The sequence below is a fragment of the Macaca nemestrina genome, chromosome 1, assembly GCF_043159975.1.
Source record: "Macaca nemestrina isolate mMacNem1 chromosome 1, mMacNem.hap1, whole genome shotgun sequence".
Classification (NCBI taxonomy): domain Eukaryota; kingdom Metazoa; phylum Chordata; class Mammalia; order Primates; family Cercopithecidae; genus Macaca; species Macaca nemestrina.
In genome coordinates, this window is record NC_092125.1 from 98,783,788 (window position 1) to 99,059,912 (window position 276,125).

General features: G+C 42.5%; 6 protein-coding genes, 2 long non-coding RNA genes and 1 pseudogene across 13 annotated transcripts; 3 read left to right on the forward strand and 6 right to left on the reverse strand.

Annotated features, from left to right (window-relative positions):
• The first annotated feature begins 13,158 nt into the window (after positions 1–13,158).
• LOC105498187 (CD244 molecule) lies at positions 13,159–46,702 on the forward strand. Of its 3 annotated transcripts, none has more exons than XM_011770106.2 (9): positions 13,159–13,417; positions 34,756–35,073; positions 35,171–35,446; positions 37,551–37,661; positions 38,083–38,150; positions 40,320–40,385; positions 42,797–42,862; positions 44,309–44,365; positions 45,453–46,702. In XM_011770106.2, the coding sequence occupies exons 1-9, from the start codon at positions 13,357–13,359 to the stop codon at positions 45,531–45,533; spliced, it is 1,104 nt and encodes a 367-aa protein (XP_011768408.2). In that variant the 5' UTR covers positions 13,159–13,356; the 3' UTR covers positions 45,534–46,702. The 3 variants fall into 3 exon arrangements, with proteins under 3 accessions (XP_011768408.2, XP_024653852.2, XP_070938604.1); XM_024798084.2 differs by lacking the exon at positions 13,159–13,417 and adding an exon at positions 14,839–15,183; XM_071082503.1 differs by lacking the exon at positions 13,159–13,417 and adding an exon at positions 15,883–16,151.
• A 300-nt stretch (positions 46,703–47,002) lies between these two features.
• On the reverse strand, positions 47,003–77,763 carry LOC105498281 (lymphocyte antigen 9). Its single transcript, XM_071068669.1, is given in 9 exon segments — positions 47,003–48,914; positions 52,428–52,499; positions 52,886–53,395; positions 56,721–57,058; positions 58,909–59,250; positions 59,758–60,033; positions 73,864–74,064; positions 74,067–74,192; positions 77,634–77,763. Coding segments are annotated over 9 exon segments (1,938 nt in total). The 5' UTR covers positions 77,638–77,763; the 3' UTR covers positions 47,003–48,845.
• Positions 77,764–112,070: 34,307 nt separating this feature from the next.
• Positions 112,071–127,870, reverse strand: LOC105498186 (SLAM family member 7). Of its 2 annotated transcripts, none has more exons than XM_011770101.2 (7): positions 127,769–127,870; positions 119,129–119,449; positions 117,551–117,823; positions 117,217–117,336; positions 116,175–116,278; positions 114,627–114,689; positions 112,071–113,777 (listed from the first exon to the last, which is right to left on the reverse strand). In XM_011770101.2, exons 1-7 carry the CDS (start codon positions 127,821–127,823, stop codon positions 113,706–113,708), a joined length of 1,008 nt encoding a protein of 335 aa, XP_011768403.2. In that variant the 5' UTR covers positions 127,824–127,870; the 3' UTR covers positions 112,071–113,705. The 2 variants fall into 2 exon arrangements, with proteins under 2 accessions (XP_011768403.2, XP_011768404.2); XM_011770102.3 differs by lacking the exon at positions 127,769–127,870 and adding an exon at positions 126,873–127,749.
• Positions 127,871–134,859: 6,989 nt separating this feature from the next.
• Positions 134,860–135,237, reverse strand: LOC105498185 (large ribosomal subunit protein eL36-like). The gene has a single exon (XM_071071119.1). The coding sequence runs from the start codon at positions 135,201–135,203 to the stop codon at positions 134,886–134,888; it is 318 nt and encodes a 105-aa protein (XP_070927220.1). The 5' UTR covers positions 135,204–135,237; the 3' UTR covers positions 134,860–134,885.
• Positions 135,238–148,791: 13,554 nt separating this feature from the next.
• On the forward strand, positions 148,792–164,655 carry LOC105498184 (CD48 molecule). Of its 2 annotated transcripts, none has more exons than XM_011770099.3 (4): positions 148,792–148,967; positions 158,264–158,566; positions 161,958–162,215; positions 164,268–164,655. In XM_011770099.3, exons 1-4 carry the CDS (start codon positions 148,886–148,888, stop codon positions 164,345–164,347), a joined length of 723 nt encoding a protein of 240 aa, XP_011768401.1. In that variant the 5' UTR covers positions 148,792–148,885; the 3' UTR covers positions 164,348–164,655. The 2 variants fall into 2 exon arrangements, with proteins under 2 accessions (XP_011768401.1, XP_011768402.1); XM_011770100.3 differs by having other exon boundaries at positions 148,813–149,008.
• Positions 164,656–167,189: 2,534 nt separating this feature from the next.
• On the reverse strand, positions 167,190–168,717 carry LOC139359507 (uncharacterized). Its single transcript, XR_011615565.1, has 2 exons — positions 168,624–168,717; positions 167,190–167,574 (listed from the first exon to the last, which is right to left on the reverse strand). It is a non-coding gene; the product is annotated as an uncharacterized lncRNA (long non-coding RNA).
• A 1,059-nt stretch (positions 168,718–169,776) lies between these two features.
• On the reverse strand, positions 169,777–174,426 carry LOC139359502 (protein SET-like; annotated as a pseudogene).
• A 7,253-nt stretch (positions 174,427–181,679) lies between these two features.
• LOC105498179 (uncharacterized) lies at positions 181,680–196,319 on the reverse strand. The gene is made up of 4 exons (XR_011615557.1): positions 196,229–196,319; positions 192,411–192,492; positions 191,562–191,651; positions 181,680–187,860 (listed from the first exon to the last, which is right to left on the reverse strand). It is a non-coding gene; the product is annotated as an uncharacterized lncRNA (long non-coding RNA).
• A 206-nt stretch (positions 196,320–196,525) lies between these two features.
• Positions 196,526–233,449, forward strand: LOC105498180 (signaling lymphocytic activation molecule family member 1). 2 transcript variants are annotated; one of them, XM_011770085.3, is made up of 7 exons: positions 196,526–196,698; positions 205,965–206,303; positions 208,231–208,515; positions 219,324–219,413; positions 223,972–224,045; positions 230,936–231,028; positions 232,752–233,449. In XM_011770085.3, the coding sequence occupies exons 1-7, from the start codon at positions 196,623–196,625 to the stop codon at positions 232,800–232,802; spliced, it is 1,008 nt and encodes a 335-aa protein (XP_011768387.1). In that variant the 5' UTR covers positions 196,526–196,622; the 3' UTR covers positions 232,803–233,449. The 2 variants fall into 2 exon arrangements, with proteins under 2 accessions (XP_011768387.1, XP_011768389.1); XM_011770087.3 differs by lacking the exon at positions 219,324–219,413 and having other exon boundaries at positions 232,752–232,839.
• The last annotated feature ends 42,676 nt before the right edge of the window (positions 233,450–276,125 follow it).

Below are 276,125 nucleotides of genomic sequence, written 5' to 3' on the forward strand. Positions count from 1 at the left end.
ACCTGGGTGACAGTGAGACTCCATCTCAAAAAAAAAAAAAAAAAAAAAAAAAATCTGGGAGGATTTTCTTTGTTGTTTAAACTAGGTCTATTTAGACCTGGGTTAGAAATTGTTAGTATTCTCTCTAGAGCCTTTTTTTCTTTAGTTCTTTCTACCTTTTTAATAACTCATTTTCTGTCATCTGTTCTTCCTGCCTTCTCTCTTACCTCTTTTCCCCATTCTCTATCCTGAAACACAGATATCTCCGTCCCTCTTCACTCTCAGATGCCCTTCGTCCAACTACAGGAGGCAAACCAGAGTATGTTTTTACCTCTGGTTGGAGTTCCCCTGTATGTGACTCACCTTTTGTGTGCCAGACACTGTTGGCTGGGAGGCACAGACCAGTGGTGGGAGAGAGAGGTGAACATTTTTTTCTCTTTGATATATTCCTTTATGAATTAATTCCAACAATATTCATTGAGTGTGTACTAGTTCCTGGGCTAAGTGCTGGGGATACGGTAATAGAGAATTGATAGAGAAGACAGATGAATCCAATTCTAAAGCTGCAGGTGGTGGAGCCCAGGAGCTCTTTAGGTGCAAGGTGATAAAAGTCTCCCATGAGAGCTTCCCGGGGAACTGTGGAAACACAGGAGAGCGATCCCCAATCCAGAAAGGAATGTTAGGGAGGACCTCTCAGAGAAGGTGGCTTTACCTTAATTCTCCCTGCCACCTTGGCGTGACCACAGAGATCTCTGAGCTGGGAAAGTTTTCACCTGTCATTGTTTTCACTGTGCCCCACATCCAGAGGGTGAAGTTGTTAAAGGTCTATGCTCTGGAAATAGATGGAATTAGTCCAAATCCTAGCTTTCTAAATGAATCTGACCCTTGAAAAATTTTTCGTGTAGCAGAGTTTCAGTTTCCTTATCTGTAAACTACAGATAAGAGTAGTAAAGTCCTCACATGTGGTTTTCATAAAAATTAGATGAAATAATTATGTACAGCCTTTAAAGGAGTGCCTGGCCTATAGTAATTGCTTGATATATATTAGTTATTGTTATTATTTTTTGAGTCAGAGTCTTGTTCTTTTGCCCAGGCTGGAGTGCAGTAGTGCGATCTCAGCTCACTGCAACCTCTGCCTCCCAGGTTCACGCGATCCTTGTGCCTCAGCCTTATGAATAGCTGGGATTACAGGCATATGCCACCATATCTGGCTCGTTTCTGTATTTTTAGTAGAGACTGGGTTTTGCCATGTTGGCCAGGCTGTTCTTGAACTCCTGGCCTCAGGTGATCCACCCACGTCGGCCTCCCAAAGTGGTGGGATTACAGGCGTGAACTACCATGCCCGGCCTATGAACAATTTTACACCAACAAATTATATAACCTGGATGAAATGGACAAATTCCTAGGAACATAAAACCTATCAAGACTAAATCATGAAGAAAGAGAAAATCTGAATAAACGTATACCTAGTAAGGTGATTGAATCAGTAATCAAAAATCTCTTGATAAAGAAAAGCTCTGGACCTGATGGTTCACTGGTGAATTCTATCAGTGAAGAAACATTTAAAGAAGAACTAACATCGATTCTTCTCAAACGTTTCCAAAAAACTGAGGAGAAGGCTAAACTCCCCAATTCTGTGAGTCCAGCTTTACCTTGATAACAGCCAGGTGAAGGCACTACAAGAAAAGAAAAATACAGATCAGTATCCATTGTGAACACTGATGCAAAAACCTTTGACAAAATACTAGCAAATCAAATTCAGCAACATATATATATGTGTGTGTGTGTATATATATGTATATGTACATACATATATATGTGTGTGTATACATATGTATATACACGAATGTATACACACACGTATATATACGTACATACGTATACATATATACATACACACATATGTATATATACATATATAAGAAAGTATATATAAAATAGATAAATATATATAGTGACATGTATATATCCATATATACATACATATATATGTATATATATACACATATCACTTTAAAAAAATTTTTTTAATAGAGACAGGGTTTCACCATGTTGGCCAGGCTGGTCTTGAACTCCTGACCTCAAGCAATCTGCCTACCTTGGCCTCCCAAAGTGGTGGGATTAAAGGCATGAGCCATCACGCTCTGCACCCTGTCACATATTAAAATGATTTTACAACATGACCAAGTGGGATTTATTTCTGAAAAGCAAGGATGTTTCAATAAATGAGACTTGATCAGCGTAACACATCACATTAACAGAATAAAGGAAAATAGCTGTACGATCATCTCAATGGATGCAGAAAAAGTATTTGACAAAACTCAGCACTCTTTCATGTAAAACACTCAACAAACTAGGAAGAGAAGAAAATAACCGCAATGCAATGAAATAAAAGACATATACAAAAAACCCACAGCAAACATCATACTTAATGGTGAAAGCTTTTCTTTTATGTCAGGAACAAGGCAAGAATACCCACTTTGGCTACTTCTATTCAACATAGTACTGGAAGTTCTAGCCAGAGGAATAAGTCAAGAAAAACAAATAAAAGGCATCTGAATTGAAAAGAATAAGTAAAATTATCTCTGTTAACGGATGACATGATTTTATATGTAAAAAAACCCTAAAGATTCCACAAAATATTGTTAGAACTAATAAATAAATTCACCAATGTAGCAAAATACAGAGTCTACAAACAAAATCATTTGCATTTCTATACAGCAACAATGAACAATATGAAAAGTAAAATTAATAATTCCAGTTACAATAGCGCCAAAAAGAATAACACACTAGGGAATTAACTTAGTCAAGGAGGTGAAAGACTCCTTGCAAAACATTTCTGAAAGACATTAAACAAGACTTAAATAAATGGAAAGACATCTCATGTTTATGGATTGAAAGACAATATTGTTAAGATGTCAATACCACCCAAAGTGATTTATAGATTCAATGCAATATCTATGAAAATCTCAATATTTATTTGCAGAAATAGAAAAACCCATCTTAAAATTCATATGGAATCTCAAGAGACTCCAAATAGCCAAAACCACCATGAAAAATAACTAAGCTTGAAGACTCACATATCCGGATTTCAAGACTTGCTACAAAGTTACAGTATTCAAAGTAGTGTGCTACTGGCATAATATCGGACATACAAACTAATACAATAGAATAGAGAGCCCAGAAAGAAACCCTAGCATATATGGCCAAATGATTTTTGACACGGTTGCCAAGACCATTCAATGGGGAAAGGGCAGTGTTTTCAAGAAATGATACTCAGAAGCCTGAATATCCACATGTAAAAAGAATAAAATTTGGGCTGACTGTGGTGGCTCATGCCCGTAATCCCAGCAGTTTGGGAGGCTGAGGTAGGTAGATTATGAGATCAGGAATTTGAGACCAGTCTGACCAACATGGTGAAACCCTGTCTCTACTAAAAATACAAAAATTAGCCGGGCGTGGTCCTGCATGCCTATAATCCCAGCTACTCGGGAGGCTGAGGCAGGAAAATCACCTGAACCCAGGAGGCAGAGCTTGCAATGACCTGAGATTGTGCCACTGTACTCTAGACTGGGCGACAGAGCGAGACTCTGTATAAAAAAAAAAAAAAAAGAAAATTAACTCCAAACAGACCCATGACTTAAATGTAAGACCTAAACTATGAAACTCTCAGATAAAAATAGGACAGAAGCATCACAGCATCGCATTTGGCAATAATTTCTCGACTATGACAACAAAGCATAGGCAGCAAAAGAAAAAAATTAACAAATTGTGCTTTATGAAAATTTAAAAATGTTGTGCACCTAAAGACACTATCAACAAAGCAAAAACCCACAGAATGAGAGAAAATACTTTCAAATCATGTATCTTATAAAGAATTAATATCCAGACTATGCAGAGAACTCCCAAAATTCAACAACAAAATACCAAACAACCCAATTCAAAAATGGTCAAAGGACTTAAATAGATCTTTCTCAAAACAAGATATACAAATGTCTAATATGCATATGAAAAAATGCTCAGCATCACTAATCATTAGAGAAATGCAAACCAAAATCCCAATGAGATACCACCTTAAACCCATTAGGATGGCTACTATAAACAAAACAAAACAGAAAATAATGTGTTAGTGAAGATGTGGAGAAATGGAAACTCTTACGCACTGACAGTGGGAATGTGTTTTAGTCTGTTCTCACATTGCTATAAAGAAATATTTAAAACCAGCAATTTATAAGGAAAAGAGGTTTAATTGGCTCAACGTTCCACAGGCTTTACAGGAAGCATAGCGGCTTCTGAGAGGCCTCAAAAAACTTACAATCATGGCGGAAGGCGAAGGAGCAGCAGGCACATCTTACATAGTGGGTGCAGGAGGAAGGGAAAGAGAGGGGGGAGGCACCACACATTTTTAAACAATCAGATCTTGTGAGAACTCTATCATGAGAGCAGCACCAAAGGGAGCAATTCATCCCCATGATCCAATCACCTCCCACCAGACCCCACATACAACATTGGGGATTACAAATGGACATGAGATTTGGGCAGGGACACAGATCCAAACCATATCAGAATGTAAAATGGTATAGCATCTGTGGAAGACAGTATTAGGTTCCTCAAAAGATTAAACATAGGCCGGGCACGGTGCTTCACGTCTATGATCCCAGCACTTTGGGAGGCTGAGGCGGGAGGATCACCTGAGGTTGGGAGTTTGAGACCAGCCTGACCAACATAGTGAAACGCTGTATCTACTAAAAATACAAAAATTAGCTGGGTGTGGTGGCGTATACCTGTAATCCCAGCTACTTGGGAGGCTGAGGCAGGAGAATCACTTGAATCCAGGAGGTGGGGGTTGCAGTGAGCTGAGATCATGCTATTGCACTCCAGCTTGGGGGACAGAGCGAGACTGTCTCAAAAAAAAAAAAAAAAAAGATTAAACATAGAATTACCATATGATTCAGCAAGTCCACTTCTGGGTGTATATCCAAAAGAATTGAAAGCAGGGTCTTGAAGAGATGTTTGTTCGTAGCAGCATTATTCACAATAACTAAAATGTGGAAGCAACCCAAGTGCCCACTGACAGATGAAGAAAAAATGTGGTACATATGTACATATATACACATATATATACAAATATATGTACACACACACATACACACACACACATATATATACACATAGACAGGGATATTATTCAACCTTAAAAAGGAATAAAATTCTGACCGAAGCTACAACATGGATGAATCTTGAGAGCATTATGCTAAGTGAAATAAGCCAGTCAGAAAAAGACAAATATTGTATGATTTCACTTTATGAGTACCTATAGTCAAATTTATATATAGAGAAAAATGGAATGATTGTTTTCTGGAGCTGTGGGGAAAGGGGTACGGGTCATGATTGTTTAATAGATACAGAGTTTCAGTTTTACAAGAGGAAGAGTTCTGCAGATGGATGATGGTGATGGTTGTACAAGAGTATGAATGCACTTAATATTTTCTCTTGACTGAGGTGGACGGAAAGATTTTTGTACCGTGCGTGTGTGTGTGTGTGTGTGTGTGTGTGTGTGTGTGTATGTGTATTTTCTTTTTTTGAGACAGAATCTCACTCTGTTGCCCAGGCTGGAATGCAGTGGCATGATCACAGCTCACTGAAGCATTGACTTCCCTGACTCAAGAGATCCTCCTACCTCAGCCTCCCAAAGAGCTGAGACCACAGGCATGCCACCATACCTGGCTAATTAATTGTTTTTTTTTTTTTTTGTAGAGTTGTGGTCTCACTACATTGCCTAGGCTTGTCTCGAACTCCTAGACTCAAGCAATCTGCCTGATTCAGCCTCCCAAAGTGCTGGGATTACATGGGTGAGCCTCCACACCCAGCCACGTGTATGTATTTGTGTGTGTCTTTATTGAAGATCATTTATCAATGAAAGCTTTCTTTACCATTTACCTGTTGAAGACACTGAATCAGTTAGTTCTTTCATTCCTGCTTGCAAAACAGACCATCTGATTTTCCTTTGGGCCTCTGTTTTATAATATATTACCAAAGGCAGCTGACACACAGTGTTACATTCTGTTTCCCTGATGTCTTCCCTTAGAGCTCAAGGGCACTAGGTATATAACACACTTCTTGAGTGACCACAGGCAATGCTCTTAACGTTTTCACTTCTTACATAACATGGAGTGCCATCTTTCCAACCTTCAATATTAATTTCTTCATCACCAGTAAGCCCATTACCAAGTCAATGCTGCGTGTTTTAGGTATTAACTGAAGCTGGAGAAAGGAGTATGTTGACTGGTGCCTTGCTTCTCCTAAAGGCTTCAGCCTGAAAGTGATACTTTCTGCTTACATTTCTTGGCCAGAGCAAGTCACATGGTCCTGTTTAACTTCAAAGAGAAGTGCAGCCTTCCATGTCCCCACCCTGCCCCAAAAGAGGAGAATTGTATCAGAGTGAACAACACTAATGGTTACCTGAAAGGTTTCATGATGAGGTGGTATTAGTGGTCTTTCTTTGTGGTTATAATAAGCAGCAGAGATGCATGGCAGCTAGGTCAGCTCTCTCTCTCTCTCTCCTTCTACCTCCTGTCCACCTCTCTCCCACCTTCCTTTCTTTCACAATGCAGTGGACACTTATCATGACACAACCCAACAACTAGAATGTTATTAATAATCTACACCTACCTCTGTGTTCCTCTATGTCACTCCATCCCTCCCTTCTTCCTTAGTTGTTGCCATTATCTCAATTTGTGGTTAAGGTCCTATTGCTTAAACTACTTTTTAACAATCATGCACATGCCTAAATAATATGTTGTTTAATTTTTGTTTTTAAACTATATAAAAATACTATTATATTGTATATTGTTTTCTGGTGCTTATTTTTTTCCTATGACTTTATGTAACTACTATTCTCCTATGCTGTGCCACGTTCATTTTCAATGCTATTGAGTTCACATTGTATGAATAGATCACATCTTGTTTTTCCACTCTCCCATTGTCATTTGTTTTGTTTCCAGTTTTTTTCCAATAAAAAACAGTGCTGCTATGCACATTATCATATGTGTCTCCAGGTATGTATGTGCTAAATTTTCTCTTATATGTAGGTATATAACTAGATGTCATATTGCTGGATCATTAGAGTTTATAAATATTTTACTTTACAAGATAACACCAATTTATTTCCACAAAATTTTACCAATTTACACTCCCATCAACTGTATATAATTGATCCAATTGATCCCTATGCCCTCAAATACTTGGTGTTACCAGACTTCTTTATTTTTGCCCATTAAATTCTTGAACTCAGCCTCCCAAAATGTTGAGATTACAGGTGTGAGTCACTGCACCTGGCCAGAGCAAACTTCTTAGCAGGAGAGGGTATGCCACAAAAACCCAGAGAACTTCACATGAAAATCATGTAGAGGCCGGGCGCGGTGGCTCAAGCCTGTAATCCTAGCACTTTGGGAGGCCGAGACAGGCGAGGTCAGGAGATCCAGACCATCCTGGCTAACACGGTGAAACCCTGTCTCTACTGAAAAAAAATACAAAAAACTAGCAGGGCGAGGTGGCGGGCGCCTGTAGTCCCAGCTACTCGGGAGGCTGAGGCAGGAGAATGGCGTAAACCGGCAGGCGGAGCTTGCAGTGAGCTGAGATCCGGCCACTGCACTCCAGCCCGGGCGACAGAGCGAGACTCCATCTCAAAAAAAAAAAAAAAAAATTCATGTAGGGAGGTCGGATAGGGCACGGATAGGGGAAGAAGAAGAGGAACTCTTAGAGACACAAGAAGTCAGTTTTAGGTTCTTCATCTTCTATAATCTCATATGTGAATGTGTGAGCCCATGCAACCTGTGTGGTAGATTCGATGACACATAGAATCAGGGAAACTGTCATCACTGATAAGGATTCTACATGAGGGATAAAGAGCAAGGTGAAATAGAATAAAACAGCAACATGATGTAGAATAAAATACTCCACAGTAAAGTTTTGTCATTTCAAAACAATTTCATGGTCAATTATGGATATTCAAATTATTAAAATAACAACTTGGTTGTAAGTTGTATTGGTCTGTTTTCACACTGCTGATAAAGACATACCAAAGACTGGGAAGACAAAGAAGTTTAATTGGACTTCCAGTTCCACATGGCTGGGGAGGCCTCAGAATCATGGTGGGATGTGAAAGGCACTTTTTACGTGGTGGCAGCAAGAGAAAATGAGAAAGAAGCAAAGCGGAAACCCTGATAAACCCATTAGATCTCGTGAGACTTATTCACTATCACGAGAATAGCACAGGAAAGACCCTCCCTTATGATTCAATTACTTCCCCCTGGGTCCCTCCCACAGCACGTGGGAATTCTGGGAGATACAATTCAAGTTGAGATTTTGGTGGAGACACAGCCAATCCATATCATGAGTTTATCTGATTACACTACTAAACTTTGATCACATTCATTTCTTTTTAGGTGTCAAAGTAGCACAAAAAAATTAAAAGAGAACATTGGTTTGCACAAATGACTTTATCATTATAACCCCAATTTTGATTATCTATATTTGTAATTCACAAACTAGATAAAATTCACAAACTAGATGGCAGGGCACTTAGAAGTCATTTTTTTTTTTTAATTGCAAAACACTTGATCTACTAATATGTCAAACATAAAAATCTCAGAATATAATTTCATACTAAATCAGATTCTGATTTATACAATGTAATAAAAGATAGAAATGTATAAGACAAATTTATATTTAGTTATCTTTAAATAGGAGACTATTCTATGGTGCATTTCCCTTGCAATTTAGGAAAACCTTTTCGTTCCTTTTTCGTGTAGAAACATTTTGTTTCAACACAGGGAAGTAGAGATTGATTCCATTTCCCCCACCACATTGCTAGTGTCAGAGAGAGCTAGCCTATGGTTCTCTGCATCGTCAGAGCTGTTTCTCACACTGAATCTGGGAATGACAAATTTCTTGTTATGTTGAAATTCTGAGAGGAGTTAAGACATGTATTGCACTCTTTAGCCCTTGCTCCGGGGGATGTGGGTTCTCTGGGTTATTTGATGTCCCATAAATTGTTTTGAGAGGCTCTGTCTTCCATCTGCTTTATGAGACTATTGCATCTCTTACCTTTAACCTGAACCTGAAAGTTATCACAACCAATAAATAAACAATAACTGGCTACTTCTGCTCCAACAAGTGAAAGCCCACAGAAGATAAATACACGTAGAAGGGAAAGTGATTTTCTAGCCCTTCTGAGAAGAAGAGACAGAAAAAGATAGGTTGTGCTTGTTAAAAGCATCATTATGGTTTAATCCAAATAGGAACACAGAGAATATTCAGATGGTTAGAAATAAAGGCAATGAGTTCTCATTTAGTGTCTGGTGTTACAGAAGTTATTTGCTGAATTCTTGCAAGATTGGTTAACTATACCTATCAGTTGGCCTCTTTGTGAACGGTTCATCTTTGACAACTTTAACAACCTCTTTCCAGTGGTGCAGTAAAGGATAAACCTTCTCCAAAGAGAGGCCCAACCTTTGCTCTTGGCTCCTGGGAGTAATCTCTAAGTTTTGAAATGTCCTGTTTGATAAGAGTATCTTCATTACTGGGGACCTTGTTAGCATTGTCAATGCTAATAATGTGATTTATGGTGGGAGCTTTGGCCACATAGCATCAATTCAATTTCTGGAGGGCCCAGAGACTATGGTCAGCCACATGGGTGGTCAGCCATGTCTACGTGACCAAACCCCAATAAAAATTCTGGACATCAAGACTTGGAAGAGCTTCCCTGCTTAACAATACTCTGTGCATATTGTTACACATAGTTTCTGGGAGAAGTAGGCCCTGTCTGCACAGCTCCACTGGGAGAGGAGACTGGAAGTGCTGTGACTGGTTCCTTTGTTTGGGACTCTCCTGGACCTTGCCTTAGGTACCTCTTCCCTTGGCTCATTTTCATCTGTATTTTTGGCTTTAATAAACTCTAATATTACAGAAGTTATTTGTTGAATTCTTACAAGATTGGTTGACTATACCTATAAGATCAGTTGGGTTCTTTGTGAAGGCTAGAATAAAACATGAGTAAAACAGCTTCCAGTGAGTTTTGTGAGTCATTCTAGTTAATTATCAAAACTGAAGGTGGTCTTGGGAACCTCAAACTTGCAATTTGTCTCAGAAATGCGTGGTCTTGGGGACCCATGAAATTTGTAATTGGCATCAGAAGTGGGATTTACTGGAATGACCTTGACTCACCGAAACTTGATGAAAGCATGGTTTGGGAAAAGGAAAGATGAAAGGGCAGGGGTTTATGAACCTTTGATGTCCGCTAACCTTTAAATGCACTGTCTGAGTCCTCTGTCCCAGACTTATAGAGACCGGGTGAATATGTATGGGAGATGTAGCTAAGGGAGTCTCTGGTTCATATTGATTTTGTAGGTCTTGGGTCCTCGTGCTAAAGGGGCTGAGTTGCACAGAAGTGTTCTCTGCACAAAAATTCGTCAAGGCAAGATACAAACTCCATGAAGGCAGGGTCTATGGTGACTTAGCTAACCAGTCTATCTCAGGGGAAATAGAAATGTTTTCCTTAGGGAATTCATTCATTCCTTCAGCACTTGACAATCTACTAATCAACTCTGAAGAACCAGGCACTGGGTGAGGCTTGGAAACACTAAGCTAAGGAGAGCATAGACTTTGTGTTGAAGAGCTCAGGGCTGGGGAGGTCAGTGTGTAGAACAAATAGCAGTTTTTTTTGTTGTTGTTGTTATTGTTGTTCGTTTGTTTGTTTGTTTTTGCTCTTGTTGCCCAAGCTGGAATGCAATGGCGTGAGTTCAGCTCACTGCAACCTCCTCCTCCTGGGTTCAAGTGATTCTCCTGCCTCAGCCTCCCATATAGCTGGGATTACAGGTGTGCACCACCACACCTGGCTCATTTTTTTGTATTTTTAATAGAAACGGGGTTTCATCATGTTAGTCAGGCTGGTCTCAAACTCCTAACCTCAGGTAGTCCACCCACCTTGGCCTCCCAAAGTGCTGGGATTACAGGCATGAGCCACTGCACCCAGCCTTTTTTTTTTTTTTTTTTTTTTTTTGAGACAGAGTCTTGCTCTGTCTCCCAGGCTGGAGTGCAGAGGCACGATCTCGGCTCACTGTAATCTCTGCCTCCGAGGTTCAAGGGATTCTCCTGCCTCAGCCTCCTGAGTAGCTGGGATTGCAGGCATGCACCACCACACCCAGCTAATTTTTGTATTTTTAGTAGAGATGAGGTTTCACCATGTTGGCCAGGCTGATATCAAACTCCTGACCTCAAGTGATCTGCCTGCCTTGGCCTCCCAAGGTGCTGGGATTACAGGCATGAGCCACTGCGATTAGCCTACAAATAGCAGACATTGTGTGATAGAGTTTGTCAGGGACTACAAGACAGACATACACTAAGTAGTACAGCTGCTCCGAGTTCAGTTTCCAGGGGATGATAGGTCATCCACATGCCTGGTGGGAAGGATGGAGCTGGTGTTGGGGTCAGGATTGGAGAGGCTGATTCCTAAGTCACATTCATTAGTGGGTTCCAACAGTTGGATCTTGTTTTCCACCTAGCATGTGAGGAAGTTTACCCTTCTTTGTTATATCGTGTCTTGTGAACCACTTCTCAAGGTTAAGGACATGGCCAGATCAACTCTGAGGAAATTCTCCAGGGTTGAGGGCTGCGACTTGGGAGGAGACAAAGGAGAGAAGAGATGACAACCACTAGACCAGCTGGAAAAAGCAATTCAGAGCTTAAAAAAATGAAAACAAAACCACAAAAGCCTCATCTATGTATAGTGTTTTTTTTTTGTATGCATATTCTCAAGTATCATTTTTAATTTGATTCTGAAAACCACCTTGTGAAGGCAGGGAGGATGTATTGATGACCCTACAGGCTCAGACAGCAACATGGCCAGAATCACCATAGGTTGTAAGTTGCTGAATGGGAGCTCAAAGTCCAAGTCTTTGACTCTAAATCCAGGGCTCTGTCCAGAGCACCACTGTTGCCTCTTTTGGCAGCTGAAGCTGTCAGTCTGCTGACCCCTGCCCAGTTCAGACAGGATGGCCGGAAATGGACCAAAGGATGGAAAAAGAGAAGAGTGGACTTGAAGGGAACCGAAAGCATTTATTAAGGGGAAAGCAGAAGGAAGTAAGAAAGAGGTGTTAACCCTGGGGCCTGACCTTGAAGCACAGTGTTCCAGGGGATGGGGGATGCCACTGTCCCCACCCCTCCATGGGGGCCTGAGCAGATCCAAAGCTGCCTGGCCTTCCTGGAGGGTGGCATCCAAGCATGCATGTGAAGGCAGCAAAAGTAGGCCCACGTCACTTCTGGGAGAAGGCAAAAGAGGGAAGAGAGGACTACTATGGAAAAGTAGAAAAAGAGGAAGGGAGGGAATCTAGACATACAGATTGGAAATGTGGAACAAAACACATTCTTTTTTTTTTTTTTTTTTTTTTTGAGACAAAGTCTCGCTCTGTCACCTAGGCTGGAGTGCAGTGGCGTGATCTCGGCTTACTGCAACCTCCACCTCCTGGGCTCAAGTGATTCTCCTGCCTCAGTCTCCCAGGTGACTGGAATTACAGGTGCATGCCACCCAGCCTGGCTAATTTCTTTATTTTTAGTAGAGACAGGGGTCCACCATGTTGGCCAGGCTAGTCTTGATCTCCTGACCTCAAGTGATCTGCCTGCCTCAGCCTCCCAAAGTGTTGGGATTACAGGCGTGAGCCACCGTGCCCCATGTGAAACAAATTCTTATGGAACAAATTTAATTTACATGTGCTTAAACTTTGGTGTCAACTTGCATGGGATCCCCAGGTTTGTTAGATTTTTCTAGTGCTTCCAGCCCTTAAGTCTCTTCCTATGTTCTCTCAGCTACTCCTCCTCTCCTTCAACACTGTTAGCCGCTGTATCCAGGGTCCTATTTCTCAGCCCACTCCTTCTCCAGCCCCTCTCCACTCCACCTCCACAAAGTCTGTTGGAAAGGAACAGCCAAGGATACTGGCTGTTTGGCCCCCATGTGGGTCTCTCCACATAGGATTCAGAGAATTGGAACATTTCTTGGGCTGAAGCAGAGAAAGGGATGCAGTTTTGAAACTGGCTTTGTGAGTCACTGTGAACTTCAAGCGCCCTCCCACTTGAGGTAAGCTTCACCAGCTTGGCTTGTGGGAACTGTCAGACCAGCTCCAGGCGCTGGGGCTTTCTCAGTGGTCTTGTCAGCTCACAACAGGTGTTAAGAGCCTCTAATTGAGGAAACTGTGGCTGGACAGGCTGCAAGGCAGTTCTGCTCCGCATCGTCCTCTTGCTGACTGGAGACTGCTGAGCCAGTGCGTGGCACAGCGTCTGGTGGGGGTGGAGGGGCTGGCTTGGCCCCTCTGTTCTGTGGAAATGTTGGAGCAAGTGGTCACCTTCACACTCCTCCTACTCCTCAAGGGGTATCAGGGCAAAGGTAAGGAGGTCCTACCTGGCGTGGGGCGGGGGACTCACATGATGGACTAGGAGCTGTGCCCCTCAGGGAGATCAGAGCCATATCTCCCTGATTGTGCCACATACACATTCATCTGGAACTTGACTCCGAGCAGCTCCTGACAGGTCTGACAGTCTAAATCAGACAGGACAGGCTGGCAGTGCACCGGGGGGTCTGTGAGAGGGGCATCTGGCTCTGCTGCCAGCAATCCAGGAAGTCTTGGGTGAGGAGATTCCTTCCCACTGGCTTCAATTTATCTTTCCATGTCGTGGAGAGAGAAGCCTCCTTCCAGCTGCCTGTAAAGATGAAGAAAATTGCATTCTCCAATTGTGGCATGAGAGAAGAGAAGCAGTCCCAAGGAAGTGGTTGGTTCTGGAGCTCAGAGACAGACGGATGGACCCCTGAGGCAGGAAAACTGAGCCCGAGGAGGGGAGGGCAAGGCCAGCAGCCAGGAAGAGCCTGGATGGCTTGGTTCTTCATCTCCCTGGCTTCTTCAGCCACCCAGATGCCACAGGAGCCTGGAAATTATTAGGGACATGTTGGGCTGGGGCAGAAGAAGGAGACAATATGAGGAAGCTCCACAGCAAACCTAAAGCTATCAGCTAGGCATGGAGCCATCTAACATTTACTCCCGGGGATCCCGGTTGAGGGCTGCTCCCCTCTTTCTCCAGTCCTGGGGTCCAGGATGCTCTGAAACCTGGATCCCACATATAATTTAATTTAATTAATTTATTTCATTCATTATTTTTATTTATTTATTTATTTTTTAAGACAGAGTTTCCTTCTGTCACCCAGGCTGGAGTGCAGTGGTGTGATCTCGGCTCACTGCAACCTCTGCGTCCTGGGTCCAAGCGATTCTCATGCCTCAGCCTCCCGAATAGCTGAAATTACAGACGCGTGCCACCACACTTGGCTAATTTTTGTATTTTTATTAGAGACCAGGTTTCACCTTGTTGGCCAGGCTGGTCTTGAACTTCTGACCTCAGGTGACCTGCCCACCTTGGTCTCACCCAACCAAAGTGCTGGGATTACAGGTGTGAACCACTGTGCCTCGCCAGGGTTCTGCATTTTAGATCAGTGACTCTGCAGGGGCTTCACAGGGGTGGAGAGCGTGGAGTTAGAGGAGGGTACACTCTGGGCACAAAGAGGGGAAACTGAGGCATAGTGTTGCGTGGGTTCAGGGCTGGGTAGAAGCCCCATATGCAATAAAGTCCCATGCCCAGGTACTCAATTCAGTTACTGAGTCCCTGAGCATTCTTGTGTCCTTCAGGAAGACACAGTCAAAGCTCAGGTGGACTCAACATTTGTAAGGATGCAGGCAGCCTAGGGCAGAGTATGATGAGGAACAGGGAGCAGGGAGGGAGGTGTGGAGCCTGTGGCTCTTGTGGGTGGGTTGGGAGGCCCAGTGACCCAGGATTCTGGTCAGGAGAGCTAGGCTGGAACCTGGTCTAAGGCGCCTTGAAAGCAGCTCAGACAGCTGAAGGAGGACTGATGGGATTGGTGCCTGGCTATGGGGATGAGAGTAACAGAGAAGCTGAGGTTATGACCCTGAGGTCATGAGCCTGTGTGACAGAGGGTGATGCTCCCTCCACTCCCATTCCCAGGGTTTCAGCGCCATAGCTGGGCTTGGCTATGCTGGCCCTTGCAGGGTGATGCTGGTGAGTGACTCGTTAGGCACAGGGAGGGATGGACTTGGGTCTTCCTGAGCTGCTTCCTTCTCCAACCTGGGTCTGTGGGGCTGGCCTGGCGTAAGTTGACTGAAGCTGCTCTGTTTATGTAATTTTTAAACTTTTTAGTTTGAAATAATTGTGAAGTTCCAGGGAAGTTGCAAGAATAGGTCAAAGGGTTCTTGAATTTCTTTCATCTAGATTCACCAGTTAATATTTTATCGTATTTACTTTATTTCTCTTTCTCTAGCTGTATGTATATGTGTGTATAAATGTATAATAATTTTTGCTGAACCACTTGAGAACAAGCTGTGACATTATGTCCCTTTACTCCTAAATATTTTAGCACTTATATCCTATGAACAAAGACATTCTCATGTTAGTACAGCACAATTATCAAATTTAGTAAATTTCACATTAATACCATCAAATATGCTGTCCATATTCACATATTACCAATTGTCCCAAGAATATGCTTTAGTTGTTTATTTTTGGCTGACCCAAGATGCAATCAAGATCATGTATTACATTCAGTTTTTATGTTTCTCATGTTCAGTTTATGACCATACTTTAGCCTTTCTTCATCGTTCATGATATTGCATTCTTGAAGAGGACAAGCCAGTTGTTTTGTGGAGGGTTCCTTAATCTGGGTTTGTCTGATGTTCCCTCATATGATTCAGGTTATCATATGCATTTTTATTTATTTTATATCATCATTATTATTATTTTTTAGAGATGAAGTCTCGCTCTGTTGCCCAGGCTGGAGTACAGTGGTCCTCGCCGTATGTATATGTGTGCATAAATGTATAATAATTTTTGCTGAACCACTGCAACCACTCGGCTCACTGCAACTTCTGCCTCCCCAGGTTCAAGTGATTCTCCTGCCTCAGCCTCCTGAGTAGCTGGGACTACAGGTCCATGCCACCATGCCTGGCTAATTTTTGTATTTTTAGTGGAGACAGTGTTTCACCATGTTGGCCAGGCTGGTCTTAAACTCCTGACCTCAAGTGATCTGTCTACCTCTGCCTCTCAAAGTGCTGGGATTCCAGGTGTGTGCCACTGTGTACAGCCTATTATTATTTTTTAAGAGAAGATCTTGTTCTGTCGCCCAGACTGGAATGCAGTGGCATGCTCATGGCTCACTGTAGCCTCAACCTCTCAGGCTCAAGCCATCCTCCCACCTCAGCCTCCCTAGTAGCTGGAACTACAGGTTTGAGCCACCATGCCTGGCTATTTTTTTTTTTTTTTTGTAGAGACAGGGTTTCCCCATGTTGCCCAGGGTGGTCTTGAACCTGATTCTCCCAGCCAACTGCTGCCTGCTGCCTCCTTGAGGCTGGAGCCAACCCCAACCAGTCAGACCAGGCAGGGTGCACACCCCTTCATGCTGCTCTGGCTGCTGATGTTCGGGAGGTCTGCCAGGTTAGCACACACTGAGGTTCCTACAGGGAATGGGGCGAGCTTACAAGTAAATGTCCATTCCTCAGAATGGACAACTGAAACCTGAATTTAGGGTCCAAAATGAACTTTAGGGCCCAGGCCTATTCTGCCCCTCTTTCAGACAGAGGGGCAGAATCATGGGGTATGTGTACGTAACTCTAGCAGATGCTGTCAAACTGTTTTCCAAAGTGGTTGGACGAAATAGTGCATGAGAGTTCCATGCTGCTTCAGGGCCACTGGCTTTTGGTTCTGAAGGTCTGCAGATGGAAAATGAAATTGCGGGAATGTGGAGCTTGGCAAAAGGCCAAAGGCAAGGGAATTACAGCTCTGTGATTTCTCTGGTATCCTGCGTGAAATTCTGACAATGGAGTCATTTTTAGGAGTTATGTGAGATGCATTGTTGAATTAATTAATTTAAATGAATTCATGAAGCCCTTGCTTGGGTTGTTCATTTTGCCGTTGTGATGTTTGAATTTCTTGTCTATTCTGGATATTAGTTGCCTGTAGGATTCATAGTTTGCAATTTTTTTTTTCTATTCTATAGGTTGCTTTTTCACTCTGTGGATTGTTTCCTTTACTGTACACGATTTTTTTTAGTTTGCTATAATACCATTTGATTATTTTGCTTTTGTTACCTGTGCTTTTGAGGTCTTATTCATATACTTTTTCCCCAGCCCTTATTATGGTCCAAGAACTATGCAAGGTTTTGTGGGGGAAACAAAGATGAAACAGATGTCTATTCTACCCTTAAGAATCTTTCAGACAGAGGAAAATAGGTATGTATAATTACAACTATAAGGGAAGATGGAAATGCTACATGTCATTAACAGGCAAGATACCTTTAGAATAAAAAAGGAGCTAAGAAGATGAAGATTCCTTCTAGGTAGGAACACTGGGGAACTGGCCTTGAAGAATAAATAAGAGTTTAGGAGGTAGGTACAAAGGAGGACAATTGAAGCAGAGGAAAGAGCTCAGAAAAGCCAGGGATGCATGGGGTTTGGATGGGAAACAGGAAAGGCAGATGCACTTGTTATCATGGAGAAAGAGTATGACATATGAGATGATTTGGTTAACTAATGCAGAGTGGGACTTGGGCTAGGTGAGTTTTGACAGAGGTAAGCAGGTTGTATTACCTGACGAGGGGAGTTAATATGGTCAGTATGAAGCTAAATAGAGAGGAAGAAAGAAATGGGATGTGGGCCCTGTAGGATACTTTATCTATCTTATGATTTTGCCCTGACTAAAGCTGGATTGCCCCAGTACTTTTGGAATCTCACTGGGCTCTATTTGCTCAGTCCCTAGCAGGTACATCTTTTGATGCCTTCACCCCAAGCTTGGTAGCACAAGCCCTAGCTGAGAAAGCCTTAACATCTATTTGTTGACTGGTGGAAGTTCTGCTTGCTCTGAGACCCTTCCGTGCTCCTTCTCCCAGGTGCTCAGGCCCCACACTTTCCTCCGACTGGCAAGTCAGGGTTGGAGGAAGCTGAGCTGACTCAGAGCTCTGCACATGGGCTCAGGGCTGAACGAGACTCACTGCTGCTGGATCAGATTGTCTCCTTCACCATCCTCCGTACTTCTGTCCTTGACCATCCTCTGTTCTTCCTGAGGCTGCAGTGGAGTTAACCATCTGCCCTCTACCCTCCCTTTCAGAGTTACTAGTTCACCTCATCCGTTCTTAACCACCGGAAAGAGGCCCCCAAAGCCGCCGAGCAGTAGCAACAGCAGTGGCAGGGGCCCGGGGCCTTCCTGGACTGTGACCTCTTTCCTCTAAACAATTTTCACTTGTAGCGTCCTCCTCTATGCCTCACTAAATGTGTGAGAACTTGTGTTGAAGTTATGTTTTCATACTAGCATTTCGTCTCCCCTGTCTGGTGTGTGTACACCCCTGGGACAGAAACTGAGGTCTTTTTGTATCAGTCACAATACCCTGGACATAATGACTTGTCTACTTGCCTTTTCACCGTATCTGCTCTGCACCCCTGCTCCGGCACCACCCCTTCCAGGCCGTCCATGGAAACTCATTCCAACCGTCTTCCTTCTTCCCACACTGGACTGTTGGGGGCTACAGGAGAAAATTCAGCAACAAAGAGCGGCTACAGATTCATAATCTCCAACCCCAGCTGGACTCTCAGTGTCCTGGGAATCCTCATTTCTGGCCCATAGCTTCTCCTGTTCCCCAAAAGGTGGGAGAATTCCACACCTTCGTCATCTCTTCAAGACCCTGTTCCACTATCCCAGCCTCCACAAACCAACAACCTCCTTCTTTAAGAAAACTGAAGCACAAGTTAGGGATTCTGCCAGCCTTGCCAGCAATTCTCCAGTGTCAATGTACTTCATCTACTCCTGTAAATGACCACATTTGCCTCTGCTGAGGGCAAGAGTGCTCTTGCCCTGTCCTTGAACATACTTTCCTATGTGCTCAGGGCACCAGAGCTTCTTTCAGAAGTCATCTGGGACCTGCTGTCCATGAAGACATCCTTGATCTTTCTTCAGCTGCTCCTTTTCTGCGGGCTTTCTACCTTTAGTATTTTCCTTCCAGTTAAAAAATCAAACCAACAAATCAAAACAACACCTGGTGTTCTCTCTAGCTCCTTTTTATCTGCAGACAAACCAGTCTTAAGTGTATAAACTAATATCATATTACATAAAAATAAAATATAATGGCATAATTTTTAAAAAAACCCCAAAGGCAGTGTAGCATGAGGACTGTAGATCACACACTTTGTTCTTTAAGTATTTAGAAGTCTATGGCTGGGAGTGGTGGCTCACGCCAGCACTTTGGGAGGCTGAGGAGGGTGGATTACTTGAGGTCAGGAGTTCAACACCAGCCTGGCCAATACAACAAAACCCTGTCTCTACTTAAAAAAAAAAAAAAAAAAAATTAGTTGGGGCTGGTGGCAGGTACCTGTAGTACCAGTTACTCATGAAGCTGAGACAGGAGGATCACTTGAACGAGGGAGGCAGAGGTTGCATTGAGCCGAGATTGCGCCACTGCACTCCAGTCTGGGTGACAGAGAGAGACTCCGTCTAAAAACAAACAAACAAACAAACAAACAAACAAACAAAAAAGAAGTCTAGGCAGTAACTTAACCATTTTCCTGTGTGATTCCTATTCAGTTTTATAATAGCAGAGCACAACCTTCTTCTACGTAGTACTCTACATTCTGATCTACTGGTGGATTATATGGGAGTTTACGTTATTATTCATTATACAGTACCTTTATATTTAAGTACCTTTTAATATTTGTGCTACCTCTCACAATTTTATAAAAGATACAAATAAAATAAAACCACCACAAAACACCTGAAAATTAAACTCATGTTCCATCACCTCACTCTCCAAACCTGCTCTGTCTTTACCAGACCCATAAGCCACACACGGCTTGTGTGTTCCCCTAAACATGCTACTGCTGTGTCCACAATAACCCCCTTCCCTGTTCCTTTCTGCATCCACCAGGCAGGCTTTGGCTTTTTCTTTCAATGGCAGCTCCCACCCACCTCCTCCGGGCAGCCACTCCTAATTCTGCCGGACAGCGGAAAACATGCTTTTCTTATGCTTGCCTTACATCCTGGGCACACATCCATAGCACATTCCATATTGCATTTCAGTTGGCTGTTTTAGGTCTATCTTTCTTTTTCATTGTTTTTTTTTTTTTTTTTTTTTCGAGACAGGGTCTTTCTCTGTCACCCAGGCTGGAGTGCAGTGGTGTAGTCATGGCTCACTGCAACCCCTGCCTCCCAGGCTTTTCTGATATTTAGCTAAGAGTTGGGTTTAGCTGAGATGAGTGAGGAAATCTACAAATTCACTTGCTATGGTAATGTTTCCACAATGGCAGGTCATACTTTGCTTTTATCAAAGTACATCTTAGTTTAATGGTCAGAACAGTGCAGTGAGAGGTAGTCATTACTCCTTTTCTGTTTTTTTTAATCGAGGTATAACTCACAGCTGTCTGCACAAAGTTTAAATCAACAAGTTCATGAACTTTTATATGCTTAAGTACATATTCACACTACCCACATCAAGATGTAACACATTTCTAGCACCCAGTTGTTCCTTTTTGCTCCTTCAAGTTGATAACCGCCCTCCCGCAAGGGTAACCACATTCTAACCTCCCTCACCATAGATTAGTTTTTCCTGATTTTAAACTTTACATCAATGAAATAATTCACTATGTACTCTTTGGAGTCTGGCTTCCTTAATACTCATCATTGTGGTGAGATCCATCCACATTATTGCCAGGAAAATAGCTTTTCTTTTTCATTGCTGTGTAATATTCCGTAAGACTATAACATGATTTATTTGCTCATCCAATTGTGATAGACATTTGGATTTTTTCTCATTTTGAATTATTTGACTGAAGCCATTATTAACACTCTTGTACATATTTTTAGTGGATATAAACATCAGATTTTCTTTTTTTTTGAGACAGAGTTTCACTCTTGTTGCCTAGGCTGGGGTTCTATGGTGTGATCTTGGCTCACTGCAACCTCTACCTCTCAGATTTAAGTGATTCTTTTGCCTCAGCCTCCCAAGTAGCTGGGATTACAGGTGTGCACTGCCACGCCCAGCTAATTTTTTTTTTTTTTTTGAGATGGGGTTTCACCATGTTGGCCAGGCTGGCCTCCAACTTCTGGCCTCAAGCGATCCACCCGCCTCGGCCTCTCAAAGTGCTGGGATTACAGGCTTGAGCTGCTTCGCCCAACCTTCAGACCTTTAAATGTTAGCTATTTTGGTGGGAATGCGTAATCTCATTGTTCTCTGATAACTAATGATGTTGGGCACCCTTTTGCATGCTTATTGGATATTGGATATTCTCTTTCGTAAAATGCCTGCCCAAGTCTGTTGCTTTTTTTGTGGTTATTGTCATCAGTGTATTATTGATTTGCAGTCTATTATTGATTATTGTCATCAGTCTATTATGGATGGAATTCTTTATATATTCTGGATATGAGCCCTTTTTCAGATCTATGTGTTGCAAACATTTTCTCCCAGTCTGTGGCTTGCTTTTTCACTCTCTCAATGTTGTCTTTCACCAAACAGAAGTTCTAAGTTTTAGTGAAGTCCAATTTATCAATATTCTTTCATGGTTAGTGTTTTTTTTTTTTTTTTTTTGTCCTGTTAAAGAAACATTTGTTGGCTGGCTGCAGTGGCTCATGCCTGTAATCTCAGCGCTTTGAGAGACCAAGGTGGGTGGATAACTTGAGCCCAGGAGTTCAAGACAAGCCTTGGCAACATGGTGAAACCCCATCTCTACCAAAAATGCAAAAATTAGCCAGTCTTGTAATCTGGTCTCAAAATAAACACAAAAATAGATTAAAATGTAAAAATAAAAAAGGAAACATTTGTCTATCTCATGATGTAGAAGATATTCTCTTGTGCTTTTTTCTAGAAGCTTTATAGGTTTAGCTTTCATATTTAAATTTATGATTTATTTAAAATTAATTTTTGTATATGATATGAGGGAGATATCAAGGTTTTTTTTTCTTATAGGTATCAATTGGACCCAGCACCATTTGTTGAAAACATCAAATATGTGTTGGTTTGTGTGATATTGTGAAATATATATTTGTTTTTCAACCTCCTTTCCTGACATACAACTCCTAAAACTTTTAGAAATTCCGAAGTGATGTGTTTTTGTAGGCTAATGAAGTGACTGATGGCTGGCAGCCTGTAGGTAGCTTCGGGATAGGGGCCGGTCACCAGAAAGACCAAGGCAGGTTTGGAATAGTGGACTCTGAGCCCATCCCCAACCTCTAGGAAAAAGAGAGGGACTGAAGGTTAAGCTGATCACTGATGGCCAGTGGTCAATCATTCCCACTTATTGAGGCCCCCATAAAAACCCAAAGAATGAGGTTCAGAGAGCTAAACATGTGGAGGTTCCTGGAGGGTGGCACACCCTGGGAGGGCACAGAAACTTTGTTTCCCTTCCCCTACACCATGCCCTATGCATCTCTTCGTATGTACCCTTTGTAATAATCCGGTAAATGTAAGTGTTTCCCTGAGTTCTGTGAGCCATCTAACAAATTAATTGAACCCAAGGAGGGAGTAACGGGAAACCCAATTTATAACCAGTTGGTCAGAAGCGCGGGTAAAACAATTCTGGAGCTTGCAATTGGCATCTGGTAGATATCTACAGGTAGATAGTGTCAGAATTGAACTGAGTTAGAGGACATCCAGTTGATGTCCACTGAAGAACTGATTGCTTGCTTGGTGCGTGGGAAAACTCCCCACACATTGGTCACTTCTGTGTTGATTGTTGTGGTGTGAAACCAGAGGAAAAACAGTTAGTGTCTTTTCCCACATACAGGGTCTATTTCTAGACTATTATATTCCATCAACTACTTTTCAATCCTTGCAATACTGAATGCTATCTTAATTTCTGAAGTTTTACGATACATGTTGATATTAGGTAATGAAAACCTAGCTTTGTTCTTCTTCAAGATTGCTTTGGCTATTCTATGTCTTTTACATTTTCACATAAGTTTTAGAATCAACTTGTTAATTTCTATAAAAATAATCTGCAATAATTTTTATTGGAATTCTATTGAATCTATACATTAATTTAGGAAGAATTGACATCTTAGCAATATTAAGTCTTACCATAAAACCATGCTATATTCTTCCGCTTATTTAGCTCTTCAATTTTTTCTCAGAAATCTTTTGTTGCAATAGGTGTATAGGTCTTAAATATTGCTTGTTGAAATTATTTCTATATATTTTAATTTTTTTGTGCTGCTGTAATTAGTATTGTTTTCAAAATTTCATTTTCTATCTGTTTGTACTAACATATAGAAATAAAAATGATTTTTCTATATTGACCTTATACCTAGCAATTTTGCCAAACTGACTTCTACACTCAAATAGATTTTCATATATTCCTCTGGGTTTCCTATATACACAGGTATATAGTTTGTGAATAATGACAGTTTCACATATTCATTTTTTTCTTTTTTTCTTTCTTTTTTTTTTTTTGAGACAGAGTTTTGCTCTTGTTGCCCAGGCTGGAGTGCAATGGTGCCATCTTGGCTCACTGCAACCTCTGCTTCCCAGATTCAAGCAATTCTCCTGCATCAGCCTCCTGAGTAGCTGGGATTTCAGGTGCCTGCCACCCACCCACCTAATTTTTGTGTTTTTAGTAGAGGCGGAGTTTCACTAAGTTGGCCAGACTGGTCTCGAACTCCTGACCTCAGGTGAGCCTCCCAAAGTGCTGGGATTACAGGCGTCAACCACTACACCCAGCCTCACATATACATTTCTAATTTTTATTCCCTTTGGCCATTTTCCTTGTTTTGTTGAACTAGCCATGACCTCCAGTACAATGTCGATTAAAAGAGGTAATTATGGAATCCTTTTTTTTGTTCCTGAGTTTGCAGGGACGTGGATGAAGCTGGAAACCATCATTCTCAGCAAACTAACACAGGAACAGAAAACCAAACACCACGTGTTCCCACTCAAAGTGGGAGTTGAACAATGAGAACACATAGGCACAGGGAGGGGAATATCACACACCAGGTCCTGTTAGTGGGTGAGGACCAAGGGGAGAGAGAGCATTAGGACAAATACCTAATGCACGTGGGGCTTAAAACCTAGATGACGGGTTGATAGGTGCAGCAAACCACCATGGCACCTGTATACCTATGTAACAAACCTGCACGTTTTGCACATGTATCCCAGAACTTAAGTAAAATAAAAAAAAAAAAGAGATGGGTACAAATGTGAATGTTTGTTGTTTTGAACAAACCTCTCCAACCACATTTTTCCTCTGCTCCCACATCAAAATAACAACAATCATCAACATAGAAGACTTCCGTGACCAAATGCAGGGAGGTGGATTTCTCCTCACAACAAACTGAATAATGGATTCTACAGTGGACACCAGCTGGGTGTTCTCCAATTCAGTTCACACACTAACTGGAGACAGTGTTGGACCACAGAGTTTGGGGGCTCAGTCCCCAACACCGCCCCTCCACCACACCAGTTGTAAGTCTAGGCCTCCAGAACTTCTGACCAACCAGCTTCCACTTGAGGTTCCCATAACCCACTCCTTTGGGTTCAATTAATTTGCTGGTGTGGCTCACATAAACCAGGGAAACATTTATGTTTGCTGATTTATTATAAGAGATATTACAAAGAATACAGATGAAGACATGACATAGGGCAAGGTATGGGGGAAGGGACATGGAGCTTCCATGCCTTCCCTGGGCACACCGCCTGCCAGGAATCTCCACGTGTTCAGCTATCTGGAGGCTCTCCAAGCCCAGTCCTCTTGGGTTTTTATGGAGACTTCATTTCATAGGCATGACTGACAACCTTGTAGAAATGTGACTGGACAAAAAGGGTATGATTTCATATTAATAGGCTGAGTGGAGAAACTCAGCAAGGCCTGTCTGTTCAGATTCTTCTTGGTCTCTCTGTGCAGCATTTCTTTCTCTAGAATCTGAGGCAGGAACTTCTCTGGAATGAGGGTCTTTTGATTCATATCAGATTAAAGTTGTCTACACTCAGCAATGGTGATCTTCTTGCTGGCCTTGCCATTCCTGGACCCAAAGGGCTCCATGGTGTCTACAATATTCATGCCCCCTTTCAATTTGCCAAATACCACACTCTTGCCATCCATCCATTCAGTCTCTGCAATGTAGATGAAAAACTGGGAACTCTTTGTGTTGGGTCCAGTATTTGTCATGTAGAAGATGCCAAGACCGGTATGCTTCAGGATGAAGTTCTCATCATCAAATTTCATCCCATAGATGAACTTGCCACCAGTGCCATTATGGTGTGTGATGTCAACATCCTGGCACATAAATTCTACAATAATCCTGTGAGAGCAGGAGCTCTTATAATCACATCATTTCTCTCCAGCGCTCAGAACACAAACATTTGCTGCTATCTTTGGAATTTTATCTGCAAACAGCTCCAAGGAGACACAGTCCAAGGGTTCATAGTCAACGGCTATATTAACGAACACGGTGGGGTTAACTATGGCTGATAGCAAGAGACTCTAGGTGGTGTTGGCACCTCCAAAGCACCAGATATATACATTTTAACACTTTTATTTAATGAACTTACTTTTGACTTTGCTAATTTTCTCTATTGTACATTTGCTTTTTATTTTATTGAGGTTAGCTCTTACCTTTATTTTCTCCTTTCTCCTTTCATTGGGTTATCATCATCATCATCATTATTTGGATTACTATTTCTTTTTCTTTTTGGTCTCTTGAGATTGAATCTTGCATTATTGACTTGCAAACATTCTTTTTTTTCTAACATACAAATTTAAAGCTATAAATTTCCCTCTAAACAGTGCTTTAGCTATATTGCACATTTGATACTCATTATCACTTAGCTCTAAATTTTTCTCCAAATTTCATTTCATTTATTCTTTGACTCATGGGTTTTTAGAAATATGTAGCTTATGTTTTAAACATTCAGAGATTTTCCACTTATTTTTGTTATTGATTTTTTATTTAATTCTACTCATAATTCATATGATTTCAATACTTTGAACTTTGTTGACACTTGTTTTAATGCATAGCACATGATAATACTTTGGTAACTTTGTTCTCATTGGTTTCAAAGAACATCTTTATTTCTTCCTTCATTTCGTTATGTACCCAGTAGTCATTCAGGAGCAGGTTGTTCAGTTTCCATGTAGTTGAGCAGTTTTGATTGAGTTTGAAAAAGAGGAAATCCTCCCTAAGTCATTTTATGAGGCCGACATCATCCTGATACCAAAGTCTGGCAGAAACACAAGAAAAAAAGAGAATTTTAGACCAATATCCCTGATGAACATCAATGCAAAAATCCTCAATAAAATACTGGCAAACCGAATCCAGCAGCACATCAAAAAGCTTATCCACCATGATCAAGTGGGCTTCATCCCTGGGATGCAAAGCTGGTTCAACATACGCAAATCAATAAGCATAATCCAGCATATAAACAGAACCAAAGACAAAAAACCACATGATTATCTCAACAGATGCAGAAAAGGCCTTTGACAAAATTCAACAGCCTTTCATGCTAAAAACTCTCAATAAATTTGGTATTGATGGAACGTATCTCAAAATAATAAGAGCTATTTATGTCAAACCCACAGGCAATATCATACTGAATGGGGCAAAAACTGGAAGCATTCCCTTTGAAAACTGGCACAAGACAGGGATGCACTCCTCTCATCACTCCTATTCAACATAGTGTTGGAAGTTCTGGCCAGGGCAATCAGGCAAGAGAAAGAAATAAAGGGTATTCAATTAGGAAGAGAGGAAGTCAAATTGTCCCTCTTTACAGATGACGTGATTGTATATTTAGAAAACCCCATCATCTCAGCCCCAAATCTCCTTAAGCTGATAAGCAACTTCAGCAAAGTCTCAGGATACAACATCAATCTGCAAAAATCACAAGCATTCCTATACACCAATAACAGACAAACAGAGAGCCAAATCATGAGTGAACTCCCATTCACAATTGCTTCAAAGAGAATAAAATAACTAGGAGTCCAACTTACAAGGGATGTGAAGGACCTCTTCAAGGAGAACTATAAGCCACTGCTCAATGAAATAAAAGAGGACACAAACAAATGGAAGAACATTCCATGCTCATGGATAGGAAGAATCAATATCGTGAAAATGGCCATACTGCCCAAGGTAATTTATAGATTCCATGCCATCCCCATCAAGCTACCAAAGACTTTCTTCACAGGATTGGAAAAAACTACTTTAAAGTTCATATGGAACCAAAAAAAAAAAGCCCACATTGCCAAGACAATCCTAAGTCAAAAGAACAAAGCTGGAGGCTCATGCTACCTGACTTCAAACTATACTACAAGGCTACAGTACTCAAAACAGCATGGTACTGGTACCAAAACAGAGATATAGAGCAATGGAACAGAACAGAGCCCTCAGAAATAATACCACACATCTACAACCATCTGATCTTTGAGAAACCTGACAAAAACAAGAAATAAGGAAAGGATTCCCTGTTTAATAAATGGTGCTGGGAAAACTGGCTAGCAATAAGTAGAAAGCTGAAACTGGATCCCTTCCTTACTCCTTATACAAAAATTAATTCAATGTGGATTAGAGACTTAAATTTTAGACCTAAAACCATAAAAACCCTAGAAGAAAGCCTAGGCAATACCATTCAGGACATAGGCACGGACAAGGACTTCATGTCTGAAACACCAAAAGCAATGACAACAAAAGCCAAAATTGACAAATGGGATCTAATTAAACTAAAGAGCTTCTGCACAGCAAAAGAAACTACCATCAGAGTGAACAGGCAACCTACAGAATGGGAGAAAACTTTTGCAATATACTCATCTGACAAAGGGCTAATTGCCAGAACCTACAAAGAACTCAAACAAATTTACAAGAGAAAAAATAATGCCATCAAAAAGTGGGCAAAGGATATGAACAGACACTTCTCAAAAGAAAACATTTATGCAGCCAACAGACACATAAAAAATGCTCATCATCACTGGTCATCAGAGAAATGCAAATCAAAACCACAATGAGATACCATCTCACACCAGTTAGAATGGCAATCATTAAAAAGTCAGGAAACAACAGGTGCAGGAGAGGATGTGGAGAAATAGGAACACTTTTACACTGTTGGTGGGACTGTAAACTAGCTCAACCACTGTGGAAAACAGTGTGGCGATTCCTCAAGGATCTAGAACTAGAAATACCATTTGACCCAGCCATCCCATTACTGGGTATATATCCAAAGGATTATAAATCATGCTGCTATAAAGACACATGCACATGTATGTTTATTGCCGCACTATTCACAATAGCAAAGACTTGGAATCAACCCAAAAGTCCATCAATGACAGACTAGATTTAGAAAATGTGGCACATATACACCATGGAATACTATGCAGTCATAAAAAAGGATGAGTTCATGTCCTTTGTAGGGACATGGATGATGCTGGAAACCATCATTCTCAACAAACTATTGCAAGAACAGAAAACCAAACATGGCATGTTCTCACTCATAGGTGGGAATTGAACAATGAGAACACTTGGACACAGGAAGGGGAACATCACACACCGGGGCCTGTTGTGGGGTGGGGGGAGTGGGGAGGGATAGCATTAGGAGATATACCTAATGTAAATGACGAGTTAATGGGTACAGCACACCAACATGGCACATGTATACATATGTAACAAACCTGCACGTTGTGCACATGTACCCTAGAACATAAAGTATAATAATAAAATAAAATAAAATTACAAAAATACTTTGGTAAATATTGCATGTGCACTTGAAAAGAATGTGTATTCTGCAATTGTTAGGATAATTGTTTTATATATAATTAATATATATTGGTTTAATGATCTTCAAATTCTTATAGCCTTATTTTTTTTTGTTTTCTTCTTATATCAGTTAGAGAGACAATGTAATAAAACTCTGCAACTATGATTGTGGATTTACGTCTCCTTTTAGTTCTTTCAAATATTATTTTATTTATTTTAAACTTGTTATATGCATGGAAACTGAAGATGATTGTTTACTCCTACTTAATTGGTCCTTTTCTAATGATGACATTTCCTTCTATTTCTGTATATTTTATATACATCTTATGTCTTTTTTATCCCTCATTTTCTCCATTACTGCCTTCTTTTGTATTTAATTGATATTTTGTGCTGCATCATTTTGATTCCCTTCTTATTTCTTTTTCTGTACATTTTGTTATTTTCTCAATGGTTACTACAGGTATTACAATGAATAGCTTCAACAATATCTTTTGAATTAATACCAATTTCTTATCAATAGTATAAAAAACTCCTATACAGCTCTATCTCCCAACTTTTATTGTCACAAATTACATCTATTTCTATTGCTCTTCACTTCTTGTGCCCGAGTTTCCATTTTCTTTATATGTAAAGAACATTCTTTGGTATTTCCTTTACTGCAAGCCTTTTTGTGACAAATTCTTTCAGTTTTTTATTTTTTCTAAAAATGTCTTTATTTCAGCTTCATTTAAAAAGATTATGATTTTTTTTTTTTTTTTTTTTTTTTTTTTTTGAGACGGAGTCTCGCTCTGTCGCCCGGGCTGGAGTGCAGTGGCCGGATCTCAGCTCACTACAAGCTCCGCCTCCCAGGTTTACGCCATTCTCCTGCCTCAGCCTCCCGAATAGCTGGGACTACAGGCGCCCGCCACCTCGCCCGGCTAGTTTTTTGTATTTTTTTTAGTAGAGACGGGGTTTCACCATGTTAGCCAGGATGGTCTCGATCTCCTGACCTCGTGATCCGCCCGCCTCGGCCTCCCAGAGTGCTGGGATTACAGGCTTGAGCCACCGCGCCCGGCCAAGATTATGATTTTTTGAGACAGAGTCTCACTCTTTTGCCCAGGCAGGAGGGGAGTGGCACAAGTCTTGGCCTTGACTTCCTGGGTTCAAGTGATTCTCATGCCTCAGCCTCCTGAGTACTTAGGATTACAGGCGCGTGCCACCACGCCCAGCTAATTTTTGCATTTTTAGTCAAGATGAGGTTTTGCCATGTTGGCCAGCCTGGTCTCGAACTCCTGACCTCAAGTGATTCACCTGCTTCAACCTCCCAAAGCGCTGGGATTACAGGCATGAGCCACTGTGTCTGCCTTCGTCTTTGAAGTACTTCTTCACCGGTATAAAATTCTAGATAGGCAGTTATTTTCTTTCAGCACTTTAAATATATCATTCCTTGGAAAACCAAACAACGTATGTTCTCACTGATATGTGGGAGTTAAGCTATGAGGATGCAAAGGCATAAGAATGATACAATGGACTTCGGTGACTTGGGGGGAAAAGTGGGAGGCGGTGAGGGATAAAAGGCTATAAGTAGAGTGCAGTGTATACTGCTCGGGTGATGGGTGCACCAAATCTCACAAATCACTACTAAAGAACTTTCTCTTGTAACCAGACACCACCTGTACCCCAATAACCTATGGAAAAATAAAAAAAAAGATACCATTCCATCATCTTCTGCTTTTTATTATTTTTGCTGAAATGTCAGCTAAGTTGTTTATTTTGTAAAGGGAATTTAGTTTTCCCCCACTCTGGCTATTTTACGATTTTTCTATTTATCTTTGGTTTCCATGTTTTTTTTTTTTTGATGTTTTGAGAAGTTGTCTTTTGTTCATTGGTTTGTTTTTTTTTTCTTCTTCTTTTTTTTTTGAGACAGAGTTTCACTCTTGTCGCCCAGGTTGGAGTGCAATGGCACGATCTCGGGTCACTGAAACCTCCACTCCTGGATTCAAGTGATTCTCCTGCCTCAGCCTCCCAAGTAGCTGGGATTACAGGCGTGCACCACCATGCCTGGCTAATTTTTGCATTTTTAGCAGAGATGGAGTTTTGTCATATTGGCCAGGCTGGTCTCAAATTCCTGACCTCAGGTGATCCATCTGCCTGGGCCTCCCAAAGTGCTGGGATTACAGGCGTGAGCCATCGCGCCCAGCTTGTTGGTTTGTTTTGATCTTGCTTGGGGTTTGTAACACGTTTTACAAGTCTATCTTGATGGCTTTTGTCAGTTTTGGGAAATTGTTATCTGTTATCTCTTTTGCTCAGTTCCTCTTTCCTCTCCCGTCTCCTTGCTTTCCAATTACACTTAGTTTAGGGGTCTTGTTTTTGCTATATCTCAAACATCTCTTACACTCCTTCTTGTGTATTTTTATCCTTTTGTTTTTCTTTACTTCACTCTGGATATTTTATAACAGTTTTCTAATTCTCTTTTCAATGGCATCTAAATGACTTTTTAAACCCTTCAATTGAGTTTGTTTTACAGTTATTTTACATTTTATTTCTGTAATTTTCATTTAATTCTTTAAAAATCCAATTTCAGGTAAGTATTGCTGCATAATGACCCACTCCAAAATCCAGTAGTTTGAAACAACTACCTATTTAGTTAGTGATTCTGCTAGTTGGCAATTTGGGCTGGGCTTAGCTAGGTGGTTCTTTTGGTTTCCTCTTGCAGCAGTCATGCATGTGTGGTCAGCTGCCAGACCACAGATGGCTGATTCATTTATTTATTTTTTATTGTTTTTTGAGATTAAGTCTTGCTCTGTCACGTTGACTAGAGTGCAGTGGCATGATATCTTGGCTCACTGAAACCTCCATCTCCCGGGTTCAAGAGGTTCTCGTGCCTCAGGCTTCCAAGTAGCTGGAGTTACAAGCGTGTGCCACCACGCCTGGCTAATTTTTGTATTGTTAGTAGAGACAAGGTTTTACCATGTTGGCCAGGGTGGTCTCAAACTCCCAACCTCGAGTGATCTGCCCTCCTTGGTCTCCCAAAGTGCTGGAATTATGGGCATGAGCCACCGCACCAGGCCAGGGGTGGCTGATTTAGAATGGCCTTAGCTGTATTGGTTTATCTCTGTATCATGTGATCTCTTATTCTCCAGCAGGCTATTTTAGGCTTGTTCACATGTCAGCCAGATGAGGTTCCAAGAGAACAAGTAGAAATGTGCAATGCCTTTTCAGATCTAGGCTTAGAACTGGCAGACATAATTTTTGCTGCGTTTCATCATGAAGACCAGCCCAGTTCCAAGAGACAGGGAAATGAACCCCATTTCTTGATGATGGAAGGAGTTGCAAAGTCACATTGCAAGGACATGGTTATTTTTGCATTCGATCATGCTAGTTCTCTGCTGAAATTCTTAAACTTATGTCTTATTTCCTTGAACATATTAGACATGATTACTTTAAAGTTTATGACTGACAACTCTATTATGTAGATGCCCTGTTGGTTGGTTTCTATTGTCTCTATTCTTGTTTTGGTTTTTGGACATGTTTCCTTTTCTTATACTTCATTTCATTTCGGATATTGTGCACGAAAAATTCTAGAAATAATTTAATGCTCTGGTTGATGTTATTTTCCTCTAGTCATAACTTATATTTGCTTCTAGTGGGCAGCTAGCTTAGGGCTACTAGAGATTCCAGATCATTAGTTCAATCCAGGGTTGTGATGATTCAAAACTGAGCTTCAGTTCCTGCGAGGGCTGTTCATTTCTCGTTCACTCTTACTCTTAGTGTATAGCCCTCTGTGGTACCAACCTCAACACCGATGGATTTTAGGTATACCCACTTTCTAACAGGAGGGGCCTGAACTCCATGTTCTCTTAGTTCCTTGAGTTTTATTGTGAGCTCTGCTCAGCTTCTCAGCCTTTTAGCTGCCATTTATGGAATCAGAAGATGCCTCCAGGGAACAACCGTCAGAAATGTTGGTCTCACCTCTCTGAGTTTCCTTCTTCCAGATCTTGGCCCCGTAATTTTTCACTGCTTTGTAAACTCTCTGATAACTTTAACAATGTGCTTTTACATGTTGTTCCTTTTTTTTCGAGTTATTTTTAGTGGGAGGATTTGTTAGCAAGTCTTAACCTGGATTTTCATTACATAATTAGAATTCCTCAGATGATTCTTTATATCAACCGTTAAGGAGATGCTGTAGAATGAAAGTGTTCCATTTCCAGATCACAAACTCTCTGGAGTCAGGAATCACGTCTTATACGTGAAGAGGCCCTGCCTCTTCAGGGGCTGGATTAGAGTGGGACTCAGTAAGGACTGAATGATTGATGAGGACAGTTTATGTCCTTCTTGTAAGTTTAGTAATGATTTTTTCCATTCACCTTTGTTCTCAGGGTCTTTGTGCAATATCTGGTAAGTTGACCTGTTCTCATAAATAGTGCTAGGACTGTGGGAGACAGAGACACAGAGATGCACAGCACAGTCTCTACTTTGGAGAAGCTTTTGGTTTGCTAATGGGCAGAGCCAGTACAAGTCATATAAATATAAATGGGAACCTATGTGTTTTAGTCTTAGGAACATCAAGATCAAAGAAACATATTTCATCAAACAAATAGTATTACAAGTCCTTTAATTATTTACTTAGTCTCTTGAGAAAATGCCAGGGAGAAGCTGTGGCTTGGAGAGAGTGCATTCATAATGCACTGGACATCTAAAAACCCCTCTCTCTCCATTGCTTACTTCTTAATAGCGTCCATTTTAACAGAGCCACTTGTAAAACTCTCTCCATCTCCTATTCTCTCCTCCAAACCCTCCCTGACCCACTCCAACTCACCCAGAGAGACTTTTTAATTTACTGTACCTACTGGGCCATGCCACATAGCTTCGTTGCTAAAACTGGCTGTAGAAACTTCCAGTTTTGTACACTGCCTGCACTGAATTGCTCCAGGTTGTCACACCCCCATATTCATTAGGTCTCATCTGGATTCATTGACAGGGAAGTGCTGGGATCTACCTGGGAAGTGTAGTTTTATTTTAAAAATTGTTTTCTAGGGAGAAATTTTTGTGGAGACTTTCTGATCACTGAAAAACTGGCAAACATCAATGAGTAATGACCAAAATCCAATGTGCCAAGTGCCACGAGAGAGGATTATGTATTCAGCTCTCTGAGAGGACTGTTGAGGGGTCATGAGTTCAGCTTGGAGGGTCATTCTTCCTGGGCCTGACCCTTCAGAATTTCTGACAGTCACTACTTTCCATTAGTAGTTGCCTCAGCACTGCTTGGAGGGAGTCACATTAGATGTGGTGTTTATAACATCATGGTTAAGAATTTATCCTCTGAAGTCAAACTGCTGTCTTTACAAAGAGTAAACAAATAAGCTGGGTGCAGTGGCATGCACCTGTAGTCCCAGCTACGAGGGAGGTTGAGGTGGGGGGATCACCTCAAGCCTAGGAGTTCAAGGCTGCAGTGGGCTGTGATTGTGCCACTGCACTTCAGCCTGGGTGACTGAGTGAGACCCTGTCTCTGACAAACAAAACAAAAGAAAACAAAAACAACACCAAACTGACTAGGTTTCAGGCTCATCATTCTCACTGTGTAACTTAAGCCAGTTACTTAAGCTCTTTCTAACTCAGTTTCCTCACCTATAAAATGGGGATAAGGGTCATTGTTAAGTTAAATAGTTAAAATGTATAAAACATTTGTACATTTTCACCATTTTATTCCTTTTAACTTAAACGGTTAAAATGTATAAAGTGCGAAACCTGCCTGTCACATAGTAAGTACTCAAGATTTTAGCTATTGGTCTATGGGATCCTTCAGACTAGGGACAAAGAGCTTGGGGACAAGGGGAGGCAGATGGGGGGATACACTTTAAGGTGCTCCTAGGCTCTGGGCTCCTCATACCCATCCCCAACCTATTGGCTTAAGGGAAATCACATCCAGCTGCCCACATTGCTCACTCTTCCCGCTACTTTCAGCTTGGGTTCTCTTTCTAGGATGCCAGGGATCAGCTGACCATGTGTTTAGCATCTTGGGAATGCCCCTTCAGTTACAACCAAACAGCATACAGACAAAGATTTACAATGTTCAGTGGAAGATGTGGCTGCCCTCACAAAATACATTTCGTCAGATATTGCAGTGGGAGAATGGCTCTTCGCCTTCCAATACCTTCAACAATAGATTCAGTTTTATAATCAAGAACTCGACTCTTCTCATCAAGGCAGCTCAGCAGCAGGACAGTGGCCTCTACTGCCTGGAGGTCACCAATACGATGGGACAAGTTCAGAGAGCCATGTTCCAGGTTTTTGTATTTGGTAAGTCTCCAGGACTGCTCATACTGCCCTCTCTGATTCCTGTAGGCCTCTAATTTCTGTATTTCCATGCCTTTCTGATCAGCATCTCTGCTTCCAGATAAAGTTGAGAAACCCCGCCTACAGGGGCAGGGCAAGATCCTGGACAGAGGGAGGTGCCAAGTGGCTCTGTCCTGCTTGGTCTCCAGGGATGATGATGTGACCTATGCTTGGTACAGAGGCAGCAAGCTGATCCAGACAGCAGGGAACCTCACCTACCTGGAGGAGGAGGTTGACATTAATGGCACGCACACATATACCTGCAACGTCAGCAATCCTGTTAGCTGGGAAAGCCACACCCTGAATCTCACTCAGGACTGTCAGAATGCCCATCACGGTAAGTGGAACACACTGGGCTATAACAAGGGCTGAAGGTTTGGACCCACAACCAGGCTCATGTGTAAGACAGACGTGGTATGAGATAAAATCCCTTGGCTTCCTCTCCCAGTGCCTTGTAGCCCTTCCCAGGGGAGTCCTGGCCTCCAAGCACATAGTTCCTGTAAAGCTATCCTACTCTGGAAAAAAAATTACCCCTGTTTCCTTCTGGGAGATGCAAGCTTTTCTTCTGCAGAGGGAGGGCACAGTTTTTTGGTGAGTGACAGTCCTGAAATGGCTCCTGAACATTATTTTCTTCCTGAGAGAGGCTGATGGAGAACTGTTCTCTCCTCTTGAGTGATAACTTTCTCCAGGCCACATAGTTCAAGAGGTAACTATACTGTGCAGCAGTAGCCTGGAGCGGGAGCATGAGAACGATCCCAGGGATACCTAGATGAGTTCTTGGGTTGTTGCTTACGCTCATCCTACGAGTTACCTGAGTTCACTTTCCACAACTTTTTATTATATAAACAGAGACTTCATATGCCAGCAGCATGGGCACTATAGAAAAAAAAATACAGTTCTCATTAATAAGGAACTTACAGCCAAGTAAGGGCAACTAAAATAAGTACTTTTGCACAAAAAATAAACAAGACTGAGGCAGGCTGGGAGCAGTGGCTCATGCCTGTAATCCCAGCACTTTGGGAGGCCGAGGAGGGTGGATCACAAGGTCAAGAGTTTGAGACCAGCCTGGCCAACATGGTGAAACCCTGTCTTTATTAAAACTACCAAAAATTAGCTGGGCATGTGGCTGGCACCTGTAATCCCAGCTACTCGGGAGGCTGAGGCAGCAGAATCCCTTGAACCCGGGAGGCGGAGGTTGCAGTGAGCCGAGATCGCGCCACTGAACTGGGACACCAGCTTCATCATTCAGAAGCTCTGTGATCTCTTAGAGGTCAGGTGTGGTGACTCACACCTGTAATCCTAGCACTTTGGGAGGCTGAGGCAGGTGGATCACTTGAGTCCAGGTGTTTGAGACCAGCCTGGACAACATGGTGTAATCCCATCCCTAATAAATAAATTAAAAAAAACAAAAAAAGCTCTGTGATCTCTGGCAGATTCATTAACCTCTCTGAGTCTCAATTTTTCCCCCCTTGGGTAAAATGGGGATGATAATAAGTACCTCGGAACCCTTAATTCCTTTCCCTTCCTCTCATTGGCTGGATTATGTATCAGGCTACATGTTTGACACAAATGTTTTAAGTAGAAGCTCAAATGAGGAAGAACCATGAAGGCAGGAATAGTGGAAAAGAGAGATGGAAAACTTGCCTGGACAATGAGTATTTTTTGAGTTAAAAACAAATGAATGGATAAATGTAACATTTGTTGTGCTAGATGCTTTACATGTCCCTCAGTATCCATGGGGAATTAGTTCCAGGACCCATGCCATAACCACAGATGCCAAAATCCACGAATATTTAAGTCCTTGGTATAAACAGGTGCAGTATTTGCATATAACCTATGCACATCCTTCTGTATACCTTACTTAAATAATCTCAGATTAATTATAATGTCTGATACAATGTAAGTGCTATTTAAATTGTTGTTATACTGTATTGTTTAGGGAATAATGACAAAGAAAGAAGTGTCTACATATTCAATATGGATGCAATTTTTTTCCTCTGAATATTCTGGATCCACAATTCATTAAATCTACAGTTGTGGAACTCAAAACTTTGGAGGGCCAACTGTATTAGATCATGTAATTAACCCCCATAGGTAGATAACGTTATCCCCTTTTACAGGTGAGAAAATCTGAGAGGCTCTGAGGTATCTTCCAAAAAGAAGATGACTTGAGAGGCCCAGAGAGGTTAAATAAATAGTGCAGAGCTCACAGAGTTAGAATTTGAGCCAGGCCTGTCTGATATTAATATCCATGCTCTTGGCATCACTCAGAGGAGGTTACCCAAATGAGCAAAGAGAAAACCTTGATGGTGAGTTCACAGAGTGTGATCAACCACACCACAGAAAAGAGTGGGTTTTGAGGCAGCCCCTGCAGTAGGCAGATGGGAAGGAAGAAGAGAGTGAGCTGGCAGCTCAGACCTCATGCCTTCTGTATTCCTCAGAATTCAGATTTTGGCCGTTTTTGGTGATCATCGTGATTCTAAGCACACTGTTCCTTGGCACCCTTGTCTGCTTCTGTGTGTGGAGGAGAAAGAGGAAGGGGAAGCAATCAGGTGAGTGGAAGGTCCTTGGGGTGATGCTTCTGCCTGAGGCCTCGGATCCTGTGACTTGGTCCTGCCTCCAGTGGGATGTGTCTGGGAGCACAGCATCTCCTTTTCCTCAGCGAGCTTTGGTATATGCATATGCGTGGTGGCAGGGGGCATGCAGGCCGCCAGGCTTTCTCTCCTCGTTCATGCTTTCTGATCCCCAATGTGCAGATTTCCCTGCAGACAGCTGGTTTGGGAGGAAGCATGAGAGGGGCAGTTTGGTTGCTGCCTCTGTGCTCTTTGGGGTTCCTGGGAAGAGCACTAACTTGCCTCCTTTCTAGAACCTTCTTTAAGGTTTGGCCATTTGGGGTGGAGGTGGGGCCTGTTAGAAGCAAAAGCCCTTCTGAAAGTTTCTGCAGTTCTGCTCTTTGTTTTCTTCCTCCCTCAGAGACCTGTCCCAAGGAATTTTTGACAATTTATGAAGAGGTCAAGGATCTGAAAACCAGGAGAAATAAAGTATGTTGTCCCAGAGGCTGGGGTCGCTCTCAATTGGCTTGGAAAATGCTCTTTCAATGATGGTTATACAGAGAAGAGGGACAAAAAGGACTGAACAACTGTCTTCTTGATGTGACCCTCAGCCCTTCCCCAACTATCTTTTCTCCACTTGCTTCCTAGTTCTGGCAATGGAGGAAAAGAGGAAACAAAAGGAGCAGAGAAGATGAAAGGGAGGCTGAAGGGGCTTCTTGGTGCAATATTGCACCTGCTGAGAAGGGATGGAGCACAACAGAAATCAATGGCAGAGGCAGAGTGCTGCTGTGGTATTTGTTGTCTGACCACAGATTCTTTTTCCCAATGAGTCAGGGCTTGCATTCATGAGTCCCTTAATGGTGACACAGGCTGGGAAGTGTGACCAGCCAAAGCATAACAGTTTTGTAGCTGGCTCAATGGGCTGCATTCACAGCCTTTTGGGAGAAGAGGCCTGAGTGTGGCTGAGGTATTAGAGTAACCAGCCTGGCACAAAGCCCACCAGCCTGAGTGGGTTCCTCCAGGAGCCTCTCGCCTGCTCTCTGTGGCAGGCAGTGGCCAACTCTGCCCGTCATCCAAGAATTAGAAGAGGAGGAAATTGCAGAGGGCCTGCAGATGCCCCTGCTGCTGTGTCCTGCTCAGGGCTAATGTGGTGACAGGCCCAGGGGAAAGCTCTAATGGGGCCTACCAAACTGCTGGCAGGAAGTTGGGGGGTGAAGTGGGGCGGAAATGTCTTCTTTCCACTGCCCCCTGGCGCTTGGCTGTGGAGACCCAGCACCACGTAGCAAGCACATGTGGTGGGGCTCTTCCGCGCTGGCCACATACGTGAGGCCCTGTGCAGCCTCGCAGAGCAGGCAAGCATCCTCTCCTGGGCCTGGTTTCAGTGGCAGTTAGGGCAGTTCCCCACGCCTGTTTTGTTTTGTTTTGGCCCCAGCGGTGGCTATGGGAATGTGAAAAATAAAGCAGTGGCTATTGGAATGTGAAAAATAAAAGGGAACTTTGTTTGTCTCACTGCTACCAGACTCTGGTGCAAATTCCTGAGAGCATGTGAATCTACCCACAGCCAATGATGCGCGGGTGCTGCTTGCTACAAATAATCTGTTTTTCCAAAAAGAAGATGACTTGAGTTTAGGAGACCACAGGGGGAGAAACAACTTAGTGCAAAGGAAACATCTTGGGGATTCAGTCCTATTAGCTTACTTCTGACTCAAGAGCTCCTCCCAGTCTGGCCTCAGCCCTCTCTGGCCTCTCCCTATTGTCTCAGGGTTCCAATTTGAAGGCCTAAATCTCAAGTTTCATGTGGTCTCACTTTGAGACCCAGCTCTAATCTTTCTAGAAACACTTCAGATGAGTCTGGACAGGAGAGAAAAGCAACAAACTCTTGCAGTATTTTAAAACACAAATGAAGTTACTGACATTGTCAGATGCCCATGACTCTCCAGCCTCTAAGGACAGCTGACAGTTCTCTGCTCCTCTTAGCTTCTTCTTGCTTCCAGGAATTTAGCTTGCACCTTGCCTAATGAAACCTGCTGGCCTCCACCGGCTCCTATCCAACTGGCAATATGCTTTCAGTGGCCAGCAGCATGAAATACCTCCACCACTGATTTCCTAAGGGGCAAGAACAAGAAAAGGGAAGCAGGAAGTGCTGCTCCCTGCTCCCTGCTCCCTGCTTTGGCCCTTGGGTTCAGGGCTGTACCCAGCACTGTAGCTGCCCAGGGGGGCTGGCTTGAGGTCACGGGCAAAGTGACACTGAAGATGATCTAGAGAGGGCTTACCTGTGTTTGGTCTTTGAAATGTTTAAACTTTCTGAATTCCAGTGCTCTGACATAAGGCTCAGATAACAGCCCTACTCAGAGCTTTTGCAAGGAAGAGTTTCTAAGTCAGTAAAGGAAAGAAAGTGACAGCATTCTCTTTGGGCAGGGTTGCTGGAATCCCTCACACCTGGGTGGTTCTTTGCTCCTGATACTAATGGCTTCACCGGAACTGCTCTTCTTTCTGTCTTTCCCCATCCTGGGAGGATCAATGACTCTCCTCAGTCCTGCCACCTCCCTCCCAGGCTCCTGAAAGCCCCTCTTCTTTGCCCTGTTTTCCCCTGCTCAGTCTAAATCTGGACTGACCTAGCTGTCTGCTCATGTTACCCCATCCCTATTTCTTGTGCAGGAGCAGGAGCAGGACCAGACTTTTCCTGGAGGGGGGAGCACCATCTACTCTATGATCCAGTCCCAGGTACCTCTCTAGTTTCTCTAGTCCATTCCATACCTATCTCTGGGGTTTCCTAGTGCCGCCCCCGAAACTCACACCCTTGAATGGCAGAATAAGACCTTAGTGCTCTTGGAATCCAGAAGATAGCTTGACTTCAGTTGCATTAACACATGATTTGAAAAGATCCATGTGATTGTGGAGCATCTTAACACAGCTGGGAAGCCTGATGTGGGCATTCCTTCTTCTTCCACGTCTGGCAGAAGGTCTGGCCCAGATAAAGTCTATAGGAGCAGAAACCTGGTTAGGGGACTCAACTTCTGCTTTCTTGCCCTGCTGCTGCCTCTAGCACTTGGGGCTCTTTGCACTTTTTATCCCTATTCCCTATTATATTCATTTTCAGGAAAGAATGAATCTGCATTGGTCTCTTTTATCTTATTATGACTTAGCAATAATGTCCATTTTCTTTTCTTTTAAAAAATTTTATTGTTTAGAAACAGGGTCTCTTTATTGATTTATTTTTTATTTTCATAGGTTTTTTGGGAACAGGTGGTATTTGGTTTCATGAGTAAGTTCTTTAGTGGTGATTTGTGAGATTTTTGGTACACCCATTATGAGACGGGATCTCATTCTGTCTACCAGGCTGAGTGCAGTGGTAGAATCATAGCTTACTGAAGAAGCCTTGAATTTCCAGCCTCAAGTGATCCTCCCACCTCAGCTTCCTCCTGGGTAGCTAGGACTACAGGTGTGCACCACTGCACCCGGCCATATTTGCTTACTAAGTCTCACATAACAGCCTCATGAAACTGGTTCTAATACTTTAGATGTGGTCTACATTCCATATCACAATGAGGAAACTGAGACTCAGGTCAACTGATAACTCAAGGCTACATAGCTAGGTAGTGGCAGAGCTGAGCCAAAGCGTTTTTGAGTCTCCATTGCACCTCCTCATACTCCACCTCTGATATTCTGGGATTAGAGAAATTCACTCATAAACTGGAGAAGTGTCCTTTAATATTGATGGCTAAAATAACATTGATAACCCAGGCTGGGACGTCTCTCCCAAGGGAAACACTGCCTCCTGGTGGCCAGTAATAAAATACTTTCTGATAAAAATGGCTTAAAAAAAAAATAGAAAAAAAAAAAAAAATTGAGACCTGAAACAGCACCATCTTCAGTTTGGTGGCTGAGTTGTGGGGCAAAGAAAATCTGATTATAAGAGTGCTTGATATCTGCCATTTCTCTAGTTTTAGCCACATGAACTCCAACAAGAGGAACTTGTATCAGTGCAAGAAAGGGCTCCTCTCAAACTATGGTGTTGGGTGAGAATGAGAATCCTCCTCTGGAGCATCTTAAAAGGAGGATGGTTACCTGAGTTAGAGGACACCTGATTCAGGTCTAGGCAAGGAAGGCAAGTTGCCAAAGGGAGGCATTGAGATGTTGAGGAAAGAGCCCTGGAGAGTCTTGGGTTTGGATTCTGCTTCTACTGTGTATGCACTGCCTGACTTGGGCTATTTATCCTTTTGGAGCCTCATTTGTGGCATGGGGCAAATTATGATCATTCCTATTTTATAGGAGTGTTAAAAGAGTTAGAGAGGCCGGGCGCGGTGGCTCAAGCCTGTAATCCCAGCACTTTGGGAGGCCGAGACGGGCGGATCACAAGGTCAGGAGATCGAGACCATCCTGGCTAACACAGTGAAACCCCGTCTCTACTAAAAAATACAAAAAAACTAGCCGGGCGAGCTGGCGGGCGCCTGTGGTCCCAGCTACTCGGGAGGCTGAGGCAGGAGAATGGCGTGAACCCGGGAGGCGGAGCTTGCAGTGAGCTGAGATCAGGCCACTGCACTCTAGCCTGGGCGACAGAGCGAGACTCCGTCTCAAAAAAAAAAAAAAAAAAAAAGAGTTAGAGAAGGGGCCGGGTGCGGTGGCTCATGCCTGTAATCCCAGCACTTTGGGAGGCTGAGGCAGGCAGACCACGAGGTCAGGAGTTTGAGACCAGCCTGACCAACATGGTGAAACCCTGTCTCTAAAAATACAAAAATTAGCTGGGCATGATGGCGAGCGCCTGTAATCCCAGCTACTCAGGAGGCTGAAGCAGGAGAATTGCTTGAACCCAGAAGGTAGAGGTTGCAGTGAGCCGAGATCGAGCCATTGCACTCCAGCCCAGGCAATAGAATGAAACTCTGTCTCAAAAACAAACAAACAAACAGAGGAGAATACACATTTAAAATAAATGCTCGACAAATAGTAGCTTTCATTAATGACAGAGCGAGACTAACACTCAGGTTGTCTGACCTCCTGGCTAGTCCAGGGCTCTTTGCACTAACACTTGAAGCTTCCATCTGGGCAGGGTTGAGGTGGAGGGATGGAAGAGATGACCTTTGTAGGGTTGTGCTGGATCTGTGCTTCTGAAATGATTTTATTTCTCTTCTCATTAGTCTTCCGCTCCTACGTCACAAGAACCTGCATATACATTATATTCATTAATTCAGCTTTCCAAGAAGGTGAGCTTCTTCCTGTGGTGATGGTGGGGTGTTGTTGATGCAGATGTGTATTTTGCATGTGTTTGCAGAGACAGTATGTGTGCACATCCTAGCAAGTTGTTCTTCATTGTGTGTATCTGAGTAGCTTCTGTTAAATGACTGTATTTAAATGTCAACGGGCCAGTGAGAAATGCCTTTCTGGTTCTGTCTGGAGAAAAATAACAGCTTCTAGACTAAGAGAACAGTAGATTAAATGAGTTTTTGGGAGTTTCTGTGGGAGGTAAAGGACAATCAGAGACAGAAAGGAGGTGCTTTGCACAGAGAGACTACGGGGTACTTAGGCCAGCTGAGGCTATGGTGAGAGATACTGGAGGGGTTTGCAAGGCAGGGCATATTGCCTGGAGCTGGAGGAGTAGACTGTATCTAGAGAGACACAATCTTGACCCTCAGGGACCAGAGAAAGGTCCTGACCAGTCAGTCACCTGCTGGTGGAGGCCTCCAGACTGAGGCAACCCATCGTCATCCACTGAAATCCTTCTCCAAGCTGAGCTCATAGCTCTCTTGTGTACTTGGAAACAGAGTTGGGTATCCTGGTACCCATGGTCATTATTTTTCTCTTGTGTAGAAGGGGATGGGAAGAGTGGTGTTCCCAAGGCTGGAGCCATAGTATGAAGCCAGAAAACCTTAACATGGTAGCATGGGAAGTTGGGAGTCCACATAACTGTGGAAGTCCATGCAAGTCAGGGACCACAGGTTTGAAGGGGTTTAGGACAGATTTTCAGACTTTTCATTCAACCTCCTTCCAATAAGCCATTCAACCTACTTGGATCCCATCATGAGAGAGATTTATTTTTAATTATATGCTACAATATAAGGCCTTATAGATGTTCATAGGCACCACGTTCACATGCTTTGGTATATGAAAACTCTATGTGCTACTGAATGTGCCTCTGAATTCTAGTGTCCTTGGGTTGGCAATTGCTTATATGCCTGAATTGTTTACATTAAGGGTGTATGTACACCATGTGTTGAAGAGTTATATGGTTTGGGGCAGTATTTGCATTAGGATTGCCTTGCGGATATGTGTGTGTGTGTATGTGTATGTGCTCTGGGAAAGTGTATGTGTGCGTGTGTGTGTGTGCGTGTGTGTGTGTATATACACACATACATATATACATACACACACATATATGTATGGGTTTTAGGTGTATGTGGGTATGGAACAGTAAATTCTGATTTTGGTTCAGAAATATCATATTATAGGCAAATACTGTATATATTGTGTCTTCCCTGGAGACCATAAACACCATTGTTTGCTCCTGGGGTGACAGATTCTATTCATTTTCCGGCTGAGAGTGCCTCAGAATTTTTCTGGGCCCTGAGTCTCTTTTGGGACCTCTCACATCACTTAGGAGTGGGAGAGCACTTATCTCGAAGTTAAGCATTCTTTACCTTCTGAATTTCTAGCCTGGATCCAGAAAGAGGAACCACAGCCCTTCCTTCAATAGCACTATCTATGAAGTGGTAAGATTCTGGAACTCCTCAATGGGTTTAGTGTCTGTGGCATAGCCCTGAAATCTAGCCATGAAAGGGTACACTTAGGAAAAGGTCATCCACATGGTCTCAGAGTTGTAGGGAATTTAGAGATCTTCTAATGCAAGCCTCTGTTTTAGAGATGAAGACACTGAAGGCCAAGGAGAGTGAGGGTCTAACCCAAGATCATGTTGCGTGTTTAGATATGATACTTATCGGGCAGCTTGGGTTCTACATTAGGGCTGTCCCCAAGCTAGTTCCCAGGCTGTGGGCCACAAACTGGACATCTCCCCTTTCCAAGAATGGTTGCGGGAGGGGTCAGAGAGGGAAGATAAAGCACTCTAAATGATTTTCTAAAATTAGCAAGTCTTTGGGAGCCATTGCAGGACATAGGTGATCTTAATTTTCTTCAGGAGTGGACACTATTCAAAGATGACCACTGAGCCTGGTGGCTGAATTCCCATCAGAGCATTTAGAGACTGGAAAGGAGGGACTCAACATTTCTTGGGAGTTTATTATGGATAAGGTAGCCTGCCAGTGTCTTCACATGAATTATTTTATTTAATCTTCACAGAATGCTACAAGATAGGTATAATTATACTTTCCATTTATACTCAGAGAAACTAAGGCATGGAGAGCATCCCTCATCCTCCCCCCCGACCCAGTAGCCTCACACTACACCTGAGCCTCCCCACCTGTGGTCCGATAAAGATGCTGCCATTGGTCACAAGGGAGGGGGTGGATGGCTGCCTGCCGGTATTCCTGGCACTTCAGCTATCACCCAACATTAAAGCCAACTGGACAACCTAGGATCATAGAGGGCACTGTGTAGACTCAGATAGCTTGTGAGGTCATGAAAAAGCATATATGGTTAAGAAAGCACTGGAATTGGAGCCAGAAGAACTAGATTCAAGTCCCTCCTGCACTTCGCCCTAGTCGTGGACCCTGAGTAATTTGTTTTACCACTCTGAGCTTCATTTTTAAAATCTGTAAAATGGGGATGGCAATTCATACCCCACAGGATTGTTATAAGGACCTCCCAGTGGAAGTGCCTGAAATTTCTCCTTTTCTTTTGCAGATTGAAAAGAGTCAACCTAAAGCCCAGAACCCTGCTCGACTGAGCCGCAAAGAGCTGAAGAACTTTGATGTTTATTCCTAGTTGCTGCAGCAATTCTCACCTTTCCTGCACATCAGCATCTGCTTTGGGAATTGGCACAGTGGATGATGGCACAGGAGTCTCATAGAACAGCTCCTAGTTTGGAGAGGATATGGAAATTTGTTCTTGTTTTATATTTTGTTTTGAAAATGATGTCTAACAGCCATGGTAAGAGCAAGGCTGTTAAATAATATCTTCCAGTTTACAAATCAGACATGAATGGGTGGAGGGGTTAGGTTGTTCACAAAAGGCCACTTTCCAAGTATTTGTAATCTAGGAAGTGTATGTAAGTGATGTTATCAGCATCGAGATTCTGTCCACCTGATTTTCAAGCTGTCCCTTGTCTCCTTTTCTCCTCAATCTGGGTTGACTGCATTTCTAGACTCTCCCTGAGCCTGGGCCTTCCAAAGCAAGAGGAAGGAACGATAATGGTGACTCAGGGGAAGAGGAAGCAGCCCTCCGCTGAGAGCCTGGACTGTCTGGCTGTGAGCTGCCTGGCAGGTTCTGCACCAGGAGCCAGGGCCTGGGCTTCTCAATTGCAGAGAAAAAACTTTCCCCCTACATCTCACACCTTTACCTCTGGCCAGTTGGCCACCAGGGGGAGTAAGCTGAAGGGAGAGTAGATGGTGCAAAGCAAGCCCATCTCTGAGTAGAAAAATCACCCGGGCACATGCCAACCTGATAACTGGGGGTTGAGACCAGCTTTGTCCACGGTATGATGTTTGATTTATGAAGACACATTGTTAGAAATCCATTTTGGCTTCTTCATAGAAGTGGCTTCCCAGAGGAAGAGGCCTCTCAGAAGCCATGTTCTATTTAAGTTCTGAGTCCTGATGAGTGCTCCCTAGGTGCACTGATGAGGGCTCAGGCAGCTGAGAGCTGAGCACGAGGCAGTTGGAATCTAGACACTATGCTGGGTTCCCTGAGTCGTCAGTCCAGACATTTCAACAAGGCTGTGGGGAGCAGGGCGGAGACTCTGGCTGGGCCCAGGAAAGGGACAAGGGTGAACTGGGAGAGGACTTACTCAGAGATCCCAACAGGTGATACTGCACAAAGCCTGGTTCTTCAATTGTCCTACCCTGTATCTAATACAGGAGTTTCATATAAAACTGTGATATCGTGCAGATGCAGTCTGAATTCCTTACCTGAATTAAATTTATGTATCCTCTCCATATCCTGCATTTTTATTCTCTATAGCAGCCAAAGGACACTTGTGGGCCGTCCATAAACATGTCTGTTTGAATACTGCTGTAGAGGGTCTGGCTTTCTGGTGAGCTGGCAGTGTCCTTCAGCCCTGTTTGCACTGGGACAGCACAGAACCAGGCACCAGGGGCTATTCCATCTTGTGAAGGAGAGCCAAGGCATGCACTTGCTCACACCCTGCAGGATCCCTCCCCGCTGAGACTGTGCTGCTGGCCATGCTGGCTTCCTCCTGGAGAGAAGTGTGAACAGATGACATCTTAAAGCAAGTGTGAAGCTTAAAAACCAGGGAAATATATTCAGAAGGAGTCTGGTACTGGGAGTTGAGTTGCAGAGTCAAGGAGTTCAGTGAGCAGAGGCAGCAGGAAATAACGGGGGTCAGAAACAGTCCAGATGAACACCAAGGACTCTGACCACTAACTGCTGCTGGCCTTTCACGTGTCCTGCATAGATCTTGAACCGGCCAGATTTATTTAAGGAGCAGAAGAGACCCTATGGGGTCAGGGCTTTTGAGGATGCAGTATTATGGAAAGAAAGATGTACAATATCACCATGTTATATGTCTGATTGTTGAGCTTCCCTGATAATGTCTCACAAAGATAATTATCCATGCAACAAGCCAGTCAATGAACAAGCAGTAATTAAGCTCCTGCTGTGTAGGAAGCACTGCTTGAACCCCTGGGAGTACCCACTGCAGGTAACAAAAGCCATACTGATTCCAGGCCCATGTGCAGGAGAGCATGACAGAGGCAGCACACAATTAAAGGACCTAGATGGGCTGCAAGGTGATGGTAATAGAAATGTACGCTAGAGTATCATGAATATAAGTCAAGCATAGTGCATCTTACAGGCAGAAGAGAGGGCTGTAGCCACAGTCTTGGGGAGAGATACTGTGGGCATTCTGTATCCAGACTGGACAATAAGGAGGGAAGTTCTTTTAGGTAAATATGGGAAGCTCATTTGAAACAGGCATTTTAAGCACCTTTACAAAATAGCAAAAGAGTAATACACACATACGGTTTAAAAAACTCCAGCAGTGCAAAAAATTGTGCAGTAAAAAATGTCTCTTTCCCAGCTTGAGATTCCCAGTTCCTTTCCAGAAGCAGCCACTAATGTTTTTTGTATTTCTTTCCAAAGCTTTTCTATGCCTATGTAAGCATGTAGACTTACATTTTTTTCTTTTCTTTCTTTCTTCTTTTTTTCTTGAGATAAAGTTTTGCTCTGTTGCAAAGGGTAGAATGCAGTGGCGCGAACTCTGCTCACTGCAACTTCCACCTCCCAGATTCGAGTGATTCTCCTGCCTCAGCCTCCCAAGTAGCTAGGATTACAGCCATCAGGCCAAGCTAGTTGTTTTTTGTATTTTTATTAGAGACGGGGTTTCACCATGTTGACCAGGCTGGTCTTGAACTCCTGACCTAGAGTGATCTGCCCACCTTGGCCTCCCAAAGTGCTGGGGTTACAGGCATGAGCCACCGCGCCTGACCAACGTACAGTTTTTTAAAAATCCAATTGGTAGCATACAATACACATGGTCCTGAACTTTGTTTTTTCCACTCCATAATGTATCTTAGAGCCCATTCCATATTAGCACCTATTAGTCCTTGCTTGCTTTCCAAGCGGCAGGGTTTGCCGTTGCATGGGTATATAATCATATATGTAACTGGATTCTCACCAAATGGACATCTAGGTTATTTCCTGCCTTTTATTTTAAATAACACTGCAGTGAGCATGATTTTATGTACATCTTGTGTCATGTGTGACAATTCTCTTGGGTTCATTTCAGCAGTGTTGAGAAGGTGGTGTAAAGGTCAGCTGGTCCAGGTCCCTCAGCAACATTTGACCAGTCGTGGTAGAATTTCGAGAAGGAAACGCTATGAGTGTGGGAGGTGACAAATGGGGCAAAGACATCTGAAGCCCATAGGCTCCAAGAAGGAGCCTGTGTCTGAACTATTAATGGGCTTGGGAGGCCTTGAGTGTGAGAAGGATGGGGAGGGGCCACATCCAGGCATCTCTGAGGCACTGAGGTGCTTCTGTCTGTGAGCCCCAGGCCCCATGAGGTCCAGCTGACTCTCCAACCCCACGGTCCCGGGAGACGGGCAGCAGCTGCTTTTCCTTTCAGGTGAAATTTTCATAGGTAGGACTTTCAGGAATCTCAAGATCATTCTGTTATGGTGGCGGCACGACCTGTGAGCCAAAAATCCACAAAGAATATGGTTAATAAAGCCCTGGAAGAGTGAGGCTGTTGAAAGAGGACGGCAAGGCCAGGCTATGACCGGTCCATCCTACAGAAGTAGAATCACATGTGCTGGCCCAGGCATGGCACAATTAACCAGCCTGATGCCAAGCATTTATGGAGGATCCTAATGGGAAAGGCTGTGGGCTGGACGCTCTGCAAGGCCAATGCAAGACAGTTTAGTGCAGCAAATCCAGGGGATAAAAAAATGACAGTGAAGGGCCTTGCCCTCAAGAAGGTACTGTCAAATGATTCCTATCTCTGCCCTAGCTGGAGAAACAAAATAAACATTTATGTGAAGATAATTTAGATGGCAGAGATTAAGTTCCAAAGTAATGGTCCAGACCATTAGTCCCCAAGTTATTCCAAGGGTTCTTAGACTCCCCTGTCTGAGAGTGTTCAGGGAAGGCTCTAAAGGGCAGATGAGCTCTGCACTGACCCAGAGGAGTGGGAGGCTGGGTACCAGCAACAGCTTGGGGATAGCATAAACCTTTGAGATGTTGTGCAGAGAGGTATATCAGAAATAAGAACTAAAGTAGGTTTGAGAATTTCCGGATCAAGTAGGCAGTAATGGCCTTCAGCGATCCAGAACCAGAATTCCTGGTCCTGACAATTCTGAAGACAAGGGACATATCTGTTAAGATTTTGGTTCAGGAAATGCACTGATTTCCACTTACACTGTAGGAGAGGTGGTTTTAGGGGTCTTAAGTCTCCACGGTAGTGTGGGTGCCTTACAGTACTGACCAGACATGTGGTGGTCATTCTGAAACTCAGAGCAGGGACTGACATTCATGACTTTAAGTTTGACCAATATTGACCAAAACACAAAGGGCCAGGCCGGAGTAGAAAGCAGCTCTGGGAATGCAGTGAACAGCACATATTTGGCCTCAGGTTCCAAGGCAAAGTCTCTAGCTGGCTAAGCATTAGACTACTGTCTAGAAGTCAGCATGAGATGGATGATGGTTGAATCAAACCACACATCCCAACGAGTGTTTACTGAGCAAATTCTATCCATCTTTTAAGGCCCAACCCAAATTCCTTTTTTAGGAAGTGTTTCCTCTTTACCACAGTGCAGTGATATCCCCCACCTTCAGTGTCTGAAAAACCCTTAGGAACTGAGCATACAATTTGTTAAGTAGTCAAGTAACCTTAACCCATTTATGCAGGAGGTTGCAATTTTTTGAATTTGTGTGTGAGTGAGAAATCAGACCTTGGCGATTATCTCGAGCAGTAGGATATAAATAACTCCTACATGCTTAGCGTTCCAATAATGGAACACTAGGCATAAATGCAACATATGTATGACCTGTGTGGCCACTTATATGCGGAGTTTTTTCAATAAACATTACACTGAGTGTGCCTGCCTCTCCTGTCTCCCCTTTTACCTCCTCTATCTCTTTTACCTCTACCACTCTTGAGAGAGCAAGACCAATCCTTCCTCTTCCTCCTCAGCCTACTCAATGTGAAGGGTGAGGATGAAGACCTTTACAATGATCCAAATTCCACTTAATGAATAGTAAATGTATTTTATCTTCCTTATAATTTTCTTAATAATTTCTTTTCTCTAGCTTACTTTATTGTAAGAATACAGTATATAATACACATGACATGCAAAATATGTGTTAATCGAATGTTTATGTTTTTGGTAAGGCTCTGGTCAACAGTAGCCTATTAGAAGTTAAGTTCTGGAGAGTCAAAGTTACATAATGATTTTTGATTGCATGGAGTGGGGTGGGGTTGGCACTCCTAAACCCCTGAATTGTTCAAGGGTCAGCTGCAGTCTTTTCTTTTCTTTTCTTTTTGAGATGGAGTTTCGCTCTTGTTGCCCAGGCTGGAGTGCAATGGTGCTATCTCGGCTCACTGCAACCTCCACCTCCTGAGTTCAAGCAATTCTCCTGCTTCAATCTCCTGAGTAGCTGGGATTACAGGTGCCCGCCACCACACTCAGATAATTTTTATATTTTTAGTAGAGATGGGATTTCACCATGTTGGCCAGGCTGGTCTTGAACTCCTGACCTCAGGTGATCCACCTGCCTCAGCCTCCCAAAGTGCTGGGATTACAGGCATGAGCCACCAGGCCTGGCCGAGAGTTTTTTAAAACATATTTTTTTGAATATGTTATAGGGAGGGAATTTGGGGGAGATTTGAAAGCAGAAGTATGAATAGACCGGATGTTTTCAGGAAAGTGAAAATGGAGTGGACAGTCAGATCAAGGTGAATTATTTAAGATTACTCAGGATTATCTTAAAACGCCTCATAGTCTTAATACTGGAACTTCCAACTACTGTCTTTGTGACCTTAGGCAAAATTAACTTCCTTGAATCTCAGCTTCTTCGGCTACAAAACGTGGATGACAACACTTTTCTAGAGATATTACAAAGATCAGAGAAGAATGTGTATCAATGTATTGTATCTGTAAAACTTCATATAAAAGCAAGTTAGTTATTATTATCATTATGATTATTTAATGATAAATTCTACCTGTAAGGGATTTTTTTTTTTTTTTTTTTTTGAGACATGGTCTCACTCTGTCACCCAGGCTGGAGTTCAGTAGCATGATCTTGGCTCACTGCAGCCTTGAACTCCCCGGCTTAAGCAATCCTCCCACCTCAGTGTCCTAAGTAGCCGGGACTACAGGTGTGTACCACCATGGGCCTGGGTAATCTTTTTTGCATTTTTTATAAAGACGGAGTTTCACCATGTTGCCCAGGCTGGGATTTGTGTTTTTTTTTTTTTTTGAGATGGAGTCTCGCTCTGTTGCCGAGGCTGGAGTGCAGTGGCGTGATCTTGGCTCACTGCAAGCTCTGCCTCCCGGGTTCACGCCATTCTCCTGCCTCAGCCTCTGAGTAGTTGGGACTACAGGGGCCCGCCCCCAAGCCTGGCTAATTTTTTTGTATTTTTAGTAGAGACGGAGTTTCACCATGTTAGCCAGGATGGTCTTGATCTCCTGACCTCGTGATCCACCCGCCTTGGCCTCCCAAAGTGCTGGGATTACAGGTGTGAGCCACCGCACCCAGCTGGGATTTTTTTAAACACTAGAATAAAACTAACGTACTGTAGGTAGTGGCATATTTTCCAAAAATTCTTGTTGTTAAATTGTGAGCTAATTTTCAATGATTTTGAGAAGCTGCCATTTAGGTAGATTAGGATTAGGGTTGGAGATAGAGTTAGAAAACTATAAAGACCCTACCTTGTTTGAGTTTATAAGCTGTCATTCAGGTCAGTGTTAAAAATAACCAACATAAGATATTATTAAATCAATTAGAAATGTTCAGCCTTTGGTCATACAGATATCAGGAATGTTTGTTTACACATTTCTGTTGACCATGGAATGTATCTGAGGGGTGCATAGTAGGTAGAATTTAAGATCCTTAGCCGTGGGAATCTAGGATTTTCAGTTCAAAGGGTCTAAGGAATAGTTCCTCACTCTGTGGGCCTTGGGATACAGAGAAAGTTGTTCTCACCGTCTGAGGTTTCTGTATGGAGCAGTAGATTGTGGCTGAGCTCTCTTCCATCTGAGAAACTGGGGTCTTTCCCTGTAACAGACCAACACCAGATGAGCCCTAGTGACCCCACATGAGAGCTTTTCAGTTTTACCCTCAACCCTTGAGGAGAGGGGATACCCCCCAGCTTCCCATCTCACACAGAGGGTGGGAGCTGCCTTAGTGCAGTGGGGACGGTGCCTCTGCTTCTCCAACACCTCCCTTTTTAGTGGCCTAAGAATGAGAGCTGAGGGAGAAGTCCCTCCTTCCACAGGATCCCAAGGTTGGGTAAACATGGACACAGCCATGAGTCCCTGCCCATGTGCCCCTAGTCCTGTTTCCAGGCCCCAGCCCCCAGTTTGGAGGAACTAGTCAACCAGGATCTCAGATGCTGCTAGATGTGGGAGGAGGAGGAAGGTGTATTGATCAGAAGGGCTCACCTGTAAATTGAAGAACACTTGTGCATACATGGTGTTCTTTCCAACCACAGACTCAACTTCTGTGACATATGGAGTGACGGGATCATAGTCTGCTTGGCCCTTAGGGGCTGGGTCATGTCCAGCACCCTCCTGAGTGACCTGGTCACACACCTCGTCTCTTCCATTGATGGGCTTGTGCACCTTGGGCCTGTCCGCATCCTCCTCAGTTGTGATGTTGCTGTCAGAGCTGCTGTCTGAGGCGGGCCTAGGCCGTTGCCTGGCAGGCCTGAGGGGAGTGTCCAGCTTCTCACACTTTTGAGAGAGCACAGAGTATAGCATGTGGCCAGCTGTGGGTTCTGGAACACCTTGTGCAGGGCTGATAAAAGTATGCCAACCCCACCTCTCTCTTGCTTTGCTGCAAGGCCCCAGCCTGCTCTGACGCTTGCATTGGATGAGGCCTAGAAAACTGAGGGAGATTGTTTTTTTCCTGTCTTCCCTCAGGGAGTCCATTCCACTCTCCCTTCCTCCATTCATTTATTCATTCATTTGATAAATATTAAATATGACATGTGATAGACTTTAGCAACTCTCTGGCCCTGTGGGATACACCATGCCAAGCATCATGACAGGTACTCTGGGGAAACACAAAGGTAAACTGGACCCGGTCCTGGAGGAGCACCCTGTCTAGCTGGGGAGTCGCGTGCATGTGTAAACCAGTAATGTAAGGCCAGCTTTGCCAAGTATTCCATGGAACATATGAGGAAAGTGCAGAGTTGAGAGGAGATGACTCTGGTTAGAGAAGCAGAGAGGAACTCATGAAGGTGGCAGAATTGAGGTGGGTCTTGAATAGGGATTCAATATTTCGATGAGTGGAAGGGTATTCTAGGTGGAGGAGGGAGCAGCATGATTAGAGGCAGGTGTAAAGCCTGGAGCAGTCTCCTTTTCCAAAAGGGTGATATTAAAAATACTTAACAATTGCAATGGTCAGGGCTTAGGCAATCAGCATGGGCACCTGTGAACACTGGCATGGTGGACACGCTGTGAGGGCTGGTGTGGCCCACTGGGTGGATATGCTGCGAATGCTGTCACGGCACACTGGGTGGATGTCAACCCTGCCTGTGGGGCACGTGAAGTAGCCCATTTTGATGTAGGAGTTAAGAAGAAATTACTTAGGCAGATAGTAAGGGTATGGGAGTCCTTGGTAAGGCTTTTCTTTCTATTGAAAAGCAGCCCCAAATCATTTTCCAACAAAGAGCAGCCTGCAAGCTGGGAGCTTGCATGGGTGAATGCCAGCAGGGACTAAGGACTAGACATTTTCAAAATGGTGGCTCCATCTTCCCTTCTCTGCCAGCCACTGGTATTGTAAGGAGCATATAAGATGCATATAAGATGGTGGCGATCAACTGGAAAATCTATTTGCATAAGAAGATTAGGGTGGGGGAAGCAGCCTTCCCCAGGCACTATGTAAACGTCATACCTTATCAAACCAATCTGTGAGCCCTACGTAAATCAGACGCCACCTCCTCAAACTGGACTATAGAACTCGGCACATTCAGCAGCCGGTCCCCACCCTGAGACCCCTTCCTCCATAGAGGAAGCTGTTTCTCTTTTTCTTCTCTTCTACTTATTAAACCTCCGCTCCTAAACTCCTCGTGTGTGTCTGTGTCCTAAACTTTCCTGGCAAGTGAGGACAAACCCTGCGTTTATATCTCAGACAACATAGCCCCTTCGATTTGACCTGATGCTCATATTTTTTAGTAAGTGCCTACTATGTGCGAGGCACTGTTCTAAATGCTTTTCATGAATAAGTTTATTTAGTCTGCATAAAACCCCATGAAGCATAAAGAATAACTATCCGTGTTTATTTTTTGTAGATGAGGAAACTCGAGCACATAAAGATTAAGTATTTGCCTGAGTAAGTGGTAGGGCCAGGATTTGAACACAAGTAATCTTGTCCCTGATGCTCTTAACCGCTGCTCAATCCTGCCCCCTCCCTGCTGACCCCTCTTTCTCTTTCGCTCAATACTGAGTGAAAATAGGTAGACACCTTCATTTTGGAAGGTAAGAAAACTGAGGCTAAGGGATTCATAAGGAGAAGAGCTAGGGTTTGAGCACAGGATTGTCCTACCTCAGAACCCATACACCTGACCACTTGGTTATATTGCCTTTTGAACAGACAAAGGCTATTAGGAGCTATTGAGGGTTTTAGAGAAGTCAGTTGAGCTTGGCAAAGTGATGAGAGGGAATAGTCTGTAAGGAAACTATTAGCATATTTTAGGAAAGAAGTAACAAGGAATGAGAATGACTGTTAATAAGTACTGGCAAAGTAAATTAGTTAAACAAATGTGTAGAATAGAATAAATGGGAGTCAGTTTTAATCTACAAATGTTAATATTGCTGGGATGTACTGGTAAGATCAAAAAGCAAGGTTTAGAAAAGTGTTATAGATTGCTCCCATGTGTGAAGTTAAAGGAACACCCTTCCCCACACAAATATGTATGAAACCTGCAAATGAATTAAAAGTTTCTGAAAGGATTCAGGTCTGTAGAAATCTCAGCAGTGGTTGTCTGTTGCGGGAGAGACTTAGAACCTGGAGATTGGAATTTGGAAAGAGAGCTACTTTTAACTGTATGCCATGTGAATATATGTCTTTTTTTTTTTTTTTTGAGACAAAGTTTCACTCTTTTTGCCCAGGTTGGAGTGCAATGGTTTTCAAGCAAGCATTATTCTAGGCAAGAGGTTATAGCAGTACCTGAGGCAGACAGTCCCTCGGTAGAGAGGTTTATGGCTTGCCCAGTGTCACAGAGTTTCAAGTGTCTGACCTGAGGTTCGAGTACAGATCCTACAGCGCCCTTAATCGCCACGTTACACTGCCCCTCTGTAAATGATATGAGGAGACTTCCAGATTCCTGTTAAGCTGGACTCTAGATCTGTCTGCCAGACACAATCTGACCCAACATTGTCAGATCCTGGGTAGACCGTACCTTTTTTCTACTTCCTTCTATGGAAGAGCAGAAGATACAGCTTAGGGTTCAAATCCAGTTTTTACGGTGTGACCTTGGGCAAGTCCCTTATCTTTTCTGAGCCTCAGTTTCTTTACCCGTATAATGGGGAAAAATGAGAGTATCTACTCTGTAGGATTGTTGCGAAGATTGTGCAAAAATGCATGAAGGCCTAGAATAGTGCTTGGCATTTAGTAAGGGCCACTGGGGCTCCTTTTCTAGCTCCCACTCACACAGCCTTTGTTCCTGGGTGGTCCACATCCCTTTCCACATCAGCTTCATATCAGATTTTCTCTACAAGCCTCTAACTCTGTGCTGTTCAATATGGTAGCCACGAGCTATGCATAAGCCCTTGAAACGTGGCTAGGATTACTGAGACACCAAACTGCTTCTTTTGTTTAGTTTTCGTTTTAATTTATAAATGGCTACTCAATTCCTTCTTGAAAAACTGATAAGTGTGCTTGGAATAACTTGGGTGCATACATCTATTTTTTCAACTGTAATTTTACAAAGTCTGAATATAGATTAAACACTTTCAGTGAAAATTTAGCATTGGAATAGAGATGTGCTGTAAGTGTAAAATACATGCTGGCTCTCAAAGACTTAGTACAAAATAAAATGTAGTGTCTAATGAGTTTTTTTTTTGTATTGAATACACATTGAAATCATGATATTTTGGATATATTCAGTTAAATGAAATATATTATTAAAATAACTTTATTTCTTCTTGCTTTTTCTAACATGGCTATTAGAACATTAAAATCACATGCTTGGCTCTCATATATCTGTGGAAGCATGCCACTCTAAAGAGCTCTCACCCACAGCCTCCCACTGCACTTCATAAAGAATCAGTCAGGATGCAAACTCTTGGATCTGAGGCCCCGAGGCCCCGTGGCCTGAGTAAATAGAGATGGAGAGAAACCTGAACAGATGTTCTCAGAAAGAAACTGGTGGGAACTGTTGCTGACAGGGTTGCTGGCTGTGCATGTGAGGTTGGGGTGATTTTTACCACTTCTCCATGAGACGTTGAGGTGTGATTCCCCTTGGGACACAACAGCTCCCTTCTGCAGCAGGGTCCATGTGCACATGACGGCATTTCCCCCATCCTTCACGGAGCAGGTGAGGCTGACCCTGCAGATGCCATCCTTGCTGTGCCGGAGGCGCCACGTGATTTTGGGCTTCACCAGCCTCCCTGTGAGGAGAGAGGCAGACTCCGTGTGGAATCAGGCCTGCCCCCTGGGCAGTCATCTGTCTTCATTCGTTAAAAATATATTCATGAAGCCAAGTGTTGATACTGCTGGCAGAGTGCCTCCAGGAGCCACAGGAATTTTGGAGTACACCTGGCATTTTCCTCCCTACTTGTGACATCTCAGACACACCTCTTTACCTCTTGATGCTCAGGTGAGAAAAAAGGGAAATGAGGAAAAGTGAAGAAAGAAAGATACAACCTCATTCTATACAGTTAGTTACAGCTGTGAAAGCAAGCAAACCAATCAACACGGATGAGCGCAACACTTCCATGTGCTGTAAAGACCCTTCAAGGCTTGCCTTTGAGGCTGATTTGCTTACTGATGTGAGACAAGGGATGCAGAGAGGCGAGCGCTGTACCTGACAGAGTAAACGCTCAATAAATGTTAGCAACTTTAAAAGAGACAATAAGATTGACTCTATTTGTTTCCTGTTTATTCTTATTTTTACTTAACCTTGTGGGTTTCTTTATATTTGAGGCACTGTGGGCAATAGGCATGGACTTGGCCGACTTGCTGCATATTTTAACAAAACCATGATGGTGACTCTTCACAGATACCTAGACACATGACAAACTCGGGCAGGGGGTAGGCTGACCATGTCTGAATGGCACAGGTGAAGGAACAGGTAAACATAAACCATGCAAATTGCCAAGCCAAGCTCCTGTGAGGCCCAAGGCTGAGGAGGTAGAATGCAAATTCTGTTCCACACGTCCAGGGGAGCTGAGTGGCCCACCTTCTTGGAGGCCACAGTGTCTTTGGACATCAAGGGCTTCTCCCCAGTCTTCTCTGATTTCACCCCAGCCAACTCTGGCCTTATTAAAAATGATAATAGTTTATACAAATGCAGGTTGGGGCCAGGTGCCATGACTCATGCCCGTAATCCCAGCACTTTGGGAGACTGAGGCAGGTGGATCACCTGAGGTCAGGAGTTCGAGAATTGCCTGGCCAACATGGCAAAAACCCATCTGTACTAAAAGTACAAAAAGTAGCTGGGTGTGGTGGTGTGTGCCTGTACTCCCAGCTACTCAGGAGGCTGAGGCAGGAGAATCCCTTGAACCTGGAAGTCAGAGGTTGGAGTGAGCTGAGATCGTGCCACTGTACTCCAGCCTGGGTGACTGACTATATTTTTGAGATGGAGCATGACTCCATCTCAAAAATAAAAAAATGCAGGTTGGTGAGTTCCCAGCGCCCCCCCCCCTTTTTTTTTCTTTTTAGACAGAGTCTCGATCTTTCTCCCAGGCTGGAGTGAAGTGGCATGATCTCAGCTCACTGCAACCTCCGCCCCTTGGGGTTCGAGCGATTTTCTTGCCTCAGCCTCCGGAGTAGCTGGGATTACAGGCGCCCACCACCGCACCCTGCTAATTTTTGTATTTTTAGTAGAGACGGGGTTTCACCATGTTGGCCAGGCTAATCTCAAATTCCTGACATCAGGTGATCCACTTGCTTCAGCCTCCCAAAGTACTGGGATTACAGGTGTGAGCTACCGCACCTGGCCTCCTAGTCCCTTCTGAGACTCAATGCAGAAGGACCAGGGCAAGCACCTAAAGTTGGGTGGTAGAGGCCTAACTGGCAGCCTAGAACCAGGGGCACTTTGGCAGGTAGACTTGTCCAGCAGCTAGTCATGAGTTTTCCTCCTGTGAATCAACTGGTGTGAACTGAACAGCTGTCCTAGTGGTCTGAGGCATTTCAGTCTGAGGGAAGACCCTTGGAGAAGGGGGAGGTGGAGAAGGCAGCAGAGGAGAAAGCTTTCAGAGAAGGAATCTAATGACGGGTGCCCTGCCCAGAGACTCACGGTAGATAAGCAGGGTGACATGTGTCATGCTGGTGACTCTGGAGGCCTCTGAGCACACGTAGGCACGGTAGGGGCCGGCGTCCTCTATCTTCAGCTGACTGATCTTCAGGGAGCAGTCCTGACTGGAGACCCACACCCTGTTCTTGTAAGGATCCCTGGATTTAATGAGTGGATCTGCCGTTGCTGCTTCATCCCTCTCTTTGCTGATGACGGATGTGTTAAACAACCAGACAACCTTCTCTGTGTGCCGGCAGGCTGGGAGTGCCAGTGGCAGGGTGACTGGCTCTCCCAGGACCCCTACCACAGTCTCCCCTGTTTTTCCTCCTCTGGAGGCTCCTGGATCTGGGGTCAGAGATGAGACATTGCAGCTTCAGTCACTGTCCCTACTCGCTTGGCCTCCAGGCATTCTAAAGGGGACTGAGGGGACTGAAGTCCCTCCTCCCCCTCCTCTTCCTCCTGGCCTCCTCCTCTGAGGGGCATGCCTGCTACTTCCCCATGACCACCTGTTCCACCGGGCTCTGCCCACTGAATACTTGGACTCTCATTCCCCTTCTCTGCCCTTCTGAGGGTACCCGGAAACACCTCCACCCAAGCAAAGACCCATCAGGACTCCTGTATCCATATTGTCTTCTCCTCCCTTGCTCTAACCTTAGAGTATCACGGTGTTCTGGGCTTTCCAAGTCCTGCCAGCCTCTCTCAGGCCCCTGAGAGTAGAGAGTAAGGGGTTTTGGGGCCTATCCTCTTGCTTCCCCACCCGCTGTGTGTCCGACCAGAACCCTAGGGTTTAGACTCCACAGTTGCTCACATTGTTTCTGGATTTCCCTCAAGGGCCAAATTGGAGCCAGGTACCTGTACAGAACTGCCCAACATGGACAGGGTGGGAGCTGGTCTGGCTGACGAGGTTCTGGGCTATGCAGGTGTATGGCAGGTCTGGCTCACAGGGCATTCGGGAGATGGTAAGAATGGAGCCTCCATTGGACTCAGAAGCATGGGGGTCCCTTGGGGTCCAGCTGTACGGAACACTTTTCTCTGCTCCCTTCACGGAGCACATTAGAGTGATGTTACAGGAGAAGTTCTCAGACGCCTTCACAGACTTCATGGTGACTTCGGGCTCCTGCAGCTGTTCTGCAGAGACAACAGCATGGGAAGATGCTCAGTTCCCTTTGCCAGCAGAAAAGCACTGAAAGAAGAAAGGAGTGATAATAGTGGAGTTGGGGGCAGCAGAGAGAGGCCAGCAATACCAGTCACAGGGACATCTTCTCTGCAGGCTGGGTTGACGGCCTCTCCTCTGTGCTCCCATAACATCCTCTACAGGTGTTATCACCATGACTCAGCATGACTAATAGTCTGATTACTTCTCTTTCTCCCAGACCAGTATAAGAACTCTTTGACGACAGGGCTGATTTCTGTGTCTGAACATCTAACACGCACCTGCCTTATGAAAAATACTCAGGAATGTTCGATGAATAAATAGGTGAACGGCCCAGCCCCAAACACTATGGAGTGGGGAACTGTGCCTCTAGAATTTGAGTTGCCCGTGTCTTTTGGTCTGAATTTAGAATTGTGCTTCTAGCTCTTCTTCCTTGTCTTCTCCTTTCCTTTTGCTCCATCTCCACTGTTCACCATGTATGTACACATGTGTGAATGTTTCATTAAGCTATATTTCTTTCTTTCTTTTTTCTTTTTTGAGACAGAGTCTCACTCTGTTACCCAGGCTGGAGTGCAGTGACGCGATCACTGCTCACTGCAACCTCTGCCTTCCGGGTTCAAGCAATTCTCCTGCCTCAACCTCCTGAGTAGCTGGGATTACAGGCACACACCACCACACCCGGCTAATTTTTGTATTTTTAGTAGAGACGGAGTTTCACCATGTTGGCCAGGCTAGTCTCAAAGTCCTGGCCTCAGGTGATCTGTCTGTCTTGGCCTCCCAAAGTGCTGGGATTACAGGCATAAGCCACTGCACCTGGCCCAATATTTCTTCTTCGAATAGGTAATACATATAAAAAAATTGAGAAAATACAAAAGGTACATAATGAAAAAGTAAGCTTTCTAGCCTCCAGCCATTTATTTACTCTCTCCAAGAATTACTATTCCTGGAGGCAATTACTGTTATGGGTTTCTTATTGATCTTTCCAGAGATATTCTAGATATAGACAGATATATGCATACTTTACACACTGTTTTGGACCTTAAAAATTAACAGTATAGGCCGGGTGCGGTGGCTCAAGCCTGTAATCCCAGCACTTTGGGAGGCCGAGGCGGGCGGATCACGAGGCCAGGAGATCGAGACCATCCTGGCTAACACGGTGAAACCCCGTCTCTACTAAAAAAAAAAAATACAAAAAAACTAGCCGGGCGAGGTGGCGGGCGCCTGTAGTCCCAGCTACTCGGGAGGCTGAAGCAGGAGAATGGCGTGAACCCGGGGGGTCGGAGCTTGCAGTGAGTGGAGATTGCGCCACTGCACTCCAGCCTGGGCGACAGAACAAGACTCCATCTCAAAAAAAAAAAAAAAAAAAAAAAAAAAAAAATTAACAGTATATCTTGGAAATTATTGTATGTCGTATGTCAACACATGTTGATTCATTCTAATTTTATTAACTGCATAGAATTCCATTTCCTTAACAGATACAGAATACCATACAAATCAATGAAAACGATCAAACTACCTGAGAGAAAGATGGTGTTATGAGCTAAACTGTGTCTCTGCAAAGTTTAGATATTAAAGTCTTAACCTCCAGCACCTCAGAATGTGACTGCATTTGAAGATGGAATTATATTTGGAGATAGAAGTAATTAAGTTAAAATGAGGCCGTTAGGGTGGGCCCTAGTTAGATATGAGTGGTATCCTTTTAAGAAGGGGAGATTACAGCGTAGACAATACAGACAGAGGGACACCCATGTGAGGACATAGAGAGAAGGTGGCCATCTAGGAGCCAAGGAGAGAGGCCTTAGAAGAAACCAAGCCTGCTGATACCTTCATTGGCCTCCAGAATTGTGTTCTGGGGAAATGTGGAACACATTTCTGTTGTTTAAGCTAGTCAGTCTGTGGTATTTTGTTATGGAAGCCCTAGCAAACTAATACAGATTTTGATACCAGAAGTGGGATGAAGCTCTAACAATATAAAAATGTGAAATGGCTTTGGAACGGGCTGATGGGTAGAGATTGGAAGAATTTTGAGGTATGTGCTAGAAAAATCCTAGATTATCTTCAAGAGACTCTGAGTAGACATATGAATGTTAACGAGAATTCGGGTGAGCACTCAGAAGGAAAATAGGAACACTGCAGGGAAAGCTGCTATTTCCTTAGAGATATACATATGTCATCATGAGCAGAATGTTGGTAAAAATATAAATATTAAACATATTGCTGGTGAGGTCTCAGACAGAAATTAGAAATATGTTACTGGAAACTGGAGGAAAGGGTATACTTGTTATAAAGTGGCAAAGAACTTGGCCACGTTGTATTCTAGTGTTTTGCAGAAAGCAGAATGTTTAAGTGATAAATTTGGGTACTTAGCTGTGGAGATTTCTAATCAAAGAGTTGAAGGCACTGCCTGGTTTCTCCTTGCTGCTTATATAAAATGTGAGAGGAGAGAGAGAGGTTAAATAAGGAATTGTCAAGCAAGATGGAGCCAGAATTTAAAGCTTTGAAAAAATTTCAGCCTATTCATATTGTGAAAAATGAGAAAGTGTGTCTGGAGAGAACACAAAGATTGTGGCTTGGCAATGTTTGCTAGAGAGGTTATGAGATTGGACCACCTCAGCAAAATTGCTGCAAGTGTGGACTGTAAAGGACAGAGACAGGACAAATGAAGGAGTGTGTCAGGCTTCTGGGCTTTTATGAAACAAGTCAATATAGCTCATACAGCTGCAAACATGTATTATCCTTCAAGAAAAGGGAACGGTGACCCCACAGGCAGTTCAGAAGTAGGCAGAGATGCCACTGCCACCATTGGCCTAGAGGGCATAAGCCTTGGGTAGGGTGAGGTGGTTTCCTCCTTGATTCCAGCGGGCAGAATTGCCACCCAGGGCCAAGGAGGTGGGGCTGCTATTCCAGTGGGCTCAGAGGATAGAGCATTGAGCCAAAGAGGATTATGCTTGAGCCTTAACATCTAATAGAATTTACCCTGTTAGGTTTTGGACTTGTTTGGGACCTGTGACTTTTTTCTTCTTCCCAATGTCTCTCTTTTGGAATGGCAATGTCTATTCCATGCCTGTTCTACCATTGAATTTTGGAGGCAGATAACTTGTCTGGTTTCGCAGGTTCACAACTGAAGAAGAATTTTGCCTCAGGATGAATCCTATCGCAAGTCTCACCCATACCCGGTTTAAATAATATTTGGATGGATTTTGGACTTAGAGTTGATGCTGGAATGGGTTAAAACTTCTGGTGTTGTTGGAATGGGGTGAATGTATTTTGTATGTGAGAAGGACATGAATTTTGAGAGGCCAGAGGGTAGAATGTTAGGGCTGAATTCTGTCCCCCCACAACATTCATATGTAGAAGTTCTAATCCCAAGTACCTCAGAATGTGACTGTATTTGGAGACAGGGTATCTAAAGAGGTAATTAAGTTAAAATGGAATTGTTAGGGTGAACCTTAACACAATATGACTGATGTGCTTATAAGAAGAGATTAGGACATGGACAACACAGACAAAGGAATGACTGGGGGCACAGTGAAAAGGTGGCCAACTACAAGCTGAAGAGAGAGGTTCTAGGAAAAACCAAACCTGCCAACACCTTGAACTTGGATTTCTAGTCTCCAGAATTGTGAGAAATAAATTTCTGTTGTTTAAGCCATCTATTCTGGGGTATTCTGTTATAGCATCCCTTTCACACTAATACAGATGAGTAAAGAATATTAATAGAAAGTTACAGAAAAGAGAATACAAATGGCTATTTAATACATGAAAAGATGGCCAGACACAGTGGCTCACGCCTATAATCCCAGCACTTTGGGAGGCTGAGGATAGTGAATTGCTTGAGGCCAGGAGTTCAAGACCAGCCTGGCCAACATGGCAAAACCCTGTCTTTACTAACAATACAAAAATTAGCCAGGCATGTGGTGCATGCCTGTAATCCCAGCTTCCTGGGGGGCTGAGACATGTGAATTGCTTGGACTCAGAAAGTGGAGGTTGCAGTGAACTGAGATTGCACCACTGCACTCCAGCCTGGGCAACAGAGCAAGACTGTCTCGAAACAAACATAAAACATAAAACATGAAGAAATGCTCAGTTTAAAACATGAAGAGATGCTTCAATTTAAAATATAAATTTAAACTATGAAATACTATTTTAACTACTCAATTTATCAATAAAGAAATGTTTGACAATACATTGTTATTGAGAATATAAGGAATTCTCTCAAACATTGCTAGTGGGAGGGTTACTCGGTAACACGGAGGGAAATCCAGCAATATCTAGCAACATTAAAAATGTATATACTAAGCTGGGTGCAGTGGTGCCTGTAATACTAGCTTCTTTGGAGTCTGAGGTGGAAGGATTGCTTGAGGCCAGGAGTTTGAAACCAGCCTGGGCAACATAGTGAGAACCAGTCTCTACAAAATAAAATAATAATAAATAAAAATTTAGGATTTTAAAGCCAGGCACATGGCTTTACAGGTGGCACATGCCTGTAGTCCCAGCTACTTGGGAAGTTGAGGGAAGGGGATAGCTTGAGTCCAGGAGTTTGAGACTAGCCTGGACAACAAAATGAGACTATGTCTCTATGAAATACTGGTAATACTAGTGCTAATAATAATAATAATAATAATAAAAAATTCAGGATTTAAAAGCTGGGCATGCTGGCAAGTACCTGTAGTGCCAGCTACGTGGGACACTGAGGCATGAGGATCACGTGAGCCCAGGAATTGGAGACAAGCCTAAGTGACATAGTGGGACGATGTCTCAAAAAAAAAAAACAAAAAAAAAAACGCATATACCATTTGATTCAGCAACTTGACCCCATGTATATATTCTAGATTTATTCATCAGAATATAACCTAGTCACGTAAGCGTGAAAAGATAGGTGCACAAGAATATTCATTGCAGTATTGTTTATAAGAGAAAATATTAGAAACAATATTTCTATAAGCAGAAACAGTATTTCTACAAGTAGGAGACAAGTTACATGAATTATGGCGATTATATATGTCAGGAATTTATGGGTGTGTCTTCTAATCTTGACATCTGTGTATACGGAATTAGGTGAAAAATGATCAATATAGTAGTCATATTTATCCTAGAGAGAGAAATTCCTGGAGAAAAAGAATGTCTGTTTTTAAAAATAAAAGATCAAGAGAAGGGGCTTCAAAATGGCTGACTAGAAGCATTTAATGCCTACTTCCTCTACTTAGAAGAACCAAAGTGGTATACAAACAGTCATATTTCAAATACATTTTCCAAGGGAGAATGCCGGAATTCAACAGAGATGTGACAGGAAACACTAAAAGCAGGGAAGGAGAAGCAACAGAGACAGCCTCCCTGGCTGGGATCTGCTGGGAGCTGGAGGTGATTTCCCAATAGAGGTGAGCGAAAGACCTCCAGTGGCCCACATCCCACTGCAGAATCATGCAATCCTGGCCGCATGAGACCCCTCTGACCCTCCTGATTCCTGAAGCTACCATAGGGAGCTGCTGGGAGACTGTGGGGCAGAACTGCTCCAGGGAGGGAGCTCCTACAGGGTTCCATACTCTTTCTGAGACCTCTGCAGTTATAGTAAGGGACCATTTTCAAACTTAGCCTTTGGCAGACTGCACGCTGTCCTGGGGCCCAAAGTGCTGGATCTGAGGTGTTAGGAAAACTAAAACTGTTGCTGCTGAGACTAGAGTATGAACTGGGAGCACTCTGCGGGTAGAACTAAGTAGCAAGAGAGGTGTGGGCTGTGGTTTCTGCTCCTAGGAAGTGAGTGCTGCTGTGATTGAGACTGGGTAAAGTAGTGGGCTGTGAGTTGCTGCTGCAACTTGGTTGCAAGCTAGGCAAAAGCTCCTGCAGCTAGTGCTGAATTGGGGGAAGCCCTCCTAGGACTGAGGCTGAGAGGGATGCATATTCCCCATCTGCCATCCAAGGCTGTGGACACTGAACCTGGCCTCATCTTTTCCAGAGGCAGGGCCTCACTGTGGCTGCTACTGCCCTCATCTGAGCACTCTGCCTGGGGCCTGAGGATGGCCCTGCTCCCATGTACCATAGCTGGTGTCTGCTTTCACCACTGGGGGGCCTGAGCGCAAGCCCACTCAGCTTGGCTTCCCCTTTCCCCCTTGGAAAGAGAACACATAGGCCAGCATCTTGGGGATTGCCCACCCCAATCCACCGCCTTGGGCACCGTCAACATCAATGCACACTGCTTGGGACCCAGAGAATCATCCCACTACTGTCATTGCCCATGCCACATTGGTTTCCCAGGGGCCTGAGAACCTGCTCACCACCCTCCAGCCCACTGCTGCCATTATCGGTATCTGAGCAAGCCACTGGAGACTTAAAAATCAGCCTGCTGATAAGCATAAACACAAGTTACAGCATACACTGCCTTGAGGCATAAAGATAGGTATGCTGCCACCATTGTGACTTGATGACTGGCCCACTTGACATTTCAATCCCCAGCACAGTTTCACCACAGCCTCTGTTAATAACCATACCCTGACCCACTGAGGAAATCACAGATACCACTAATGTTATTTACAGCCAGACAAATCATACAGAGACTATACTACTGCATGCACCCAGAATCAAAGCCAGGGTGCCCTACCCCAACAACACAATAGACACATTTTCAGGAAAAAGACTTCCCTATGAAAGTAAATTTAAAAATAAGAAAAAACTCAGTGAGATACAAGAGAATTCTGAAAAACAATACAAAGAATTCAGAAAAACAATGCTGGATGTGAATGACAAATTAACCAAAGAGATAGATATTTAAAAAACAGAATCAATAGAATTCTGGAATTGAATAATTCACTGAAGGAAATACAAAATATACTTGAAAGCTTCAACAATAGACTAGATTAGGCAGAAGAAAGAATCTCACAACTTGAAGACAGGTCTTTTGAAATAATCCAGCCAAACAAAAAATAAATAAATAAAAAGAATAAAAAAGAATGAGCCAAACCTTTGTTACATTTGGGACAACATAAAGTGATAAAATATTCAAATTATTTCTATCCCTGAGGACAAAGAGACAAAGAACTGATTAGAAAATGTATTTAATGAAATAGTAGAAGAAAACTCCCCAAGTCTAGCAAGAGTTTTAGACACCCAGATATGGGAGGCTCAGTGATTCTCAGGAAAATACAATGCAAAAAGGTCTCCATGGCACATTACAGTCAAACTGTCCAAAGTCAAAGAGTAAATCATAAAAACAGTAAGAGAAAAACATCTAGCCACCTATAAAGGAAAGCCCATCAGACTAATGGTGGATTCCTCAGCAGAAACTTTGCAGGCCAGAAGAGAATAGAATAATATATTCAAAGTGTCAGCCAAAAATACTATATCTGGGAAAATTATTCATAAAAAAGGAGAAATAGCCTTTCTCAGACAAGCAAATGCTGAGAGAATTTGTTACCATTAGATGGGGTCCTACAAGAAATGCTCAATGGTGTCCTAAACCTGTAAGCAAAAGATGAGATTTACCATGATGGAAACACACAGAAGTATAAAACTCATTTGTAAAGCAATCATACAAAGGGTGAAGAGAAAGACTTGAATGATGTCACTACAGATACCCACCAAACCATAATGACAAACAATAAGAGAGAAAAAAACAAAGAATATATGAGAAAACCAGAAAACAACAGTATATAGGAAAAAGCTTCACATATCAATAATAACTTTGAATGTAAATGGATTAAATTATCCATTTAAAAGATGTAGAATCATTGAATGAATTTAAAAACATGATCCATCTGTATGTTAATTACACAAAATTCACCTTAACAGTAAATATATATAGACTGAAAGTAAAGAAATGGAAAAACAATTCCATGCAAATGGAAATCAAAAGCAAGCAGGAGTAGCTAGCTATATTTATATCAGATAAACAGATTTTAAGTCAAAAATAGTGAAAAAAAAAAGACAAAGAATGCCATTATATAATGATGAAGGGATCAATCCAGCAAGAGGATATAACAACTCTAAATGAATATACACCCAACACTGGAGCACCCAGATTCATAAAGCAAATATTACGAGAGAGAGTGAGAGTAAGAGAGAGAGAGAGAGAGAGTGTGTGTGTGTGTGTGTGTGAGGGAGAGAGAGAGAGAGAGAGTGTGTGTTTGTGTGTGTGTGTGTGTGTGTGTGTGTGTGTGTGTGAGGGAGAGAGAGAGAGACTGCAATAGAATAATAGTGGAGGACTTCAGCACTCCACTCTCAGCATTAGACAGAGCTTCTAGACAAAAAATCAACAAAGAAACTTTGGATTTAAATTGGAGTTTAGACCAATGGACCTAACAGATATTTACAGAATGTTCTATCCAACAACTGCAGAATATGCATTCTTTTCATTAGTAGATGAAACATTCTCCAGGATAAACTATTTGTTAGTTCACAATACAAGTCTCAACAAATTTTAAAATATTGAAATCGTATCAAATATCTTTTCAATTCCAATGGAATAAAACTAGAAATCATTATTAACAGGAACTTTGAAATGATACAAATACACGGAAATTAAACAACATGCTCCTGACCATTGGGTCAACAAAGAAATTAAGAAAGAAATTTTAAAAAAGTTCTTGAAACAAATGAAAAACAAAACACAACATACCAAAACCTATGGGGTACAGCAAAAGCAGTGCTGAGGGAAGTTTATAGGAATAAATGCCTACATGAAAAAAGTATAAAGATCACAAATAAATAATGTAACAATGCACTTAAAGGAACTAGAAAAGCAAGAACAAACCAAACCCGAAATTAGCAGAAGAAAAGAAGTAATAAATATCAGAGCAAAACTCAATGAAGTAGGGACTAAAAAAATGCAAAGGATCAATGAAACAAAAAGTTAGCTCTTTGAAAAGACAGACAAAATTAATAAACTGCTAGCTAGGCTAATTAAGAAAAGAAGAGAGAAGACCCAAATAAACAAAATCAGAAAAAGTGGAGACATTATAACTGATATTACAGAAATACAAAAGATCGTCAGAGACTATTATGAACAACTATACTCTAACAAACTGAAAAACCTAGAGAAAACTGATAAATTTCTAGAAACATACAACCTAACAAGACTGAATAAGTAAAAAATAGAAAACCTGAACAGACCTCAATGACAAGTAGTGAAATTAATCTGTAATGAAAAAGTCTACCAACAGAGAAAAGCCCAAGACTGATGGATTCACAGCCAAATTCTACCAAATATACAAAGAATAACTAATATCAATCCTCCTGAAACTATTCTTAAAAATCAAAGTGGGGGGAATTTTCCTTAACTCATTCTGTGAGGCCAGCATCATGCTGATAGCAAAATCAGACAAGGATGCAACAATAACAAAAAGAAAACTACAGGCCAACATCCCCGATGAACATAGAAGAAACAATCATCAACAAAATACTAGCTAACAGAATCCAACAGCACATCAAAAAGATAATACATGATCAAGTGGGATTTATCCCAGGGATGCAAGGATGGTTTAACATATGTAAATCAATAAATGTGATACATCTCATCAATAGACTGAAGGACAAAAACCATATGATCATCTCAATGGTCATAGAAAGAGCACTTGATACAGTCCAAATCCCTTCACGAAAAAATTTCTCAACACACTAGGCATAGAAGCAATATATCTGAAAATAATAAAGCCCATATATGACAATTCCACAATTAATATTGTACCAAATGGGGAAAAGCTGAAAGCCTTTCTTCTAAGAACTGGAACAAGATAAGGATACCCCATTCACTACTTTTATTCAACATAGTACTGAAAGTTCTAGTCAGAGAAACCAGGCAAAATAAATAAAAAAATTCAAAGTGGAAAAGAGAAAGACAAATTGTTCCTCTTTGCTGATGGTATAATTTTTTTTTTTTTTGACAGGGTGTCATTTTGTCACCCAGGCTGTAGTGCAGTGGTATAGTCATGACTCACTGCAGCCTCAACCTCCCGGGATTCAAGCAATCCTCCCACCTCAGCCTCCAGAGTAGCTGGTACTACAGGCACATGCCACCATGCCCAGCTAATTTTTGTATTTTTTTGTAGAGATGGGTTTTTTCCATGTTGTCCAGGCTGGTCTTGAACTTCCGAGTTCAAGCAATCCACCTGCCTTGGTCTCCCAAAGTGCTAGGATTACAGGTGTAAGCCACCATGCTCAGCCTGATGATATGATCTTATATCTAGAGAAACCTAAAGACTCCACCAAAAAACTCTTAGATTTGATAAATGAATTCAGTAAAGTTGCAGGACAGAAATCAATGTACAAAAACTAGTAGCATTTCTATACACAAATAATGATTTAATCAAGAAAGAAAGAAAGAAGTCAATCCCATTTACAATAGCTATTAAAAACCCTAGGAATAAATATAACCAAGGAGGTGAAAGATCTCTACAAGGCAAACTACAAAACACTGATGAAAAAATCATAGATGACACAAACAAATGGAGAAATATCCCATGCTCATGGATCGGAAGAATCCATATTGTTAAAATGACCATATTGCCCAAAGAATCTACAGATTCAATGCAATCTGTATCAAAATACCAACCTTATTCTTCTCAGATTACAAAAAACAATCCTTCTTTCTAAAAAAAAATTTTTTTTAGACACGGTTTTCACTCTGTCACTCAGGCTGGCATTCAGTGGCATGATCTTGGCTCACTGCAATCTCTGCTTCCCAGATTAAAGTGATTCTCCTGCCTCAGACTCGCAAGTAGCTGGGATTACAGGTGCCTATCACCACCCCTGGCTAATTTTTGTATTTTTAGTAGAGACGGGGTTTCACCATGCTAGTCAGGCTGGTGTCGAACTTCTAACCTCAAGAGATCTGCCTGCCTCAGCCTCCCAAAGTGTTGGGATTACAGGTATGAACCACTGCACCTGGCCAGAAAAAAAAAAAATCCTAAAATATATACGGAACCACAAAAGAGCCTGAAGAGTCAAAGCAATGCTAAGCAAAAAGAACAAAGCTAGAGGCATCACATTACTTGACTTCAATATATAGCATAAGGCTATAGTAACCAAAACAGCATGGTATTATAAAAATAGACACATAGACCAACGGAACAGAATAGAGAACACAGAAATAAAGCCACAGATTTACAGCCAAGTGATCTTTGACAAATCCAACAAAAACTTACTTTGGGGAGAAAAGACACTTTTTTTTTTTTTTTTTAAGAGACCACGTGCAGTTTAATTGTGGGGAGGCTGAGAAGAGCAGCATTTTTACCAAAATGGTGTAAAAATGAAACGGGATCCAGACGTGTACACTGACAGCTACAGTAAATTTAAAAATCCGAGCAGCAATTTGAATCATTTCTTGGAAAAAGAAACACTGACAAACACTGAGTTGGTGCCCTGGGCTGTCCGCAGGGCTGGAGGCCAGCTCCGCATCATGGATGCAGCCCGGCACTGTGGGCCTGCATCCTGGGGGTCCCGGCTCCTCGGGACTGGCTGGTGACCTCCCACACAGTGGGCTGAGCCTGGCCTGGCTGAGAGAGGGCCGCAGCCAGCAGGCCTGGGTGGCCACCCGCGCCTGCAGGGGACATTGGAGAAAAGGGTGCAGTGTGCGGGACCCGCATGCTGCCCGAGGAGTCTTTGCAGGGTGGACAGGCCTGGGGGTCTCTACCAGCAATGCAATAAATATGCAAATACAAGCGGAGAAAGACCAAGCGCAAACCCCACAGCACACAAGGCCCAGCCCGGTTCCTGCGGGCGTCGCCGGCTCTTCACAGACCAGAAGTCTCCAGGCTGGGCTCTGGTGTCCCCGAGGTGCCATGGGAGGCAGCGGGTGGGTGGAATACGCCTAACGCCTACGTCTAGCAGCCTTGGGGGGCAGCGGCCCTGGGCAGGGCAGGGTTCCATCGGCAGGACTCTTCCAGTCCCCGCTGCGCCGCGGTGAGGTAGGGATGGCGGAGCAGTCTCCAGTGGCAGTTGGGGGCGCAGGCCTAGCCCTCCCGCACGCTCACACGTGTGTGGCTCAGCCAGGGTGCTGATGATGGACTCCAGGCCGCTGCCCTCCAGGAGCGTGCAGTGGTCACCCTCGATGACGTGGAAGGACACCTTTTCAATAAATGGTGCTGGAAAAATTGAATAGTCACATGCAGAAGAATGAAGTTGAACCCCTATTTCTCATCATATAAAAAAAAACTCCTCAAAATCAGTTAAAGACTTAAATGTAAGACCTGAAGCTATAAAAATACTACAAGAAAACCTAGGGAAAACTCTCCTGGACATTGGTCTGGACAAATAATTTATGACTAAGACCTCAAAAGCACAGGCAACAAAAACAAAAATAGACAAACGGGATTTAAACTAAAAAGCTTTTGCACAGCAAAAGAAATAATCAACAGAGTGAAGAGACAACCTGTTGAATGGCAGAAATATTTGTAAACTATTCATCTGACAGGGAACTAATATCCAGAATATACAAGGAACTCAAATAACTCAACAAGAAAAAACAAATAATTCCATTAAAAAGTGGGCAAAGGATATAAATAGATATTTCTCAAAAGAAGACATACACATGACCAACAGATGTATTAAAAAATGCTCAATATCACCAATTATCAGAGAAATACAAATCAAAATCACAATGAGATATTATCTCACTCCAGTCAGAATGGCTATTATTTAAACACTAACCACATGTTGGCAGGATGTGGAGAAAAGGGGAACTCTTAGACACTCTTGGTGGGGATGGAAACTAGTACAGCCACTATGAAAAACAATATGAAGATTTCTCAAAAAACTAAACATTTAATTAGCACTTGATCCAGTAATACTACTACTGGATATCTACCCAAAGGCAAACAAAAGAAATTGATATATGCAAGGAATACCGGCATTTGTATGTTTATTGCAGCACTATTCTCAATAGCAAAGATATAGAATTAATCTGTGTCCCTTATGGAAGAATGGATAAAGAAAATGCAGTATACACATACATACATATATTTATACACATCATGGAATGCTAATCAGCCATAAAAGAATGAAGTCATGTCTTTTGCAGCACCCTGGATGAAACTGGAGGCCATTATCCAGCTAAAATAACTCAGAAACAGAAAGTGAAATACCACATGTTCTCGCCTGTAAGTGGAAGCAATGGGTACACATGGACATACAGAGTAGGACACATGGACATACAGAGTAGGACTAATGGATAGTGGAGACTACAAAAGGTGGGAGAGTGGGAGAGCAGTGAGGGTTGAAAAATTATCTATTGAGTACAAAGGTCACTCTTTGGGTGATGGGTGGACTAAAAGCCCAGACTTCCTCAGCATGCAATATATGCATGCAATACATCTACACTTGTACCCTCTAAATATATTTAAACAATTTAAAAATCCGTAAAAAAGAATGAATCATGTCTTTTGCAGCAATGTGGCTGAAACTGGAGGTCATTATCTTAAGCGAAATAAGCCAGGCACAAAAAGACACATATCGCCATGTTCTCACTTATATGTGGGTACTAAAAATTTTGATCATGTGGAGGTAGATGGTGGAAAGATAGATAGCAAAGACTGAGAAGGGTGAGTGTAGGGAGTGGGTGGTGGGGGGATGATGAAGAGAAGTGGGTTAAAGGGTACAAACATACAGTAAGATAGAAAGAATCAATTCAATTTTTGATAGCAGAGTAGGGTGACTATACTTAACAAGAATGTATTGTACTCAGGCAGTAGACACACTGAAAACTCTGACTTGATCAGTATGCACTATATACATATAACAAAATTTCACGCATACCCCATAAATTTGCACAAATAAAAAAAAAAGAAAAGATCAAAACACAGAAGCTCCCTGGAACTCACAATAGATGAACAGGGTGAATTCCTCCTCAGTGGTGACTTCAAAATTCCTTTGGTTTATCTGGGCTTTGTAGGATCCTGCATCATTCAGAGTCAGATTGCTGATGGACAGGGAGTAACTCCCCCTGGCGATGTTTAGTTGGCCCCAGTAGCTTTTGGCCATAAAGGTTACATTTTCTTTGGGACGTGCGAAAGCAAGAGCTTTTTGGGACCAATCCAGATGACATGCTCAATCGCTGTGTCTACTGAGATGTTTAGGGGGAGAGTCACAGAACCCCCTAGGATCCCTGACACCATTGTTGGGGCTGAGTCCTTTCCAGAGGCTCTTAGTCCTGCAGAGATAGAAAAGGGACTTGCAGGAGCAGCTAGACTCCTTGAGCTAGCCTTCTTTCTTTCACTCTGTGAATATACATTGGGCATAAATGTCAGATGCTGAGAAATGAAATGAGATTGTTGTCCGCCTTCTTCTAGGTCCATTGCCTAGCAAAGTCATTAATTCCTCCATTCTCCAAACACTGTCTCCCTTAAAAGTAGCCACAACAATCTGTGAAACAGATCTTCTGGGTTTCTGTTCCAGTAGGGGAATTAGCCTTGTGACTTTGGGTACATTTCTGAATTTTTCAGTGAATCAGTTTACTTATCTAAAGGATTTAAATGCTCATACCTGCACCACTTTCTTCAAGGGATATGATAAAAATTAAATGAAAGCAGTTTGCTGCAAATTGTGAAGAGCCAATGAAGTAAAAAGGAGCATATTTTTAAAAATATGGGTGTGTAGAGGGATGTTTAGATGAACAGGTGAATGATAAAGCAAGCAAAGTAAAACATTTGTGTTAGAGCGTAGGTAGTAGGCATATGAATGTTCAGTGTAAATGCTCCAACTTTTCTGAATGTTTGAGAATTCTCATAGCAGTGTCGGGAACTAAAGGAACTTCTCCTAGCTCTACCTCACCCTATCTTTCCCTTCATTGTCCATGGGATCTCAGATTGACTTTGGCTTGGCCAGGTTTGGGGGTGGGAATAGCTGGTGGTACCAATACAGTTCCTGATTTCCTCATCTTAGGCAAGATCATATTCCTGATAAACATTGTTACCAAGACATCTAGGAAGCTGGTATTTGGCCAAGGCAGCTAATTTTCTTGTAGGGACCCTGTGGGTGTCTTCTGGGTGACCCCAGCTTGGATTCCCAGATTCCAGGGCTTCTGAGGCTCTGGAGAGAACTTTGGAAATTCTAGACCAAATCAAATGGGTTTGGGACCCAGACTCCACCAGGAATTCTGGGTGGGAAAATAAGTAGAAAATGTTAGAGACAAAAAAGGAGCATAAGTATAGCCTGGAGGGGTGGAAGAAAGCTGAAGCAAGCTCTGAACACCCAGAAGTTACAGAATATGCAGACACAGGAAGGAGAGAGGCTGCTTGGTGCAGGTCATGGGGGTTCTCTGCTTAGACCTCCATCAGTCAAGCACTTGCACCTTGTGGAGAGGCAGCTATGGAGCATGCAGGGCTAGGGATACTGGACATGAGAAGGTCAGGTCAGGTGGATTCTTTAGGCAGATTCAAGCTGAGTTGATGTGAGGCTGGTTTGAGGTTTTCTGAAAGAGAGCCCTTTTCTTCTGGAAGACACTGCTTACGATTGCTATGTGTGCATTAGGTACTTTATGTAACTTATTTCATTTAATTCTCATAACTATACTGTAATTAGCCCCCTTTTACAGATGAGGAGCTGATATTTAGAGAATTTAAGCCACTTCCCTGAGATTACAGGGTTGATCAGTCACAGAGTCCAGATCCTATGTCCATGACGCCCCTGGAGTAGGGAGGCCAGGAGTACTGTCCATCTGTATCCTGGAAGCCCAGAAGCTGCTGGGTTTTGGCTGGGTGTATATGACTTGTTTTGACTTCAAATTTTCTTACATCAGACAAAAATCATAAACAAAGCCTCACAGACTGTCAGTGGAGGGGACAGGATGTGGGCCTCACAGGGCAAATCTTGTTGCAGAAAACAGTGCAATGCAGCTCCCAGTACAGTGACAGCTTTCCAGTACCAGTCATTTTATTTGAATTGCACCATAGGATAAATCATAAAAGAGTGTTCAAAGATTGCAATAACTGAATTTGACTCACCTGTTTTTTAATAGTTTCCAAAGAATGCATATAACAGTAATTGATTATTATAATAACAATCATAGCTTCTGCCAACTATGTGCCAGTATATATATGTGTGTGTGTGTGTATAGATCTTCAATCTGTAAGAGTGTTGCGTGATGCATTCTACTAACTATTACACTTAAGAAATAGAGGCTCACACCACTAATAAATGATGGAGCAATATTTAATTTTAGATGTTCCTGATACTAAAGTGAGAGGGGTCTTTTCACTCGACTGCCTTTTAAGTTCCTGAAACGACTCTTCGGAGATACAAAAGCATCCTCCTTTCAGATCAAAAGAGTGAGATTTGAGGTCATCCTAATCAGTGGAGCCAGACTGAAGGATATGTCTCTTTGCTCCAATCTGTTTGAAATTCACTGCAATGATCATTTGAGCCTTGGATGACCTTGAATGTAGCTTATTTCAGGTTTGCTCAACACAATCAAGGAATATCCCAAAGGTTGCATGTAGACATAAACAGCCTTGCTGCTTTCTGTGTTTTTTTGATGAGCCAAGATAAAATTGAAAGTGAAGAGAGGTCAGACTGGACCTCAGCCCTGAGGTCTAGGCTCCTTGTTCACCCATATCTGCATCTAGGAGTGTTTCTAGAGCTCCCCTCAGGCACCAACAGCCAACTCCCACTGCTCTCAGATCTCTAGTGCTACCTGCACCATCATCCCTGAAGCCCTGGACAAAGTGGGACCACAGAAGGACAGTAGCTGCTACAGTCCCAGGTGGCTGAGATCCTCTCTGGGGTACTAGACTGGCTCTATCTGCTGGACAGTGGGGTTCCGGGCCATGCAGCGGAGAGATGTTTCCCAGGAGTTGGGCCTTGATAGGGAGGAATAAGGTTGAGGACAAAAGGATATCCAGATAGACACCACCTTGCCGAGGGTCACCCAGCCGCCTCCAGGCCCCCAGTGAAGCCTCAGTAATAAAGCCGGCATATGTGATAACCAAGGCAGGATATGTAGAAAGCAGCTCCAGAAGTTATCTCCATCCCTAGGAATTGCTAGGTGGCTTCTCATCAGGGGATTTTCCTGGATCCCTCTGTGAGTTTTATCCACACTATACAAGGAACAAACTCATTACATTCTTGGCATTTCTTAGGAAAGTGTGAGGGCGAGAGAAATGTAGTTTGAGCCCAGAGTTATTTGAGACCAGGGCTAGAATGCCACCCCCTTCATGGTACACGAGTATGTACACATGCAGAGTAATTTCTGGCAAGGCGAGGAGTTTCCTGGTTTTACCAACAAGAATTGGGCTCACACCTGTAATCCCAGCACTTTGGGAGGCTGAGGTGGGCGGATCACGAGGTCAAGAGATCAAGACCACCCTGGCCAACACAGTGAAACCTCACCTCTACTAAAAATACAAAGATTAGCTGGGCATGGTGGTGCACGCCTCTAATCCCAGCTACTCGGGAGGCTGAGGTAGGAGAATCGCTTGAACCCAGGAGGTGGAGGTTGCAGTGAGCCAAGATTGCGCCACTTCACTCCGGCCTGGCGACAGAGCAAGACTCCGTTAAAAAAAGGAAAAAAAAGAAAGAATCTCCCAGGCAGGGAATGCAACCCGCCTCAGAAGAACACCAGTTGCAAGAAGTGGTGGCCATAAAGTGGACTTACCCATGAGCAGGAAGAGGAGAGAGGTCCATAGAACAGAAGAGAATATTTGCAGCTGACTCCTCTGTGGCTTACTGGAGAAAGGCCCAGGAGCCCAGTCTTGTGTGTGACTCTTTGGTGCCACCACGATGATCTATTTTCAGATCTGAGACTGAAGGAGGATGCACTTACCACAGCTTCCGCATGTGTATATATGTGTGTGTGTGTGTGTGCATGCGTGTGTATGTGTAAGTGTGTGTGTCTCAGAGGGAGGGTTGTTTATACGAAACACCACAGACTCCTCCCATCTGCACAGGCAGGTGAAGGTCCCAAGTCTATTCAGGGCCTCATTTGTGACTGATGTGGAGCATCACTTGCTTTGACATCAAGGGACTTGGGTTCTAAATTTGGCACCTTAAGGTGACTGCTAAAGATCTCTACCTCCTGGCATTCATGCCTCTGTGTAATCGCCTCTTCTTGAGTGTGGCCTGGATTTAGTGACCTGCTTCAAGTGAATAGAATGTGGCAGAGGTGCTGGGATGTCACTTCTGAGATCAGGTTACAAAAAAGCTGTCACTTCCATCTTAGGTTAGCATGTGTGTGCATATGCTCTCTCTCTTTCTCTTGCCCTCTTTCCTTCTCTCTCTTTCCCACTATCTCTGTCTCCCTACCAGGTATTATTTTGTGAAATACTTTAGGGAGAGGGTTCCAAACAAAGAACAGAGGGAGGTCCCTGGCCAACACCCAGCAAGGAGCTGATTCCTCTGGCCAGCAGTCCATTAGGACTGAGGCCAGCCAAGAATCACATGAGTGAGACTGGAAGTGGATCCTCCCCAGGAGGGCCTTGAAATTACTGCAACCCTGGCCGACACCATGATGTTAGCTGTGTGAGTACCTTAAGCCAGAGGCACCCAGCTAAGCCATGCCCAGATTCCTTATCCAGAGAAACTGTAAGATAATAAATGCTTGGTTTTTAAAATTTTTTTCAATTTTTTATTTTTCATCAAAAATGCTTATTGCTTTTAGCTGTGAAGTTTGGAGCAATTTGTTACACAGCAACAGGTAACTAATACAGTGACCCAATACATTTTCTATTTTGCTCAAGACAGTTTGTGCTAACTTTCTGTCACATGCAATGAAGGACTTTTTATATGGACAAAGGCATCAAGGAGACTGCAGTGGGGGTGGACATTGTATGTGACAGTGTAGAGGTGACTGAGTTGAAAAGGTAGGTTGGAGAACGGCATGATTCCCTATATCCTGACTTGGGAAACTGTCTTATTCTCCTCCTTCTTCTTGTCAGTAGTGTAATAGCTGGCTATGCTGTAGTTTGTGTTTCGGGCTTCAGGTCATTGGTTTACTTTGGCTGTAACATTAAGGGGACTTGGTAGGAAAACTTGAGGCTGGCAGAGTGTGTAGTTTTAGCTAATATTCGATGAAAGCTTACAGAGTGCTAGGCCATCTTCTGACACTTTAACATATTCACTCATTTGATCTTACAATAGTTTTATGAGATATCTTTTATCATCTCCATTCTATAAATGAGAAAACAGAGGTGGAGAGGGGTTAAATAGCTTACTATAAGTTTTATAGTTATTAACGACTTGAACTCAGGAAGTCTGGGATCAAAGGAAGAAGGGAGAGAAAGAGGAACCATTAGGATAATAGGCTTCTGTCCATGGAAAGCATCTTTAGAGGCTGGTCACCATCTGATGTTGCACAATCTTGAAAGTGACAGAATCTCGAAAATCTTTAAATTTTGCGCAATAGGAGCCTGTCTTGTTTCACTCTAGTCTTGGTCCTGTGACCAGAACATGGGCTGTCTAGAGGGGACTGCAGGACATACGGTCAGGAGAGGTTACCAGAGGCCAGATAAAGCATCCTGTTAGCAAGCTAAAGGCAACAAGGATACAGTATGAGTAGGAAGCTTCCTGGAGTTGCAGAGTGAAGAGAGAATGGGTGGAATGGATGAGCCTGGGGATGAGAAGACAAGTGAGGAATCTATTGAAGGAGTCTGGGTACGGAGCATGGGAGCAGGAACAGTCTGCGTGGGAGGCAAGGACAAAGGCAGAAAGGAGTTCAGAGAGATTGGTAATACTAAAATCATCACTAACATTTATTGGGTAATTACTATGAGTAAGGCTTTGTGTTTAGAACTTTACATATGTTTTCTCCTTTAATTCTAAGATAAACCCTATCTGGATTATACTCTTATTATCCCCATTTTGGAGATGAGGAAACTGAGATTTAGGAAAGTAACAACACTGAAATGACCTCCTTTGAAGTTGTGACCATAGGAGGACACAGTCTTGTGATACACAAAATCCAATTTAAGTATTATCATTTAAGTATAGTAAAACCTAAATTAATATAAATTTTGGTATGATGCATTTGTTAAGTGTGCCCTGTCCTCACATGGGGAGGACTAATATTCTCATCAGGACAGGGAGGCAAAGGCACTAGCATTGGGAATCAGGGAGCAACATCCAGTGATGTTGGCCCCAGCATCTCCAGTGTTTTCCTTCTCAGTATCCTTCAACCAGCCCAGCAAATGGGTGTGACTGACTGGAAAATTTTTGAAATCCCTGCTACTGTCCTGGGAGTCCAGCTAGCTACAGGCCCAAAATCACCCCCATCAACTGGGCATTGCCTCCAGGTGGCATCAAACTCCAGCCTGGGTTGAGATTTGGGTCTGGCAGCCACAACCACAAACTCAGCTGTGTTGCTTCACCACCATCCCCCAACCAACCCTTCATTCACTGTGCAATTAAGACAACCTTGCATTTTACACAATTGCATTTTTTTGGACTTTATTTTAAATGTTTTATTGACTTGTAGTATATATATGCTACCACGGATTGGAAGAATATGAAAGACTATAGAATTTTGACAAACTCAAAGCTTTTTACACTTAGATGAGAAGACAAATATATCTTCTCATATATATTTCCTTTTTTCTCTTTTAATAGGAATTGGCTCACATGATTATGGAGGGTGAGTGGTCTCATGACCTGGTGACTGCAAGCTGGAGGACCAGGGAAGCTGATGGTGTAGGTCCCAGCCTGAGTTGGAAGGCCTGAGAACTGGGAGGCTGGAGGCTGGTAGTACAAGTGTCCTGACCCATAACCACAGGCCTGACGTTCAACAGCAAGAGGGAATGGATGTCCTAGCACCACCCTAGCCTGGGGCTTTAGGGAGGCCTTTCCCAAGGTGGTGATGACTTGAGATGGGCAATAGGAGGGTGTTAGGGTGAGGTAGGTGAGGTAGATGGCAGACACTAGGGCAATCCAATCAGTAAGACGGCCTGAGGAAGTAGAGCTGCATTTACAAAAATGAGAAATCCTAAGGGGACTGCTTTAGAAGCAGTCTGTGGTGACTGGAGTCCAAGCTGTGAGACTTGGTGACAGAGAGTGCAGCCGATAGGTTGGCAAGACACAAGTCAATCATGAAGGGCCTTCTCCACAAGGATTTTGACCCCCAACTTTAGCCTTGTGGGGGTGGTAGACCCCTGAGGGGTTTAAAGCAAGGCTGTGATGTCACCAGCATTGGCTTTTAAGTAGCTCGTTCAGGTGTTTCTCACCCTTCTTTCTTCTGTGTCCCCTCATCTTCATATCTTGTGACACATAAACCACCCGTGATTAAAGTGGTGACACTAAAAACAGAAACTGGTAGTAAGCTGACATTTACGCATGCATAGTTCATCATCTGCTGCCATGTGACAAGTAGTTCTGCAGGTGCACTTTGTGGCCCATTCTCTACCATGGTGCTTGCTCCTCCTTGGTCTTTTCATAGGTAAGTCCACCCCTCCACTGCCTCCCAGCCTCGTCTATTTGCTGTGTACACAGGTTTACTTTAGGAATGTGCAAGTTTCATTGAGGTGCTGCCTGTATGGGAGCCAGGCTCTGTGTGTGTATGTGTGTGTGCGCATGCGTGTGTGTGTGTGTAAGTCTGTGTGCATGTGCTATAATCTCAGGACATGCAGGTCTAGACGGTGTCCTTGTGACCCTCACATCTCTTTGACTAATGTATCACAAGGAGCCTGAGCATTTCCAGAGAGGCTGAATTGTGGAGGCATGAGATGGAGGATCGGCCACAGTCAGTTCCAAGATGCATGTAGTCTGCATCGTGCCATTTCAGTCATGTTCCCAGAGATGTCCAGATTTTTAAGGACCTGTGGGGGTGTAGTGCCCTGGGATTTGTGTTTTGTATCTGGTCCTCTTGCATCTCTTTCCCTTTCCTCCCTCTCCTGCCAGCCCCTGGGAGTCACCCTTCACCTGGAGTTGGGCCTTTCATGTCCCATAAGTGGTTTCAGTGGGGGAGCTCAAGCCTGGCACACAGTGGCAATTCCTGTCCCTGTGGATTCTCACTGCTCACTTCTAAGGATCTGAGAGATGGCAGGGGGATGGGCCTGGGGCTTGGAGGCTAGGGGAACACAGATCATGAGATATTCATGGTGAGGGGACAGGTTCTGCTCTTAATGTCTAGAGTTTCAAGCTTTCACTTTTATTCTCCATCAGGGGAAAACCAGCACATTCTCTTCTTACAGTTACCTGCCCTCAGGGTTGTTTTCACCCCAGCCTTTAGGGCTCCCCTTTAACACACTGATGAATCCCCTAGATGTGTTTAAATCTTGATAGTTCATCAAGAACTTTAACTTAAAGCTTTAAAAATGTGATCCCTGGCCGGGCGCAGTGGCTCACACATGTAATCCCAGCACTTCGGGAGGCCGAGGCGGGCGATCACCTGAGGTTGGGAGTTCAAGACCAGCCTGATCAACGTGGAGGAATCCCATCTCTACTAAAAAATACAAAATTGGCTGGACATGGTGGTGTATGCCTGTAATCCCTACTACTGAGGAGGCTGAGGAAGGAGAATTGCTTGAACCCAGGAGGCGGAGATTGTGGTGAGCTGAGATCGCGTCATTGCACTCCAGCCTGGGCAACAAGAGCAAAATTCTGTCTCAAAAAAAAAAAAAAAAAAAAAAAAAAGTGATCCCTATAACAGTCTTGTGATATGGATAAGGCAGGTAGCATTTCACCCATTTTATAGATGATAGACTGAGGCTTAGAGAGATTACGTGGCATCTTCCAGTGATCTGCGAAACTGAAAGTCAGCACAGCCCAACTGTAGAAACGTAGGAGCAACAAGGAATGTCTCAGAGAACCACAGTGTCCCTAACCAAAGACAGAACTTAAACGAAGAAGCTGGATTACTGCAACGTTTCTCACGCCTGCGCTTTTCCTCTTCCCCTGTGGAGCATGTGTATCGGTGTTTTCCTCCCTCCACAACATCTGAGTCAGGCCCTTGGTAGTCACTGAGCACAGGGGCATCTCTTGGGCCCATGGCAAGAGAATGAGTAAGACAAATGTGGCCTTAAAAATGTTCACAGTTCCTCAGTTCAGTTCTAGAAACATCAATTAAGGCCTCTTGTGTGCCAGGTCCTATGTCGGGTGTGGCTGGGGAAAAGCTGGTGTCAGTGTGACACAGGAAAGAATTTGGCATGGGAAGGCCTGCTGCCAGCAGCATGGTGTAGTAAACAGAGCATTGACTCTGGGGACAGACACATCTGGGTTTTAACCTGTACTCTGCTGTTGCTAGCTGGTGACTTTGGGAAAGTTCCTTAAGCCCTTTGAGTCTCACGGTCTTCCATCTATAAAGTGGAGATAAAAGAATACCTACCTTACAAGTTTGTTGGGAGGGTTAAGGAAAGTAATGTGCATAATATGCTTGGCAAAGTGTCTGGCTTTTGGGATTTGTGCCCTGCATCATCTGATCCTTCTCTGTCTCTTTCCCCTCCTCCCTTGAATCCAGAAACAGGATTCACCGGATGCACCCAACTACACCTAACTATGAGGCTAAACCGCTGGCCTTACTTTACCTTGTTACTCAGATATTAATTCCCTCCCAACTTCTCCTCTCCATGGGTTGCTCATGGGCTCTAGGGAAAGATACACAACACAGCTGTTTGTATGAGGCAGAATGAAGTAAATGCTTGAAACAAACCAATCCAACAAAACACAGGCAGAAGGAAACTAAGGGGAAGGCATGGCTGGACCGGAAGTGTGGAGCTCAGATAAGGCTGTAACAAGGAAGCAGAATAGAAACCGGGCTAGTGAGTTACCACACTAGAGGGTGCAAGCTGAGGACAAAGCTGCTTGTTCCAGGTGGAACACCTCCAGCTTAGATTTCAGGCCTGGGCTGTATTTGAGGAGAGGAATATCTATCTGGTGTCAGCAACACCCTGTGTGGGATGCTTCCTGCTGCCCACTCCAGGCAGAGCCAGAATAGTTAGTTCCATGGAAGAACATAACATTGGGCCAGCCAGTGGAGTCTGTGGTGAGTGCACCAGCACACTGCATGTCCCCTGGCTTGGCGCACAAGACAGCAACCACACTCCCACTCCTCGTGACCACAGCTATTGTCACAGGACTTCTCAGTTCAGCTTGGCAAGGAGCCTCATCACCCAGCCTAAGAAGCAGCTGTGTAGTCAGTGCTTCCAGATTCCAATTTCAAATCAGACCTTAGACCCCATGCTGCCTTTTCTCTCTATACAGCTGTGTATAGAGAGAAAAGTGTGTAGTAGACCTTGGTCAGCTTCAGCGTTTCTGCCTCCTGGGACTGCATGTCAGTGCTGCAGAAATACTCTGACAGAGATAGGTCATGCCACTGAGGAGTGGTTTTCAAAATTACTCTACAAGAGTTCTGACTGGTTTTGGTGAGGATGCAAAACAAGGTGCATTCAGCAATTTATTCCAGTGATGTAAAGTGTCTTTAATAATACTAATAGTGGATTGAAGTGAATTATAATAAATCACAACACTTATAGTGAATAGTAATGGTGAATAGTATTTACTTGCATTATTTCATTTAACCCTCACAAAATGCTAGAAGATGGCCTTTCCTGTTTCACAGGTAAGAAAACCGAGATTCAGAGAGTTTTAACACCTGCCCAAGATCACACAGCTGGTATCTGGTAGAGCAAATTTGAACTCGGGCAGTCTGACTGGTGCCCCAGTGCTTACATTCTTCTCTTAAGTATAGGCTGGGATCCCAACGGCTGCCCCCTGAGCACCCTTAAACTGGCTTGGCCAGCACAGCACAAGTTCTCCTGCTCCAGATAAGATGTGTTCCCAGGAATCCTGGCTAGGCCTCAGGGGATGTGACATCTGTTTCAGAAGTGGCTGGATAAAGCCTTCTGGGGATGTGGTCTCGAGCAAGTCACCTAAATTCTTTGTCGCTGTTTTCCCATCTATGAAGTGGGGATAATAATCCCTTCCCTGACTCCCTCTCAGGCCTGTTGTGACCTTCTGGCGTAGTCAGGCTATGCCCCTGAAGCCTCTGTTCTGTGTCTGCAGGACCAGGGACTTCCAGAGGGACCACAGCACCCCTGGCGGTCACTGGGACCTAGGAGCGTCTGTCATTCTGCACCTGCAGCTGCTGTGGACAGCAGGTGGAGACCATCTCCTGGATATTGTGTTCGGTCCCCATAGAGATCGCCACAGTAACCATGGGAGAAGCTGGGGGCCCAGACACCTTTTACTAAGTGGAAACCTGGTCCTCGGGTCCCTAGAGTGTCATGGGTCCAGGTTTGTCCCTGCGTGCAGATCAGCAACCTGAGCTGGGACGATGCAGGGCCCTACCGAGCCCATGTTAATCTGAGGATTTCCCTCAGCACCCTCACCTGGGAGTACCATCTGCAAGTCTATAGTGAGTGTCTTGGAGATGGCAGCAGTGGGTGAGGCAGTGTCAGCCTCTCAGTCATTTCTACAGCTTTAGTAACATTCGCAATTAGCAAGACTAATTTATGTGCACTGGTTTTTTTTTTTTCTTTTTCTTTCTTTCTTCTTTTTTTTTTTTTTAAAGATATGTAAGTTAGAGTTTCCTGAGAGAATCTCTTGAAAAACGTCAAGCCTCAGAACCTACCCCAGACCACCTGAAGCAGAGTTCTTGGGACAGTAGAGGTCAGAGAATGGGATTTCAGGCTCTGAGAACTGAGTTTTTCCACAACCTCCTCTTGTGGCTTGGAGCTTCCTCATTACTAAAATGGGAACAACACGTTCTCGTGAGAATGAAAGGCATAAGAAAGTGCTTTGGAAAGGCCTATGCAGATGCAGAGGGATGCTCTTATCAAATTCCTTAAATAAATTAAAAAAAATTTAGCAGGAGAAACTACAAAGGAAGCAATGGAGTGGGTGTCAAGCACACACAGCACCGAGAAAGGCCTATGAAAGATGCTACGCTGAGCCACTTTGAGATTCAGACAGTAGATTATTCATATAATGAATGGAAGAGTAGCCAAGGGTTCCAGGTCCCTGGGCACTTGTTCCACACCAGAAAAGATGACACTGAAACAAAAGGGGCCGGATGGCTGCAGTGGGAGCAGTGGAATACCCAGACGCGGAGGAGCCAATTCTAGCTTCAGCAAAGAGGACTTAGAGAATGCAGTGCTCTGAGGACAGGAAGTCCCATACTGCATCAGAACCCCAGGGGCCAGGGGAAATGGTCTCATGACAGCCTCCCAGGGGAGATGGCTTCAAGGCCGTGCCTCATAGGCCACCTGAACTCTCGTGTCCTGGGTGGATCACAAGGCATTTTGCCAAGACCCAGTTTAGCAGAGGTTGAAACCTTTGCTTGAGGGAGATGTGCAAGGTGTCGGGGTGCCATGGCAGAGCCGTTCCCCTGCAGTGAGCGAGGGGGACAGGTGATGAGTGAGGATGGACATGGGAAGGCCTGCAGAGAACCTTCACAGACATTTTCCTTGGATTCTGTGATAGGAAATCTTCCTATTAGATGAAGGCACTCTTTTAGTGGAGTTGATGGGGCTGCTCTCTGGTCAGGTCCACATGGCTGGGGAGAAGGCGTGTCTGCCATAAATCAGGCCTGGGCTGACTATGGCCTACTCCTCACAACAGGACCAGGGCACAATGGAAGTGGGCTGCTGGGACTTGCGGTTGGGTTGCTCACTGGGGTAGCATGGGCCCAAAGCTGGTGGGAGGGGCCCTCTGGCCTTGCTGATAATCATTGTGGTAGCACTAACTTAGTGTGGTATGGTGTCAGGTGGATACTGGGTAGCAGATAAGGGTTGTGTCAACCCATCAGGGGTGGGGTCTTCCAGAGAGCCCTTCTCTCTCTGGGGTGACACCCCAATGGCAAGGCGGTGCTAATGGTTAGGCTCCATCCTTCACAGGGTGCTTCCCACCACTGCAGCCTCACAACAGCCCTGCCAGTATGCAGGTCAGGAGTTTCCATTTCTAGGAAGGAAATGGAATTTTAGAGAGGGAAAACAACACACCTATGACATGGAGCTAGAAAGTGGCAGATTTGGGAATAGAACTCAGGTATTCTGATGCTGTACCCTGTGCCTTCGTTCTCTGGGTTTCTGGTATGTCGTCATATTTATTGGATGAGAAAATGGCCAATAGAAGTCAAAAGGCTTGCATTCCAGGGTCTTATCTATAGGAGACACAGTGGGGAGAGCCAGCAGCAAAGTATCCACCCATGGGAACGTCCAGGCTGCCTTCTCCTAGGGGACAGGCTGGGCCTGTGTGGTCCTACTTTGCACAGTTGAGCTGCCCCCGGGGCTGCAGTCATGTGGGCCTCAGGGCTGAGTCTGAGTAACAGAGCAGCTTTGTTCTATGCAATATGACTCTTTTGAGCCTGTTTCAGGCCTGGTGTCTGCAGCTGCTCTTCTTGCCCCGCCCTCCCCTGCAAATCCTCCTGGGTCTGGCCTGGGGAGGCTGGTGGACAAATAATGGCAATGTAGACACCTCAAGCACTTAAGAATATCTGGGCCATGGCCCTGGGGCAAGAGGAGATGGGGAGCAGGTCCAACGGAGGGCAAAGGAATGAAGAGAAACCTCAAAGGCACACAGCCACCTCCTCTGGGACTCTTGATCAACACCTGGAAGCTCAGTGTATGCTGCAGAGCCCCCTACGGGGAATATATGTAATTACAACGCAGCTCCGTGCTTGCACTCCTTTATCTATTCAGGGGAGGGTTGGGAACCTCAGTTTTGGGGTCAAATTCCCTGGATTTGGGTTTTGGCTTTACCACTTAACTAGATGAGACTTTGGGCAGGTTATCTAAGCATTCTGAGCCTGTGAAATGGAGTTGAATAACATCTTCCCTGTCTACTTCATGGAGTTGTTCTGGAAATCAGCTGAGATATTAAGTGACATGGCCTTACATACCACAAAGTCCTGGAACAGATGTGGGCAGATCCTGCCTCTGCTGTTCCTTCTGTGTATTCGAGGTGATGCAAGGTTTGGGCACCAATGCTGTGCATTTTTGGTCCTGTGAAGTGGAGGCCCAGAGCAGTTTCCCAGTCCTCAGTTTGTTCCCTTTTGCACGCACAGAGCAGCTGGCCTGGCCTCACGTCACACTGAGCTCCAGGATTTGTGAGGATGGATGCTGCATCATCATTCTCATATGTCATTGACATGTGTGGCAGAGAGCAGAGGAGACAGTGTGACTTACAGCTGGACACCCCCGGGACCCCAGACTGTTGTTGTGTCCTGTGGAGGGTCTGTCCTCAGAGTCTCCTTGAGGCTTGGGGACAGTGCTCTAACTTTTACCTGCGTGGTCAAGAACCCATTCAGTAACAGCAGCTCCCGCCCTATTTCAGTGCCCCACTTCTGCATAGGTACCTGGCTCCTCAGTCTGCCCAGGGGCCTGAGCAGCTCTGGGGTTGACAGAGAGGGTGGAAGAAGTAGTCCTGGTTCCCTTCAGACCCTGGGGCAAGGGGGCTAATGCACTTGGGAGAGTGGGAGTCTGGGGTGGGTGGGTGATGGTCTGTGTGGTCATGGCAGTGGGAGGAGAAGACCCACTGGAGCTGGTGGGGAGGCTGGAGGGACTAACACAGGAGGAGATGGATGGAGCCTGTGGCTTCCCTAACGGGGTGGGGAGACACTGACACTTAGGTTGTGGGTTCTCTTCTTTCTCTACAGGGTCAGGAACACTGGGAGAGGATACAGTGGGGAAGATATCCTTGGGGAGTTGGCCATTCGACCCCTGGAAGTCCCGGCAGACCAAGAAGTAGGAAGTGTTACATGGAGCTCTCGAGAGCGTGTTGCTGTTGTACAACAAGGACTAACAGGCAAACCAGTTCTGATTCTTGAGACTCAGAGACCCTCCAGTAGATAACTGAGCATTCCCCACCACAGCTACTCTCGTCAGATCAGCCCCCTGAGGCCGCAGGACTATAAGCCTATAAGCCTATAAGCCTGGGTAACTGCGTACTTCCTCAATCATTATCACCAGGGATTTCACCCTGCTTGTCTATGGTAAGGAGGGCTGGAGGGCCCCACATATGAAATTGAGCTTTCCTTTACCCTGCTTGGCCAGACCAGAGCCATCTCATAGCTCAAGCTTTCCCTTCTTGGTTCAGAGAGGCTGCAGGAGCCAAACATCTTTGCCAGCTCCCAGATCATGAAGGATGGGACCTGCTTCATCACCCTGGCCTGCTCCCTGGAACAGGCTGGAGAGAATGTGCAGAACAGCTGGGAGCCTCCCAGTCATGGAGCAGTTGCATCCCATGGGGGGACCACTCTCAGTGTCCCCGGGATATCTGCGGAAAGTGAGAGCTACCACTGCAATGCTAGGAACCCCATCAGCCAGAGCTCCAGCTCTGTCCTTACCAGACCCCTTTGCTTAGGTAAAGCTTTTCCTTTTCTGACTCTCTTCTTCCTGGCAAGCCTTGGTCTAGTTTCTTAGCATCCCTGCCTCTTCCTCTTGGATCCAGGAGCAATTGAAGAAAGGGAGGAGCCAGATTAGTTGGCAGCAGGAAGTGTCTCTGAGGTGGCAGGAGATGAGGGCTCTGGAGCCACCATCCCAGGGCCCGTCCCGGTCCACCTTTTCTCTCTTGGCCTCGTTCCTCTGTGCCTGACCTGCTGCAGACTCAGCAAGGCATTCAGCTCATTCTTGGGACTCCCTGAGGAAAGGTGCTGCCTCACCCACACTCAACCCTGCACAACCCACTGCGGAGACCTTCAAAACTCCTTGTCTGTGTTTTCAGAGAAAGCCTACCACCTCCCCTTGCCTAGAGCTGCTCTGAGAGACACTTGAAGCTGTGCTCTTCTGGCAGGCAAAGGGAGGCCTCTCATGGCGTCACTGGTCCCATTTGGCTTCGTCATAGGTCATGGCTGGAAACTGTCTTAGTCCAAACATATCCTGTCTCTCCTCTTCTCAGTTGCCTTCTGAAACAGTTGTCTTTCCTGACTCCAGATCTTCAATTGTTCGTTCTCTACCCGCTTGCTGCTGGTTTGCCCCTCCAGCTACATCCTGATGGATAAATTCAGTGGCCACTTTTAAATTCTGTTATCCTTGGCTTCTCCCAGTACTTGACACATTAACCTGCTCTTCTTTGTCACCTGGACTGCTCTCTCCTGGAACATCTTCCCTTGGATCAGGATCCTTCTCAGGACTGGTGCCTCAGATCTTTCTCCACTGCCTTAGTTTTCTTTCTGTTGCCCAAGGCAGAAATGCTGGTGTCATTTAGGGCCCCTCCTCTTCCGCACCACATCCTGCCATTGCTCACCCTTTCCCTTTATTCCTTGCCTGGACCACTCCACAGCATCCTAACCACTCCTTCTTTCTTTAATCTCTTCCTTCCCAATCATCTTTCAGATTGTACTGCCAGAGGTCTAATTCTAAGTTAAGAAATGCTTGTGTTACTTTTCAGCTTAAAACCTTATAACATGAGAGGGAATGTGGAAGTGTTGATTAAAGGGTACATAGTTTCAGACAGACAGGAGGAATCGGTTTTGAGATCTATTCCACAGAAGGGTGACCACGGTCAATAATAATGTATTATATAGCTCAAAATAGCTAAGGGAGTATATTTCAAATGTCTCACCATAAAAAATGGTAGGTAAGTGAAGATATGTTAATTAATTTGATTTAATCATGCCACATTGTATACATTATCAAAAATCACATTGCTCACCATAAATGCATGCTACTGTGATTTGTCAATCAAAAATTGTAAGTCTTTTAAAAACTAAAAAAAAAGCCCTATGATGTCTGCCTACTATCTAAGGTATAAGTATTTTAACAACTATTCATTCATTTAAGCCACAGGTATTTACTGAGCATCTTTTATGAACCCTGCACTGTTCTAACCATTGTAGATACAATGAAGAAGAGGTCCAGATAAATTTCTACCCCTCATGTAAATCACTGTTACAATCATCACAACCTGCACCTGACTAGCTTTTTGGCCATTTCGTCTTCCAGTCAGCCCTGGGAAATGACTTTGGGAGAGTTCTGTATTTTGTTGTACAAAGACAACATTGAATGTGTTCTATAATGGGCTTTTTGTGTCTGTGTTCTCCACTGAACTGTGAAAAAAACACATTCTTACTGTTCTCTGCATCTCTAATACACAAGAAGTAATAGGCATAAAAAATGTGGGTCTGACAAGTATTTAAGAAGCATCTGCACTGGGTGTTATGGGACACATGGAGACATGATAATTGCCTATAGACATTCACAGTCTCCCTCTCTCTCTATGGGGCCTGATGGACATCTCAGCTCCACCCCCACATTCGGCTTCCTGAAGGGGCTTCCAGCCCACCCATGCCTCTGATTTGTCTTCCTTCAAAATCATTTTCCCTGTTTCTCTGTCTTCCTCTCTTCCTTTTCTCCCAATTCCTAACCTATGGTCATTGTTCATTCAGCCTTCTTTCTACCCTGAGGAAAGAATTTCTTCCTTTTTTGATTCTGGGAGTTTTAGGGATTGAATAGATTTCACCTTGACATGTGGAGAAGCCAAGAAGAGAAGTGTGAGAGGGCGGCCGTCCTGTGAGACACAGAGTTAAACAAGTTCGCATGTGGAGTGCTGCCTGAGGCCGGCATTTCCTGGTGTGAGAGAGGGACATTGACACTGATTAAGGCATAAACCCTATCTCATTTGCAAACTGAGTTCAAAATTATCAGGAAACTGCTACATGTCTTCTGTTTAAAATAATCTGTTTATGTTTTGTTGAAGTGTGCTTTTAAGTGTTCAGAAAGAAAAAGGAGCTTATTTGTTTAAGAAAAATTGAATGGTTTGAAACATAAAAACATTGTTATTGTCATACATAGATACTATTACGTTTTTGTTAATGTTTAAATAACTGGATTCAGCCCAGCTTCAGCTTGAATGTCATCTCCTTGGAGCAGCCTTTGGCCACTACACTTAAGTAGATCTTTCCTCTCATTCATAATCAATGTATGTTTAAAACATAATCGGGAGGCTCTTAGGCTGAGACGGCCCTAGCAATCTGGGATTCTACACAAGCAAACAGAAAACTAACTCAGAATAACTTAACCAGTTGGAAACCACCAGTTAATCTCTAAATGGAGAATTCCATTTAAGCAATCGAATATTTTCTTTTCTTCTTTTTATTTTGTATAGAGACAGGATCTAACTCTGTTGCCCAGGCTGGTCTCAAACTCCTGGCCTTAAGTGATCCTCTCACCTCGGCCTCCCAAAGTGTGGAGATTACAGACATAGACTACCATGCCTGGCACACTTATTTGTTGTTTTATTTATTTATTGTTTATTTCCCTCACAAAATATTCAGCTCCATGAGGATAAGAACTATTTCTATATATTTTTTTCACAACTAAAAACCGAAAGGGTAATAGCGTTTGGCTTATGATAGATACTTCAACATTTATTGAATGAATGACAGAATGAATTGGAGTTGAGAATATTTTTTCTTAAGATTTGAAGACTATTAGGAGGTTTTACAAGGATCTGGGGCCTATGCCATTGTTTGTTTTCTCTTTCTGCTTTTGATGGAAAGAAGGAGGAAATTAAATCTTTATCCTAAAAGTTTGCTAGAATGCTCAACAGTTGGCAAAAGAAAAAGTTAAAATAAAAAAAGTCATTTATGTTTTGTTTTGACAGCAAGCTGCTCTGCAGTGCTAGATAGGTTGATCTAGAATTCGAACCATATGCAAGTAATTGAACCAGAAGCAAAATTTAGGTGGGAGAGAAACTTTGAGCTTCTCTTTCTTTTTTCTTGCTCTCAGTTGATTAGCTCATTTCCTGTTTCTTTTCTTTTCTTTTTTTTTTTTTGTTTTTTGAGATGGAGTCTCACTCTGTTGCTCAGGCTGGAGTGCAGTGGCATGATCTCGGCTCACTGCAAGCTCCACCTCCTGTGTTCATGCCATTCTCCTGCCTCAACCTCCCAAGTAGCTGGGACTACAGGCGTCCACCACCACGCCTGGCTATTTTTTTTTTTTTTTTGGTATTTTTAGTAGAAATGGGGTTTCACCATGTTAGCCAGGATGTTCTCGATCTCCTGACTTCATGATCCACCCGTCTCGGCCTCCCAAAGTGCTGGGATTACAGGCGTGAGCCACTGTGCCCGGCCTCATTTCCTATTTCATTCACAGAGAGGATTGACAAATCTCACCCATTACACACAAAGCTTCCAATCAAGTAGTTAATGACTTATTTGGAAATATAAGTAGGCAGACAGGATCACAAGATATTTGGGGAAAGCCTCTAACAAGAAAGACAATCTCCAAACCAAATGAATCAGGGGAGAAAAAAGAAACTTGGAAGAAAAGAGATAATACAGGGAGTAGGAGAAAATTAAATAAAATCCCTCAAACTTAATATTCTTAGAGACATATAAAAAGATTTTCACTTAAAAACAGAAACAGGGTGCCAGAATAAGAAAAACTGAAAACTCAGAGAATAAGAAAGAGCCCTAGTAACAATAAATAAAAAAATAAAAAGCAGAAATCTTCTAAAATTCAATGCAAGTGTTGGAAAATCAAATGGAGAAACTCTCTCAGAAAGTAGAACTAAAGACAAACAGAAGAAAATAAAACAGAAAAGATAAGGCAATTAAAGAATCAGCCCAGGAGCTCCAACCCCTGAATAACACAGTTCCAGAAAGGGACATGTCTTAGTCTATTCTCTGCTGTTATGCCAGAATCCCACAGACTGGGTAATTTATAAACAGTAGGAGTTTATTTATTTCATGGTTCTGGAGACTGGTAAGTCCAAGATCAAGGGGTTGCATCTGGGGAGGACATTTTTGCTGCATCATACCATGGTGGAAGGCATAACATGATGAGAAAGAGAGAGAGAGTGTGTGTGTGTGTGTGAGAGAGAGAGAGAGAGAGAGAAAGAGAGAGAGAGGAGGGGGCTGAACCCATCCTTTGATGGGTTCTCACTCCCACAATAACTAACCCACTCCCAAGATAATGACATTAACCTATTCATGAGGGCTCTTAAAGTTCCCACCTCTCAACTCTTTTGTACTGGGAATTAATGCAGCAGCAGGACAAGAGCACCCAGTGAAAGACATCAACTATAAGGAAAACAAAAAATTGTTAGGAAGGAAATCGAATCATTGTACTCTACATGGCTCAAATGCGAATAATTATTATCATAAACGTTAAGTACAGTTTAGCAAAAAGCTATGTCATACTCTGGCAGGATGGGCAGAAAGGCCTGTGTGTTGCTGAGCGGCTAAAGAGGTTGGAGGACAGTGGATAAGAGAGTCAAATACCTATCTCCATAGCAAGACATCAATAACTAATGTCTAAAATCAAGAAAGGGCAGAACAAATGTATCATTTCTAAACATCAAGGAAGTATCATGAGAAAAAACAAATAATTGACAGTGGTTGCCAGCACAGCAGTTGCCAGAACAGAAGTTCTGGGTGTAGTGTGGCAGATGTCTGCTGTTTATTTATTTATTATGTCTTATGCTATTAGTTGAATTTTAGAACTCTATATATATGTAGTATTTTGAAAAAATTAAAATATTAGAAAGCGCATCAAGAGATGAAGAACAATAACAAAAAAGAGAACTCAAAGGTCTAGGGACTTGACTGGGTGGAAATGGGAGGATTTCAATGGGTCATGGGGTTCTACAGGAAGAGTGAATGGTTTAAACAAACAGGAAGAGATTAATTAGTCAAATTTTAGTTGAAACAAAATTAGAGTTGAATATCTTTTCTCCAAATCTAGCTCCAATGATGCATTCAACAAAATTCAACATTACTAACTAGTTAATATTTATGCTTATTTACAGATATAACAAAATTTCATAGCTAGGGAAGCAGTTCTGGGGCTGTCAGTGATCTTGCTTGTTGTTCCAGACAACTGTCATTCAGGGACTCCAGGTAGCATGATCCTGAGAGCAAATGCACCACTGTTAAAGGCATAGACTTGTCAATACAAACCTCTGCCACAGAGCACTATTCACTCTTTGCGTCTGAAGAGAACCAGAACCCCTTAACTCTTGGGCAGCAGCCTGCCATCTGAATGTGAAGGAGAAGGGAGAATTGGTACAATACCTGTTTTTGAGATCTTGAAGTCACCAGCATTTTGTAGGAGTGGAATGCTTCATCTCCTGGTCCCTAACCTTGGGTTGGCAAAATGAGAAGCTAATGCCTGCTGGAAAACGTCCCAAGATACTGAAAGCTCTGAGATTCCCCTAGAAGAGAAGAGCTCAAATCCTGCCGCTTACCCACAAAAAGCCAGGGAAGTGGGTGTCTACTGGAAATTGTTTTAGGTGTGAAGTATGAACTGTATGTATCTGAAGGCTTCCTGCCTGCTTGGGTGCTGCCAGATGCCCTTGCTGTGTGACAGGAGGAGGTGAGAACAGGTAGAAAGAGGAGGAAATGACTAATGACCCTCAGGAGCAGATAGATTACCACCCTATGAAAGAGTAAGTTGACAATTCAGACTATGCAAAAACAAGTTATTGGAAAAGCCCCCTTCATTTTCCTTAGCCGAAAAGTAAACAGATTGCTACATTCTGCCATCTTTGTAGTTTTACCCACTGTCTCCACACCCCAAAGTACAGCCATTAAAGCCCCACAGTCACTACACATGTCTCTGTGCTGTCACCTTGCTTTTCTTTCTCCCCAAGGGGACTCACTGACCTTTCTCCATCTGGCTCAATCTGTGTCAAGCTGCTTCTTGACCCGTTTGTGTTTCCATCAGTTGTGAGCTCTTTGAAGTTAGGGGTCATGCTTTATCCATCCCTGCCATAGCACATAGTTGGTGCTCACTAAATACTTGCTGAGACACTTGTCAACAAAAGAAAAGCCAAGTTTTTAAAGAATTAAAGTTAGTTTTATTTACTCTTACTGAGGATGGCAACCCGGGAGAGTCTTTCAGAGAGTTTCTGTTAGACTGCTCCAAAGCAGTGTTTAAGCCTACAGCTTATACATAAGGTGACAGACATTCTGCCTGTGCTCAAAAGTTATGTAAGAGCAAAATTTCACCAAAGTTTGGGTGCAAGGGTCCATCTAGTTATAGATTGCAGAGGCATAATGATTAATCCTGTCAGCCTTTGTCTTATGTAAAGAAAAAAGACAAAGGCCAGGATCATTGAATTTATCTTTTCTAAAAATGCAGTGATTTAGGCAAGAGATGTGGTAACCTGGGCTCTATCTTTATCATCTTCAGGGCATCCTTCCGAAGGGCTGTCCTCTGTCACTGAGTCAGGGGCTTTGTGAAATTCTGCTGGCAGCTGAATGAGCAAACATGGCCTCTTATGTTTGCTACTTTGTCTTACAGAGCAAGTGAGTGTAAAAACAAACAAACAAACAAACAAACAAAACCGAGTGAACGAATGAAAGTCCCTTTGAGAGAAGCAACCTATCCATTTCTGTTTGCCTATCCCACAGTTCTGGGTTTGGCTAAGGAGAGTTCATATCCCTGCTGATGTTTATTTTAAATTTTGAAGCAATAAGGAAATTCAAAAATGGAGACAAAATTCAGGGGTAACTATTTCCTTTCAATTCATACAGCCTTATATTTTGCCTTCTGAGCTATTCTTTTCCTTGTATTCTTTTTAGACTCTCATTCAGATTGTGTTACCTCAATATTCTTCCCTTAGAAGACTTTAAGAAGCAGATTCCATTCAACAGTTTTACTCTACAGAAATACTGTGTATAAGGCCGGGTGTGGTGACTCACGCCTGTAATACCAGCACTTTGGAAGGCCGAGGCAGGTGGATCACCTGAGGTCAGAAGTTTGAGACCCGCCTGGCCAACATGGTGAAATCCCATTTCTACTAAAAATATAAAATTTAGCTGTGTGTCATGGTGCACACCTGTAATCCCAGCTACTCAGCCACTCGGGAGGTAAGGGAGGAGAATTGCTTGAACCTAGGAGACGGAGGTTGCAGTGAGCCAAGATTGCACCACTGCACTCCTGCCTGGGCAACAGAGTGAGACTCCACCTCAAAAAAGAGGAAGAAGAAGAAGAAGAGGAAATACTATGTGTTTTCCTCAGTGTTCATGAAGCTTAGTGTGCAGGTATTTTCATAAGGTTCTATATTTTATTGGAAAACAGACAACACAACAAAACACAGACGAGTAAAACAGCTGAATTTGTGCATGGTTTTCCAGCTGAGCCATGAGGTGGCAGCAGTGAGCTAACCCAGGGCTTGCTGTGTGGCTTGGAGGATTCTGTTACCACCAGCCTTCATTGGGACCTTGCTTTCACTTTCTCTCTCTGAGATGAGGGAGTTGGACTACATGATCCTTAGAGTTTCTTCCAGCTCCAAAATTCTGTGTGTAAGCTTTAAATGGACGTTTGGGACTGATTTAGCTCTGGGAAGAGAAAGTGAAGGAAACAGACAAAAATTCCCTACTCTTATGAAGCCTACATTCCCATGGGGCCTTCCAGACCCTACGGTTGTCATAGTGGTGAGGAGGCTGTCCGGACTGGAGGGTATGAGGCTGGGTGAGAAGTCAGACCAGGGCTTGACCAGTAGATATCAGACAGATCCAGGGACTGGGCAAAACAGGAAATGAATGAAATTCACTGGGGCCAAGTGAGATGGGAGCAGGGAACAGGCTCTCGACAGGGCCGGGCAATCAGAGGGATTGTGGTGGGTCCCTAACTGCCCAGGAGGAGACACAGCAGAGTTGCACCCACAGGGCAGTTGGGCCTGCAGCACCTCCAGAACCACAAAGTCCGTTTAGCAGCCTGACTCAGCAGGGCTTGCTTCTGCTCCTGGGGAGATGCACAGGTCCCAGCTTGCAAGTGACTGGGAGGGAACATGGAGAACACAGCGAAGAGGAGGAGCTAGAAAGAGCACCAGAGGAGTGAGGGGAGGAACAGCTTGGAGGCTTATAGCTGACAAGCCTTCTGTAAGGGTGGTGTGAATGAGTGAATGACACAGAAGGGAGTGTTTGCTACTTTGCTTGTTCTGTGAGCACTGGTCAGCTGCCTCTTATCACATGCCTCAACTTTATAATGATATGATTAACTGCTATTCTCAGGTCTTCAGTTACTCTTTATACTTAAAGTTCTAGAGGCTCAGTTCTGAATGGAATCTACATAATTAGCCAGTAGTCTCTTTTTTTTTTTTTGAGACGCAGTCTTGCGCCGTCACCCAGGTTGGAGTGCAGTGGCGCCATCTCAGCTCACTGCAAGCTCCGCCTCCTGGGTTCACGCCAGTAGTCTCTTTATGATGAGGTAACTTCTGTCGAAGGACTATGATGTTATATTCTGCTGAACTCTTTATGTGTATGATTATCTTTACCTTCAATCTCACTACAACTCTGTGAGGTAGGAAGTATCTTTCACATTTTATAGAAGAGAAAACTGAGGTTCCAAGAAGCTAAGCATTTTGCTCATGGTCATAGGACTAGGAGAAGATATATGATGTTCAGAGTTGCTTTTCTGTTCTCTCTCTCTCTGTGTGTCTCTCTCTCCCTCTCTGTGTCTCTTTCTCTCTCCTCTCCAAGTTTTCAGGGTGGTGAAAGTAATACAGATTAGTGACTAACCACTGTGGGTAGCATGGGCTTTCTCTTATTTTTCCCCTTCTTAATTAAACATCCTTTCATTTTGTTTTCCTGGTGCCCTAAGCCAGCTCACCCCTGGTTTTTTATTCTGCCTTGTTTGAAATGGAGGTGGTATGCATAGAAGAGCAAATCAAAAACTTTAGGTAGCCTCAGCCCTAAAGTGGAGCCATGATCCACACTACTGTCTCCTCTTAACTGCCTCAACCACTCAACCACTTGCCTTGCTGTCTGCCCATCTTTGAAGTTTAGATCTTAGTGGTTAGCCTCCGGGCCTCACTTTCATCTCTCCCTGTCCTCATCTTGTTTGCTTTCTTCCCAGACTAACTCAGCTCCAGGATTGTCCCTTCTGGGGTTGTCCCAGCCTTATACAGGATTTACCTTGGCAGAGGGGAAACAACTGTTGGTCCCTGTCATGGTAAATTTTGTGTGTCAACTTGACTGGGCTAAGGGATGCTCAGATACCAGATAAAACATTGTTGCTGGGTGTCTATGAGGGTGTTTTCAGAGGACATTAGCATTGGAACCAGTAGACGGAGTAAAGAAGATTGCCCTCACCAAGGAGGGCAGACATCATGCATCTATTGAGGACCTGAGTAGAACAAAGAGGTAGAGAGGAGGCATAAAGAAGGACTTGTTAAAAGTTACACAATTATAGCTAGAAAGGAGAAATAAGTTACAGTGTTCTATACCACTCTAGGATGACTATAGTTAACAATAATGTACAGTTTTAGATAACTAGAAGGAGGATATTGAATGTTCCCAACACAAAGAAATGATAAATGTTTGAGATGACAAGTATGTTAATTACCCTTATGTTATCACTACAAATTATATGACTCTAAATATCACTATGTACTCCATGAATATGTAAACTTATTATATGTCAATTAAATACACACACACACACAGACACACACACACACACACCATGGAATACTATGCAGCTAAAAAAAAGAATGGGATTATGTTTTTTGTGGGAACATGGATGGAGCTGGAGGCCATTATCGTTAGCAAACTAACACAGGAACAGAAAACCAAATACTGCATGTTCTCACTTATAAGTGGAAGCTAAGTGATAACTCACGGACACAAAGAAGGGAACAACAGACACTAGGGCCTACTTGAGCGTGGAGGGTGGGAGGAGGGAGAGGAGCAGAAAAAAATAATGATTGAATAGTAGGCTTAGTATCGGGGAGATGAAATAATCTACACAACTAACCCCCATGACAAGAGTTTACCTATATAACAAACCTGCATATATACCCCTGAACCTAAAATAAAAATTAAAAAAATAAAATAAAAACAGAAAGGTGAAGGAGGGAAGGAAATTAGTTTCTTTGCTTGAGCTGAGACATCCATCTTCTCCTCCCCTCAGACATTGACACTCCTGGTTCTTGGACTTTTGGACTGAGACTGAGGCTTATACCACTGGCCTCCTAATTCTAAGGTCTTCAGGCTTAAACGGAATTATATGACTGGCTTTCCTGGTTCTCTGGCTTGTAGACAGTAGATCATGGGACCTCCTTGACTTCCATAACTGTATGAGACAACGCCTATAATAAATCTTTATACACGTATATATCTGCATCCTATTGGTTCTGTTTCTCTGGAGAACCCTGGTTAATATAGAGTTTGGTACTGAGAGTGGTTCTACAGGAAACAATTTTAAGAATGATTTTTCTGAATTGGCTCTGGAGTCTCTGGATTTGACTCTCTAATCTGATTAGAAAGATGCTAATGACTCTATTTCTAGTAGTAAGGAAAGCAGTGATAGTCTATGACATACACCATTTATATAGAGATAGGAAAAATATCGGTACTGAATACTTCTAATCAACTTATATCTAATCACTTATATGAAGCAAGGAGCTCATTTACTCTGTACATGATACTTTTAAACATTTTTAGAAAAATGAGAGAATATAATGACATTGGTTCTTTTCTCCTAATACCAATGGACAAAGTGATGAAAGAAAGGGATGAGCTTGGGGATTTAAATTCCCCACTGGAGGCTAGGCCCAGTGGCTCATCCCTGTAATCCCAGCACTTTGGGAGGCCAAGGTGGATGGATCACCTGAGGTCAGGAGTTCGAGACCAGCCTGGCCAACATGGTGAAAGCCCATCTCTACTAAAAATACAAAAATTAGCTGGGCTTGGTGGCAGGCACCTGTAGTCTCAGCTACTTGGGAGGCTGAGACAGGAGAATTGCTTGAACCTGGGAGGTGGAGCTTGCAGTGAGCAGAGTTGGCGCCACTGCACTCCAGCCTGGGTGACAGAGCGAGACTCTATCTCAAAAAAAAAAAAAAAAAAATATATATATATATATTTCCCAACTAGAGCATGGCATAAATGACCTAAAAGCTTGTAGTGTGCCCTGAAGAAGAGACTTATTTCCTACAGCTGAAAGGCTGAAAACCAAATGCAGAACCTCATCCTGTGATTGGCTGAATTCCAATATAAGTTGAACTCTCAAACTTGCAGGATGTCTACTGTTAAAGTGATGGCATTCATTGGGACAGAATGATATCCTGTAAGTTGAGAAAGGGAATTGGGAATACCATGATAGAGCTGGGGATATTCAGCCCCTATATGCTTATGAATCTTCTTTGCCAGTGGAAAAGTCTTCCTTCATCCCCAGTGAAAGTAGCCTCCCCACCCACAGCGGTCTTGGCCTTTCCACCTCCTTCTGAGGTGCTGCATTGCCAAAGAAAAGAGTAATGCCTTCCCCTAAGGCAACTGCCATGCAAAACTCTGCTGATTCAGGACTCACTCTCCCCACCCCTCTTTGCTTTGAGAGCTATAACTAAACTCAAGTCCCAGTAGGCCCCTAAAGATGAGGTACAAAGTGGGACCCATGAGGAGGTACACTACTCTCCAAAAGGACTACATGAGTTTTCTAACTTATATAAGCAAAAGTCTGGGAAACCTGTGGGAATGGATAATAAGGGTGTGGGGTATTGGTAGAAAGAACATAAAGTTGGGTCTCAGTTTATTTACTAGTTAATTTGCTGACTAAGCAGAGATTCTACATTTAGTGTTGCAGCTCATGATGTTCGAAAGGGCCCAAGACATTGCCTGGTCGATTGACTGAAATCATGGACCAAAAAGTTACCTACCATAAGAATTGGAAACGCCTGACCTCCCTTGTTTAGTGTAGAGAAAAGGATCAGAGACTTTGAGAGATTCGAATGTTAGAGTGAATATATTATTTAAGACTTACTCACCCACACTGGGAGTATCCAGAAGACACAACTTTTACAAATTCTGAGAAATAAATTTGTGAGGGGAGCCCCAGCATCGTTGGAGAGCTCCACGATCACTCTTCACTTTGATTAGATCTTACAGTGGGAACCATAGCCACTCAGTTGGAAAACCTAAACACAATGGGAATAATTGGACCTTGGGTGGCAGGAGCCAAGTGTGGTATTGAACCGCCAAAGGCAAAGTGGGAGTGGTTACCATAATAGATAGCAGAGTCAAAGCAGCAATCAGAATAGTCTGACTTGTGCAGGCCTGTGGCACTAGTGAGGTAATTATGGTGTTCCTAGAAGAAAAACAGATAGGAAGCCTACTAAACTCTTACATGATCTGTATAAGAAAAAAATTGTTAGATCAAGTGAGCAAAAGTTTAACACAGTTCCTAAAAACAGTCACAGCCCCTGAATCAATTCCCTGACTTGAGCCAGTTTACAGATCCAAAGCCTCTTGAATAAGGGGGAGGCCAAGTTCTCTGGAGGAAGGACCCTGATATACAACAGAATATTCATACTGTTAATCTTTCTCCTAGCCTTCTCTAAAAGGACCTACAGCCTTTAACCATGGTAACTGTTCATGGAGGAAAAGGAAATAGTCAGATATTTTGAGAACTATTGGACACGGGCTCTGAACTGACACTGATTTCAGGAGACCAAAACATCACTGTGGCCCTTCGGTCAGAGTAGGGGCTTATGGAGGCCAAGTGTGTTTTAGCTCAGATCCATTTCCCAGTGGGTCCAAGGGGTCCCTGAGCCAATTCTGTTGTTATTTTCCTAGTTCCTGAATGCATAATTGGAATAGACACACTGAGCAGCTGGCAGAGCCCCCACATTGGTTCCCTGACCTATGGAGTGAGGACTGTTACGGTGGGAAAGACAAAGTAGAAGCCATTAGAAACACCTGTGCCTAGGAAAATAGTAAATCAAAAGCAGTACCACATACCTGGAGAGATTGCAGAGATAGGTGCCATCATTGAGGACTTGGAATATGGAGGGGTAATAATTCCCACTACATCCTTGTTGCTCTCCTATTTGGCCTGTGCAAAAAACAGATGAATCTTGGAGAATGACAGTGGATTATCATAGGTTTAACTAGGTGGTCACTCCAGTTGCAGCTGCCATACCAGATATGGTTTTATTGTTTGAGTAATTAACATACTCCTTGGTATCTAGTATGTAGCTTTTGTTTTTAAATTGACAAATACCTTCTTTTATTTTCTTAAGGCAAATGCCTTTTTCTTCATTCTTATCCATAAGACCCGCCAGAAATAGTATGCTTTTAGCTAACAAGGCTAGCAGTACACCTTCACTATCCTACCTTGGGGGAATATCAACTCTTTGGCCCTGTGTCATAATCAAGTTCAAGGGACTCTTGATCACCTTTGCCTTCTGTTATGCGCGTCCGTGTGAAGAGACCACCAAACAGGCTTTGAGTGAGAAATAAAGCTTTTTAGTCACCTGGGTGCAGGCAGGCTGAGTCTGAAAAGAGAGTCAGCAAAGGGAGATAAGGGTGGGGCCGTTTTATAGGATTTGGGTAGGTAAAGGAAAATTACAGTCAAAGGGGGGTTGTTCTCTGGTGGGCAGGAGTGGGGGTCACAAGGTGCTCAGTGGGGGAGCCTTTTGAGCCAGGATGAGCCAGGAAAAGGAATTTCACAAGATAATATCATCGCTTAAGGCAAGGACCAGCCACTTTCACTTCTTTTATGGTGGAATGTCATCAGTTAAGGCGAGGCAGGGCTTTTGCACTTCTTTTGTGATTCTTCAGTTACTTCAGGCCATCTGGGCATCTATGTGCAAGTCACAGGGGATGTGATGGCTTGGCTTGGGCTCAGAGGCCTGACACCTTCCACAAGATATCACACTAATCAGTTACATTCATGACATTATGCTGATTTGACCTAGTGAGTGAGAAGTGGCACCTAGTCTAGACTTATTGGTAAGACCTTTGCATGTCAGAGGGTGGGAGATAAATCTGACTAAAATTCGGGGGCCTTCTACCTCAGTGAAATTTCTAGGGGTTCAGCAATATGGGGCAGACAGAGCTATCGCTTCTAAGGTGAAAGATAACTTGTTACATCTGGACCCTAATGGAACCAAGAAAGAGGCACAATGCTGAGTGATCCACTTCGGATTTTTGAGATAACATATACCTCATTCTGTCCCATTTACCTAGTGATCAAAAAAGCTTCCAGTTTTGGGTGGGGCCCAGAACAAGAGAAGGCTCTGCAACTGGTCTAGGCTGCTGTGTAAGCTGTTTTACCACTTGGGCCACATGCTCCAGCAGATCCCATGGTGATTGAAGTGTCAGCAGCAGACAGGGGTATTGTTTGGAGTCTTTGTTAGGCCTCTATAGGTGAATCACAGCACAGGCCTTTAGGATTTTGGAGCAAGGCCCTGGAGTCAGCTGCAGACAACTACTCTCCTTTTGAGAAAGAACACTTGGCCTATTACTGGGCTTTAGTAGAGACTGAATGTTTGACCAAATTACCATATGATCCTGAGCTGCCCATCTTAAACTGGGTATTATCTGATCCCCTAAGCCATAAATTTTGGCATACACAGCAATACTCCATCATCAGATGGAAGAGTTATATACATAATTAGGCCAAGCAGGCCCTGAAGGTATGAGTAAATTACATAAAGAAGTGGCCTAAATACGCATGATTCTCATTCCTGCTACACTACTTTCTCTCTCCCCGTCTGAACCTATGGCCTCATGGGTAGTTCCATATGCTCAATTTACATAGGAGAGAAGATTCAGGCTTGGAATACAGATGGTCCTGCATGACATGCAAGCACCATCTGAAAGTGGACAGCTGTGGCACTACAGCCTTTTTCTGGGATATCCCTGAAGGACAGTGGTGAAGGAAGATCCTCTCTAGTGTGCCAAACTTGAACAGTGCACCTGGCTGTGTACTTTGCTTGGAAGAAGATATGGCCAGATATATGATTATATACTGATTCATGGCAGTAGCCAACACTTTGGCTGAGTGGGCAGGAACTTGGAAGGGTCATGACTGGAAAGTTGGTGACAAAGAAATTTGGGGTATAGGTATCTAGATAGATCTCTCTGAATGTGCAAAAGGAGTGAAGATATTTGTGTCTAATGTGAGTACTTACCAAAGAGTGACCTCAGCAGAGGATGATTACAGTAATCAAGTTGATAGGATGACCTATTTTATGGATACCAGTCAGCCTCTTTCCCCAGTCACCCCAACGAGCTCATAAAAAAAGTGGCCATGGTGGCGGGGATGGGGTTTTTCATGAGCTCAGCAACATGGGCTCCCACTTACCAAGGCTTACCTGGCAATGGCCACTGGCTGTGTTCTCTGTCAGTAGCAGAGACCAACACTAGGTCCCCAATATGGCACCATGCTCCAAGGTGATAAGTCAGCTACCTTGTGGCAGATTGAATACACTGGACCACTTCCATCATGGGGCAGTGTCCTTATTTTTTTTTTTTGTCCTTACTGTAATAGATACTTAATCTAGATATGGATTTGCCTTCCTTGCATGCAATGCTTCTGCCAAAATTACCATCTATGAACTTACAGAATGTCTTATCCACCATTATAATATTCCACACAACATTGCTGCTGATCAAGGAACTCATTACACAGCAGAGGACTGCAGCAATGGGCCCATGTTCTTCGAATTCGCTGGTCTTGCCATGCTCATCATCATTCTGAAGCAGTTGGCCTAATAGAAGAGAGGAATGGGCTTTGGAAGACTCAGTTACAGCATGAGCTAGGTGGCAATACTGTTTTAGTTTGTTCTTGATGCTATAACAAAATGTCTTAGACTGAGTAATTTATTAACAACAGAAATTTCTTGCTCATTGTTTTAGAGGCTGGGAAGTCCAAGATCAATATACCAGTAGATTCAGTGTATGATGGGGCTCTCTGCTTCATAGATGGCCCCTTGTTGCTGTGTTCTTACATGGTGAAAGGGACAAACTGGCCCTCTCAAGCCTCTTTTCTACAGCCACTAATCCCATTCATGAGGCTAGATGCCTGGTGACCTAATCACTTCCTAAAAGTTCTACCACTTAATACTATCATATTGGGCATTAGGTCCCAAGTATGAATTTCGTTGAACTAGCAACCTTTAGAACATCACATACCTTGCAGGACCAGGGCGAGGTTCTCCAGAAGGTTGTGTCTAGGCTTGGAATCAGTGTTCAACATATAGTACTCTTTCTTGCAATCGCCAGTATTCATGGGTTGTGGAATCAAGGAGATGGCAACAAGAGTGGCACCACCCACTATTACCCCCTAGTGACCCACTAGCAAAAACTTTCCTTCCTGTTCTTGCAACTTTGTGTTTTGCTGGCCTCAATGTCTTAGTTGCAGAGGGAGGAATGCTTCCATTAGGAGACACAACAGTGATTCCATTGAACTGGAAGTCAAGACTGCCACCTGAGCACTTTGGCCTCCTCATGCCTCTGAATCAACAGACAAAGAAGGGAATTTTGGTGTTGACTGGGATACAGATCCTGACTGCCAAGGGAGAAATTAGACTAGTATTTCACAAAAGCGGGTAAGGGTTTGGAATACAAAGAGCTCCCTTAGGAACATCTCTTAGTATTATCATGCCCTGTGATTAAAGTCAACTATGACAATCCAATACAGGCAGAACTGCTAATGGCCCAGGCCCTTCAGGAATGAAGGTTTAGATCACCCTACCAGGTAAAGAACAAAACCCAGTTGAGGCGCTTGCTGAAGTTAAAGGAAATACAGAATGCGTAGTAGAAAAAGATAATTGTAAATTTCAGCTACAACCATATGACCAGTTACAGAAATAAGGACTGTAATTGTCGTGGATATTTCCTCCTTATTTTGTTATGAATACAATTATGTGTATGTATGTTAGGCAAATATATTTGCTTTCTTTCCTGTCTTATTTTCTTATCATGTAACACAAGATGTATTAAATTTATATCAGTATTTAAGTATTGTTAATTTTACATCATAATATTTAAGTTACAGCTATCAGGAGAAGAGTAAATATTACTCAAAGACTTTCTCTCTTCTTCTGGGGAAGAGGCTAGTGTGTTTTCAGTTGTATGCAAGATTGTTGTATCATGCTAGATTGAATTATGGCCGTGTTATTCTCTTTATTTGGAGATTAAGTATGAGTTTTAGGAGATTGCTATGGGTGCTAAATTGACAAGGGGTGGACTTGTGATAATGAATTTCATGTGTCAACTTGACTGGGTTAAGGGATGCTCAGATAATTGGTAAAATGTTATTTCCGGGTGTGTCTGTGATGATGTTTCCAGAAGAGATTTATTTTTGTAAAGATCCACCCTTACCAATGTGGGTGAGCACCACCCAATCAGTTGAGGGCCTGAACAGAACACAAAAGGCAGAGGAAGGCCAGATGCAGTGGTGCACACTTGTACTCCCAGCCACTTGGGAGGCTGAGGCAGGAGGATCACCTGAGATCAGAAATTTGAGGCCAGCCTGGGCAACATAGAACTCTATGTCAAACAAAACAAAACAAAAATGTAAAACAAACAAACAAAAACAACCATCCTCCCAAAAAAAACAGAGAAAGAGCAAATTTGGTCTCTCTACTTGAGCTGAGACATGCATTTTCTTCTGCCCTTGGGCATTGGTGGTCTTAGTACTCTGACTTTCTGGGTCATACTGAGAGTTACACCTTTGGCTCCCCTATTCTCAGGACTTCCAAGTCATAAACTCAATTACTCCTCAGGCGTTCTTTGTTCTCCAGCTGCAGACGGAAGATCATGAGACCTCTTGGCCTTCCTAATGCATGAGCCAATTCCTATAATATGTCTCCTTTTATATATATTTACAAATATCCTATTGGTTCTATTTCTCTGGAGAACCGTGAGTAATACAACCCCCTATATGTCTTATATATGCCTTTATTTTCTTACCTACCATTTTAACTCGTAATGTCTGTTGATATCCCTGTCTCCCACTTGATTGTGAGCTCCTAGAAGTATGGGGAGCACATTGTAGACACATAATAAGTTTTAATTGAAAGAAAAAATAACTTTTATAATTAGTAAAGACAAGCAGTACCAGTATTTATTTTAAAATGATAAATTTTAAATAAATTAATCAATTAATTAATACTGCCTAGAACAGTAATACATACTAGCCAAACAAAACAAAACAAGCCACAAAACTCAGCTAGACAAAAGACAGTCTTGGTCTCAACTATCTCATCTATAAAACGGTTATGTTTGTTATGAAGATTAAATAAAGGTACATATGTCTATACATATACACATATACATATATATTGTTTAGAACAATGATTGGCATATTGTGACTGCTCTAAATATTAAATATTATAAATGGTCATTTTATGGTTTATCAACTCTTCTCTGTTGTTGGCTATATTCTTGACAGATTGCAATAAAGAGTATGCTTAGGACTATAGTCAGATAGAACTCCAAACATCTTTTTTTTTTTTTTGGAGATGGAGTCTCGCTCTGTTGCCCAGGCTGGAGTGCAGTGGCTGGACCTCAGCTCACTGCAAGCTCCGCCACCCGGGTTTACTCCATTCTCGTGCCTCAGCCTCCCGAGTAGCTGGGACTACAGGCGCCCGCCACCTCACTGGGCTAATTTTTTGTATTTTTTTTAGTAGAGACAGAGTTTCACCGTGTTAGCCAGGATGGTCTTGATCTCCTGACCTCGTGATCCACTCGTCTCGGCCTCCCAAAGTGCTGGGATTACAGGCTTGAGCCACCGCGCCCGGCCCAAACATCTTTTAAGTGTGTCTACAAGTACATGAACTGAGAAGGTTTGAAGTTCCTCCTTCCATCTTCTTGGGATGAAATGAGAGGGGAGTGGGCCAGGCTGCGTCCTGGGCTGCAGTCTGTGATAGGCTGTCCCCACCAAGAGGGTCTTGCTCATGGGCCTGGATATCTCTGAACATATGATGAATGTTGCCTATGAAAAATTATTTGTAGGAAAATGTGAGGTTTAAGAATGCTATTTTCTTTTAGTGATGGTCTTTGTTTGCTTCTGTAAGGTACTTGTGGGCCCTTGTAAGCTTGGATCTCTTTAATCTAATAGCAGTTTTGAGATTTTCTTGGCTCCATAGATGAATTAAAACTGGTGTACTTCTTGTTTACAAGAAGGATAAGTCTCCTAGGGTAAGTCTTTTCGGGTCCCAGGTCAAAAAGATGAGTGATTTACCAGTTCTCTAATCTTGGCAGCCCCAGACTCCAAACTTTGTCCGTCTAGTCCCTAGAGGCTATCAGAAGCAAAGGCCCATCTTCCTACCTCCTTTTCCAGATCAGCACACATTCCCAAGACAGTACTGAAAGCAGAAACCTCCTTATCCCTTAGATACCTCTTGAAAGCATCCTTCCCTCTCTCTCCATCTTACCATCCTTGTCCAACCTACCATCACCTCTCTCCTGGATAACTGTAGGAGCCTTCTGACTCAGTTTGCCTACATCCAGTCTTGACCCCCTACAATCTGTTTACCATACTGCAACTAATGAAATTTTAAAAGTGCAACTCTCTCTACTGGCCACACTGACTTTTGTTCTTTTAGGTCCTCTCACCACAAGGCCTTTGCACCTCTGACTAGAAGGGTTTTATTTTCCCTTTCCGCTTCTTGTAAGTAGCTCCTACTCATCTTCCGATCTCAGCTCAGTCTTCATCACTTTGGAGATACTGTCTCTGACCAGAGGAAAATTTGCCATTCTTGGCTCCACACACCTCTCTTTCATAGCAGTCATCATTGCAGCCATGATATTTAAAGGATATTTGAGTGTTGGCCTCTGCCATTAGAATGTAAGCACCCTGAGGGCAGAGACCTCTGTCATGGCCCACTGCTGTATTCCCTGAGTTCAGCATAATGCCCAGCACTTAAGTGGTGCTCAATAAGTACTGCTGAATGAATAAGTGAATGAATGCATTCATGATCAAATGAATGAGTGAAAGCCTTACTGAAATGGTACAGATACCTTCTTTACTTTCCACCAAGGTTTCAATGTTTATGAGTTTGTTACTTACACCTCACAAGTTGCAAACCACACAGTTCTGGAGGCTGCATGTAATGGGGCTGTGAGGTGATGTGACTTCTCACCATAAAGAGCTGGTGGTTTCCTTTGCCTGCTGGTTGAGCTCATGAGGGGAAGCTTCTTTCTGCAGCCAGCTTTGGAGCAGAATTTATTGAGTGTCCAGACTCCAGATCTATTGGTCTCCCTAGGTCCTGTTTCAGTCACTGGTTTAAAAAACCCAAAAGTATGATTAACTCTAATTATTTATCATCTGAATGGGCTCTGAGGAGAGAGGGGAAGGCAGAACAGATGCATCCTCAGGCCCAGCATCCCCCTCTCCACCCCTCTGTCTTCACACTCTGTGAATCTCTCCTCAGCCTCCAGCAGCCCTCTCTGAAGGAAAGTCATCTTTTCCACTGTCATGTGTAGGGCTTCCTCCTTTCTCCCCACCCATTCTCACTCGAGGAGGTCTTTCCATCGTCCCCCACACCCTCACTATGAGGGTCTCAGACTTTCCCCTCAACCCCACGTAGTGGGTAGCACCTCTTTTTTCTCACTGAACATCTATTTAAAACTTCCTCTACTCTATTATGTAATACATACTTTCTCGTTAAGGAATATTCAGAAAATGAATAAAAATTGGAAAAAACCAAGCCACCTAAGCTTTCGCCCTCCCTAAACAACTGGTGTTACTATTTTGATGTTTCCTTCTAAATTTTTCCGTGTAGAGATTTTTTTTTTTAAAACACAGCTGTAATCATATAGCACATTAAATTTTGCATTCTACTTTTTATATCTGTGATGTCATAACATTTTCTAACTTGAAAACCCATAGTTGTTGTTGCTGTTGTTTTGTGAGACAGAGTCTCACTCTGTTGCCCAGGCTGGAGTGCAGTAGCACGATTATAGCTCACTGCAGCCTCAGCCTACCAGGCTCAAGTGACCCTCCCACCTCAGCTCCTTCTTTTTTTTTTTTTTTTTTTTTTTTTTTGAGACGGAGTCTCACGCTGTTGCCCAGGCTGGAGTGCAGTGGTGCGATCTCGGCTCACTGCAAGCTCCGCCTCCCGGGTTCCCGCCATTCTCCTGCCTCAGCCTCCTGAGTAGCTGGGACTACAGGCGCCCGCCACCGCGCCCGGCTAATTTTTTGTATTTTTAGTAGAGACGGGGTTTCACTGTGGTCTCGATCTCCTGACCTTGTGATCCGCCCGCCTTGGCCTCCCAAAGTGCTGGGATTACAGGCTTGAGCCACCGCGCCCGGCCTACCTCAGCTCCTTCTTGAGTAGCTGGGACTACAGGCATGCACCACCATGCCTGGCTAATTCTTGTATTTTTTGTAGAGGTGGGGCTTTGTCAAGTTGCCTAGGCTGGTCTTGAACTCCTGAGCTCAAATGATCCTCCTACTTCAGCCTCCCAAAGTGCTGGGATTACAGACATGAGCCACCTCTCCCGGCCAACCCATAGTTCTTGTTTAAACAATTTTTTTTTTTTTTTTTAAGACAGAATCTCACTCTATCACCCAGGCTGGAGTACAGTGGTGTGATCTCGGCTCACTGCAACCTCCACCTCCTGGGTTCAAGAGATCCTCTTGCCTCAGCCTCCCGAGTAGCTGGGACTACAGGCAAGTGCTAAAAATTTGTTATTTTTAATTTTATTTTCGATTCAGAAGCTACATGTGTAGGTTACGTGGGTATATTTCATGATGCTGAGTATAACCCATAATTCTTTTTTTGAGATGGAGTCTTGCTGTGTCACTTAGGCTGGAGTGCAGTGGCATGATCTTGGCTCAATGCAGCCTCCCCGTCCCAGGTTCAAGCAATTCTCCTGCCTCCACCTCTCAAGAAGCTGGGATTACAGGGGCTCACCACCATGCCTGACTAATGTTTTTTGTGTTTTTAGTAGAGACAGGGTTTCATCATGTTGGCCAGGCTGTTCTTGAACTCCTGACCTCAAGTAATCCACCTGCCTCGGCCTCCCAAAGTGCTGGGATTACAGGCGTGAGCCACTGTGCCTGGCCTAGCCCATAATTCTTAATGTCTGTGTGTGAACAGGCCTTCACCTGTGGTGGTCAGGTTCTTAGGCAGTTTCCAGAATTTCACTATTGCAAATAGCAAAATAATGCATCTTTTTGTATGTGAATCTCACAATATCTGTTTTATTAAGATAGTAAAGGACTTTTTTACTACAATACGGTTTTGCAGTAAGAGAAAAAGATCTGGCTCAATTCCTTCAAAATGCCTTTTCGAGAGAAGATAATTCTCAATTTCTCAATCCCATTCTTGCCCAACAAGCATTTGTTTTTAAGTTTTTCAACACTTTCAACACTTGGTGCAGAGGTCTCCATTCAAGATATGTGTCAGGGAACATATCAAAAGCAGCCATCCCCCTTTCCCCTTTCCCATGTTTTTTGCTTAAGTATAAGAGATGGTGAGCTCTGTGTTGGCAGGGATGTGCCAAACTGAGACTGACCTAGCATAGGTTCTTTTTTTTTTTTTTTGATGGGGTTTTGCTCTTGTTGCCTAGGCTGGAGTACAGTGGTGCGATCTCAGCTCACTGCAACCTCCACCTCCCGGGTTCAAGTGATTCTCCTGCCTTGGCCTCCCGAGTAGCTGGGATTACAGGTGCGTGCCACCACGCTCAGAAAATTTTTGTATTTTTAGTGGAGATGGGGTTTCGCCATGTTGGCCAGGCTGGTCTTGAACTGCTGACCTCAGATGATCTATCCAGCTTGGCCTCCCAAAGTGCTGGGATTACAGGTGTGAGCCACCGCACCTGGCCACATAGATTCTTAATAAATATTTATTGAATGAATTAACCATCTTTAAAGGTTTACAAGTACCAACTGCCCCATGTGCCCCACCAGTCTCTACTACCTGACTCCAAGTCTCCTATACTGGCTTTAAAATGTGACTTCAGACTTGATCTCTTTATTGGGATGGGTTCTGGCACAGCCTTAAGACCTAGGTTTTTCTTTTGCAGCACAAGTGCATAAATGAAGCCTGGCTGGAGGTCCTTGTCCTTGGGCCATGCACACTTCTGCATCTTCATTATAGTATCTGCCAAACATGGTCAGCTACCCTGATTCTTCATCTTTGTGAACTTTGACCTTCAAGTCCTGTGGATCCGCACTTGGCCCTCTGGGAATTTGTGATCAGGCCTACTACAACTGCTCATGAAAGTAGTTCATTCATTTGGAGCCAATTTCATGAGAGCAGAGAGCATGTCTGACCAATTAGTGTAAGCTCAGCATAGTGCCGGGCACATAGTTCATGCAGCCAATTAATACATCCATTTCTGTAAGGTGCATCTGCTTCTGCTGGACTTCTTTTCTGGGGTCTTCTTGCCCTCCTGGTAATAGGACTCTTGGTATAATCCTGATGTCCAAGCCCTGGGATGCAATGAAACTCCAGACCCTGACCTGGAGCCATCATTAGTACAACAGGCTGTCATTACTATGTGTGGCCTTGCATTTACCTTTTTTGTGTGTGTGTGAGACAGAGTCTCACTCTGTCGCCCAGGCTGGAGTGCAGTGGGGCGATCTCCGCTCACTACAAGCTCTGCCACCGGGGTTCACGACATTCTCCTGCCTCAGCCTCCTGAGCAGCTGGGACTACCGGCGCCCGCCATCACGCCCGACTAACTTTTTGTATTTTTTTAGTAGAGATGGGGTTTCACCGTGTTAGCCAGGATGGTCTTGATCTCCTAACCTCGTGATCCGCCCGCCTCGGCCTCCCAAAGTGCTGGGATTACAGGCGTGAGCCACCGCGCCCGGCCGCGTTTACATTTTTGTAGGAACACTTCTAAGCACTTTTCTTGTGGTTTGCTGACATTCACAATCCCATTTTTGGGATGGGGTAGTTAAACCTTCTGGGTTTGAGGAGATTTCTCAGCAGTGGATGGAATTATGAACTCTTAAATCTAAGGGAACGTCAATGATAGTTTATCCTGGAAAAAAGTCAATGTTCTTCAATCTTCCTTGATGTTTCTAGTCAAATCAGTGAATTCTTTTGATTGTCTTCTTTGGGCCGAGAATTGTTTTTTTTTGAGCAGAGACTTAGGGGAGTGCACTGCTGTCTAGATAACATTCTCATAGGCAAATAGCCTTGGTGTGTCTGGCATCGTGAGCAGTGAGTGGGGATTTTCAATCTGAAGACAGACAAAAAGAAAGCAGAGTGAGGGAGGTGAGCAGGGCTCTGGATCTTCCATGGAGACCCTGACATCCAGGAAACTTTATTTCCAAGGTTACCCAACCCAAATTGGCTGCCATGCTGGCTCCCACTGTTTAATCTTAATCACCCCTAGCTTAGAGAAACTATTCTTTAGGTTTAACCCATATTTATCTTGCTGAATGCTTAACGAACTGAAATTTCCTTGTAATAATCCACTAAACCAACCTTTTCTATAACTAAGCAAACTGCTTTAATGATTCTTATCTTTTTGGATCTGTTTCGGAGAGGAAGAAAAAGGAGACAGAAAGGCACCATTACTGCTGCCAACCATACCCTGTGAAGGAATAAGCGTTAAAGCTACTGCATTAGTAGTTTAACTGAGGGGAGGATGCAAACCAGATGTAACATAGTTGGACCATGGGAGAAAAGTAGAAATCACTCCCTCCTACAGTTTCCTGGTTTCTCAGGAGCAAGCTGGAGTCTCCTCCCCAGTTATTCCTCTCTTCATTCCTTGCGCAACCTAAGCCATGGTCTTTTTCCTTGTCTGTAACTTCAGTCAGAAGCCTTTTGATTTTCTCTGTTATTCCTATCTAGAACCTCTTTCCTACTCTATTTGTTCCAGATTACCCAATTTGACGCCTAAAACACAATTCTCTTCCATCTCCCATGTTCTCATATAACCCTAAGCAAAGGGAATGGGGAACTACTAGGGGACTTTTTAATTCCAGAGAGTATGAGATCCCTGGGTCCAAGAAATTTTGACCTAAACATGAAGCAGGAAAAGAAATGGAACCATTAAGATGAAATTCAGCTCAAAGCTTCTTACCTTTTTTGGTATTTCCACAGTGGAATAAAGTGTATTTGCTGCGTCTTCCATTGGGATAGTTCTCTATTAAAAACAAACAACAAGCAAAAGAAATCATCACCCACATCCTGAATCACATAGACAAGGCCAGAGAGACGTTCAGAATCCAGAGAGAGGAAAGCAGAGATGGGAGGAGATGGTGAGAGGAAAAGGAGGGTTCTGGAACAGAGAAGGGCAGTAGGAAGTTCTCTTGTTGGTGACTGCTATTATAATAATTTTTGATAACTTTTTTCAGGAAGCCATTACATTATTTTTAAACTGTATTGTGTTTACATGAATTTCAAAAATACATAAGATCTCTCTTTCTCTCTCTCTCTCTCATTAGCTATAAGTCTCCTAAAAGGAATAAAGGATAATTTGAAATAATTTTGCTAATGTTGCAAATAAACTTCCCCAGCGGTCAAAGGGCCCTTGGAGAAAATCAGTAAGGATGACTAACGGAACAAAATAAAACAAAACAAGAACAACAATAACCAAAACTCCTTCCCAATCAGAGGTAAATATCCTGGGTTGGCTAAGCCTGTTCTTGAACATCCTGGGCAGCCCTGCAGCCCTCTGGGGATATATCTTAAGCAGGGGAAGAAAGAACATAGTGATAAAGTGATAAATTTTGACTTAAACCAGTTAAATGGAGCATAAAGCAGCCTCTTTTGTGATAAAGGAAAGAGTTCTCACAATACTAATGACTTTGGTAATGTCTCCTCTTTGTAGAGGGTAAACGTAAGTAAATGTTGTAGGTAAATGAGGAAGATGCAACCTGATTGAGAGACACCAAGGTTTTGAGTAAAACTGGGGTTTTGAGGCTTCAAAGTATTTTTATTTCTTCACTAAACAGTCCGTTGTGGTAAAGGGCTCTATGACCTCTAAAGAGCTAGCCCAGCCTGGGCTGCAGGAATTGGCCCTGAGGAGCCTTTTGAAGTTGTCTACTTATTTCATTTCTCCAAATTGTCTTTTGTTATTTGAGTTTCTTTAAACTTCATTATCATGATTTTCTTTTTGGAGACTTTTCTTTGAATTGCATTTGTGTTCATTCACCTCACTCAGTGACCTACACCTGCAATGCCTTGATTCAGGGCCCAGAGTCACTACAGATGCCCTGATCCTTCTGATGGCTCCTTGAGTCATCTCAGAAGAAGAGGCATCTCTAGAGAAGTCTTCTGATACCATGATTCAAACATCCTGTCAAAGTCACACTCTTCTACCCACTCCCTTATGCAAAAGGAATCTGGCCTTTTGTGTGGCCGTTATGAACTGTGGAAGGGAGCAGGTGATTTCATAGACCACAGCATGAGCATTACGAGTCAGAACCAGGTGCTCCAGAGACCACCAGCTTCTTCTGCACAGAAGAGAATCCATGAAGACTTGGAGGAGGCACAGGTGCATTGAGTTTTAAGGCTATATATCCTCACTCCCCTCTTCATTCCCATGTTGCCCAAATCCATGGAAAAACCTCACAAGGAGAGCCTCAGAGAGAGGATCAGTCCCCAGGAAAGATTAGAAGGGACTCACATTAGCGTAAGGGATTGTGTCATACTCTGTGTTCTCTCCAGAATAGGGGCGTATGTTAGGAGTTTCCCGACAAATGTCCGCTCTCTTCTTCTCTTCAATGGACTCTAAAAACAAGTTGGGAGAGAATCAAAGATACGTCTCCGACCACTCACCACTTCCACTGGCCCACCATTTCTCCTGGATGACCCACGTAGGGTGACCAACCATCCCAGTTTCCTTGTAACGGAAGGGTTTTTTCCTTGTAACACTGAATAGGACTTTCAGTGTTAAAACTGGGAAAATCTAAACAAAACAGGATGAATTGGCCACCCTCATCATTTCACTTCCTGATCTCTCCATCAAGGTGGTTAAAGTGGGAAGTAGAGAAAGTCAAAGACACTTTCAGAGGGGCTTCCAGGAGGGAAGGGAGATTTCAAAGTCTGCAAGTCATACCCAACTGATGTTATGTCCCTCCCCATCACCCACATGGACAGCGGGAACTCAGAAGACCAATCAGCAGGGTTTAGGAACACAGGATGGGGTGCAACTGGAGAGAGACAGGGAAAGGCTTCCCCCAGGAGCCATGTGTCTAGTGGGCAGTAAAGCTAGGTCTTGGGTTGATCCTGTGGAAAGGGTGGGAGTGGTTTGTGGGCTCTGATAGGGATAGGGATAGGAAAGATTGACTAGAGGATGCTGGTCTGTGGGGACCTCAGAGTTGGAGGCCATCACCTCCCAGGTCAGGGGTGCAGAGTCAGCAGTGTGGGGCCTGTATCAACACAAGAGCCATATCAGTATGTCCCTCTGGGAGAAGGAGAGAAACGGGTCCTGGAAAGGGAACTGAGAGAACTGTGTCCTCAGGAAAGACCTCCAGCACTTTCTCTACTCCAGAACTAAGGGGTACAGGCTGACTGTGTGCTTCCTGAGGGCAGAGACTGTGGCTTCTTCATCTCTGCATCTTCAACACCTCATGCCAAGTCTGGCACACAGCTCTATATGTGCTTGTTGAACCAATGAAGGAGAAAACCATGAATGTGGGTGAGGACAAAAATAGTACGTGCTCTACCTTCTTGTGTCTCTCTCTTCAGAAACCAAAGAAATAGCCCCAATACAAAGAGACTGAGCAGGAGGGGCACCAACAGGAGACACAGGAGGACCATGGAGGAATCTGAGTCATCAGCAGCACCTTCAAAGAGAGAACGGTTGGAGGCACAGGGAAGGGAGAAAAGTCAGTTCAGGAAAACGACCCAGGTCTTGGAGCACCTGCCACCTTCCTCCCAGCCTGGTGACCACCCAGTGGCTTCCAGTTTCCATAAAGTGCCTGTTCCCATGGGGGCTAGGAGCTGAAGAAGGTGTAGGTCCTGGGCAGAGGCTCCTGTGGAGGGGGGAGAGGCAGTCACCTTCACAGAGCTTCCTGGCAAGGATGGGGCTTGAGGAGTTGCTGCTGACAGGGTTCCTGACAGTGCAGATGAAGGTCATATCACTTTCTCCCCATCTCCAGGAGATGGGTAGGATGGACCCATTATGGGACTCATTGACTGCTTGCCCCAGGGCCTTCCAGGTATAAATCACATCCTCTTCCCCATGTTCCATGTGGCATGTCAGATTGGTCACACAGGTGCCATTCTTATTACTCTGTAGACCCATGGTGACTTTAGGCTTTGACAGGTGCTCTGTGAAAGAGGAAGGACAAACAGAGGTGGAAACTCTGCCTATAGCTCTCCATTCTCTAAGTTAACCTTGGATACCTTGGACCTGAATCTCCCTGGGAGCTCCGACTGGAGAGAAAGCAGTAATTCAGAGCAGAATCCTCATTCTTATCTGGAAAAGAGAACTATCTAGGTCTGCTTTACCACAGCTATATAATAACAAAAACAATAACAACAATAGAAATAATAATGCAATAGGAATATAACCGCCATTTACTAAGCATAGCCACATGGCAAGCACTGTGCTAGACGCATGTTAGATGTCTGCTAATATTATCTGTTCTAGAGGTTCCCTAGTCTCTGTCCTCAGGCTTCCCTTTACTCTCTAGGAGAGTTTACTTTCCTCTCTAGGAGAAAATTGTATTGCAGTAGCCCTTCTGGCCCCCTTCTCTACCCTGTGCTCACTCCCCTGCCTCAGAGAATGAGTAATTGGTTCATTGGTGAGATGGTAAGAGTCTGACATTCATTGTTTACCTTTCTCTACTCATGGGTTTGAGACGTTAAAGATTGCAGTTCAAATGTGGTTTGCCCTTTTCCTTCCTCCCCTGACTAGTTAGCCCGCAGAATACATATCTGCGTTCCCTTCAACCATGTCTATATGGAAGACACACCTGGATCAGGTGTAGGAGGTGTGCCTACCTCTTACAAGCAAGTCTGAAGGCCCATCTCCTAATGTCCCTGATATTGTGGCTCAATGAGTGAGGCAGCTATTCTTCTTGTAGATGTTTGAGTCATTGTTTTGTAATTTTAACTTCCTTGGATGAGTGCCAAGGTCCAGAATTGAAAAGAAGCATTTTTCCTGTCTAGATTTACCAGAAATAATGTTGATATTTTTATCCCCTCCTTCTTGCATCTATTTATCAGTTGGTTGTAATCTGTAGAGAAAGAGGTGTGATCTATACTTTGCCCAAAAATCTTCCTAAGGTAGGCATTGCTTTCCTCCCCACTACAGATATGGAAACTAAGACTTGAAGAAATTAAATAACTTGGCTAAGGTCATGTGACTAAATTAAGAAGCCAGCATTTGATCTTGATCTATGCTATGGCCACTGCACATATCAGCCATCCACTGCACCACGCTGCTTCTTATAGCATCTCTGAGTAGGCAGGGACCTCAGGGGTCAGTTACATCTACTTCATTCATGCAGAAGTCCCCTCTCCCACATTCTTGCCAAGTGTTTATCCAGCCTCTGCTTAAACATCTCTCATGTCAAGGAGCTCACCACCTCACCAAGGCAGCCATCCACCATTGGAACTGATTCTGCTCACCGTAGACACGTAGCACATACTTCCGGGTGAAGGGATCCTGGAGGGATGAGCTGTATATCTCCACATTGTAGATCCCTGAGTCATTCTTCTTCAGTTTGCTGAGCTTCAGGGAATAGCCTCCATCTGGGAAGTCTACTCTCTCCTTATTACGATTTTGGGTCACTATCATAGGGCCCCCTTCTGGCTGTATGGTGACAAGAGTGGTTGTGTTGAAGGTCCAGACAATAGAGTCAACTTGCTTTACTTCAGACTTCAGGGGGAAAGTCACAGCCCCACCAATGGAACCGACCAGCTCTTTCACGGATCCAGAGGCTGTTGACCCTATAAACACAGAGAACCATAAAATAAGCCTGATTCCCTGTCCTTGTCACCAATTACTCATCCCCTTTAGGTCCTGGAGAGATCTGAGACACCCACTCAGTCCGACACAACCAGCTCCTGGAAAAGCCTTTGGAACCTCATATGAAGGTCCCTTACATGTTACCCTGTTACGTAAGTGCTCATATGGAAGCATTGATAGTAGAAATTTATGTATCACAACAATCTTAGTTCACTCCCAGAAAGTATGACTTATAAAAAGTCATCACTGGTTATGTGGTTGTAGGTGAAAAACAGTTAAGAATGTCTGCTGAAGAAACTTCCAGAAGTGGCCAGCTGAGCACTACTAGTAAACAGGTGTGGGGAGTAAGTCATCTTATTCTTACCTATTAAACTGGAGAGACAGCCTCTGGGAATAGCACAGAGCAGTGAGAGAATTTAGTTTGGGACTAGCAGTTTAAAAGCACAAATTATAATCTTGATTAACACTTTTTTTTTTTTTTTTGAGACAGAGTCTCACTCTGTTGCCCAGGCTGGAGTGTAGTGGCACAATCTCAGCTCACTACAACCTCCGCCTCCTGGGTTCAAGTGATGATCTTGCCTCAGCCTCCTGAGTAGCTGGGACTCCAGGTGTGCACCGTCAGACCTGGCTAATTTTTGTATTTTTAGTAGAGATGAGGTTTCACCATGTTGGCCAGGCTGGTCATGAACTCCTGACCGCCTCGGCCTCCCAAAGTGCTGGATTGCAGGCATGAGCCACCACACCCAGCCTTGTTTAACTCTTAAAACAACTTTTCGAGGAATCATTCTTTATATCTCTATCTTACAGATCAGGAATGTGAGGCACAGTGTGGGTAAATGACTTACTCAAGCCACATAGTAAGAGGCAGAGTACACACCAAAACCCACAGGGTCAAGACCTTGAAGGGCATATTTTATAGATGAGAAAACTAAATAGCAGAAATGAAAAGAACTTATTCAAGGCCGATAGAAATACAAAAACTAAGACTAAGTCCTTAAAGGTGAAGTAGGGTAGGTAGTGAAGGAAGTAACAGTGTTCGAGGCAGTAACTCTGGTGACCCTACAGTCAATACAATAAGCCTCAGCATTCACATTGTAATTGAGCTCATTTAAGCAAAACTATCTTCGGTGAGGACTTTCCTCTGTAGAGAGAATGTGGATTTTGATTTTACTTGTCCTCAAACTGACCCGTTGCTCATTATAATAGTAAAAAAACACACCCATGGGTGGAGATTTAAGATGCTAATGAGATACGAGGTTTATGAAGAAGCATGTATAGCTACCGTGCATGTCCACCCAGAGGACCACCAAGAACATGGTTACTAGTAACACTTCTTTCCACCCTTTTATGAAGAATCATGTAAGATTCCCATAAAGGGAGTCTCCCCAGTGCCAGTCTTTGCTGTCTCATCCTTACAAGCAGCCCGCCCTGAATTTTCCCTCTCTCAGGATGTACTGTCTTTTCTGCACTTAACTGTCAAAATATTCTTTTTCTTTTGCAATCAATTACTCTATGCTGCATTTCCTTTGCTGTGTGTCTCTCATATAAATTCTTTTAAACTAAGTAGACAAGAACTTAGGTCTCACATCAGCTGTCAACAAAGGTGTTCTCCTTAAAAGTGCAAAACCCAAAGTTATTTCCCCTTCTGCCTCTTAACATAAAGTGTCAGGTTGAAATTTTTAAATGGAATTTTTATTAATTCAGCCATGAAAAGCACAAATGAAAGAAGCAAAGCCAACAAAACAGCCAAGCTATAGGATCCTGACAGTTCTAATGATGCTATTGCAAGACTACATAGTGACTTTTGTGGTTTCTATGTGCTTTTGACCTTGTTGGTCCTTCTTCCATAACAAATATTAAAAATCATATTTCATGACTGTGTTGGTATAAAATGAACGTGATCCAGGCTGGATTCATTATATAGTCATTGTTATTGTTATTGCTGTATTCATTTCTCTTCTGATTTTAAAAGAAATTAAAATTAAAACTATTGTGAGCCTTACATACAGTGTCTCCTGTGTCTAATTGGCCCTGTGAGACTGACCAAGCATCCAGGCTCTGTTTCATTTCACAGCCTGCTCTCTTAGACACAGTATTTTCTTCTACTCCAGTACTGATGTAACTCATGTCTTTTCTAGTAAAAAGACAAATTCCTATACGGACATATCCAGATATCAAAAATTGTTTCATTAGAGACATTTCTTTGGTCCCTGTTAAAATCAAATATCTTGGCAAGGGCTTCCAAATAATGAGTTGTCATGTATTAAATGTTTATTCTGGGCCAAACGTTTATTGTAAGGAGCATGCCTAACACTCAAAACAATCCTGCAAATTAGGCATTTTGACCTTTTTACACAAGGATCAGCAACCTATAACCCCCAGGCTAAATCTGGTCCACTGCCTGTTTTTGTAAATACAGTTGTACTGGAACACAGCCATACTCTTTCATTTACATATTGTCTATGGATCCTTTTTCACTACAAAGACTGAGTTAAATAATTGTGACCATGTTTTATTGTCTGCAAAGCCTAAAATATTTATTCTCTGGCCCTTTTCAGAAAAAAATTGCTAACTCCTGACTTCATGAGAAAACTGAGATTCAAACAACAACAACAAACAACAACAGCTAAGTAACTTATCCAAGGGCACAAAGCTAGCAGGTGATGATTTGAGGATTTAACCCAATGTCTCTCCAGCTCTGGGACCTGTAGTCTTTTCACTGTGGCTCAATTTGAAGGCCACCTGGCATTTGTACCAGCTCTAGCCTTCTCCCTCACTCCCCTTCTCCATCCCCCTAAGGGGCTCTAGTGTCAAATTCAAAGCCCTTGGGCGCCATTGAAGCATAATTTCCCTTCTTGTCCTTTGGTGACCTTCCCTCAAGCATAAACTGCTCTACCAGTGCCCCAGGGGGAGGAAATCTGATGCTACCAAAGGGTGACCCACTCCATTGCTTACAGATCTGAAGTCTCTGGCAATGTTTTGCTAAATTTATCTCTTACCCAAGAAGAGGAATCAGTATCTTTTAGGAGCTGATTTCTATTTTCAAACATTTTCCCTCCTATAATGTATCAGTCGGTACGTATATACTTTGGATTACTCAAGCTTTTATCAAATCATCCCATTAAGTAATCTGATTTTTTTAAAAAACTATTCTCTCTGCTTCTTCAATATTAAGGCCGAGATGGGTTTTCGACTGCTCTCTCTGTTCATCTTTAGGAGTGTCAAGTCAAATAGTGCCAGGAAATGTTACAGACAAAATCAATTTTATTCTGAAATTTTGATCAGTGAATGTATTTGTTCTTCTACTTCAACAGCAGAGATGAAAGGGGTGAATATTTTGAAGTCAAATAAAGATTGGGTATCACTTGGCCCCAAATGGATGCAATTTCTACACTTAGGGCAACCTTCAAGTAATTTCATTTTCACATTTCATTTTGGAGCAATATTTAAGGTGAGGAAGTGCCAAAACTACAAGCATGTGGCTTTAGTTGCTAGCATGTGTGCAATTACTCTTTTCACCCTTGCACACACATAGTGCTGTATTCTCAGGGTAAATGCCAAGGGACATGACTTGTGTGGGATATAAGAAAATGCCGCCAAATTAATTGTTTCTTGTTAGAATAAAATTAGAGAGTGACGCAGGGCAAATTACCAACATGAGCCTATAGATGGAGTGTATTGTTCTATCTTAAGTGTACCTTCAGGGTGAGACAAGTAGTAATGAAAGAAAACAGTAGCTCCATGCCATTCTCGGAATGTGTTCAGAGGACAGGGGCAGGGTTGGAGAGTCCTAACCAGTTTTGCTTCTACTTCCCAGTTGATTATGAAAAGGGATCCAGAAACAAGACACTTCTTTTTTCAGATATCCAAGGCTGAATTGAAGCTCTTCTTTCTGTGATGGTTTTGCACCTGCAGTGTGTGACCCTATGGAGTTTCGCCATATCTAAGCAGGTCACACTTGTCAGATTCAGTCATTCCTTCTTTTAACAAGAATTTATTTAGTTCCCATTGTTTAGGAGCCGAGGGTATAACTGGGGAGCAAGACAGTCATAAGGTTGTAATTTGCCTCTTTTACATCAATTTTACTCCTTCCTCATTCCGTAGAAGCCAAAAGGTTTGGGTTACCCAGTTCAGGTGGTAGCCCTTCTCCTGTACGGTAATTAGTTCAGGAGTGTCACATGACATGGGTTGATTGTATAAGGCCAGGATGACAATGTATTGCTGTGGAAAGATATGCAGCTGGGACTACCACTCACATGTGGCCACCACACAGGCATCCCGGCCTCCTCCCTCCCCTGATCCTCAGCTCACTTTCTACCTCACACTCTTGTTTGTGCTTTATCCTCCTTTCTGTTCATCTAAATCTTATTCAAACCCCGTAAATTCTAGTTTAAAGCTCTTCCCTGAGGAAGCCTCCAACTCTTCCTCACACATATCCCCTGAAAATTTACCACTAATTTCACTTCACTAACACTTTAAATTCTCCGGAAAGAAATATCCTCCCTGGGTGGTTGTTGGATATATCATTTTGCTGTGGATTAGCTAATGATTGGTCCACAGGATTAGAGGCCAGATCACCCAATGATGGTGTCACCAAGTCCTGCCCAGAGAGGGGGTAGAGGTGGCTTCTCCTCCTCCAGCATGTGGCAGAGGGAGAAAGGGCTCTGGCCTAACTGGGAGTCAGGACCTTGGGTCCATTCCTGTGCCTCAGTAATCATAATTTCAGCAGCAAATGCCTGGTGTCACGCTGCGGTTTGTAAGCTAGATCAGTGGGCATCCTCTCTCCTGATCCTTAGAACAGCCCTGTGAGATAGAGCTTAAGCCCTGCTTTATAAATTAGGATATTGGAGTTTTGAGAAGTGGGGTGACTTTCCTAAAGCCCCACTGAAGAAACATTGGAAGAGGGAAGAGGAGTTAGTTCCTCTGCCTCAGAGGTCTGTGTGGTTTCCACTACTGCTTCAACATTTACCACTTCAAGTTTTGGTTTCGAACCCTCATACGGGAAATAAATAACAACATTTAGTTTCCAGGCATTTAGGGAAGATGAAGTGTGAATACGGATTTGAAAGCATTTTGAGAAGTACAGAGTAGCCTAACAAAAAGGTGGGAGGCAGGTGACAAGGTTGGGAAATGGGAGCATAAGAGTCAGGCCTTGAGAAGACTTCCCATCTTTTGGTTTTATTTCTGCACAGATAGGTAAAAATGAGAAACAGAGATATCCCAAAATGCCTTTGGATGGGTTCTCAGCAAAGTGAGCCACCAGAAAGTTAAGATGGCCGTGAGCATTCCCCACTACATCCCCTGCCTGCCTTTGGAGGTAGAGGGAGCTGGGGCAGGAGACCCTTTGTCTTTTGCCCCAGCCAAGATTCAGATGTCTTTGCATCAGGGGGAGTCAGCTGTAAGATGTCCTCCGTAACAGAAAGGGATAACAGGTCCTGCCCGTTGCCACCTTCCTTTCCTCTTGGTTGTCATCTCCTCCCCTGTCCTGTCCCCTAGAGTCTCACGAGTTGAGTGGAGGGAAGGAACCCAATTATGAGGAACATACATTATCAGTGCAACCAGAACCAAGAGATGGTGATATAGCAGAAAGACTTGGGGGGAGGGGAGAGTAGAAAAGCCTGCCTCCTGCTTGCCAGCCCCGTCCCCAAGCACTTCTCTGAACACTTGGTGCCTCTGTCCAAACGCACCAGTGTGTTGTGGCACTCTCCTCATGAAAACCATGGACCAGAGCATCTCAGAGCTGGGAGGAGTATCAGGGATTACTTAGTCTGATCTCATTTCACAGATGAGAAGGCTGATATTCAGAAGATTATGGTGATGTTTCCCAAACCAGAGGAAGGCCAGGATTAACAGCCAAGGCTCCTAAGGCAGGATTTTACAGACTGTGCCCCCTGCCACCTTTGGAGGCTGTGGCAGTGCCTCAGTGTATTTCTTGGGAGCTCAGGAGGAGGTTTAAGGGGTGAGCATAGGATAGGAGGCTATGGGACTTGCCTCCGTTAGAGAGACTTCAACTCTATACATTGGAGTCATTTATTTGTTTTTTTTTTTTCTGTGTAACATTTCATTTCATAAAAGGAAACCATGGATTAAAAAAACAAAAGCAAAAAACCCCAAAGTAGTTTGAAATCTATTGCACTTTACTCAAGTCCTCCTTAACGAATGAAAAAGCAGTGTAATTCAATGCCGCACAAGGCAGCCACAGACAGAGGCTTGAAAATTTCCCACTTCACCACACACCTTTCCCATCACTCTAGCCCTAGCCTACCACACTCACATTTACGTTGCTCACCACTCTGCTCCTCACTCATCACCTGCCCCCTCTTCCTTGTTTATTCGGGTTCTTTTCAACCCTCTCCTAATTCCCCTCACTCACTTTTTTGTTTTCTTTTTATTGATTGTCTCCTCAACATTACTGTATCATCGAATCATTGGCAGATTACTGTGCCCATTTTTCAGATGAGAATACTGAGGCCATGAGAGCTGCTCCTTGGACCCTCTGAGTTTAGCCAGGGTGGCCCCCTGTTGGTACACCCATATCCCAGAAACAGAGCTACCTGTTCTTCTGGGGCCTTTCCAGTCTCTACCTCAGATTTATGTACCTGGTGAAGGAAGAAACCCCAACTCGTACTCCCTGAGGAAGATTCAGCTCAAATGCACATGTAGTGAGCATCTCTTTGGTGCCAGGTCCAGTGACCAATGGCTTGTTGTGATTAAAAGAGCACTCGCTTTGAAAACTCAGTCTCTGGCTACCTTTTAAACACTGTGTTATCTTGCCCAAGAAACATGATCTCTCTGCTAAGCCTAAGTTTCCTCATCTATACAACAGGGATAATGACATCTGTCTTACAGACTTATGAGGAGGTGGTGTGAAAAACACCTTGGATGTAGTAACTTAATAAATAGTGATTATTTTAATAATTATTTTGCATTTGATATGTCATTTAAAATGTCACAGTAATTCTGCAACTTAGATTTCATTCTTTGTTACACACCTGAGAAGAGCAAGGCTCAGAGGGGAAGAGTAATTTGCCCACAATAATGCATCTACTAAGTCAAACCCAGGATGTGCTTGTCCAGGGCCAGGACTTGTTCCACTGCCCTGCAGACCGGAAGTTCCAGGACAATCTCTGTCTCCTTTCAGCCTCAGGAGGGGCACTACACAGGCTGCCCACAGCCTCTGGAGCAGGGCAGAGGGGGACTTGCATGGCAGGTTTTCCATACTTGGCTCTTTCACCGATAGGTTTCAAGTGGACACCTGGGGCTTTCAAAATCTCTGTCATTTTCCCCAACCCCTCCACCTTATCTCCCTCAAGCTCCATTTTTGCTCATCATTTCCGTTCAGGGAGTGCTTTTTTTAAAGTGAGAACCTGTTCCAGAACCACCTGGTTAGACCCAGGTACTTACCAAAAATACAAACTTCTGATGAATTCAAAGCTGGTAAGAGTCTGCTGATGCTGACCACTTAGCGAGGCCAGATGATGCAGGGGAAAGTACTGGGGGCACCAGCCACCTGCGTGGTCTTGGGCAGATCACTTCAAGCAGGCTCAGATACACATAATGAAGCAGTTATGTGAAGTCCTCATAGGGTGATCTCATGGTAGTACTCCATGAGATTGATGACAGAAGATATATTTCTCACTTATGGGGCTCCTGATCCTTTTTGAGAGCCCTTAGGATACAAAAATCTTCAAAGACTAGAATGCCAGTGACAGGTGCAGAACCGACCTCTGTCCTCCATGGGCTTAAACATAAAGTGCCTATGGTATGAGATGGTTCTCTAAGTAGAGACTGATTAGATTGCTTGAGTAAGGAAAGAAAATTCAAGTGATTCTTTCCGTTTATATTACTGTTATGCATAACCAGTTTTATAAATACATTTATAAGTAAATAAATACATACCTGTACAGTACCATTTTGTTCTTAAAGTTGCCTCAAAAGGAGAGAAGGCTAGAAGATAAAGTTTCCGAGGCCCAGGAAAACGTTAACATTCCTTATCTAACTCATGGCAGAACCTGAATTAGAAAAATGGTCTCTGATACCCAGCACCACTACCTTCAGCTCCTTCATCCCTGGGACAGTCAATAGGGGAGTCAGTTCTCAGAGTCATTTTTTGCCCTCCCTCTAGTCTCTTCCTGACCTGAGATTCAGAGATCAGAGGATGGCGAAAAGCAAATGTTAGATGAGAACACAGAGCCTCCTGAGTTGAGCCAGAGGCCCAGAGTGGAACAAGAAACCTGGAACTATTCAGGATGGGGTAGACAGGAGAGCAGGAGAGTGGAAGAGAATCCGGCTGGACTCACCTGTGAGCTGCCAAAGGATATAGATGAAGGTGAAGCATGTTGGGGAACCAGCCATATTGCTCTCTGGAAGTCAGCCACCGAAATGAACTCACTTCCCTCTCAAGTCTTACTCAGACCTATTCCCCAGCTGATTTTTAAAGAGCTGGGAGGGGTCACGCCACAGACGTGTGAGACTGAGTAATTGCTAAATTATTCTCAGAGTGAATAAAGTAAAATCTTTGCCACCAGCAATCTATGAGAGATCCATTTGCTCCCCATCTTTATCAGCATTTGGTTTATTCCTATTTTATATTTTAGCTCTTGTAATAAGTGTTGCAGTGATACCTCATTGTTGTTTTAACTTGCATTTCCCTAAAGCCTAATAATGTTGAAAATTTTTTCATGTGCTTATCTGCCATCTATATATCCACATCCTCCTTGGTGAAGTGTCTATTTATGTCTTTTGTCCATTTTATAATCAGATTCTTTCTTTCTTTATTTTTTTACTGTTGAGTTTTGACAATTCTTTGTATGTTCTAGGTATGAGTCATTCGTCAGATATGTGGTTTACAAGTATTTTCTCTTAGTCTGTAGCCTGTCTTTTCATCTTTTTTAAGGGGTCTTTTGCAGAGCAAAAATTTTAATTTTGGTGAAATTCGACTTACCAGTTATTTTTCTACCCACCACTAGGGCCCAAAGGTTTTCTCCTGAAAGTTTTATAGTTTTATGTTTTACATTTAAATGTATCATCCAGTTTTAATGTAAGGTGTGAAGTTTAGATTGAGATTCACCTAAATATATTGTCTATATTCATTGAGAACCATATCAGGTAATATGGTTGACAGTTCTTTTTCTTTTCTTTTTTTTTTTTTTGAGACGGAGTCTCACTCTGTCGACCAGGCTGTAGTGCAGTGGCCGGATCTCAGCTCACTGCAAGCTCCGCCTCCCGGGTTCCCGCCATTCTCCTGCCTCAGCCTCCCGAGTAGCTGGGACTACAGGCGCCCGCCACCTCGCCCGGCTAGTTTTTTGTATTTTTTAGTAGAGACGGGGTTTCACCGTGTTAGCCAGGATGGTCTCGATCTCCTGACCTCGTGATCCGCCCGTCTCGGCCTCCCAAAGTGCTGGGATTACAGGCTTGAGCCACCGCGCCCGGCCAACAGTTCTTTTTCTTTCAACACTTGAAACTTTCAGATTGAACACTTTCAGATTGGGCATTTTCTATTGTTTATCTTCAAGTACACTGATTCTTTACTTTTTCATCTCCACTTTGAAATTTTTTATTTTTTTATTTTTTCATTTTTTCTGAGACAGAGTCTCGCTGTGTTGCCCAGGTTGGAGTGCAGTGGTGCGATCTCGGGTCACTGCAACCTCTGCCTACTGGGCTCAAGAGAGTGTCCTGCCTCAGCCTCCTGAGTAGCTGGGATTACAGGCACCCAGCACCACACCTGGCTAATTTTTATATTTTGGTGACTACAGACTTTTGCCATGTTGGCCAGGCTGGTCTTGAACTCTTGACCTTAGGTGATCCACCCACCTTGGCCTCCCCAAGTGCTGGGATTGCAGGTGTGAGCCACTGACACTGGCCTCCATTTTGCTATTAAGCTCATTAAACTCATTCAATTAGTTTTACGTTTCAATCATCGTATTATTCAATTCTACCCTTTGGTTCTTCTTTATATCTTCTATTCTTTTTTAAGAGACTTTCTAGGTTTTTTTGTTTATTTGTTTTAAATGTGTTCATAATCGCTAGTTGAAGCATTTTTACTATGGTTTCTTAAAAATCCTTGTAAAATAATTCTAACGTCTGTGTCATCTTGGTTTTGGTGTCTGTTGCTTGCCTTTTGTTCATTCAAGTCGAGATTGTCCTGGTTCTTGTTATGATGAGTAAAATTTGACACCATGATGATAAGGTAGGGGACCACATTACTGCTGAGCAGTGGTAAAAATCCAGACTCTCCATTTGGCCTTTTCTGACACCACCCAAAGGAAGAACTGGGAGGAGTGCCTCATTGTTCAGGGAGGGAGTGGAGGTTCAGTCTTCCTACTTAGCCTCTTCTGATGTCACCCCAGTGGGGAGTGGGGAGTGGGGAGGGATTATTCCTTATTGCCAAGGGGTGGGGTAGGGGGTTTAAATATAGGTTTTCCACTTGGCCTTTGCTGGTAGGGGTGTGTGTCCGGTATTTCCACCTGGTGTTTGGCTAGAATATGGTGATTATTGTTTAAAGGCTTCTATTCCAGCAGTCCCCTTTCCAGTCTTTTGGCAAGAGAGAACAGAAAATCCTTGGGATTGACATTTCTAGATTATATTCTTATCTAGCACACAGCCTAGAATACACAGGGGTCAAAAAGAAAACACAGGTAACTCATTGTCATGTCATTCCTCATGTCCAGAGGTCCCTTGCCACCACGTCGTCTCTCAACTGTTTAGAATCTTCTTGTGTTTGTGTTTTATACATTATGTCCAGGGTTTTATTAAAATCTGTAATTAGTGGCAAGAATAGAGATAAATTCACTCACTCCATCTTGTCTGTAATTTCTCATGTCTGATCACATGTTTTTATATCCATTCTCTCCACTGACTTGATTGAAATAATGGTGAAATCTTTTAAAAAAGACTTCATGTCAAGTGGCAAAATGAATCAATGTGGACTTGAAAAACACAGTAATGATAGATAAAACATTTTCAAATGTATTAAAATGTATGGCCTTGCTCAAAACTAAGGTGAAAATTTCTGTGAGTGAGAAACATTGTAGAAATCCACAGCACATGAAAAGTGAGGGCATATGTGTCTAAAAGAAGCCTTGATACCCAAATCCTGCAAATACAGGAAAAGAAAATTACACACCAGCATCACTCATGAACATAGTTGCAAAGATCCTAAGTGACACTTTAGCAAATCAAAGCCATTGGCATATAAAAACACACCATGACTAAATAGCATTCATCCCATGAATGTGAGAATGGGCCAATATTTCCAAAATTTATCAGCATAGTCCATCACATTGATTAAATGTAAAACAACATATGATCATCTCAGAAGACATAGTAAAAACTTTGATAAAATTAAATATGGATTCATAATTTCAAAAATTTTTAGTAAACTTTAGCAAACATCATACTTAATGCTGAACCTTTAGAAGAAATAGTATCAAAGTCAGGAATAAGATAAGGATTTCTCTAGTCACTGATAGAATTTATTAATTAACTGGTATCTTGGCCAAAGCAACGAGACAAGAAAAATAAAGAAGATGTAACTATATTAGAAAGAGAGACAAATAATTGTTATTTTCAGACCATATCACTGTGGACATAGAAAATCCAAAGGAATCTGCAAACAATGAGAACTAATAAGAGACTGAGCATAATGTCTGACCATAATTGCAAACAAGACATTTTTCTAACTTGGGTCACAGGTTGACAACTTGTTTACTAATATTGACCTTATTTTATTAAGAACCAGAGAGGTATTTTCCCCAAAATTACACAGCATTTTATTATCACAGCCAAGATATCAACTAAAGTATTATGATGACCTCAAACCCAGTAATACCTCCATTACAAGGTATCACCCATTTGTGCACCATACTAGTACAAATGTGGCAATGGCAGAAATAGTAGTTTTAAAGTGCCATGATTATGAATCCTGAAAATCTTGGCAAACAGAATGAGGATGGAGATGAGATATCCTGTATAAATTGACCTAGAAGTGATTTTGGAGCAGATCTTTCATTCTCATTCAAACAATTTTACTCTTGTTTCATGTCTCAGCTTTCCTTATTCCTGAAAATGACAAGATTTCTGGGAAGATATGGAGAGAAACTATTATGAAATGGAAAGAGACCTGAACTGGGTGGAATGAGATCAGTGAAAAGTCCTGGGGGTATCCCACCAAAAAAACATCTAGAGAAGAACTGAAAATGAAAGTAAAGCCTATGTTGAATTAGAAAGTAACTGCCTTTGTAAAATAAAATTTAATTAAAAGCATTTGGTAGTTAATCATTCCCTCTTTCTTGAGACATGTTGGCCCATGAGACTCTACTCTCTCTTGGTTCTCTCCTTCCCAAGTGTTATGGCTTGGATATTTGTTCCCTCCAAATCTCACATTGAAATGTGATCCCCAGTGTTGGAGATGGGGCCTAGTGGGAGGTGTTTGGGTCATGAGGGTGGATCCCTCATGAATGGCTTGTTGCCCTCCCCATGGTAATAAGTGAGCTTTTGCCCTATTAGTTCATGTGAGACCTGGTTGTTTAAAAGAGCCTGGTACCTTCCCGCCTCTCTCTTTTTCTCCGTCTCTCACCATGTGACATGCCTGCCCCTGCTTCATTTTCTGCCATGATTGTAAACTTCCTGAAGCCCTCACCAGAAGCTGAGCAGATGTAGGTGCCATTCTTGTACAGCTTGCAGAATCATGAGCCAAATAAACCTCTTTTCTTTATGAATTACCCCATCTTGGGTATTCCTTTGTAGCAATGGAAAATGTCTCTGGGTTCAGTCCTTAGACTTACTCATTTTTTAATCTATCCTGATTCCTTAGGTGATCTCGTTCAGTCTCTTGGTTTGAAATACCAAATTTTATTTCCAACTGTAACCTTTTTCTTGAATTCAAGTCTTGTATTCAAGCTACCTACTCAGAATTTCCATTTGGACATCTAACAGGCATCTAAAACTTCACATGTGCCAAATCAAACTCCTGTTTGCCTACCCTCTACCTCCTCCTCTATCTGTCTTCTTCAACTCAGTAAACCGCAGCTCCAATCACTCAGGTTTTTAGGACAGAAATTATAATTATCCATGACTCCCCTTTCTTATCCCCATATCCATCCATTAGAAAGTTCTATTGACTTTGCCTTGGAAAAAAATGCCTAGAACCCGATAACTTCTCATTGCCTTCACCACCTTTGCCACTACCATCTCTCACCTGCGCTATTGCAGCAGCCACCTAACTAGTCTCCTTGCCTCTATCTTTGTCACCTATAATGTATTTTTCACAGGCTACTAAAGTGATGCTTTAAACACATAAGTCAGATCATGTTATTCCTCTGCTTGCCAATTGTCTCCCATAGTTCTTTGAATAAAATACAAAGTTCTTCCCAGGGCTCCCAAGACCCTATATGATGGTTCTTGGCTACCTTTTTAATGTCATCTCCCATCACTTTCCCCTGGCCTATTCCACACCTGTCACGCTAACCACCTCAAAGTTCTTGAACACTCCAAAGCTTTTGCACTAGAGGAGGGCCCTTCCCCAGATAGCCATATGGCTATCTCTTTCTTGAGATCTACTCAGTGTCACCTATCAGACAGGGGCTCCTGTGCCCCTATGAACATCACTCCCTGATCTTTTACTCTCTATCCCCTTACTCTGCCTTATTATTATTTTTTCCTTCTAGGATCTGCTACCCTAAAATCTAAGAAGCATCAGAAGAAAGACTTTGTCTGCTTTGTTCGCTGCCCTATCCCCAGTAAGTAGAACAGTGCGTGGTATACAGCAGACCTTCAATAAGTACATCAAATGAGTAAATGGGTAGCAATAAAAATTGAGTAATTAAGAATTATATCCAGCATTTCCTTCTTTGTATTTGGAGAAGAAAATTAGGAGCACAAAACAGTCTGATTTCTGAGGCCCTCATGACTCCATCTTTGTGAGATTGGTATGATGGTAGAGCAGAGTGTGGGCGAAAATTTAGAAACTCCAGAAAGTTGAGAGAAAATTTAGAAAGAATGCTTCTGCTTTTCAAGGGGGGGAGTTTGTGTCACCTCAAATTGAGAAACTGTTGTTGCTTATTTAAGCCATCCTTAACAGTGCTGTCAACAACTAGTGTAGTTTAAAAAATGGCATTTCATGCAAATCAAAACCACAGTGAGATACTATCTCATGCCAGTTAGAATGGCGATCATTAAAAAGTCAGGAAACAACAGACGCTGGAGAGGCTGTGGAGAAATAGGAACACTTTTACACTGTTGGTGGGAGTGTAAATTAGTTCAACCATTGTGGAAGCCAGTGTGGCCATTCCTCAAGGATCTAGAACCAGAAACACCATTTGACCCAGCAATCCCATTACTGGGTATATACCCAAAGGATTACAAATCATTCTGCTATAAAGACACATGCACATGTTATGTTTATTGTAGCACTGTTCACAATAGCAAAGACTTGGAACCAACCTAAATGCCCATCAATGATAAGACTGGATAAAGAAAACGTGGCACATATGCACCATGGAATACTATGCAGCCATAAAAAAGGATGAGTTCATGTCCTTTGCAGGGACATGGATGAAGCTAGAAACCATAATTCTCAGCAAACTAACACAGGAACAGAAAGTCAACACCTTGTGTTCTCACTCATAAGTGGGAGTTGAACAGTGAGAACACATGGTCACAGGGAGGGGAACATCCCACAGTAGGGCTTGTCACGGGTTGGGGGCTAGGGGAGGGATAGCATCAGGAGAAATATCAAATGTAGGTGACAGGTTGATGGGTGCAGTAAACCACCATGCCATGGCAGGTGTATACCTATGTAACAAACCTGCATGTTCTGCACATGCATCCCAGAAATTAGAGTATAATAATAAAAAAATAGCATTTCAATAATCACTTGTTTTTCAAGACACCCATAATTAGAGTATGTTATATAGCAAGCATAGCAGACACCTTCTTTTTATTTTTTAACTTTTTATTTATTTATTTATTTTTATTTTTTTTTTATTATTATACTTTAAGTTCTAGGATACATGTGCACAACGTGCAGGTTTGTTACATATGTATACTTGTGCCATGTTGGTGTGCAGCACCCATCAACTCGTCATTTACATCAGGCATAACTCCCAAAGCCATCCCTATCCCCTCCTCCCTCCCCATAATAGGCCCCGGTGTGTGATGTTCCCCTTTCTGTGTCCAAGTGATCTCATTGTTCAATTCCCACCTCTGAGTGAGAACATGTGGTGTTTGGTTTTCTCTTCTTGTGATAGTTTGCTGAGAATGATGGTTTCCAGCTGCATCCATGTCCCTACAAAGGACACAAACTCATCCTTTTTTATGGCTGCATAGTATTCCATGGTGTATATGTGCCACATTTTCTTCTTTTTTTTTTTTTCTGTCAAGCTGTTCTTTATTTCAGGGAGAAGCTGGGGGAGGGGCTCAGTCTTTCTTGGCAGCAGCTTTCCTCATAGCGACCAATACGTTGCTCAGCTCCTCCCGCTTCCTCTTGGCGAGGATGTGCGTCCCCCCCCTTTTCTTGATAAACTTGAGGGCCCGTTTGTCCTTGGAGATCTTCAGTAACTCCATGGCGCGCCGCTGGTACGGGGCAAAGCCACACACCTCCCGAATCATGTCCCACACAAACTTGGTGTGTTTCGTCAGACGCCCGTGGCGGCGGCTGTGCCTGGGCTTGCTCACGTTCTTGGTCACCTTGTGGCCCTTGTTGAGGCCCACGGCCATAGGATAGCGTAGAGCCATGGCTGCTGCTCTCCAGTGGCGGCCCTGGCGGAAGGGGTGCCACATTTTCTTAATCCAGTCTGTCACTGATGGACATTTGGGTTGATTCCAAGTCTTTGCTATTGTGAATAGTGCAGCAATAAACATACTTGTGCATGTATCTTTATAGCAGCATGATTTATAATCCTTTGGGTATATCCCCAGTAATGGGATGGCTGGGTCATATGGTATTTATAGTTCTAGATCCTTGAGGAATCGCCATACTGTTTTCCACAATGGTTGAACTAGTTTACAATCCCACCAACAGTGTAAAAGTGTTCCTATTTCTCCACATCCTCTCCAGTACCTTTTGTTTCCTGACTTTTTAATGATTGCCATTCTAACTGGTGTGAGATGGTATCTCATTGTGGTTTTGATTTGCATTTCTCTGATGGCCAGTGATGACGAGCATTTTTTCATGTGTCTTTTGGCTGTATGAATGTCTTTTGAGAAATGTCTGTTCATATCCTTTGCCCACTTTTTGATGGGGTTGTTTGTTTTTTTCTTGTAAATTTGTTTGAGTTCTTTGTAGGTTCCGGATATTAGCCCTTTGTCAGATGAGTAGATTGCAAAAATTTTCTCCCATTCTGTAGGTTGCCTGTTCACTCTGATGGTAATTTCTTTTGCTGTGCAGAAGCTCTTTAGTTTAATTAGATGTCTATTAGGTCTGCTTGGTGCAGAGCTGAGTTGAAGTCCTGGATATCCTTGTTAACTTTCTGTCTTGTGGATCTGTCTAATGTTGACAGTGGGGTGTTGAAGTCTCCTATTATTATTGTATGGGAGTCTAAGTCTCTTTGTAAGTCTCTAAGGACTTGCTTTATGAATCTGGGCGCTCCTGTATTGGGTGCATATATATTTAGGATAATTAGCTCTTCCTGTTGAATTGATCCCTTTACCAATATGTAATGGCCTTCTTTGTCTCTTTTGATCTTTGATGGTTTAAAGTCTGTTTTATCAGAGACTAGGATGCAACCCCTGCTTTTTTTTGTTCTCTGTTTGCTTGGTAGATCTTCCTCCATCCCTTTATTTTGAGCCTGTGTGTGTCTCTGAATGTGAGATGGGTCTCCTGAATATAGCAAACTGATGGGTCTTGACTCTTTATCCAATTTGCCAGTCTGTGTCTTTTAATTGGACCATTTAGTCCATTTACATTTAAGGTTAATATTGTTATGTGTGAGCTTGATCCTGTTATTGTGATATTAGCTTGTTATTTTGCTCGTTAGTTGATACAGTTTCTTCCTAGCATCAATGGTCTTTATATTTTGGCATGTTCTTGCAATGGCTGGTACCGCTTGTTCCTTTCCATGTTTAGTGCTTCCTTCAGGATCTCTTGTAGAGCAGGCCTGGTGGTGACAAAATCTCTAAGCATTTGCTTGTCTGCAAAGGATTTTATTTCTCCTTCACTTAGGAAACTCAGTTTGGCTGGATATGAAATTCTGGGTTGAAATTCTTTTCTTTAAGAATGTTGAATACTGGCCCCTGCTCTCTTCTGGCTTGTAGAGTTTCTGCCAAGAGATCTGCTGTTAGTCTGATGGGCTTCCCTTTGTGGGTAACCCGATCTTTCTCTCTGGCTGCCCTTAACATTTTTTCCTTCATTTCAACTTTGGTGAATCTGACAATTATGTGTCTTGGAGTTGCTCTTCTGGAGGAGTATCTTTGTGGCGTTCTCTGTATTTCCTGAATTTGGATGTTGGCCTGCCTTACTAGGTTGGGGAAGTTCTCCTGGATGATATCCTGAAGAGTGTTTTTCAACTTGGTTCAATTTTCCCCTCACTTTCAGGCACCTCAATCAGACGTAGATTTGGTCTTTTCACATAATCCCATACTTCTTGAAGGCTTTGTTCATTTCTTTTTCCTCTTTTTTCTCTAGACTTCTCTTCTTGCTTCATTTCATTCATTTGATCTTCAATCGCTGATACTCTTTCTTCCAGTTGATCAAGTCGGTTACTGAAGCTTGTGCATCTGTCACGTATTTCTCGTGTCATGGTTTTTATCTCTGTCAGTTCGTTTATGGCCTTTTCTGCATTGATTATTCTAGTTACCCATTCTTCCATTCATTTTTCAAGATTTTTAGTTTCTTTGCGCTGGGTACATAGTTCCTCCTTTAGCTCTGAGAAGTTTGATGGACTGAAGCCTTCGTCTATCAACTCGTCAAAGTCATTCTCCGTCCAGCTTTGATCCATTGCTGGCAATGAGCTGCGTTCCTTTGGAGGGGGAGATGTGCTCTTATTTTTTTAATTTCCAGCTTTTCTGCCCTGCTTTTTCCCCATCTTTGTGGTTTTATCTGCCTTTGGTTTTTGATGATGGTGACGTACTGATGGGGTTTTGGTGTGGGTGTCCTTTCTGTTTGTTAGTTTTCCTTCTAACAGTCAGGACCCTCAGCTGTAGGTCTGTTGGAGATTGCTTGAGGTCCACCCCAGACCCTGTTTGTCTGGGTATCAGCAGCGGAGGCTGCAGAAGATAGAATATTGCTGAACAGTGAGTGTTCCTGTCTGATTCTTGCTCTGGAAGCTTCATCTCAGGGGTGTACCCTGCCATATGAGGTGTGGGGTGTTGGTCTGCACCTAATGGGGGATGTCTCCCAGTTAGGCTACTCAGGAGTCAGGGACCCACTTGAGCAGGCAGTCTGTCCGTTCTCAGATCTCAACCTCTGTGTTGGGAGATCCACTGCTCTCTTCAAAGCTGTCAGACAGGGTCATTTACATCTGCAGAGGTTTCTGCTGCTTTTTGTTTAGCAATGCCCTGTCCCCAGAGGTGGAGTCTACAGAGACAGGCAGGCCTCCTTGAGCTGCTGTGGGCTCCACCCAGGACCCAGTTTGAGCTACCTGGTGGCTTTGTTTACCTACTTAAGCCTCAGCAATGGTGGGCACCCCTCACCCAGCCTTGCTGCTGCCTTGCAGTTAGATCTCTGACTGCTGTGCTAGCAATGAGGGAGGCTCCGTGGGCATGGGACCCTCCTGGCCAGGTGTGGGATATAATCTCCTGGTGTGCCGTTTGCTAAGACCCTTGGTAACGTACAGTATTAGGGTGGGAGTTACCCGATTTTCCAGGTGTTGTGTGTCTCAGTTTCCCTTGGCTAGGAAAAGGGATTCCCTTCCCCTTTGCGCTTCCCAAGTGAGGCGATGCCTCGCCCTGCTTCAACTTTCCCTGGTCAGGCTGCAGCAGCTGACCAGCACTGATTGGCTGGCACTCCCCAGTGAGATGAACCCCATACCTCAGTTGAAAATGCAGAAATCACCCGTCTTCTGTGTCGCTTGTGCTGGGAGCTGGAGACTGGAGCTGTTCCTATTCGGCCATCTTGCCCCGGGGATTCTATTTTTTAACTTTTAAGTTCAGGGATGCAAATGCAGATTTGTTACATAGGTAAACTTGTGTAATAGCTGCATGTGTAATAGCTGCACATGTAGTATTCCATGGCGTATGTGTACCACATTTTCTTTACCTATTGATGGGCATTTAGGTTGATTCCATGTCTTTGCTATTGTGAACAGTGTGCAGCCACCTTCTTATGAACGTGATTTTGCACTCAATTATCATCTAAAATTATTCTTTAGGCTAGATGCATCATATCTGTAATCCCAGCACTTTGGAGAGGCTGAGGCAGGAGGATTGCTTGAGGCCAGGAGTTTAAGACCAGCCTGGGCTAATATTTAAATTTTTTTGGGGGGGGGCGGAGCAAGATGGCCGAATAGGAACAGCTCCAGTCTCCAATTCCCAGCACGAGCGACACAGAAGACCAGTGATTTCTGCATTTTCAACTGAGGTACTGGGTTCATCTCACTAGGGAGTGCTGGACAATCAGTGCTGGTCAGCTGCTGCAGCCCGACCAGCGAGAGCTGAAGCAGGGCGAGGCATCGCCTCACCTGGGAAGCGCAAGGGGGAAGGGAATCCCTTTTCCTAGCCAGGGGAACTGAGACACACAACACCTGGAAAATCGGGTAACTCCCATCCCAATACTACGCTTTAAGGAAACGGGCACACCAGGAGATTATATCCCACACCTGGCTGGGAGGGTCCCACGCCCACGGAGCCTCCCTCATTGCTAGCACAGCAGTCTGTGATCTACCGGCAAGGCAGCAGTGAGGCTGGGGGAGGGGCGCCCGCCATTGCTGAGGCTTAAGTAGGTAAACAAAGCCGCTGGGAAGCTCGAACTGGGTGGAGCTCACAGCAGCTCAAGGAAACCTGCCTCTCTCTGTAGACTCCACTTCTGGGGACAGGGCACAGTAAACAATAACAAAAGTCGCAGAAACCTCTGCAGATGCAAACGACTCTGTCTGACAGCTTTGAAGAGAGCAGTGGATCTCCCAACACGGAGGTTGAGAGCTGAGAAGGGACAGACTGCCTGCTCAAGTGGGTCCCTGACCCCTGAGTAGCCTAACTGGGAGACATCTCCCACTAGGGGCAGTCTGACACCCCACACCTCACAGGGTGGAGTACCCCCCTGAGAGGAAGTTTCCAAAGCAAGAATCAGACAGGTACACTCGCTGTTCAGCAATATTCTATCTTCTGCAGCCTCTGCTGCTGATACCCAGGCAAACAGGGTCTGGAGTGGACCTCAAGCAATCTCCAACAGACCTACAGCTGAGGGTCCTGACTGTTAGAAGGAAAACTATCAAACAGGAAGGACACCTACACCAAAACCCCATCAGTACGTCACCATCATCAAAGACCAGAGGCAGATAAAACCACAAAGATGGGGAAAAAGCAGGGCAGAAAAGCTGGAAATTAAAAAAATAAGAGCACATCTCCCCCAGCAAAGGAGCGCAGCTCATCGCCAGCAATGGATCAAAGCTGGACGGAGAATGACTTTGACGAGATGAGAAAAGAAGGCTTCAGTCCATCAAACTTCTCAGAGCTAAAGGAGGAATTACGTACCCAGCGCAAAGAAACTAAAAATCTTGAAAAAAAATTGGAAGAATTGATGGCTAGAGTAATTAATGCAGAGAAGGTCATAAACGAAATGACAGAGATGAAAACCACGACACGAGAAATACGTGACAAATGCACAAGCTTCAGTAACCAACTGGAAGACCAGCCTGGGCAACATAACAAGACCCTGTTTCTATAGAAAAATTTTTAAAAATAGCTCATCATGGTGGTGCACACTTGTAATCTTAGCCACTGAGAAGGGTGGGGCAGAAGGATCACTTAAGCCCAGGAGTTTGATTCTGTCCTGAGCTATGATTGTACCACCCTACTGCAGCCTGGGTGACACAGAGCAAGACTCTGTCTCAAAACAAACAAACAAAATCCAACAACTATCTCTGTAAAATAACTAAGTTTGACATTAAAACACGAAATAGAGAACTTTAAATTTTAAGCTAGAAAAAAAAGCACAGGAATATTTGAATACCTTACGTATATACATACACACACACACACACACACACATATATATATATATAATTATATATACACAATTTTTTTTGAGACAGGGTCTTGCTCTGTCACCCAGGCTGGAGTGCATGATCATGGTTCAAGGCAGCCTTGACATCCCAGGCTCAGGTGATCCTCCCACCTTAGCCTCGTGGATAGCTGGGACTACAGGTGTGTGCCACTATGCTGGGCTAAGTTTTGTATTTTTTGTAGAGATGAGGGTTTCCCCATGTTGGTCAGGCTGGTTTCAAACTCCTGGGCTCAAGTGATCCACTCACCTTGGCCTCCCAAAGCGCTGAGATTAAAGGCGTGAGCAACCGTGCCTGGCCATTATTATATTTTCATTACTATTTAACCAACTTTGGACATCTTGAATAGAATACTTCTTCCAATTTTCCGTGAAATATTTATGTTTATGTTAAAGCCTTCCTGAGAATGCATGTAACTTTCATAATTTAATACTTGAGACTTCACGGACACCAGCCACAGACCTGACAAACTGTTATTTTCCTTCTTGGCTGGTGGGCTTGCTGCATCATAGCCACAGTCTATACTCCTGTTGGCAGCAGTGCACACTGAAACCTTGAGCTTGCTGCCTGAAGCTGGAGCACACATCTTTCCTCTGGGGGCTTTGGTTCCCCTCCTACTCACTCACAGGGCTAAACTTCAGTGTCATATGCTGTCTAGCTCAGCAGGCTATGAGTCTACTGTGCTTTTCTTAGGTTTCTCCAGTTTCTACAAGTCACTTCTGAGTGGGCAGAGGGTGTAGAACCATTTTAGATCTCACATCTCTATTGTGCATTCCGGTTTTCACGCTCCTTCACTCACACTCTCTGTCTGGTTTCCATCAATCACTCAGCCTGACCTTTGGGAAGGGAGGTCTAGGAAGGGAGGTTACTCCTTGCTTGTAACCTCCCAGTGGCTGGTGTGACATGCTGACCCCAAGCACCTAAAGATGTATCTCAAGTATGGTGGAGGGCCTTGGGTTGAAACCATAGAACACTGTTTTTAGAAACTCATGCAAAATGGTCTGAAGTAGGATACAGCTGCTGCAAGAACTAAGATATAAGGCATGATGTTAGACCAGCACAAAAGGGAGATGATACGCTTACTAGATCATGTAAGGAATTTACCTCCTGAAAATATAACAGCATAATCAGAGTTATAAAAAGTTCTTCTCAAATAATGGAAACAGTGGAGGGTAACCAAGAGAACAGTGTAATAACTGAATGCAATTTAATCTCTTACAGTACATTGCCACCACTACAGAAAAGTAGAGTTTTAACTTCTTTGTTATGAATCTCCACCTCTGATGATCGAGTGTGCCTGCAATTCTGTAAGATCCAAAAGGGGAGGAGGTGATGGTACCTCTTTCTGTATTCCCTTAACCTCCAGAAAGAATCTTCAAAGTTTAGTCAAATGTGAAATTAGTAGGTATTCCTCAAGAAATCTCTCATTTCTAACATTAATTTGCTAGTTCAGGGATGATATTGTTTGAATGTATGTCCCCTCCAAATGAAATGTGACCCTAGTGTTGGAGATGGGACCTAATGGGAGGTGTTTGGGTCATGGGGTTGGATCCCTCATGAATGATTTAGTGTCCTCCCTGCAGCAATTAGTTCACACAATAGCTAGTTGTTTAAAGAGCCTGGAACCTCCTCCCCTCTCTCTCTTGCTCTTTCTCTTGCATGTGGCATGCCTGTTCCTCCTTCACCTTCTGCCATGATTGGAAGATTCCTGAGGCTCTCACCAGAAGCAGATGCATTTGACCCATTCATCATTTCTTCCACAGAACTTTATGTTATCTGGCTGTCCATGGCACCACTCCTGTTGTCTTTCTCCACTGATTCTATTTCTCATGTTCATTCTTATTACCTCATCAGCCTGGCCTTCACTGTTCATAGTTCTGTCACCTTTTTGGTCATAATCACTTAACAAGTCTCTAAGAAGTTCCAAACTTTCCCTCATCTTCTAGTCTTCTTCTGAGCCCTCCAAACTCTTCCCACCCCTGCCCATTACCAGGTTCCAAAGCCACTTCCACATTTCAGCAATTGCTTTATAGCAATGCCCAACTCCTCAGTTCTATTTTTTTTGTATTAGTTCAATTTGTATTGCTATAAAGTAATACCTGACACTGGTAGAGTCACTGGCTGCTTATGTCCCCAGCCTGTAAAAGCTGCAGGCACTCAACACCATTAACATCTTAATTCCTCAAATTCTTTAATTTCCTTTAAAATGCTCTGATTTCCTCCCTCCCTCCCTCCCTCCCTCTCTCTTTCTCTTTCTCTCTCTCTTTCTTTCTTTCTTTTGAATCTTGCTCTGTCTGGAGTACACTGGCATGATCTCAGCTCACTGCAACCTCAGTCTCCCAGGTTCAAGCGATTCTCCTGCCTCAACCTCCTGAGTAGCTGGGACTACAGGCACGCGCCAGCACCCCCAGCTAATTTTTGCATTTTTAGAGACTGGGTTTCACCACGTTGGCCAGGATGGTCTTGATCTCTTGACCTCGTGATCCACCCACCTTGGCCTCCCAAAGTGCTGGGACTACAGGCATGAGCCACTGTGCCTGGCCAAAATGGTCTAATTTTCTTTCTTCTTTTCTAGTAAATCTTTGTCAGTCTCATTTACATATGCCTCATCCTTTGCCATCCCTTAAATGTTGGTATTACCAGGGGATTCCATCCCCAACCTGCTTTCACTTTACATATTCTTTCTGAGTAAGAATTTGTGGCCATAATTACTTGTGTGCTGGTACACAGCACAGGTCTCTCCCCTGAGCCCCAGATACATATATTCATCTGCCTCTTAGACATTTTAATCTTAATATATTCAAAACTGAACTTATCATCTCTCATGTCCCAACTTGTCCCTTATCCTATCCACTGATGTGACCACCCAGGTCAGGAACCAGACTCTTCCTATTCCCACTTCCTTTACCTCCATATGCAACCAGGTATCAAGTTCTGCTCATTCTGACCCCTGCCCTTCACACCACCACCTCTGCTTCAGCCAAGTTGAGTAATAATGAAGGCCAAGGTTTTCATCATTGCTTAGCTGGATCCCTCCAATAGCCTTAAAATGTCCCCCCTTGCTTGTGGTCTCATTCTCCTGTTTACCAGAATATTCTTTTTAACTTGTGAACCACAGTATATCACTAATCTGCTCAAAACCCTTTAATTACCTCCCTTCACGAGTCTTCAGGATAAAATTTAAACCCTTCATCAGGTACACTAAAACATTAGTGATCTGGACCAGTCTGGAAACTGGATCTGCTTTCTGTATCCAGTCTTTATTTCAGCCACATTAATATCCTCATTTTCCTGAACTGGCCAAGTTCTTTGGGTAGTAAAGGTATAAAAATAAACCCTTTGGCTGGGCGCAGTGGCTCACGCCTGTAATCCCAGAACTTTGGGAGGCCAAGGCGGGAGAATCGCTTGAACCCAGGAGGCGGAGACTGCAGTGAGCCGAGATTGCGCCACTATACTCCAGCCTGGCAACCGAGCGAGACCCCGTCTCAAAAACAAACAAACAAAAACCCCTATTGTTATTTGATTTTTTTCGTGTATAAGAAAAAATTTTATTCATGTTCATTACAGCAACCTCCTCTGATCATACACAGTTTGTATTAGGCACCCTTTCTATGTGACACCACAGTTTCCCATTTTGCAACTTCTCAGTGTTTTTCTTCTCTGTTTTCTCCATGAGACCGTGAGTCGCTTAAGAGCAATATTATGACTTTAATTTCTACATCTCCAGGTGCAGCTCAAGAAATATCCAACAGGGAGAAAGGAAGAGAAGTGGGGATCCGAAAAAAGGAGGTGAGAAATGGAGAATCTGTCTTCTGCCTCCACTAAAATGCCTCTCATCATGGCCAAGGTGGCTCATGACCACACAATTGTTAAATGAAATGGAAGCACTTTTTGTTAATCTGGATATAGTCTTGAAATTTTTGCCCTCACATTTTGAGACCACCTTCTCCTTGCTCTCTGACTGATCCTCCTTATTTTCCTCTTCAAGATCCCTTTTTTCTATTGTCTCTTAAATGTTAAATTTACCCTAGGAAATCGTCCTGAGTCCGCGGGTTCTTTTAGTCTCCCTAGGGAATGGCCTCCAAGCTGGCGCCTACTCAGGCAGTGTTGTACTGCCCCCTACTGGTGTAACTGAAAAGCAGGTCAGTCGCACGCCACATGTAGAGTCCAATTTACAAGCACGAGGCCTGGCACAAGAAAAGTGAATGTATTTCCGAAACTAGTTTGGGAGGAGGGCAGGAAGTGTCCTCCTTTAAATGTGCCACGTTGCCTTTGGAGCAAAAAGTGAACACTTTTATAAGGTAAAAGAGAAGTGAGCAAGGCAGGGAGGTCTCCCTGCGACTGGGCAGTTAAACACTGAGCAGTTGAGTAGGTGCCCTACCTAGTCTCCATTGTCTGCATGCTTTATTCCTCTTGATTGCGGGACAAGAATCTGGGACCTGCTGAACTTCAGGTGTCAGGAACAAGCTGTAACATACCCCTATTTGCTGAGCTGTGGGCAGTGGGACCAAATGAGAGCTGTGACACACCCCTATTCACTGAACTGCAGGCAGCAGGATTGAATAAGAGCTGTGACATGTCCCCATTTGCTGAGCTGCAGGCAGTGGGACTGAATGAGAGCTGTGACATGCCCTCATTTGCTGAGTTGCAGGTGGCAGGAACGAGAGAGAGCTATGACATTTCTTGGGGTCTCAGACCTTGGGACTCCCCAGGCAAAGCTGTAACACCTCTTGGGGCTCTGCAGTTGTTGGCGTCTCCGAGTTTGTTAGTGGCACTGTGTTCCCCTCATTTAGACACTGATGCCCAAGGTGGAAGCAGGTCACAGCAGCACACCCAGTCCTGCCACTGGCTGAGTGTGGATCCCATGGCTCAGGAGTTCAAGACAAGCCTGGGCAATATGGTGAGACCTCATCTCTACAAAAAAAAAAAAAAAAAAAAAAAAAATAGCCAAGCGTAGTGGTCACTGTACTCCAGACTGGGTGACAGAGTGGGAGCCTCTGCCCCCCTCCCCCCCAAAAAGAGAATGTAACATTAATTTATAATGTCTCTTTTAAAAATTTAACACAATGTTATCTTTTTCTTGCTGAAGGAGCAGGGTTGTGTCCTAAGGTTAAATCAATTCACTGGGAAAAATATAATATCCAGTTCCAAAGTGTAACCAATTTGACCAAGAGGAATTTGATTCGGGTGCTGTTTCAAATTTTGCTTTGCAGGGTTCTTTCTTTTCACTTTTATGTTTTTTCCTTTTATTTTTAGTTGACATATAATAATTGTACATATTTATGGGATACAGAGTAATATTTTGATACTTGTATACAACGTGTGATGATCAAATCAAAGCAATTGGGATATCCATCACCTCAAACATTGATCATTTCTTTGTGTTGGGAACATTCAAAATTCTCTCTCCTAGCTTTTTGAAGATATACATAAAATAATTCTTAACTATATTCACCCTATAGTGCTACAGAACGCTGGAACTTATTCCTCTTCTCTAGCTGTAACTTTGTATACATTAACCAACTTCTCCCCATCCTCCACACCCCTCTACCCTTCCTGTTGCGGGAACTCAGGGACTCCGAATGGAGGGACCGCCTGAAGCCACAGCAGAAGAACATAAATTGTGACTTCCTGGACATTTATTAGTTCCCCAAAATGAATTCTTTTATAATTTCTTACACCTGGCTTTAGTGCGATCTCTGAATATAAGTTGTGAAGATTTCATGGACACTTATCACTTCCGCAATCAATACCCTTGTGATTTCTTATGCCTGTCTTTACTTTAATCTCTTAATCCCGTCATCTTCTTTGTAAGCTGAGGAGGATATACGTCACCTCAGGACCCTGTGATAATTGCATTAACCACACAAATTGTTTGTAGAGCACGTGTGTTTGAACAATATGAAATCTGGGCATCTTGAAAAAAGAACAGGATAACAGCAATGTTCAGGGAACAAGAGAGAGAAGACTTCTGGCCGCTGGTGAGCCAGACGGAACAGAGCCATATTTCTCTTCTTTCAAAGGCAAATAGGAGAAATATTGCTGAATTCTTTTTCTGAGCAAGGAATATCCCTGAGAAAGAGAATGTGCCCTGAGGGTAGGTCTATAGACGGCCCACTTAAGGCGGCCGGCCACCTTTTAGGGTAGAAGCCAAAGTGATGAAATAAGCCCTGGTCTCCCATAGTGCCCCCAGGCTTATTAGGACGAGGAAATTCCCACTTAATAAATTTTGGTCAGACAGGTTGTCTGCTCTCAAACCTTGTTTCCTGATAAGATGTTATCAATGACAATGAGTGCCAGAAACTTCATTAGCAATTTTAATTTTGCCCCATCCGATGGTCCTGTGATCTCGCCCTGCCTCCATTTGCTTTGTGATATTTTATTACCTTGTGAAGTACGTGATCTCTGTGACCCACACCCCATTCGAGCACTCCCTCCCCTTTTGAAAATCGCTAATAAAAACTTACTGGTTTTATGGCTCGGGGAACATCATGGAAACTGCCGACATGTGATGTCTCCCCCGGACACCCAGTTTAAAATTTCTCTCTCATGTACTCTTTCCCTTTATTTCTCAAACCAGCCGAGATGCTTAGGGAAATTGAAAAGAACCCACGTTAAATATCAGGGGTGGGGTTTTCCCCCAGTACTTTCCCAGCCTCTGATAACCACAATTTTACTCTCTACTTCTGTGAGCTCATTTTTAAGCTTCCATATATGCTTGGGAACAGGTGGTATTTATCTTTATGTGCCTGACTTATTTCACTTAACATAATGTCCTTCCAGTGTGAGGATTGAGGAGAGCAGACATTTTATTGTTCATCTCCATGTTGAGAATCAGAAATATCCCCAATTTAAAAAAATGATTACAAATATGTTATATCAGGAACTGTGGCTTGCCTATGGGTCCTGGGTGGGCAAATAACTAATTTAAATTCAATAGGAATGGGCTTGAAATGTCCTAGACCAAGATATGATTTGGCTGTGTCTCCATCCAAATCTCATCTTGAATTGTAGTTCCCATAATCCCCACATGTCTAGGGAGTGACCCAGTGGGAAGTAAGCTAATCACAGGAGCAGTTACCATCGCGAGGTTCTCGTGATAGTGAGTTCTCACTAGATCTGATGGCTCTACAAGGAAGGGGCTTTCCCCATTGTTGCTCAGTTCTTCTCTTTCCTGCTACCATGTGAGGAAGGATGTATTGGCTTCCTCTTGCACCATGATTGTAGGTTTCCTGAGGCTTCCCAAGCTATGCTGAACTATAAGTCAATTTAACCTCTTTCCTGGCCAGGCACAGGCTCATGCCTGTAATCACAGCACTTTGGGAGGCTGAAGCAGGTGGATCACTTGAGTTCAAGACCAGCTGGGCCAACATGGTGAAACCCTACTAAAAATACAAAAATTAGCTGGGCATAGTGGTGCTTGCCTGTAATCCCAGCTGTGTAGGAGGCTGAGGCAGGAGAGTTGCTTGAACCCAGCAGGTGAAGGTTGCAGTGAGCCGAGATTGCACTGCTGCACTCCAGTCTGGGCTACAGAGTGAGGCTGTGTCTCAAAAAAACAAGACAAAACAAACAAAACAAACCCCCTCTTTCCTTTATAAATTACCCAGTCTGGAGTATGTCTTTATTAGCAGTGTGAAAACAGACTAATACAGACCACAGGGGTGGGAAATCCATTCTTTTGGGCCAAGTAATCTTACTTTTCTTCTAATGTTCAGTGGATAGGCTGATGTCAAGCTTCAAATGGTGAATTATCATAAAGGAAGAAGAGTAGAGGGTGGTGCTGGGGGTAAGAGATGCAGCACTAAGGCTATGTGGGTCTGATTTCCCAGACTACCTGCTCTGAGTGACACCTAACCAGGCTTGACTGGGCACCTCCTATGTCTTAGCCCCTGAATTAATCAGAGTGATTCTTTCCTGGGAACAAAAAGCAGATATTCTCTATCAGGGTCTCTTAATCTTTTCTGAGTACTGTCCCCACTGAGAGTCCAGTAGAAGCTATGAATCTTCTCCCTACAAAAAAGCACTCATGTACATTCAAACAAAATTGTTCTCAGTTTCCGTGATGCTCTTAGATAAAAAAATTTACAAGGCCTCCTGTTTCTGGTTTCTGGGGCCCCACACAAGTGTGCTGGGTGGAGAGAAAAGCTCAGTGTTTTTTTTTCTCTAACCCTGTTTGGTAAGTTCCCTTTTTAGCCCTGGCCTCTTTCTAGCCAGGCTCTCAACTGTCTCCTGCGTTGCTGGGAAGTTCTGGAAGGAAGCATGGGCTCCAGAGGTTGGAATCGGTGTCTGGCTCTGGAATTGCTACTGCTGTCTCTGTCACTCCTGGCGATCAGCATTCAAGGTACTTTCTACCAACCGTCTGCCTGTGATTGTGCACTGAAGGTATGGTCAGTTGGGAAAGGGGAGATGGAATGTAGTTCAACCCTAGAAGCCGGATCTGGTATCTGGAAAGCAGATATTTCCATTCCAATACCATGGCCATGGCATGGTTGGGGAACCTTTCTTAGCACTGAAGAATTGAGCTTCATCTCCTTTCCCAAGGGGATGTAACCAAAACAGGACCCTGGGGAGAAGGAGAAGTAGGCTTCTCATATTTTGTCCCTTGGCTGGTGGTCCATGAAGTTGTGGAAAAGTGTTTTTTCATTTTGAATAAGAAGAAGCTCTACACTGACAGCTGCCGTATTTTATGCTCTGACACATTGTACTTCATTAGGCATTCTTTGAGACCTCTGTATATGTGAGGTGTTGTGTCCTGAGCCAAGGTAAATGACATTGTCATTTACCCAAAGAAAAGATAGATCAAAATTGTAGGAAGAAAAGCTTGGAAAGGATTGCTGTCTGGGGTCTCCAAATGAGGGTCTGAGAAGAGGCTGGAAGTGCGTCAGCAACAAGGGAACCTTAACGCATCTGATTACTAAGAGTTAAGGTCCATTCCTCTGCCACAGCCTGTTCGGTCCCCGTCATGTGCCCAAGGGCTGAGCTAACTTTCCTTCTTCTGTTAGAGCTGCCTCACCCTCTTTCTTCATCCATCCTTCTTATGCAGCTGAGAAGCAGCAGTGAAGCCTTTGACTTTCTTGCTATTCCCCCAAGTAAATACTCAAGTCTTTTTAATTTAAAGGGCTTTAATGCTCACCACTCCGAGGATAACAGTAAAAAAGAAACAAACATGCGGTAGTTACACCGTGGCATAAAATGATGATAGTTTGTAACTTTTAGGGAGGTGAGGGAGAATGTGTGGAGGATAGGTCTCTCACATGCTCTGCCTCTCAGGTAGAGTCCTTTGGTTCATGACTGTGTGAGTCTACAGCTGTATGGGTTCTGTGGACCTGACTCAATGCATAGGACATTGGTATGGCCTTGGGAGTTGGGACGGACGTGAAGTATTCATCTAACTATTGGGAAAAACAGGGTTGCCAATGAGAACTGGACTATTTCAGGACTTTCTCTTGGCATACTGAAAACATCCTGACAGTTGGTCGTTCTCTGACTTCTTTTCTAGGCTTCATCTTGGTCGTGTATTCTTCTTTGAAACATGCAGACCACACCTGATTGTGTTATCCTTTGAATGGATAATACTGGTTTTGATGAGGTTAGGTTATCTATTTCTATAACCTAGGTTAGTAAAATACAAATTAAGCACTTACTGGGTGTCAGACATTGTGCTAGGCATTTTGTATACTTTTTCATTTAACTTTCATTAGAAAATAGTGAGGTGGCTATTATTATCTACATTTTTCAGATGAGAATACTGTCTTTCAGAGAGATTGAGAAATCCTCCTAAGGGCACACAGGTCTAACTTCCAAACCATTTTATTACGATTTTGCCTTTCCTAGACTAAGGCCAGAGAATCTTGATGAAGGTCAATGTGCCTAAATCTCTTAATTTTACTGTTTGCCTTAAAAGAGTTGTTTTCTCTTACCTCTGGCTTATGTACATGCCTTCTTTCCACCTAGATTTCCCTCCCTCCTGCCCTCTCCCTGCCTCTCTTTTAGGCATCTGTTTTCATGTGACTTCTTCCTGGACTGTCTGCTTGTGACTGTGTTCTGAAGGCATGGTCAGATTGGAACCTCAGGCTCCAGATTATGGTTTGTGAACTGCTTGATTGATCATCTGTTTCCTTGAACTTTATGAAGACAGAAACCACGTGCAGTGTTGTGCTGCTGCACTTAGCACAGGCCTGGAGTGTGGCATGTGCTTGATAAATAATTGTGACACAAATGCATGAACAACTTCAAAAAGTTTCCTTTTGAATGATACATCCATATCTTCCTGAAAGTGCAAGTAGTTCTCTCCTCTGCAGTTAGGGATGCTTCTGTGGAAAAGTTTGAGAAGCACTCTTAGCTCTCTTCTTCCTTCTCTCCTCAGACTTGGGTTTCTCAGCTCTTTGGTTTCAAGGCAATGATTCAGGGCACGCTCCACAACTAGCCAATTCCCCATCTGTCCACAACACTTAGCAGGGTGAAGTAGAAAGAGTATTGTACTAGAAATGAGATGACCTGTGTTCTATCTGGTTCCATGCTGTGGGATTTTCAACAAATCATTAAAGCTTCCTGAGGCTCAGCTTCCTCAGCTCTATAATGGGTATAATAATCTGTTCCTCTTTTCTTCAAGGGGTTGCTATTAAGATCAAATAAAATAAAAAATGTGCAATTGCTTTGCATTTGTGACACACACACAATCTGATACAGGTGAAAGCCTGGAAAGAGCATCAGTAAATTCCTAAGCCGCAAGCACTCACCTGAGCCCAAGACCAGAACTTCTGTCTCTTAAACATCTTCTCTAGACTTTCCAGACACATGTCTAAAACTTAACTCATCATCTCTATTCCTGCTATGTATTGCTATTTAACAAGCTGCCACAATACTGTGGCTTAAAATAATAATGATTTACTTTGCCCACAGATCTGGGGGAAGACTGTTCATCCTGTCTCATTCGGTGCTTTTCATGTGCTTGCAATCACATTATGGTGTGGCCTAGAGTCATGCAAGGCTCTTCACTCACAGGGTTACTGCCTGAACTGAGGGAGGCTCAAAGAGCTGGGTGGCTGGTACCACCCAGCGGAAACCTCCCAGAGTTGGTGTCCCAAGAGAAACAGGCAAATGCTGCATGGTCTTTTCTAAGCTAGCTTTGCAATTCACACTTCAGTTGTATTCCATTCATTAAAGCCATCACCAAGCCTACTCAAGTTCAAGGGGAAGGGGCACAAAGTCCATCACTTGATGAGAGGACTGTCAAAAAATTTACAGACTTAAAAAAAAACAAAAAACAAAAAACTACTACAATCCTTCTTCCCCCAAAACCTACTGCTCTTCCACTGTTCCCCACCTCTATAAATGACATCTCCACTTGTCCGGTTGCTCAGGCCAGAATTCTAGAAGTCATCCTTGATTCTTTCCCCTGCTTCTCATGCCCAGTGAGTAAGTCCTGTTAATTCTACTTTCAAAAATATCTCTCAAATATGTACAATTCCATCCACCCCCATGCTATCTATCTTAGATCGAGCCACCATTTTCTCTTATCACCAATTTCCACAATGATGCGCTATCCTAACTTCTCTATTTACTGTACTCTCTTCTAGATAACCTGTTCTCCACCCTGCTGTTGGTATACATTTTCTAAAATGGTTCTCTGTTTACTTCACTCTTCTGCTTAAAATCTTCAGTAGCCACTGTGGTAAATGAGAAAGCAGAAGCTGTGAGTGTAAAGTTCACATTTCATAATAAGCTCACTTCCTGGCCTCCTTAGTCTGTTTTGCCAGTGAGCTACTTCCTGTTCCATAAACAAATCTCATTTTGGTGTTTCTGGGCTTTTGATTCTTTTCCCGTTTTGTTGGACTATTCACTACCCCCAGTCCTTATCTTCCCCTTGTTTCATCCCACTTAGACTAATTCCTTTTACAGAAGCCATTCTCAACCCCCAAATTCAAGTGATGTGCTTCCTTTTATATGCTTTCTAAGCATTCCATATTTTCCTTTTCCTAACACTTATCATCAGTAGTGAAAGCATCTGATTAATTGTGTGGATTCACTGGAATGAAGCTCAAGGGAAGGAGCTGCATCTATCTATTGTATGCATACAGAGTCAAGTACATAGTAACTGCTTACTGCATAGTTATTAGATGAGTGAATACATGAGGAAGTTCATGTATGCATGTATGCATGGAGGGATGGGTGGATGGAGGGAGGAAAGAAGCAAAGGAAAGAGGGAAGGAATAAATTTTGTCATTGTTTCAGTCAACCTGGGATCTCAGAGTAGCTCTTACTGGCCCTGATAAATTCTTTCTCGCATTTCCCACAGTGGCTATTTCAAACTTTCACCCTATCCTCAAGGCCCCTTACCTCAGTCCTCTGCCCTCTCAGCAAGGTATGTGCCTCCTTCTTTGCAGAAGAAATGGAAACTAGAGACCATTAGGCAGGAGGCCCTTCAACTTCCTGCCTACTATCTTCAAACTAGTAACTTTTCTCCACCACCAACTGTCTTTCCTCCTCCTCTTTTCCTTCAGAGGATGAAGTATCCCTCATCGCAGCCAAGACCTGTGCCATCAACTCTGCTCTGAGACCCCCTAGCCCAGGCTCATCAATTACCTCCCTTCTCTTCATGTCTTTCCTCCACTGAATCCTTTCCTTGGCTTACCATAGATTAGGTCTTTCCTTCTTTGAATAACACTAAGAACAAAAACAAAATACTCTCTACTTTTTCATGACCCTTTACATAATGCCCTACCATTCTTTTTCCCATTCAAATTGCAATGTCTGAAGAGAAGAGTCTATTTTTATTGTTTCTCCTTCCTCACCTTCAAATTGCATTGCAATGTTGCCCACTGAACTCATTATAGTTCCCATCTCAAAAAATAGTAGCCTACTCAGCTTCTCACCAAGACACAAACCTGGGGTCTTAGTAGCTATTGCAAAATTACTTCCTAAAAAGGTTTGTACAGGCTTGTTAAATATTTAATCTTATGAGAGAGCTCCAGGTAACTCTGTCTCCACATCTTTAATGCTCATCTTCTTTTCTTCCTTAAGAATTTTACTAGAAGCCATGTGTTTTGTTTTTATTATTTTTATTTTTCTCAATATACAAGAAAACCAAAGAAGTCAACCATGTGTCTTGTTTTTTTTTTTTTTTTTTTGAGTAACCAGAACTTACTCTTTAAAACCTTTCTCTTTCCTGGGGAGACTCTTTGGTATGGGATTATGACTTCCTTTGACCTGAATTTTTTCCCTTTACAATTCTGTTTTTCTACAGACAAGAAACATGGGTGGGCACAGGCAGGATCTGGTTCTATTTGTTCTTTTTTTAAAAAAGCGAAAGTGAGTTTATTAAGAAAGTAAAGGTATAAGATCCAACTTTGTTACTTTATCCCAACCATCCAGACATATCACCAAATACTTCCTGTTAGAATTAAATCAAAATAGTGATTTTTTAAAAGGTTGCTTCACCTACTTCCTAAAAGATGGAATTGTTAAGAAGGCAAATCAAGATTTTATCAGCAGTTAATCACTTCTTTATTTCTCAGTAAGAAGTTACAGCCAACCATCAGGACAGCCTTTTTGGAATTGTTACACATGGGTGGTTAAGGAGGGAGGGAGGAAAGTTACAATATTGTATGCGTACCTGTCATCAGCACTCATAATATACTGAAATGGGCTGGGCATGGTGGCTCACGCCTGTAATCCCAGCACTTTGAGAGGCCGAGGCTGAGGTCAGGAGTTTGAGACCAGCCTGACCAACATGGTGAAACCCCGTATCTACTAAATACAAATAATTAGCCAGGCATGGTGGTGGTGTATGCCTGTAATCCTAGCTACTTGGGAGGCTGAGGCGGGAGAATTGCTTGAACCTGGGGGATGGAGGTTGCAGTGAGCCAAGATTGCACCACTGCACTCCAGCATGGGTGACAAGAGCAAAACTCCATCAAAAAATTACATATACAAATGATCTGTCTGGTGTTACTACCTGCCTCTGTCATCAGACAGTGGATTGTGTTATCTTCCTGAGTGTATGAGACATGCTGGGGAGTCTGCCAAGGATGACCTAGCTCAGTACTTCTCAACCAGGGTGAACATGGGAGAATTTTGTCCCTCAAGGGACATTTGGCAATATATAGATACATTTTTGGCTGTCACAACTGGACAAGTGTTACTGGCACCTAGTGGGCAGATACCAGGGATTCTGGCAAACATCTTACAATGCACAGAACAGCTCCCTACAAAAATGAATTATATGGCCCAAAATGTCAATAATGTCAAGACTGAAAAACATTGATCTAGACTGCCTATTATGACCACTTCTATTAATTCATGTGGAAACAAGTAACAGAAGGAGAACAAGTCTGGAATATGTCTAGTGATTTTAAAATCCTGGAAAGAATGTCCTCCTAGGCTGTATGCTCCAAGAGGCCAGATACTCTATCCACCTTGCTGACAGCAGAGTCTAGCACAGTGTCAAGCATGTTGTGGTTGTGCGATGACTGTTGCTGGCTTGAACTGATTTTGTCAGAGGGATTATAGGGCATGGGCTGGACCAATCAGAAGCACTGTAGAAATGAATGCCTAGGTATTTCTGAGTACAAACAAGGACAGGGTAAGCACTCAATAAACATTTGTTGAATAGATAGATGAATGGTTGGAAAGCTGAATGAACAGGAACTTGAAAGTCCTGGGGATACAGATAAAAATCTTTTAGTGGTTGAGAATGTTTTGGAAATGATGGATATGTGGAAAGTGAACAGCTAGTATACATCATGTTGAAGAGCACAATTGAGTTTTTGTGTGGCAGCATATGACACCAGAGTGATATAGGACATATTTCCTCTTCTTCTACCTTTAGCTTTTTTTATACTGCTCTTTTTTAGGCTTGGTATACATATTCTAAGTTCTCTCTCCACAAAAAAAGCCAACAGACCTCACTTCATCTTGTACCTTGTCCTTATCATCTTTTCTTTCTCCTTACCTTAACCAAACCAGGTTTTAAAAAATACCCCGAGGCTTATACAATTTGGAGTATTGTCAAGAAAAAGAAAAAGAAAAGAACAAAACTAAATACAAATAGGAACAAAAATAAATTCAATTAGAACAAAAAAAGAAATCCCAGGGAATTAGTACAAGTTTAAAAAATACAAATACTACTCAGATCATGAGAGCAGAAAAAATAGCACCATATTTTTAATTAATGAAATGCCTTCATGCTTCCATAATACTTTGCTACTGAATAGCTCTGGCTGTTGTTCACTTCCAACCTGCTTTCTCCTCTGCATCCCACCTGCAGCCCGATTGCAACGTGTCCACGGCCATTGCCGGTGAGTCAGCGCAGAGGGCAGCAGGAATATTCCTGGATGCAATTGCTTCACTGAAGTGGCTAGCAGGAACTTCCAAGAGTTTGCAACCCTCATACATGTATCCCACTAATCCCAACTAAGTAATTCCCATTTCTACTTCCCCTTAGCCAGATCTCAAAATGCCCATAACTGAGATGCCAACCAACAAAAGTGGAAATGTGATGAAGGGGATGTTGTAGTAGACAGAGGCCGTGGTCTAATTATTTGTGTTTAAGATATGTTTTGTAAAATGGATTACATGAATACACTGCTAGGGCTCCTCCAGGGCCATCCAAGAAGCCCTGAAGCTTCAGCTTCATCACTTTCACAGGGAATCTGCCTCTGATCCAAACTTTGTGAAATAATAGTTTAAACAGTCTCCACTTTCTTACCTTCTAATAACTTGCTTCTAAATATATTGTAAATGCACACACAAGACATGAGCCGTTTTTACAGGAACACTTTTTTTTTTAACAGGACAAAACATTATTAAAGCTAAAATGTCACCATCTACTCTCCCCAATCCCACTCCCTCTCTGACTGTGTCTCTCAACATCCAATCCCCTTGCTCACTCCACACTACCCACTCACCGCCTCCTTGCTGTTGTTTACGTATGGCAGGCAAACCCCTGCCCCAGGGCCTTTGCTCTGGCTCTTTCCTCTGTCTGGGTCCCTCTTACGCCAGATATCCTCTTGGCCACCTCTCTCCTCCAAGTCTTTGCTCAGATGTGACCTACTTATCACCTTATAAATGAAGTTCACCCTTTTACCCCTACCAGTACTTGTGACTCCCCTTACCCTATTCTAGGTTTTCTCCTCTGTCATGGCAATTATCACCTCCTTACATACTATATAGTGTGTTCGGTTAGTGTGTTCATTGCTTACGTCTTTTCACCCCACTCTAACGCAAGCTCGGTTAAGGTAGGGATCTTTGCTGCTTAGTTCACTGATGTATCCCAAGTGTCTCAAATCGTGCCTGACAGATAGTTCTCAACAAATATTAGCTTTTAATCATCCTTTGGCTTACCTTAGTGGTCATCTCCTCCGAAGAGATTTTTCTTAGTATTTTCTCAATTTTCTATCCCTACCCTCCAGATAGGAATACATTCCCATAGCCCACTGTGTTTATTGTCAGGACTCAGAAAACAATGCCCCAAACTCATGGCCTCAGAAGCAGCCTTGGAAGGGAAAGTTTTTCTCTGACCTTCTCCTGCTCTCCTGTCTATCAGTCCCATTCTCCCCTAGGCTAGCCACAGACACTGGAATCCCTCTTTCCTAAGGCGGGCCATAGAAGCCAAAACCCCTTTTCCCCAAAGCCAGCTGTAAAACTTAAATATACCATCCTAACTTTCCTTGAGCCTTTCTATGTAAAAAAAAAAAAAAAAAAAAAAAGCCATAAAGAAATTATCTGACCTATCTTGTTTAATTGTGAATCATAAGACCCCCATTCTAGAGAGGGCCTGCCCCACACGCAGGAGGAAGGAAGGAATCCGGCACAGAAAGACCAAGCAGAATCTAGACAGACAGGCCTTGCTGGGTTTCCCCCAAACAGTCTATTGGCATTCGATCATACCCTTTTTGTCCAATCATATTTCTCCATGACTGTCCATTCTTTGTTGAACCTAAGCATAAAAACGAACAATTTGCCCTGGACTGTTTAGTTTTCATTGGAAGTCCATTCATTCCCCAGGCTCTGCTTACACGTTAATCTGTATGCCTTTCTTCCTTAATCTGCCTCTTGTCAGTGATTTTTGGCAAACTTTCAGAAGGGGAACGGGAAGCTCTCCCTTGGTCCCCACATTACCTTTATTACAGTCACCAATATAACATATTAGGATTATTAGTTTGTGTGTCTGTCCTCCCACATTGTTGTATTAAATATTTTTAAATAGAATAATGTACTTTTTATGTCTATGCCTCTAGGGACTAACAAAATGCTTACTGAGCTAGGAATAGACAGGAAACACAAGACCAGAGAGGAGATATGACTTGTCATCAGTTTACTTGAAATCCTACTGGTATGAGAGTAAGGGAGAGAGCCAGGCCCAACCTCAGTTGGCCTTACTCAATTCTTTTATTTTCTGGGGATAGTACTAGATGAATTATAAGCAACACCCCCTTCCCCCATGCCCACTTTTCAAGCTCCAACTTTTCTTGAGTTCCTGAGCAGGAGACCTGGACTTCCAATGAAAACCATACTCACTTCTCCTAAGCAGAAATCCCTTCCTTCTCGCCTGTTCCACCAGCCCAGGCTATACCCTAGGCCTCTCAGCAACACTGCCTTCTCTATGTCAGGTCTGACTCTGACTCTCATTGGCAGGTCGCTTGGTACATATGACCGTGGTCTCCGGCAGCAATGTTACTCTGAACATCTCTGAGAGCCTGCCTGAGAACTACAAGCAACTAACCTGGTTTTATACTTTCGACCAGAAGATTGTAGAATGGGATTCCGGAAAATCTAAGTACTTTGAATCCAAATTTAAAGGCAGGGTCAGACTTGATCCTCAAAGTGGTGCACTGTACATCTCTAAGGTCCAGAAAGAGGACAACAGCATCTACGTCATGAGGGTGTTGAAAAAGGATGGGTATGAGCAAGAATGGAAGATCAAGCTGCAGGTGCTTGGTGAGTCAGGGGAGCCAAAGGGCAAATCCCCACTCCAGTGGCCCCGGATGGACCACTGTGGCTTCCTGGGAGGCATGGGGCATTCTCGGGGAGGAGGAGAGGAAAACCTCAGGACAGGTTTGATTCATTTTTCCTTGATGCAATTCTATTTGGGAGTAAGCCTAGGTCAACAGACCCCCAAATTAACAATCTTAGGACATTTAACACCTCTTCTGAAGTTAGTGAGTCTAAGCTTTGAAGAGAAGGAAAACTAGAGGTTTCCTATTTCCTTCATTTTGTCCTGTGATCATCCTAAATCAGCTCAGCTCATCTTAATTATATCTCTGAAATTAGGTTTCACTGGACTTAAGATAAAAGAGAATGTATTAATATAAAGAATGGGGCAGGAGTTATTAGGAGAATTTTTCAACTTTCATAATGGGCGGGACAAAAAAACTTCCACTCATAGCTCCAGTCTAACCAGTTTATATTGAATAAGGACCAGGACATTATACTTGGAGCCAGACAGACTTGGGTTCAAAACTCTGGTCAGTTGCTGACTAGCCATGCAACCTTGAAAAAAGATCTTCACATCTCCATGCCCATATTAGGTAAGACTCTTTTGATAGCAAGTAACAGAAACTAATCCAATGTACCTTTACCAAAAAAGAAGAATTTAGTTTAAGAAACTGGGGCTATTTAAAGCAATTAAAAGAGCTAGGAAGGGCTGAAGGGGAGAAGATTGAAAACCAGGGTCAAGCTAGAACCCCTAGCTTCAGGAATCTGTGGACTGTGCCTATGGATTTGGATTCCTGCCATTTTACACATGTTATCTCTCAAAGCTTAGACTTTTGCTCCTCTGAGTTTCAATTCTCAGGGCAATTTAAAGACAGAGAAACTGATAGTCCCAATTTAGTTCAAGTATGTGTACCTGATATAAACAATTATGGTGAAAGGGTCAGATTATAAGGCAGAAACATGGATATGGGGAGAGCTCCAGCAGTTGGGGTATGCAATTCTTGTAGAAGAGTGGGGCTAAGTGTCCAAGAGTGGTGCTCCCTTGAGAGCCTTAGGTTCTTCATCATATTATGAGAATAATTCTACTTACCTTTTAGGATGTTATTAGTATCAAAGTAGATAAGGAAAGTGAAAACATTTTTTAAAATGTCAAAACGTGCAAATGAAGAGTGTTGTATACATTCAAGTTCCACCAGCCAGACAGTCCCTGATCCAAGCAGATTCCCTTCTCACTCTTCTTCCATGTCATATGGGCTGAAAATTCAGAAAGTCCTGGGAACAAAAATATTCAAGGTCTCTTACAGTGGTTTTCTGGTTAACACGCTCTACAAGATTTTTTTTTTTTTAAGCCCTAATGTGTATCATTTACCAACTTTGTAATTTCTGTGGTTTAAATACCACTACCACAGTTGATTTCAGTAAACTAATGGTTTCACAAAAAGCTTGCAAAATTTCTGAGTACTTAAAAATCCACAAACTGTCTTGGGCTTCAGCATACCCTGCCTGAGGGTAAGATTTCCAGGATGTGGTTAGCAGAAAAAAAATGGTCCTCTGGTCCAGCCCAAGCATTTCTGACAGCTCATAGCGAGCATCTTGGAGCTGGACAGCCCAAGCTGGCTCAATTAATTCCATCAGCAAAGTGTCCAGTGCTATGCTGATCACCATGGGAAATGCAGAAGGAATGTAAGATATGAGGCCAGAACACAGGAAATGATGAAAACCAGGATAAAAATTGCTCAATTAAAGCATGTAGGGGAAGTCCAGTCAACTTTTGTCTCCTCTGTAGTCTGAGCAATCTTTTAGCAATCTGAGATTGGCTTCACAGAGGAGACAAAACTAGAGTTCTAGAGACTAGATTGGTAGAGCTTCTAGAGCCTCTCCACACATACAACCAAGAGACAAGCTCTGATCTGGTCAATTCTCTGCCATATTTTAATCTTATGGGGTTTGAACTGCATTGATTCTGCAGATGTTTTGCCCTTGACCAGAATGAAAAGATCTCAGAGGACTGCAGGTAAACCAGCCTTAGCCAAGGAAAGACCAGATGCAGGGACTATCTCTCATTCTCTCTGGCAGCAGTACAACAATAATAATGGTAAAATGACCTCTAGAATGTATGCAATACTTACATTCTGCAAAAAGCAATTATCCATGACAGGTGACATTTTGTCTTTACTAGCATTGTGTAATGAGGTAGAGTCAGTTTACAGATGACAGCAAGGGGTTTAACTACCTTGCCTAATGTCACTCCACTAGAGTCAAGTCCAGGACCCAGACTGGTCTCACTCCAAAACTAGTGTTTCTGTGCCTGCTTGCCTCCCTTCCCTTCCTTTCCCTTCCCTTCCCTTCCCTTCCTTCCTTTCTCTCTTTCTCTTTCTTCCTTTCTTTCTTCTTCTTCTTTTTTTTTTTTGAAGGTCTTCTCCTTCTCCTTTTTGAAGGTCTGCTGGGATGCAGGGGTACAATCATAGTTTATTGCAGCCTCGAACTCCTGGGCTACAGCAATCCTCCTACCTCAGCCTCCTGAGTATCAGGGACTACAAGTGCACACCACCACAGCTGGCTACTTTTATTTTCTATTTCTTTGTGAAAACTGAGTCTCTCTATGTTGCCCAGGCTGGTCTCTAACTCCTGGCTGCAAGCAATCCTCCTGCCTCAGCCTCCCAAAGTGCTGGGATTACAGGTGTCAGCCACTGCACCTGGTTGTGTTTTATCCTTTCTATCTCATAACTACTTCATTCATTCTTTCACAAGATACTTATAGAATACCTGCCATGTGGCAGGGATTGTGCCAGACATGGAGATACCAAAGTTAGCAGACCAATCTGTTTGTCACAGTTGACGTGGCTGGAAGTTACATGAAGTTCTCTGTAGCTCTGCCAGAGTCTACAAGGCTGGCACCTGCACTGGATAGTTGTGCAAAGGACTTTGCCACGCACAGGCAGGTACCTCTTACCTTAGGACTCTTGCCGAATCTGAACCCGATAATTCTTGAGAGACAGACCAGTCAAGGTGCCTGCCATGAACCATTGCTAGAGAAGGGTCCCTGAGCATCTCAGACAGTTGGTATACTAAGTCTGACCCCAGCAAGTCTCTGGGCTATTCGTTCAAACTCACACATGATCATAACCCCATTTTGTTCCCAGAGCATATAATGGACTCTGGCGCCCCCTCCAGGACCCAGCTTAGCTTCACTGCCTAGGAGCAGCGCTTGCAGTCTGTGAGGCCTCAGGAGGTCAAGGCTGCTCACTGGCTCCCTCTGTAGAACTTCTTCTTCATGACTCTGCCTCCTGGGGCACTCAGGCCCCTTCCCTGGGTCCCTTCGTTCTTTGTTAGCTAAACCTTCATAGCACGAATGCCTCACTGTCTCATCTTATAACATCCTCCTCACTTTCAGACCCTGTACCCAAGCCTGTCATCAAAATTGAGAAGAGAGAAGATGTGGATGACAACTGTTATCTGAAACTGTCATGTGTCATACCTGGCGAGTCTGTAAACTACACCTGGTATGGGGAACTCCCGAAGGAGATCCAGAACAGTGTTCTTGAAACCACCCTTAAGCCACACAAACACTCCAGGTGTTATACTTGCCAAGTCAGCAATTCCGTGAGCAGCAAGAATGGCACGTTCTGCTTCAGTCCACCCTGTACCGCGGGTAAGAAGGATCCCTGGGAGCTGAGGGGGGCACAGGGTAACTGGAGTTCTGTTGAACGAAGAAAGGCTGGGGGTTCTATGCAGCCTCCTTGCACGGTGTTGTGGTCAATCCCTAAGGTGTCTGGGAGAGCTGGGAGATGTGGGTTCTGCCGCCAGCTCTACGACCAACTCCCAGCCAGCTCACCTCACCTTCGTGGGACTCAGTGTTCTCACCTGCAAAGGACGTTTGACAGAGATCTCTGATGCTTCTCTTCCCTCTCCCGGTATAACAAAGCATAGTCCTGACACCTGAGGCCAGGGTCATCGTAGAGCAGTCTGAAACATCAGGGTGAGCAGGGAGAAGGAAGGGCAAGTGGGCAAGCAGCTGTCTAGAGGAGCTTCGTTCGACAGCCAAAGTCAGCCAAAGAAAGAGGGACCGAGGTCGTTAGATAGCCAAAGTCAGCTAAGGAAAGAGGGACTGAGGAGATGGGCCTGAGAGAGGCCATTGAACAGGCGTGAGAGCCTGAGCTTCAGGCGAAGCTTCTCCTCCTCAGGCTGATGTTCCTAGGTGAAGTTAGGAAGCCAAATTCCCCTGTCTCCTGGGAGGATCCACTCATTGGAGTGTCACACCTGCTCCAGATCAGGCCTACACTGGTGCTAGCATGGGACAGCTAAGGCCGTGGGTTTTAGAGTCGGTCACAGCTGAGATCACTTCTAGGACTGTCACTTACTAAACAAGTTTCTTAGCTTCCCCAAGTCATGTTCTTCCTAAATAAAGGACAAAATAACAGTTCTTATCTCGTACTAAGGATTCAATGAGACAAGACACGGAACCTGCCTATCACAGTGCTTGACAAGTCCTTAGTAAGCAGGAGCTAAATGAGATGCAGTCTCTTAGAGTTTTAGGGACCCCTTAATAAACTTGGATCAGTATCTCCAGCACTCTGGGCCCTGTACCCTCCACAATCCTGAAATCAGATCCCTGAGCCCTGGCGTACACATTCTTCTAGAATAACTCAGACCTGAGGTGCTCACCTTCACCTGTGACCCCTGTCATGCCCAGTCAGCAGGGATTCTGGCCTCTGAGAACGTTGCTGTTTCGTGGTCTTCCTGGGCTCTGTCTATGCTCCTCATCTGCACTGATTTCTTTATCTCTACTCTCACATGTGGACTACGGAGCCTGCATGCTCTTCCTTATTCTTCCTGACTCATTGGAGTTAGGAGCAGCCTCTCCTGATATGCCCTGTTCTTCTGCCACCACAGAGCCACTGTGACAGTTTGGTGTTTGACCATGAGAACACAATTTAGCTGGTGGTTCCAATACCACCTTCATATCAATATCACATCCTGAGATCCAGAAAAAGGCAGAAGCACATTCCTTGTCCTCTATAAAATGGGTGTGACTGTTCATCCGAAGAGTGGATTAAAACAATAATAAATCCATTTTCTTTTTGGAAGGGTAAACCCATCTATCAGTTTTTAGTCACCCAAATTATCCTAGAAAGCACCCTCAAACTCCCTTCCCTATTGTATCACTCGTTCCTTTTTTGTTTTGATTTTCTCCAGCTCAGCCCTGCCCCACCCCAGCATCTAAGTTTTCCTTCCATCCTCTTTCTTTTTCTTTCCTTTTCTGTCTTCCTTTCCCTTCCCTTCTTCTTTCTAGCTAGTGCAGATACTTAGTGGGGTGGAGAAACAAGGAAAGGAAGTGATCCTTTTCTCTCTAAAGTCAGTTGTGCATTGTATTATGTGGTCATCTGTCTGTACCTGAAGAGCTACCCTACCTCATTGATGTCCAGAGTAGGGCAGTGATGCTTTCCCAGGCCACAGATATGTCAAGATAACCTCTGAGCACAGGACCCAGCTAAGCCAGTGATATTTAAGGAATTTCTGCACTTTTTATACTTTATGTTTGGGGAGATTGAGGAAGAGAATGTCCCAGGCAAATAGGATGGGATTCGGGGAAGAAATTCATTCCACTGTTCTGTGAGCTCCCACACCAGTGTCCAGTAACCCTGCCCCTTCTCAATACATTAGTCAAGATACCTAAGTGTATAGGATTTTCTTGCTCTTTCAGCCCGGTCCTTTGGAGTAGAATGGATTGCAAGTTGGTTGGTGGTCACAGTGCCCATCATTCTTGGCCTGTTACTTATCTGAGATGAGCTCTTTTAACTCAAGTGAAACTTCAAGGCCAGAGGATCTTGCCTGTTGGTAACCATGCTCCTCACCAGGACAGAAACTGTATAGGATGAATGGAAGCATGCTGCTGAATTATCAACGAGGATTTTCAAGTTAACTTTTAAGAACTGGCTATTATTTAATTTTATATCTCTTGGTGGTTTTCTAGTAAACATATAGACATAGAGATACACACATGTTTTTCCCACCAAAAATTGTGACAACACCGTGAATGTTTTATTATTTTTTAAAAAATAAACATTTGATATAATTGTCAACTAACTGAATTCCTGAAGTTGTCCCAAATCTGTCAGACAGTGCCTGCTCCATCAGCCGGGAGAAACTGGAATCTGGAAACACAGAGGGAAGAGTCTGGGGCCACTGGCTCCTGTGTGTCAACACAGCTGAGGAGCCAATTTGTGCTACCTCTGACTCTTATTCCAACATCCATGCCAAGCCTCCTGGGGTGCCAGCTCCCCTGCCAAGCCTTTGCCTCCTTTCCAATGGCTTGCCTTGCTCTGGCCCCTCTGAGGACCACTCTCCTTAAGTCTGCTGCAAATATAGGTTCAGGCTTGCTCCCTCAGAAGGAAGGATGCAGCTCTATCTCATAAGAAGCCTTCCTGCCCCACAGGCCTTGCGCAGGGAGCTGAGTTCTCTCTCCTCTTTTCCATTGACGCTGTGTGGGCAACTTCTCAACTCCCAGTTGTTCCATGGGATCCCAAAAAACCATCAGATCGACACAGTGGTCTCACCAGAGTTGTCCGCTATGTGCAGGTAGGCGTCCCCAGGCCCACCAATGACGTAACACCTGGGATTTTTGCTTAATGTCCCCTCCTCTAAGTCTCCTCATGTGCCTGGAGCTGAGAGAGTCACAACAGAATGCAATTCCCCTTCAGAAAAATCTGCCCGCCACAGACTGCTCGCCTTTAAAACCAGACCAGCCTCCCTAACCGCATTTGTGGCCCTTCCCTCCTCACCCCATCTCCTTGGTGATAGAGACGGTGCTGTGTGTGTTTGCCACACCTTCTCATTTTCCCCTGGGTGAGTGAAAAAACTCCTTGTCCCAGCTACTTTTGTGTTTAGCTGGAGCCATGTCATGAAATCTGCCCAAAAGAAAGTGGGTGGAATGGATATGGCAGGAGTGAAGGACTTCAGAAAGTGGGGCTACATGATGCAAGGAACTGCAACGGAGCCATTGCTTGGAAGGCAGCTGCCTGCCCTGCATTGCACAAGCATGATAAGAAAGGTAGGCTTTTGTCTTTTCCACAAGTCAACCTGGGCTCCCGAAGAAACCCACCACCCCAAGACCAGCCTGTAGTCCCATCCAAAATAACTTCTGAGCAGCCTGCATCCCCATCGGAACTCACTTCTGAGCAGCTTGCATCCCCATCGGAACTCACTTCTGAGCAGCCTGCATCCCATCCAAACTAAGCCCTGAGCAACCTGTCTCCTCATACGAACTCACCCCCAAACAGCCTGCATCCCATCCGAACTCACCCCTGAGCAGCCTGAAGCCCCATCCGAACTCACCCCTGAGAAGCCTGCATCCCCATCCCAGCTCACCCCTGAGCAGCCTGCATCCCACCAGAACTCACCCCTGAGAAGCCTGCATCCCATCCGAGCTCACCCCTGAGCAGCCTGCATCCCCATCCCAACTCACCCCTGAGCAGCCTGCATCCCCATCCCAACTCACCCCTGAGCAGCCTGCATCCCCATCCCAACTCACCCCTGAGCAGCCTGCATCCCATCCGAGCTCACCCCTGAGCAGCCTGCATCCCATCCGAGCTGACCCCTGAGCAGCCTGCATCCCCATCCCAACTCACCCCTGAGCAGCCTGCATCCCATCCGAGCTGACCCCTGAGCAGCCTGCATCCCATCCGAACTCACCCCTAAGCAGCCTGCATCCCATCCGAGCTGACCCCTGAGCAGTCTGCATCCCATCCGAGCTCACCCCTGAGCAGCCTGCATCCCATCCGAGCTGACCCCTGAGCAGTCTGCATCCCATCCGAGCTCATCCCTCAGCAGCCTGCATCCCTATCCGAACTCATCTCTGGGCAGCCTGTATTCCCATTCAAACTCACCTCTGAGCAGCCTGCAGCCCCATCCGAACTTATGGTTGAGTAGTCTGCAGTCCCACTCGAACTCACCTCTGAGCAGCCTGCATTCCCATCCGAACTCACCTCTGAGCATCCTGCATCCTGCACATGGACCATTTCCATTACCTTTCTGCATCTTGCACATGGACCAAATCCACCCTTCTCCTTCCCCTCACTTTTCTCAGTGAAAGAAGAGGTTTTCTTTTCGGGAATGTCATGCCCGCACGCGCGCGCGCACACACACGCACACACACGCGAGCGCGAATGGCATAAACAAGCAGTAAGAAGGAAACAAATGCCACTTTCTGTCACAAATACGCACATTGCTCAGCTGCTAAGGAACCAGCGCACCTCTGCGGACATTGTATTTGTATTATTTCCTTGGAAATAATACAAGTTACTTGGAAACCTGAGGTAAATCTCACCTTAGATGGCTCAGGTCACAGGCACCAATGGTTCCCTGCTCCTCCCATCCCTCAAGGCAGTGCCAGACACATAATTTGTGGGGCTCAGTGCAAAATGAAAATGGTGGCCCCCCTTGTTTAAAAAGCAAGGAAAATGTGCCAGTAACAGTACTGAAATATTAAGCTTTTTCCTTTCTTCCACAGTCTCTCTACTTGAATTGGCATTTTTTTATTTGCTTGCTATTTAATGCTGTTCTAAGTAAAGGCAAATTAAAAATTTAAATTTTCGTGAATTTTACTTTTTATATTTTGAAATGTCAGTTTTAAATGAAAATAAAATATTTAATTCATATTTGGAATCATTGCAATTACTCAGTTCATATTTCATGGCTTGTGCATGCATATATATTTTGTTCTTATTGGAAGTGTGCAAACGCTGCAAAAATCCAACTTAACTTTTTTATTTTACTTCTTGTTGCATACATGTTCTTCCAACACTCTGTGACAGCCAGTGGCTCCCATAACGTGACTACTTTGCACTTGCTTTAAGTTTCACTGAACTCCCACACATTTTAGGTAGGTCCGCTGGAGTGCCGTGCTCATAGGATATGAAAAAAGAATGGTGGCAGATATGCAGATTCCACGTATCTTCCCTTCTCATCTGCATGCTCCATTGTCCCAATGGACTTCAGTGAAAAAGCAGAAGCTGAAAGAGAAAATTATCAAGAATTTCCAGATAGTGATAGCAACAGCAGAGCACTAACCCAGGTACAGGACCCTTCTGACCTGGGGCCCCGTGTCACTGCACAGATCACAAGCTCGTTAAGCCAAATTTACCTCAGAGACAACTAATATTTTACACCAAGGCAACAGCCTTCTCTAGAAGTCACAAGGCCTGGTTCTTACGTTCCCCAGCCCCTGATATGTTTCTATGCATTAAAAGTTAGTAGAAACTAGGCACAATGGCATACATTGTAGTCCCAGCTACTCCCAGGGCTGCGGTAGGAAGATTGCTTGAGACCAGGAGTTGGAGGTTTCAGTGTGCTGTGATCGCACCTGGGAAAAGCCACTGCCAGTCCTGCCTGGGAAACAAAGCAAGACTCTGTATCTTAAAAAAAAAAAAAAAAAAAAAAAAAAAAAAAGGGTTAGTGTGTTCCCTTCTCAGTATACACAAGCCCATTTGTCTTTGTGCAAAGAGGATACTCCAGAATTTGCCTCAAGTTCAAGTCATGAGTAGCCTCTAGTGAACTGAGGTCTCAGAATAAGTTGCTTCCCCTTGTCCTTCAGGCAGCTCAGGCAAGCTCCGGCACTGCCCTCTGCTGGCTCCACCGCAGCAAGTTTAAGTAAAACTTAAAGCCTTGGATTAGGTCAGTGCTTCTCAAACCCTAACTTGCCGGCAAATCACCGGGAGAGCTTGTGAAAATGCACACTCTGAATCAGTAGGTCTGGGGTGGGAACCAGCTTGTCTCAACAGCCAGCATGAGGTTGCACATGGAAGGCTGGCAAGGCCAGGAGCTCCTGTGGACTAAGAGAATGTAACCCTCATATCTGGCTTTGCACAAATAAGCAGCTTGGATTGGGCCCTTGTGTTGGGACCAGGTAGGGGTACATATAAATAGACCTGGCCCCTCATTTACAGCCTATATTTACCGAGTGCTTACCTATGCTAGGGGTCCCATGCTGGAAGCCGCTTACTAATAAGGAACACTGACTAAGCCCATGTATGTTCCAGGCTCTGTGCCGAGCTTTCATTACCTGAATGGCTCTTTTCTTTTCTTTTCTTTTCTTTTCTTCTCTTTTGAGACGGAGAGTCGCTCTGTCACCCAGGCTGGAGTGCAGTGCTGTGATCTCCGCTCATTGCAAGCTTTGCCTCCCAGGTTCACGCCATTCTCCTGCCTCAGCCTCCTGAGTAGCTGGGACTACAGGGGCCCGCCACCACGCCCGGCAAATTTTTTTTGTATGTTTTTAGTAGAGACGGAGTTTCACCATGTTAGCCAGGATGGTCTCGATCTCCCCACCTCATGATCTGCCGGCCTCGGCCTCACAAAGTGCTGGGATTACAGGCGTGAGCCACCGTGCCCGGCCGTGGCTTTCTTTAAGGAACAGGGCTGCAGGTTGTTTGGAGTGGAATTGTTTCCGAAAGTCTTCATTGAGGATTTGGACTTTAAATGGTTTCCTTGGCCAGAATAATTTTACACAACTGTTGGTATGATCAAAGCAGCCTTAGAAAGCCTTAGAGGCCGGGCGCGGTGGCTCAAGCCTGTAATCCCAGCACTTTGGGAGGCCGAGGCGGGCGGATCACAAGGTCAGGAGATCGAGACCACAGTGAAACCCCGTCTCTACTAAAAATACAAAAAATTAGCCGGGCGCGGTGGCGGGCGCCTGTAGTCCTAGCTACTCAGGAGGCTGAGGCAGGAGAATGGCGTGAACCCAGGAGGCGGAGCTTGCAGTGAGCCGAGATGGCGCCACTGCACTCCAGCCTGGGCAACAGCGTGAGACTCCGTCTCAAAAAAAAAAAAAAAAAAAAAAAAGAAAGCCTTAGAAAGAGAGAGAAAGGACATCTCTCATTGTCCCTTCTTGTCCAGGAATAAAAGGATCAAGCTCCTCCGCAGTGTTCTTGCGCTATCTTCAAGTGCATTTGTTAAAGTGGCAGCTCCTGCACCTGGAGAGTGTGCTCTCTCTTCCCCACAATTCCTTCCACTCCTCCTCCCCCACCTCTAACCTCCTTAGAAGACTGCATGGTGGGGCAGAGGATGGATTTAGCCCAGAGCCACCTGCACCAGCTGGCAAATGCTAACCACAGGCTCTATTTTCTTTCACCAGCTGCTCTGCCCAGCCCTTTGCTCCAGTTCGGTGAGAGCCCACTCCTTTTGCCTGGTCCCCTCCCCCAACTCCACCCTGTCTGTCTTTCCTCCTCTCTCCTCCACCATCTTCTTCTCCTACAAATTTTTGTCACCATCATGTTCTATTCCCATCATCTTTCCATCTCTCATTTTTCTGTTCCTCTGTCTCACCCTATCCGGCTGATTATTTTTTTTCATAACTCCCGCTTTTCACCCAGACCTCACCATGCCAATTCTGCCTCTGAAGTTCCAGCTGCCCATGAGGGTCTGCACATCCCCTGACAGGCAGTGCCTTGGTTTATTTCCTTCCTCCTCTACTGACATAGGAAACATAGTTCTCTCAAGAAGTGCCTCCTATCCCCGTGACTAACTTGGTCAGAGACTCCCTAAGGAGCCAACAACGCAGCAAACACGTTGGTTGGTTCTCTCAACAGATATTTGCAACAGGATTCCCAGAGGCACTTTTCCTAATGCCTCATATTAAGGGCTAGGACAAAAAGACTTCACATTCTAGAAAGCTGCAAATAAATTGCGGCAGCACCACCTCTAGGGCTTAGGAAGGGGTGACTGAACTGGTTTTACTACCCCAGTGCTCTTCACCCCCACTCTATATAAACAGAGCTGACTAGGGAGAGAAGAGAGAAAGAGGATCATCGACATCAAAAGTGTTGGAGTTTGGGGAGACCTGCAGCCTTCCCCTTCCCTTCCTATGGGTAAGTTTCTCCACCCATAGCGCCAAATGAAAGAGACCTCCAAGAGTGCCCCGTGAGAGGTTCAAGGTATGCAAAAGAAAGGGAGACTAAGGTCTCAATTCTAGGTTGGGTAGTGGATCTGTTGATTTTCTTCATGGTAGAAACATGACATTGCAGCAATATCTGGAGCAGCCTGTACACCCACTGTTTGGCATGGCAAAGATGTAGTAGTTTCCACAGTGGACGCTGCAGGCATAGTCAAGCTTCACCTGTCTTGCCACCCTGGCCACCACGTAAGCAGATCCCAGCAGCAAGAGGTTTTATTGATACATCATTGATGAGAGCTGAGTGGGAGGAAGGCCGGAAGAGGCCAAGCCAGAGATCTTCCACATCAGCACCCTACTCAGTGGAGAGTCCCCCACCCCCACCCTGAAAGCCGTTACACCTGTGCTCTACAAAAAACAGAGACAACCACCAGCAGCCAGGTAACTAAGACATAATACGGTCCTCTCCTCCTGGCCCTATATCATTTGAGAAGCTGGAACTAGATGAGGTAAAATAGAAGGGGAAAGATCAGACCACACCCTCTTCCCTATTACAGATTTTTAGATCATGAGACAAGCTTGGGCTGAAGTGACAGGAACAAGTAAAAGGGGAGTTTTACATCTGAGCCGTACTGTTAAGTTACTGGAAGTGATAGAAACGAAAGTGAATGATTTTCCCAAAACATCCTTAAGTGATGGGAGGCAGATTTGACACAGTCCTTATGTGAATGGGGGAAAATAGTTCTTTGATGTTAGCTCCCAACACACCAAGTTCAGACTGTTCAAGAAACTGGTTAGATGTGTTCATTGAGCAGCTGCTATGAGTCAAACACCTTTGCAGATTTAACACTGAGAATGAGAATGGCAGGCATAGTTCTTATCTTCCTACATATTTCGTTCTAGTCTGGAAGATAGTCATAAGGAAAATTAGTAATTTAATCCCAGTGATGTCAATGGCTGCATGTGTCATGACAATTGCTAGATGGAAGAACTATTTCAGACTGAGATAAGTTAGAAAGATTGAATCTTCTTTTGAGGGTCAGAGAGAGCTTCCTTTTGGAACCGAGACTGAAAAATGAAAGGTGTTAGGTAGGTCAGGAGAGTATGTGTGGAAAAGCTTTCAAGGAGGAAGAAGTAGGAGAATGCAAGGATGGCAGAGAAGGACAAAACAATCTGGTTGCCGGAAAGATTTGCACAAAAAGGTGCCTAAATAAAGCTGTTGCCTACTTTCTAGACAGTAAATAGCTATCTTGACTGGTGGCTCTGGAATAGTAAACCAGTTCTCAAAGTATGAAATATTATTTGTCATAATAATTCTGAGGTTATGATTTCACAAAATCAGAGTCCTATTAATGAAAGAAATCTCTTTTCCTAACGTGACTGAGGCCTGCTTATTTATTTAGAAAACTAGTGAGAAAATCTCACCGGTAGGGAGATTCAGCTGGGATGCAGTGGACCCATCTTCTGCCTAATCCCTTACACCCGTGTTTACCTTTCCCCAGTTTAAAATCACCTTTGAGTAAGCAAAGGAGAATTTCACTTAGCATCTGGCCAAAGATGAGGCATTTGCATTTGTAAAAGATGAGAAAGGATGAAAAGGACAGAAACTGTACCTCCTATATCAGCTGATTGTATGCAGGATACCCAAATAAATAAAGGTGGGGAAGAATTTTGTGGGAAAGGTTTTGCAGTAACTTGAAGAATCAAGAGAAAAGCTAAATATTAGCATCTAGATAGCAAGATTTAATGTGCAAAATTTTAGAATTCTTGATCAAGATGAATCAGCCCCAATTGTTTTCCAGACTTGTGACACTATGCTTCATTATGCAAATTTGTATAACCTTTGTTCTTTCTCAAGTTCCTTGAGATCTACTGAACAATTCAGTAAAGAACCTTATATATATATTCATGGTAAAGTGTGGTGTATTTTTTTCTAAGGAAAAACTAGTAAGGCAAGAGACACTGAAAAGCGTCAGTGATCCCTCCCCAGTCTCTTGCAGGGGCTTTGGAGGGGTAAGACTGGAGAATAATCAGCTCTATTCTTTTGTGAATTTCCAGGTAGAGTCAAAGATAGTTACTGGTAGCACCGGCCGGGTCCTCAGGCCAGATATACCCCTACACAACATAGCCGCTTCATTATTATTATTATTGTGTGTATACATTCAGTTTTATTGTTAACAAAGCAATTTGTACACTTCTAACGTTTAAAACTGAGCATCGTCCTTCCTTTCTAGTGACACAAAAAGAAAATTTAAAAATAAACAGGAACAAAATTACAAGAGAGAATGTGAATTCCAAATAAGATCCTACAGGTTCTGCTGATTCTCTCATTGAGTGGCAGGGCTCATTATCATTAGGAGAGATTTTATTTTGAAAGTGTCATCTTAAACTGCAAGGATGTCTGTCAGACATCACAATTAAACATGCCAAAAGAGAAGCCATGGTGTTAAAATGCCCACTTAACCCACCAAATACCTCATATCCACCCTTTGATGACTTTTTATAACCTCATTTTTAAAAGGTTTTTTCTTCCTTTTTTTAAATAAAAGAAGGTAGACAGATACATGTTGGTAAATGACTGTCCATATTCACATAGAGACATGCTGTACTCTCTGACCCAATATACAGAGAAAGGAGGAAAGAAGCTAGAATTCTATGCACTGCTACACAGGGGTCTGGCACTCTCCAGCTTCCAGCAGAGCGAAGGGAGAAGGTTTTTCTTTTCTCTCACAGAGCTTGGCGGTGTTGATTCCATACAGCTTTTGTTCAGACAGGAAGAGATAAGAATGAATTCTGAACAGAAAGAGGTAGAGAATCTTTTCCCATTGTGTTATGCTCAAGGTATTGCCCCCCAAATAAGTTGAAAACCATGGTGCAGAGAAAAGAGACCTCAAGAACAGGGTGACTGAGCACAAGAGGGGAAATAAAGAAAAAAGACTGCAACTTGTTCCCAGGGATTGGAGAAAATTTTTTTAAAAAGTGTTCAGAACGTCAGTGTTCTGTTAGTCATCTTCTCCTTCATCCTCCTCTCCTTCCTCACCTTCATCATCATCTTCCTCTTCTTCGCCTTCATCCTCATCCCTTTCTTCATCAGTATCTTCTAATCCTTCCTCCTCTTCATCATCGTCATCTTCTTCTTTCTCTTCTTCTTCTTCTTCTTCATCATTCACATTGAGAACCAAGGAGCATTGTTATGCGTTTGGCCAAGTAGTACCTGTGATGACCTCTCCTAACTCACCAGCACCTTCATCAGAAAGTAAAGCAGGTCAAGAATCTCTCTGGTGCCTCAGGCTGCCTCTTCCTACTGGTTTTATTCTTCATTCGACTTGAACGTTTCGTCACATCCTTTCAAGATTTCCATTTGATTTCAATGGACTTTGAAGATGGATCACCATTCTCATTTAGATGAAATTCTTTGGAGATAACTTTTCAAAGTAAGGATGTTCATCAGAATAAAAATCTATTCTGTAACCTGATTTAGTATCTTCAAATTATGTCACTTCAACTCTGGTCAAATAATGCAGTTCCTCTTAGTCCTCCTCCACAAGCAGAGCAGACACTCGTGCATGGTTGACAAATGATATTACCCAAAAATAAGGGGTTTGGGCAATCAATGATCAATTCTGACCTCTTCTGAAAAAATGGTTGGCAGAGTTTGTTCTATTTCTGTTCTACTTTCAAATTCTCCTCACTGGCTTGTTCACGAAGTCTGTTTCATTTTGTACTTCACCAATATGTTCAATTGCTTCTTGCTATTCTTTTTCTGAGGTTTCGTCTGCCCGGTTGCAATTGGAGTTGAGCTCCTTTTTACCGACTTGGGCCATTGTCGCAGACTTGGTGCCGCTCGGAGTCGGGGGCGGGGTTGCGGGGGGCGGTGTGGTGGCGGGGAGAAACCGGGACTGGGAGAGAAGGAACAGGGAAGCCGGTCGGGGGTAGGCGGCTTCCCCACACTTCACACGCACTGGCCGCTGGCGCTCGCTCCCTGGGTCAGGTCGCCTCCGCTCCTCATTCCCTCGCTCTCCCCGCACTTGCTCGCTCTCCCGGCACTTGCTCGCTCGCGCGGGGTGCCCTGATATACGATATGTAAAATGTATATAAAAGACAGTACAAGTGTAGTTTTTGTTTGTAATTTTTTCTCTTATCTGATTTAAAAGACAATTTTATAGAACAATAATTATAAATCTGTGTTAATAACACACATGTATGAAGATGTAATTTGTATGACAATAACAGCAAAAAATGGGGGCAAGAGAAAAAGCTATGTGAGAACAAAGTGTTATATTATTGCAGTTAAGATCATTGTAATCTCCAAAGCAACTATGAAGAAAATAACTTAAATACAGTTAAAAAAAAAAAAAAAAAAGACAAGGGAACTTAAGTGTACAGTAGAAAAGATATATTTAATACAAAAGAGGGCACTAATAAAGAAAGAGAAGAACACACAAAAAATAAAACCCACAGGAAACTAATAGGAAAATGGCAAACATAAATCCTACCTTATCAGAAATTACATGAAATATAAATGGATTAAACATTATAAATAAAAGGCTGAGGTTATAAGACTGGATTAAAAAAAAATGGGCCCACTATATGCTGTGTACAAAGGACACAGTTTGATTCAAATACACCTACAGGTTGAAAGTAAAAGGTGGAAAAAGATATATTATATTATGGAAGCAGTACCAAAAGAGAGCTGGGTTTAGAAACTAAGATCAGTCAAAATGTGATTTAAGACAAAAACTGTTGTAAAGACAAAGACGGACATTTTATAATAATAAAAGAGTTAATGCATCAAGAAGATGTAACAATTATTAACGTATATGCACAGAGCCCCAAAATACATAAAGCAAAAACTTACTGAATTGAAGGGATAAATAGACAATTCAATAATAATCACTGGAGAGTTCAATATCCCTTTTCAATAATGGATTGAACAACTAGACATAAAATCAACAAGGAAGTAGAAGACTTAAACAACATTGTAAACCAACTAAACTTAACCAAAGTCTATAGAACACTTTACCCAACAACAGCAGAATATGCGTTTGTTGTTCTTAAATGCACATGGAACATTCTCCAGTATAGACTATATGTTAGTCCCTAAAACAAGTCTCAACAACTATGATATGACTAAAATTACAGAAATGTCAAAAGTATGTTTTTAATGGAGTGAAATTATAGATCAATCACAGAAGAATATTTGGAAAATTCACCATTAGGTGCAAATCAAACTACATACTTCTAAAACTAATAGGTCAAAGAATAAATCATAGGGGAAATTACAAAATACTTTGAGATGAATAAAACTAAAAATATTACATATCAAAAACTTATGAGATGCAGGAAATCAATGCTTAGAGAAACTTTTATAGCTGTAAATGTCTAAATTAAAAAAGAAAGATCTCAAATCAATAATCTAACCTTCTACCTTAAGAAACTATAGGCTGGGATTAGTGGCTCATTCCTGTAACACTAACACTTCAAGAGACTGAGGCAAGAGAATCACTTGAGCTCAGGAGTTCAAGAACAGCAACATAGACTTTGTTTCTACAAAAAAATTTAAAAAATTAGCCGGGTTGGGGGACTCATACCTGTAGTCCCAGCTACTTGGGTGGCTGAGGTAGGAGGATTGCTTGAACCTAGGAGATCAAGGCTGCAGTGAGCTGTGATTGTGCCACTGTACTCCAGCCTGAGTGACACAGTGAGAGTGAGACCCTGTCTAAAATAAATACATAAATAAAATAAGATAAAAATAAAAAAAGAAAGAAAGAAAATAAACTATAAAAAAACCAAAGTTCATTAAGAAACTATAAAAAGAAGAATAAACTAAGCTCAAAGAAAGCAAGAAGGAGAAAATAATAAAGATAAAAGTGGAAAGAAATGAAAGAGAGAATACAAAAATAAGAGAAAAACAAATTTAAAGTTTGGTTATTTGAAAAGATCAGCAAAACTGACAAATGTTTAGCTAGACTGATAAAGTGAAAAATGGAGAAGACTCAAAGGACCAAAATCAAAATTAAAAGGAGATATTACTATTGACTTCAAAGAAATAAAAATGATTATAAGGGGGATAGTATGAAGAATTGTACGGAAATAAATTAGACGAAATGGAAAAATTTCAAGAATCACACAGACTACCAAAACTGCCTGGAGAAGACAGATGTGATAGATCAGATAGATGAAAGGAGGGTTCTTGCTTACAACAGAATGCCAAATATGGAGTGAGGTGCTAAAGTGAAGAAAGTTATTATTTTGCAACTATCACAATTAAGACAGGCTCAGGCAAAAATTATCAATGGATGCTAAATCTCAGAGGAAATTTTGATGAGGAGTAAGTAGTTTGCATGGCCTTCCACTGTATGCCAACATATAGTTATTAGTTAAAATAAAAAAAGAAAAAGTAACTATACAATACAGAAATCTGGCAATGTGTTGGCCAAGTGATCAAAATTAACATTATCAATGAGAAGACATCAAGGGTCTCTAGATGTGATACCTTGAGAGTACAACATCACTTGTGTAATACCTAGTCTGGGAATGCATAATATGAATCTAGTTGTAAGGAAATACCAAAAAACCCCAAGTGAGGAATTTGCTATTAAAAAAGAGAGACTGTAATCCCAGGACTTTGGGAGGCTGAGGCAGGCGAATCATGAGGTCAGGAGTTTGAGACTAGCCTGACCAACATGGTGAAACCCCGTCTCTACAAAAATACAAAAAAGTTAGCCGGGTGTGGTGGTGCATGCCTGTAATCCCAGCTACTCAGGAGGCTGAGGCAGAAAAATCGCTTGAACCCGGGAGGCAGAGGTTGCAGTGAGCCGAGACTGCAACACAGCACTCCAGCCTGGGTGACAGAGCGAGACTCCATCTCAAAAAAAAAAAAAAAAAAAGGAAGGGTGGGAAAATTGCATTCTTCAAATATATCCATGTCATAAAGGAGAAGATATAGCTATGGAAATGTTCCAGTTGAAGGATACTAAAGAGATACAACAGCTAAATGGAATACCTGATACTGGACTGGATCCTGACCTGGAGGGAAAAATATGGCTACAAAGGACACTATAGGGTCAACTAACAAAACTGAAGTACAAACAGTAGGTTAGACAAGAATATTGTTATCAATGTAAAATTTACTTAAGTGATAACTATATTGTGGTTGCATAAGAAAGTATCCTAATTCTTCATACTGATGTATTTAAGATAAAAAGCCAAGACATGTGTAACCTACCCTATAATAGTTCAAATAGAGACAGAGAAAGAGAGAGAGACAGAGATAGCTAATATTAAAGCAAAATGGGCGAAACATTACAGAGAGGTATTCACAGTCACAGCCAACTTGTAGCTCCCTCCCTGCAAGATATTTATAAGGGTGTTCTTTGTACTATTATTAATAATAATTGTTTCTTGCAACTCTTTTGACATTATTTTCAAACAAAAAGTTAAAAATACAGATTAATGAAAGGTCTGCAATACTTATTTCCCCTTGGTGGTCCTTCAAGATGCTGAGGGTCTGTTCTGCATTTACTATGTCCTCTTCTTTCCTTGTATAGGCCTCTCCTTTTGTAGACCTGTGAGTTCTCAGAGTATATTATCATTTTCAACCTTGAATTCCCATTGAATCATCTGCCAAAGATGACAGTTTATTTTTCTGTTGATCCAATCAAGAAAAGGAGAAAGCTTCCATGAATAGCAAATAGATGAGGACTACAAGTTCCTGTGACTCTGCCAGGCTCTGCCCAATGTGTCTCTCCATTCTGGCTCCCAGGCTACAGGCGCAGAGTCTCTGTCAGTCTTGCTATCTCTGGCAGAGGGCAGGAACACAGAGCCGAAGGATCTCTTTAAAGTCTATAACATTTTCATGCTTAAATCCTTCAAGGATAGGCTCTTTGAAGAGCCTACAGGGTTCTACTGATCCTTATGTGGCTTGGTTTCTGTGAATTTCTCCTGTCCAATTTCTAGTTTGGCCCCTCCTTTGCACTGAATGCTGCAACCTTCCTGAACTGCTAGCAATTTCCCGAATTTACTCAACGCCTTTGCTCAAACTTTTACACTTCCTGGAATCCCCTCCCACTCCTCTTGGCCTAACAAACTCCCACTCATTTGTTGAGATTCAAACCAATTGTTGCCTCTCCAAAGTCCAAGACCCACTTCTTAGGAATAAGACTCTCTCCCTGGTCCATAATCACCTTTTCCCACCCTCTCTGTGAAAAGAATGATTACTACAAAGACAACTTGGAAATCGTCAGCAGGAAAGCCCATAAAATTTGCATTTCCTAATTTTCTTTTATCTTGGAGGAGGACAAGAAGGAAGTGACCAGCCCAAGGCCGTCTGGCAAGTTACCAGCAGGGCTGAGGCTGGAAGGCAAATACACATTCTCCTTTCTTTGTTGATACTACTACTGGGTACTCCCTGGGGCTTGACCCACTGCCCATCTTATGTTCGTAAGTGTCTTCTGGACTCTGTCAAACCCTAGACCACTCAATTTTGCAGGACCTTCTAGGGTGGCAATGTTGGAGGACTTGTTGGTTCCTAGAGAGAGCACTGGAATGAGCATGTTTGGTTGGTCTTCAAGCTTATACCTAGTACCCAGAACCACATTTCAAGCTTCTGGGAGGCTGTGTGGTGTAGGGGAAGGAGCATGACCTTTGGAGGCAGACAGCCTTGAGTTTGAGTTCCAGAACCATCATTTACCAGCTTCAGAACCTCAGGAAAAGTAAACCTTCTAAACCTCAGTTTCCATATGTGGATGATTTTTAAAATCAGAATTAAATGAGATAACCTAAATAAATCATCCCACATAAAGTCTGCCATACAGTAAGTGCTCAATAAGTATTAGTTGCCTTCTTCTGTCCCAAATGCTCCTTCCTCTCTTCTGGGCTTTAATTTGAATGAATTAAGACAAGATCTCTTAGCCTAAGTTTCCCCAAGTGTAAAATAAGAGGGAATTGATTATATAACTCATATGACCCAGATCACGGCTTCTTTCTATTTTGCTTTTATCAATCTTCCCAATCAGGTCTGTGCACCGAGCACAAAGGCTGCCCATGGGTGTGACATGAACAACGGAGGTTTTGCTCTCAGAGGAAGTGGAGAGGGGTTGGGAGGTACCTGGGGAAATGCAAATTTCATGGCTAAGTAGGACTTCCCTAGGTCTGCTGACTTCCAAGATGCTTCTGAGGTGTAATTCCAGTGATGATGTGAAGACGTGGGGCCAGCTCTACCCCCACCAAAGAAGGCGGCAATCAGTATATTCATTCCACAAACATTTTTAGCACTTGCTTTATATCAGGCATTGTTAGATTGGGGAACCATGAAGGTAAATAGAACATAATGAAACTCAATCAGGATATGGGTGCATTCACCTAAACCCAAGAGATTTGGGTTTTGGTCATGGCTTTTCAAAAACTAGCCGTATGGTAATTCCCTTAGAAGTTTTAGTCTCTAAGTCTTAGCTTTCTGGGGGTGAAATGAAGGAGTTGAAAATATGACTTCTAAATTTGTTTGCTTTCCTTCAGATTATACTTCTCCTCTCAAAGTCAGCTCTGTGTTTTCAAATAGCCCCTGGAACTCTCCATATGCATGAACCGTAAACACTTCAACTGACCATATCCTAAGCCAAAAAATAATCTTATACCCCTTGCTCTCAATTTTGCCCCAAAGTTATCTCCACCTCTTATACTTCCTTTCCTAGAGAATGGCATTGCCATCTACTGGGAAACTAAGCTGGAAGTTTAAAGGCCATAGTATATAGGCCACTATCCTTCACAGCCCACATTCAGTTAGTCACCAAACCCTAATAAATCCACCTATGAGATAACTCTCCAATGGACCTCCTTCTCTCCCACCTCATTGCCACTTCTCCAGTTAAGACCAATCATTTCTTCAAATCTGTTCCTAGCCTGTAGGTCTACCTAAATCTCTCTCACACTAAGGCCAAAGTAATCTTTTCTTTTCTTTTTTTGAGACAGATTTTCGCTCATGTTGCCCAGGCTGGAGTGCAATGGTGCAATCTTGGCTCACTGCAACCTCCGTCTCCCGGGTTCAAGTGATTCTCCTGTCTCAGGCTCCCAAGTAGCTGGGATTACAGGCACCTGCCACCAGGCCTGGCTAATTTTTGTATGTTTAGTAGAGACGGGGCTGCATCATATTGGTCAGGCTGGTCTCAAACTCCTGACCTCAGGTGATCTGCCTGCCTCAGCCTCCCAAAGTGCTGGGATTACAGGTGTGTAATCCCACCACGCCTGGGCAAGGTAATCTTTCTAAAGCAAAAATATGAACAGGTCACTCAGCTGCTTAAAACTTTTGGTGGCTTCCATCAAAGAATAAATGGCTTTCCAAGAAAGTGTATAATTATTTGTGTGCAAAAAGGAGTTTTGATCAGGTGAAAGGGGAGACACTGCCTCCTATGGGAAGTCCTGGGTTGTGTATCCTTGCAGGAATGAAAGAAAAACAGATCAAAACAATGAAGAAGAGAAGAGAATACCAAATATTGAGTGTTCACAATGTAGCAAATACTGTACTTTAAATACACTGTTGTTTTAACACTCAGCAAACATATTAGGTATCTTTGCTCAGGTTTTCAAAAATCAGACTCTGAGATGGAGATTTGTGTATGAAAAGTTGACGGAGGAGTGCCCATGATATAATTAATACCTGTGAGAGAGTGAGGGAAGTAAGAGTGAGCAGAGGGAGAAGTTGAGCTGTGGATGCAGTTGCAACAAAGTCCTCAGCTGACTCAGTGAGGAGCCTTTGAGCTGGAATGACCCTCAGAGCTGTTGCAAATTGAGGCAAAAGGGGACTGGACTTTTATATCCTTTCATCAACCAATTGGCCCAGTTGTTTGATGTGGGTTCTGGCTAAGGAACTGGCTAAGGGCAGTTCCTGGGAAGGAACTCAGCTGAGAGCTGTCAGCCACCAATACTTCCTGCATGGAAATGACTGCTTTGGTCTTGAGGGGGAGATCTGAACAGCACATCATAGCATCCACTATGTGGGATAACTTGTAGTGCATTATTTTATAGATAAGAAAACTGGTTTTCGCCAACACCATGACTTATCCTAGGTCATACAAGTAATGAGCGAAATCCCTGTGGCTCTAATTCATATTTGTCTTCATGTTCCTTTAGCTATATACATACAACCATGCAATGATAACCTTTTTTGATGAAGCTAGCAGAAGAAAAGAAATAACTAAAATCAGAGCAAAAATAAATGAACCTGAGACCAAAAAAAAAAAAAAAAAGCCTCACACAGAGGATCAAAAAAATAAAGTTGGTTGTTTGAAATGATAAGATTGATAGACTGCTAGCTAGAATAACCAAGAAAAAACAAGAAAAGATCCCGAATAAGCACAATCAGAAATGACAAAGGTGACATTACAATTAATATTGCAGAAATACGAAAGATCCTCAGAGACCACTATGAACAGTTCTACGCACACAAACTAGAAAATCTAGAGGAAATGGATAAATTCATGGAAATCCATAATCTCCTGATTGATCCAGGAAGCAATTGAAATTATGAACAGACCAATAATGAATTGCAAAACTGAATCAGTAATAAAAAGAAATAACTACCAACCAAAAAATGCCCAAAATCAGAGGGACTCACAGTGGAAATCTACCAGAGGTACAAAGAACAGCTGGTACCAATCTTACTAAAACTATTCCAAGAAATTGAGGAAGAGGGCTTCTTTCTCAATTCATTCTATAAAGCCAGTATCATCCCGATATCAAAATCTGGTAAGGGCATGACAAAAAAAGAAAACTACAAGTTAATACTCCTGATGAACACAGATGCAAAAACTCTCAACAAAATACTAGCAAACTGAATTCAGCAGCACATCAAAAAGACAATTCATCAGGATAAAGTGGGCTTTACTTCTGGGATGCAGACATGATTCAGCATACACAAATCAATAAATGTGATTCACCACATAAACAATTGAAAACAAAAACCGTATAATCATCTCAATAAATGCAGAAAAAGCATTCAATAAAATTCAACATCTCTTCACGAGAAAAGCCCTCAACAAACTAGGCACTAAAGGAACATACCTCAAAATAATAAGAACAATCCATGACAAACTCACAGCTAACATCCTATAGAATGGGCAAAATTTGTAAGCATTTCCCTTAAGAACTGGAACAAGACAAGGATGTCCACTGTCACCACTCGTATTCAGTAGAGTGCCTGGAAACCCTAGTCAGAACAATCAGGCAAGAAAAAGAAATAAAAGGCATTCAAATAGGAAAAAATAAAGTCAAATTATCTCTGTTCACTGACAACATGTTCCTGTACCTAGAAGGCCCTAAAGATTACTCCAAAAGGCTCCTAGGCCTGATAAAGAATCTCAACTAAGGTTCAGGATACAAAATCAACATACAAAAATCAGTAGCATTTCTATACACCAATCACATTCAAGCTGAGAATCAAATCAATAACTCAATCCCATTTACAATAGCCACAAAATATAAAATACCTAAGAATACATTTGACTAATGAGGTGAAAGATCTCTGTGAGGAGAGCTACAATACATGGATGACAGAAATCACAGATGAGACAGCAAATGGAAAAACATTCCATGCTCATGGATTGGAAGAGTCAATACCATTTAAATGACCATGCTTCTCAAAACAATCTATGAATTAACAGAATTATTATCAAATTACTATCATTTTTCACAGAATTAGAAAAAAACAATTCTAAAATTCACATGGAACCAAAAAGAGCCTGGCTAGCCAAAGCAATCCTAAGCAAAAGAACAAAGCCATAGGTACCACATTACCCAACTTCAAACTATAGTACAAGGCCACGGTAACCCAAACAGCATGGTACTGGTACAAAAATGAACACATAGATCAATAGAACAGAACATGGAACCCAGAAATAAAGCCATAAACCTATAACCAACTGGTCTTTGACAAAGTCGGCAAAAGTGAACAATGGGGCAAGGACACTCTATTCAATAAATGGTTCTGGGAAAACAGTCTAGTCATGTGCAGAAGAATGAAAGTGAACCCCTACCCCTCCCCTTATACAAAAATTAACTTGAGATGAATTAAAGACTTAAATGTTAGACTTCAAACTATAAAAATCCTAGAAGAAAACTTGGGAAAAACTCTTGCAGACATTAATCTAGGAAAGAATTTATGACTAATATCTCACACACAAATATAGCAAAAACAAAAATTGACAAATGGGAGTTAATTAAACTAAAGAGCTCCTGGACAGCAAAAGAAAAAAAATCAGCAGAGTAAATACAACCTACAGAATGGGGGAAAATACTTGCAAACTATGCATCCAACAAAGGACTAATAGCCAGAATCTATCAGGAACTTAAGCAAATCAACAAGAAAGAAACAACCCCATTGTGTTAGTCCATTTTGCATTGCTGTGAAAGAATGCCTAAGACTGGGTAATTTATAAAGAAAAGAGGGTTTTTTGGCTCATAGTTCTGCAGGCCATACAAACATGGCACCAGTATCTGGTGAGGCCTCAGGAAGCTTACGGTCATAGTGGAAGGTGATGGGGAGCAGGCATGTCACATGGCAGGAGAGGGAGTGAGAGAGATGCCATGCTCTTTTACACAACCAGTTCTTTCATGAACTCATTATTGTGGGGCGGACACCAAGCCATTCATGAGTGATATGCCTCTGTGACCCAAACACCTCCCACTAGGCTCCACCTCCAACACTGGGAATTACATTTCAACATTTGGAGGTGAGAAACATCCATTTATATCAACCATTAAGAAGTGGGCAAAGGACACGAAGCAACACTTCTCAAAAGAAGACAACAAGTGGCCAACAAACATATGAAAAAGGCTCAGTATCACTAATAATCAGAGAAATGCAAATTAAAACCACAATGAAATACCATCTCACACCGGCTAGAATGGCTATTCCTAAAAAGTGAAAAAATAACAAATGTTGGCAAAGATGTGGAGAAAAAAGAACACTTATACACTGTTGGTGGGAATGTAAATAAGTTCAACACCTATGGAAAACAGTATAGAGATTTCTCAAAGTTATTTTAGAACTACCATTTGATCCAGCAATCTCACTACTGGGAATCTACTGAAAGGAAAAGGAATAGTTTTATCAAAAAGACACCTGCACTCATATGTTTATTACAGCACTATTCACAATAGCAAAGTCATGGAATCAACTTAGGTGCCCATCGATAGTGGGTTGGATAAAGAAAATGTGGTATATGTACACAATGGAATACTATGCAGCTGTAAGAAAGAATGAAATCATGTCTTCTGCAGCAACATGGATGCAGTTGGAGGCCACTATCCTAAATAAATTACACAAAAACAGAAAATTAATGATCACATGTCCTCACTTGCAAGTGGGAGCTAAATAATGGGTACGTACATACAGACATAAAGACGGAAACAACAGACAGACACTGGGGACCCCAAGAGTGGGGAGCAAGGGAGTGGGGTAACGGTTGGAAACTACCTATTGGGTATTATATTCACTATGTGAGTGATGGGTTCAGTAGAAGTCCAAACCCCAGCATTGCACAATAACAAATCTATACCTGCACCCCTTGAATCTAAAATGTAAAAAAAAAAAAGAAACTTACTTGGCATAAAAATTTTATTAGCATAAGGTCAAACTTGAACCCTCGGATTCTTTGGGTGGCAGTATAAATTGTTCAAACATTAATCATTCAAGGAAGAGCAGAGCTGGGCAATAGTGGGGCCAAATATCTAAGATCCCAAATAGAGAACCATGAGTCTGTCAAACAGTGGAAGTAAAGTAAGAGGTGGGACTTGACTGTGGAAGCAGGGCTCAGACACAGGACCAAGTTGAGGATTAGCTGAAACAGGGCTGAAGTGGAAGCAGTTTTCCATAAGACACACCTACCAGTGTAACATGTCAGTTTACCACTGCTATGGCAACACTCAGAAATTACTGCCCCTTTCCATGGCAATGACCTGACAACCAGGAAGTTACCACCCTTTTCCTAAAAATTTCTGTATAAATTGCCCCTTAATTTGCATATAATTAAAAGTGGGTATAAATGTGAGTGCAAAACTGCCTCTGATCTGCTACTTTGGGCACACAGCCTATTGGGGTAGCCTTGCTCTGCGAGTCGTTGTTTACCACCACCAGCTCACCCTTGAATTCTTCCTTGGGCAAAGTCAAGAGCCCTCCTGGGCTAAGCCCCAATTTTGGATCTCACCTGTCTTATGTCAGAAATATCAGGGCCTGTGGAGCCTCAGTGTATAACTCAGGATAAGGAGAGCAGAATCATGCTTATGGCAGGACCCTGATGAGTCTGTTTGTTGACCTAGGCCAGTGGCAAGAAATCTCCTGGGAGCGAGACAACTCAAAGGGCAGAAAGAAGTGGGGAGAAAGAGAAAGCCCTAGGTCAAGGCTGGAGCAGTTTCTGAGAAGACGGGAAAGACTAAGGGAAGTCAAGAGTCAAAAATCCTTAATGATAAGTAGATTAGGATATGGGGCAAGAGCTTAGAAAAAATGTCATAAAAGGAGGGCATAGGACCACCGCTATTCTCTTTCCCTGGTCTCTCCTTATCTGGCCTTCTTGCCCCTAGATATGAAGGGCTGTGATAATGGCTTTGCTCAATAGCATGTATCCTGGGTCAGTGTGGTAAGAGGCAGTAGAGATTATATCCAAGTGCTGTGTCTGCTATTTATTTACTGTATGACCTCAAGCAAGTTATTTAACTCTCTAAGCTTCAGTTTCCTCATCTGTGAATCACCTGTGGATAATAGTAAGGTTAAACCTGGTGCTGAGCTCATGGAAAAGTTCAGCTGTACTGCTGTAGAATTCTCATCTTCTTGTAGTCCCATGACATACCACACCTCTGTGAGCAAGCCAGATTGAGGACCCATGTTCTTAAAATAGATTCTTGTATTTTAAAGAGTTCAGTAAACAATATAGGAAGCAACAGTAATTGCTTGTCTTTCTCCCAGCCCTCTGTTCCAGGGAAGGGTTTTTTGGTGGAGTGGGAGTCTCCTCCAGGAGAAATAGTAGATGTTCTAAGCTGCAGGGAAATGTCTCCACAGAAACTTTTGCTGGAGGTTCTGGCTAGAAGAAAATCCAAGAAGGACAGCTGGGTCTCAGAATGCCATCTGAGCATGCAGGACAATATCCCAGCCAGTTGGGGCCCAAGGCAAGACCAGAGTTCATTTTAATAGTGTTTATCCAGGTTCTGTTATCAGAACTGGGCACCATGAGCCGTCCTTCTTAAAGACAAATACAACAGAAAAAGAGGCTGCCTCTTAACTGACTTATTCACCCCTTGGAAAATTTGTTAAGATAAAACATACTCCTTGTTGTTTTAACTCTATTATCTTGTTCAACAAAGCAAAATTTAGAAACAATAAAACTAAAGAAGGAAGTATCTATCTCTGAGTATGATCTTTACTTCTTTTACTCCATAGAACACTTTTTAAAATTTGACATTTTAAACAATCTCTTGATCTTCATTTGTTCTTTTTTCAAGGAGAGATATGAACACAATGTTCTTTAAGAAATTGTTCTTCATTAAACTAGGCAACAACATGTGAGTCATTGTAACGTATTATGTTAAATTTAAAAAAATACAAAACTAGGTGCAACCCAGTGACTGTAGTTACAAATGTGCTTCTGGAATGAGTAGCCCACTGAGGCAAGAAAAAACTTCACTTAAGCCGCTGCTTAGTAAAAGGCATGTGGTGTCTATCCCAGGCACCAGCATCTTGACTGTAATTATTATTTGAGATTAGCCTAATTATCAGATGTTTACTTACGATGATACCCAGAGGCATTTTTTTACTTGAAATTTTATAATAAAGCAAAAAGATAAATTGAAGTGACCAAGCCCACCATACAGAATGAGAACCTCAGAGGTGTTGTATACAATGAAAATAAACACTAACTGCATTTACTGTACTGTGTGATTTTGGTATTGTCTTCCAATCCTGCCACATGTGGATTCTGCGAAACTGCATCAGGTGTGGCCAAGGGTTCAGTTCACATTTTCATTCTGTTTCACATTTTCTGTTCTGATTCATGGTTTACATATACAACTCTTCCTGTTCTCTATTATACACTGATATTTTCTTTATGAAATGTGATAGTCTATGCTGAGAAATTTCAATTCTTTTACAACAGGGCTTTAAAACACTTATTACATAAAGTCCGTCTCTCTGTCTTCAATTGCTAAAAGGTCTTAATAGTCTATAGTGTGCTTTTGTCCCTAATTTATGTTGCCAAGTTATCGTTGCCTCCAGTAGAGATGCCCAGGAATGACATTCATTTGTAGGGTGCCTGAAACATTCTGCTCCATGTCTCTGAGGAGTGTCCTTGATCTTGACCACACAACAGAACTTCCTGTGCATCCCCAGCTGCAGCTTTATGGGGTTTGCCATTTAATTAATCATGACCACCTGCAGGAAACAATAAAAAGTGATAGACACCAGTGCAAAATGGCTTTCACATGTCAGGTGCTGCAGCGAACATCTTACTTGTATTTATGCCATTTACTTCTCTCAACAATCCTATGAGATTGTTCTTCGTCTTAACTCTGTTACTGAAGAGGAAAGCGTGGCTTAGAGAGATTAAATAACTTGTCTAAGGTGGGATGATTTATAAATAACAGAATGGGGGCGTGGGCCCAGAACTATCTGACCGTGTGGCCAGGGTTCTGAACCAGTCTGCTGCCTTCTAAAGAAAGGTTTGGAAAACTGCAAACTTCAAAGCAGTTGTGATGGTTAAAAAATGATGGCAGATTTTCCTTTCTTTCTTTTTTTTTTTTTTTTTTTTTTACAGGGTCTCACTATGTCACCCAGGCTGGAGTGCGTGGTACAAACATAACTCACTGTAATCTTGAACTTCTGGGCTCAAGCAATCTTCCCATCTCAGCCTCCTAAGTAGCTGGGACTACAGGCATGTGCCACCATGCTTGGCTAATTAAAATTTTTTTTTTTTTTTTTTTTTTTTTTTGTAGAGCTGGGGTCTCATTAGGTTGCCCAGGCTGATCTTAAACTCTTGGCCTCAAATAATCCTCCTGCGTTGGCCTCCCAAAGTGTTAGGATTACAGGCGTAAGCCACTATACCTGGATCACATTTTATTTTCTTTCTTTTATAGACATTTTCTTCAGTGCTATATTACATTTGTGATTTTTAAAAGAAGAGATGAATATTAGTTAGGGTTCTCCAGAGAAGCAGAATCAATAGGATACGTATACATAAAAAGATTTATTATGAGGAATTGGCTCGTGTGATTATGGAGACTGAGAAGTTTCATGGCCTGCTGTCTGCAAGCTGGAGATCCAGGAAAGCCAGTGGTGTAATTCCAGTTCAAGTTTGAAGGCCTGAGAACCAGGGGAGCTGACGGTGTCAATCCCAGCACAAGGGCTCACTAGGCAGGCGGGAAGCAAAAGGGACAAATTCCTCCTTCTGCCTTTTTGTTCTAGTCAGGCCCTCAATGAATTGGATGGAGGGCAATCTGCTTTCCTGAGACACGATTCAAATGCTGATCTCATCCACAACACCCTCACAGACACATTCAGAAATAATGTTTAATCTGGCCACTTCATAATACCATCTAGTTGACACATAAAATTAACCATTGGAGGATGGAACCCCAATGTTAAAAAAAGACCACAATTCCTAAATATTTTTCTCTTAACTATCAGTGTTATCTGATAAAGTCATTAAGTGGTTGACAATTAGATTTGTTATTCTTGGTAAGTATGAATATATCATTAAAGGATGTTTAGAGTCACTATATTTTAAACCAATGGAATGGTTTTCTCATAGTTAGTGCTGGGGCGGGCAGGTAGATGGAGAAGAGGTGAGTGGATGGAGAAGAGGCAAGTGGATGGAGAAGCAGGTGGATTGGGATTCCATCACAGGGCTTCATCTGGAGTTACTCTCCACTATTCACCTCTCTCTCCAGTGGTTGCAGTTAGAATTGTTCACTGAAGATTTCTACCCTATAGCTAGCTTTTCCAAGCAGCTCAAGTGTCCTAGCTCTCCCCTCTTTCCTGGACTCACTTCAGGTCAGCCCACCTCATTGGTGTGACAGTGCAGGAATCACTGCTTTGGACTGTATAAATGGCCCATGAGTATCTCAGAGGGTCATTAAATGACTTCATGGAGCACACAGCGCCCATTCCCCAGCTGTCTCTGTTTCTCAGGGAGGTGACTGGCTAGTTAAGGACCAGAACTATTCAGAGACAGAAATGAATTCTGCTTCTGATAGTGGTTATACAGGGTTTCCAGGTACTTTGCAAATTATTCTCCTATCTACCACTCTGTCTAAGAAGGCAGACCAGGGTTATGGGAGGCAGTTTTTGGAGCACAGAAAAGATCTGAGGCTGGTGACTCAATAACCACTGTCACCAGTTCCTGAACTCTATTTCTGCCTAGAAGGAGTAGAGTGGCATGGGCATTTCCCTTTCTTTAACAATGTATGCCAGTAAAAAGTAGGCTAGCACATTACATGACTGCCACATGAGGTCATTTGAAAGGTAGTAGGAAGCACCCCAGTCCTACCAAGAATGCTTCTAAAAATGCTGTGGAGAGAGTCTGTGAAGCAGTGACTCTTTCTTGGTCACAGTCACCCCTTAAGGGACATGAAGAATTCCAAGTCAGTTCAGCACAGGCCCCAGGAAGGGAGGGATCCCACATATTGGGTCTGGGGTCTGGAAGGATGGAGGAACATCAGTGGAAATGACAGCAGTTTGGAGAGGAAGTCCTCAGATGGCAAAGACCCTCAGATGTCTCTCCACTTCCAGACTCCAGTGCCCTGAAGCAGGTCTAAATTTCTCACTGATGTGAGAAACCTGGTGAGGGCCTTGCAGTGGGCAATCTCAGAACCACAGACAGGATACAGGGAAGAAGGCACTGCCAGTGGGATTTTCATCTCTCCTAGCCAGGCCTGGTCACTCAGGTCATCCATCTGGCTAGGGAGCTGATGGCAGGCATGAACATTCAGCAAAAAGGAGTTGAGTAGAGCCTGAGCCTGCATCTGGGCTAGAGTCACTTCAAAGCCCAGTTTTCTCTCCACTCTCCCCTCAACCCTGACAGCCCCAGCGCCACAACAAGGCTATCTGGTTGACTAGTCTGCTCAGCCTCCATATCAGCCATCTGCCCTGTGGGCTTCCTCATCTCACCCAGCAGGGCGGACCCCAGGGTGTTTTTTCCCAGTGCTTTCCCCAGGCCAGTTTTAAACTCTTCAATCAGGTCTACTAGGAGAGCTTTCAGAGTTTGGGGGAATTCTGTATTTTCATTTTGGTTTTGCAGGTTTTTTTTTTTTTCTTATCCAGATAAATATGCTCATCATGAGCTCCATGTGGCCAGGTGATCTGGTCTTAGTGGCCCTTCTCTGTGGGGCCAGTTCCTTTTATAGGGGACCTCTGGTCAGAGGCTATGATGATGATGACCATTGGCTGGGAAGCCAAGACACTCAGGAACAGTCCAGCCCAGACACTGTCAGGCAGGTGATATTGGCACCTATAGCCATAGTGTCAGGAGAGAGAGTGGCAAGTCTTAGGGACACATTTAAGAGTATAAGAGGTAGGAGATGTCTTTGATGGATAACCCATTTGAGGTTTTTTGGGGAAGGCTATTTTCCACAGAAATGTAGTCCTCCTCACTCTCAGGGTGGGGCTCTGCATCGCCAAAGGGAAAGAATGGTGCTGAGCCACAGACATGGGAGGCTAGGACAGGAAACAGTGCTCACCTAGGATTCTCCTATTGCCCACGCTGTGGCCTGTGCCAGAAGGAATGTTTCACAGATAATGAGCCATTAGCCTACACGAGCCTGAAGACTGGCTAAGATTCTTGCTCGGTATAATGCAAGTGGTATGGTGAATGGATAGAACACAGACTCTGGAGTCAGATAATCCAGGGTTTGAATCCAACTCTTGCTTTTTTTTTTTTTTTTGGCTCTGAGCCATTGAACAAGTTATTTAGCCGCACTATACTTCAATTTGTAAAATGGGGATAATTATTCCTGCTTCTTACTGCTACCAAGATTAATGAAATAACACATGTGGAAACCCCAGGCATCCAGGGAGTTCAATTAGCAAGATTTCCTTCCTCCTTATCCTCTTGAGTATTCATGGTGATATATACTCACCAGGAAAAAGGAAAGAGCTCTGATCAGTGTCAGGATTCCCAAGTTTGGTCCAGATCCTGCCTTACAAATGCCACCAGATCTTTCATAGGGCTGTTAGGAGGATCAAATAAGGCCATGAATGTGAAGGCTTTTGAAAACAACTTTGTAACTACAAGGCACTATCATCTGTGTATCTTCTGTTGTTGGTCTATTGACATCTGCTCTTAATAGCTGAAGGAAGCAGCTCAGTATACTAGATGTACTAACTGCAAATCTCTGGTCAGTCACATTGTCCCTCAGGTCCTGTATTAGTTTCCTATGACTGCTGTAACAAATTATCACAAACATGATGACTTAAAACAACAGAAATTCATTCTCCTACCATTCTGTAGGCCCAAGGTCTAAAACTAACATATTGGCAGGGCATGGCTCCTTCTGAAAGCTCCAGGGGAGAATCTTTCTGTGCCTCTTCCAGCGTCTGGTTGTCTCTGGTGTTCCTTGGATTGTGGCTGCATAGCTCTAGTCTCTGTTCTGTCTTTTCACATGGCCATCTTCTTTGTGTCTCTGTGTGTCCTTTTTCTATTTCTTATAAAGATGCACTACTCTCATTGGATTTGGGGATCACTCTAATTCACCCAATATAATCTCATCTCAATTCTTTCCTTAATTACATCTGAAAGATCCTTATTCCAAATAAGGCCACATTCAGACGTTCCAGGTGAAGAAGAATTTGGGGGCAGGGAGGACTCTATAGAATCCACTCTAGAACCTCAGAACCTTCATCTAAACCATTTCTGACCCTCATTCAATGTATGTTTTTGTTGAGTTCTAGATTGCACCAAACAGGAAAACTCTTCAGATAGTGCTTACCATTAGCTCAGTTTTCTGTGCAGAGGGGATGCAGGAGGTCAGAGTGGAGATGCCTCATGGTGAGGCTGGAGAAGGGCTAATTCTGGAAATGAGAGGAAGGGCAAAGCAAACAAGAGAATAAGTGTCTGTCTTTGAGAGAGAATGGTTTGAAATGAATAGACAGCATGCCTTCCAGGAGCCGTGCAGCTTGAAGAGAGAACACCAGTCTTGAAATCAGACCTGGATCATTGGTTTCCCATTTTTACAGGATCCCAGTATTCTCACATCATTTAGTTATTTCAACTGACATTTTATGAATATGTAGACAGTATGCCATTCACTATTTGGATTCTCAGTTATTGTAACAGTGGTGTGTTGGTAAATGGTTAACCATAATGAAAAATAATGTATGCATATATGTAAATGAGTTTGTTATAAATTTTGCTTATATGAAGAATGTGTAACATGCAATTTATAAAATACAATTTATTGCATTTTAGTAAAATGTACAATCCCCTTTATTGTAAATTCCATATAGCCACTGATCTCACAGGCTGCTTGCTTTCATATTGGCTTAATTCATATCCACAGCCAAACTGTGGTTACAATTGACAAAGGAATGTAGTTCCAAGATGAATGTTGGTTAATGTCTTTTTTGAAGTTAAAGAAATGTGAAACAACAAAAACGTGTGTTGGAACATCATTTGCTCATCAGTGACACTAGTGACTTTTTGCTGAATCAGATGATAGTTTTTGAGCACTGGAAAAATGTTTCCTCAATTTTTTATGCTAATCCCAAAGTAAGGGCCACAGTCATGGCACACGTTTAAGTGTACTCTGCATCATTATGTTTTCTCTATTACTTTCTTACATTTAGACAATCAACAAAACAATAAAGTTCTGATTTATATTGCTTGCTGACTTCCATGACATAAACTCTCATCATGGCCAGTTTCAAGTTCCCAACATAATGCCATTGAATGCAGAGTGGGGAAGACAGGTCCAGAAGCACCAATGATCCAGTATTTAATTTCCACTGTAGACACATAAGAGATGTCAATTACCTCAAGAACATAGATATCAGTAATGTCATAAAATAATTAAGAAACAATGAGCTTTGAGATTTTATTCCCTCTGTTTAGTATAATTTATTTAGTTGTAAAGTTTCTTTTAAAGGCAGGGTTTTGCTCTGTTGCCCAGGCTGGAGTGCAGTGGCTATTCACAGGTGTGTTAGTCCATTCTCACACTGCTATAAAGATACTACCCAAGACTGGGTAATTTATAAAGGATAAAGGTTTAATTTACTCACAGTTCCACATGGCTAAGGAGGTCCCATGAAACTTACAATCATGGCAGAAGGCAAAGGAGAAGCAAGGACCTTCTTCACATCACAGTAGGAGAGAGAAGTGCAGCCAAGAGCAGAAAATATTGCCTTCTAAAACCATCCGATCTTGTGAGAACTCACTCACTGTCTTAAGACCAGTATGGAGAGGAAACTGCCCCCATGATCCAATCACCTCCCACTTTGTCCCTTTCTCAACACTTGGGGATTATAGGGATTACAATTCAAGATAAGATTTGGGTGGGGATACAGTGGCAAACCACACCAACAGGCATGATCATGATAGTCCATTCTCACACTGCTATAAAGATGCTACAGCCCCGGGGCCTATCATGGGGAGGGGGGAGGGGGGAGGGATTGCATTGGGAGTTATACTTGATGTAAATGACGAGTTGATGGGTGCTGACGAGTTGATGGGTGCAGCACAGCAACATGGCACAAGTATACATATGTAACAAACCTGCACGTTATGCACATGTACCCTAGAACTTAAAGTATAATAATAATAAAAAATAAAAAATAAAAAAAATTAAAAAAAAAGATGCTACAGCCTCAAACTCTTGGACTCAAGGGATCCTCATGCTTCAGTCTCCCAACTAGCTGGGACTACAGGCATGTACCACCACACCCAGCTTAACTGTAAGTTTATATAATTTAATTTAATTTTATATGTTTAATAATGGCCATGTTCATCAAGCACCTCACAAGCTTTCTGAAAATCTATTTTTTATTTTTATTTAAAAAATATTTTTGTAGACATGAGGTCTCGCTATATTGCCCAGACTGTTTTCAAACTCTTGGCCTCAAAGGTTCTCCCACCTAGGCCTCCACAAGTGGTAGGGTTACAGGCGTGCCACTGTGCCCATCCAGATTCCTGAAAATTTAACAGTTTTATTAATTGGTACATGCTGGTTCAAGCACACACCACTGGGAATAGTTGTGAGGAGGACAGTTGAGTGCTGGGGAAAGGAAGGAAGAAAACAGTGAGGATAAAGAACAAGCTCACATATCCCACCAACTTTTATTACCTGATCCCCATGGGGAGGCCCATCAGAGATTGCCTATGACCTGTTACAATGAACTCTAAAAACACTTCCCTACTCTTTCAAGTCTCCCTGTGAGCATTGGTTACATTTCCAGTGTCCCATTCTTATAGTTTAACTCATGAAAGAGGGCGGGATCTTCCTTCTGCCAATACTAGTTCCTTCTCCTCAATGAAAAGTTAGACACAAACTCTAAAATAAAGGCAACTCCCAGAATACAACACAGCCCCAGTTAAATTAAAAAGCCTTTTATCCAAGAGACAGGCAATAACAAATGCTGACAAGGATGTGGAGACAAGGGAACCCTTGTACACTGTTGGTGGGACTATAAGTTAGTACAACCACTGTGGAGAATGGTTTGAAGGTTCCTCACAAAACTAAAAATAGAGCTACCATATGATCCACAATCTCACTGCTCGGTGTACACCTAAAAGAAAAGAAATCAGTATATTGAAGAGATATCTGTATTCTCATGTTTATTACAGCACTATTCACAATAGCCAAGGTTGGAAGCAACCTAAGTGTCTATCACAGATGAGTGAATAAAGAAAATGTGTTACATATACACAATGGAGTACTATTCAGCTAAAAAAGAATTAGATCCTGTCATTTGCAACGATGTGGATGGAACTGAAGATCATTATGTTAAGTGAAATAAGCCAGGCACAGACAGACAAACTTCACACGTTCTCACTTGTGGGAGGTAAAAAGTAAAACAATTGAACTTGTGGACAGAGAGTAGAAGGATGGTTACCAGAGGCTGAAGGGTAGTGGGGGTTGGGGAAGAAGTGGGGATGGTTAATGGGTACAAAAAATAGAAAGAATGAATAAGAACTAGTATTTGATAACACGACAGTGTGACTATAGTCAATAATAATTTAATTGCACATTTAAAAATAACTAAAAGTATAATTGCATTGTTTGTAACACAAAGGATAAATGTTTGAGGTGATGGATACCCCGTTTACCCTGTGTGATTATTACACTTGCATGCCTCTATCAACATATCTCATATACCCCATACATCTATATATATATATACTGACTATGTACACACAGACGTTAAAAATTAGGAAAAAACAAACACAACAAGGAGACTGAGCTGGAAGGATGGAGCTCTGGGATAGATTTGTCCTACATCCCTGCCTGGGAGGGAATCCACACACATGTGAGAAGACAAACTAGGAGCATAGGACACTAAATTATACCACATTGCACTCATTGGGGTCACAGGGTTTCTTCCAAGTCACCCGCACTTGCCCATCCCATCTCTCTGTGACAGTAGCACCCGCACCAGACTACATGTTGAAGTGTTATCTGAAATTATGAAATAAAACAGAAGTAAGAGGTCTATGAGCTCATCAAAATGCAGTCATCTAAATTCAGCTGTGAACTGCCAAATTTGAGGAGTGATCTGACAAAACATCTTTTCTTTGCAATCCAAGAAGACTTACCGGAGAGAACTGCTCAGATAATCTGCAACATCCGGTTCCTGGAGGCAGCTAAGGAAAGAAGCAGGGGTGCATGTTTCTGCCCAAAGCCGGGGTTTGGCCGAGGTGACTACACACCCCCTTTCCTGGCTCCCATAGGCTAAGTGCCTGGCTTCTTGAGAAGCCTGCTTCTTGAGAAGAAAAAAGTGATTTAAAGCCTCATGGGAGATGAGCAATCCTCAAGACACAAGCAGAAAAAGTCCCGGTGATACAGGAAGCGGGTTCAGGAACCTGCTGGTTCCTGATACATAAATTAGACAGCAGAGGCAGCACTGCATGACACGAAGCTCGCTCTGCCTAGCGTCTGTGAGCAGCTGCCAAGCTCTGACCAGGACCCCTTCCTTCTCCTCACTGGCTGATGGATCCCAAGGGGCTCCTCTCCTTGACCTTTGTGTTATTTCTCTCCCTGGCTTTTGGGGCAAGCTATGGAACAGGTGAGTGTTCATCTGCCTGATGGTTTGAGTCCCACGTTAGCTGCCTGGAATCAGCATATCTTCGTGGATGGAGAGAAGGTGCAGGGCTGGGGATTGTGTTTGGTCACTCTTCCTTAGGGACTGGCTGTCAGTTTCAACTGCCTCTTTCAAAGAGGAAGGAACATTATGAGTTCCTGGGCCCTTGGGTTTCCAAGACTCAAGCCCACCAGCCCCTTTTCCAAGGAAATGAGGAGCTCTAAGCCAAAGGCTCCAGTCACTTCTCTGACCAGTCTTAGGGTGACAGGCTCTGGTAGAAGTCCTGGTTGAGTGGTTGGTTTTACATGGGCATTTTTCTGGCAAAGATCCAGCCTAGAGAGACTGAGCTGGATGGAGTGAGCTCTGGGAGATGATTTGCCCTACATCCCTGCCCTAGGAGGGAATCTGTGCCCATGCAGCCTGACAAACCAGGAGCATGGGTCAACAGAAAGCATTGGCTAGAATGGGAAGAGAGAGTAGAAGTGAAAACTCCAGGCTTTTGGCTAATAACCAGCAGTGACCACAGTGTGGTCATACTGGTGTGTATTTTCTTGGAAGAGAAGGTCCAAGAAAGCAAGAGGGAAGAAGTTGGGATTTCTGGAGCCTAGGGCTGGTTACAGTATGTGGGAAATGCAAATTGGGGACCCTCAGAGAGTAGCTCCAGCAGGAAGGCCAGACAAGGGCTACCTTTGGATCTGGACTCTGTTCCTGTCTTTCTGGATATCTTCTTCCCAAGGCAAGCTCTTGCTTTCTGTTTAGAAGTATCAGGGCTATGAGAAAAGGTATTTGAGAAAGAAAAAGCCAAGCAAGAAGTGGACTTTGGACTGCCTGTGTGAGTGGGGTGAGAATCTCTTTCTGCTTATTTGTTTAGACTGTGGGAGGTAGCCTGGAGTAGAAGAGGTGGCATTACGGACAGGGGGGGAAATCCTGAGGCCCAGGGTGTTTTAAGCTTGGGGTTTTCAAGACCGCAAATCCAATATGGACTTTTCCAGGAAAAGCACCGAGATATACCAGGGATGTGGGGGTGCTGCACAATGGATGTGTCTTTTACCAGACAGCCAGATGAACAGGGCTTGCTCAGCCACTTCCTTTTGGAATCTGCAGACCCATGGGTCATACTTCCCAAGGTCTAGGAGAGACAGAACTGAGCTCAGGGCTCAGAAAACCAAACTGAACCACTTTAAGTGGTCCCAGGGAAAGCCACGCTTCCCTCGTTGCAACCAATTTGTGACTGCACCATTTTTGGAGCACTTCTTGGTGACTGTAAGGAGTGATGGTGCTGAACTGTGAGCTGGACTTTTCCATCTCTGTGCTTGCTAGCCTCTTGGCCAGCCTGGCCCATAGCATCTTAGGCACTGCTGACCAATAGCTGGTCCTACTGAGGCTTTGGAAGTCACCGGTCAGGGAGAAGCAGCCCAGCCCCACAAGGCAAGTCTATCCAATCGGAGGCTGCTCACTTCATTGCATGTTTTCTTCTTTGAATCTTCACAAAAGCTTTTCAGTGTTTTTATTTTTAAATACACACCCTTTTGTGAAGCCCCAATAAAACCCAGGCAGAAATGCTTTGCAAATGCGGCAGGTTAGTCATGACAGATTTGCCCAAGCAAGAAGCTTGATACTTGTAAAACTGGCACCCACTCCCATTCTCATTTCTACTCAGCTCAACTTCTAATTCCCAGTCAGAATTGTAAAAATCAAAAAGTCCACATGTCCCTTCCCCAAGTAAAGTGAATTTTTCATTTCCCCAATGAGATTTGTTTTAATAGACTTTATTTTTTAGAGCAGTTTTAGGTTCACAGCAAAGTTGGGCAGAAAGAACAGAGATTTCCCATATACCCTCTGCCCCATATATGCATAGCCTCCCCTGTTATCAATATCCCCCACCAGGGTGGTACATTTGTTATAATTGATGACTTTACCTCAGTGAGTTTTTTTATTCCTCCATGCAGGTCCTCCGCACCCCCTTCACACACTTTGGGGGAAGGTGAGGGACAAGTGCGTGGGTTCTAGACTTGGCCTAACCTTGTATGTTCAGTGGCCCATTCTATCCCAAGATGTCAATCTAGGCACTTCTATTTCTCAAAAATGTTAATACTGTGATGTCATGTGATGCTGTCACTTTCATTGTCTCCCTCACTGGACTGGAAATCAGAGTATCAGGGCTAATTGTTTTTATCCATAGATTGACTTTGAATGATCCCATTCAGCAGCTATTAAGGACAAATGATGTGGCAGCCACATCATTTGTCAAGCGTGCAAGGGTGCAAGGTGTGGGGAAAACAAAATGAACAACAGCCACTGCGCAGCACCTGACACTGTTTCTGTACTGAAAGCCTGTACACAAATGTTTGTTGAGTGAATAATATTAGTATATACTGCATACTTGCTTTATACCAGGCACTGTTCTAAATGCTTTATGTGTGTCAGTCATTTCATTTTCACACCAAGCCTATAAGATATGTATGTATTATTGGTACCATTAAAACTTTATAAATGGGGAAAGGGGCACAGAGTAGTTTAGCAATTTCTCTGTGCTCACATAGCCATCTGACTCCAGAGGCCTCAATGAGTGAAACTGGACAAGCCCATGTTTGGGAAGCAGGGGTGGGGAGAATGCCACAATTTGTATCCAGATTCCATGGTAAAAATTAGAATGTGCTATCTATAATTGAAAAATATGAGTGGAATTGAATTGAGATAAATTGAAGTATAGAAATGTTCAAAAGGTGAGAGACTGATAAAAATTATAGAAGAATGGAGAGGGCATATAAGAAGTATTTGACCTGTAATTTGGAAAATGAAAACGTTTTTTCATCATGCAAACATTCATTTAATTTTTTTTGTTAACTAGTTTGTTTACTGATTATCACATCTGTAAAACATGCCATGTCTATGAAACTTCACCAGTACACAAGAGTATTTAGTGAAGACTAATCTGCCCTCCATACCTCATGCTGGAGGCAACCACTGGGTACAGTTTCTTGTGTGTCTTTCCAAATGTATAGGTCTTCGTGTTTGATAGATCAGTAGGGTGACTATAGTTAACAATAATCTATTGTACATATCAAAATAGCTGGAAGAGAATAATTCACATGTTCTTAGCATAAAGGAAAGAGAAATACTCAAGGTGATACATATCCCAATTACCCCGATTTGATCTTTACACAACATGTGAATGTATCAGATAGTGCTATGTGCCCTGAAAATATGTACATCTATTATGTATCAATTTTTTAACATGGCAGAGAAGAAATCAGAGACTTAAGGATAAAGAGGGCGGGGAAATAAAACTTTTCTGGACTTTTCAGTGTCCTGGTGAAGAACACTAGCTTCCTGACACTTTTTTCATACCATGAGAATTAAATCTGTAGTCATTTGTATAGGTAATTGCTCTGATCCAAATGAATAATAAAACTTTTCCCGAGAGGACCAAATGGTTACAGCCTGAACAAGGTCCCTAGGTAGAGCGCCCAAGGTGCCGTGAAGCCTGGAGTCACTATCTTCCTAAGCAGGCCAGCACAAGCTTGTGCCTTCATTTTGCAACATGCAAGAAGGAATGAGCCCCAGAACTTGAGACAAGTCCCAGGACTTGCCATAAAAGCCAAGACATGTAAGGGACTATCTGGCTCCTGGAGAGATTTATTTACCTATCAAAGTGTTGGAATAAGGAGCAGACCTTTAAGAAGGGCAGGGGGGATTGCTGCCTCCTTCCCCTTTTATAGGTAGAGAAAATAATTTGTCCGTATTTCTTACCTATGGAGTGTCTGGTTACTCACATAAAACAATTGACCTTGCTCTTATCACATCATCCTAGGGGGAAGCGGGGGCCAAAGAATTTACTATTTACTGTGAGTTATTTAATAAGAAATTTGAATCTAATCCAGAATATCTCATGTGCACATTTGGGATAAAGTTAATAAAAATGAATATTAAAAACTTAGCCCCAAATAAATAGGTCTGATGGGTTTGATTTTTATGGAACGTGAGAAGGAGTATTCCAGGAGGAGCCACAAATGCAGAGGTAAAGGGTTTCAAGTGTTCAGGGGAAATGGCAAGTTGTCTGTTGTACCTGAAACCTAGGGTTTATATTTAAGGCACTTCCATGTCCTCAGCTGGCAAGTGGGGAAAAGGGTCCCCACCACTTGCCTCCATAACATACCTCTTAGGGATGTTATAAAGGCAAATCAGAGTACATTCCAATTTTGGTGGGAGGAGAACTTGGACTCTGGGTTGTCATTTGCTCATTCGTTCATTCATCCATTCCTTTTTATTAATTCACTTGGGTAACAAGGACTTACTGAGCTCCTACTATGTCCCAGGTGGGTGTTAGGGATACTGCAATGAATAAAACAGACACAGTCCGTACTCTTGGAAGCTTATAAGAGTAAGGGATTACAGGCATTGAACCAGAGTTGAACACATGATGAATGATATGAAGGAGTGCATTCATCGTCCGTTAGAAGCCTGTGGCTGGACAACCCAACCTAAGTCAGGAGTCAGGAAAGTCTTCCCTACGAAAGACATGTCAAAATGGAGACCAGAAAGATGGAAGTTGTTAGCTAGGCAAATAAAGAGTGGTTCTAGGCTCTAAGGCTAGGGAAGGTACATGCTAATAGTATAAGATAGAATGACCCAGAAGTGCCAAAGAATAAAAATAGGACTTTGACTGATGGGGATACAGTTTAAAAAGCAAACACAGACAAGTTGTCTTTTTTTTCTGAGCCTAAATTTACCAAAACAACTGTGGAGTCCGTAAGTTCTGTTCCTTCTGTTCCTGAAAGAATGCTGTAGCAAGGTGCTAAAAGCACATATGAAAGTATCAGGGCTAGGCAAAAAAATATGATACAATAAAACAAAAAGGGTTATCATTAGGTAGAAGCCCATGTTGTGAGAGGGTTGGCTAAATCATACTATTAATAATTTTTGACCAAACTCCATAGGCCCATGTGAATCACTCATTTTTCGAAGTAGAATTGCCCGTGAAGGAAAGTGAGTTGGTGTTAACAGCTACAAATGTTTCCTCCCAGACTCTTTTAGCAAACAAGGGCTGGCTGAATCACAGACACACTGGAAAACACTCATCAGGCAGCAGGATGTTTCAGGAGCAGGGACGCCACTTGAGGGGTTTTACGAACCACTTTAAAGCCCCCACTTATTTTTCCACCTTATGCTTAGGTGAGGGTGATCTCAAGTACCCCCTCCAGACCCCGACACACACACACTCAGGTGTTGCGTCATCATTCTTTATGTGGGTTGTGGGGTATAAGGGTCTCTTCCTGATGAAGTTTTGGTTCCACTCCTCATGACTGAGTGTGCATAAGCCACTCAGTCTCTCTCATCTACCCCTTCCCCTTTCCTCTTCCTCTTTCTCCTTCAATTTTCTTTCTTTGATTTTTTTTCTTTGATTTCTTTTATTTTTTTGGTTATTCACTACCTCTCTTATATCCCTCTTTCTCCTCTCCCAACCAACTCCAAGTTCTGAAAGCAATCATGGTGCAAAGGGTGTGCAGGGTTAGGGGGGAAGGGGTGCATGGGAGCCATTTTGGGGAGTGGTGGCGATGGGTTATGGTCTGAAAACGGAATTTTTAAATTCTTTTTTTCTCCCCTATCAAAGTTGGTCTTTAAAAATCAACACTATGCTAGCAATTCTTAATCTTGTTTTGAATCTCAGATCCCTTTAAGAGATGGCATTTATGGATGAGCTCCCAGAAAAATATACATATGCTCATCTATACAACTTTTTATACAGAAGTTTGGAAGTTCATTCTTGCACATATGGCTGTAAATTTTTTCCCATTTCTTTATACTTAGAAGTTTAGGTTCAGGACTCAAGTTACTCTCTTAAGTACTGTGCCTACAATTCAGGTATGCGGCCACCAAAGGGGTCACATTATCTAGACAGTCAGGCATCCACAAGTGTGGTTGGAAGAAAATCCAACATGCTTCCCAGTTTATTGATGTAAAAACAACCACCACCACATTAACTATAATGTTCCTCATGTCATCAAGCAGCAGGGGAGAGCACTCTGTTTTAAGCTTAATATATTAGCAATATTTTAAAAAACAAGTGCCTAATTGCCTTTCTCACTTTTCCTCAACAATTATGAATTTCAATCACTCTAATCCAGATTTTAGCCCAGATAGACTACTTTTTCTTCTTCCCCAGTCATTGAATCTCCAGTCTACTACTAGCTGAGCTCTTTACTGAACGACATTGGGATTTCAGGGTATTTTGGTAACAAGAATATTTGGGCCAGTGTGTCCAATTTTCCAATATCTCATCTTAGCCACAAGTCAGTTGTGAAAGAGTGTCTTCTAGGTAGCTGCATTACTTAAGCTGATGGTTCTATTTTACTCTCTGACTTTCTTATCAGCTAGAACAATCTATGCTCTCTTTGAGTCATGGACTCCTTCTTTTATGAACACTAACTTATGGTTAAGTTCAGATATATATATATATCTGAACTTATAAACTTATATGTATCTGAACCTAAATAAGAGGCTTTGGTCAGGTAATACGGTTTTCAGCATTCATAAATTGAACAGATATTTATTAAATGCCTCCTATGTGCTAAGCACATAGCACCTCTTTGTAGGTCCTGGGGTCAAAATAATGAACAAAATGAAGTTCTTCCTCTTGAGGCTTTTGCATTTTAGTGGGAGAGACAAAAATAAAACAAAAAAAATATATACAGTATAATATAAGGCAGTGATAAGTGCAGAAAGAAACAGAAAGTTATTTTAGATACATGGTCAGAGGAGGCCTCTTGGAGGAGATACTGTTTGGAGCAGATACCTAAAATAGAGTGAAAGAATGAGCTATCCAGGTATGGAAGGGAAGAAATTCTCCAGCGAGAGGAGCAGCAAAAGCAAAAGTTCTGACACAGGAATGTTCTTGGTGGGTTTAAGAAGCAGCCAGGAGCCAGTGTGACTGTAGCGCAGTGAGCAAAGAGGAGGGCAGGAAATGGAGTTGGAACAGTGCCAGGGACTGGGTATGCAGGGCCTTTGAAGCCATATCAATAGTGGACCATGGTTTTATTCTATCAGTGCTAGAAAGCCACAGAAATTTAAAAGCAGGAGAGAGACAAAATAGGACATAGTTTTTAAAAATTACTCTATCAGGGAGATCAGCTGGAAGAAGACGGCAGTACCAGGCCTGGGATGATGTGGTGGAAATGCAGGAGGTGCGAAGGGTTCAGATACCAGACATATTTTGAAGTCAGAGCCAGGAGGATTTGCTGTTAAAATGAGTGTGGAGTATGGCTGGGCACAGTGGCTCATGCCTGTAATCCCAGCACTTTGGGAGACGGAGGCGGGCAGATCACTTGAGGTCAGGAGTTCGAAGTCAGCCTGGCCAACATGGTGAAACCCCATCTCTACTAAAAATACAAAAAATTAGCCGGGCGTGGTGGCAGGCACCTGTAATCCCAGCTACGCAGGAGGCTGAGGCAAGAGACTTGCTTGAGCCTGGGAGGCAGAGGTTGCAGTGAGCCAAGATTGCAACATTGTACTCCAGCCTGGGTGACAAAGCAAGACTTGGACTCAAAGAAAAAAAAAATTGAGTTTGGAGTATGCAAGAACGAAAGGAGTCAAGGATGTTTCCAATGTTTTGGCCTGAGAAATTGGCTGACTTATAATGTTTGCAGAAGGTGTTTTGGAACCAAGAGTTTGTTTGCTGAGTTTGAAATGCCCTTTAGACCTCCAAGTCCTATCTTGTGTAGGCAGTTGGGAGTGCAGTGAAGGGTTTGGTTGGGAGATATAACTCTGTAGCATCCCAGAAATATGTCAGACTGTGCAGTTGGGTGAGAAACTGGATTGGTGTGGATGAGAATGAGAACTCTGAGAACTGGGATGCTCCAGTATTTAGAGGTCCGGAAGAACAGAAGGCTCCTGCCAAGAAGACTGAGCAGGGGCAGCTTATAGGATAGGTGAAAAACCGGGAGAGTATGGTGTTCCCTGATCCAAATGATGACTGCGTTTCAAGGAGGGATGGATGAACTATGTCAAGTACCCCTGAGAAAGCAAGTAAGATAGGAACTTTGACTTGGCTTCGTGGAGTAGACAGTGACCTTGACAAAGGTGGGTCCAGCGAGCAGTAGGAAAGAACACCTGTTTATAGTGGGTCCAAGGGAAAATGGGTCTGGAAATGGGAAAATAAGCTATAAACACACATTAAAGCACTTTACTGAAAAGGAAAACAGAGAAATGGAGAGGTAGCTGGGGATGGACCTGGGATTAGGGGAGATATTTTTAATATAAAGGAAACTACAAGTTTATATGTTGTGTATTGATGGAAATAACCTAGTAAAAAAAACCTGATAATGTGAGGGATGGAGGCAATTGCCGAAACAAAGCTTTGAAGTAGGTGAGTGCTCCATGGGGGAAGAGGCTCCACTTGCGTGGGAATGTAGACCATCTATCCAAGTAGGTAAGTTGAGTTAGTGGTGGTAATAAATGGAAGTTCTCTTTTCGTTTCTTCATTTTATTTTTCGGTGAAACAAAAAGCAAAGTCGTCACATGAGAGAGGAGGGGGAAAGGCAGGTTGTGGGTTTGAGGAGAGAGGAGGTGTGAAATAATCAGCAGTAGGATCCCTTATAGTGGTTTGAAAGGCTCTTTTTTTTTTTTTTTTAATCTTGTTGGCTCAGCTTTTTTGAAAGAGAAAAATACAGTAATATCTCACTGTCGACATTATTAACTATCTCAGGGTGTTTTAGAGAGAGAGAATTCCACAGTTTGAACACTGGGCTTACCCTTTCTTGACTCCACATTCCTCAGATTTTTCTGTTTTCCTCATGATCTGAAATGGTTCCTGGGCTCATGAGCTCAGATTCACTTTCATTTGCTCTCCGTCCTTCATCCTGTATATTCAATGGTGGAATAAAACCCTGGTAGAGGAATTAACAGACCTGAATTCTAGTCCTGACTCCCACTGACTAGTCAGGGAAGCCATTTAACTTCTCTGTGCTTTTTAGATGCCTGAACCTTAAATCTGAGTTGATAAAGACCCAGTGCTCTAGTTACTCTATACAACTCTATCCTAAGTAATTTTAAGCTGTCTACTGACAGTTTTGAAATATTGAGAATATAGTAGGGATCCTCATGGCAGTCTTCATAGACCATGAAGGACTTGGCAGCCCCAGGGATAGCCCAAGAGGAAGGGGGAGAGCCTCCAGTCTGTCCTTCTGTTCTGCTGACACGATGTTATCTAAAGGCCTTAATAATAAGGGACTCTCTTCTCCTCCCTCCCACAGGTGGGCACATGATGAACTGCCCAAAGATTCTCCGGCAGTTGGGAAGCAAAGTGCTGCTGCCCCTGACACATGAAAGGATAAATAAGAGCATGAACAAAAGCATCCACATTGTCGTCACAATGGCAAAATCACTGGAGAACAGTGTCGAGAACAAAATAGTGTCTCTTGATCCATCCGAAGCAGGCCCTCCACGTTACCTAGGAGATCGCTACAAGTTTTATCTGGAGAATCTCACCCTGGGGATCCGGGAAAGCAGGAAGGAAGATGAGGGATGGTACCTTATGACCCTGGAGAAAAATGTTTCAGTTCAGCGCTTTTGCCTGCAGTTGAGGCTTTATGGTAATAATGGCGGCTTCCCCAGTCCACACTAAAGGGCCAAGGTGCTCCTTTGACCAAGAATTCAGGTCTCTCTTAAAAGCAAAGGTATTCAGAGTTGGAAGTAACTATAATGATCTTCTAGTTTGACGGTATTTAAACCTGCTGCATGGAAGACGTTTTAAAGGTTGAAATTGTTTTTTTTTTCCAAATTGCACATTGATGATAGCTGATTAAGCATTAGTTACTCTTACTCCCATTTCCCAAAGGAAAGGGGCCCAGCTACCTGTGGGCTGGAGGGCCTATAGCCCCAAGAATCTTGATTTGCAAGTAATATTTTATTTGAAAACAGAATTTTTTTTCTGATTAAAAGAAATTGAATATCACAGATCAAACCCAGTCTCTCATACGTGAAGACGGTGAAATCTAACTAGAAGTGGTTAGCCCATTTACACACATTTGTGTAGGTGTTTCACTGCAATGGGGGTTCTGAATAAAGAAGGCTAAAATTCAGCCCACATACCACTTGTTAAGCCCTACATTCTGGCACCAGATCACACCTACCTGGTGGAAGAAGTGCCTTTTGGCATTTAAACAAAGGCTTTGGTTATAAAGTCTCTTAGTTGCTGTACTTAAATTAGGAACCAAGTCCACCTGAATCCAAGGCCAGTGCTTTTTTGAGCCTCTTTAACTACCAGTCCCTCTTGAGTGCACCCAGGGATTGCATCTCTTAGGCCCAGAGGCTCATCTGAATTCCCAGGGATCCTGATAGCCACGTGAGGCTTTCCTGCTTCTTCAAAATGACTTCCTTATCTCTGGGGATGGGACAGGAATTCCCAGCTAACCAACATTTCTTTGAAATTCTCAAATTTCTAGAGGGAAGGCAGCAATACTTTCACCAGTCCTCCCTCGCGCCAGCATTCCCTTTCCTTCAAACAGTGCCTGCGGAATTCCCATGGCCCTCCCCCAGGTACCTGAGAGTCACTTCCAGCAGTGACTGCAGGGCAAGACTGCCATGAGCATGGAGGCTGCACAGGATGCATTTTCCAAAGCGGTGTGGATTCCAGACATTCCATCCTTTGGTTCCTATGTTACCTGTTTTTGTCACAGTTTGTGATCAAATTCTTACTTTGGAAAATGTGGTCTCTGCAACCATGGCATTGTTTTCAAGCCAAAGGAAGAGTTTGGATTTTGAAGTCAGATAGACCTAGGTTCAGATCTTAACTTGGCCACTTAGAAGCTGTGAGATGTAAGACATTCCACCTCCCTGGGACTTGGCTTTCTCATCTATAAAATGGGAATAATTACAACTAGAATTATAATTGTTGGGAAGACTAAAAAAGATGATGAATGTGAAACACCAGCACTGCTCTTGTCCTATAATAGTTGCTAAATAAGCAAGAGTTTACCTTTCATCTGGCCTATTTCATGGCCTTAGAGTGGGATAGATTGATGAGGCCTATGGTTATACTTGAGGACCTATCCCTATCTCAGACACACAAAAGCACTTATTACACACCCACCCACTCACCCTCCCACACACATCTGTATAGATGAAATCTCACCGCTAAAAAGTCATTCTTTTAGGTCTAGGAAGTAACAACGTAAGCCAACTAAAAACTATGGTGGCTTAGTTGACAGCAAACTCCATTGATAGGAGACAGGAGAATAGCAACCTAGGTCAAGAACAGCAGGAAAGGTGAGTGAAGCCCTAACAATATTGGTAGAAGGGGCCTAAGAAGCAGATTCTTATTTTATCCCAAGGTGGTCTTAGAAAGGATATAGTGGTGCATGATGGACAGTGTGAAGCAGTAGATTTCCCACTAGAAATAAATCACACTGAGGGGGAGGGAAAATGCCATTAGGCTGTACTTTGTTCTAACAAAAAGGTCAAGTGAGAATTCCCAGGGGTTCATTTCGGTGATGGCTCCTTTCCTCCCACTCCTGACAGAGCAGGTCTCCACTCCAGAAATTAAAGTGTTAAACAAGACCCAGGAGAACGGGACCTGCACCTTGATACTGGGCTGCACAGTGGAGAAGGGGGACCATGTGGCTTACAGCTGGAGTGAAAAGGCAGGCACCCACCCACTGCACCCAGCCAACAGCTCCCACCTCCTGTCCCTCACCCTCGGCCCCCAGCATGCTGACAATATCTATATCTGCACTGTGAGCAACGCCATCAGCAACAATTCCCAGACCTTCAGCCCGTGGCCCAGATGCAGGACAGACCACTCAGGTGAGTACACTGGTGGCAGCCTGTGTGCCACCTTAATGAGCATGGGCTCAGTCTTCACCTGACCCAATTGCTCCCCAGTCATGGCATTCACCTTAGTAACAATTTTCTTTAAAGTTTGCAAAAGTTTACCATGTGCATTTAGTGAGCTCACTCTCATATTGACTAGGGTGGCATTATTATGCTCATTTCACAGTTGAGGAAACCAACAGGAGGTGATAGAGCCAGAGCCAGAGCCTAAGTCTCCAAGGCGTAGCCTTCTCTGCCTCTTGCTTTGGCTCCAACCTGCAAGGTTGGCTGGGTGAGGGAGTGCAGGTGGGCGGGCCTGGCTCCCAAGTCTATGTTCCACTAATGCTGGGGCAGTTCTACACCATCAATTAGTATTTATTGATCACCTACCTGGTTAGAAATTGTGAATAAATATGATATGTGATCTCTCCTCTCTAACAATTCATTGTAAAGATAAGATGTAAAACATGTGCTTAATAATGAAACACAGGATATAGTTAAGGGCCTCGTTTTATGGAATGGACTGTGAATCCCATAGCAGGACCAGGGGAGTCAGAAAGAGAGACTAAGACCTGGACTGTGAAGTTTGAAGAATAATGATAAGTTGCATAGCGCTTCATCATTAGCAAAACACTCTCAACTGCATAATCTCTTTTGATCCTCACAATAACCTTGCCAGATAGGTGTTATTCTACTTTCATTTTACAGATAAGGAAAGTGACATTCATAGCATTTAAGTACCCTCCTCAAGTTTCTTTGGCTTGTAAATAGTGCAGTTAACCCCTAAACCTACATCTTCTGACTGTTCTTCCTCTAGAAAGAAAAGCATCATTATTCTGTCAGCAAAAGGAAGACAGAACTTATTAAGTAAGCCCATTTAACCACTTGGATACAGAATAGAACACAGGCCCTTTTTACTAACAGATCTTGTGTCCCTGCCTCAGGCAGGTTCAGGGACAGTAAGACCAGGGTGCTTGCTCTGCAAGGCATTTCTTAAACCCTGACATTCTCCTCTCTGCATCCACTGGGGGGTACATAGGAATCGTTCCAATGGGTCTTCTGTCTACAGTAGCCATGGCGTCCATGTGGAGGGCTTTCCCAGGTGGTCGTGGTTGAGGGACAGGGGAATTCAGCCAAGTAATGCCCTTCCACATAGCACTGCCTGTCACAGAGACTCCCCCGGAGTATTCCCAGATGGACTGCTGGGAAAATCCCACCTGGCCTCCAGTGTGCCCCTGGGAGTTCTTGAATGAGTCTAACCCCCTGCATGTTTCCTCCCCAGACATTTCATAGCCAGAGTCCCCCGTCTGCTCACTTACTGGCTATGTCTGGCTGCTTGCCCACCTTGCATACAAACCACATTCAGAGGCTACCCCCCAGTTCAGAGCGCTCAGCCTACCCATAGTCATTTAGAAGGTGCTGGCAGGACAAGCAAGCAGTGCAGCATAGTGGGTGACTTACAGAATGTGGGCCTGGAAGTCCTAGGGCCAATGCTGCCCTTTCTACTTACAAGATCAAGTCCCTCTGCCCTTCTGAGATTTAGATTCTTCATCTCTAAATAACAACAACTGGTGGGTCATTGCGGTTTACTATGTGCCAGTTATGTGGCATTTCAGTTAATCTTCACAGCAACAAAATAATATAGATAGTATTAGTATCCCCATTTCACAGATGAGGAAACAAAGCTATAATATCGTTATAAGTAAGGTCACACACAGAGCAAGTGATGGAGCTAGACCTTCCGATTCTGGAAGCCTCATAGGCATTAGTGAAAGAGATAATGCACTTAAAATGCCTTATAAACCATAATGAAATGTAATTTTTATTTTAAAAACTACATAAATACAAAGTATTTTTTAATGTTAAATGAGGAAGCAGTAACCCTTACCTCAGCACAGCCATTTCTGGGTATAGCTGCCCTATTAGAGTACAAAGACAGGGCACTGAGTATTTTACCCTGGCCTATCCCAAAAAAGGGGCAAAACTTTCTTCATGCTCCTCAATGTAGTTTAAAAAGAATTTATTAGTGCATACCAAAGTGTTGGTGGACCATAAAGCTTACACTAAGGGCACTCAGCTCAGAACGTTCTAAGAAAACATGTGAAGATGGACTTACCCATCTAAGCCACTCTGAGGACCAAGAATGCACCAGCAGGAACCAGATTTACTGAGTAGGAAGCAGGTTCTTGTCAGGAGTGGAGGGACAGGAAGCAGTAGAAACCTGGCACCATAGGAAGGGCCCTGTCAGGATCTTGGCTCGGTTTGTAAGAGAACTATCTAGCCGTTTCCCTCTCTTGGGTCTCTGTTTCATCCTCAGTAAAATGAAAAGGGCGAACAAGTGAAGTCCCTCCCAGAGTCAACAGTCCTTGATTCAGTGTGTGTGTCAATAAGAACTGCAAATAGAGGCTTGCCACTGTGTATGAGTTTGCTAAGGCTGCTGTAACAAAGGACCACACACTGAGTGACTTAAACAATCAAAATGTGTTGGCTCTCAGTTCTGGAGGCTAGAAATCTAAAGTCAAGGTGTCAGCAGGATTGTTTTTCTCTGAGGGCTGTGAGAGAAAGATCTCTCCCAGGCCCCTCTCCCTCCCTGGCTTGTAAATGACTGTCTTCCCTTGTCTTTTCATATCATCTTCCCTCTACGTGTATTTCTGTGTCCAAATTTTCTCTTCTCATAAGGACACCAGTCATATTGGATTAGGGCCCACCTCTCTCAGTTTGCTAGGGCTGCCATAATAAAGTACAACAGATTGGGTGGTTTAAATAACAGAAATTTATTTTTCTCCCAGTTCTGGAGGCTGGAAGTTTGAGGTCAAGGTGTTGGTAGGTTTGGGGTCTTCTGAGGCCTCTCTCCTAAGCTTGCGTATGGCTACCTTCTCACTGTGTCCTCACCTGGCCTTTCCTTTGTGTGCTCACACCCCGGTCTCTCTCTCTTTTTCCTGGTGTCTGTGTGTCCAGATTTCCTCTTCTTATAAGGACACCAGTCAGGTTAGATTAGGGACCACCCTAATGACCTCATTTTAACTTAATAACCTTTAAAGACCCTGCCTCTGAGGTCTTTGGCGTTAGAGCTTCAACATAGAAATTTGGGGGAGGGGAGATGCAATTCAACCCATAGCATCACCCTAATGACCTCAGTTTTACTCAATTAACTCTGTGAAGACCCTATGTCCAAATAAGGCCGTAGTTTAAGGAAATCAACATATGAATTTGGGGAAACACAATTCAACATGTAATACAAGTAGAGATGCCTCCTCCCCGCCCTGCCAGCCTGCAGGGATAGGTGACCAGACCTTCCCTGCCTCGGAACCAGATCACACAGCTGGTTTGTGGCCTGCCCTTCGCAGTATACCAGGTTGCCTAAATACTGAAAACAGAATTTTATTAGTACGTTGATTTGTGTGTGCAAATGAATAATGCATACTACCAATTCTTAAAACACGGCACTTAATTTGACAAAACACTTACTGAAGCTCTACTATATTCCAGCATTGTGCTAGGGGCCAAGTACACAAAGATAAAAAAGACATGATCCTTTATTAACACTGTCTCGGGGGATTAGAGAGAGCATCCCAGAGGATGTGACATAAACTAGGTTTTAAAAATAAGTAGAAATTACCCAAGCTGATGAAAGACATTCCAGGCAGAGGCAGGAGCAGATACAGCTGGGTCTTGCTCTGTATTATCTTGTAGATGATAGGAACTAATAAAGAGTTTTAGACAGAGGAGTGACACCATCAGTCTTGCTTTTCAAAGAGAAACTCCAGTAGTATTGAGAACAGACGGGGGCAGGGAAGAAGGGGAAGAAAGAGAAACTAGTTCCTGGGGGCCATTATTGCAGTCATCCATCAAAATGATGAGACCCGAGCCAAAGCAGCAACTGTCAGTTAACAAAGACTTTTTTCCTAGGGCATACAAAGGGAAACCCCAGTCTTGGGATGAAAGGGTGGGGTCTGAGGGTTTATTAGAGGTTGCTTCGCCATCTGTCAACAGGACAGTGATATTAAGACATTTTTCATTTTCATTAATGAAAATCTCACAGCGGTTAATGATGTGATGAGACAGAATGCAATGTGATGTGAGCACTGTCTCTTGACAGGACTCACTTAAGTGAAACCATGCAAAAAGTTGTATGTTCCATGAAATCTTTTTCTTTAAGTGACATTTGTTCAGGTCATGCATTCATCCTTGTTCCAATTGCCATTCCAGTGTTTTAATGTCTATCATGATGAAGCATCTTTATTGCAAAGTCCAAATCCTAGGGTGCTATGAAGTACTCTGGCTAGGTCATGTGAAGCCAGTGGATGTGGGTCAGCTCTGGACAGTGTGTGACTTGCTGCCGTCCTCAATGACTGTATTCTGAAATAGATATGGCTGTGCTAGAATGAAGGAATCTAAAAAGGAATGCCCCTGGAAGCTCATCTTGAAGAGAGGATCTTTTTCAGTAGATCAGCAAAACGCTGGCTCAGCACGTCTGAGTTAGCTCGGTAAAAGAAAAGGCTGACGCCTGCCAGTGAGCTCGGAGGCTTCCCCTTTCTAACAAGGTCATTTCTTCAAATAGGGAGTTCCCATTGTTTCCGAGTCACGTAGATGTTCCAAGCACAAAGACAGGTCTCTCTCTAGGGTCTTCCCAATTTAGCGAGCGTAGCAACAATGGTGGAAAGAAAAAACCGGAAAACTTCACACAGCCCAGAGCCTGGTAATGGGGCCACACCCGCTACAAGGGAAGCTGAGACACATAGCTCCTAGCTGAGCAGCTACACGCCCAGAAAAGACTCATATTACCACGAAAGCATGAGCGAAATCGCACTGGAGCTAGTAGCCTCTGCAATACTGGTTATGAGGGATTTTTCTGGAAGCTGTGAACTCTGTAAAATGTTCACTTGGATGGCCCCAGAACTTAAATTAGTATATGGTTCACGAGCGTCCTTCCCCACCCCCAGTTCTGAATGGAAACTGCCACGAACAAGAATGTATCTCTTGAAGATGGCAGCCTTTGCTGACAGAACCACATGAAAGGCAGGAAGGAGATCCGGCATGCTCCCACCGTTAGGCTAACATCGCAGTATCGCTTGGGTGAACTACATTTGTTTCTCAGATTCTTTTTAGTTTTCTTCTTCATCTTCCCTAAAAAAACACAAAAAATAAGATTTGGGGACTTGAGAAGAGAGAGAGAGAGAGAGAGGGAGACGCTTTTGTGTTTCTGTGACAACAGACTTAAAGAGACAAGAAAAAAAAAAAGCCCTCTGGCTTTTTCCTTGGAGGTGTGACTGTCTGCCAAGTTATCACGTTTAAACCACAGCCAATAGGTGGGGAGGGCCCAGGGTGGAGACTCCAGCAAAGTACTCTTCCCAAATGGCATGTGAGTTCTTGACCAACCTGCTCAGTTGCCTCTAAGAGCCTTGGGAGTAGGGGGAGTTCCAAACCTCTGGTTCAGAAATGTTCAGGTAGCATTTCTTTGTGAATGAAGGAGACAGGAGCTTGCGGACCCCAGGACAACTTTGATTTCTCAGCATCACCATCCAGAGAGGCCTCCCCACATGACTGAGCAAAGAGAAGAAGAGCTGGAGCTTCTGCCACAGGAAATGGTGGTTTGAAAATGGGAGCACAGGTGAAGCGCCGATGGCACAGACACACACTTGCCTCCTGGCTCCATCTTGTCACTGTAAAGTATAAGCCAAGTGGGTCACTGCTCCTTCCCTTTGATTCCTGCCTTGGGCCATTCAGCAGGTGACCCTGCATTCCTTCTGGTAATTTTTAAACAGAAAGGCACATGACAGTCTTTTTCCAGATCCATTTTTGTGGACTCTAATTTAATCTAACTTAGTTCATCGAGTGCATATTGAGTTCCTTCCTGCCCTATATTGTTTCAGGTGGAATGGAGGATACAAATAAAGAATAAGGTACAGGGCCTACCTTCATGGAATTTGCAATCAAAGTGGGACTTCTACATCTTACTAGGTAGAAAAATATAATATTTAAAGAAACACATTATAATCAAGGAACTGCTACTAGAATTCCTCTTCGAAAAGGAATCATATTTGTTTAGGATAGTACCTTAATAAATGCTAGAAGGCAGGTGGAGACCCCCGAGGAATCTGGGTGTGGGTTGGATGGCTCTGTATGAGAATGGAGGAAGATGATGCTTGTGCAGAAATGGGAAGAGAAAGAGAGGGTCTGAGCCTGCTGGGTGGTGAAAGCTGCCTGGTTCACAATGGAATTTGCTTCCTGGGAGCCTTCAATCTTCAGTAGAGAGCTTAAGCCCACAAAATTACTGGTGTAGGTTTTTTAAAAAAAGTTTTTTGGTTTGTTTGTGGAAACTGATCGTATTAGTCTGTTCTCATCCTGCCAATAAAGACATATTTGAGACTGGAGGATTTATAAATGAAAGAAGTTTAATTGGCTCACAGTTCCACATGACTGGGGAGTCCTCACAATCGTAGTTGAAGGTGAATGAGGAGCAAAATCACGTCTTACATGGCAGCAGGCAAGATAACTTGTGCAGGGGATCTCCATTTATAAAACCATCAGATCGTGTGAGACTTATTCACTACCGTGAGAACAACACAGGAGAACCACCCCATGTTTCAATTATCTCCACCTGGCCCCACCCTTGACACATGGGGATTATTACAATTCAAGGTGAGATTTGGGTGGGGGCATGGCCAAACCATATCACTGACGAAAGGACTAAACTTTGCACCCAAGGAAGCACAGAGTAGAGCTAGCAGAGTTATACGAGCAAAGACTTAGAGAACCACAAGGAAATTACTTCCAGAAATTACAGAAATCACGTGCAGCTTGACCTGAACAAACTGTAATAGTAGCACTTTTTTTCATATTTATCCAAATTCCTAAGAGCATGGAGTCTCTGACATTTGATTTCCATGTAAATATAATTAGAAAATAGCAACAAATGGATGAGCATCAAGTGTAAAAATACTTGGGCCTACTATACAGATAGGGAAACTAAGTCATAAGTAAAGAACAGATGGGACTGAATCATCTCTGGACACCGGTGAAGAGACTCCTTTGGACTTGAGATCAAACTCATTTTCTTGTCTTTCCAATCAATCAACAAGAATTTACTGAGACTCTATTATGTACTGAGTACTAAGAGAGCTGTTAAAGTAGTGTAAGAGATGTTCTCTGGCCTCCTAGAACCTAGCAACTATTTGGAGAATTGAGGCTAGCAGAAGTAATTGACACTTACTGACCACATGATGGATTCCAGACATTGCTCTGGGCATTTTCCATACATTACTGCATGGGTTTCTCAGAACAACACTGTGAACTTATTGTTATGCTCATTTTACAGATGAGGAAGTTGAAGCCACAGAGGGTATGAGTAGCTTATCTGTAGTCACAGAGCTATCAAGTGGTAGACCCACAATATGAACCTATCTATCTGGCTCCAAATAGCATCACTGAAAATGGTCTCCATGGTAAAGATGATGTTGCCAAAACTCAGGTTCTAGGATACATGACATAAACCACTGGTGCTGCAGCAGTCCAAGGGAGAGGGAAGAACAAGAGCTGGGATGGTCAGGAAAGGTGACAGAAAGAAAGGAAGATTGGCCTGGGCATCAAGGCTGGGCAGGCATGGTGGACAGCTTAGGGTGCAGCAGGAAGGGGAGTATGGGGTGTAGCCTAGGACCAGGAATGAGCATGCACTGGATGGAGGATGATAAAGGATGGGTTGGCTGCTCAGACGGCTTTTGACTCAAAAGGTTTGAGTCAAAAGAGCTTTGACATCACATCACTACTGCCTTCTTTATGGGGACCCCATCTCCAGAGGCTAAAGCACAAACCACAAAATCTGTAGTTCCCATCTTATTCAGCTCTGCTACTGACTTTTTCTATGATTCTAGATACTCCTGTCTGAGTCTCAGTGTCCTCAAAATAAAATTAGTGCATTGGGTGAAATAAGCACTATATTATAATTCCCTTAAGGTTAAAAAGTCTATTGTTTTTATTTGTATCCAAAGATTAGAAAAAAAAACTAGAATTTATAAAATATTTTTCAGGACTGTGGCCAACTTGTCTCTCAGATCTAGATGGACTGGCAGATGCTTGTCATAGGACAAAGGTAGCAGATTGCTTTCATCCTCTTAAGACCCTAGAAAAGATAGAGAGGGCTGGCGTTCTCATCCTGAAGCCTTGGTGCCGCGCCCAGTCATCGTTAGTTCCTGTGAGTTGGTGGGCAGCAGAGCAACCAACATCAGGCGCGAGGGACAGGAGGCTGACTCGCCAGGCATTACTGATGCAGTTTTGTCATATTATTTTCCAGTTCAGAGGTACTACTTTGTCTGTTGGTTTTATTTTTTTAATCTCAAGTGAAATTGGAGAGAAATATTATCTTTTAAAATGATATAAATGGTGGTGGTGTTTCTTCTCAAATCAACTGTTGTATTGGAAGTTCCCAAAGTATCTATGATAGAAGAAGAAAGAGGAACTAGTCAAAATAGTAAGTGCTACTGTAATGGTTTGCTGAATCAGTTCCATAGGCTGATGAAACACAAAGTTCAGGCTATTGGCTTTCCTTCTTATCCTAGTATTAGAGTGATTTCTCCAGTGGTTCCTGGTGTCAATATCATAAACCTTGAATGGATCAATCTCTCTCAAACACACACACACACGCACACACACACACACTCCTGTGCAGAGGGTTCTCAGTGACCATAAGTCACTCAGAGTGGAGCTGCTCCTTCCTCCAGCATCAACAATGATTCCAAATGTCATGCTTTATACAAATTCAGAACTCTCTGCCTGTCCCTTAACTTTTTTTTTAATCAGAGCATATGACTGTTGAAGTTGGTATCTGGCAAAATTAAAACATTTAATTTAGGGGACAGAACCTATAACCAAGGTGTTTGCAAAGTCAGTTCAGTAAGATTCCTTGGGCTAACTTGATGTATGAAAGGCCCAAGGAAAAAAAGAATCTTTTCAAACCCAGAAGACAACTTCTGGTCAGCTATCAGGCTGGAGACCCCTTTGGATCTTGTGGGATGCATTTTATGAATTCATTGAGACTGTCTATATCTTTGGTCGACTCTGTAAACATCTGATTGTGTTTGACACTTACTGACCACATGATGGATTCCAGACATTGCTCTGGGCATTTTCCATACGTTACTGCATGGGTTTCTCAGAACAACACTGTGAACTTATTGTTATGCTCATTTTACAGATGAGGAAGTTGAAGCCACAGAGGGTATGAGTAGCTTATCTGTAGTCACAGAGCTATCAAGTGGTAGACCCACAATATGAACCTATCTATCTGGCTCCAAATAACATCACTGAAAATGGTCTCCATGGTAAAGATGATGTTGCCAAAACTCAGGTTCTAGGATACATGACATAAACCACTGGTGCTGCAGCAGTCCAAGGGAGAGGGAAGAACAAGAGCTGGGATGGTCAGGAAAGGTGACAGAAAGAAAGGAAGATTGGCCTGGGCATCAAGGCTGGGCAGGCATGGTGGACAGCTTAGGGTGCAGCAGGAAGGAGAGTATGGAGTGTAGCCTGGGGCCACCATGAATCAGTTCCATAGGCTGATGAAACACAAAGTTCAGGCTATTGGCCACCATGATTCTGTTCCTTTGGAACCCAACGATTTTTCTTTCAATTTCTGCCCCACAAATTCATCACAGGTTCAACAACAAGCAGGCTTATTCCACAATCATCCTCATAAGTTTCCCTTACACATTAATGTTAGCATCTGGTGTTACTCTATTTAGAAACTTAGTGCGAATATTCTACTTAGAACTCTAGTGCTTCAGCTTGGTCCCCACTGTTTCATTACCCTGGTGTAACTTTTCCCAAGCCCATAAGTCTCTCTGACTCTCCAAGAATTCTGTCTTTAGTATTCACCCACATTTCTACTCCTAAATCAAGCTCTAGTTCTTGAGGTTCTCCAGGCTGTTTTCCTTCTCCATAAAATGGGAGTAATGAGTGTACCTACCTTGTAAGATTATTGTGAGGATTAAATATGTCAGTATACGTGATGCACTAAAAATATGTGGCCCGTTGCAAATGTTCAATAATTGTTCATTATTATCTTATTGAGCTACATGTCTTGTTTACTGGGGACAATAGTTCTCATTCACTGTTTTTCAAAGTGTTGCTCCTAGTTCAAAAGAATTTGATAAAGTGGGTAAAGGAGAGAAAGCAATACAAGTTTTCTTTCTGATTTTGAGCCTTGATGATTAGTTCTCAGGCTAATTTTAAACATGAAGATGATTTAGAGGAAAGACTAAATACTTTCCATTCAGTTCAGGTCTGCTGGGTTCAACACAGTTATTTTCATGAAAGGACAGCAATAGCACTATTGTGTTTATTTTTAAAATAGATAAGTAAATCTTTCTTCCTCCCAGGGTCTCATGAGAATAGTGTGAATTCACAGGGACGGCACATGGAACCATTATGTTCTCTTTACCCAAAATGGATACAGGACACATTAGCAATCTTAAGATGGAGAAACTGGGCAGAGAGATTGACTTAGGAGAGATGAAGATAATTTAATTTTAGATATGTGGTAGTTGAGTTAAAAATAAAGCATTTGGATAGAAAAATCTTTATGAAATTAAGAATGTGAAAGTATAGTGAAAGAAATTAGAATAAGAAAACAGACACAAAAATTTTCAGTGGTCTAAAGCTGATCTCTAAAACCATGAAAACAAACATCTCCCTTGGGAGAGAATGCAGAAATAGAACATGAGGCTCCGTTATCCCACTTTCATGTAGGATGTTTTTAAGCTCAGAATACTTTTGAGATTGCTCTTTGACTTCTTTTTTTTTTCCAGAAACAAAGCCATGGGCAATGTATGCTGGGCTGTTAGGGGGTGCCATCATGATTCTCATCATGGTGGTAATACTACAGTTGAGAAAAAGAGGTAGGTGTCTGGCAATAAAGAGATTCTTATCACACTCTCTGTGGTAAGCAGGGGACCTCTCCCCACAGGCTCGGACTTGCTCTCACCACTTTGGTTTTCTGCATGGGGCCACCTTTGCAAAAATAGTAGATAAACATATCCTGGGACCTTGCTTATTTCAGTCTAATTCAACATGCCTTGATCCCCTCTACTAGTCTATGGAGAGAAATAGAAGAGCCACAGGTTTCTAATGTGAGAGACATTATTCATATAATTTCAGTTTAGTGTGACTCCACTGCTGTCAAGGTAATGCTGAAGAAATGTACAAGAGGTTTAAGAGTATTCACTGGGAACAGAATTCAGAAAATTCTTGGATCTCATCCAAAAAGTCACCAAGGTTAGAATGAAACCAATAAGGCACAATTATTCCCCTGCAGTTTAAGTGCCTAGAGGTACCATCCCCTGTCCTCTCTTCCAAATGTCCCTATGATTCAATATCTCAGGGCATTGTGCTCCCCTCAGCCACCTTGACTACTACCAACTAATACTGGAGTCAAAATGTCCTGACCCAAGACCAGGACAGATGCCCTGGCTGCCTTCCGATGGTAAAATAGAACTTGGTCCTCAGAACACTGAGCTGATGACTGATTTCATTCTCAAGTAGATCAATGTCATCTACATGCAACCTTCTTAGAAAAGCCCTTACCTCAGCACTCTGATGTTGGTTTTGCTTATATAAAAAAATCTAGATCATAGCACAGCGACCTACTTGTGTCTCATTTCCTCCATCTAAGAGTTAGCCAGGCAGGAGGGATGCATGATTCAGATAGAAATTAGGTTGACAGCCTATCGGGCTGGGGGTAGGGCAATTACATTTAGCTTGTACTATAAGGAAATAGTGAGATTTTTGGATGTTCAGGATGAGAAAACTGAACTGAACTTATCCACATTACCTACCTAGCAAAATTGCTGGGATCCTACGCCATACTCTTTCCTCAACTACACTTGGCTTATCACATGGTTATGCTCTAAGGGAATAGTTCTCCCCATCCCACACTTCCCCACTACCTTTCCCAACACACATACCCATCCTCACCTCATCCCCATTTACCATTTGTCCCTCGTAAGTTAGCAACACACAAAACTCTGCCTCCAACTTGTGGTAAAATTTATATTTAGTTGCTGTACCTTTCACAAAACCTTGCTAAAGAAATTTTATTGGCAGCTTCTAATGATATAATCATCAGAATGCAGCCTGATGCTGAAGGCTTTTCAATGGACTCTTTGGCAATTTCATGTCCAGGAGAATACATTGATTAAGAATATGGGTATAGGCATTAAATAAACTTACATTCAGATGTAGATTTTGCTACTGACAAGCTGTGTGATCAAATGACTTAACTTCTCATCTGCAAAATGGGGGTAATATTAAGTATTTCATGGTATTGTGGTGAAGATTGGTATCAATACACAGAAAACACTGAACACAGTGGTTCCCATTGATGGGTGATAGATAGATAGATAGATAGATAGATAGATAGATAGATAGATAGACAGACAAATCTCTTAGTGTAGATGAGTTAAAATGGCAATGTTTAAGTGCTATGACCAGGAGAGGCTGCACTAGAAGCATCTGGAAACAATACCTAGAACAGATTTAAAATATTTTAAATCATGGTAACATAAGACTTATGCTTCAGGTAAGAACTGAAAAGGATATTAGATACTCTACACCCTCATGTTTCAGTTATGGTAAGAGAAAAGACCCACTGAGATGATGTGATTTGTCCAATGCCATGCAGCTTATGATGGCTACAATGTAGATGTTCTAATTTTAAGGCCAAGACTTATTCATTAGAGCCTAAGACCTTGGTGACTTGTAGTTGAGTTGAGCTTACTCCTAAAAACCTGTTCTTGCACTGGGGAAAATAATCTGAGACTAAATTATCTTGGTCCAATGATCCTTTTAAGCAGCAACAATCAACCTCACCTCTTCCATCTGTCTGACCATTTAGGACTGTCCTCCCAGTTCTACATTTGAGTCTGAGCTGACCTGTAATACTGAAAGTCTTTGAGTACTGTAGTCTGTTCTCTACTCTATTTGTAGCCACTACAGCACCTAGGAGAGTGCTGGGCAGGCATGTCTTACTTTGCAAACACTTGAAAGGACTAACTTGCACCTCCTCTGCTACCTCCAACTGCTTCTTGAGTCCTCCCCTCCATTTTACACACACACACACACACACACACACACACACACACACACTCCTCAGTCAGAATCAACTCTGACCAAAAAGTGAAGTTGAAACCACTAGGCACACCGTACTCATACCCATGCAAAAAAAATCCCATGTTGATTTTCCTTGAATTCCTGGAACTTCATCAGTGGCTGCCCCACATTTCCTCCCCAAGACTCCCCACACCCTCACGCAGCACATTCCACCATGCTCACCACATACACACTGGGCCTTTCCCTTCCAAAGAAAAATGTGCCTCTTCTAAAAATGCTATTTCCTCAGAGACGTGCCTTTTTTTTTTTCCTTTTTTTTTTGAGACAGATTCTTGCTCTGTCACTCAGGCTGGAGTGCAATGGCATGATCTCGGCTCACTGCAGCCTCCGTCTCCTGGGCTCAATCAGTTCTTCTGTGTCAGCCTCCTGAGTAGCTGGAATTATAGGTGCGTGCCACACGCCTGGCTAATTTTTGTATTTTTAGTAGAGACAGGGTTTCCCCATGTTGGCCAGGCTGGTCTTGAACTCCTGACCTCGTGATCTGCCCACCTCAGCCTCCCATAGTGCTGGGATTACAGGCATGAGCCACTGTGCCCAGCCCAGTTTTTTAAGAGAATAAATTAACTGGTGTTAAAATAAGTCTATCCTAAAGGCTGTGATTTCCTCTGGGTCTAGCCTCCATTGCTTCTGCTTGGACTTTGCCCATAATAAACCTCCATGGTTCAGTTTGCCACTTTCTCACCATCCTTACTGCCGCATGATGTATACAAAGGATACTGTGCAACTTTAGAGAGAATGAGATAGGTCTACTGTGCCAGCATGAAAAGTGTCAAGACATTTTTGTTTGTTCGTTTTGTGTTTTTGTTTTTTGAGACGGAGTCTCACTGTTGCCCAGGCTGGAGTGCAGTGGCGCGATCTTGGCTCACTGCAAGCTCCACCTCCCGGGCTCATGCCATTCTCCTGCCTCAGCCTCCCGAGTAGCTGGGACTACAGGCACCCGCCACCACACCCGGCTAATTTTTTATATTTTTAGTAAAGACGGGGTTTCACCATGTTAGCCAGGATGGTCTCGATCTCCTGACCTCGTGATCCGCCCGCCTCGGCCTCCCAAAGTGCTGGGATTACAGGCGTGAGCCACTGCGCCTGGCCTAGCGTCAAGACATTTTAAGTGCAAAGATCAAGTTACAGAGAAGTGTGTGCAGAATGACACCATTTGTGTGAAAAAAAAAAAAAAAAAGCCTATATAAGTATAGCAAATATCCAGAACTGCATTGTCTAATATGGTAGTCACTCGCCACATGTGGCTTTTTAAATTTAAATTAATTTGAATTAAATAAAATTTAAAATTCAGTGGCATTAGTCACAGTTAAGGTGCTCCATAGCCCTGTGTCTGTAAGCTGTATTAGACATTGCAGATATGGAACATTTCCATCATCTCAGAAAGTTATGTTGCACAGAGCTGATCTACAGGGATATACATCAAATGTTTAAAAATGGTTTCTTCTCTTTTTTCCCCACTTCTTTTCACAGGTATTGAGAAATATGGTTTCTTTTGGGGATGAAATTGGGTTGGTTAATGGGGGAAGGGGATTTATACTTTTTATATATTTCTTCGCAATTTTTATTTTATGATGAGAATAAATTACTCCTATAATTTAAAAAGAAAGCCTTTTAAAATTGGCTAACAATTAAAATGTTCTGCAACTTATTAATTTCCAGAGACCCTAGGCCCTGAGCAAAATTTCCAGAGGCTGGGCAACAGAAAGACATTGTTGCTTTGTTTTCTAAACAGTCCCAGTTGGAACATCCCTCTTACATGTCCCCCCACCCTTACCTCCCACACATCAATTCCCCCAGAAATAGGGAGGTGAGAAAGCTGCGAGTGAAGCAACATACTACCAGCTGGAAAATATAAAACAGGTATAAACAACTAGCCCTGCCCTCAAAGAACTTGGAATCCTATTAGGAGACCAGATATGCACATTGAACAACAGAGATTAAAGTAATTGAATGGGACACCAATGAGAAAAACACCTAATGCATATTGGGCATTTGTTATGCATCAAGCAATATTCTAAACACTTTACAAGTGGTATCTCATTTAATTATCACAACAGCCCCACAAGGCAGGTATTTCAAATCCCATTTCACAGATAGGCCGAGAGTGATCAAGTAACTAACTTAAGACAATACGACAAATATGCAGGCAGGTTGGGACTCAGGGCTTTGTTTCTATTGTACCCTTGGGGAAAGTGGGTATGCAAAAGACAGTAAAGACCAGACAGTTCTGAGTAAGGAGCTCCTGCTGGGGACCAGAGGGAGATAACCATTATGGTTTCTTTTCACCAGGTAAAACGGACCATTACCAGACAACAGTGGAAAAAAAAAGCCTTACAATCTATGCCCAAGTCCAGAAACCAGGTGTAAGTTCTATATTTTGTTTGAGATGAACCTGTCCTCTTTCCTATAGGATTCCTGGCCAGTCTACCTTGCTTGTTGAACATTCACAGTTTTCCATCCAGAGCAGAGGAAAGTAGGGAACAGGAGTCAAGAACAAGAGTTCTTGTAAAGGTCACTAATAATGGGTAACACTGGATAATTTTCTGGTCATGTTTCTTCATAGCAAAAAAATGAAGAAGCTGGAAATAAATACTGTATGTATGTATCTTTCCAGCTCTGGCATTCTAGGAGCCTAGGGTTCCATGTTACTCAATTATTTCCTTTTCTAGGGAAAACAGTGCAGGCTTGAGGAGAGAGGAGAAGGTTTGGAAAAGCTATTGTGTGACATGTTGTACTGATCCAAGTTTAGGCATTTACAAAGTGCAAAGGTGACAAGGAAGGTGGGATCTTCAAAATTCTAGCTAGAGTGTGGTTAAAGAGATGAAAGATGATATATAGACTGGAGATGGAAGAAAGCGTTGTTGATAGAGTGATCATCGGACTAAGAAGTGAAGGATGGAAAAACTGGATACATGGTGAAGTTGAAAAGCAGATATGGTAGAAGGAAGGGATAGAGACACTAAAAGCATCATGGTTAGATGTAGAGACACTGTTGTTTTTCAACATGAAGGCAATTCTTGGTATTGTATAGGCCAGAATCTGGCCATTTGGGGTGTAGGAAGAGGCAAATTCTTGAGTAAAGGATGTGAAGGTAAACACGGTTTTGATTAGTACCTTAGAAAATTGCATCAAAAGATAGCAAACACACTTCTGAGAACCAGGAGATGGACTCCTGGACAAAGTTCTTATTTCTGCTGTCCCCTAGTGGCCTAGAGGGTTTATTACACAACCCAGCTCCATCCTTCCCTCAACTAAACTCCATTTACATAGATGAGAATCCCAAGAGTAACCCTTTCCCCCCATGCTCTCATCTGCATATTTAGGTAACCAGGTTCATCTTTACCATAGTGTCTTCCCTCACTACTCTATCCTATGCTGCTAGCATCCCTCTTTTTTACTGTGAAGCATGACATATGGTAGTCACTAGCCACATGTAGGTTTCTAAATTTAAATTAATTTGAATTAAATAAAATTTAAAATTCAGTGGCATTCATCAGTTCAGGACTGTCCTCCGGTTCTACATTTGAGTCTGAGCTGACCTGCAAGACTAAAAGTCTTTGAGGACTGGAGTCTGTTCTCTACTCTATTTGTAGCCACTACAGCACCTAGGAGAGCACTGGGCAGGCATGTCTTACTTTGCAAACACTTGAGGGGACTAACTTGCACCTCCTCTGCTACCTCCAACTGCTTCTAATCACACTTTGAGTCCTCTCCTCCATTTTACACACACACACACACACACTCACACACACACACTCATGCATATGCACTCCTCAGCCAGGATCAACTCTGACCAAAAAAGTACAAAACACATTAATGTCAGCTCACTGAATTACCCTTAAGTGCATATCTCAATATTTGATAAAGCAAGTCTTCCTAATTTGTTTTTCTGCAAAAATTTTTGGCTATTCTTGTTCCTTTGTACTTTCATATGTATTTTAGAATCAACTTATTAAGTACCATAAAAAGAAAAAAATTTATTAGAATTGTATTGAGTCTACAGATCTATATGAGGAGAAATTACATTTTTCAGTATTGCCCGTTTTTTTGTTTTGTTTTGTTTTGTGTGTTTGTTTGTTTTACAGAGTCTTGCTTTATCGGCCAGGCTGGAGTGCGGTGGTGTGATTTGGGCTCACTGCAACCTCCGCCTCCTGGGTTCAAGTAATTCTCCTGCCTCAGCCTCCTGAGCAGCTGAGATTACAGGCACCTGCCACCACACCCAGCTCATTTTTGTATCTTTAGTAGAGATGGGGTTTCCCCATGTTGGCCAGGCTGGTCTCAAACTCCTGACCTCAAGTGATCCGCCCACCTTAGCCTCCCAAAGTGCTGGGATTACCGATGTGAGCCACTGTGCCTGGCCTCAGTATTGAGTCTTCTAATACCATAAAACTACCACTCAGATCAAAGACTAGAACATTGCCCATACTTCCTGAAGGCCTCCTGTGCCACTTCCCAGTCGTTACTTCCTCTCTCCTCCCCAAAGATAACCACTATCCTGACTTCTAGAAATATAGTTTAGCTTTTTCCTTTTTTATCTTCGACCTTTATAAAAATTGAATTCTGTATTCTTTTTTCTCTCATGTCTGATTTATTTTGCTCAATATTATCTTTATGAGATTCACACATGTCTTTGAATTTAGATATAATGCATGCTTTTTCATTGCTTCATAGAATATAAATGTATGAGTATACTAGAGTTTATTTATCCAGTTGACTGTTGATGGACATGTGGGTTATTTCCAGGTTGAAGCTATTATGAAAGTTGCAGCTGTGAACAGTCATATGCAAGCCGTTAAGTGGATATGTGCAAATATTTTTGTTGAATATATACCTAGATATACCTAAAAGTCGAATTACTGAATCATAGAGTATGCATATCTCCAAATTGACTAGATAAGGCCGAGCTGTTTTTCAAAGTGGGTGTATCCATTTACTTCTCTATCAGCTACATATGAGAGTCTCAATTGCTATGCTTTATTTATTTATTTATTTATTTATTTATTTATTTATTTATTTATTTTTGAAACAGAGTTTCACTCTGTTGCCTAGGCTGGAGCAGCAGTGGCAGGATCTTAGCTCACTGCAACCTCTGCCTCCTGGGTTCAAGCCATTCTCCTGTCTCAGCCTCCCAAGTCGCTGGGATTACAGGTGCGTGCCACCACACCCGGCTCATTTTTGTATTTTTAGTAGAGACAGGGTTTCACCATGTTGGCCAGGGTGGTCTGGAACTCCTGATCTCAGGCGATCTGACTGCCTCGGCCTCCCAAAGTGCTGGGATTACAGGCATGAGCCCCTGCTCTCGGCCTCAATTGCTCTGCATTCTAATGAAAACTTGGTATTAACAGTCTAATTTTAGTCCTACTGTTGGATGTGTCTTATTATACTTTTATTCCACATCTCTCTAATTATTAAGGAAGTTGAGCAACTTTTCATATGTTTATTGGCCATATTAAACTTTTTTCTTAAAGTGCACATTTCATCTCTTGCCCATTTTCCTTTGAAGTTTAGTCTTTCTTCTATGGACTAGCATATGCTTTTCATATATTTTGGATATGCTCCCTTTGGCAGATATGTCAGCAAATACCTTCACCTATCTGTGGCTTGCCTTTGAAATTTCTCAGAGATACCTATTGGTAAAGAGAAGGTCTTAATTTTGTTGCAGACCAATTTAGTCTAGTCCTTTTCAAGCATTACTGGATTTGATTTGCTAGTATTTTGTGAAGAGTTTTGTTTTCCACTTATGTTTCTGAGTGAAATTGGCCTGTAATTCTCTTGTGTAATGCCTTTTTTTTTAAGAAGGCACTGCAGTGGCTGGTATATAGCATTCTTGTGAATATATCTAACTGGGATACAAGTTGAGGTAGAAATATTTAAAATATCCTTTAAAAATAAGTAACAGAGTTCTTCCTGGGCTCTTCTTTAATCACAAGCCTCAGATGGATCCCAAAATGACAAAGAGCTACTCTACCTAATACCCACATCATGGTAAAGTTGGTCACTCTCCTGTTAAAAATTCAGACTTTAAGAACTGGAAGGGACCTGGGGAGTCATGCCTAACGAGTGGGGTTTTGATATAAAGATTTGTGCTAATTCACATGATGAGTTGGGGTATGTGTTAGTTTCCTAGGGCTGCCGTAACAAATTACTAGAAACTTGGTGGCTTAAAACAACAGAAATTTATACTCTAACAGTTCTGGAGATCAGAAGTCCAAAATAAGGAGCCACATCCTCAGGGCCACACTCCCTCTGGAGGCTTTAGGAGAAAATCCTCTGCCTTTTCCAGCATCTGGTGGCTCCAGGCTATCCGTGGCATTTGTTGGCTTATAGTTGTTTATCTGCAATTTTTGCCTTCATCTTCACATAACCTCCCTCTCTGTGTCTTCTTTTTTTCCATCGCTTGTAAGGACACTCATCGTCAGACTTAGGATCTATTCTAATCCAGGATGACCTCATTTTGAAACCCTTATCTTGACATCTGTGAAGACCTTTATTCAAATAGTCACATTTTGAGATTCTGGGTGGACATATCTTTTGGGGCCACAGTTCAACCCACTACAGGGTGCATTTCCTTTCTATCATTCTTTGGGATTTGGGGGTAGAATTGGTCTTATTTCTCCCCTTAAATATTTGGTAGAAATTGATAGTAAAGCTATCTGAGACTGGGGTTTCTTTGGTGGAAATTTTTTTAAGTTATATTTTTATTATTCAATTTTCTCCTCTACATATTAGTGAATACGTTTTTTCTGTCTTTTTAGTGGCTACCCTAGAAATTGTAAAATATGTCTTTGACTTACCAAAGTCTAATGTTTACTTCTCTCCTGCATATTATGTTAAGTCCACAATAATTTCACCTCTTGATTTATGTGGCTGTTTTGTCATTATTTGAATTTCATATATATTTTAGACATAAAAGACATAATTATTATTGTTTTATATACAAAATACATAATTAGACTTACCCACATTCTCACAATTTTCTTTGTTCATATTTGCAATGTCTTTATTATGTCATTATAAAGACTGTAAGAATGTAGACAATTATTTAAAAACTAACAATGCCTTTAGTCTTTTTGGAATGGTTATAAAATAATCTTATAAAGAATATAATAACATGAAAATCACTTAACAAATGTTTACTGTGGGCTAGGAACTCTTCTAGGACTTATCAGAGCTACTGTCTTGCAGAATTAATTCCAGGGGCCACCATTCACAAAAGTTATGAGAAAATAATGCCCCTGGAGTTGCTTGTAAATGATGTTCCCTAAAGATGTACAAATCAGTGATCCTAACAGAAGACGACAAGATACAAAAACATACTAACTTATTATAATTATGTTTAAAATAATCCCCTATGCCTGGATAAAGATCCTGAAGCCAACATTTAAGCACACACATAGTCTTAATAGGACGATGGGCGATTTCTTTTACATATTTTTGTCTTTTCTAAAACTTCTGAATTAATGTTAAAAATGTAAGTTTATTTGCCTTCTTCCTTCTGCCTCTAGGTCAGGTCATGCTAAAGTTCTCCCAAACAGGAAGACCAGCAGAGGTTGCATGTGTTGTTCATAGCCTCTTAATCTATCTCATTACTGCAAGAAATCCTTCCTTAAACTCAAAATTTCTTCAAAATGTATTTAAGAATTATATGGGATCTTGAAAGTCATCTATTTGAACCACCCAATCAATGCTTGAATTATCTGCTACAACATTACTTCCAAAGTGTTGCCTAGCTCCTTTTTACTGAAATATAGTTTGTGAACAAGCAGCATTTGCATCACCTGGGACTTCATTAGAAATGCAGAATCAGGCCCTGCCCCAGATCTTCTGAAGTAGAATCAACCCTTTAGCAAGATCCCCAAGTAATTCATATGCATAATAAAAGTTAGCAGCACTGGTTTAGACCATGCCCAAGCACTTAAAACTATAGGAGTTCATTGCCTGTCAAGGCAATTTATCCCTCATTTGAGCATCTTTTACTATCAGAAAGATCTTCATTATATTGAACCAAAGTATTTCCCCCAAATCCTAATCTTTGTTTAAACCTGAAACACTTTACAGGCAAATCAAATTCCTTTTCTGTATGGCAATTCATCAAATATATGAAGAGAAAAATTATGTCCCATCCCTTTTTCCTCCAATAAACTTTCCTCATTCTTTAACCCTTCCATCACATAACAAAATTCCAAGCTTTCTCGCATCAAAACACAAGTGGTGTGGTTTCAAGTCTGGCTCTATACCCAGGGAGAGTGGACAGCAGCATTATCCCATAACCAGTGTCCCCGAAAAGTGTTGAATTAATGACTTCCCTATTATAAGTGATGGCATCCACATCTTACAAGGATGTGGTCTCAATTTACTTTGAAGTCTTTGTCCAGGTATTGTGGGTTTTAATTTTTTCAAAGTAACATCAACAAATATCAACTGAAGGGTTTATTTTTATGCGTCCCACACTGTTCTGTGGGGAATACAAAACTATATAGCTTATTTCTCAAGGAATGTGTAGACTGGAGAAACAACACATAAATATATCAGAATGTTTTAAATATAGCATAGAGTACCATAATGTATAAATTAGACTTTAAATACCTGAGGAATTTAGGTAAGGGATAGGTCATTATAAGTTGAGGTGACCAAAGAAGAATAGTGATAGGACATGTACCTTAAGTTAAAAGAGCTTAAGGTAGGGGACTCCTGGCTTTGACACTTCTTGCATGTACACATTAGGAAAACATTTGATCTTTCTGAGCTGTAGCTTCATCCTCGGTGAAGTGTGAGTAACAGTATTTAACACATAGAGTGGTTGTGAGACAAATGAGAAGACATATGTGAGGAGGAGGAAGAGTAGGAATGGCAGTGTGGGATGCAAGAACTCCGCATGTAGCCGGTGATATGAGTGAGATGGACTAAATGCTGTTGCTATTCTGTCCCCTCCAGCTGCTCCTGTAAGAGCCACACCAATTTCAGTTTCTTTTGAGGAAGACATTTAAAACATCTGGGAAGCATTAACAATGGATGAGGCTGCCTTGGGAGGTTGTGCACTCCAAGACACCACTTGGGGAGTCCAAGCAAAGCCTGGGGAATTGAGTTCCAGAGAATTTGAGGGAGAATTCCCACCTGAGAAGGAGGTTGAACCAAATGACTCAAAGGAATGTTCTGCCTCAAGGCTTCTTGAGTCTGTGCTTCTCCATCAGAGAGATGGATGAGAACTAGCTCTCTCTGTTCAGCTAATCTGCTTTCTTTGCTTCTCTCGTAGCCTCTTCAGAAGAAACTTGACCCCTTCCCAGCTCAGGACCCTTGCACCACCATATATGTTGCTGCCACAGAGCCTGTCCCAGAGTCTGTCCAGGTGAGGCATCTCTCTGCCTACTCTCTGTAGAGGGGGAATATATGGAGGAGGGGAAAAGGAGGAAGTTTTGTTTTGTTTGTTTGTTTGTTTGTTTGTTTGTTTTTAAGATGGGAGGAGGGAGAGGATCAGGAAAAAATAGCTATTGGGCAATAGGCTTAATACCTGGGTGACAAAATAATGTGTACGACAAATCCCCATGACACAAGTTTACCTGTGTAACAAACCTGCACATGTACGCCTGAACTTAAAAGTAAAAAAAAAAAATTTAAAAACTAAAACAAAAACAAATTAAATGAAACACATCGATGAGTCCTGGACCGGGGAAGGTAGGCCACAGCATGCAGGCAAAAAAGAGTCTCTGTGGCCTTGGTTTTCCATTTCCATGAAACCCCCAACACCTGCTCACATGGGGCCACTGCTCACTCCCTGCTGGCCAGTGTTTCTCTGAGAGTTGTCCAAGGACCACATTAGAATCAGCTGGCGTACTTGTTAAAAATAAAGATTCCTAGGGCCTTCCATCTAGGATTCTGTTAAATGAAAATGTCTCTGGAGAGTGGCCAGGGACCTACATATTAAAAAACCCACACACCAGGTAATTCTGATACACACTCATGTTTAGGAACAGCAGCTGGAGTCCAGGAGTTCTCAACTCCAGCTACAAAGTGGAATCACCAGGGAAGCGCTGTAAAAATGCTCATGCCTAGACTCTGTCCAGCCCCACTTAATCAGAATATTTAGGGGTGGAGCTCTGCATAGGTGTTAAACCTAGAAGAGAATATGAGGTGCAGCTCAAAATGAGACTTGCCTGTTCTACCCTATCGCAAGATCAGCAGGGACTAAGTTTACTTGTGACAGGAATCTTTCCTTTGCTGAATGAACAGAAATAAATTCTGGGCTGAAAGCTTTGGTCCACTTGGGCTGTTTCAGAAGAGAGCCCAGGATTATAGAGGCACAAAGGTCACACAAATGCCTGCATCCACCTTATTTTTCAAAGCTCTTACCACCCACACACCTACCCAGAAGTGCCTGGGCAGGTGCCCTATTTCAAGATGAAATCCATCTTCAACTTGAGATCCATTCTCAGTACACTGTCATATCTAAGAGGGAAGTAAAAATATAAACCTGACTTCAAAAGCTTCAAAAAATATATAGATTTTTAATGAAATTTACTTAAGGACAAAACCAGTATGCTTTAGTTAACACTTTATGGAAAAACCCCTTAAATTCCCATTCTCTTCTATTTGTTTCTTTGACATGAGAGATCTTTGCGCATAACCCTCTTCTCCCCTTCCTCTCCCCTACCAATACCACTTTTCTCTTCTCCCTTTGAGTCCCGCTAGACTTTTTAAACACTCAATAATTTACAACTCTCTTGGCTTCCCCAGATTGTGATCCATGCCTAACAGCAAAACAAATGGTTTGCCTTACAAGGGGATGGAAGGGGAGAGGGCAAAGGGGGAGACAGGGCATTGAGTGCTGGTCCTCAGATCATGCTCCCCATAATGACATGCTTATGCTTGGAAGGGAGCTGTGGCCCTTGTTGCAGGTCGAGAAGCAGTGTGGGTACCCAAGTGCTGCCCCAACAAGGCCCTGTCTGTGACAGACCCTGCACAAGCCGTGATCTCTAAGACCCTTTCCTTTTCCTCAGCAGCGCTGTTTTCATTTGCATCCTATGAAGTGAGTATCCAGTCCCTCCCCTCACAGACTTCTGCTTTGTCCCCAGGAAACAAATTCCATCACAGTCTATGCTAGTGTGACACTTCCAGAGAGCTGATACCAAAGACCCAACAAAGGGACTTTCTGAAGGAAAATGGAAAAAACAAAATGAACACTGAACTTGGCCCCAGGCCCCAGGTTTCCTCTGACAGACATGCTACACATCTGTACCCTTCTTGGATCAACTGCCTGGTGATGTTTCTTCCACATACATCTGTGAAATGAACAAGGAAGTGAGGCTTCCCAAGAATTTAGCTTGCTCTGCCGTGGCTGCAGGCGCAGGACAGAGCGTTACTTGATAACAGCGTTCCATCTTTGTGTTGTGGCAGATGAAATGGATAGTAATGTGAGTTCAGACTTTGGGCATCTTGCTCTTGGCTGGAACTGGATAATAAAAACCAAAGACTGAAAGCCAGGACATCTGAGTACCTATCTCACACAGTGGACCACCAGTCACAAAGTCTGGAAAAGTTTACATTTTGGCCGTCTTTACTTTGTTCTGGGAGCTGATCATGATAACCTGCACACCTGATCAAGCCTCTGTGCCTCAGTTTCTCTCTCAGGATAAAGATTGAATAGAGGCTGAAGGGTGAATTTCTTATTATACATAAAACACTCTGATATTATTGTATAAAAGAAGCTCAGAATATCATTATTTTATTTGCAAAACCCAGAAGCTAAACAGTCAATAAACAGAAAGAACGATTTTGAGATCTCTGAGTTTTGAACAGTGGACTGGAAACCATGTAAGAGTCTTAAAAGTCCACTTCTGTGCAAATGGCATTCAGTTTTAAAGAAAAAAGTAGCAAATGTTTGATGGTGCTGTTACAAAGGAGCTTGGAATACTAAGAGGAACTTGTCCCATGGTGATTTTTCACTTCTCAAAATGATGTTTAAATCCCAGTTCTCTGTTGATTCCCTTGAACAAACCTGGAACCTCAGCTAAGACTCTCTGTGACCAGATTCTGAACGTATTTTATATCCAGGGCTTCAAGGGGGTATTGCAGGTCAAGGTCTTTCCTTGGCACTTTCTACTCCCCGCATACCTCTCCTCACACTAAATTTATCTTCTAGTAGAAAATTAAGTTATTTTGGTCTAACAACTTCAAATCATTGAATGCTCAATAACTTATTTTGCAAGCTGCAGGCTTTTTTTTGGTAAAGTCCTATGTTTTTTCCTATTCTTTGCTTTCAGACAAGCTGTCTTCAATTTAAGCTCTTCTTGTTCTTATTGGTTCTTATATAAACTTGGCAAGTACTGTAAGAAACAGCTACTATCATACAGTTGCATAATAAGGGGCACCAACTTCCCAGCTCAAAACTCAGGTCCTTATTGCCTTGTATCTTTCCTCCTTTATGTGGTCAATTCACATTGTAAGCCTGTTGCTCAGTGCATCTCGTTTCTTGGTATCAACTTCTTTAATAGAGTTCTTGGTTACAATCAACAGAAGCTGGCTTTGGCTTTTTAATGTAGAAAAGGAACCTATTGAAAAGATACTGATCGGTTCCAATAACTGCTAGAAGGTTCTGCAAAACCATGCTTTGAAAGTGAGCAGGAAAAGAGGACACTAGGCTTTGGGGGCACAGCCAAAATTACAAAACTAGCCCAGGGATGACCATCCTGTTCATGCACAGCCACTGTCCCCAGCACTAGGCACAGACTCTACCACTGCCTCACTGTCTCTGCTGGACTTGGAAACTTGATATTACTGTTACTGCTGCACTGTCTGCCATGAAAGTGAATTCTCCAGGATGCTTCTTCATCCTTTCATCTCTAGCTTATAATTCAAAGTCTGGAATTGAGTGGTCAATCCTAGGTCACATGTCCATGTCCTATCTCCGAGGGAGGCTGGTAATTGAATATCTGGCATTTTCCATTTTCACTTCTTATGAATTAAGGAATTCTACAAATAATAGAAGTGGGATTCAGGTGGTAGGCAGACAAAAATGCCTCACAATTATACACTATGCCACCCTTGTATAACCTTACCCTCATTCACTGTCTACTCTCAAAACTGTGGAGCTACTACTGAAGATTTGTAAACGCTAGGCTTATGAGCACCCATTCCTTTACTACAACTCAGATTGTTCTAGAAGCTCAGTTCCCAGCACTTGGGTTTTACCAGTAGCTGAATTCTAACTGATGGAAGGACAGAAACAAAGGGTGAAGAAGAGGCTTTCACTTCCAAGTATCCTGAACCCCTGCGCTCAAGACCTCACTGGGGAGGGAGTCTTTTGGGCCACCCACCAAACATCACTGGCATTATGCCTCTCACCCTAGACCATGTTTACAAGTGGGAAAACAACCCCTTCTGGTGATACATTCACCACTCTCTAGTTTCCCCCAGATGGGAAACTATGGGGAGCAGGAGCTTGCGTTTTCCTCAGGCTTAAAACAATAAGTTTTCCCCGTGTTTCCCCTCTAATGCTGTTTTCTTTTGACCAAGCATGTCTGAATTCTAGAGAAGTCAGGAGGAAAACACACCCATTCTCAGTTTGAAGGGACTGATGTTCTGAAGTACAACTGGGCATAGTCCCAGGCTCTTCAGGACGCTTCCTCCATTCACACAGCAGAGATGTAATTATTACAGGGGGTGGTGTGTGCTGGCTGAGAAGCCACTGTGAATTGATTCTTCTTCCAAAGTTTATGTTTCTACTTTTCGGAAATGAATAAATTACAACCAGTCCATCAAGGAAATTGCACTTTTGTCTTGTGTTTCCTAAAGGATTTATAACACAGTAGCATGGCATGATGTGTTTCCTGGCCTTATGTCTCCATGCCATAGTTATGAAATGCTGAAGGAGGCAGATTTGATCAGATAGGATGTGAGGTTGTCCTTTTCCTGGAGGTGGACAAGGGTTAGCTTGGCATCCCTTTCACTAAAGGTCAGGAAGCACCCTCCACATGGAGAACTATGTTGAAAGGATTGTTTAATTTTTGTCACTGCCAGAGTAATTCCCTTCCCTGAACTCTTCCAAATTCCCCTTGTGGACAAAATCTAGAGCAAGGTTTCTCAACTGCCACACTAATGACATTTGGGGCTGGATAATTTTTTTGTCATGGGGCTGTCCTGTGCACTGTAGGGTGTTTAACAGCATCCTTGGCCTCTGCCCACTGGGTTTATAGCACATGCCCTGTCCTTGATTGTGACAATCAAGTGTCTCCAAACACTACCAAATGTCCCCTGCTTGGCAAAATCTCCCCAAGTTGAGAGCCACTGATCTGGAGATATGCTGGCCCCCTGGTGAGCTTTGAGAAAACTAAATACATTTCTATATACCAAGAAGTAGTCTGTCAAAGGTGGCCACCTGGTCACTTAAGCATGGCCCAAACCTGCCAATAACAACAAAAGCTACCTAAATATTAGAATTACCTGGGTAACTTTTAAAAAATAGTGATGACCAAATCTAACCTGAAACCAAAATGAGATCTGGGTTGAGGTCTATAGAACTACCACCTTAGAGATTATACCACAGAAAGGATTTTGTGATGAGTTTCACACACCAGCCACAAGAGGGTGATATAGCAACACGACCTACCCAACCTTAGCATCCCCACCACTTCCTTGTATCTAAAGGATGTGGACTTAGTCACAGACTGGCTGAAACTGCGGCTGGTTTCTCAGTTCTTACAGGCTGCAAGGAGATAAGGAGGCCAATGTGGATTAACGACAGGCTCTAAAAGGTTAACCGTACTAAGTTTATTTCACAGAAGACTTCTAGTTCTACTCAATGCTTCACTCATTCAACAAAGTTATTAAGTTCCTACTAAGTGTTTGAGCTTGTCATCCAGCAGGAGATACAGAGAACACAGGCAATTGAAATATTATGACAGGTAGATCACTATGTGATCTATTGAGACCCATTGGAAAATAAAAGAAGATGCTATTAATAATTACCCTGGGGCAGGAGATGGCAGCTAGGAGGAAGGACTAACTTGCAACTCTCACTCAGAAGAACATGTGTGAAGACTCACATCATGAACTTTTGCTCCAAGAACCGTTGCAGGAATATAGCAGGAAAACTGAGAGAATTCACAGACCCTTTCAGAGAAGTGGCTTGCCACCGTGAACTCAGTGAAATAGCTGAAAAACTGTGAGTGCCTAAAGTGTGAGAGGGGGAAAGTCCACCTCTGAACACACATCTTCACTGGGGAAACCTGAAAATCCAAATAACAGGAAAAGGATTTAACTTTACCTAGAGCTGAAATGAATTTAGAGAACCAAGCAAAATATAGAAGTTGAAGAAGCAGTGGGAAGAGCCCTGCAGGCACTCCTGGTCCCCTGGGAAGTCCAGGAAAGTCATTTCTAACTTTATCTCACAGGGGTCCTTGGGGACGGCTGCCAGTGGAATTGGGGAAGGGCCACAGGGAGAAGGAAACTTCCAGCTGAACTTTGTAATAACTTTGACCGAGTATGAATTGTCCTGGCAGGATCTGTGGAGATGAACAGTAAGTGCAGATACGAGCACAGAAGCCACAGTACGCGGGGAGGGGTGAGACCTGAAAGCCCTGCCTGCCTTCTCAGCAGAGAGGATAGTATCCCAGGGCAACATCCCAGCCCTGCTTACCAGAGGCCTGGATATAAATTTGACTCTGTTGGTTACTGGGGGAGCATGGCAGGAGTGAGACTGGCCTTGCTGGCTCTGTGGGAGTGGGGTGAGGCCTATCACCGCTGGCTTTCCCCCACTTCCCTGGCTACCTGTACAAAGCAGCAGAGGCAGCCATAATCCCCCTGGGGAACATAACTCCATTGGCCTGAGAACCACACCCCCATACTCCACAGTTGCCATGTTAAGCCCTGCCCAAGGATAGTCTGAGCTCAGACATGCCCAACTCTGCCCCTACCTGATGGTTTTTCTCTGCCCACCCTGGTAGCTGAAGACAAAAGACATAATCTTGTGGGAGTTCTGTGGCCCTGCCCATCACCTGAGAAACCCAAATACTTATCCAGGTGACCTTAGAGCAAGTTTGTATTCCCCCTATACTGCTGCAGCTGATGCTGTCTTGAAATTGCCACCTTCTGGCTGGAAGCCAATCAAGTCAAGCCATTACAGCAACTCATAACAAAGCAGCCCTGCTCCAAGGAAGGAGAAAACAACAGCTAATTCCACCACTTGTAACATCCTGGCTAACCAGAGGTCCTGAGTCTGTCCACATGACAACTTCACTGTGAGTATAACCAGCATTTGAGAAAACCCACGCACTAAACAAAACTACAACGAAGGACTCTCACAAAATCCACTTCACTCCCCTGCTACCTCCACTGGAGTAGGTGCTGCTATCCATGGTTGAGAAGCCTGAAAATAGATCACAACACAGGACTTTTTGCAGACACTCCCCAGTACCAGCCTGGAGCCTGGTAGGTCCACTAGGTGGCTAGACCCAGAAAAGCAATAACAATCACTGCAGTTCAGCTCTCAGGAAGCCCTATCTCTAGGGGAAAGGGGAGAGCACCACATCAAAGGATCACTCTGTGGGACAAAAGAATCTGAACAGCAGCCCTTGAGTCCCAGAACTTTCCTCTGACGTAATTGACCCAAATGAGAAAGAACCAGAAAAACAATTCTGGCAATATAATAAAACAGAGTTCTATAACACCACCGAAAGATTACACTAGTTCACCAGTAATAGATCCAAACCAAGAAGAAATCTCTGAATTGCCAGAAAAAGAATTCAGAAGGTTGATTATTAAGCTACTCAAGTAGGCACCAGAGAAAGGTGAAAACCAACTTAAAGAAATTTCTAAAATAACACAAGATATGGACAAAAATACTTCAGAGAAATACATATTATAAATAAAAAACAATAAGAACTTCTGGAAATAAAAGACACGCTTAGAGAAATGCAAAATATACTGAAAAGGTTTAACAATAGAATTGAACAAGTAGAAGAAAGAACCTCAGAGCTCAAAGACAATGCTATTGTCTTGACCCAATCCAACACAGACAAAGAAAAAAAAATTTTTTTAATGAACAAATCCTCCAACCAATTTGGGATTATGTTAAACGACCAAACATTAGAATAATTTGTGTTCCTGAGGAAGAAGAGAAATCTAAATTTTGGAAAACTAATTTGAGGAAATAATTGAGGAAAACTTCTCTGGCTTTGCTAGAGATCTAGACATCCAAATACAAGAAACTCAAAGAACACCCAGGTAATTCATTGCAAAAAGATAATTACCTAAACACACAGTCATCAGGTTATCTAAAGTCAAGATGAAGGAATGAATCTTAAGAGCTGTGAGGCAAAAGCATCAGCTAACCTATAAAGGAAAACCTACAAGATTAACAGCAGATTCCTCAGCAGAAACCCTACAAGTTAGAGGGGATTGGAGTCCTATCTTTCTGTGGGGAAAAGGAAGAGAGATCAGCCTGTTACTGTGTCTATATAGAAAGAAGTAGACATAAGAGACTCCATTTTGTTCTGTATTTGTGATGCTGTTAATCTGTGACCCTACCCCCAACCTTGTCCTTTGCAAGAGACATGTGTTGCGGTGACTCAAGGTTTAATGGATTTTGGGCTGTGCAGGATGTGTCTTTGTTAAACAAATGCCTGAAGGTAGCTTGCTGGTTAAAAGTTATGACCATTCTCTTAATTTCAACTACCCAGAGACACATACACGGCCAAAGGTCGCAGGGACCTCTGCCTAGGAAAGCTAGGTATTGTCTAAGGTTTCTCCCCATGTGATAGACTGAAACTATGCTGCTAAAGGGTTTATGGAGATGTTTGCATATACATCTCAAGGCACGGCATTTTCCTTTGAACTTATTCATGTCACAGAGGTTTTTGTTCATATGTCTTACTGCCGATTTCCTCTTTTTTCTTTGATCCTATTGTCCTGCCACTCCCCTGTCTTTAAGATGGTAAAGATAATTATCAATAAATACTAAGGGAACTCAGAGACCGGGGCCGGCGTGGGTCCTCTGTAAGCTGAGCGCCGGTCCCCTGGGCCCCCGCTTTTCTTTCTCTATACTTTGTCTCTGTGTCTTATTTCTTTTCTCAAGTCTCTTGTTCCACCTAATGAGAAACACCCACATGTGTGGAGGGGCAGGCCACCCCTTCATCTTTCATCTCCTTAAATGAAGTAATTATCCTTACTTTAGCCTCCTTAAAAGAATAATTATCAGCCAAGAATTTTGTACCCAGGAAAACTAAGCTTCATATACAAAGGGAAGATAAAGTCTTTTTCAGGCAAGCAAATGCTGAATTTATCACTACCAAGAGAATTTGCCACTACAAAGTCAGCACTACAAGAATGCTAAAAGGAGTTCTAAATCTTGAAACAAAACCTCAAAATACACCAAAATAGAACCTTCTTAAAACATAAATCTCACAGGACCTATGAAATAATACCACAATGAAAAACAAACAAACAAACAAACAAACAAGAAATTCAGGCAACAACTAGCACAATGAATACAATAGTACATCATATCTCAACACTAACAGTAAATGTAAATGGCCTAACTGCTCCACTTCCAAGATCCAGAATGTCAGAATGAATAAGAATTCACCAGCCAAGTATCTGCTGTCTTCGAGAGACTTGCCTAACACATAAGGACTAACATAAACTTAAGGTAAAGGGGTGGAAAAATATACTGCATGTAAATGGACATGAAATTGAGCAGGAGTAACTATTCTTATACCAGACAAAACAGACTTTAAAGCAAGAATAGTTTTAAAAGACAAAGAGGGACATTACATAACAATAAAAGGACTAGTCCAGCAGGAAAATATTACAATCCTAAATATATATGCACCTAACACTGGAGTTTCCAAATTTATAAAACAATCACTACTAGATGTAAGAAATGAGACAGACAGGCAGTGGTGGTTCCAAGATGGCCGAATAGGAACAGCTCCAGGCTACAGTTCCCAGTGTGAGTGACACAGAAGATGGGTGATTTCTGCATTTCCAACTGGGGTACCAGGTTCATCTCACTGGGGTATGTCGGACAGTGGGTGCAGCCCACCGAGCGAGAGCCAAAGCAGAGCGAGGCATTGCATCACCCAGGAAGCGCAAGGGGTAAGGGAATTCCCTTTCCTAGCCAAGGGAAACCGTGACACACAGCACCTGGAAAATCTTGTCATTCCCACCCTAACACTGTGCTTTTCCAAGGGTCTTAGCAAATGGCACACCAGGATATTATATCCCATGACAGACTCAGAGGGTGCCACACCCACGGAGCCTCACTCACTGCTAGCACAGCAGTCTGAGATCTAACTGCAAGGTGGCAGTGAGGCTGGGGGAGGGGTGCCTGCCATTGTTGAGGCTTGAGTAGGTAAACAAAGCAGCCGGGAAGCTCGAACTGGGTGCAGCCCACCACGGCTCAAGGAGGCCTGCCTGCCTTTGTAGATTCCACCTCTGGGGACAGGGCATAGCCAAATAAAAGGCAGCAGAAACCTCTGCAGATTTAAATGTCCCTGTCTGACAGCTTTGAAGGGAGTAGTGGTTCTCCCAGTACGGAGGTTGAGATCTGAGAAGAGACAGACTGCCTCCTCAAGTGGGTCCCTGACCCCTGAGTAGCCTAACTGGGAGCCACCCCCAAGTAGGAGCAGACGGACAACTCACACAGCCGGGTACCCCTCTGAGACGAAGCTTCCAGAGGAACAATCAGGCTGCAACATTTGCTGTTCAGTAATATCCACTCTTCTGCAGCCTCTACTGCTGATACCCAGGCAAACAGGCTCTGGAGTGGACCTCGAGCAAACTCCAACAGACCTGCAGCTGAGGGTCCTGACTGTTAGAAGGAAAACTAACAAGCAGAAAGGACATCCACACCAAAACCCCATCTGTACGTCACCATCGTCAAAGACCAATGGTAGATAAAACCACAAAGATGAGGGAAAAACAGAGCAGAAAAGCTGAAAATTCTAAAAATCAGAGCACCTCTCCCCCTCCAAAGTAATGCAGCTCCTCACCAGCAATGGAACAAAACAGGACAAAGAATGACTTTGACAAGTTGAGAGAAGGCTTCAGATGATCAAACTTCTCCAAGCTAAAGGAGGAAGTTTGAATCCACTGCAAAGAAGCTAAAAACCTTGAAAAAAGATTAGATGAATGGCTAACTAGAATAACCAATGTAGAGAGTCCTTAAATGACCTGATAGAGATGAAAACCATGGCACGAGAACTACGTGACAACTGCACAAGCTTCGGTAACCGATTCGATCAACTGGAAGAAAGGGTATCAGTGATTGAAGATCAAATGAATGAAATGAAGTCAGAAGAGAAGTTTAGAGAAAAAAGAGTAAAAAGAAATGAACAAAGCCTCCAAGAAGTATGGGACTATGTGGAAAGACCAAATCTACATCTGATTGGTGTACCTGAAAGTGACGGGGAGAATGGAAACAAGTTAGAAAACACTCTGCAGGATATTATCCAGGATAACTTCCCCAACCTGGCAAGGCAGGCCGACATTCAAATTCAGGAAATACAGAGAATGCCACAGAGATACTCCTTGAGAAGAGCAACTTGAAGACACATAATTGTCAGATTCACCAAAGTTGAAATGGAGGAAAAAATGTTATGGGCAGCCAGAGGGAAAGGTCAGGTTACTCACAAAGGGAAGCCCATCAGACTAACAGCAGATCTCTCAGCAGAAACTCTACAAGCCAGAGGAGAGTGGGGGCCAGTATTCAACATTCTTAAAGAAAAGAATTTTCAACCCAGAATTTCATATCCAGCCAAACTAAGTTTCCTAAGTGAAGGAGAAATAAAATCCTTTACAGAAAAGCAAATTCTGAGAGATTTTTGTCACCACCAGGCCTGCCCTACAAGAGCTCCTGAAGGAAGCACAAAACTTGGAAAGAAACAAGCAGTACCAGCCACTGCAAAAAAATGCCAAAATGTAAAGACCATTGGTGCTAGGAAGAAACTGCATCAACTAATGAGCAAACTAACCAGCTAACATCATGATGACAGGATCAAATACACACATAACAATATTAACCTTAAATGTAAATGGGCTAAATGCTCCAATTAAAAGACACAGACTCACAAATTGGATAAAGAGTCAAGACCCATCAGTGTGCTGTATTCAGGAGACCCATCTCACGTGCAGAGACACACATAGGCTCAAAATAAAGGGATGGAGAAAGATCTACCAGGCAAATGGAAAACAAAAAAAAAGGCAGGGGTTGCAATCCTAGTCTCTGATAAAACAGACTTTAAGCCAATAAAGATCAAAACAGACAAAGAAGACCATTACATAATGGTAAAGGGATCAATTCAACAAGAAGAGCTAACTATCCTAAATATATATGCACTCAATACAGGAGTACCCAGATTCATAAAGCAAGTCCTTAGAGACTTACAAACAGACTTAGACTCCCACAAAATAATAATGGGAGTCTTTAAAACCCTACTGTCAACATTAGACAGATCCACAAGACAGAAAGTTAACAAGGATATACAGGACTTGAACTCAGCTCTGCACTAAGCAGACCTAATAAACATCTACAGAACTCTCCACCCCAAATCAAGAGAATATACATTTTTCTCAGCACCTCATCACACTTATTCAAAATTGAGCACATAGTTGGAAGTAAAGCACTCCTCAGCAAATGTACAAGAACAGAAATTATAACAGTCTCTCAGACCACAGTGCAATCAAGCTAGAACGGAGGATTAAGAAACTCACTCAAAACTGCTCAACTACATGGAAACTGAACAACCTGCTCCTGAATGACTACTGGATACATAACAAAATGAAGGCAGAAATAAAGATGTTCTTTGAGACCAACGAGAACAAAGATACAACATACCAGAATCTCTGAGACACATCTAAAGCAGTGTGTAGAGGGAAATTTGTAGCACTAAATGCCCACAAGAGAAAGCAGGAAAGATCTAAAATGGACATCCTAACATCACAGTTAAAAGAACTAGAGAAGCAAGAGCAAACACATTCAAAAGCTAGCAGAAGGCAAGAAATAACTAAGATCAGAGCAGAACTGAAGGAGATAGAGACACACAAAACCGTTCAAAAAATCAATGAATCCAGGAGCTGGTTTTTTGAAAAGATAACAAAATTGATAGACCACTAGCAAGACTAATAAAGACGAAAAGAGAGAAGAATCAAATAGATGCAATAAAAAATGGTAAAGGGGTTATCACCATCAACCCCACAGAAATGCAAATTACCATCAGAGAGTACTAGAAACACTTCTCCACAAATAAACTAGAAAACCTAGAAGAAAGGGATAAATTCCCAGACACATACACTCTCCCAAGACTAAACCAGGAAGAAGTTGAATCTCTGAATAGACCAATAATAGTCTCTGAAAGTGAGGCAATAATTAATAGCCTACCAATCAAAAAAAGTCCAGGACCAGATGGATTCACAGCTGAATTCTACCAGAGGTACAAGGAGGAGTTGGTACCATTCCTTCTGAAACTATTCCAATCAATAGAAAAAGAGGGAATCCTCCCTAACTCATTTTATGAGGCCAGCATCATCCTGATACCAAAGCCTAGCAGAGACACAACAAAAAAAGAGAATTTTAGACCAATAGCCCTGATGAACATCGATGCAAAAATCCTCAATGAAATACTGGCAAACCGGATCCAGCAGCACATCAAAAAGCTTATTCACCATGATCAAGTGGGCTTCATCCCTGGGATGCAAGGCTGGTTCAACATACACAAATCAATAAACATAATCCAGCATATAAACAGAACCAAAGACAAAAACCACATGATTATCTCAATAGATGCAGAAAAGGCCTTTGACAAAATTCAACAGCCCTTCATGCTAAAAACTCTCAATAAATTTGGTATTGATGGAATGCACCTCAAAATAATAAGAGCTATTTATGACAAACCCATAGCCAATATCATACTGAATGGGTAAAAACTGTAAGCATTCCCTTTGAAAACTGGCACAAAAGAGGGATGCCCTCTCTCACAATTCCTATTCAACATAGTGTTGGAAGTTCTGGCCAGGGCAATCAGGCAGGAAAAAGAAATAAAGGTATTCAATTAGGAAAAGAAGAAGTCAAACCATCCTTTGCAGATGACCTGATTGTGTATTTATCATCTCAGCCCATCATCTCAGCCCAAAATCTCCTTAAGCTGCTAAGCAACTTCAGCAAAGTCTCAGGATACAAAATCAATGTGCAAAAATCACAGGCATTCTTATACACCAATAACAGACAAACAGAGAGCCAAATCATGAGTGAACTCCCATTTACAACTACTTCAAAGAGAATGAAATACCTAGGAATCCAACTTACAAGGGATGTGAAGGACCTCTTCAAGGAGAACTACAAACCACTGCTCAATGAAATAAAAGAGGATACAAACAAATGGAAGAACATTCCATGCTCATGGATAGGAGGAACCAATATCGTGAAAATGGTCATACTGCCCAAGGTAATTTATAGATTCAATGCCATCCCCATTAAGCTACAAATGACTTTCTTCACAGAATTGGAAAAAACTACTTTAAAGTTCATATGAAATCAAAAAAGAGCCCGCATTGTCAAGACAATCCTAAGCAAAAAGAACAAAGCTGGAGGCATCACGTTATCTGACTTCAAACTATACTACACGGCTACAGTAATCAAAACAGCACGGTACTGGTACCAAAACAGAGATATAGACCAATGGAACAGAACAAAGCCCTCAGAAATAATACCACACATCTACAGCCATCTGATCTTTGACAAACCTGACAAAAACAAGAAATGAGGAAAGGATTCCCTATTTAATAAATGCTGCTGGGAAAGCTGGCTAGCCCTACGTAGAAAGCTGAAACTGGATCCCTTCCTTACACCTTACACAAAAATTAATTCAAGATGAATTAGAGACTTAAATGTTAGACCTAAAACCATAAAAACCCTAGAAGAAAACCTAGGCAATACCATTCAGGACATAGGCATGGGCAAGGACTTCATGTCTAAAAGACAAAAAGCAAAGGCAACAAAAGCCAAAATTGACAAATGGGATCTAATTAAACTAAAGAGCTTCTGCACAGCAAAAGAAACTACCATCAGAGTGAACAGGCAACCTACAGAATGGGAGAAAATTTTTGCAATCCACTCATCTGACATCCCGAACCAACAAAGAACTCAAACAAATTTACACATTTACAAGAAAAAAACAAACAACCCCATCAAAAAGTGGGCAAAGGATATGAACAGACACTTCTTAAAAGAAGACTTTTATGCAGCCAACAGACACAAAAAAATGCTCATCATCACTAGCCATCAGAGAAATGCAAATCAAAACCACAATGAGATACCATCTCACACTAGTTAGAATGGTGATCACTAAAAAGTGAGGAAACAACAGGTCCTGGAGAGGATGTGGACAAATAGGAACACTTTTACACTGTTGGTGGGACTATAAACTACTTCAACCATTGTGGAAGATGGTGTGGCAATTCCTCAAGGATCTAGAACTAAAAATACCATTTGATCCAGCCATCCCATTACTGGGTATATGCCCAAAGAATAATAAATCTTGCTCCTACAAAGATGCATGCACATGTATGTTTGTTGCAGCACTATTCACAATAGCAAAGACTTGGAACCAACCCAAATGTCCATCAGTGACAGACTGGATTAAGAAAATGTGGCACATATACACCATGGAATACTATGCAGTCACAAAAAAGGATGAGTTCATGTCCTTTGTAGGGACGTGGATGCAGCTGGAAACCATCATTCTCAGCAAACTATCGCAAGAACAGAAAATCAAACATGGCATGTTCTCACTCATAGGTGGGAACTGAACAATGAGAACACTTGGACATAGGAAAGGGAACATCACACACTGGGACCTTTTGGGGGATGAGGGGAGGGGGGAGGGATAGCATTAGGAGATATACCTCATGTAAATGATGAGTTAATGGGTGCAGCACACCAACGTGGCACATGTATACATATGTAACAAACCTGCATGTTGTGCACATGTACCCTAGAACTTAAAGTATGATAAAAAATAAATAAATAAATAAAAAGAAATGAGATAGACAGAATACAATAATAGTGGGGGGCTTCAATACTCCACTGACAGAACTCGAAAGTATCAAGACAGAAAATAAACAAAGAAACTATACCCTAGGATAAATGGACTTAACAAATATTTACAGCACTCTCAACAACTGTAAAATATATATTCTACTCATCAGAACGTGGAACATAGGCCGAAAAACAAGTCTCAATAAATTAAAGAAAATCAAAGTTATATCAAGTACTCTGTCAGACCACAGTGGAATAAAATTGGAAATCAACTCCAAAAGGAACCCTCAAAACTGTGCAAATACATGGAAATTAAATAATCTGCTCCTGAATGATCTTTGCATCAGCAATGGAATCAAGATAGAAATTTAAAACTTCTTTGAAATGAACAATAATAGTGACACATCCTATCAAAACTTCTGAGATACAGCAAAAGCAGTGCAAAGAGAAAATTTCATAGCATTAAATCCCTACATCAAAAAATCTGAAAGAGTACAAATAGACAATCTAAGGTCACCTCTCAAGGAACTAGAGAAACGTGAATAAACCAAACTCAAACCCAGCAAAATAAAACAAACAACAAAGATGACAGCAGAACTAAATGAAATTAAAACAAACAGGAAACAATACCAAAGATAAATGAAACGAAAACCTGGTCTGTTGAAAGAGAAAGAAAAGGGATAGACCATTAGTGAGATTAACCAAGAAAAGAAGAGAGAAGATCCAAATAAGCTCAGTTAGAAACAACATGGGAGATATTACAACCAATACAACAGAAATACAAAAGACCATTCAAGGTTTTTATGAACACCTTTATGTGCACAAACTAGAAAACTGAGAGGAGTTGGATAAATTTCTGAAAACGTACAGAACTCCTAGATTAAACCAGGAAGAAATAGAAATTTTGAACAGACCAATAACAAGCAGCAAGATAAAAATAATGGTAATTTAAAAATTGCCGACAACAAGAAAGTCCAGGACCAGATAGATTCACAGCTGAATTTTATCAGGAATTCAAAGAAGAATTGATATCAATCTTATTGAAACTATTCAAAAAGACAGAGAAAGAGGGAATCCTTCCTAAATCATTCTACGAAGCCAATATCACCCTAATACCAAAGCCAGGAAAGGACATAACAAAAAAAGAAAACTACAGAGACTAATATCCCTGATGAACATAGATGCAAAAATCCTCAACAAAATACTAGCTAACCGAATCCAACAGCATATCAGAAAGATAATCCACCATGATCAAGTGGGTTTCATATCAGGAATGCAGGGATAATTTAATATACACAAGTCAATAAATGTGACACACCACATAAACAGAGTTAAAAACAAAAATCATATACTTATCTCATTAGACACAGAGAAAGCATTTGACAAAATCCAGCATTCTTTCATGTTTAAAACCCTTGGCAAAATTGGCATAGATGGGACATAACTTAAGGTAATAAAAACCATCTATGACAAACTCACAGCCAACATTATACTGAACAGGGAAAAGTTGAAAGCATTCCCCCCTGAGAACTGGAAGAATGCAAGGATGCCCACTTTCACTACTTCCATTCAACATAGCACTGGAAGTCCTAGTCAAAGCAATCAGACAGGAGAAAGAAATCAAGGGCATCAAAATTGGTAAAAAGGAAGTCAAACTGTCGCTTTTCACTGGTGGTATAATTGTAGAAGGTATCAAACCCTACTCATCAAAAAAAACTCCTAGATGTGATAAACGAATTCAGTAAAGTTTCAAGACAAAAAATCAATATACACAAACCAATAGCACTGCTATACACCAATGGTGACCAAGCTGAGAATCAAATCAAGAATTCTACCCCTTTTACAATAGCTGCAAAAAAATTAAAATACTTAGAAATACACCTAACCAAGGAGGTGAAAGACCTCTATAAGGAAAACTACAAAACACTGCTGAAAGAAATCATAGATGACACAAACAAATGGAAATATATCCCATGCTCATGGATGGGTAGACTCAATATTGTGAAAATGACCATACTGCGAAAAGCAATCTGCAAATTCAATGCAATTCCCATGAAAATACCATCATCATTCTTCATGGAACTAGAGAAAACAATCCTAAAATTAATATGGAACCCAAAAAGAGCCTCATAGCCAAAGCAAGACTAAGCAAAAAGAACAAATCTAGAGGCATCACATTACCTGACTTTAAACTATACTACAAGGCTATAGTCATTAAAACAGCATGGTACTAGTATAAAAATGGGCACACAGACCAATGAAGTAGAACAGAGAACCCAGAAATAAAGCCAAATACTTACAACAAACTGATCTTTGACAAAGCAACAAAAACATAAAGTGGGGAAACGACACCCTATTCAACAAATGGTGCTGGGATAATTGGCAAGCCACATGTAGAAGAATGAAGCTGGATCCTCATCTCTCACCTTATACAAAAATCAACTCAAGATGGATCAAAGACTTAAATCTAAGAACTGAAACCATAAAAATTCTAGAAGGTAACATCACAAAAACCCCTTCTAGACATTGGTTTAAGCATAGACTTCATGACCATGAACCCAAAAGCAAGTGCAACAAAAAGAAATAGAGAGGACTTAATTAAACTAAAAAGCTTCTGCACAACAAAATAAATAATTAGCAGAGTAAACAGGCAATGCACAGAGTGGGAGAAAATCTTCAAAAACTGCATCTGACAAAGGACTAAAGTCACATCTCAAGGAATCTACAAGAAACTCAAACAAATCAGCAAAAAACAAAACAACACAAAACAGATAACCCCATCCAATAGTGGACTAAGGATGTGAATAGACAGTTCTCAAAAGAAGATATACAAATGGCCAATAAATATGAAAAAAATGCTCAACATCACTAATAATCAGGGAAATGCAAATCAAAATGACAGTGCGATACCAGCTTACACCTTCAAGAATGGCCAAAAATAAAAAATAATAGAAGTTAGTGTGGATGTGGTGAAAAGGGAACAGTTTTACACTGCTGGTGGGAATGTAAACTAATACAACCACTATGTAAAAGAGTATGGATGTTCCTTAAATAACTAAAAGTAGATCTACCATTTGATCTAGCAATCTCACTACTAGGTATCTACCCAGAGGAAAAGAAGTCATTGTATGAAAAAGACACTTGTACATGCATGTTTATAGCAGCACAATTCACAATTGCAAAAACATGGAACCCACCCAAATGCCCATCAATCAATTAGTGGATAAAGAAAATGTGGTATATATATATATATATATATATATATATATATATATATACACCATGGAATACCACTCAGCCATAAAAAGGAACAAAATAATGGCATTTGCAGTAACCTAGATGGAGTTGAAGACCATTATTGTAAGTGAAGTAACTCAGGAATGAAAAACCAAACATCGTATGTTCTCACTTATAATTCGGTGCTAAGCTGTGAGGACACAAAGGCATAAGAATGATACAATGGACTTTGAGGACTCAGTGGGAATGGTGGGAGAGGGGTGAGAGATAAAAGAATACACATTGGGTACAGTGTATACTGCTCAGGTGATGAGTGCACCAAAATCTCAGAAGTCACTACTAAAGAACTTATACATGTAACCAAACACCACCTGTACCCCAAAAACTATTGAAATAAAAGAAATTTAAAAATAATTACACTGGGGCAGTGTCTAGGGTGGGTAGTCACCCTAATGACAGAGGAAGTAAGGGGTCTTCGGTAAGCACATGGAAGGTGCACCCAACTCTCTTCTTAAGTAAGAGGGGTAAGTTTATTTTAGGTTACAAAGTTTGAAGTGACAATGGAAATGAAGTAGGAAATTCTCATGAAGCAGCCAATGATGAGACAGTGTATCTCAGAAAAAAGAAATATAACCAAGATATGAGTGTTACCTCCATTGTAGTCACACTTTGAAGTTGAGACTAGAGAGAGAAAGAGAAAAAAGTAGGCCATTGATAACGTTATACCCACATTAAAAGGCAGAAGAATTTAAAACACAGATAAGGATGGAAATAAGATAACTTGCTGCCACAGATGGTAGGAGAAGAGATTCCAAGGAGGACAAAACAATGACCCACATCATCTGTCAAAGGAGACAGAGAGCTTAGAAAGGGCCACTGAATTTAATAATGGATTATAAAATGGGAGGATTGCATGAGATGATTTGGAAAACTAAAAAGTAAAATGAAAGAAGCAAAATTAAATAAAGATTTGTATGTCAAATGGAGGGTGGTGCTATTTATTTATTTATTTATTTATTTATTTATTTATTTATTTATTTTGCCACTTCTTGCTCCAAAACATCTCTGAGGTCATAGATCAAACATTCCTACTGACAGGATTGTGAATAGTCAGGCTTGGAAGAGACCTTAAAAGCACTTAATGCTGTCATTTCTTGGCCAAATTCCTGGATCTTCTCTTCCACACCCCTGACACTGTAACCTAGGCTTCACTTCCATTAGTGAGGGGGACAGTCACTCTCCCAAATAAGGCAGAGTACATTCCCGCTTGTAAGAAAGTCTTTTAAGTGAAGCAAATATCCACCTTCCTATCATGGCCCCCTCCATCCACTACCTTCACTAGTCCCTCTCTTCTCTTAGGAGCTGAGTAAAATGAAATCTAATCCTTCTTCTCTCTGAAAATCCTTTGAACGGTTAGAGACATTGATTCTTCTCTTAATTCCTACTCCTGACCTTCCTTAGTTATCCAACTTTCTCTATAAAAAGCAAATTTATCTCTTGTCTTTACATTTTTTGCCAGATACTTGTGTGTGAATGGCAGTGAAGGGGATTCTGCAGGTGCTTCACAATAAGGACAAGGAAGAGTCTACTAGAACTTTTAAGGTCTAGTGTTTTCATCGGCGTGCTCCTCCATCTCTCCATAGGTTCTGTTAAAGGCTCGTCTGAGAATTTTGTTTGATGTCCCCTTGAGGGCTCTCTGGAATCCCTAAGATGTGTTAATATGGTAGTATAGCAACACTTTACTGCCAACCTTGGGAGAGAAGGAATCAGGAAGGAAGCATTATTTAGTCTTAAAAAGAGGTACTCTTATCCTGAACAGAATATCAGTCAACTGGGAAAAAAGAGTAATCAAGAAGGTCTGTATTAAGAGGTAAAGGGGAATGGAGAAACAGCAGCAAACTAAGACTGAAAATGTATTTTAAGAAACATAGTCTTATAAACTGGGTGTGGTGGCACATGCCTGTAGAGCCAGTGGCTCAGGAGGCTGAGGGGGAAGGATTGTTTGAGCCCAGGAGTTCCAGGCTGCAGTGCTGTTGTGCTCTATGATCACACCTGTGAATAGCCATTGCACTTTAGGTTGGGCAACATCGTAAGATAGTGAGGAAAGAAGAAAAGAAAGATACTGAGGAAAGAAGAAAAGAAAGATACTGAGGAAAGTGCCAAGTATGGTCCTGAGTGTGAATCATGCATTAACTTGCCTAAAGCCACATTTGCCAACCAGCTTTATCAACAACAGAGCTGACACTTTTTCTCCATCTGTGTGAATCTTCTGTCTACCTTAAAATTGATTCCAAATCAGGAGTAGAGGAAGTATAATTTGTTGCTCCCTCCCTCTAACCCCAACACCTCCTCTGGCCAAACATCCTCCATGTCTTCCCTGAACTCTCTCACAACAGTTTCTCATGTTCCATTGTTAGAGAGCTAACAATGGTACATTTCCATTGTTAAAGAGGTTTCTCATGTTTCATTTTTAAAGAGGTTCCATTGCTAGAGAGTCAAGTTGTTGTACATTAAAATACTTCTTCTTGGAACTTGCCTACTTTCTCCCAGTGGTTTTCTCTGAATAACCTAATTCCTCTTCTGCATAATAATTTTTCAAATATCGGAAAATAACTGTCATTTCTATACAACTTGTTATCACTAAAGGAAACAAAAAAGATTCACTCCCAAATATACTTTTTGACATATTTCAAGATGGCTGTTCAGATGACCTGAAGATGAGAATAGCCCTGCGAAGCTGCCTTTTGTGGAGGAGATTTGCATCTGTAGAGAAAGTCTGCATTGGTGAAATAAACAGTCAGGCTTTCTCTGCCCTGTCTAGATCAATCTAGATCTAGGAAGGATAGGTTCCCGGGAGGGAGACTGAAAGTCTGACACCTTAGGGAGGCTGACAGAAACATTCTTTCTGAGAGCTATATTGTCCAAAAGATGATCAGGATGGCTAAATAGTAGGAAGGAGAGCATTATTAGTGATATTGGTTTGCAAACCCGGAAGAGACAGTCTCCAATATGTGCCTAAGTTGGTGTCTCTTCAAAGAGAAGAAGGATGGTTGGGTATTACGTGACACAGGGTCCATATGGTTTTTTTGTTTTTGTTTTTGTTTTTCCTATCTCTTATAATATCTGATTCACTTTTCTTTTCTTTTTCTTTTTCTTTTTCTTTTCTTTCTTTCCTTGTTTTTTGTTTTTTGACAGGATTTTACTTTGTTGCCCAGGCTGGAGTGAAGTGGCATGATCATGGCTCACTACAGCCTTGACCTCCCAGGGTCAAGCAATCTTCCCACCTCAGTCTCCCTGGTAGCTGGAACTACAGACACATGTCACCATGCCCAGCTAATTTCTGTATTTTTTGGTAGAGACAGGGTTTTGCCATGTTGCCCAGGCTGGTCTCGAGCTCCTGGGCTGTAGTAATCTACCTGCCTTAGCCTCCCAAAGTGCTGAGATTACAGGAGTGAGCCACTGCATCTGGCCTCATTTTTCAATTAATTCAAAATCTCTGTTGAAATATCTCTACAGAGAATTTTCACCTATTGTGTATATATTTTCACCTATTGTGTATATCTTTTCCACTATTCTCTTCAAAACATTAATTATAGCTATTTAAACATCTTTGTATCCTAATCTAATATCTATAGATCTGTTTCTAATGTCTTTTTACCTCTTGATTATCAATCATATTTTTGTCTGCCTGGTATTTTTTAAATTCAATGCTGTGCATTATATATAAAAGAACCAGAAATGCTTAAAGTTATACTTTCTTCCACCAGAGAGTGTTTTCCCTTCTTTCTCTTAGGCAGATACAAGAGCCTGATCACCTCATGGCAGCAAGGGATCCAGCTTCATTGGCCTGAATTTCAATTTATATAAAGCTTAATCTGCCTCTGCTTCACCCTATTCCTTGAAGGTGGCCTCCTGGGCCTTTGATTAAGACACTGTCAGGCATCCATCTCCTCCAATCTGAAAGACAATAGGAGAGCTAGCCCTTCTTTTCAGAGTTTCTCTGCCCAGCTCCTCAGCTTCCCATACTATATAGCTTCAAAATTTGGCAAATCAACTAGGGGAGAAACCACCACAGTCAGTCTTTTTCACGGTATGCAGGAGTGTGAAAGATTTCACTCTACTTTTAGAAGACATCTGTCTAGATCTAGATCACCAGACTCTCATGTACTCCTAGAACCTAGTAAACGTCCTGTGAGAAAATCAGCCATGTATTAGGGACCACCTCAGGTTTCTTAGTCCATTTGTGCCGCTATAACAGAAGACCTGAGACTGGGTAATTTATAAAGAATAGAAATTCATTTTCTCACAGTTCTGAGCCTGGGAAATTAAAAATCAGGGTGCTGGGATCTTTTGAGGGCCTACTTGTTGCATCCTCACATGGCAGAAGACAGAAGGGTCATAAAGTGTTTTCACATGGCAGAAGAGTAGAAGAGAATGAACTTATTCCAACAAGCCCTTTTTATACTGTCAGTTATCTGTTCTTAAACTTAGAGCCCTCATGACCTAAACACTTCCCATTAGGCCCCACCTCCCAATACTGTTGTATTGGCGATTACGTTTCCAACATACAAATTTTGGGTGGAGCATTCAGACCATAGCAGCTTCCAAATTTTTCCTCTACACTTACACAGTCAAGAAAACTTTTATTGTTCTTTCCTCCTCAGCCTAGACTAAGTTCAATATTCAGCTCATGTCTAGAATCAGCAAATCTCCCCCCAGCTCTCCCCTCAAGGTAATAAATTGTTGATGATATCAGGTCACCTGAGAAAGGTTCTGCCTCTCTGGAATTTTGGGTGATTATATCCCATCACTTCCACTTTAAAGACTCTCTGATGCCTTTAAAAATAAGGACTTTGTAATTCCTCTGCCTTTATTATTATTATTATTATTATGCTTTAAGTTCTGGGACATATGTGCAGAACGTGCAGTTTTGTGACATACGGACACACATGCCATGGTGGTTTGCTGTACCCATCAACCCATCATCTACATTAGGTATTTTTCCTAATGCCATCCCTCCCCAGCCCCCTACTCACTAACAGGCCCCAGTGTGTGATGTTCCCCTCCCTGTGTCCATGTGTTCTCATTGTTCAACTCCCACTTATCAGTGAGAACATGAGGTGTTTGGTTTTCTGTTCCTGTGTTAGTTTGCTGAGAATGATGGTTTCAGGCTTAATCCATGTCCCTGCAAAGGACATAAAATCATCCTTTTTTATGGCTGCATAGTATTCCATGGTATATATGTGCCACATTTTCTTTGTACAGTCTGTCATTGATGGACATTTGGGTTGGCGCCAAGTCTTTGCTATTGTGAATAGTGCTGCAATAAACATACATGTGCATGTGTCTTCATAGTAGAATGATTTATAATCATTTGGGTATGTGCCCGGTAGTGGGATTGCTGGGTCAAACAGCATTTCTAGTTCTAGATGCTTGAGGAATTGCCACACCATCTTCCACAATGGTTGAACTAATTTACACACCCACCAACAGTGTAAAAGCATTCCTATTTCTCCACATCCTCTCCAGCATCTGTTGTTTCCTAGCTTTTTAATGATCATCATTCTAACTGGTGTGAGATGGTATCTCATTGTGGTTTTGACTTGCATTTCTCTAATGACCAGTGATTACGAGTTGTTTTTCATATGTTTCTTGGCCACATATATATCTTCTTTTGAAGACCTATTAGACATCTACGGAACTTTGCACCCCAAATCAACAAAATATACATTCTTCTGAGCACCGCATTCCACTTATTCTGAAATTAACCACACAATTGGAAGTAAAACACTCCTCAGCAAAAGCAAAAGAATGGAAATGTCTCTTCATAGTCTTCACCCACTTTTTGATGGGGTTGTTTGTTTTTTTCAGTAGATTGGCTATTACCAAAGAGATGAAAGATAAGTGTTGGCAAGGTTGTAGAAAAGGGAATACTTATACACTGTTGGTGGTATTGTAATTTCAGCCATTTTAGAAGACAGTATGAAGGTTCCTCAAAAAAACTAAATAGAAAATTAACACACGATTAAGCAATGTCACTATTGGACACATACTCAAAGGAACTGAAATCAGTATATCAAAGAGATGTCTGCACTCCCATATCCATTGCAGCATTCATCACAATAGCCAAGATATGGAAACAACTTAAGTGTCCATCAGTGCATGAATAGATTTTTTTAAGTGTGCTACATATACACAATAGAATACTATTCCACCCCCCAAAAACAAACAAAACAAAACAAAACAAAAAGAACAGAAAATTCTGTCATGAACCTAGAGGACATTATGTTAAGTGATATAAACCAGGTGCAGAGGGACAAATACCATATGATCTCGCTTATATGTGGAATCTAAAAAAAGTGAACTCATAGAAATAGAGAGTAGAATAGTGGTTATCAGTCTGGGGATTGTGGGGGTTGATGAGGAAAAGGGAGATGTTGGTCAATGGGAACAAAGTTTTAGTTAGCAGTAATAAATTCTGGTGCTCTATTGCACAGCACAGTGACTATAATAATAATATATTGTTCCTGCCTAACACAGTGAAACCCCGTCTCTACTAAAAACACAAAAAACTAGCCGGGCATGGTGGCAGGAGTCCCAGCTACTCAGGAGGCTGAGGCAGGAGAATGGAGTGAACCTGGGAGGTGGAGCTTGCAGTGAGTCAAGATCATGTCACTGTACTCCAGTCTAGGTGACATTGCGAGACTCCATGTCAAAAAAATAAATAATAAATAACAAAATAATAATAATATATTGTTTATTTCAAAGTAGCTAAAACAGGATTTCAAATGTCCTCACCACAAAGAAATGATAAATATTTGAGGTGATAAGTATGCTAATTAGCCTAAATTCATGACTCCATGTTGTATATATGTATTAAAACACCACATTGTACTTTATAACGGATATAATTATTATTTGTCAATTTAAAATAAAATGAAACTTTAAAAAATAGATAAAAGAGACACCAGAAAGCTAGCTCTTCTCCTCTACCATGTGAGGACACAGAGAGAAGGTATCTCCTATGAGAAAATAGGCTCATACCAGACACTGAATCTGCCAACCCCTATCTTGGACTTCCCAACCTCTAGAACTGTGAGAAGTAAATGTTTGTTGTTTACAAGCCACTTGGTTTATTGTATTTTGTTATGGCAGCCCAAACAGACTAAAACACAGAACATCTTCCATTTAGCAGAATTTACTCTGAGTTTACCAAGTACCCAAGCACTTACAGGTAAGTTAGTTTCTCGATTTAAAATATTGAGTCTATAAAGAAGAGCTATTTAAGGCACCAATACATTTGTCCAGCAAAGTTTTCTCTCCCCAATCCCTGGCTATAGGCTGCACCACTGCCTCTGCAACTGTGACCTTGGCTGCAGCCACCATGCTTCCTCACACACCAGGTGCCAGTCACTTAGTCTGCAGGAGGGCGAAGGGCTCTGCAAGGCAAGTGGAAAATCTGCTAGCTCACCACAGAATGGTGGCTGTCATAAAAAACCACAAAACGCAAATTTGAAGACGTTTACAGGTAATTTTACAAGATAATTAAAGTAATAAGATCAAAGTTAGTTAAAAAGTACATTTTTAGAAAAATAATCCAATGACCTTGTATGAGAGACAGATACAGCCAAAAAACTGCAACTCTGTGCCTATGTACCAGGAATAATTATTCTGTTTATGTTGTTGTTGATGGTCAGATGACCAATAATATAAATATAGTTTAATATATAAGTAGCAATAAATAAAATTTTGATTTTACCTCAATAAGCATAAATATATTTTATTTTTAGAAATTATTTATGAAAATGTTTTTAATAAAACTGTGTTAACAGTTTACCAATTTAATAAACATATATTTTTCAGCCAGGCGCGGTGGCTCACGCCTATAATCCCAGTACTTTGGGAGGCCGAGGCGGGCGGATCACGAGGTCAGGAGATCCAGACCATCCTGGCTAACACGGTGAAACCCCGTCTCTACTAAAAATACAAAAAAAATTAGCCTGGCGTGGTGGCAGGCACCTGTAGTCCCAGCTACTCGGGAGGCTGAGGCAGAAGAATGGCATGAACCCGGGAAGTGGAGCTTGCAGTGAGCCAAGATTGCGCTACTGCACTCCAGCCTGGGTGACAGAGCAAGACTCCGTCTCAAAAAATATATATATATTTTTTCACCCAATATATTAATATTTCAAAAAAATCAAATAACATTCATTAGTTTAGTGCTTCTTTATCCCAAACATCTCCTGGTTTGGATAATAAATTATATGTTTACTCTAGGCCAGGCACAGTGGCTCACTGCTGTAATTCCAGCACTTCGAGAGGCCGAGGCAGGTGGATACCTGAGGTCAGGAGTTCGAGACCAGCCTGGCCAACATGGTGAAACCCTGTCTCTACTAAAAACACAAAAATTAGCTAGGTGTGGTGGCACACACCTGTAGTCCCAGCTACTGAGGAGGCTGAGGCAGGAGAATCACATGAACAGGTGAGGTGGAGGTTGCAGTGAGCCAAGATCTCACCACTGCACTCCATCCTGTGTGACAGAGCAAGACTCCATCTCAAAAAAAGAAAAAAAAAAAACTATATGTTTACTGTAGAAAGAGGAGAATAAAGAACTCACCAATAGAGTTCTATAGAGATCACTGATAAACTTGACAGAAGGAGCCTTAGTGGACTCAGGGGCTGTATCAGAGAAGGCTAAAAATAAAATAAAGTAAAGAAGTGGAGAGAAGAGATGACAATACTTTTTTTAAAAAAATATGTTTTGCTTTTAATAAGAGGAAAGAAAATGAGATAGTATACAGTGGAAGAAGCAAGGTCAGGAGGTATTATTTTTGCAACTAGGTTATAAAGTATATATCTATGTGTGTTTGTGTTGCTGCCCGGTAATGAGGCAGAAATTGATGATGCAGGATGGAGGTAAAGGGATAGAGTCCAAATAACCAGAAGATTGACTTTTCATTCAAAGCCACCATAGCGTCGTTCTGGTAGACACATTAGTTTTTCTCTTTCTTATTCTGCTTAATTCACATATTATTTGATCTTTATTTGTCTTTTTGTAAGCATAAATAGTAACATAAATAGAATAACAAAAATAGAATAATTAATTCTGGTACATAGTTGTATTAGTTTTTCAGCTATATTTTTCTATACAAGATTACTGGAATTATTCAGAATGTCTTTTTAAACTAACATGAGTCTTATTAATTCACTTATCTTCTCTTCAAATCAGTTTTTGAAGAAATAGGAATGAAAAAGAGGAAGTGAGAGGAAAAAAAGGAAGGGGAAAAAAGGTTTTATTTTATTTTTTTATTTTTTTATTTTTATTTTTATTTTTTTTTTGAGACGGAGTCTCGCTCTGTCACCCAGGCTGGAGTGCAGTGGCCGGATCTCAGCTCACTGCAAGCTCCGCCTCCCGGGTTCACGTCATTCTCCTGCCTCAGCCTCCCGAGTAGCTGGGACTACAGGCGCTCGCCACCTCGCCCGGCTATTTTTTTGTATTTTTTAGTAGAGACGGGGTTTCACCATGTTAGCCAGGATGGTCTTGATCTCCTGACCTCGTGATCCGCCCGTCTCAGCCTCCCAAAGTGCTGGGATTACAGGCTTGAGCCACCGCGCCCGGCCAAAAGGTTTTATTTAAAAGCAGAACCTTTCCCTAGGCTTTGAAGATACAGATTAGATGCTAATAATTGTCTCTGAGCAAATAACCTAAGAAATGTGTGTGTGTGTGTGTGTGTGTGTGTGTGTGTGTGTGTAGGGGACTTGCTGTTCTTTTCATTGTTTTCCCTAAGTAGTTGGAGAAAATGCTACTAAGCCTTTGCTGACATTTCATGGTCTTTCTGACCAACAGGTAAACCCAAGCTTCTTTGTTTTACATTACCCCAAAATAGATTTCCTTATGCTGATACAGAGAAAGTGATTAGGTCCTTCAATTCAGCTTGATGTTGAAAATACCAAAATTCTCATAAGATTTAGCCCTTCCCTTACTGATATTTATCATGTTAGGTTATTCACATGCTGCTACTGATAGTGTTTTTGAGCCAGCTAGAAAAGCACAATCTATTATATAAACAACCTTTAAATTCATGACCCCATACACTAGGTAGCTGAGAAGACTGCATAAGAATGAAAAAATTTTGGCTAGGTGCAGTGCTTCATGCCTGTAATACCAACACTTTGGGAGGCCGAGGTGGGCAGATCACCTGTGATCAGGAGTTCAAGACTGGCCTGGCCAACATGGCGAAACCCCATCTCGACTAACAATACAAAAATTAGCAGGACGTGGTGGTGCACACCTGTAATCCCAGCTACTCAGGAAGCTGAGGCAGGAGAATCGCCTGAACTAGGAGACGGAGGTTCCAGTGAGCTGAGATCATGCCAGAGCACTCCAGCCTGGACAACAGAGAGAGACTGTGTTTGTTTTTGGACATTCAAAATTCAACCACACAATGAGAAATTCTCACAATAACATTTATGTCAAAGGTCCATCCAGTCTTGGTTTGAACTATTGATTCTGGGATGACTACAATTGTTAGAGGCAAAATCTGTATGTTGAACTGTTCTACTTTCCTGGAGTAACATTTATTGTTTACTAGTTCTGTCCATGGAGACCCCTTGACACCAAACACCAGCATTTCAAATACCTGGCCGTAATTATCACACTGATCCACATGATGCCTTAATCACAGCCCCCTCACTAGGTTTTCTCTTTTCAGGGCCAATGAATCCCAATTCTTTCACTGTTTGTCATGTGGAGGGGTTGAACATAGCCCTGGAAACAAACCTAGCACTCAATAAATGATAATTTTGTCTGTCTTATTGTTTCGTGCCCAATCTTTTACAAGCTGTTGCCCTCTGGTGGATAGTTTTCCAGATCATTAATGTCCAAATGGTGTATTTTAATTAATCTATTAGTGATAATGCTATTAAGAACGAACATTTATTAAAAGCTTATAATGTGCCAAGCATTTTGCTAAGTGTTTTCAGACATTCTCATTTAATACTCAGAACAAACTTAAGACGCTAATATGGCAATTCTTATTTTATGGATGAGGAAAACAAGACTTAGAACAGTAAAGAAACCTGATCAGTGTGGCACAGCTGAGGGGTGGGGGCATTGATCCTTCACCTTTTCTCCCAAGCCTTCATTTACTTGCATCACGGTACCATCTTATAACTTTAGTTTGGTTCTCATCTAAATTGCGATTTCCTCTTTTCACTTTCCTCATGACCGTTTTTTTGTTTTGTTTTGTTTTGTTTTTATGTTCCAATAAAACTTTACATTCATGGGCTGGGCGCAGTGGCTCACACCTGCGATTCCCATCGCTTTGGGAGGCTGAGGCAGGTGGATCACCTGAGGTCAGGAGTTCCAGACCAGCCTAGCCAACATGGTGAAACCCTGTCTCTACTGAAAATACAAAAATTAACCAGGCATGGTGGTGCATGCCTGTAATTCCAGCTACTCAAGTGGTTGAAACAGGAGAATCGCTTGAACTCAGGAGGCAGAGGTTACAGTGAGTTGAGATCATGCCACTGCACTCAGCCTGGGCTACTAAGACTAGGTCTCAAAAACAAACAAACAAACAAACAAGCAAAACTTTACATTCATAAACAGGCAGCAGGAAGGCTGTACTTTGATGATTCCTGTATTAATTAGTTTAAATTTGTTTTCCCATTCAATTATCCTAAGTAACCTTTAGATAAGAAATCAGGCCTTGCGCGGTGGCTCACGCCTGTAATCCTAACACTTTGGGAGACTGAGGCAGGTGGATCACCTGAGATCAGGAGTTCAAGACCATCCTGGCCAACACGGTGAAACTCCATCTCTACTAAAAATACAAAAATTAGCTGGGCGTGGTGGTGGGCACCTGTAATCCCAGCTACTCAAGTGACTGAGGCAGGAGAATCGCTTGAACCTGGGAGGCAGAGGTTGCAGCGAGCTGAGATCGTGCCATTCTACTCCAGCCTGGGCAACAAGAGCAAAAACTCTGTCACAAAAAAAAAAAAAAAAAAAAAAAAAAAAAGAATTCAGAGGTTCAACTGACCACCTGATACTAAGACAAGTATTCAACTTGACCACCTGACATTAATACAAATATTCTGCTCAGTTAGTAGCAAAACTGAATTTGAAACTCAAGTTTTTGACTCCAACATTTGAGAGTGTGTAGTCTTCTTTTTTAAAAGATTTAATTAATTTTTTAAATTGACAAATAATAACTGTACATATTCATGGGGTACATAGTGATGTCTTGATGTATATAATCTATAGTGATCAAATCAGAGTAGTTAGCTTATTCATCCTGATGATTTTATTGTAAAGCTCAAAGCTATGGTCACAGAGGCAAATGTTTTTGGAGTCTTTTTATGCTATTTGGTTTTTTTGTATTGCTTACTCAAAGCCTAAACTTTGCTTGACACTATAAAAATTGCATGTACTTTTTCATTTCCCTTTTAATTGTTTGCAGAATTAAAAATGTTTTCATATTTCTCTCTTATTCAAACCCTTCCTTGTTTTGCTTTCATGACATCACCTCTCCTGTTTTCTTCCTATTGCTTTAACAATTCTTTCTTTCTTCTCTTTTCTTTCAGTTATAGTTGTTTTCCAGAGTTTTATGCTTATGTTTTGTTTTTCAATCTACATTTTCTCTAGTATAGAGAATTTTTCAACATGGAATTAAAGATAATTACTAATCAGGTGCAACTGAAGACTATGAAAAGACTTGGAAATGGAAACATATTACCAAAATTTAAAACTCAAGCAAATAGCTGAAAGCTATAAACATAGCTGAGAACCCATGTTTGGAAGACATTCCACAGGGTGTCTATAAGGAACTCTATCAGAATGTAAAGCAAGAAGACAAAGAGAAAAATTAGGAGATATTAATTCAGCAATATGGAGGATAGCTTTAAATATTTAGGAGGACTTTTAGGAAGAGCAAGTAGAAAGGCCAAAAAGGAAGCCATAATCAAAGAAACAGAAGAAAAATTTCCTTTGCTAAAGAAAGATTTGAACCATCGGACTGAAAATACAACAGATTCCAGGCAGAAATATGCCATGCAATCACACCAAGACACATCCTGGTAAAATCTTGAATTTCCATAATAAAGGGAAAATCTTAAGTGTTTCCAGATGAAAAGTTAAAGAACAAGAATTAAACCAGTATATTTTCTTGTTGCAAACCTAAATGCTGGAACGAATTTAGAACTTCCATTTACTTCCCTTCTGGGTTTTTATTTCCATCCAGAAATACCAATCTCTTCAATCTTGGACTTCAAACATTTACGAAAAATGAAATTTAAAAAGAAAAACTAAAAATGTAAACTTTATTTCTCAATAGAAGCTCTATCAAGTTCAAAACACTTTAGTAAGTGATAATACCAACCACTTAAAACATTCCTGAAGAACTGAGTGTCCTGGATACTTAACCATGTTAGTATAGTATTTTTTACATTATTAACTGAACAAAAATGGGTGTCCTTTAAAGATTTTTTTAAGATTAAGGAAACAAAAAGAAGTCAGAAGAAGCCAAATCAGGACAGTAAAGTAGATCCTAATGATTTCCTATTGAAAAATGAGCAGGAGCTTTGTTGTAGAGAAAGACTCTAGTGAAACTCTTCTGTGCATTTTTCTGCTAAAGCTTTGTCTAACTTTCTCAAAATACTTTCATAATAAGCAAACGTTAATGTTCTTTGACCCTTTAGAAAGTCAATAACAAAATGCCTTGAACATCCCAAAAAACTGTTCCGATGACTTTTGCTCTTGACTGGTTCACTTTCGCTTTGACTAGACACCTTCCACCTCTCAGTGGCCATTGCTTTGATTGTACATTTTCTTCAGGATCGTACTGATAAAGCCATGTTACATCTCTTGTTATAATTCTTTGAAGAAATGCTTCTACAAAGCATTTTCAAAGTTGGATCATCCAGCTGCTTTAAAATTTCCACTGAAAGCTTTGCTCTTGCCTTTAGCTGATCTGAGAGCAACAACTTTGGCACTCATTGAGTGGTAAGTTTGCCCAATTTTAATTTTTCAGTCAGAATTGTGTAATTGGTTCAACATATGGAAATCAATAGACATAATCCATCACATAAACAGAACCAGTGACAAAAACCACATGATTATCACAATAGATGCAGAAAAGGCTTTTGACAAAATTCAACAGCCTTTCATGCTGAAAACTCTCAACAAACTAGGTATTAATTGAATACATCTCAAAATAACAAGAGCTCTTTATGACAAACCCACAGCCAATATCACACTGAATGGGGAAAAAATGGAAGCATTCCCTTTGAAAACTGGCACAAGGCAGGGACACCCTCTCTCACCACTCCTATTCAATATAGTATTGGAAGTTCTCACCAGGGCAATCAGGCAAGAGAAAGAAATATAGCGTATTCAAATAGGAAGAGAGGGAGTCAAATTGTCTCTGTTTGCAGATGACATGATTGTATATTGAGAAAACCTCATCGTCTCAGCCCAAAATCTCCTTAAGCTAATAAGCAACTTCAGCAAAGTCTCAGGATACAAAATCAATGTGCAAAAATGACAAGCATTCCTATATACCAATAACAGACAAACAGAGAGCCAAATCATGAGTGAACTCCCATTCACAATTGCTACAAAGAGAATAAAATACTTAGGAATCCAACTTACAAGGGATATGAAGTACCTCTTCAAAAATCACTGCTGAAGGAAATAAGAGAAGACATAAACAAATGGAAAAACATTGCATGCTCATGTATAGGAAGAATCAATATCATGAAAATGGCCTTACTGCCCAAAGTAATTTATAGATTCAATGCTTTCCCTATCAAACTACTACTGACTTTCTTCACACACAGAATTAGAAAAAACTACTTTAAACTTCATATGGAACCAAAATAAAAGCCCACATAGCCAAGAAAATCTTGGGCAAGAAGAACAAAGTTGGAGGTATCACGCTGCCTGACTTCAAATTATACTACAAGGTTACAGTAACCAAAACAGCATGGCACTGGTATCAAAACAGATATACAGACCAGTGGAACAGAACAGAAGCCTCAGAAATAACACCACAGATCTACAACCATCTGATCTTTGACAAACCTGACACAAACAAGCAATGAGGAAAGGATTCCCTATTTAGTAAATGGTGTTGGGAAAGCTGGCTAGCCATATGCAGAAAACTGAAACTGGACCCCTTCCTTACACATTATACAAAAATCAACTCAAGATGGATCAAAGACTTAAATGTAAGACCTAGGACCATAAAAATCCTAGAAGAAAACCTAGACAATACCATTCAGGACATAGGCATAGGAAAAGACTTCATGTCTAAAACACCAAAAGCAATGGCAACAAAAGCTAAAATTGACACATGGGATCTAATTAAACTAAAGAGCTTCTGCACAGCAAAAGAAACTATCATCAGAGTGAACAGGCAACCTACAGAATGGGAGAAAATTTTTGCAATCTATCTGTCTGACAAAGGGCTAATATCCAGAATCTACAAAGAACTTAAACAAATTTACAAGAAAAAAGTCAACAACTCCATCAAAAAATGGGCAAAGGATATGAACAGACACTTTTCAAAAGAAGACATCTATGCAGCCAACAGATGTATGAAAAAATGCTCATCATCACTGGTCATTAGAGAAATGCAAATGCAAACCACAATGAGACCATTTCACACCAGTTAGAATGGCGATCATTAAAAAGTCAGGAAACAACAGATGCTGGAGAGGTTATGGAAAAATAGGAACACTTTTACACTGTTGGTGAAAATGTAAATTAGTTCAACCATTGTGAAAGACAGTGTGGCAATTCCTAAAGGATCTAGAACTAGAAATACCATTTGGCCTAGCAATCCCATTACAGGGCATATATCTAAAGGATTAGAAATAAATCTATGATAAAGACACATGCACATGTGTGTTTATTGTGGCACTACTCACAATAGCAAAGACTTGGAACCAACCCAAATGTCCATCAATGACATACTGGATTAAGACAATGTGGCACATATACACCATGGAATACTATGCAGACATAAAAAAGAATGAGTTCATGTCCTTTGTAGGGACATGGATGAAGCTGGAAACCATCATTCTCAGCAAACTATCACAAGATCAAAAAACTAAACACCTCATGTTCTCACTCATAAGTGGGAGTTGAACAATGAGAACACATGGACACAGGGAGGAGAACATCACACATTGGGACCTGTGGGGGTTGGGGGGCTAGGGGAAGGATAGCATTAGGAGAAATACCTAATATAGGTGACAGGTGGATGGATGTAACAAACCACCATGGCACATGTATACCTATGTAACAAAACTGCACATTCTGCACATGTAACCCAGAACTTAAAGTAGAATAATAAAAAAATTAAGTTACATAAACGTAAAATAAAATACACAGTATTTTAAAAATCTGGTAATACCATTTCCACATAAGAAATTGGTCTCTCCAGTAAATTACATGTCACCATAAACAAAAATATACAGGAACTGAGAGAAATGAGAATTGATTTCTCTCAGTTCTTGCTTTTTTTTTAATTTTTGAAACAGAGTCTAGCTCTGTCACCTAGGCTGGAATGCAATGGTGTGATCTTGACTCACTGCAACCTCCACCTCCCGGGTTCAGGCAATTCTCCTGCCTCCCGAGTAGCTGGGACTACAGGCACATTCCACCATGCCCAGCTAATTTTTTGTATTTCTAGTAGAGATAGGCTTTCACCGTGTTAGCCAGGATGGTCTCGATCTCCTGATCTCGTGATCTGCCCGCCTCGGCCTCCCAAAGTACTGGGATTACAGGCATGAGCCACCGTGCCTGGCCAGTTCTTGCATTAATTTTTTGTCATGTTTAGTGCAATATCATAAGCCTTGAATAAAAACCATGGGACCCATACAAAGTACCACTAGTGATGCTGGAATTGCTCCCAAGAAGCAGAGAAAAGTCATGACATGACAAGAAAAACTTGAATTGCTTGGTATGTACCATAAATTGGAGTCTGAAACTGCAGTTGCTGTTGCCTGCCATTTCTACATAAAAGAATCCAGTGTAAGGACCATTGTGGAAAAAGGGAATTTGTGAAGCCATCACTGCAACTACACCAACAGGTTCAAAAACCATGTATTTTTTGTGAAGTGTCCTTTTAATCTCATTTGAAAATGAGGCTATAAAAAAGGCATACCTATAGACTCGAATTTGTTTCAAGAAAAAGCAAAGTTGTTATATGACAAAGCAAAAGGAAGGTGAAGGATCTAAAGCTGGAGAATTTAATGCCAGCAAAGGATGGTTTGATGATTTAGAAGGAGGCTTGCCTTAAAAATGTCAAGATAACAAGAGAAGCAGCTTCTTGCTGATCAAGAGGCAGCAGATGAGTTCCCAAACACCATTAAGAAAATCCTTGAGGAGAAAAGATACCTGCCTGATCAGGTTTTTAATGCAGATGAATGTGCTCTATTCTGTGGGGGTGGGTGGGTGGATGGGGAAACACCACAAAGGACATGTATTAGTAAGGAAGAGAAGGTAGCACCAGGATTTAAGGCAGAAAGGGTTAGATAACTCTACTGTTTTGTGCAAATGCAGTTGAGTTTATGATCACAACTGCCCTTATCTTTAAATCTGCTAACCCTTGAGCCTTGAAGGGAAAATATAAACACCAGCAGCCAGTGTTTTGATTGTACCACAAGAAGGCCTGGACAACAAGAACACTTTTCCTGGATTGGTTTCATCAATACCTTGTGATTGAAGTCAGGAAATACCTTGCCAGTAAGGGACTGCCTTTTAAAGTTATTTTGATATTGGACAGTGCACCTGGCCACCCAGAGCCCCATGAGTTCAACAGCAAAGGCACTGAAATCATATCCTTGTCCCCAAACATGTTTCTAATTCAGCCTCTAGAACAGGGAGTCATAAGGACCTTTAGGGCTCATTATACACATACTCTATAGAAAGGATTGTCAATGCCTTGGAAGAGAACCCCAGGAGAGGGCCATCATGAAAGTCTAGAAAGATTACACCATTAAAGACGCCATCATTGTTGTAGAAAAAGTGGTGAAAGCCATTAAGCCTGAGACAATAAACTCTGCTTGAGAAAACTGTGTCCAAATGTTGTGCGTGACTTCACAGGATTTATGACAGAGCTAATCAAGGAAATTATAAAAGATATTGTGGATATGGCAAAAAAACAGAAGGTGGGGCAAAGGGTTTCAAGAAATAGATCTTGTCAAAATTCAAGAGCGACTAAACACCACACCAGAGGAATTAACGGAAGATGACTTGATAGAGAAGAATGCTTCTAAGCCAGAATCAAACAATGAGGAAGAAGACATAGAAGCAGCAGTGCCAGAAAACAAGCTGACATTAGACAGTCTGGCAGAAGGCTTCTGACTATTCGGGACTGCTTTTTAACTTCTTTTATGACATGGGCCCTTCTATGGTATGATACAGGCACTAAAACTAAAACAAATGGTAGAAGTAACAAGGGGCACCATACAGAAACATTTTTAGAGAAATGAACAAGCAAAAAAGTCAGACAAAAATTGAATGTATTTCTGAAAAGTTACACTGACTGTGCCTGTCTCTTCCACCTTCTCGACCTCTATCTCTTCTTTCTCTGTCACCCCTGAGACAGCAAGACCAACTCCTCCTTATCCTCCTCCTCCTTAGCCTACTTAGCATGAAGATGATGAGGATAAAGACCTTTATGGGGGGGGCAGAGCAAGACGGCCGAATAGGAACAGCTCCAGTCTCCAACTCCCAGCGCGAGCGACACAGAAGACCGGTGATTTCTGCATTTTCAACTGAGGTACTGGGTTCATCTCACTAGGGAGTGCCGGACAATCGGTACTGGTCAGCTGCTGCAGCCCGACCAGCGAGTGCTGAAGCAGGGCAAGGCATCGCCTCACCTGGGAAGCGCAAGGGGGAAGGGAATCCCTTTTCCTAGCCAGGGGAACTGAGACACACAACACCTGGAAAATCGGGTAACTCCCACCCCAATACTGCACTTTAAGGAAACGGGCACACCAGGAGATTATATCCCACACCTGGCCGGGAGGGTCCCATGCCCACTGAGCCTCCCTCATTGCTAGCACAGCAGTCTGTGATCTACCGGCAAGGCAGCAGCGAGGCTGGGGGAGGGGCGCCCGCCATTGCTGAGGCTTAAGTAGGTAAACAAAGCCGCTGGGAAGCTCGAACTGGGTGGAGCACACAGCAGCTCAAGGAAACCTGCCTGTCTCTGTAGACTCCACCTCTGGGGACAGGGCACAGTAAACAATAACAAACGTAGCAGAAACCTCTGCTGACGCAAACGACTCTGTCTGACAGCTTTGAAGAGAACAGTGGATCTCCCAACACGGAGGTTGAGATCTGAGAAGGGACAGACTGCCTGCTCAAGTGGGTCCCTGACCCCTGAGTAGCCTAACTGGGAGACATCTCCCGCTAGGGGCAGTCTGACACCCCACACCTCACAGGGTGGAGTACACCCCTGAGAGGAAGCTTCCAAAGCAAGAATCAGACAGGTACACTCGCTGTTCAGAAATATTCTATCTTCTGCAGCCTCTGCTGCTGATACCCAGGCAAACAGGGTCTGGAGTGGACCTCAAACAATCTCCAACAGACCTACAGCTGAGGGTCCTGACTGTTAGAAGGAAAACTATCAAACAGGAAGGACACCTACACCAAAACCCCATCAGTACGTCACCATCATCAAAGACCAGAGGCAGATAAAACCACAAAGATGGGGAAAAAGCAGGGCAGAAAAGCTGGAAATTCAAAAAATGAGAGCACATCTCCCCTGGCAAAGGAGCGCAGCTCATCGCCAGCAATGGATCAAAGCTGGATGGAGAATGACTTTGACGAGATGAGAAAAGAAGGCTTCAGTCCATCAAACTTCTCAGAGCTAAAGGAGGAATTACGTACCCAGCGCAAAGAAACTAAAAATCTTGAAAAAAAAGTGGAAGAATTGATAGCTAGAGTAATTAATGCAGAGAAGGTCATAAACGAAATGAAAGAGATGAAAACCATGACACGAGAAATACGTGACAAATGCACAAGCTTCAGTAACCGACTCGATCAACTGGAAGAAAGAGTATCAGCGCTTGAGGATCAAATGAATGAAATGAAGCGAGAAGAGAAACCAAAAGAAAAAAGAAGAAAAAGAAATGAACAAAGCCTGCAAGAAGTATGGGATTATGTAAAAAGACCAAATCTACGTCTGATTGGGGTGCCTGAAAGTGAGGGGGAAAATGGAACCAAGTTGGAAAACACTCTTCAGGACATCATCCAGGAGAACTTCCCCAACCTAGTAGGGAAGGCCAACATTCAAATCCAGGAAATACAGAGAACGCCACAAAGATACTCCTCGAGAAGAGCAACTCCAAGACACATAATTGCCAGATTCACCAAAGTTGAAATGAAGGAAAAAATGTTAAGGGCAGCCAGAGAGAAAGATCGGGTTACCCACAAAGGGAAGCCCATCAGACTAACAGCAGATCTCTCGGCAGAAACTATACAAGCCAGAAGAGATTGGGGGCCAATATTCAACATTCTTAAAGAAAAGAATTTTAAACCCAGAATTTCATATCCAGCCAAACTAAGTTTCATAAGTGAAGGAGAAATAAAATCCTTTACAGATAAGCAAATGCTTAGAGATTTTGTCACCACTAGGCCTGCCTTACAAGAGACCCTGAAGGAAGCACTAAACATGGAAAGGAACAACCGGTACCAGACATTGCAAAAACATGCCAAAATGTAAAGACCATCAAGGCTAGGAAGAAACTGCATCAACTAACGAGCAAAATAACCTGTTAATATCATAATGGCAGGATCAAGTTCACACATAACAATATTAACCTTAAATGTAAATGGACTAAATGCTCCAATTAAAAGACACCGACTGGCAAACTGGATAAAGAGTCAAGACCCATCAGTCTGCTGTATTCAGGAGACCCATCTCACATGCAGAGACATACATAGGCTCAAAATAAAGGGATGGAGGAAGATTTACCAAGCAAATGGAGAACAAAAAAAGCAGGGGTTGCAATACTAGTCTCTGATAAAACAGACTTTAAACCATCAAAGATCAAAAGAGACAAAGAAGGCCATTACATAATGGTAAAGGGATCAATTCAACAGGAAGAGCTAACTATCCTAAATATATATGCACCCAATACAGGAGCACCCAGATTCATAAAGCAAGTCCTTAGAGACTTACAAAGAGACTTAGACTCCCATACAATAATAATGGGAGACTTCAACACTCCACTGTCAACATTAGACAGATCAACGAGACAGAAAGTTAACAAGGATATCCAGGAATTGAACTCATCTCTGCAGCAAGCAGACCTAATAGACATCTATAGAACTCTCCACCCCAAATCAACAGAATACACATTCTTCTCAGTACCACATCGCACTTACTCCAAAATTGACCACATAATTGGAAGTAAAGCACTCCTCAGCAAATGTACAAGAACAGAAATTATAGCAAACTGTCTCTCAGACCACACTGCAATCAAACTAGAACTCAGGACTAAGAAACTCAATCAAAACTGCTCAACTACATGGAAACTGAACAACCTGCTCCTGAATGACTACTGGGTACATAACGAAATGAAGGCAGAAATAAAGATGTTCTTTGAAACCAATGAGAACAAAGATACAACATACCAGAATCTCTGGGACAGATTTAAAGCAGTGTGTAGAGGGAAATTTATAGCACTAAATGCCCACAAGAGAAAGCAGGAAAGATCTAAAATTGACACTCTAACATCGCAATTAAAAGAACTAGAGAAGCAAGAGCAAACACATTCGAAAGCTAGCAGAAGGCAAGAAATAACTAAGATCAGAGCAGAACTGAAGGAGATAGAGACACAAAAAACCCTCCAAAAAATCAATGAATCCAGGAGTTGGTTTTTTGAAAAGATCAACAAAATTGATAGACCGCTAGCAAGACTAATAAAGAAGAAAAGAGAGAAGAATCAAATTGACGCAATAAAAAATGATAAAGGGGATATCACCACCGATCCCACAGAAATACAAACTACCATTGGAGAATACTATAAACACCTCTATGCAAATAAACTAGAAAATCTAGAAGAAATGGATAATTTCCTGGACACTTACACTCTCCCAAGACTAAACCAGGAAGAAGCTGAATCCCTGAATAGACCAATAGCAGGTTCTGAAATTGAGGCAATAATTAATAGCCTACCAACCAAAAAAAGTCCAGGACCAGATGGATTCACAGCCGAATTCTACCAGAGGTACAAGGAGGAGCTGGTACCATTCCTTCTGAAACTATTCCAATCAATAGAAAAAGAGGGAATCCTCCCTAACTCATTTTATGAGGCCAACATCATCCTGATATCAAAGCCTGGCAGAGACACAACAAAAAAAGAGAATTTTAGACCAATATCCCTGATGAACATCGATGCAAAAATCCTCAATAAAATACTGGCAAACCGGATTCAGCAACACATCAAAAAGCTTATCCACCATGATCAAGTGGGCTTCATCCCTGGGATGCAAGGCTGGTTCAACATTCGCAAATCAATAAACATAATCCAGTATATAAACAGAACCAAAGACAAGAACCACATGATTATCTCAATAGATGCAGAAAAGGCTTTTGACAAAATTCAACAGCCCTTCATGCTAAAAACGCTCAATAAATTCGGTATTGATGGAACGTACCTCAAAATAATAAGAGCTATTTATGACAAACCCACAGCCAATATCATACTGAATGCGCAAAAACTGGAAAAATTCCCTTTGAAAACTGGCACAAGACAGGGATGCCCTCTCTCACCACTCCTATTCAACATAGTGTTGGAAGTTCTGGCTAGGGCAATCAGGCAAGAGAAAGAAATCAAGGGTATTCAGTTAGGAAAAGAAGAAGTCAAATTGTCCCTGTTTGCAGATGACATGATTGTATATTTAGAAAACCCCATTGTCTCAGCCCAAAATCTCCTTAAGCTGATAAGCAACTTCAGCAAAGTCTCAGGATACAAAATTAATGTGCAAAAATCACAAGCATTCTTATACACCAGTAACCGACAAACAGAGAGCCAAATCATGAATGAACTTCCATTCACAATTGCTTCAAAGAGAATAAAATACCTAGGAATCCAACTTACAAGGGATGTGAAGGACCTCTTCAAGGAGAACTACAAACCACTGCTCAGTGAAATAAAAGAGGACACAAACAAATGGAAGAACATACCATGCTCATGGATAGGAAGAATCAATATCATGAAAATGGCCATACTGCCCAAGGTAATTTATAGATTCAATGCCATCCCCATCAAGCTACCAATGAGTTTCTTCACAGAATTGGAAAAAACTGCTTTAAAGTTCATATGGAACCAAAAAAGAGCCCACATCTCCAAGACAATCCTAAGTCAAAAGAACAAAGCTGGAGGCATCACACTACCTGACTTCAAACTATACTACAAGGCTACAGTAACCAAAACAGCATGGTACTGGTACCAAAACAGAGATATAGACCAATGGAACAGAATAGAGTCCTCAGAAATAATACCACACATCTACAGCCATCTGATCTTTGACAAACCTGAGAGAAACAAGAAATGGGGAAAGGATTCCCTATTTAATAAATGGTGCTGGGAAAATTGGCTAGCCATAAGTAGAAAGCTGAAACTGGATCCTTTCCTTACTCCTTATACGAAAATTAATTCAAGATGGATTAGAGACTTAAATGTTAGACCTAATGCCATAAAAATCCTAGAGGAAAACCTAGGTAGTACCATTCAGGACATAAGCATGGGCAAAGACTTCATGTCTAAAACACCAAAAGCAACGGCAGCAAAAGCCAAAATTGACAAATGGGATCTAATTAAACTAAAGAGCTTCTGCACAGCAAAAGAAGTTACCATCAGAGTGAACAGGCAACCTACAGAATGGGAGAAATTTTTGCAATCTACTCATCTGACAAAGGGCTAATATCCAGAACCTACAAAGAACTCAAACAAATTTACAAGAAAAAAACAAACCACCCCATCAAAAAGTGGGCAAAGGATATGAACAGACATTTCTCAAAAGAAGACATTCATACAGCCAACAGACACATGAAAAAATGCTCAGCATCACTGGCCATCAGAGAAATGCAAATCAAAACCACAATGAGATACCATCTCACACCAGTTAGAATGGCGATCATTCAAAAGTCAGGAAACAACAGGTGCTGGAGAGGATGTGGAGAAATAGGAACACTTTTACACTGTTGGTGGGATTGTAAACTAGTTCAACCATTATGGAAAACAGTATGGCGATTCCTCAAGGATCTAGAACTAGATGTACCATATGACCCAGCCATCCCATTACTGGGTATATACCCAAAGGATTATAAATCATGCTGCTATAAAGACACATGCACACGTATGTTTATTGCGGCACTATTCACAATAGCAAAGACTTGGAATCAACCCAAATGTCCATCAGTGACAGACTGGATTAAGAAAATGTGGCACATATACACCATGGAATACTATGCAGCCATAAAGAAGGATGAGTTTGTGTCCTTTGTAGGGACATGGATGCAGCTGGAAACCATCATTCTTAGCAAACTTTCACAAGAACAGAAAACCAAACACCGCATGTTCTCACTCATAGGTAGGAACTGAACAATGAGATCACTTGGACTCGGGAAGGGGAACATCACACACCGGGGCCTATCATGGGGAGGGGGGTAGGGGGAGGGATTGCATTGGGAGTTATACCTGATGTAAATGACGAGTTGATGGGTGCTGACGAGTTGATGGCTGCAGCACACCAACATGGCACAAGTATACATATGTAACAAACCTGCACGTTATGCACATGTACCCTAGAACTCAAAGTATAATAATTTAAAAAAAGACCTTTATGATCATCTAATTCCACTGAATGAACAGTAAACATATTTTGTCTTCATTATGATTTTCTTAATACCATTTTATTTTCTCTAGCTTACTTTCCTGCAAGAATATGGTAAATAATACATATGACACATAGAATATGTGTTAATCAACTGTGTTGTTGGCAAGGCTTCCAGTCAACAGTAGGCTATTAGTAGTTGAGTTTAGGGATGTCAAAAGTTATGCATGGACTTTCGACTGTTTGAGGGGACAGCACTCCAAACCCTTGCATTGTTTAAGGGTCAACTATATGCAGTATTATGTAAGCATATATGGGAAATGATCACCAGGATTATTTAATGAGTGACTCTATAGGCCCAGGTTACCTAGGAATGAGCTAGCTGGCACGAGGACTCATCTCAGTCAAAAAAAAAGCTGTACACATCCTCCAGGTCTCAGGGGTAGTGTCCCCAGCCTTCCCATTACTCCCCAAAACAGCTGGGTCAAACTGCTTAGCTTCTGGGCACAAATATTCATTTCTATCACCATTCCCAGACAACGTCTCCCATACACACATTACACAATCACTCGTATTCTTGTTATCCAGGATGAAGACCCTCTACAAGAAACAGTCCTGTTACATCTAGCTCAACTCCACCTAAGCATGCCTCTGCACCCGCTGTCTCTCATGCCCAGGAGCCACAGTCTTTGCCAAGTGACACTTGCTGGCTTCTACCTCAGTTCACTAATTCACTGTGTGATATAGGGAAAAGTCACTTCCTCTCCTTCTGAGCCAGTTTCTCCATCTGCAAAATAGATTCAATAGTCTAAAAATCTCTTTCAACTTTAATTTTTATCAAACACTTTTTGTGACCCTAATAAGGTGTGATCATAATCATAATGTTTCATGATGATATCATGGAATTATACATAATTGTATATATAGTTATACTATATTATGTATTAATGTATTATATAATTACATATTATGGTACCATATATAAATATAATTATTTTTATTAATATAATAATATTGATTATATTAAATAATATGACATGTTGATTATATACATAATCATATATTTGTGATCATTTTACATAACTATAATTATATAATTTTAATTGCTACAATTTTTTAATCTCCTATCATACATCAAATCATTTTTCCTCTTCCATATCCCCCACCACCATTCACCTAATAATAGTAATTCATTCTTCGAGCCTGTCTCAGGTTGGTTGTCAGTTTCTTCAGGAAGCCTACTCCAACTTTTCTTAGCCCGAGTTAGATGCCCCTATTCCTCTCATAGTTCCCTGTATTTTTCCTGTTGCAACACTTATTACG

What these genes read in the sequence shown, in the direction of transcription:
- LOC105498184 (XM_011770099.3), top strand. Translation starts at nt 148,886, where the DNA reads ATGGGCTCCAGAGGTTGGAATCGGTGTCTGGCTCTGGAATTGCTACTG. An exon ending in GATCAAGCTGCAGGTGCTTG is followed by an intron (nt 158,567 to 161,957) that starts GTGAGTCAGGGG and finishes CCTCACTTTCAG; the next exon opens with ACCCTGTACCCAAGCCTGTC. An exon ending in CAGTCCACCCTGTACCGCGG is followed by an intron (nt 162,216 to 164,267) that starts GTAAGAAGGATC and finishes TTGCTCTTTCAG; the next exon opens with CCCGGTCCTTTGGAGTAGAA.
- LOC105498185 (XM_071071119.1), bottom strand. Translation starts at nt 135,203, where the DNA reads ATGGCTCTACGCTATCCTATGGCCGTGGGCCTCAACAAGGGCCACAAG.
- LOC105498186 (XM_011770101.2), bottom strand. Translation starts at nt 127,823, where the DNA reads ATGGCTGGTTCCCCAACATGCTTCACCTTCATCTATATCCTTTGGCAG. An exon ending in TATCCTTTGGCAGCTCACAG is followed by an intron (nt 119,450 to 127,768) that starts GTGAGTCCAGCC and finishes CTGTGTTTATAG; the next exon opens with GGTCAACAGCCTCTGGATCC. An exon ending in CTGTGGAAATACCAAAAAAG is followed by an intron (nt 113,778 to 114,626) that starts GTAAGAAGCTTT and finishes GTCTGTCTTCAG; the next exon opens with ATTGAAAATCCCCACTCACT.
- LOC105498187 (XM_011770106.2), top strand. Translation starts at nt 13,357, where the DNA reads ATGTTGGAGCAAGTGGTCACCTTCACACTCCTCCTACTCCTCAAGGGG. An exon ending in CAAGGGGTATCAGGGCAAAG is followed by an intron (nt 13,418 to 34,755) that starts GTAAGGAGGTCC and finishes TTCTCTTTCTAG; the next exon opens with GATGCCAGGGATCAGCTGAC. An exon ending in GAGGAAGGGGAAGCAATCAG is followed by an intron (nt 37,662 to 38,082) that starts GTGAGTGGAAGG and finishes TTCCTCCCTCAG; the next exon opens with AGACCTGTCCCAAGGAATTT.
- LOC105498180 (XM_011770085.3), top strand. Translation starts at nt 196,623, where the DNA reads ATGGATCCCAAGGGGCTCCTCTCCTTGACCTTTGTGTTATTTCTCTCC. An exon ending in CCTGCAGTTGAGGCTTTATG is followed by an intron (nt 206,304 to 208,230) that starts GTAATAATGGCG and finishes CACTCCTGACAG; the next exon opens with AGCAGGTCTCCACTCCAGAA. An exon ending in CTGTCCCAGAGTCTGTCCAG is followed by an intron (nt 231,029 to 232,751) that starts GTGAGGCATCTC and finishes CTTTGTCCCCAG; the next exon opens with GAAACAAATTCCATCACAGT.